Genomic DNA, 288,358 nt, shown 5'->3' on the forward strand with positions numbered 1-288,358 from the left:
AAATTTATATTAAGAGTTATAGATGTTAAATTAGCTTAGAAAATGATCAATGTGTTATTATTAATTTAAGAGTAATTTATATGGTTTTTGTTGGGAGGAGAGGGGTTATGAGTAATCTATTTTAAGATGGGGGGAGGGGAGGGGGTAAAGTGTTTGGTATAATATTTGAATGTGAATTTTTGCGGGAGGGTTGGGGGGGTATAGCATTTGTATGAGATTTATATTGTGTGGAGGGGGGGGTGAAAAGGGGGAAAATTTGTTTGTACAAAACTCTTTTAATTTAAAAAAAAAAAAAAAAGTACTAGTGTTTACTAGAGCCCGGAAATTGTATAACTGGGATATCAGTGGCAATGCTGTTAAGCAGGTTTTCCATTTTAAGTATCTAGGTATCCAATTTCAGAACACTGGTGCCTGGAATAGACATCGAACCCAGGTGCTGAACTCGGCCTCCTGTAGTCACCAGCAGATTTTAAGATTCTTTTATACCCAGGGTGGCCAGTTCATTCCCTCTGCCCTACGCATTTACAAAGCCAAAACGCTGGCCCAAACTCTTTATGGCATTCCCATATGGATACGGGGCTTCAAGGACTGCATTGAAAGAACCCAGGCTGCTTTCCTTAGAAAACTTTGGGTCTTCCCCCTAGTGTTGGTTTTGCCTCGATATACCTGGAACTAGGCATTCGATCAGTGGAATGTATGGCCTGGATAAACACCTTTAAATGGTGGTTTTGGGTGCTCTTTCTGGCAGTTCCTGGCAGCTACCTCTCCCTGGTGTTCACGGACTCCCATATTTCTCGCTGGGAGAAAGAGCTGCTGAAGAAACTTCATCTGCTAGGTTTCACGGAGGATGCCTTGGGAAACTACGACCTCAAGGATGCCCAATTTAGGATAGTCCAACGGCTCGTGGACATTGATTTACAATATCTACGAGCCAGAGCCAATAAAACTTGCTCCCCTCTGACTCTCAACCAAGTTAACAACTATGGATTGAGAATGGCTTCCTATTTTTATACCCTAACCATTCCCAAGTATAGAAGAGCTTTTTCCCTAGCTCGCTTCAATGTCTTGCCCTCAGCACTTCTGGATGGTCGTTACAAGAGGCTCCCGATTAATAAGCGGCTGTGCCCTTGTGACAGAGCCGAGGTTGAGACAGCGGAGCATGTCCTTCTATTTTGCCCTATGTATAGTGCGGACAGATCTAGGTTACTGTCTCTTCCTGAAATCGTCCCTTCTGGTCCTGATGGCTGTGATTTGTTTGTGCATTGCCTTGGGGATGTCTCCTCGTACATCACCTCTCAGGTTTCCAGGTTTTTCTTGAGAGCTGTGACTATTAGAGGAGAGAGCTGTAACCTCCCTTAGTTGGGCTTTTGGTGACTGGCTGCTGTGTCTCTTTTGTAGTGGTTGTGTTTTGGTCTGTGACTGTAAATAAAGTATTATTATTATTATATATAGTTAGTAAGTAGTAATGGGTATTGAATACACAAGAGATCTGTGTTATACTCTGTATGGCAGAGAGATCACCAAGATGGTTTCACCATGTCCAATGGTTTTTTTTCCTTTTAACAATAAAAGTCTTTATTAAAAAAAAGAGAAGCTGTTAGGTTGTCCCTGAGCCAGCTGCTCCGCTGTTAATTCACTCTGATAGATCTACTACATGTGGAGTTGCTGCCAGTGAGAAGGCAATGTATGAGAATTCTCCTCATTCAAGCAACCCACAATTCCCTCAATGCTCTTTAGAATGAAGCCCTTTCTGAGCACCTTTTCAATATTTCCAATATAGGTCTTTTGCTCAGACAAAATGTTCCCACACCTGAAACAGCATCACCAAGAGGGAACTGTTGCTTTAAATCAAGCTCCATCAGCCCTCACGCTGATAAACCTGAAGCTGCTGCTGCTGAATTGACCCTGAGAAGGCAAGGGAATGATATACAAACTGTATTACCCACAGCTGCAGAAACTGCTGAGGATGTGCCAGAAGAAATGCTGATTGACCTATAGAGTGCATTGCTGGAACCTGAGCAAGTTAATATTATTCAAAGATTGGATGATCTAAAAGAGGCTCTGACAACAACTCAATCTATAGCAAAGCCTCTATTTAATTTGGCTCCACTAATCGCTCACCCTTGTGACAATATATTTACCCAACAATCTGCCTTTAGCAGGTAGTGTCACACAGGCTGACAGTGGGGTAACTGCACTGACTGATCCAGACTCTGAGAAACAACTGAAAGACACTCATTACACAGTGCCCCCTAAACCAACAAACACTAAGGATATAATCCAGCTTCCATCCTCATTTGACTTAGAAGTTCCCACAACATCTTCTCACAAGATGAATCCTCAGCTACGCCCCTTCAAAAATGGACATAAATCTACATTAATAGATCCAAGCCAAAGTACCTGCCCATTTGAAAAAAAATCATTCTTAGAACAAGGGAAGAGGCACACTAGCAATCAAGATATAGAGGAGCAACAACAAGTTCTCCAACCCATGAAGAGAAATATCAAACCTCACGACAACTATGTTTATATGGGAAGTATAGATGATATCGACCCAGCTCCAACGTCAAGTTAACATCCAGAATTTTTACCAGCTAGCCAACCAACCAAGCCAGACCACCTTGCCTTTGGGAACCCCATACAGATGATGACCTGGAACATAGCTGGTTGGAAAGGGATGGTTGATAATGGGCTAATGAACATTCTCCCTAGATTTGACGTAATAGCCTTACAAAAAACCTGCTTAACCAAAGTGGATGAACCAGTACAACTGCCAGGCTTTCAGGGATGGGCCTCCCCAGCCCAAAAAGCAAAAAACAAAGGGAGACCCTCTGGTGGGCTATGCTGTCAGCATTCCAAATATCATGCAGAATTAAATCAGAATCAAAGACAAAACTTTCCTTAAAGTTCCAATTTAATAAGACAGACATGTTGGCATTGTGCTATGAAATCCCAAATCTCATTTGCTTCCTGGGATTCCACCTAGTTGAAAGTTCATGATCTTATCTCCACACCCACAATCCATCACATGGTCCAATCTTCATCTTCCACACTGGCATCTACACCCCTCTGCTTCTGGTCAGGTGTCAAGGTGCGGAGACAAAAGATGACCTTGGCTTCTATAAAAGAATGATAACAATACATTCCACAATCCTACTCCTTTCTATTCCCCCCTCCCAACTACTACACTAATGAAACAGCATAGGAAATTAATAAAAAGTGTGGCAGGCCAAAGATCCTAAAAAGAACATAACTACAGGCCTGACAGGTGGCCTCTCCTCAGAAGAAAAACGTTTCCTGTAAAGAGAATAACATAAAAGTTAACATAACAAAATTAACCACCTCTTCTCCACCCAGGGAACCCCTTTGACTTATCGGGAAACTTCTCCTTGAATTGCTTTACTAACTTCTCCACTATTTGGTTCCCACTTTTCACCCAAGTAACTTCAGACCAAGGGTAACCCTTCCAACGCACTAAGTACTGTAAGCAACCCCTATTCAGCCTGGAGTCTACAATTTTTTCCACCTCAGATTGTGTTTCCCCTTCTATCACTACAGGAGGAGACTGAGCTTGGTTGGATGCTCTTCTGTTAGACCCAATTACTGGTTTCAACAAGCTACAATGAAATTCTGGGTCAATTTCCCCTAGACTTCTGGGTAGACTGAGTTGAACTGTAACTGGGTTAACTATCTTCACTATTGGGAATGGACCTAGAAATTTTGGACCCAATTCCTTGCTAGGCATTCCTAATCTTATGTATTTGGTAGACACAAAAACTTTGTCCCCCACACGGTAGGGGTTTTGGAGCGAGCGATGTTGATCAGCTTGCTTCTTGTAAGCTTCTGCCGCAACTGCTAGAGCCTTCTTCGTATTCTCCCATCCTTTTTTTAGCATGTCCATCCATTCACTCAAAGACATGAAGGAAGGAGGTTCTCTAGGCAACTCAGGCATGGCAACAAATTCCATGCTGCTGTTAATCCGGAGAGGAGTAAATCCAGTGCTGCTGTGGACCGCATTGTTGTACGCCACTTCGGCGAAGGGTAGCAAGTCCGACCAGTTGCCTTGCTGATAGTCTACAAAACACCGGATGAATTGTTCCACCACCGCATTGGTGCTCTCTGCTGCGCAGTTCATGCTGGGATGAACCTCTGTGCTCAGTTTTTGTGTGGACCCAATGGATCTCAGGACCTCTCTCCAGAACTTGGCTGTGAACTGGACCCCGCGGTCTGAAATGATCCTCTTGGGTACTCCGTGCAGGCGATAAATGTGTTTCACAAACATTTTCGCTAATTTGTTTGTGGATGGAAATCCTGAGCAAGCAATGAAGTGTGCCTGCTTAGAAACCAAATCAATGACTGTCCAGATTACTCTGTTCCCACTGCTGTCTGGGAGTTCCACGAAGAAGTCCATAGTGACCTCTTCCCATGGCCGTTTAGGGCTCTCTGCTGCAGGTGCTGTAGGTTCTGGGCTCTTGGATTCAATCATCCATGGCTGGCCCCTTTCCTCCTCCGAGGCCTCCCCCTTGGTAGGACTTTTCGTCACCTTAAGTTGAGGATCCTCTTCCAGAGGTCGTTTGGGCCTTTCCCCCTCCGAGGCCTCCCCCTTGGTAGGACTCTTCATCACCTTTAGTTGGGGATCCTTCTCCAGAGATTGTTTGCCCTTTTCCTCTTCCGAGGCCTCCCCCTTGGTAGGACACATCGTCACCTTAAGTTGGGGATCCTCTTCCAGAGGTTGTTGGCCCAGATGACTCTTCTGTGGTGGCATCTGGGGCCCTCTCTTTACCGCCGTGGTGGTTGGTGCACACGTTTGTGGCATGGGGGCTGGAGTCAAGCACTCTGACGCTCTGTGGCCAAGTTGACAGCAATGGTGGCATTTTATTGGCCCCCATGAGGACTGGAACCTAGTTACATCTCTAAATTTAGGAACCGTTTCATCACATTGGCTTGCTCTCCAACTTGCAGCTTCCCCCTTGGTAAACCCTTCTTCCATGGTGGAGATTGCTTCTCTGTAGGAAGGTGGGGTAAGAACCTTTTGGGGTATTGCAGGTGCACATTTTCCTGCCATACATCCTGCGGGCCTTCCTTTGGTAATACCTTCTTCCATGGAGATTTCTTCTCTGTAGGAAGGTGGGGTAAGAACCTTTTGGGGCCTTGCAGGGGAGACTGGAACTGGTGGGGAGGTCAATCCCTCGGTTGGCCACTGCCCAGTTTTCTGCCATGGTGCCATCTGCTGAGGGAGGACAGGTGCCCACTGGCATCCCTGCCATCCATGACCTGGGGTTAAGACCCATCCCGGGGTTGCCTGCTTGGCTGGCTGGCTAGGGGGGGTTATGTGCCAAGGACCCTCCTGCTGGCTTGGAGGAGTTATGGGCCAAGGAGGTGCCCTCTGCTGGAGGATTTTCCCATGCTGATGGCATAGGAGGTGGCCAGTGGCATCTCATCCATCCATACTCTGGAAAGAAAACCCAATCTGGTTTTGCTTCATTTACTGGTTGCAGCCTCATTTGTGGTGGCTGGCAAGTGAAAGATGCTGGCCAAATCCCTTCTTGCTGCCTGGGTTGAAATTCCAATTTTGAAAGGGAATCCCACTCAGTTGCTGGGTAATAAGCCATTTCATTTATTGCTGTCTGGAAGGAATCAAAACCTCCATTCCAGGTTTTTTTTTCAAGCCTTGCTTCCAAGTTGGGGGGAAGGAGGGGGAGCATGCACTCGCGGTTAGTTGTTCGAAAGGTCCGGGAAGCCCCATCAGAGATGATCGCATGGGGATGGCTTGAATCTCCATTCCTTTCATCTTCTAACTGGGTGTAGAAAAGTCTTTTCCAGCCCCCTCCGTCCTCTTGCCAGATGCAATAAATAAAGCAGCATTCCATTGCCTTTGAAGCTTCGGCACTCAGCTTCTTATCACCAAAAGCTTTCTCATTATTTCTTCGCTGATATTTTATGCTGTCCCGGTCAGCGTTGGGAATTCAGCACCCCCCCATCACCACCCCCTCCCCCCTTGCGAGGGGGAGGGTGCTAGTGAATTATTTTAAAGGTGAGATTTGGGATAACGTCAGCGTTCCAAATATCATGCAGAATTAAATCAGAATCAAAGACAAAACTTTCCTTAAAGTTCCAATTTAATAAGACAGACATGTTGGCATTGTGCTATGAAATCCCAAATCTCATTTGCTTCCTGGGATTCCACCTAGTTGAAAGTTCATGATTTTATCCCCACACCCACAATCCATCACATGGTCCAATCTTCATCTTCCACGCTGGCATCTACACCCCTCTGCTTCCGGTCAGGTGTCGAGGTGCGGAGACAAAAGATGACCTTGGCTTCTATAAAAGAATGATAACAATACATTCCACAATCCTACTCCTTTCTATTCCCCTCTCCCAACTACTACACTAATGAAACAGCATAGGAAATTAATAAAAAGTGTGGCAGGCCAAAGATCCTAAAAAGAACATAACTACAGGCCTGACATATGCATTCTTAGAAAGCAAGAGTTGCAATGGCAGGGGGAGAAACTATATAACAAAAATAAGTATCCATATTTCCTAGCTGTCAAATTTGAATATGAAAAGTTTGAGTTAATACTAGTAAATGTGTATAACCCTCCAAACACATCCCGGTATTATAACTCTGAATACTGGATGGGCTTGAAAGTTATCCTAGATGATATATCTGTATTGAATCCTTAGTCCATAGTAGTATTACTAGGAGATTTGAATGCTAGGTTGGATCCCTCTTTGTATGAACTCACCCAGAAGAAGGGAGTCCCAGGGGAGTTTTTTGATAACCATCCTCAGTGGCTCTTGAGAGACTGCAAAAGCAATGCTGCTGGTCTGCTGCTAGTCTGTTTAATTTTTAAGGGTAATCTCCAAATTCTGGGAGGTAAGGATAAGAAGTATCTTTACACATACCTCTCGGCCAATTCAAGCAGTGTACTGGATCTCTTTTGTGTGTCTAGAGATAAAATCAACCTGTCACATCCCTAAAAGTGATACTGCCATTCAATTGGGAGGAGGGGGGCTTGGAGTCAATTTATGAGCAGTGCCTGTGACAACTGATATTTTAGAACTGGTTTCCTTGCGCCGAAATGCCTGAGATCCCATCACCTTTTGGGGGAACATTTATGATCGCCATCTGGGACATTGCACTTTACTGTGTAATGGAAGATGGCCATGGGAATGTATGTTTATTCGGCTCCCAAGGCAGTCGATAAAGGAAACATCTTCACACGTGTGTATTGGCTAGAATCTGCATTCTAACAAATGGGAAGGGTCTCTACTGCTTTAATTCTACTTGCATTGCCTAAGTGTCAGCGTTCCAAATATCATCCAAAATTAAATCAGAGTCCAAGGCAGAACTTTCCTCAAACCTCCAATTTATTAAGAGAGACATGTTGGTACATCTGTGGGAACCCAAATCTGAAAGCTTCCCGGGGGTTCCCACCCAGTTGAAAGTTCATGATCTTGTCCCCACACCCACAAGCCTATCACATGGTCCAATCTTCCTCTGCTACTCTGGCATTTCCACCCATCCATTTCCGGTCAGGTGCAGAGGTGCAGAGACAAAAAGTGACGTTGATTTCTAGAAAGGAATTTTTTATTTTGAAAACAACTCGTTCCCTTGGGTTGAAGTTTGATGGGAACCTGAAAAAATTGGGATTCTTTGTGGCACACGTGTTCACCTACATGCAAGAATACGGGTGTGATTTTCAAACTCAAGGATCCCAAGTGCAAGTGGTTACCCTAGCCCTGGAAGGAGCCACTGCCAGATGGATGGTGACCCTAAATGATGCCGATGCACCAGAACTGTGGGACTTCAACCGTTTCATGATGGCCCTGCAATGATGTTTTGAGGACGCCCTCACAGACCGCAAAGCACGCGACCACATTAAAGTTGTGAAGCAGGGACGCCGGCCTGTGGCAGAGTATACTGAAGAATTCTGAGACCTGGCATGTCGTGTAAACTGGCCAGAAGATATCCTTGTAACCTGGTTCAAGGATGGGCTGAGTGATGACCTCTATAATGCCTGCGTGGCCCGAGGTGCACCAAACCACCTACATCAGTGGTATTTCACTGCCGAAGACGCAGAGATCGACATGGCCAGAAACCAGTACTGAGCAGGGCGAGTGTGGAAGAAATCCCCACCCCAATGGAAGCAAGAGCCTTTCAATCCACAAATGGCATCTTCTCCGAAACCCTCAGCCTGTTTCAAGTGTGGAAAGAGGGGGCATCAAGCTGCAGAATGCCATTCTCAAACACCGGCTAGGAAACCAGAGCACCCATAGGGGGGGTGGAACCTACAAAACCTGGCCAGCGTGGGAAGGAAACAGGCCTGAGGAGCAGGGAGATTGTAGAATCTCCACCCACTCCCCTCTTTGAGGAGGAAACCCCGGCTTCTCATCAAGAAGAACCATACTCGTCTGGAAGCAATCCAGAGGACAAACTACTGGTAAGCAAAACAATCAAACTGCCTACCCTCCCCCTAAGACTATTTATCCCCAACAGGGAGAGGGGGATAATGATCTCTGCTTTAGTGGACTCAGGGTGCACTTGCTGTTTGATCAGCCCAACCCTGTTAAGGAAGTTGAGGATTAATGTAAGGAAGCTGAAAAGCCCCATAGCTTTTTGCCAACTAGATGGACCAATAGCAGGGGGGGAGGGGACAGCTTCATTTGCCACTGAGCTCTACAGATAGGCATTGGAAGCCATGAAGAAATACTTACATTTATAGTGGTGCCTGGCATGGAATGACCACTAGTTTTGGGTCTTGCATGGCTGAAAAAATGGAACCACAAAATTAATTGGAAGCAAGGCACCCTAATAATTCAGCTGCACATGACTTTTGCTGAGAATCCACACAAAGAAACTGAGGGAGAAGAGCACCAAGAAACAGCAATGCCTGCTTACACTATGACAACCCAGGGCATACCCAAAAAATACAAGGACTTAGCTGAGATTTTTAACAAAAAAGCCTGTGATGACCTCCCCCCTCCACTGCTCCACTGACTGTGTGATAGAAATTCTACCTGGGGCAAACTCCCTAAACCCAAGATGTATAGCATGTCCCTGAGGGAGCTGGAAGAACTGAGGACATTCATTGAGAAAAACCTAGTAAGGGGTTTCATTGAGCCAGCCTGGCCAAAAATCGCAGCCCAGTGTTGTTTAGAGAGAAAAAAGATGGCTCTAAATATCTCAGTGTGGACTTTAGGAACCTGAATTCAATCAGTGTGGAGAACATGTATCCTATCCCCCTCATGAAAGACATGTTAGCACACCTCGCTACAGGGAAAAAAATTTGAAAGCTGAATTTAAGGGAGGCTTACTACCGTATCAGAATTAAGGAGGGAGATGAATGGAAAATGGCATTTAACATCCCTCTTGGTTGCTATCAATTCAAAGTGCTCCTATTTGGGCTACAAGGGGCCCCTGAAATATTTTTGCAATTAATAAACGAAGTGTTACAGGAGCATTTATATAAGGGCTGCTTGGTATACTTAGATGACATTTTGTTATATTCTGAGACCAAGGCAGAACATGTAATACTAGTCCAGGCGGTTCTGAACAAACTTCGCTCTGCCAAACTTTATGCTAAGCTCTCTAAATGTGAATTCCACTAAGAAAAAATTGATTAGTTCGAGTACTGCATTACACACCAGGGCATAGAAATGGAGCCTTTAAAAGTGCAGGCAGTACTTGACTGGGAACCACCCAGAACACATAAACAGTTGCAAAACTTCCTAGGATTTGCCAACTTTTACTGCCAGTTTATCCCCGCTTTCATCCAGATGCTCTCCCCATCACCAAGCTTTTAAAAACAAAGGGGGAGGGTAACCCGAAACCAAAGCAGCCTTTGAACTGGACTGAATGCCAAGCTGCATTTGAAAAACTTAAACGGCTGTTTTCAGCAGAGCCAATTCTAAAGCACCCAGACACAGAGAAACCATTCGTCATACAAGCAGAAGATAGCACAAGCAGATGATAGCAATGTGGTGATAGGAGTAATCCTGCTTCAGAAAAATGAGCAAGACCAATTACAACCATGCACTTACACATCCAAAAAATTGAATGAATCTGAGCAAAGGTGGGCCATTTGGGAGAAAGGCTTATGTAGTTTGGTGGGTTCTTTTAACCTGGAGGCATTTCCTAGAGGGGAGTAAGATCCCTTTTGAAGTCTGGGCAGATCGTAAAAATTTAGAAGCCCTAAAGACCCCAAGGAAACTCTCCCCAAAAGAAGTACAATGGGCTCAGTACTTTAAATGGTTTGAATTTATCCTCAGATATTTCCGGGGGTTGGGATTTTCTGGCAGATGCACTATCCAGAAAACCGCAATACAATAGTGTGAAGCCAGACATAATCAAACCCATGATACAAAACAATCAACTATCCACTAAAGTAACCACCAGATCCCAGGCAAAACAAGAAACTTTGATGGACAATGATACCACCCAAATCTTTAAACAAGCTTTAGCCACTGATGAATGGTTTTTGAACTACAAATCCAGCTGCCTGATGAAAGATGACTTAGCTTGGGTGGGAGGGAAGTTGTATGTCCCAGCTAGCCAAACACTGCACTTAATGGCAAGGTGCCAAGACCCTACATTAGCTGGACACTTTGGTTTTGTGAAAACTTTACACCTAATTAAAAGGCAATTTTGGTGGCCATCACTAAAAAAGGACATAGAGAGCTATGTAGCTAGCTGCCCTGTTTGTGCAGCAGCTAAAAGACACCAAGGTAAAATCCCAGGACTATTACAGAAGGTAGCTGAACCTTCAGCACCCTATGGATTTTATTGTTAAACGACCAGAAAGTGCGGGAAATACTGTCATTTGGGTCATAACAGACCTGTTTTCAAAACAGGCACATTTTACACCTTGCCAAACAATCCTAACTGCCAAAAGTCTAGCCAAGGTATTCCTGATACACATTTATTGCCTTCATGAAGCCCCGCAGAGAATCATCTCTGACAGAGGGGTCCAATTCACCTCAAAATTTTGGAGGGCATTTTAAACTTTACTTGGCATCACCGAAGGGTTGAGCTCGACTCACCACACTCAAATTAACGGGCAATCTGAAAAATTGAACTCGGTCCTAGAACAATATCTAAAATGTTTTGTTAATTTTCAACAGAATAACTGGACTGATCTTTTACCTTTTGCGGAAGTGGCCTTCAAGAACGCTGTGCACTCAAGCACTGGTTTCACCCCTTTTAGAGTAGCAACAGGCCAGAACTTCAGCCCCATGTCTGAACTACCCACAGAAGAACCCACTATCCCCTCACTTAAAGAGTTGATAGACATGTTACAAAACACATGGCCAGTAGTTAGATTAGCTTTACAGGAAGCTAGAGCAGCTTTTAAAATTCAAGCTGACAAGAAAAGAGTGGAACCCAAACCTTTCTGTGTTGGATATAGAGTTATCTACAAAATTCCTGAGGTCGTTGCAGCCATCAAATAAATTAGGGCCAAATTTCATTGGACCTTTCCCTATCACTAAAGTTATCAACCCAGTAACAGTAGAATTACTCCTTCCAAAGACACTCAGGCAAGTCCACCCTGCATTTCACATTAGTTTACTCAAATGAGAAGTAATCTCACAACTCAGACCACCTGCACCTACACCAACTGTTCCTATCATGATAGAAGGTGAACAACACCTTGAAATTAAGGAAATCCTTGACTCTAGGACCCACAGGGGGAAAACCCAATACTTAGTTGCTTGTAAGCATTTACCTTCATCCCAAAATGAATGGGTAGCTAAACACTATGCTAGGGCCCCTACCCTACTGAAAAAATTTCACTCCCAATACCCTGACAAAATAGTATGATAGAATTTCTGTTTCTATCTTTTCACAGGTGGATCTCTCCTTTTTCTAAAGAATGACAGCATGTCAGATCCTTAAAAGTGATACTGCCATTCAATTGGGAGGAGGGGGGCTTGGAGTCAACTTATGAGCAGTGCCTGTGACAACTGATATTTTAGAACTGGTTTCCTTGTGCCGAAATGCCTGAGATCCCATCACCTTTCGGGGGAACATTTATGATGGCCATCTGGGACATTGCATTTTACTGTGTAACGGAAGTTAGCCATGGGAATGTATGTTTATTCGGCTCTTAGGACAGTTGATAAAGGAAACATCTTCACACTTGTGTATTGGCTAGAATCTGCATTCTAACAAATGGGAGGGATCTCTACTGCTTTAATTCTACTTGCATTGCATAAGGGGATTCAGATGTTGCTTTGACTCTAATGGTTTCCATTCTTTCTTAATAAAAGGATCCTTTTGAAGTACTCCATTTCTAGAGTCTTCACTTTCTTAAGTTAGGAGAGGAGCCTTTACACAACTTCTTTTCGGAGGTCACTGTACATCTTAGTGACAATAATGACCATCAGCCTATAAACGTGACTTTGCGTGGCCACTCAGATTTAAGGCTGTATGACATGGGTGACAGATGGCTCACTAAAAAGGTAAAGGTGGCCCAAAATAAAAGGTTAATTTGGGCCAAGGTTGATATTAAGGCAATATTAGATTGCCTTAAAACAGAGAAAGGTACTGTGGGCTAGAACAATCCAGTCATCATCTACTGATGCATTCTCTAATCTCTGTAATATTTGAAGAAGCACCTAACAATGAAACCTGCTACAAAAGGAGCCTAAGTGGGTACACCCCGTTGGTTTGATTCTGAATGCCAGTGATTGAAAAAGAAATTGAAGGCAGCCATGAGGCTTGCCCAGAGGAATCCTACTGTTTATATACAAGCTGAGATGTTGCACACAAGAAGGGAATATATATAGCCCTAACATTAAAGAAAAAAGTTTTGCCATTTCAATCTGGTCAGAACTCGAGTTGGCTGCCAGAAGTCATAACTCAGTAATATTTTGGCACTCTGTAGCAGGTGTCCTGAAGGAATGGAGATTTGCCTTTGACAATCTCTGCTGAGGACTGGGAGAATTATTATCAGTGTTTGAACTTACAGCAGCATTTGATATGGTAAACATAGAAGTACTATGGAGTAAATTGACATCTCTAAATATAAAACCTAGACTCCTGGCTTTGATTAAAGCCCTGTAAAATACCTGTTTGAGGGTGTGGTTTGGGGTTAATAGGGCTCTGACTAACAGGATTCACATAAATAAAGGGATAAGGCAAGGGTGTATCCTGGTCCCATTATTATTAAGTTTATATATCAATGACATGCCAGGGTTAATGAAGGATCCCATGGTACACAAGCTGATTATCCTAAATACTTACTGTAACAGCTTGCTTTATGCTGATGGTATGATTTTATTATCATATTCACTAGTAGGATTACATAGGCTATTAAGAAGATTCAGCTCTTATTATTATTATTATTTATTATTTATTCACATTTCTAAACCGCCCCCTCTCCCAAAAAGGGACTCGGGGCAGTGTACAGTCCACAATAAATCACAGATAAAATACAAATATAAATAGGGATATAAATATATGTATGTATGTGGAGGAGGTTAAAATTAAGAGTCCTGTACAGAGGAATAAATATGAGGCTAAAAGCCCTAAAAACAATTAAAACTAAAACATTACCCTTAAAATAACCAGATGGGAATATACTACCAGGAGTTCATAGATGTAACATTTATAATCATGCTAGGCCAGCTAGTCGGAACAGGTGAGTCTTCAATTTTTGACGGAAGGAGCGGAAGTCCGAGGTGGTTCTAATGTTGGGGGGGAGGTCATTCCAGAGGGTTGGGCCCATCACAGAGAAGGCTCTACTCCTCGGCGCCGCCCGCTGGCATTGCCTAGTGGACGGCACTTGGAGAAGGCCCTCTCTGTGAGAGCGGATTGGCCGCAGGGATGTATGTGGGAGGATGCGATCCCGCAAGTAACTAGGTCCTGAGCCATGGAGCGCTTTAAAGATAGTAATCAGGACCTTGAAACGCACCCGAAAAACCACAGGTAGCCAGTGCAGCTCGCGCAGGAGCGGTGTTACATGGGAGTATCTAGACCTCCCCATGATAACCCGCGCGGCCGCGTTCTGGACTAGCTGCAGTCTCCGGGCGCGTCACAAGGGAAGCCCCATGTAGAGAGCATTACAGTAATCTAGGCGAGACGTCACCAGCGCATGAGTGACTGTGCGTAGGGCATCCCGGTCCAGTAGGGGGCGCAATTGGCGCACCAGGCGAACCTGGTGGAACGCCCCCCCTTGCCACGGCTGCCACATGGTCATCCATTGACAGCCGGGCATCTAGGAGGATGCCCAAATTGCGCGCCCGTTCCACAGGGGGCAGTAGCTCGTCCCCTATGGCCAGCGATGGAGTCAGCTGGCTGAACCGAGGTGCCGGAAGCCACAGCCACTCAGTCTTGGAGGGGTTGAGTTTGAGTCTGTTGTCCCCCATCCAGACCCCAACGGCTTCCAGACACCGGGACATCACTGCGACAGCCTCGTTGGGGTGGTTTGGGGTTGAAATGTACAGCTGCGTATCATCAGCATACAGATGGTATTCAACCCCAAAACCACGGATGATCTCGCCCAGCGGCTTCACGTATGCATTGAACAGAAGGGGTGAGAGAACCGACCCCTGCGGCACCCCACAAGAGAGTGACCTCGGGGTCGATCTCTGCCCCCCTGTCAACACATATTGCATCCGGCCGGAGAGGTAAGAGTCGAACCACCGTAACACGGTGCCTCCGACTCCCATCCCCTCCAGCCGGTGCAGAAGGTTACCATGGTCGATGGTATCAAAAGCCGCTGAGAGATCTAATAGGACCAGGATAGAGGAACAACCTCTATCTCTGGCCCTCCAGAGATCATCAACCAACGCGACCAAGGCTGTCTCAGTGCTGTGCCCGGGTCGGAAGCTGGACTGGCGTGGGTCTAGATAATCGGATTCATCGAGGTGACGCGGAAACTGCTGCGCCACCACATTCTCAACAACCTTCGCCAAAAAAGGGAGGTTGGAGACTGGACGATAATTAGCTAGCTCCATTTGGTCAAGTGAAGGCCTCTTGAGTAAGGGCCTCACCACCGCCTCTTTCAAGACGGTAGGTAAGGATCCCTCACCCAACGAGGCGTTCACCAGGCCCAGAAGCCAGCCTCGTGTCACCTCCCAGGATGCCAGTACCAGCCAGGAGGGACACGGGTCCAATGAACATGTGGTGGGTCGCAGCCTTCCACGCAACCTGTCTAAATCCTCGGGGGCAACAGAGTCAAACTCCTCCCAGAGTGGACTCACAAGACTCACTGTTGACGGCCCGTCCAGACCATCCGCTCCGGATCTGAGCGACTTTGTTCTGCAGATATTCTCCAAACTCCTCTGCTCTACCCTGTAAGGGTGCCCCCCGCGTCTCTTGCACCAAGAGGGAGCGGGTGACCCTAAACAGGGCTGCAGGGCGGTTATCCGCAGACGCAATAAGAGCGGCACAATGTCTACGTTTGGCCGCTCTCAATGCCACGAGGTAAGTCCGGAAATAGGCTCTTACCTGTGTTCGGTCAGACTCGGAGCGTGAGGACCTCCACCTGCTCTCTAGACGTCTCCTCTGGCGCTTCATCACCCTCAGCTCCTCGGTATACCAGGGAGCCCGGGTGGGTCGCTGCCGTAGGAGAGGTCGCAAAGGCGCAACCCGGTCCAAGGCCCCAGCCGTCGCCCTATTCCAGGCGGCCACTAGGTCCTCCGACCGAGCGCGGGTCAGGGCTACAGGTAGTGGCCCAAGCTCCGACTGGAACCTAACTGGTTCCATCAGATGCTTGGGGCGGTACCAGCTTGGACAAACTGGTTCCGCCTCCTCGCGGTGGGGGGTAGCGCCAGGGAAGTCTAGCCGGAGACAGGAGTGATCTCACCATGACAGGGGAGTAATGTCTAAGTCCCCTATTCCCAGATCACTCGTCCACTGCTCAGATACAAAAGCAAGGTCCAGTGTGTGGCCACCTTCATTTGTGGGGCCCTGAATTAGTTGGGTCAGGCCCATGGCTGTCATGGAAGCCATGAACTCCCGAGCCACCTCGGATGCTGCTCCCGTCGACGGCAGGTTGAAATCCCCCATAACCAAAAGTTTGGGGATCTCCACCGCCGTCTCCGAGATCAGCTCGAGGAGCTCGGGCAGGGCTGCTGACGTATAGCAAGGAGCCAAGTATACTATCAGCAGACCCCACTGCCTCCCTGGGCCCCATTTCACACCAAGTGACTCACACCCGGGTATCTGAGAAACAGTGAACTCCCTCGGCTCTAGACCATCCCGTATAACCACCGCCACCCCTCCACCCTTACCCAGGGCCCGGGGCTGATGAAATGCATGGAAACCTGGTGGGCACATTTCCACGAGGGGCAAACCACCCTCGTGACCCAACCAGGTCTCTGTTATTCCTGCAAGGTCCAGCTCCCCCTCAGAGATCAACTCATTAATGAGGGGGGCCTTGTTGGTCACGGACCTTGCATTGCAAAGCATCAGCCGCAGGCCCTGTCTCTGCAGATCCCGACCACCTAGGTTGCGGGGGTTGGTACAAACGACCGGGCGTAGCCAGCAGCCATGGTCTCCCAACCGACCTTGTGATCTTCTCTTGTCCTCGCATCCCTCCCCGCGACCATTGTAATAAAACAACCCTCTACTGGAATAGTTTGTTCCCTCTCCCCCCCCACTCCCCTCACTTCCCTCCTGGACTCACCTGTTCGTGTGGCACTGGCTTCCCTCCTGGCCTGGTTATCCCCCCCTTCCCAGAACCCCCTAAAAACAGTATAAAACATTTTGCTAAAAAGCCCCTCAGCTTCCTCTTCTTCCACCTCTCAGGGTTCACGAACCCGTCATCAAGGCTCGCCCTTGAGAGAGCCAAGGGCCATACCTGCGAGAGAGGGGCCTCCCGCAGGCGAAGCAGGTCTGTCCTCGAGTAAATTGGTAGGTTGTTGACCATCCCGATAGGGTAGGGGTGCAGATGATATAAAAGTTAATAGTTAAAAACCAGTGGGCTAGAGTCTCAATGGAGGGCGGAGGGTTTTTCAATGTCCAGGTGGTACTTAGAACTTGGAGAGAAAGGGGGGGGGAGAGCAAGCCATGATTGAATATCCCAGATGGTGGGGGGAAAGGCAAGGTGGTAAATGGAAAATGGAGGCACAGGATAGGTGATAGTTCCATTCATCTGTTTCATGGTGTATGTGGCCCCCCCGATGGATGGGGGGGCATTCTTGGCCCAGCTGCTAGGTTCCCAATGTTAGTCCGCTCAAGCCAGCAGGGGCCCGGGAGGGGGGGGAATGGGAGTAGCCAGAAGCAAGTAGCCAGGAATGACAAGATGACAAAATATCCCAAGGGGTCCCTGGCTGCAACTTCCTCCATTCAACCATTGTCGCAGTCATCTCCCCTTGTCTCTTCCAGCAGCCTCCGGCTGCCTCCCAGTCCTTCTCACCTATCAGATGTTTCCTGTTTCTCTCCCTAGGGTCCTTTGATGTTTCAGGGATCTCTCCGGTGCCTCCAATGCCTCCAATGCCTCCGGGGCCTCTCACCCCCTTCTTCTCCCCCTTCTTCTCACTCTCCTTCAGCTTTTCCGGCTCTTTTCCGGCTCTTTTAGGGTTTTTCGGTGTTTCTCTTCTATTCTTGGTGTTTCTCAGCGTTTCTCGCCGGCGCAGCCATTGCTTTTTCCTGCCGGTGGCCGTTTGCAGCCGTTTGCAGCCCTCCAGTCCTCTCCTCCCTCCGGTCTTCACCGACCACCCTGGCGGGCCAAAACAAGCCCGAAACATGCCTGGGTGGTCGGGCTATCAAACTCTCGGCCCCCTCAGATGATACGGGGGCCGGCAGCAACCCTTAACCGGGCGGGAGCTCCATGGTGTTCTTGGAGCTCAGGAGACGCCTGCCATCATCATTGGAAGCTCCTCCTCCTCTCCTCCTCCTATTGGCAGGATAACTCCCTAATAATCAATAAATCTAAATAAAGAATAATGGTGTTTGGAAAACACCATCAGAGACATAGGTGGCAATTAGATGGTGAACCAATTGAACAGATTAAGACTTTGTATATTTAGGTGTAAATTTTTCCAAGACTGGATCTTGGGCTTGCCATCATCAACTGAGTACATTTAGAACAAAAGCCATTTTTTAAAGAACCATAGTTACCCAGGCTCCCTAGCCCCATTAATAAAGGTTTATAAAGCCTTTACCTTACCCCTATGCTTTTGTATGGAGCAGAAGTTTGGGGTTTATACTCAACCACAGCCCTAGAAAAAACACAGTCCCCGCAGTGTTGGGTTTCAAAAATTTTTACTACCTATTCTGTGGGCATGGCCTATTTTGAGGGCATGGCTTGGCAATCATGTGACCAGGTGGGCATGGCCATCTTGTAAAATGTGGTGAAACTCATTTAACAATGCTCTTGCTTAGCAACCAAAATTTTGGGCTCAGTTGTGGATATAAGTTCTCTTTCTTTTTCTTTCTTTCTTTCTTTTTTTCTTTCTTTCTTTCTTTCTTTCTTTCTTTTTCTCTTTCTATCTGTCTCTCTCTTTTTCTCTCTCTCCCCTTCCTTCCTTCCTTCCTTTCTCTCTCTCTCTTTTCTTTCTCTCTCTCACACACACCTAACTCTTTACACCCCCCCCCCCCAAAAAAACTAAAACTTTATTTTTTAAAGCATTTTGCACCTGGGGAAAGTTAGAACAAGGCACACCAGCTACACACCATCTCCACTGACTTTGAAGTCTTTCTCTCGTGCTGCCAAAAACCCCTGCCACTCTTCACCTGCGGTCGTCCTTTCAAACTTTTGTGATATGTGTTTTTTAATATTGTACGCTGCCCTTCTCCCAAAGGACCGGCACCGCTGATGCTCCTCCTGGCTGGGCAGGCAAAGGAAGTGGGTGGGTGGGGCAAGCATGGTGTGGAGGGGCAGGCCGAGAGAGCAAGTAAGCACGGGCGGGTGGGGGGAAGTGAGCTGGGACAGGTCAGGGGAAAGTACTGGTGCGGGGGTGTGGCCAAGCCATCGCCGCTACCAGTCTGCAAATTTACAGCTGATTTCTGCTACCGGTACGCCTGTCCCATCCATACCGGGAGCAATCAACCTCTGAGTCTCAGCATTTGAGATATATTTTGGATGTAGATCCAAGAACATCTGCTGCAGCAGTTAGAGCTGAATTGGGAATGCATACAATTCATGCATATCCAAAATTAGAGCAAATAACTACTGGTGCAAAGTCAATGAAATGGAGACTGATAGAATCCCCATGTTATGTCTACTAGAGCAAATGAAATTACAATCACAAATCTCCTGGATCACCAAACTAACAAATTTTGTAAAAAGCTGTGGCCTTCCTGTCTCTTGTGTAACAAGAGAACAACTCAAAAAAAGAGCTGCCCAAAGAATTAAGGATATAGAAGTACAAAATGATGTAGTAAGGTGTGTGACATGAAATGGTAAATACAAACGTACTTTTCAAGTTGACAGCTATTTGACAACTGTCAAAACATCTTAGGGAGATATTTACGCATGTGAGATTCGAATAGCTTGACACAATGGTCAGATATGAGAGATTCCATTCTATTCCCTACAATGAGCATCTATGCGTTTGCGGAGCGGCAGAGGTATAAGACATCCTATTTGATTGTTGCTTGTATAAGGGGGTGAATGACAGGTACTTTGGTCTATATACCAAACGAATGACCCATTGCAATCCCCATATCAAAACAACTTACCTTATGTGCGACCAGAACTGGAAAATAATGGTTTTGTTGAGATCTGTATATGTGGGACTGATTGGAGTAGATTGCAGGGATGACACCGAAATATAATTTTATCATATTTTATCTGTATCGCAAATTATTGTATTCTATTCCAACTTCATTTTAGACTGTATTTTATTCCAATTCCATTTTAAATTGTATTTTATTCCAATTTCATTTTAAATTGTATTTTATCAAATTCTATTTTATTGCTTTTATCAATCTTCAGTAATAATTTGTTTCTGAAACTTTGTATTTTGATAAGGCTAATCAATAAAGACTCAGTGTCAATTTACTTACTTTACTGCTTTTATAATCCAGTTCTGCATCTACAATCATGTTAAAATCTCGTACCCATACCATACAGATATGTTCATATTCCAATTCAGTAATTTTCTTATGTAATTTTTCATAAAAAGTTTATTGTTTATAATTTGGTGCTTATATTGCTACCAAAAGTATTTGTTTATAGTTCATTGTTACCTCCACCATCAATATTCTCCCCCTTCATTTGCAAAATTTTGTCTTCCTTTTACTGTTTCTTTAATATATAAAACCACACCACTTTCCTTTTGTTGTGCTAATGAGAAATATACTTTCCTAATTTTAGGATATTCAAATAATTTATTGTACTGTTTTTTGATGTGGGCCATTTGAAGACAAATAAAATTTAATTTTAACTTTCCCAATTTGTTAAAGTCCTTTTCCTTTTCATAGGAGAATTCAGTCCATTTATATTAATTGACAATAGTTTTATTTCATAGTTTTACTTGTAGATAGATCTTGTTGTTCTGGTCGCTCTTATTTCTCTCTGTTCTTTTATCTTTGCACCTTCTCATTCTGCTCTCTCTTTTAATTCTGTTTCATCTTCTTTTTGTTGTACATTCCATCCACCTGATACTTCTTCTCATTTCTTGTCATTTATCTCCTCTCTTTTTTCCTCATATGATCCAAATTGCTAATCATAAAATTGATGAGTGCCGAAATGGAGTATGTGTGTGCACACATGCACTTTGTGCACATGTGTGTGCACACATGCACTTTGTGCACATGTGTGTGCTTTTTGGGGCCGCGACCCAGAAGAAAATCTGCCCAGTGGCCAGCTAGTCTTCTCATTACTGGTGCGCATGTGCACGCAACAATCAACAGGAAGACCAGCTCTTCTGGTTTCTGGGACTGCTGCACATGTGCCAGGTGACATGGCTCTACATGCCACTTTGGGCATTAGTGCTATAGGTTCACCATCGCGACACTATAGTGTCCAATCTATGCCTTGAATCCATCCAGGTCACCAGATGTGAAGTTTCCCAATGATGCTGTAACAAACACATAATAAGAGCCAATGTTTCTTATACAGAAACTAATAATTTATTAACAGCTTCACTAGGCAAGATTTATTAGAAGACATTTCTTTTGCTTTGTCTATCTGCTTCTGAACTTTGCCCCTATTCCTTTCCTCCTCTCATTCTGTGTCATAAATCACGTTGCCCAATTAAAACACTAATCTCATACCAGCTACTGTAATCTGAGATGCAGCTTCACCGACGGTATGCATGGAATGCCAACACAGGAAGTTGACACCAGAATTCCCTCTGATATCAGCCATCTGTAATTTACTTCATGCTTAATTAATTGTCTTGTCAGAAATTGATATTATTTTTTGTGTCTCTTACTCTTTTAGGAACTTGTTTCAGGACTATTATTTCTCTTTCTTTATATTTCAATGGGATATCTCTTGCTCTTTGAAGTATCTCTGTTCTTAATGTCTTCTTGGTAAATCTCACATGTACCTCTCTAGGTAATTTATTTCTTGATGCATATCTTGTGTATAAATATTTCATCCATCCCAGCGAACACCTCTTGCCCTCCATGGCATCTGCCAACAATTCTGCCATTATCTCTGCAAGGTTTTCTTTTTTCTTCCTCAATGTTCTGGAATCTCAAGAAGTATTTAGCTCCAACATAGTTACTATGTATAGTTACTGGTATCTCCAACATAGTTACTATTCTCTCAAGATTTTTATCTGCTTGTGTAAGTTTATCATCCATCTCTTCCATTTTTTTCTCTGTTTGTTCTGCTTTCTCTTTTATTTTCTGCATCCTTTGCTCATTTTTTGTTATTGTCCGTTGAATGTTCTCCATTTTGTCTTTTCCATTTTATCATCCATCTTTTCCATTTTTTCCTTCATGTCTTCCAAATATTTTATTGTAGCTTCTTGAAATGTTTGGAGCATTAATTTCAATTCTGTTTGCATCATATTCATCGTGTTCATTTTTTCCTGCTGCAACATGCTATCCAAAGATCTTTGACTTGCTGGACTAGATGCAGCAGCTGCTGCTGCTGCTGAGGGTGCAGATGTATTTTACTCCTCACTTTGCTTAAATTTGAAGTGCTAGTCATTTTGAGTAAGCTTAAGATCTTACATTTAAACAGAATAATCAGCAATAACACAACAATCTTCTAGTATTTCCTCAATCCCCCACCAACTTCTACCTAACCTGTATTTTCACAAATCAAAGTACCACCAAAGTTTCCAAATAGTTTCAAATTTGCTGTTATTGTAGTCCAAAAAAGAGGAATGTCAAGGAAAAAAGAGACAATAAAGTTAATCTTCAGGTTCTTCAAAACCTAATCCTTTCTTTTCTTGATTGATTTAGTAAATTTAATAAGTTTGTAATCCACTTACGCCCACCAAGCCCCAAAATTCAATCACTCAAATTCATATATCACCCCAAAGGAAAACAAGTTCAAACAAGAAGGAAAAAAGAAAGTTATTTGCTATTTCCCAGTTTCTATTTACTGCATCTGTTTAGTTTTAAGTTCAAAGAACTACACTGTTTAAGATGTTACAGTGTTTCACTCTCTGTCTCTGCAGTCTGGTGTAATTTGCTAGAGCAGGTATTATTGTGGCTAACAAGCTTATCTTCAAAACCAAGGTCATACTTTCAAAGTACTTTCATTACTTTCGCTTCTCTGCTGCTTTCTCCAGTAGGTGTCACTGTTGCTCTATTTCTCTCCTTTCTCTTTTGTTAGCTTAAATTGTATCATCAGTTCCAAAGCTTTTTAAAAGTCCCAGGGGTCCAAATTTCATATTCCAAGAAGTTTCAACTTAGTCCATTTTGTATTTTAAATCCCCAATCCAACTTTCTAGCTTTTCAATTTCTTCTCCCTTTTTTAAAAAAAAATCCTTTTCTCTACTTCCAGTTCTATAAATAGCTCACAAGTTTGCTTACTGCTATTCTTGGGGGTGGAAAACAAACAATTCCACCTCTTCTTCTTTGAATCCCACTTTCTCCCAGGCTTTTATTTCATATAGTTTTTTTTAAAAAATTTGGACATTGCATTGATTGGGTCAAATCTTTTTTGGAAAACATTAACAATAATAATACAAATAGTATGTGAAATTCTTATCTTCCAATTTCAACAATATTTATCTCATTTCATATTTCTTTTACATTTCCCCATATTTAAACATAAATAACATTTATTTGTACCCTATACTTGTTATCCCTTCCTAGGTATTATCCTTCAATATTATGAAAATCACTCATTATTCCACCATAGCTTCAATGTTCCAAATGTGTGGGATTACTAATAACACCAATTATTAACAATATTCAATCCATCATGGGAGTACAATATATTTTAACACACTATTAATATTATAATACAGTTACACTACCTAATTTTAGATTACAAACTACTAATCTGCACTTATTGGGATTATGATATTTTCTCATTTTATTAATACATATTTTCATTATCCATCATCTCTTAATCTTTCTAGAATTCCATCATTTATTGGGTCTGGGGTTTTGGTCAACCTTTTATCTCTCTCTCTTGAGCTCATATATCTTTTTCTAATTTCTCATCTATTTCTTGTGTATCATGTTCCTCCCCCCCCCCCCCCCGATTGTTGAGTTTTTAAAAAGGGGATAAATTCCACAACAGGAGTTGGAAAAATCTCACCCAGATCAATCACACTGCTCCTCAACTTCTATACTTGCTGTATCAGTCAACTGTCATAGCTCAGATCAGGCACGCAATGGCCATCTTTTTCTTCCCGCTGGATTGAGAGCTCCTCCAGGTCAAACAAGGAGTATGTGGTCTCCTTGTGATCAGTGGAGGGTCCTCTCTGTCTTCATCACCTCTCCAGGTTGATTTGGGTCCCTCAGAACCTCCTGACAAGTCAAGTTTGGTGCAATTCCACAAAGCCCTGTGCTTCATATCACTACAGCATCAGCCCTGCCTTTCGGGATGCTGCCATTCTGAGGGGAAGGGGCCTGGTGACATTTTATGAGCTTTAAAAATCTCTGGCCTTTCCTTTACTTTGATGTATTTTTCTGGGCTAGGGAGAAGGGAGGGATTGGCTTGGGGCCATCACAAGGGCTGGGACTGGAGGTGCTCTCCAGCCAGAGCAAAAGGCAACCACCCTGGGCATTAAGTTTGATGGTGACCCCCAGCACCTGGGGTTCTTCCTTGCCCACATCCTGACCTAAATGCAGGAATATGGGAGAGGTTTCTCCACCCAGGAGGCCAAAGTCAGGGTCATTACTGTGGCTCTGGAGAGAGCCGTTGCTAGATGTATGGTATCTCTCCACAATGCGAATGCCCCAGATCTCCAAAGTTTTGACCATTTTATGACAGCCCTGAGACAGAGGTTTTAAGACCCCTTGGCCAACCAAAAGTTGAGAGATGGCATAAAAATCATGATGCAGGGTTGCTGCTCAGTAGCCAAGTACACTGAGGAGTTCTGAGATCTAGTTTGCTGCAAGGATTAGCCAGAAGACTCCTTGTGAGCTGTTTCAAAGATGGGCTGAAACTTTACCACGCTTGCATTGCCCACAGAACCCCAAATCGCCTCCACAACTGGTACATCCTTGCAGAGGAGGCTGAAAGTGGCCAAGCAAGGAACCAGTACCATTCTGGCCAAGTCTGGAAATGATCCTCACCCAACAGAAAGTGAGATGCCACTAAAACCCCAGCAGTGCTGCTGTGCTCGACCACCTGATTCAAGTGAGGCAGAGAAGGCCACCGAGGCACAGAATGCCGAGTGAAAACCCCAGCCAAGAACCCCACCCAACCACCTGGCAGGAAAGGCCAACAAAACCCCACATTGCAGCAAAGACAGACCCCTGAACGGCAGTGATGTCGTCATGTTCTACCCTTCCCTGAAGACCGGCAGGGGGACTCTGACCCCATTGGAACAGTACCCTGGCCCATCCAACAGTGATTTCGAAGATGACCCCCTTATAAGTGGGCCGATCGAGCTGGTCACCTTGCCCCTAGAACTGTTTAATTCCCAGTTGGGGAGGAAAGTCAAGTTAAGAGTCTTGCTAGACTCGGGGTGCAACCAGATGCTTAATAAGCCCAAACCTGGTGGGGAGTCTGGGGGTCTGCCTTAAGAGACTAAAATACCTGATTGCATTTTGTCAACTGGTTGGATCCTTCATGGGTGGAGTCCCAGCCATGTTTGCCACTGAGCTTTTGGAGCTAACCACAGTTAGCCACATTGAGACTCTAATTTTCATGGTAGCACCCAGGATGGAATGGCCTCATTTTAGGACTAAGATGGCTGAAACAATAGAACCCCTGGGTGAATTGGAAGGAGGAATTCCTGATGTTCCCAAGAGGGGAGCTAACTCCAAGCAGCAGCAGCAACAAGCCCTCTGTTCCTATAACCTGGTGGTAAATCATCATTCCTGTTAATTGATAAGGGGCCCATGTCAAACCCTGAAACCTGGGGTTTGCCAAACTAGGGCGGGAAGGAGCATCAGTGATCAGGCCTGTCAAAGAGCTGGAAACTGCAGCACGAGCTCCAGGTGTAGGAGAAGTGTGTCAATGACCGACCAATGATCACCGGGCACCAGCTGGTCAGTGGAGGGTGAGCCAAGGATCAGCTGTGCAGTGGGGAGGCGTGGCAACATGAGGCAAGCAACCTGCCAGGATTCGAAGCTTCAGCTACTGGGCAATGACCAGCTGTTCCGGCCCAACAATCAGCTGTTCTGGGACAAGGAATGGCCTGGCACATCCCACCAGACAGGACAATGCACAGCTAACAACAGGGTGAGGCCAGCGCGGGTATGGCTCAACTAAATAAAATGTGTTGGGAGGTAGAAGCTCCCAACACTGTCTTGCATCTTTGCATTTTGCTGTTTTGTTGCTGCTAGAACTCATTGTGTGCCAGACTCTGGATAAATAAAGCCAGTTAGCCTACAAGCGAGTGGCGTCTTAATGCTGGTTTAGGTCCAGAGCTTGGACCTTTGAGAGGAAGTCAGTGCTCACTAATTTCATTTCCCTGCAGCTTTTGACTGAAAGGTAGGAGAGTTGTAGGGAGAATGGCAGAGGGGATGGCTCCAGCAGCCACTGTGGACATGGTAGAGGAGCAGGCGACAGAGGTAGTCCTCACACCGGAGCAAGGTGGGGTGCCAGGATTGTCAGACATGCGTCTGAAGGAGCATGTTGCCACATTGCCACAGTGACATCTGGCCACAAATGAGGCCCAGGAGCAAGGCCCCAGAGGGGAGTGGTGGCACAGCTCATCTGTGACCACCGGGACTGGATCCCAGCTACCACATCTCAGTTATTCCAGTGCATATTTGACTCTGTGGTGGCGATGACAAGGACAGCTACTCAACCGCACCCGGCAGCTAAACGATGGAGATATTGTGGGAATGGTTCAGGAAGGCCAGCTTTTGGGAGGCTTCTATCTCTACCTGGCAGCCATGGAACCTGGGGGGAGAGGCAACTACCTGGCCAGCATGGCAGCAGGAGCTGAAGCCGAGTGCAGTACTGCTTGCCAGGGTTTGATTGTTAAGTCCAAAGCTTTGACTGGATGCTGCCCCATGCAGATCATGAGAGGTCCCTCCGATGAGTGGCCCAGAGTGGGGTTCCTTATTGGGGATCATGACAGGACGACTGGAGCAAATATCAGAGCAGGAATTTTCCAGTACCAGGCCCTGTGTCATGTGGCCCCACAGCAAAGCCACCAGGGGCCCTGATAGAACCTGTGGTCCCAGGTAAATGCCACGCTGACCAAAGCCTGCAGGGGTCTGGGTGGCCAATGGGATACTGGCCTTACCCATGGAACCGCCTCTCCTGAAAACCACATTCGATGGGAATCCTGAGCGCCTGCCTCTTTTTCTAAGCCAGATGATTAGCCACCTGGATTGCTGAGGCTACTTCTAACCATCACAGTGGGTGATGGTAGTGACAGTGATGGCAGTCTTGGGGGGAAGGTGGCCAAGTGGGTGGCAATCTTCCATAATGAGCATACTGGTGAATTGGCAGACATTGGCTCTTCCTGGAGGCGCTATGAGATCAATTCAAGGATGTGACCCAAATTCACCAGGCAGAGGGTGAGCTTCGTGCACTGTGACAAAGAGGCTGATCAGTGGGAGACTACATCCGGGACTTCCACAGGGCCACCAGAAAGATCAAGGAGTGGCCTGAGCACCTGTTAGTCTATCATTTTAAGGCAGGCCTGGACCAGACTTTACACCAGGTGTGTGCCTATCGATGCCTCCCTCACCATCTGGGTGACCAGGCAGTTGTAGAATTAGATGGTGAACTGCAGGAGTGTCTCCCCAAGGGGAATTTGATGCTGGACCATGGAGGAGTTTGGTGCTACAGAGGGTCAGGGAGTGACTGCTCATTGCCAGTAGAGCAGCTCCAATTCCTGTGGTGTGGTCCTGGGAGGGGATCATCCAATCACCAATGAAATGCTTATGGTGTGGCCAGCCAGGTCATCGCATGGCCAAATGCCCGACCTCTACCCCACAGGCTAAAGTAGGTCCTCCTCAGCTGAGCCATTTTAAGAAAACCCCTCTGAAGACACCTGAGAAGTCCAGGGTAGTGAACCCGGCAGTGGAGGTACCAACATCCCCAACTGAGGAGGGGAACAGTGGCAGGTGAGTACCAACCCTCCTATAATAGGATGGGGACCCGATGGTGAGTGAAACCATTCATCCCTTTGTTATCCCTGTGGCAATAACAACCCCACAGTAGAGTCAAGGGGGTAGGTTTTAGGCACTAATAGACTTGGGGTGTACCCAATGCCTGATCAGCCAGGTGGTAGCCACAGGCCTGAGGATTTGGGTCAAGGCATTGGCCAACCTGTACGGATTGAGCAGGTTATGAGTCCCTGTTGGGAGAAGTCTCTGCCACCCATGTCACTGAGCTGTTAGGTTGGACAAGGCCCAGCATTGAGAGATGATTCAGTTCATACTAGTGTCTATGATGACAAAGTCTGCAATCCTGGGGTTAGGCTGGTTGAACAAGTGGGGTCCTATTATATGATGGGAAGGTGGTTACCACAAGCTGAGGATAGGAACAGAGTGGCAACTTGTAAAGTTTTACCATGACTATTATCAAGTTGATATTGGAGGGAGGATTCCATGCATACCTTTGGCGGGAGTCAAATCTCATATTTCTGCAGCCGGTGTGTGTGGGGTGCAAAGTTCACAGCATGCTAGCACCTCGTTGGTGGATATGATTTATGACACAGAATAAGGGAGGGGAGAGACAGGGGTAAAGTGCAAAGACCATTAACCGGAAATCAGTTTCGGCTCCGCAGAACAACATGTCAAAATGTTGATCCTAATAAATGACTGGATTTATTTTGAACTTTGTCGCGAGGCTCGTAAATTAATTAGTTCATATTTTGGAAACTTCACAGAGAGCCGAAACTGACTTTTAAAATCTATCAAGATTTCTGGGTTTCTGAATCCTGGGCTCTCCAAGTACTCCCCCAATATTTGGGGTGCTTGGAGGGAAAATCAGGCAACCATGACTGAAGAGAGAGACTGATTGCAGCTGGAGGCTAGCAATGCGGCTAGCTCCAGACAGCCAAGCTAAGATGCCTTTCCCAGCAGCAGAAGCAAGAAAGGATGAGTACTGATGGAAATTAGCCCCAAGGCAGCTGAAGTTGAGTTCCCTTACCCTACTTCGCAGATACCGGGACGGATCTTAAGCGAGCTGGCAAGGGTGGACTGGAGGTGGGACTGGGCACAAGCCAGGCTCCCAAAGCCCCAAATGGAATTCCTGGGGAGTGCAATAAAGCAACAGAGGGAGGATTTTGACTGGACCACCCTTCATTATGAGGGGCCATCATGCCGCCCAAAAGAGAGGGGAGGGACACCTGATCCTGTTGAGGGAAGGAGACACAGACTGGAGCACAGCCTCCCTCTGCCACCCAATAGAAGGAGAAGGAGCCCAAAACTGCAACCAGTGCCTCTCCCATGCAGCAGGCAAGCTGCCCAGGGCAGGTAATCCCTCCCTCCCTCCAAACTCGAGGTGAGGAAGATGGCCAGCCATATCAGGCTCAAGCATACAGAGGCTGACAGGAGGTTGGAGGAATAGAACTGAATGACCCGCCCCAATTCAGGGGAAAGTTTGATGGGGACTCAGACCAGCTAGCTCTATTCCTTGATTCAGTTGATATCCACCTAGAACTCTATGGGCACCTCTACCCATCCCCCAGAGCCACGGTGAATACCATCACAGAGGGGCTAGAGGGAGAAGCAAGATAATGGTTAGCAGCCCTCCCAACTGCAAGACATAGATGACTTCCTGCAACTGCTGGAGGCCAGATTTGAGGAGGTGGAGGAGGACCCATATGAGGAAGAGGAACGCAGCAACCTAAAGCAGAGGGGCCGTCCCATCAAAGAGCACATCCGTGAATTTAGAAGCGTCATTGGAAGGCTACCTGCTTTACAAGAGCAGCTGCTGGTGCATTTTTTCAGAACAAGCATGGACAAGCAAATTGCCCAGATAACTGAATACCGCAACATCCTAAATCGACTGAGTGGTTTCGAGTAGCAACAAAAGTCAATGTAAAGTACCCTAACGATGCCTGCTTCATAATAAGTGACCCGATATTGTAATACAAAAGCAGCCATCTTTTTTGCTTTCTTTATCTGCTTTTGAACTTTGCTCGTGTTTCTGTCCTCCCTTCATGTCTTTGTCATAAATCACGTTATCCAATAGCTTCATTCATCTCAACCCAGCTACTGTAATCTGAGATCCAGCTCCGCCAATGCTCTGCATGGAATGTCAACACAGAGTTGACGTCCAGCTGCCCTCACTTTTCAAAGGCAATCTGTGCAAGCAAAAACAATTTGAGTACCAGTATGAGATTCAAGGCTGTGTCCTCCCACCAGGCTTGTTTGGATTTTTTTCATGGAATCTCTCTATAAGGCGATCAGCCTGGATATTTCTACTCTTTACCCAAGATGCCTCTGGTAAGGGATAGCCCTTCCACTTAATTAAGTACTGGAGTTGCCTCCTGTGCCACCTCGAATCAAGGATGCATTGCACCTCATAATGGGTTTGGCCCCCTATGACCACAGGGCCTGGGGGCTCCTGGGGCAGTGGTCTCAGAGTGGATCCACCCACAGGTTTTAAGAAGCTACTATGGAATACTGGGTGAACCTTCCCTAACAGTTGGGGCAGTTTCAGTTGCACTGAGATTGGGTTGATGATCTTAACTATGGGGAATGGTCCCACAAACTTTGGTCCCAGTTTCTTGCCAGGGAGTCTTAACCTCAAATATTTTGTGGAGAGGTAAACCTTCTCTCCCACCAGGAATGGTCATTACGGAGCTCGGTGTTTATCTGCCTGTTTGTTATAGGTTTTGCTGCTTTAGCTAGCACTTTTTTGACAGGCTGTTTTTAGCATTGACATCCAGTTAGTCAAACTGACTGAAGAAGGGGGATCCCTTGGATACTCAGGCATTGGGACAAAGTCCATGCCACTAACTATTTTGAACGGTGTTAGTCCTGTGCTGCTGTGATCAGCATTATTATACACAACCTCAGAGAAGTCAGAAGATCTGCCCAATTGGACTGCTGATAGTTCACGTAGCACCTCAGGTACTGCTCTACCATAGCATTCCATCTCTCTGAATACTTCTGCGAGGTCCTGATATTTCCTGGGATCTGTTCGGTCTCTGGGGTTTCGTCGGATGTGGCTCCCAGATGTTCTGGTGTGCTTTTTGGGGGGGGTTCCCTGCTTGGGTATTTGGTATAATATTTGAAAGTGAATTTTTGTGGGGGGGTTGGGGGGGTATAGCATTTGTATGAGATTTACATTGTATGGCGGGGGGGTGAAAAGGGGGAAAATCTGTTTGTACAAAACTCTTTTAATAAAAAAAAAAGAAGAATATAAATTGCAAGCATTTGCAGATGACCTAGTCTTTATCTTAGAGGATCCATTAGAAACTGCACCTAAATTGATAGAAAAAATAGAGGAATATGAAAAAGTAGCAGGTCTGAAAATAAATAAAGATAAAACCAAGATTTTGACAAAGAACATGCTAGCACGTCAAAAGGAAGAATTGGCGGAAGCTCTGAAGATTCAGGTCACGAACAAGGTTAAGTATTTGGGGATATATTTGACAGCAAGATGTAGTACGCCTTCGGCCGCTGGAAGTCGTCTGAGTGCTCATTTATCTTGATCACATATTGATTTTCTCTGAAACCCTGGAAGAACATGTGAAGCTGGTATGGCAAGTCCTAGAAAAACTTCTAGCCACCAAGCTATACGCAAAGTTGTCGAAGTGTGAGTTCGACAAAACCTCACTAGATTACCTGGGTTATCGCATCTCCAATGAGGGGATAGAAATGGATCCAGGAAAAGTGAAAGCTGTGTTAGACTGAAAACCTCCAAGTACTCACAGAAAACTACAGAGCTTTCTTGGATTTGCCAATTTCTACAGACAGTTCATTCCGGCTTTTGCAGAAATTGCCCTCCCATTGACTGAACTATTAAAAATGGGGCCTTCCCCAACAAAGCCAAAAGCAAATCAACCCCTAAAGTGAACAATGGACTGTCAAAAAGCCTTTGAAAAATTAAAACGACTCTCTGCCCAAGAGCCCATACTGCAACAGCCCGACCCAGAGCAACAATTCATAATCCAGATGGATGCCAGTGATGTAGCGATAGCGGCAGTGCTACTGCAAAAGAATAAAGAAGGCCACCTCTTGCCATGCGCTTACATCTCCAAAAAACCCACCACTACTGAAAGGAGGTGGGTCATTTGGGAGAAAGCGGCGTTGGTGATCAGATGGTCCCTGCTCACTTGAAGACATTTCCTGAAAGGGGGGGATATGCCGTTCAAGGTCTGTACTGATCATAAAAACCTCAAAGTTCTCAAAGCCCACCAAAGGCTATTCCCAAAAAAAGTTCGCTGGGCACAATACTTCCAAAGGTTCCAATTCGAACTGAAACACATCCCTGCATGGAAGAACTTGTTGGTGGGTGCCTTGTCAAGAAAACTGCAGTACAACAGTAAGAAGGAAGAAGTTGTTCACCCCAACATTTCTTTCTCCAACCAGAAGGCGGCCCAAGTCACTACCTGAAGCCAGGATAAGCTGATGACAGCGATGAAATTGGTGCTCCCAGCAGACCTGTGGCTCAGCAATAACAAGGACATCCTAATGATGAAAGATAGCTTAGCCTGGAAGGGGTCCAAACTATACATCCCCGTGGGGTTGAGGCTGGAAGTTCTACAAGTTTTATTGATTTTTACAAATTTTCCAAGGAAAAAGGGTTAAAAGGGTGTGACAGCTACATCGTGCGGGGGAGAGCAGTCCCCCCAAGTCTCACAACTTTTACAAACAAGAGTAAAAAAAAACTTCAACATTTGAATAGATATTAGCAGTTTTGAGTTTAACACTAAATCATCAGTATGTTTCAATCATTTTGTTTTGTATCACTTCTGTAAAGGTACATTGTAACAACAATTGCAATAATGTTTCAAATCACTTTTGTGATACCAGGTGTCAATTTTGATTGCCAAAGATGAAATCGGAGGTGGAAGATTACATAAAAAACTGTGCTACTTGCGCAACGATGAAAACATGGCCGGGGAATCTCCCTATACTACTACAAAGAGTGGCCAGCCCTAGCCGACTATGGGAAGAGATTGCAATGGACTTCATCATCAACCTCCCAGACAGCAGCGGGAATAGAGTAATCTGGACAGTTATTGATTTGTTTTCCAAGCACCTCTCAACAAGTTGCCGAGCACGCTGGCTAGCTGGAGAGACTAATCCGCCAATGAATCCTAATCGTAGCCTCGACCCCTCTCCCTCACTCCCTCTCTCTCTCTCTGTCTCTCACCAGGCATGCCGCAATTTGAGAAGGGGGAAAGGGAGGGCTTCCCCCCCCCCAAGTCCAGGGACGGAGCAGCGCTGGGCTGAGGTGTGTGGAGCTTTGCTTTTCATGTTGACTGACATGGGCATAATAACTCTGACAGTTTTGCAAAAAATCATGACAAAAATTCAAGAGTGTGTTGCAGATTTCAGCCCAGCATCTTCTTTCAAGCTCAAAGCAGAGGACGATTAAAAAGATACAATCGAATAAACGTATGTACTACTGTTCATAGGAATTTTTAAAAGGAGTCAGGCGTTGAAGGCGCTCTGAACATAGAATTTGACTCGGAGGGGAGGAAATATTGATTTCTTTTCAAGGTAACTTGAGAGCAACGGCTGCACTAGAAGCTAAATGCTTTGCACAGATTGTAGAGAAGGAAGAGGAAGAAAACAAAGCAAAGCTCCCCATGCCTCAGCCCATGCTTCCTCCATGGACCTGAAGGGAAAAAAGTCCCCCCTTTACCCCTTCTCAAATCACGGCGTGCCTGGTGAGAGAGAGAGGGAGAGGGACGGAGAGTGCGCTCCACCTCCTATTAGCTCTCCAAGCTTGGCTTCTCGCTGCTGCGGTCAGCGCTTCACGGCCGGCCGGTGCATTGGTCACTGCAGCACTTGAGCGAAGAAATCCATACAGTCCAAGGGAGCCAGGGAGAGAGAGAGCACCTGTTTGCCCGCCCACCTGCTGGGCCGAGGCTATGATTAGGATTCATTGGCAGATTAGTCTCTCCAGCTAGCCGGCGTGCTTGGCAACTTGTTGAGAGGTGCCACTCTCCCGCAATTTGAGAAGGGGGGAAAAAGGGGACTTTCCCCTCAAGTCCACGGAGGGAAATTTCAGGGAAACTCCACTTCCTTCAGAATGATAATGCCCAGCGGGGTGCTTCAGCCCAGCGCTGCTCCTGTGGCAAACAGGGGAAACTCCCCACCCCACTAGTCCAATATTTCTCTCTCACACACCTGGGAACCTGTTTCCCCACCACACACCATTTCTGTGCCTTTCTCCCATGGAGGAGGACATTCTGCCTCCTAGCTTGGGAGCCAACCAGGGGATGGGGGAGCTAGCCAGGCAGGTGTGATGGTAATGGAGAGAAGATTAGCGCGCTCCCATCTGCACCCACCATCTCCGCCAACTCAGGGCAGCAGACACATGTATGAGCTGAGGCTGCAGGGAGCCCCCTGCATGTTGCAGAAGGAGGGGGCAGCCTTCGCCCGCATGACAAAGCATTTCTTGTCACTAAGGGTGAATGGGAGTGCCCCAACAAGTGAAGGACATGCTGGCAAACCTCCAGCCTGTGCTCAAGCCAGCCTGCCTCTGTCCCAGCATGGGCTCTCTGGTCTCTGCCAAGACTGTATTTGTTACTGCACTGCTGCATTGTCTTTCTGCACCCAGAGGTGGCTGGGGCAACAGTTCCGCCTCCCCCCTCTTCAAGCCCATCAAAAAAGTCTGCTCATCCCATCAGAGCCATCCAAAGAAGGAGCGAGAGAGAGCCGGGCTCAGCCGATCTGCTCTCCCGGAGCTAGAAGCAGCAGTTAAGAGCAGAGACTGCAATGCTTCCCGGCACGAGCAAGAAAATAAAGCTCCTCTACTCAAGCGGTGTAGGGTGGAGTTTAAGGCTAACCCAGAAGGGGTGGCGGCCAGGTGCTTACTGCTTGTTCTGGCACACGGAGAGGGATCTTGGCCGAGTTGGGCTCTCTCTCTCCTTCCTTGGGTGAATCTGGTGGGAGGAGCGGCCTTCCTGGATGAGCTTTAGGAGGGGAGGAGGCCCGAGGGCAAGAGCAACCCCTGCTGCCTCTAGGTTAGGGTGGAGCCACCTTGGGCCTCTGTCTCTTGATCTCCTTGCACCGGGGAAATCCTTCTCCGGGCAGGGGCAAAGAAGAGCCATCACCCTCCTCCCCCTGTGGCTACTGCCCAGCGCTCTCTCTTCTCTCTCCCCTTTGCCTCCCCACACCTGTTTACCTGTCCCAGAGAGCTCGGGCTACGCCTCCCTTCGACCCGGTCACCTTCCTCAGCATCGCTCCTGAGCGAACTCTTCTAACCTCAACTGTTGCGAAGCACAACCCAATGTGCAAACTGGAAGTCAGTTCCCGAACTTCCTGAAGGGCAAAACTGTTTTTTGCCCTCCAGAGGCTTCAGGGAAGCCTCCCAAAAATGAAAGCTGAGGTCAGCTGGCCAGCGCACGCATGCACGCTGGAGCTGACAGGGCAGTGCCTTGCGTGCCCTGACAAATGGCTCCGCATGCCACCTGTGGCACGTGAGCCATAGGTTCGCCATCACGGGGTTAGCCAGTCGACTTTCATGTTTTGTTCTGCTAATTCTTCAACTGTTTTTAAATTTCCTTGTTCATTAATTAAGTCTCTGTATCTTAGCACTTTATTCATATCTGTAAAATTTGGGTGTGTCACCCTTTCTGTCGGGGATAGCCAATTCAGGATTTTCTTTTTTTATTATTAAAATTTTCAATAAGTTTTACAATTATCACCCCTTCCCTCTTCCCGCCCTCCCTCCCTCTGACCTCCCAGAGCAAAGTACAGGGTATAAACGTTTAACAACCATACACTAAGATAAGCTAACTAATTTTAACCTATTACTATACTTGTGCTTTAACTCCCTCTTTATTAAACTAGTTTTAAATAAATTGTAATGTCCTTTATGCCTTCATTCATATGCTAACTGAAATTTTTTAGTCCGGTATTTATTTTGAATGTAGTCAATCCATCTTATCCAATCCAGCTTGTACTTCTCATCCGAATGATCTTTCAAATGCGCTGAAATTTTGGCCATCTCAGCTAAGTTTGCTACTTTTAATGTCCATTCTTGGATGGTAGGCAACTCTTCCTTCTTCCAGTATTGCGCCACCAACAATCTTGCTGCCGTCATTAGGTTCAAAATCAGGTTAGTCTCTATAACAGTACAGTCTGAAACTATACCTAACAAGAACAACTGGGGTGTAAACTTTATCCTCTTTTTCAACATATTTTGAATAACCCACCATATTTTTATCCAAAATGCTTTAACTTTTTTACAAGTCCACCAGATATGGTAGTACGTGGCATTAACACAATCACATCTCCAACATTTAGATTGTAAGTTCGGGTACATACAGGCTAGCCTTTTTGGATCCAGATGCCATCTGTACAACATCTTATAGAAATTCTCTCTCAAGTTCTGGGCTTGTGTAAATTTTACATTTCTTACCCAAATCTCCTCCCATGTTTCCATCATTATTGGTTCCTCGAAATTTTGTGCCCATTTTATCATACAATCTTTAACTAGTTCTGTTTCTGAGTCTATTTCTATCAATACATTATACAACATTTTAATATGCATTGGGCCCTGATCCCTAATTTGTTTTATCAAGTTATCCTCACTTTGGATAATACTGAGTTTCTGGTCTTTTTTCCATCTAGCCTGTAACTGACCATACTGGAACCAAGTTTGAATTATCCCTTTGTCTCTTAATACATTCAGAGATTTCAGCTGCGGCACACCTCTGTCCATACTAAGGAGTTCTGCATATGTAGTTAGATCTTGTTTTTGTTCTATACTTATATTCTCTATAGCATGTCTAGGCACTCCCCACATAGGTATTTTGTTGTTTAACCTATATTGATATTTTTTCCAAACACGCAATAAGGCATTCCTTAAAATATGACTTTTAAAGATCTTATCAACCTTCTTGTCATATATTAAGTAGGCATGCCAGCCATATAGCAAATCAATATTCAATATTCTATCCTCTGTTAGGTTGATCCAATCGCTGATTGTTGCTAAAACTGCTGCTTCATAGTATAATTTTAAATTGGGCATTTTTAGGCCTCCTCTTTCACGTATATCTTGCATTATTTTAAGTTTTACTCTCGGTTTCTTTCCATCCCAGACAAAACTCTTAATGCCTTTTTGCCATTCTTCCAAATTTGTGCCTTTTTTAAGTATTGGTATCATTTGAAAAAGAAATAGAAACTTAGGCAAGACATTCATTTTAACTGCTGCTATCCTTCCCAGCAAAGACAATTGTAGTTTTTTCCATTTACTCAATTCTCCCTGTATTTTATGCCATAATAGTTCATAGTTATACTTATATAGTTTCCCATTTGAAGTTGTAATACAAATTCCTAAGTATTTAACCTTTTTTACTATCTCACATCCTGTTACTCTTTCTAATTCTTTTTTTGTTTTCGTAGTCATATTTTTAGCTATCATCTTTGTCTTCCCTAGATTTACTTTGAACCCAGATACTTGACCATATTGGTTAATTATATTCATTAGACCTATAACTGATTCCCCGGGCCGAGTTAAAGTTACAACCAAGTCATCCGCAAATGCCCTCACTCTATATTTTTAGTTCCTAATCTTAATTCTTTGTAGTTCATCAGACCCACGTATTCTATTCAATAACAATTCCAGAGTTAAAATAAACAATAATGGAGATAGGGGACACCCCTGTCTTGTACCTTTTTCAATCTTAAAAGATTCTGTTAGGCTTCCATTAACTATAATTTGTGCTGTCTGTTTCTGGTATATTGCTTTGATAGACTGCATGAAATACTCTCCGAACTGCATCCTTTGTAATGCTTTTATTAAAAATTGCCAATTAACTTGATCAAATGCTTTCTCCGCATCTAGGAATAGAAGCACTGCCGGGACCTGGTTATATTTTCCCAAGTATTCCATTATATTGATAATCCGTCTTACATTACTTTTCATTTGCCTTCCCTGTATAAAACCAGATTGGTCATTGTGAATTGTTTGTTGCGCAATTGGCATCAACCTATTCACCAATATTTTAGCAAAAATTTTGTAGTCTGTGTTAAGTAGTGAGATAGGCCTATAGTTTTTTGGCTGGGTAGGATCCTGTTCCTCTTTTGGAATCAATGAAATAATAGCTGTTTTCCACGATGGTGGAGCCCTGCTTTCCATTTGAATTTTATTAAATGGCTCCCTAAAAGGTTCCATCATTTCTAGTTGTAGCTTTTTATAATAAACCGCTGTCAGGCCATCTGTGCCAGGCGCTTTACCGACTTTTAATTGCTTAATTGCCAGGAGGATTTCCTCTACAAGAAATTATGGAACAGAGACAAACCCGTGCAGCTACTAAACGTAAAGAACAAGAATCAATGTCCCAACAAGCCCAGATCGCAATTCAAGGCAACATAAGCACGAGCACAGAAGCAGTGGGAGGAGCTAGACCAAAGGTGAAGTCCCAGCAAGATTTCCAGGCAGCTCTTAAAAAGCTTCAGTGTACCAAGGATGACAACTAAATTTCTAACATGGAATGTCAATGGTTTAAATTCACCACAAAAAAGGAAAAAAAATATTTCACTACTTGAGACAATTTAAAAATGATGTAATTTGCTTACAAGAAACACATATTAGAACGCAGGACAAGAAATACTTGGTGAATGCAAGACTGGGATCGCATTTTGTAGCATCTGCTCTGGAGAAGAAAAATGGAATAGTTATATATTTAAGAAAAGACTTAAAAGCTGAACTAGTTGAAGCAGATTCTCAAGGCAGATACATTGCAATTGAATTGCTAATAGAAGGGAAGAAAATTCTCTTAACAGGAATATATGCTCCCAATCAACAACAAGAAAAATTTTATAAGTTGCTTCACACCAAATTAACACAATGGGGCTATAGATCCTGCGTCTTACTGGGCGATTGGAATGGAGTACTGGATCCGGTTCAAGACAAGAAGAGACTCTTGCAAAACACACGAACACAAACAAGACTACCTAAATCTTTTTTTGATATGATGGATGACTTTGAACTGAGGGATATTTGGAGAGAACGGAATGTTAAAGAACGGGACTTTACCTTTTTTTCTGATAGGCACCAATCCTTTTCCAGAATTGACTTTATACTAATTACAAATGATCTTTTTTCCAGGGTAAAGAAGACTAAGATATGTCTGAGAACCTTAACAGATCACAACCCAGTATGGATGAAATTTGAATATGGAGATCGACCCAGGAGGTCTTGGAGATTAAATGAAAATTTATTTAGACATGAAAAAAATGTTACGGAATGTAAAAAACTATTGAAAGAATATTTTGCTTTTAATTTGCATAAGGGGATATCAATGGAAATGGTTTGGGACGCAAGTAAAGCATACATGAGAGGTGTTTTAATAAATTTGAATAATGTTCATAAGCGTAGACAAAGGGAAAAACAAAGGGAATTAGAGGAAGAGATTTAAAAAAAGAGCAGGAGTTAATGTCTAAACCAGATGATAAGAAGACAAAAGAGATAATTACTTTATTGCAAGGACAGTTTAATATGTTAATGTCGGACCAGATAGCCACTGATCTTTTATATGCTAAACATAATACTTTTTGTAATGCCAATAAACCGGGTTGATGGTTAGCATACATGCTAAGGAAAAAACAAAGATCCCGTAATATAGAGAAAGTAGAATATAAAGGGAAGGAAGTTTTCCAACAGGATATGATTAAAAAGACTTTTTTAGAATTTTACACCAGATTGTATGCTGGTGATAAAATACAAGGGTCAGATATAGACCGATATCTGGAGAGAGAGAAAATTCTTATACTTTCAGATGAGCAAAGGGGAAGATTAATCAACTTGTAACTGTAGAGCCAATTCAGGATTTTCACGTAGTGTTTTTTTTTTAAATTTTGAGTCAGTTTTGCAATAGTGCTTTTCTAATTAGATGTTTTTGAAAGTATTTGTGCGTTTTGATTTTATCATTCCAAAGGAACGTATGCAACCTACTTGCAGATCATGGCCTTCTAAGGTCAAGATTCTTTTATTTTTTTAACTCCATCCAGTCCTTCAACCATGTTATTGTTACTGCTTGTGCATATAACTCCCAGTCTGGTAATGCTAAGCCTCCTCTATCCTTGCTATCTTGCATTGACTTTCGTTTAATCCTCACTTTTCATCCTTGCCAGATGTACCTAGATGTTAGTTTGTGGAAGAAAGTTTACCAGAATTTATAGGTGCGGCTTGCAACAAAAATAAAATTCTTGGTAAAATATTAATTTTAATTGTGGCTATATACCCCATTAGTGATATCTGAATATTTTTCCAATCGTCTAAACCTTTCTTGATTTGTGTCACTAGTTTATTATAATTATCATTTTAATTGTAGAACATTTTGCCGACACCCAAATCCCCAAGTATTTCACTTTCTTAATTGTTTGCATTTTAGTCACTAATTCCAATTCCTCCTCTTGCTTTTTTGTCATATTCTTAGTTATCATTTTTGTTTTGTTTTTCTTAATTTTGAATCCTGCTACCTCCCCATATTCTTCTAATTTTTGAATTAATTTTGGACTAGATTCTAATGGATCCTCCAAAATAAATACTAAATCATCAGTGTAAGTGTGGGTCTTCTATTCTTCATTTTTAAGTCTTAAATCTTTTATTCCCTGGTCCTTCCTAATTTCATTTAACAATATTTCCAGAGCTAGTATAAACAGCAAAGGAGAGAGGGGCATCCCTGTCTAACTCCCTTTTTTATTTTGCTCTTCTCTGTTAGTTCTCTGTTCTTCAGGACTTTGGCTGTCTAGGAGTTATATAGTTTTTCTATCATTTTTGTAAATTTTTCTCCGAATTTCATCCTGTCTAATTGTGTTGTTATAAATTTCCAAATTACGTTGTCGAATGCTTTTTGTGCATCAAGGAAAGCCAGTACCAATTGCTTTTCTGGATCCGCCTCATAATATTCTAATGTATCTAGGATGACTCTTGTATTATTTTTAATGTGTCTGTAAGGTAAAAATCCATTTTGGTCTGGATGTATTTGTTCATTTAGCACTTGTTTAATTCTTCCTGCCATAATTGCTGCAAATAATTTATAATCGGAATTCAATAGTGAAATTGGTCTGTAAGTTTTGAATTTCTTGTAAATTAGCTTCTTCTTTAGGGATTAGTGATATTGTTGTTTCCGTCCATGATTCAGGCATCTTGGCTTTTCCTAAAACTTCGTTAAACATTTCCAGTCTTGTTTTTGATATCTCCTTTCAATTCTCCCATTTCGTTTTTAATTTCCTCATGGTTCCTCCTCGTCTCTTTGTGATTTGTAGCTATTGCTTCTTGGGTTTTTGTCATTGTCTCTTGTATCATCTGGAACATCAATTGCATACTTTACATTGTTTGTGCTGATCCCGCTGTTCCTGCCATCGCTCCGCCTTTCTCCAGCCCCAATGCACTCTCAATAGATCTTTGGTTTGTGGATGAGGATGTTGGATGTTGTTTTTTCCCCTGTCTTTGTTAAAGTAGTACTAGTTGCCATCTTTATCCCTCTGTTTATCCTCGCCCACAGTTGTATACAAGTTCTACTTTACTTCTACTTTATCACAAATATCAGTGGTTATATATCTCAATATTTAACAATAATTAACCATTCTTAATATCACGTTTCAATATCTAGACTATCCTATATATTATTATATTTTTAATCCTTAACTATTATACCACAGAATTATATATCACACTGTTATCTTATGCAAATAAATATCTCTCAGTTATATCAGTTATATATAATTCCCCTTTCTTTCCCCCCCATTTCTTCTAGTTCTTAATATTAATATTACTTATGTATCTTTATTGTAGATTTATGTATGTATGTGTATGTATGTATGTGTATGTATGCATGTGTATGTGTGTGTGTATGTATGTATGTATGTATGTGTATGTATGTATGTATGTATGTATATATGCTTTCCCCCATGTCTATTTCATTCTTAGATAATCCTTCATAATTTTATCTATCATCTATCTATCTATCTATCTATCTATCTATCTATCTATCTATCTATCCATCCATCCATCCATCCATCCATCCATCCATCCATCCATCCATCTATCCAGCTATCTGAATTTTATAATATCAATAGTAGCTGGATTTCCCTTATCAGTTAATATTAATGTTCAATTATGTCTTTCTCTGCCGTGTTTGTCTGCTTTTTTTCCATCTTATGTCACTGTCAATTGTTCTTGCATCAGCCTTTACAGCTCAAATTTATAATCCACTAGATGTCGCCCTCTTCTCAGTATCACTGTCTGTTCCATAAATCACAGTCAGTAATCACAGCAGGCCCGGGGGCAAAGACAGAACAAAAGAGGAGATAAGAGAAGAGATTTCTCCAACAGTTCCAATGCAACGCTTTTTCTACTGTTCCCTGTCTAGTTCCACTCCCAAGGAAAAGAAGTACTATGTATTTATAAAATGCCACCCCGCCCCTCCCAAAAAACTTTGTGCTCTTCATTGCCTGGATTTATTATTCACGATTGAAACTCTCTTCAAAGTTCGGCTATTCTTTCGAACAACAACAACAACAAAAAAAAACTAGCCCGACTCTTATATGATCCTTTGTGTGCCTGTCAGGTCTTCTCAACACCCAGTATACTGATCCTGTTGTAAACGCTGGCTTTTTCTGCTTTCTCTTCACTCTGCTATCGGGTTTTCCTCTATGATCACTTCTCTTTTATTATTCACGCTGCCACTTTCCGCTCCCCGCTTCTACTCTCACTGCTTTTCGGCACCAATCCAGACTGTAAAAACAGTCTTCACCACAGAGCCTTTTTCTTTCCAGCTCACCTGCTCCGTCAATTTCACATTGTGCTCTTTCTTGGGTTGTCGATGATAACAAATGCCTCAATTTCAAGTGCTTTCTCTATTCGCTTCCCTCTTATGCGGCCGCCATTGCTCCAGTCCTGTCTAAATGACAGGATAAATCTTCATCCATTTAGTGGATTTCTCCTACCCTCTGGGGAGTTTGCCTTACCACCCCAGTGTCTTCAGAATTTCCTCCTGAATCTGCCAATCCCTTTGGGTTCTGCAGTGCTCAAAAGTGAGCCCAAATAAAGAAATTAGGGTTACAGGTTACAGGAGCTGCTGTTCCTCAACCCCAGCATGATGACTTCACTGCAGGAAGCCATGTTACTTTTAAACAAGGCAAAATAGCTATAGAATTAAAGACAAAATATCCTCAAAAAAATGAATCAGTTCTGATCACATTTATCATACTTAAATATTTAGTAAAATAAGGACTAGAGGTTTTCTGTAAAGTATATTCCAATTCAGTGTATTTATTCTGTCAGTGAGTGACTACATTAGAAATAGAGATTTTAAATATCTTTAAATGCAATGCAAATACAATTTAATGTAATCATTACAGTAATAACAAGTAAAACAACATTTAATGAAATATATTTATGGGAAAATTGATTCTAGGGCATAGTTTTCTTCATTAGAAATATTGTTCCTTCAAAACAATTATATCTTATAAAGTATTAAAATACATAAAGTATTACATCTAAAATAATGATGAATTACTTGCTGATAACATATTTTACCATTCAGTAGTAACATCTAGTATACTGTGAAAAAACAAATAATAAAAGAAAAAAAACCTAAAACTTGTAATGAAAAAAAAAAAGTAAAACAAATATTTTTTGTCTATAAAATTAAGACACTAGACCAAAGTGTTCAAGCCTTGTAGAATTTTGGGGTGGCTGAAATGCTAAAATCAAAACAGAATTGCTTTGGAAGCAATGAGGTATTTCATTGGTACCAACCTTTTATTAAGAAAAGTATCACCACCACCCTTTTCATATAGTCATACCAAATTCAATTATAAGTTTTCTAACAGATCCAAACTAGTCATTCATGGTCACGCTGAAAAGGCTGGCGTTCTGGAAAAAGCTTGGGTTGTAACTTTTGCCAACGCTCTGGAGGCCAAAGTATATGAGTAGCACGAGCATGCAGAAGGCCAAGAGAGATCTGAAAAAAATAATAATGAAAGCACAGGTGTAATATAGCTAACAGGAAATGGCTAAAAGAGGTGGGTACATATGGTATTTTATATACATATGACATTTTATAACTTGTTGAAAGAGTATTTGCTAAATCTTGCTTGAACAGTGAGCTCAGTCTAAAATATGGGAATATTTCTGTAATAGGACTGGTGTTGAGAAATTATAATGATAAAGCAAGTTAACCAAACTGTGTAATCATTTATTAACTTGGTTCATATAAATTTTCTAGTTAAATAAATAATCATAAATGATAATGATTTGTTTCTTTTTTTTGTTCTTAAACTTTTTATTGGTTTTAAAAATTTTTACAAGGGAAAAAGGTTAAGAGGTCATAGAACATTTTGACAGCTACATCGTGCGGGGGGGGGAGAAGTCCCCCCGGGTCTCGCAACTTTTACAAAAAGGAAAAATAAAAAACTATGAACATTTACATAGATATTAGCAGTTTTAAGTTTAACACCAAATCATCAGTATGTTTCAATCATTTTACTTTTGTCACTTCCTTGAAAATACATTGTAACAACATTTGGAATAGTGTTTCAATTCACTTTTGTGATCTGAGTCTTCTTGTTGTCTCCCCTTCCCCCCCATCCACTGACAGAGCCTCAGCCCTCCCTGCTTTGTATCTTGTATAGGATCACCTAATAGAGCAGTATGTTTTTTCATGAAAGCCTCTGCTTCCGCAACTGTGTTAATTCTAATTCTACTGCCCTCCCAAAAAATCAACATGCCTTCTGGTAACAGCCACCTGAACCAAATCCCATTATTATATAATTTTTTTTGTTAAGAAGGTATATTTCCTTCTCTTATCTCTTACTTTCTTTGGGATCTGCTTAAGAATGGTTATTTCTTTATCCTTATATTTTAATGGTCCTCCCCTTTGAGCTCCTAGAACCTCATCTCTTGTGGTTTTTCTAAGAAATTTAACATGAACTTCCCTTGGAACATTATGTGTTCTTGCATAGGCTGAATTAATCCTATAAATCAAGTCAATATCCCACCCAAGCTGTTGTTTATCTCTGTTAATATATTCTGCTAACATTGTGGTCATAATCTCTTTAAGATCTTCATTTTCGACTTCTGGTAAATTTTGAAACCTAAGAAAAAAATACATCCTTTCAAATTCCGTTTTTATCATGATTCTCAAATTCTACATTCCCCCTTTGGATTGCCTCCAGGCCGCTCCTCATCCCAACCGCACCCTCCTCCAGTACACCTATCTGCTGCTCATTCTGTGTGGTTTTTTGTTGTGTCTCTCTGAGCTGGTCATTTAAGTCCTGCAGCTGTTTTTTCATTTCATCCTGTCCCTTTAAGAGGGCCTGAAGCATCTGCTGAGTAGAGAAATCCTTTAAACTCTCTTCAGGGGCTTTAGGTTGTAAAAAAGACCCCAATTGTGACTGGTGGGCAATAGGGCTAGACGTAGAAGATGTTGGGGCCGATGAGGCCTTTCCAGGTGGTAATTTTTTGGGACCCATCATGAAGCTTGGATATAGTTATTGTTCTATACAGGGAATGGTGTCCGTAGCCGGTAGAGACCACCAAACAGGCAAATCCAAAGGAGAATAAGTTGTTTAGTTCAAGACCAAAGCAGATGTGTGGATCAAAACATTCCAAATCCAGGGGAAAAGTTTGTTTGAAGAGGCTCCTGGAGGTCTCTGGGGTGGAAATTAAATCAAGGCAACAAAGTTTTTCAAGGGAGGAGTCTCATGCTCAAAGACAAAGAAGAAAGAGGAAGTGAGCCATCTTGGCTCAGCCAGCACCGGTGGTCAGGAAACAACAAAGTCAGAGTTCCCATAGATAGCTTAGAGAAGAATCAGTTCAACCATCCTTTCTGTCACAGTTGTAGTCAAAAGAGAGAGAGAAAAAGGGGGGGTTCTTTTCCTCCCCCCCATTAATTAAGGGAAGTGAAAGTATTTTAAACTTTTTTGAACTTTCTCTCTCTCCCTTGCAAGGGAGAGATTTTCCAAGTGCCGCTTTTCCGAGGGGGGTGGAAATTCCCTCCCCCCTCCACTTTTAACTCCTCCACTGGTTGAAACAAAGTCCAGGAAAAAACTGCAAGTCAGTCAATAAGGTATTAAACTGTATAAGACCCGGGGAGAGCCCCCACCTCACCGCGCTTCAGCTGTTGCATTCAAATTAGTCATTTCGTTCCTGGCTGCGCTTGGCGAAGTGCGTGTTGGCATTCCGCGCGCTCCCTATGCTCCACGGCTCCTGGGGCAAAGCTGGAGACCCCCCCGCAGCCGCAGCCATTCCAGGGGGTCCCAGCAAACCGCCCCTATGGCAGGGCACCACTCCAAGGCACCCTGTGCTCTCCTAAGATCCAGGGGAGTCCACCAAGGCAGCGAGAAGGCAGACGCACGTGTCCGTCGCCTTTGGCTGCCGGAAGTCATCCGATAATGACTTGTTTCACTGGCTTAGCTGTCATATTTTTAGCTAAACAGAGCTTAGTGAGGCAAGAAATGCATGCATGGGATTACTTTTTTCTAAATTTTGAACTCCATTCCTCAGGAATGGCATCTCCATGTCTGCAGCAAATGGAATCATCATCACATCTTTTTATGGCACTATCTTAAACTTTGACAAGTTGCATTAATTGGCACAAAATCACCGCTTACATAGAAATGTTACAGACAGGGCCTATGAATTAAAGCATATGTGTTGGAAGTTCAATCCTTGATATGTATAGGCCAGTGATGGCGAACCTATGGCATGCGTGCCACAGGTGGCACACTGAGTCATTTGTCAGGGAACACGAGGGGCTGCCCTGTCAGCTGGCCAGTGCACATAAACGCGTTGGCCAGATGAGGTCACCCTTTTTAAAGCCATTTTTCACCCTCCCCAGGCTCCAGAGGCTTTATAGGAGCCTGGGGAGGGCGAAAAGAGCCTCCCCCGCCCCCCGGAGGCCCTCCGGAGGCTTCAAGAGGTTCCCTGAAGCTTCTGGAGCGCAAAAAACCAGCCCTACGGGCAAAATGAAAGTTCAGGAATGGACTTCCGGTTTGCTCGGAGGTTCATTTTGACTGGGGGGCGGGGGAGGCTGTTTTCGCCCTCCCCAGGCTCCTATAAAGCTTCTGGAGCCTGGGGAGGGTGAAAAAAGCATGCAAAAAATGGTGGGTCATGCCTGTAGTGTGTGCATGTGCACTGGGGGGCCGCACATTGTATTATGGGTGCAGCACACCTGCACATGCCCCCCCTGCACTCCCCCCATTTATGGCATGCGAGCCAAAAAAGGTTCGCCATGCTGGTATAGGCAGTCTTTCTCCCAGAGAATTGTTACAACTGAATTCTTAAACTAAAATATCCTCCCTCCCTCCCTCCATCCCTCCCTCCCTCCTTCCCTTTGTGTTTCTTGTGTAGACATGTAAGCAATCTCTACACCTTGGTTGAGCAATACATTAATTATTTTTTGCTGGAATACTGACAAATGCCTTTTCATAGTCAATGAAAGCCATGGAAAGATGCATGGAAATACTAGTGTAAAGCTAACGCTAGTGGCACTAAGAATAAATAATACCAATTTATCCTGCCTGGATAGGAAAGGATTGCAAAGGAAGCAAAAGTGACAGGATTTCTTCTTGATTGTGCCATGTGGTTCAGCAAGGGAGCAGCTTTCTCTACCCTGACTTCCTGAGTTCTAGACTTCATCAAAAGGTAAGTAAGTGAATGGTGACCAGGGAGTGGAAGTGGGGAGGAGTGCATGGAACCAGTATATTGGCAAAGCAAGCCCAGTGCCTCTGAGGATTTGATGGGGCTGGATGGGAGGGTAATAAGTGTGTTGTGCTGCAACATCTCTGCAGTTGGTCATAAGGGCAAATGATCGCGAACACGCTGAAGAGTTTGTAACTTTGAAACAGATTCATATTTAGCTTTTGGGGTCTGTGTTGCAACTTTGAACATTCATTAAATGCCCTGTTGTATCGCAAGGATTACCTGTATAAGCATGATCCAACTAGCATGTTCAAAGCCCAAAGTAGGACTCAGATAATAGGAATGGAAATTGGGAAAAGTTATTCTGACAAACCTAAAACTAATTTCCTTTTGTCTACATGCCTCGGAGTCTTGTTTGCTATGCATTTATTACTTGGAACCCTGACACCTTTTTACAAAACAAACAAAATGTGACTGTCAAGATTGAACCATTTTGTTTCTTTCCAACCTAATCTTTTCAACTTGTCAATGAACTGAAGGGAGGTAATGGGGAAATAGAATGCTGAGAATGTGTGCATGGACTGTGAGAGCATGGCAACCATCAAGGTCACCACTGCAGGTATTTGAGAAAGAGTTGTACTGTTCCCATAACAAAAGGGCATCTCATAATTGGACAATGTGGTCACCCAGGATTGGGGAGAAAGGGAAAGCATTAACTAAGCAAGCATTGCATGGGAAAATCAGAACCGCTTTTGATTCTTCAGTACCAAAATGATCCAATAAAGATTTACTTTCAGGAATTTAAACATCCTGAGAGTGTTTCCTTGTTTTGGGTTCACTAGTTGGACAGTTGACATTAAACCAGCTCTCTTTAACTTAACACAGCCTATTTGGATGCCTCCAAGAGACGTAACATAAAAATGTCCAGAGCAGAGCAGAAAGTTGATGCTGCAGTAAAGCCTGGGTTAATCCCTTATTGAAAGTCACTGGCAGCAGCCCAAGCTGACTCCAAGATGCACATGGTGGTGACCTGATCCAAGGTGAGGGCAGAGAAAACGGAGCAGCCGCATGAGGAAGGAGTCGTGGCAGGATCCATTTGCCCTGACTGAAGATGTGATGGTCAAGTGGAGTGAGGAAGGCAGGCAAAGTAGAATTCCCCTTGATCCCACCCAGAGTGGCCATGACTCGAGGGAGAAAATGGAAGCTCTGGAGGGCTGCAGATTGGGAAGAACTGATGGAGTAGAAATTGCTGACAGCATGCCATATCCCTTCTGTGGAGCAATTGTGCAAAAGATTTGTTGGAATGGAGGTAATGAAATAATCAGTCCCGGAAGCAGGACTTGGGACTAGCAAAGTGTTGGTGACCCCATCCCCACCTTCAACCAATGGGTGAGGCTGGGGAGTGTGGCCCAAGGAGATGGGATTCACCCAGGGGGAGATGCAGTCCAAGTGAGATAAGCCAAGGAAATCCCTGCAGTGGCAGGAGCTCAGGCTCAAGCAATTCCACAGACGATGAGGTTACCACCGAGTTATGTGCTGGTTTGGGATGACCTTTGAAAACCATGTTTGATGGGTGGCCAGAGAAGCTAGTCCATAGCCTGAACTAGATATGGAACTACTTCGTAATGCACCTGTACGAAGTTGTCCATATGAATGTGATTACTTCAAATCTAGAAGGAGAGGTGGCAAACTGGCTGGTATTTTCCATTATGAAGGGGCCCCGAAGTTGGGGAATGTGGATGCCTTCCTGGATGAGCTTTGAGCTAGTTTTGGAGACCTTGCACAAGCCCTCCAAGTGGAGTCCAGGATCTGCACCATAAGGCAAGGGAATAGGTCAGTAGCTGAATACATTCAGGAGTTCTGCAGTCTAGCTGGGAAGTTCATGGGATGGTTGGAATGCTTGCTGGTTTACCACCTCAGAGACAGACTAAACAAGGAACTGCACCAAAACTGCCTGCCCCTGTGTATTTATGTCATCTATGTCTTGCAGTTGGGGGGCTCTCCTTTTGTGGAGAGCTGCTAGCCATTCCCTTGCTTCTCCCTCTAGACCCTGTGCAATGGTATTGGCTTTGGGAGATGGGTAGAGGTGCCCATAGCATTCTAGATGGATATCAGCCGAATCAAGGAATAGGGCTAGCTGGTCTAAGTCTCCGTCAAACTTTCCCTTGAATTGGGGTGGGTCATTCAGCCCTACTCCTCCAACCTCCTGTTGGCCTCTGTATGCTTGCACCTGACATGGCTGGTCATCTTTTTCACCCCTAGTTCAGAGAGAGGGAGGGGGTTGCCTGCTCTTGGCAGCCTGTCTGCTGCGTGGGAGTGGCACTGTTGCCATTTTGGGCTTCTTCTCCTTCTATCGGGAGGGAGGCTGCACTCCAGTCTGCAGTCTCCAGTCCTCCCTTCAACAGGATCAGATGTCCCTCCCCTCTCCTTTGGGCAGCATGATGGCCCCTCAACATGAAAGGTGGCTTGGTCAAAATCCTCCCTCAGTTGCTCTTTTGCATTCTCTAGGGATTCCATCTGGGGTTTTGGGAGCCTGGCTTGTTTCCAGTCCCATCTCCAGTCCACCCTTGCCAGCTTGCTTGAGACCATTCCCTGTATCTGGGAATTGGGATAAGGGAACTCTACCTCAGTTGCTTTAGAGGTTAATTTCCAAAACCTCTAGAAGGGACGTCGGAGGCGGGTCGTGAGGTCCCATTCTGGGAGGAGTTTGACTCTGTTGCTTCCGAAGATATGGACAGGTTGCGTAGGCGACTGCGAGCCACCACATGTTTATTGGACCCGTGTCCCTCCTGGCTTGTACTGGCATCCTGGGAGGTCACACGAGGCTGGCTCCAGGAGTTAGTCAACGCTTCCTTGAGTGAAGGGTTTCTGCCGGCCGCCCTGAAAGAGGCGGTGGTGAGGCCCCTCCTCAAGAAGCCTTCCCTGGACCCAGCTTTGTTAGCCAACTACCGTCCCGTCTCCAATGTTTGCTTTCTGGCAAAAGTTGTAGAGAGTGTGGTGGCACAACAGTTTCTGCGCCACTTGGAGGAAAATGATTATCTGGACCCGTGCCAGTCCGGTTTCCGGCCCAGCCACAGCTCGGAGACGGCATTGGTCGCGTTGGTGGATGATCTCTGGAGGGCCAGAGATGGGGGTTGCTCCTCCATCCTGGTCCTATTAGATCTCTCGGCGGCTTTTGATACCATTGACCATGGTATACTATTGCATCGACTGGAGGGGTTGGGGGTGAGGGGCACCGTTTTGCGGTGGTTCTCCTCCTACCTCTCTGGCCGAGTGCAATTTGTATTGGCAGGGGGGCAGAGGTCGACTTCGAGGCCACTCTCTTGTGGGGTGCCACAAGGGTCGGTCCTCTCGCCTCTCCTGTTCAATACATATATGAAGCCGCTGGCCGAGATCATTCGTGAGTTTGGGGTAGACTACCATCTGTACGCGGATGATACCCAGCTGTACATTTCTACCCCAAACCACCCCAACGATGCCATCGAAGTGATGTCCCGGTGTCTGGAAGCCGTACGGATCTGGATGGGAAGTAACAGACTCAAGCTCAACCCGTCCAAGACTGAGTGGCTGTGGCTACCGGTGCCCCGGTTCAACCAGCTCACTCCCTCACTGGCCATTGGGGGTGAACGTCTGGCCCCCGTGGATCGGGTATGCAATTTGGGCGTCCTTCTGGATACCCGGCTGTCCATGGATGACCATGTGACAGCCGTGGCCAGGGGGGCGTTCCACCAGGTTCGCCTGGTGCACCAATTGCGTCCCCTATTGGACTGGAGCGCCCTTCGCACAGTCACTCATGCACTTGTGACATCCCGGCTAGACTACTATAACGCTCTCTACATGGGGCTCCCCTTGAGATGCACCCGAAGGCTGCAGCTGGTTCAGAATGCGGCCGCGCGGGCAGTCTCGGGAGTCTCTAGCTACTCCCATGTAACACCTCTCCTGCGCGGGCTACACTGGCTACCTGTGGTTTTTCGGGTGCGCTTCAAGGTGTTGACCATCATTTTTAAGGCGCTCCATGGCACAGGACCTAGTTATTTGCGGAATCGTATCCTGCCCCATACATCCCTCCGGCCGATTCGCTCACACAGAGAGGGACTCCTCCGGGTGCCGTCCATTAGGCTGTGCCAGCGGGCGACGCCTAGGGGAAGGGCCTTCTCTGTGATGGGCCCGACCCTCTGGAATGACCTCCCCCCCGACATTAGAATGACTACTGATCTTCGCTCCTTCCGTCAGAAACTTAAAACCCACCTATTCCAGCTAGCCGGCTTGGCCTAATTCCACCTATCCCACCTCAGTCCTATTTCTAAATTTTTAAGATTGGTTTTAAGGTCTGTTTTTTAATTTTTATAAATTGTACAGGGGTTGTTTAATTGGATTTTTACCTATGTGTATGATTGTTTGTATGTTTTCAATTTTTTCCTGTACACCGCCCCGAGTCCCTCCGGGGAGAGGGGGCAGTCTAGAAATTTAATTAATTAATTAATTAATTAAAAGTACTCATCCTTTCTTGCTTCTGCTGCTGGGGAAGACATCACAGTGTGGAAGCATAGAGCTCTGATGGGGAGCTGGCCGACTTCCTCCCATTGAAATCAGGCTTTCTCCCAATAATCCACCTTCTGCCATGGTTGCCTGATTTCCCCCCAAGTACCCCAAATATTGGGGGAGTGCTCGGAGAGCCCGGGATTCAGGAAACCTGGAAATCTTGATAGATTTTTAAAAGTTTATTTTAGTTTTATATATATATGTGTGTGTGTGTGTGTTTGTGTTACAACCCCTGGTATGCCCAAATATGGGAGGGTTTCTGCCTGCATGGTTTTCTGTGATGAGCTGAAGGACAGAAAGAGGGAGGAGTGAGCTCCCTCCCATATTTGGGCATACCAGGGGTTGTAACACAAACACATACTTATTTCCCTGGCTTAGCTGATAAAGGAGGAGAACCGGTGGTGTAGTGGCTAGCAAGTCTGCCTAATATGTAACACATCCCAGGTTCAAATCCCAGTAAGGGTATGGCTAGCTGATGTGAGCTAAACAGCTTGAAATGGATCCATACTAGTCTCCCTTTATTTATTTATCAGCACAAATACAACACACACATATATATATGTATATATATATATATGTGTGTGTGTGTGTGTGTGTGTGTGTGTATGTGTGTGTGTGTGTGTGTGTGTGTGTATGTATATACACACACACATATACACATGTATGTATATATATATATATATAAAGCCACCACTCTGTTTTAGTATAGATAAGCATACCCTGTCCATTTGATCTTGGATTTCATAGCTCTGGCCTATAATATGACAAAAAAAAAATGAATGATGTGTAGCCTACTTTTTAAATTCTGTAAAATAGAATACACAGTTAAAATCATGTCAGATGCAGACTGTTGCAAATTTATATCATTAGTAGTGAGGAAATGTTGCAGAGTTTTCTATATAAGGATGACTTATTTATCACATTTTCATTTTTTAAAAAAAATAAAAGTTCTCATACTGATTTTTCTTTTACTGATTTTTCTATTTATTAATCATGTTTAGAAGAAGAAGAAGAAGGAGAAGGAGAAGGAGAAGGAGAAGAAGAAGGAGAAGGAAGAGAAACAAAAAAGGAAAAACATAAATAAATAACTGGTCAAAGTGGTTTCCAAAGTTAAAGGAGTATTAGAACATATAATTGATAAGAAATTAACCATAAAAACATGAATTATTTTGACAGTCTTAGAAAGAATTTGAATCTCTGACCTGAGTGCCAAAACTCTACTATTTTGATATTAAAAATATAAAAAGAAAGGTGGGTAGGTAGTAGGAAAGTTACTAAAACTTTATAAATAAATATATGCGTTCTAACTTCCCCTTTGTTGAACTTTAACTGATACACAAATATTTATAACATTAACTATTCATGTATATCTGGGTTGACCTCTTTATTCAATTTTCCCCTTAAAAACTATACTGTAAATATTTGCCTTATTGCATTCCAGTTATGATATAAACCAATCAAACACATTATATTCTGAAAAGGAACCTAAAGGATACTAACAGTTTTATAATTAATTAATTAGAATTCATCAACAACAAATAAAGAAAGCCATGTTCATATTCCTAAATGCACAAAAAACCTTTGGCACATGCTTACATTTTTTAGCCATATGACCTCACTCAAAATAATTCCACGGATGCTGGGGGCCTGGCTGACATCACAACAATATAACACGTCCCACAGAGCTCTGGGGACCACATTGAAATCCAGGCTGCTGGGAGATCTGTTTGGACCAAAAATCACCTTGAATGAGCTATGAACAAAGAGAGGACATTCCACTGAACTCAGAGAGCCCACAAACTCCCTGATTGGTCTGGAGAAGGCTCTTCAACCCAATGGAGAGGAAAAGACTGCCATTGTGTGCTGGACCGAAACTGTGACAGCCACCGGAAGGAAGCATGGAAGACTCGATCATGTCCCCGAACCTTCGTCAGAAGCTTTTTTTGTTAAGCCTTTTTTCCCTGCCAGTTCAGGGAAGGGAAAAGAGGTTTTAAAAACTAAAAGAGGGAGGAAGGAAGGGAAGGGAGAAAGAAAGAGAAAGAAAAAGAAAGAAGGAATCTCACTTTTTAGCCGGGATTCAGCAAAGGAGAAAAACAAATGCTGTTGCTTTAAATCAGAACTGAGCATGCCTGGCTGTGGAATTCTGGGAGTTGAAGTCTACAAGTCTTAAAGCTGCAAACTTTAAATTGAAACCTGCTTTAAATTGAAAATCTGCTCAAAAGGAAGTTTGTTTCTGGGTCAACTGAACAACAAACTGGATAAAAAGTAGAATTCTTATATGGTTCTATGTTTTTGAAGTTTTGGGGTTTGTGCAATATAGGCTTTGTGTTTCTAAAAGGGTTTGGATCATTTCCTGTTTGTGATTATCATTATCTCATTATCTCTATCTGGCAGGAATGTGTAATGAGCCTTTCTGGGAGTAATATTTTTTTTTGGGGGGGGGTTGCTTCCCATAGAGGGAAGGGAGAAAGAAAGAAGAAAGAAAGAAAAACAGCACAGCAATTTAGGGCTAGAAGGCTACTCAGAGGTCATCGAGTACAACCCCCGGTTGCAGCAGGAAACCTTACATTGTCTGGATTATTTTGGTGCTTCTAACGGAGAGGAAAATTGCCGGAAAGGAGAAGGAGTTTACTAGGACAAGGCTGCCATGCAGAGGAAGGCAGAGATAGTCCTTGACTTATGACTACAATTGAGCCCACAATTTTGGTTGGTAAGCAATAGCGTTGTTAAGTGAGCTTCACCACATTTTACCCAATCCATAGCATCTCCTGGTGAGTGACATCAAGTTGGCCACGCCCACCCAGTCACATGACCACCAAGCCATGCCCACAGAATAGGTAGTAAAAAATTTTGAAACCCACCCCTAATGTAGTTCTGTGGTAGCATAGAGACATGTTTTTTTGCTAAGCATTCAAATAAAGTTTGATATACACCATTCCCATCTTGACAACACAGAACAGCACTGTCATTTTTCTCCTCAGAAATCAATGTATTCTGTTGATTCCAAAACCAGCAAAGCTATAAATCCTTTCTTTTTCAATCCTCCATTGGCTCCCTTTAAGTCTTCTCTGGAAGAGGTCGCAATCATGGCAAAAAGGTTAGTTACATAGTCTAAAATCTTTTGGCTAAAATATTTTTCTCATTAAAGCAAGATTATTACCCTTTTTTCAACTCTAGTCAAATGATATTTTCTTCATTATCATTGTTTTGAGAAATATTTCCTCAGTTTCTTTAACTCACATAGCAATTATACAATTTATTCCTATCATTTTCAAAAGAAGACATTAGTTCCTGTAGCAAACAGCAACCATATTGTTTCTTTAATATTAATGCATTTTGAATAATTTCTGTAACTATTCACTACTGTTCTTTCTGTAATGAACAAAGATATGTTCCTAATTATTTCTTCTTTTACTTGTGCTACTGAATAGCTGATTATTTATTTTTCAACTATTTTTTCAATTTTCAATTCAATTACAAGACAAGTCCTATAAAGCATATTTTATCCAGAACCTGTTTAGATGTTTTGCTGCTTTATCTCACAAGTTGGATTGAATTGCAGCAATTGCAGCAATACCACAGTACTGTAGACAAAATCATTGGGTTCTCTTTTTCATTAAATTGAAAATCCTGGGTTTTGCTAAAAACCTATTCAATATTCCTGGAGAGTAGAAGGACATAGTCTAGAATAGGTCAGTGCATTTAAATACCTTGGGGGTGGGTGGGGGGTGTTCCCACGCAAAAGGTACTTGGAATACACATTTGGAGCACATGGTGCCATCAGCCCTTAGGTCCTCAAATGCCAAACTTTTTTTATATATGGGGGTGGGGGGAAGAGTCGCAGGAAATCATACAAATAAAATTACTGTGATCAATTTTAGTTGCATCTAGTGGGACAAGTGATGTAGAAGACAATTGAGACATGAATGCCTTAAATTCAGGTTAGGGCCTAGAAGACTGGAATTATTTGCCTATAAAACCTATTCTCCTTTTATAATTGATTTATAACTAAAATGACAATTGCCGAGTGGTAATACTGAAATTTAAGTTGAGGGTGTCACCTCTCTGATAAAAGGAAAAACTACAAGCCTGGAGATAATTATGAGAAAGATTGTGAAAATATTTACTGGAGTATTCCCAACTACCCCAGGACTATTTAAAAGAAATAGGCCAAATAAAAGAGGAGGAGGAGTTGCACTATATATAAGAAATAATTATATCTCTACAGAAATAGAGCACAGCAATGATTAGAACTATCTTGAATGCATTTGGGTCAATATTAAAGGTTGGTGGGGGGATGACATTGCCATAGGTCTATACTACAGGCCACCCAACCAAGCAGAGGAAGTAGATGAACTTTTTGCTAGTCAGATAACTAAGGTATGTAGGAAGCACACCACAATAGTAATGGGGGATTTTAACTACCCTGACATCAACTGGGAAACAAACTCTGCACCAAGTGGAAGATCCAACAGGTTTCTAATGAATCTAGCAGACAACTTTGTTTCCCAAAAAGTAGAGAAGGGAACAAGGGGATCAGCCATATTGGACTTAATTCTCACTAACAGAGAGAAAATGATGGAAGGTGTTGAAGCCATAGGAACCCTGGGAGCAAGTGACCATGCAATATTGGAATTCAACATTAACCAAACACAAGTAGTAGAACAAAGTCAAACTAGACTCTTAGGCTTTAAGAGAGCTAATTTCAATAAACTTAGAGAGAGCTTGGGAAGAATTCTATGGATGAGAATCCTCAAGGGGAAAACAACTCAAGAAGCTTGGGAAATTTTGAAAAATGAGATTAGAAAAGCCCAGTCTAGCACAATACCAATGAAGAAGAAAAATAACAGCTCCCAAAAGAAACCAGCATGGCTGCATAAAGAACTCTCTGACAAATTAAAAGACAAAAAAGATAAGTACAAAAAGTGGAAAGAGGGGGACATAACTAAGGCAGAATATCAGCAAATAGCCCGAGCCTGTAAAGATGAAGTAAGGAAAGCTAAGGCTCACAATGAAGAAAGGCTTGCCAAAAAAGTAAAAAATAACAAAAAAGCTTCTTCCAACATGTTAAAAACAAGAAAAAAGTTAAGGAAACAATTGGTCCATTGCTGGGAGAAAGTGGCAAGAAGGTAACAAGCAACAGGGAGAAAGCAGAACTATTTAATTCATTTTTTGCATCTGTCTTTACACAAAGGGATAAAACAGTCCAACCCATCAAAAACAGCACCACAAAAATCAGATTAGGAACACAAATTGAAATAGGGAAGAAAATGGTAAGTGAGCACCTGTCTACCCTAGACGAGTTCAAATCACCAGGACCAGACGGATTACACCCCAGGGTTCTGAAGGAACTGGCAGATGAGATCTCAGAACACTGAACTATATCTTTCAGCAATCCTGAAGTACTGGGGAACTGCCAGAGGACTGGAAAGGAGCTGATGTGGTTTCCATCTTCAAAAAAGAAAAAAAAATAGACCGAAGAAACTATAGACCTATCAGCCTGACCTCAATTTCAGGAAAGCAATACCAGGAAAGATTCTGGAAAGGATAATCAAGCAACGAATTAGCGAACACCTAGAAGCAAACAAAGTAATAGCCAAAAGCCAACATGGGTTTGTCAAAAACAGATCATGCTAGACTAATCTTATTGCATTCTTTGACAAAGTGACAAAATTAGTGGACCAGAGGAATGCCATTGATATAGTTTACTTGGACTTCGGTAAGGTATTTGATAAGGTAGACCATAACCTACTACTAGATAAAGTAGAAGAATGTGGGTTAGACAGCATCACCACCAGATTGATTCATAACTGGCTGACCAACCGCACTCAATGTGTAGTCCTCAATGGAACTGCATCTACATGGAGGAAAGTGTGCAGTAGAGTACCCCAAGGCTCTGTTTTAGGCCCAGTACTCTTCAACATCTTCATCAATGATTTGGATGAGGGAATAAATGGGGAACTCATCAAATTTGCAGATGACACCAAGCTGGCAGGAATAGCCAACACTCCAGAAGACAGGCTTAAGATACAGAAGGGTCTTGGACTTCCAGTTCCGGCGGCTGACGGCAACGGGCAAGCTTTGCTCGCCCCGCGCTTCCCCGGTGGGCTCCCCACTCCTTGGGGGGCACAGGACGCCCTGTAGAGGCTCCTGCCGGAGGGGCGGCACCGCAGGGGATCCCCGGGATCGGCGGCGGCTGGTGGGGGCCCCCCCGCCTCGCTCCAGGCACTGGGGAGCATGATGGGGAGACGCTCCGGCGTCTTTGCTGTGAGGCTGTGCGGAGAATGAGCAAGCAGAAGGATGCGGCTGCGGTGCGGTGAGGCGTAGACTCCTTTCCATTCCCTTTACCAACTTGGAGAAACTACCAGCAGCTTAAATCTTTTCCTTTCGGCTGATTTGGAGAGGCGCGGCTGGAGGGGTTTCCCCCCCCCCCTTTGGACAGGTGGCTTGGAACAATTCTGCTCTCAGCCCCAGGGGAAGGAGGAGGGGGGAGAGCCAACCAATGATGTCATGCCCTTACTAAAAGTGATTTTCTCGGACTTAACCCCATAATATATTGATGATCTGGGAACTTTGGGAACTTTGAACTTTGAAAACTTTGTTATGCCTCTAAACCCCGAAGCTGGCAGGGCAAGATGGCACACTTCCGTTGTCTTTATGAACTGTGAAACCTGACTCCACCTTTAAAACTTCAGGCTTCCGGTCTTTGTCTCCGTGCTACTCAGACAAATCTCTTGTTGATTGCTACCCTTTACACTCCCTGGAGTGAAAAACTCTGCTCTATTGCCAGGGTGATTAGAGAAACTCTCTTCTGCCTGGACCCTCTGCCCCCTGGACTCTTCTGGCTGTTCTGCCACTCTGACTGACCATTCTCTACACTGACTGAACTCTTTATTCCATAAACAATGTCTCCTAAAAGACCACCTCCTGGAAAGCCTGGCTTTGCCACCTCTGCCCCGACATCTGCAACCTCCAGTTCTAGTACACAATCAACGATGACAGCTTTCATGCAACCTAAAAGTACAGAGACGGAGTTTCAACAAATGTTCCAGCAACTTTTACAGGGACAAGAGGAGATAAAGAAACAACTAAAGGAGATGAAAGAAGAAATTAAAGAGAACCAGGCTCAAATTAATAAGAACTCAAAGAGACTGGATCTTTTGGAGGGTGGGATGGCTGAGATAAGGGAGGGGGTGGAAGGGGTGCAGAAGGGAAACAAAGAACTTGATACCCAACAGATGAAAATAGAGTTTGAGAGAATGTCCTTTTACCTTAGATTCCAAAACGTGATGGAGGCAGATGATGAAAACATAAGGGACATCATGACAAGTATTTTGGCTGAATACATCCAGAAAGAAAAACAACAGATGGGGTGGGAGATAGACCTGGTTTACAGAGTGAATTCAGCTTATGCTAATAATAATAATAATAAATTTAAATTTATTAGCCGCTCCCTTTCCAGACAGGACTCGGGGCGGCGTACAAGGGAGCATATAAAACATATACAAACACATAAACATACATATATACAGAACATACATGCACGGAGGAGGTAACAAATTACATCACATTGGACAATTAAAAGTCACCATTAAAATACCCCAATTGTAAAACACAATTTAAAATTTAAAATTTAAGATTTAAAAGAACTGTCAGGAGGAGTAAGAAAAATTTACGGTTGAGCCAGGCCAGATAATTGAAAGAGGTGGGTCTTCAGCTGTACACGGAAGGAGCGGAGATCGGAAGTAGTCCTGATGTCACGGGGGAGGTCATTCCACAGGGCTGGGCCCATCACAGAGAAGGCTCTGCTCCTGGGTGTCGCCCCCCGACACTGTTTGGCGGACGGCACCCGAAGAAGTCCCTCTCTGTGTGAGCGGATTGGTCGTAGGGATGTATGGGGCAGGATGCGATCCTGCATGTAACTAGGCCCTGTGCCATGAAGCGCTTTAAAGATCATAATCGAAACCTTGAAACGCACTCGGTAGACTACAGGAAGCCAGTGCAGCTCGCGCAGGAGAGGTGTTACAGGGGAGTATCTAGTCCTCCCCATAATCACCCACGGGGCCGCGTTCTGGACCAACTGCAGTCTCCGAGTGCATCTCAAGGAAAGCCCCATGTAGAGAGCATTGCAGTAGTCCAGGCGAGACGTCACTAGCGCATGGGTGACTGTGCGTAGGGCATCCCGGTCCAATAAGGGGCGCAATTGGCGCATCAGGCGAACCTGATGGAACGCCCCCCTTGCCACGGCTGTTACATGGTCATCCATGGACAGCCGGGCATCTAGGAGGATGCCCAAATTGCGCACCTGTTCCATGGGGGCCAGTTGCACGCCCCCAATAGCCAGAGATGGAAGCAACTGGTTGAACCGGGAGGCCGGAAGCCACGGCCACTCCATCTTGGAAGGGTTGAGTTTTAGTCGGTTGTCATCCATCCAGACCCGTACGGCCTCCAAACACCGGGACATCATTTTGACGGCCTCATTGGGGTGGTTCGGGGTGGAAATGTATAGCTGAGTATCATCAGCATACAGATGATATCCCACCCCAAAACCACAGATGATCTCGCCCAGCGGTTTCATGTATGTGTTGAACAGGAGGGGCGAGAGCACCGACCCCTGAGGCACCCCACATGTGAGTGGCCTCCGGGTCGATCTCTGCTCCCCTGCCAACACACGTTGCGTCCGGTCAGAGAGGTAGGAGCCAAACCACCGTAGAACGGTGCCCCTGACTCCCAACCCCTCTAGCCAGTGCAACAGGATACCATGGTCGATGGTATCGAACGCCGCCGAGAGATCTAATAGGACCAGGATAGAGGAACAGCCCCTATCTCTGGCCCTCCAGAGATCATCAACCAATGCGACCAAGGCCGTCTCCGTGCTGTGCCCGGGTCGGAAGCCGGACTGGCGCGGGTCTAGATAATCATTCTCCTCCAGGTGCCGTGGGAACTGTTGTGCTACCACACTCTCTACAACCTTTGCTAAAAAAGGAAGGTTGGAGACTGGACGATAATTGACTAGGTCCATTGGGTCCAGGGAAGGCTTCTTGAGCAGGGGCCTCACCACCGCCTCTTTCAAGGCGGTCGGTAGGAGCCCCTCACCCAACGAAGCGTTCACTAGGCCCAGGAGCCAGTCGCGTGTAACCTCCCAGGATGCCAGTACAAGCCAGGAGGGACACGGGTCCAATAAACATGTGGTAGGTCGCAGACGTCCACGCAACCTGTCCAAATCCTCGATGGCAACCGAGTCAAACTCCTCCCAAAGCGGTCCCTCAAGACTCACCGCGGGCGTCTCAGCTGGACCACTGAAAGGGGCCCATCCCATCCGGATTTGAGCGACTTTGTCCTGTAGATATTTCCCAAACTCCTCTGCTCTGCCCTGTAAAGGGGCTTCCCGCGGTCTCTCAAACAAGAGGGAGCGAGTCACCCGAAACAGGGCGGCAGGGCGGTTATCTGCGGACGCAATAAGGGCGGCACAATATTGGCGTTTGGCCGCTCTTAATGCCACAAGGTACGTCCTCAAATAGGCTCGTGCCTGTGCTCGGTCAAATTCGGAACGGGAGGATCTCCACCGACTCTCTAGGCGTCTCTTGTGGCGTTTCATCACCCTTAGCTCCTCGGTAAACCAAGGGGCCAGGGTGGTTCGTCGCCGCAGGAGAGGCCGCAAAGGCGCCATCCGGTCTAGGGCCCCGGTAGTCGCACTATTCCATGCGTCTACCAGGTCCTCCACTCGGTGGCGGGTCAGGTCCACAGGAGGTGGCCCAAGCTCTGTCTGGAACCTATCTGGTTCCATCAGGCGCTTGGGGCGGAACCATCTAATACCTTCCGGTTCCGCCTCCCCGCAGCGGGGGGTAGCACCGGGGAAGTCCAGCCGGAGAAGTGAGTGATCTGACCATGACAGGGGAATAATAGTTGGATCCCCTATTCCCAGATCACTCGTCCACTGGCCAGAGACAAAGACAAGGTCCAGCGTGTGGCCTCCCTCGTGGACACACAACGTACCCAGGGAGGTACACATTAAATTTCTCAGAAAGAGTACAAGAGATGAAATTCTGAGTGCACAAAGGGGGCAAGCCTTGACATATCAAGATAGGGAAATAACCATTCTGAAGCAGATCCCCAAGAAAGTGAGGGAAAAAAGAAAAAGCTATTCGCAATTAGCGAATAAATTATACCAGAAGGGGGTGTGGTTCAGATGGTTGATGCCTGAAGGTATGCTAATATTCTGGGAGGAGACAAGAGTTAGAATTAATACACCCACGGAGGCGCAGGCTTTTATGGAAAAAAACAAAGCACACCTAGAAAAACCAGATGATCCTACAACAGACACGCAGGACACGGGAGGGGCCGGAGCTCGGTCGGCGGGGGGAGATGGGGCAATACCAAGAAAGCTCAGATCACAAAAATGAACAAGAAAATCTTTTTGACATAAACTGATCGAAATTACCAATTGAATTAATATGCTGACTATATACTACTATGTACTAATGATTTTGTCTAGATGTATATTATGAGTATGGAGGGAGGGGGCACCTACCGCACTTCGCAACTGCCAAAATTTGTATACTTTTTCCACTACCTTTTTCCCTGTAAATTTCTAAAAAAACCAATAAAACTTTGTTCAAAAAAAAAAAAAAGATACAGAAGGGTCTTCTGTCTAACGTGTTTTATAAAAACCTCTTGGCTTTTCTGTGTCCTATTTGGCCCCTAGTCCACAGTTGGCATTAAATAAATGTCATAATAGGAATATACAATTTCCTAAGGCACTAATTATAGCCAAATGGAAGGAAGTAGGAATTGCCAAATGTAAGGGGAGCTATGGTTATTGCAAATGTTTGTTTGGAAGAGGAAGTTATGAGTCACACTCAGATCAAAGAAGGCTTTTCCTTTCCTTTTAAATATCAGTCAATAAAAGTTTCCCACAACTCCCTTATGGGAGAAGCTGCTCCTAGCAATCTTTCTTAATACTCATAAAGAAGCTTAAATGGTGCACTCTTTTAAATTATTGTATATTGCATTGTTATACTCTAATAAAATATTATATATTTTATGACATGAACATAGTGTTTTGTTCAATAATTATGTTCTTACCGGACCAAAAGCATTGCTGTCAAAGCTGTGCCCATGATGATCACCTTCTACCCATATATGGCCATGTGGAATTTTCACATATTTCTTTTTATAGCCTATGGTTCTAAAGGCAAATGGAAATGGAAAGTTAGTTGTGTAAAAAAGCAAAACAAAAAGTCAACACTTTGGCTACAATCTTAATATGTATTGATCCTTTATTTTTTGCATGCTGTTCTCTTTTTTTTAAAAAAAATAATAAAATCATAAATATCAAAGTAGCCCCTTAATTTCTCTCAACCCTCTCCACCCCCCCAAAAAATATTCAGTTTTCAAATACAATCATGCCGACTTGAAAACTCTCATTTGTATTTCTGAAAATATAGGATGCAGGTTCCTCCATAGATTGTGTTCTTTGCCATTAACTACCATATTTTTCAGACTATAAGATGCACCGGAGTATAAGACGCACCATGATTTTGAAGAGGTAAATTTTTTAAAAAAAGGTTTTTGCACTCTACCGGCCTCCCAAATCCTCTGCATGCCTCGGTTTTTGCAAAAAAAGGGGGGCATGCAGAGTTTTGGGAGGTTTGTAGAGTGCTCCTGGGGCCTGGGGAGGGGGCAAACACAAGCAAATAAGGCCCATTTTTTGTAAAAAAAAAAGGGGGGGATGCAGAGGTTTTGGGAGGCTTATAGAGTGCTCCTAAGGGCTGGGTGGGGGGGGAATGGCCTGTTGTTTGCTTTTTTTGCCCTCCCCAGCCCTCAGGAGCATTTTGCAAGCCTCCCAAATCCTCTGCATGTCCATTTTTCAAAGAGGGAGGGGTTTCGGTAGGACTACCTGTATAAATCCCAATTTTATAAGTTAGTATAGAAACAGGTGCTTTGATAACTCTAGTTTTTAAAAACTGGGGAAAGTTGTATACAAACCTGTTCTGACCCCCCCACCAACACACACACACACACACACACACACACACACACACACACACCGAGCCATAGATAAGGTACCAGATTTATTTACAGACAGAACAGGTCCTTGGCAGCAATCCAACACAAATAAGTCTTCATAACAAACTCGGCACTGATAGCACTGGCAGCAATCCAGCCTGCCACGCTCACAAGACTGTTCTCCCACATTAGTTCATGCATTGACTTCTGCAAAATGTGTGTGCACAAGCAGTCCTTTTATAGTCTGGAGAGGAGTCTAATTATCAGCAGCTGAGAGCAATTACCTCCTGTAACTGTGCAATTGCTCCTTACATCTGTTAGCGCATCGGTAACGAGCATCTAATAACTCACTGCTGATGTCTGACTCACTGTCCCGTGACTCCTCCCCACTGCTCCAAGGCATGACATCAGGAGCCCCCTTCCTTTCGCTTTCACCGCTGCTCCATGTCTCAGGCGCCTCCTGGTGGCCGACCAGACTCTCCGATCCCTGCTTGGAGTCAGACCCTGCCCAGGGTCCTCCACATCCTCCACAGCCGACTCATAGGGACCCTCGCTGTCGGAGTCTGGTGGCCGCTCCACCGGCTCCTGCTGGGCCACAACATAAACCAATGTTCTAAGCTCATGGGAATAAATGTACAGTTGAAGATCCTAACTGTGGTTTGCATTCTTTTGCAGTTAGAAATAAAAGATTCATAATATCTGATGAAATTGAAAAGGCCGTCTAAGGAGGTTATTGGTAAAAGGTACAACTCTTGTACATATGTGAGCTTAATTCACTACAAAATATATGAGAACCTCCCCCCCCCCCACACACGTGTACTGTTTAAAGTGTCTTTGCAAGAAAACATTCACAGCAAACTTAATTGAGCTATGAGTGGTGGCAGGGAGAGGAATCAGATAGGAACCTGTGGCCCAGTAAAACAAAACTTTATATTAACTGACCACTTCACAGAAATAGTATAACTGCCATACGGACATGGTAGGAAGAGATAAATAACAATAAGATTACCCAGATGGGTTTATCAAAAATCCAACATCATGTAGTAATTTACATTGTGTCTACTTTATTCCTTGTCTTTCCTTTGTAGTACTGTAAAGCAAAGGAATATAAGCTATGCTTCTGCCTGACCAACCCAGAGCTACTCAACAAAGTGTCATACTTTACTTGGAGTCCAGTGTATACTATTTTATTATTTGCACACTAATAAAATTATGTTGTATTTTCAAAGTTATTTGGTTGGCATATATGAACCACACCACTTGGTTTGTGTTTGGCTGAAATTATAACAAGCTATCACTCAGCCAGAAATTCGCACATTAAGAATGGATTGGAAAGAAGAAAGAGAAGACACTGAAATTGACAAAAGGACCATGCTTATTTATTTATTTTACATTTCAGAACTACCCATCTCTCTCAGAGATATATACTGTCCTTCCTCCTTCCTTTATTTTTCAAGAAAAGGACTACATAATTAGGCAACACACTCAATGAAGATATGCCTAAGCTATTTGTCCTGTATATACCATGTTTTCCCAAAAATATGACCTACTCCAAAAGTAAGCCTAGTTTTAAGCGTTCAGAAGACTTCAGAGAAGCCTCCGGACGGTCCCTGAAGCCTCCGGAGGGCCTCCGGGGGGCGGGGGGCTCTTTTCGCCCTCCCCAGTCTCCTATAAAGCCTCTGGAGCCTGGGGAGGGCGAAAAATGGCTTTTAAAATGGTGAACTCAGCTGGCCAGCGCGCGCATGCGCACTGGCCAGCTGACAGGGCAGCGCCTCGCATACCCTGTCAAATGGCTCCGCGTGCCACCTGTGGCATGCGTACCATAGGTTCGCCATCACTGGTATAGGGTTTCCTGCCTAGGCAGGGGGTAGGTCTCTCCAAGGTCCCTTCCAACTCTGCTATTGTATTGTATTGTATTGTATTGTGTGTGAGTCAGTTGTGCAGCTTTTGTGTTATTTTTGTGTAAAGTGTGATAGTTGGTTTTTGAGCTCTCTGTGACTCTGTGAAGTTCCTGCTTGTTGGACCCCAGTCACATCCTGAAAAGACTGTACATTGTTGGGTGAAAACAGAGATCCCTTCCATTAACACTAGTCCTCAGCTTACAAAGCACCTTTTTTTCTTTGTAGCAGTAGCCTTTAACACAGTGGTTCTCAACCTGTGGCTCATTGGGGGTCGAACGACCTTTTCACAGGGATCGCCTAAGACCATCAGAACTCTTTAACTCTTTAGACTCTAAGCATGCTGTGTCGCTCTCTCTCTCGCGCGCGCGCAAACGCGTGCTTGCACACACCCACAAATACACAGGGAAGTAGGAGGAGAAATGCAAAAGTAAAAAAAATAGGGAGTCTATGTGTGGGGAGGGGAGGGGGGGAGAAATCTCAGTTGCACTTCTGACCCCTTTAAAAAGTTTGTGTAAATTGGAATGAGGTCAGATTTGGAGCTTCTCATTGCACACGGTTATTGGATTCCAAGCCAATCGGAGCCGAGGGGTGGGGTTTTGGCATGATGGAATGTTGGATACAGCTTATGATTGGCTTAGAAAAGAGCTGAGGAAGGGTAAAGCCCGAAGAGGCGGAATTGAGCGCCGCTCTAAGCTCAGCAAGGAAAATGTGTGTAGTGGGGTGGGGGAAGAGGCCAAGTCTGTAGTCCCGGTTTGTACATGTCTCTTTCCTTTTTGGGGGGCTGTGCATCTACAGGCAAGCAAGACGGGACTCTATACATTTACTGCACCAGTCACTGTTTTTCCTATTGGGAAGACATCCGGTTATTAATGCTACTCGGTTGCATGAGCCCAGCTAACTCCCTGGCAGCCGCTGAACAATCATAGAAAAAACTCTTGATCCCTCTAATTACGAGTTCTTTGGACGAATATATTTTTAAAATTATTATTACCAGTTTTGCTTGGTGACATGGACATTTTCATTTTTAAGTGGGTTTCTGTGTGTGTATCTTCAAGATTTTTTAGTAGTGGGCATGCTGCTTCTGCCGAGACACCTCAAGTACAGTATTAGGAGAGGGTGAAAGACAGGGAGAAAAAAAACACCCACTTGTGAACGCCAGGGTGGGGGAAGAGGTGGAAAAGAGAGAGAGAGAGAAAATTAGGAATGGCGGCTGTTTTGTTTTTTCTTTCCTTTTTTTCTTTTTAAAAGAAAGGCACTCTTTCCACTTAGAGCCGGGAGCCTGCTCTTAAACTTGCAGTGCAAAGTTGCGGCGCAAGGCATGTGCAAGTGTTGGAAGAAGAAAACGTGGTGTGGAACTATAATTACTTCCCGGAGGGAGTCATGCTTTAAGTAACGGGGGACAAAGAGCTGTCCAAAAGGGGCTTGGAGAGTTCCAACTGACCGGCAAAGTTGAGGCACTTATTTAATTTATTGGGTGGCCAAGCTGAACCCCACCGATTTTTTTAATGGTTGGGGGTCACCACAACATGAGGAACTGCATTAAAGGGTCACAGCATTAGGAAGGTTGAGAAACGCTGCTTTAACAGGAAGGATGAAAGGGCAACAGACTTTGGCCAGTTTCTTTGCCAAGAAACCAAAACTGGCACAAAAATCAGAATTGGCCTTGGAAGATCCAAAACCATCCCAAGCATCACAAGCACCACCACTTCAACCACTTGAGCTTGGAGAAAGCATGCTGTCAAGCATTGAGTCTCCCGAGTCTGAAATTGAAATTAATCTTCCTGACTGCTGGACTTTGCAACAGTTGAGAAACTTTCAAGAAAAGCATGAGGGACTGGAAGTTTCAAATAAGCAATTAGGTTGCAAGTACTGTGAGAAACATGAATTCACAATAGTAAGTGGTGTTCAGTGGTGCTTCCAAAGAATGGAAGCATTTCAAGATTGAGGTATCAGTGTAAACAGGGACGTGCGGTCAGGGGAGGAAGGGGAGGCAGAGCCTCACTGGTCTCATCATGAAAAAAAAGGGAAAAGGCACACGTGGTCCGATTCCCTGCCTTCCTGAGTCAACATGAAGGGGACCGCGGAGCGCGCTCTGCTGGCTTGCGCTCCGCGGTCCCCTTCATGTTGACTCAGGAAGGCGGGGAATGGGACCATGTGTGCAGGAGGCTGAGGCTGCCTCAGCCTCCTGAACACGTGGTCCCATTCGCCGCCTTCCTGATGACGTCACCAGCCTCACCAGCCATAAACCTCACCGCATGTCACTGAGTGTAAATAAGGATGTCATCAAGATAGACTATCACGCCTTTGTATAGGTGGTCATGCAAAACTTCATTTATTAGTTGTATGAAAACCGCTGGTGCCCCCTGTAGGCCAAAAGGGAGTACTCGGAATTGAAAACAACCAAGTGAGGATGTAAGCCTCTGCTTTGCTGCTGTAATCACTCCAGGCGGTCCACCAAGTGGTGCGCCATTATCTGAATCAAGCGAAGGAGGACTACAAGAGAGTAGTGGATAGGTTTTGGTGTGCGTTGATGGAGTTGGCTGTGGGAGATCGCATGTGGCTGTCCACACGGCATCTTCCCTCCCACCGGCCAGCTAAGAGGTTAGACCACCGGTATCTTGGGCCGTTCCCCGTGGAGGCCATCATCAACCCGGTGGCCTATCGCCTGACCTGCCACACTCGATGTGAGTGCACCCGGTGTTCCATCAATCGCTCCTGATCCCTGAGCGGTCAGCTTGTCCTTTCCGCCAACCATCTCGGCCCCAGCCATCAGCGCGTGAGGTAGAGATGCAACAACCGCACAAAGCGGTCCGGATCCGAGACTCGAGGTGGCTAAAAGGACGTTTCCAGTACTTGGTGGACTGGAAGGACAATGGGTCGGACGGGGGGACTTGGACTGATGCGACAGATGTACATGCCGCTGCTTTGGTGCAGGCCCATCATGCACAATATCCCTCAAGGCCGCACCCTGAGCGTCAGACCCGGGGGAAGGGCCCTGCGGTGAGGGATAATGTTGTGACTCAGCAGGATCCTTTGCAGCTGCTGAGCGACTCAGATAGCGACGAACCCTATGAGTCGGCTATGGAGGAGGTGGAAGACCCTGGGCAGGGTTCAAACACAGAGCAGGGACTAGAGAAGCTGGTTGGCCACCAGGAGGCGCCTGAGGCATGGAGCAGTGGGGAAGATCAAAGGGGGTTTGTCCCTGATGCAAGATTAAGAAGGGTGGAGAAACGAAGGCAACAGTTGCTCCGGAGACAAGCTCCTAAGAGATAATGAAGCTCAGGTGGTTGTGGCGTGGCCCTTCTCAAGAGCATATATAAGAAGGGACGTTGGGAGGAGGTTTTCTCAGGACACAACCGTTCATATTAATCTGGAGAACTCTTTGTCTGATCTGCCTTGTGTGTCTGTTTGTAACCAGCTGGAGAAGTTCTTGTTGGTATCTGTTGGAGCCTGGGTTGCTGCCAACATCCTGTCTGTGAGTCGTGTTTGGGCTTTCAGCCAACAAGATTAGAGGACTGTCAATAAAGTGTTGCAGACAGCTAAACCTGTGTCAGCGTTAATTACCGGACGGAGGGGGGTCAGAACACATTTGTATATTATGGTATATCTTCTTTTTGTAGAGCATTATCATCATTGGTGCAAAGAAGTGACCTTGAAGACAGCACTTTTTTTGTTCTTATGTAAGTATTTGCATACCTATTCTATTGCTGTGTGTACTTCATTTATTCTTACTTAAGTATTAAATGCATGAAATAATTGGTATAGCTTCTTTTTGTAGTCATAAGGGCAAAGAAGTGAGGTTGACTTGGCCATAACCACCTACCCAGTCACATGACCACCAAGCCATGCCCGCCCAGTCATATGACCATCAAGCTGTGCCCACCAAGCCACGTCCACAGAACCGGTAGGGAAAATTTTTGAATTTCACCACTGAATAATGCACTAATTCTGTATAAATAATACTCTATACTGGCTTCCGGTTCCGGCGGCTGACGGCGACGGGCAAGCTTTGCTCACCCCGCGCTTTCCTGGTGGGCTCCCCACTCCTTGGGGGGCACAGGATGCCCCGTAGAGGCTCCTGCCGGAATAACGGCACCATGGGGGATCCCCTGGATCGGCGGCAGCTGGGGGGGCCCGCCTCGCTCTAGGCACCAGGGAGCATGATGGGGGACGCTCCGGCGTCTTCGCTGCAAGGCTGACGGAAGAAAACAACAAGCAGAAGGACGCAGCTGCGGTGCAGTGCGGTGACAACTCCCTCTCATCCCCTTTATTAATCCGGAAAAATTGCCAGCAGCTTAAACTTTACTTTCGACTTGGCTGGAGAAGCACGGCTGGAGGGAGGGGGACTTCCCCCCCCCTCGGACAGGCGGCTTGAAACAATTTTGCTCTCAGCCCCAAGGGAAGGAGGAGGGGGGAGAGCCGACTAAGGATGTCACGCTCCTATTAATGGTGAATTTTGAACTTAATTCTATAATGGAATGATGATCTGGAAAGTTTTGGAAACTTTGAAAACTTTGTTATGCCTCCAAACCCGAAGCTGGCAGGGCAAGATGGCACACTTCCGCTGTCTTTATGAACTGTGAAACCTGACTCCATCTTTAAAACTTCAGGCTTCGGGTCTTTGTCTCCGTGCTACTCAGACAAATCTCTTGTGGATTGCTACCTTTTGAACTCCCTGGAGTGAAAAACTTTACTCTATTGTCAGGGTGATTAGAAAAATCCTCTCCTGCCTGGACCTTCTATCTCCTGGACTCTCCTGGCTGTTCTATCCCTCTGACTGATTATTCTCTGTACTGACTGAACTCTTTATTTCACAAACAATGTCTCCTAAAAAACCACCTCCTGGAAAACCTGGCTTTGCTGCTTCTGCCCCGACATCTGCAACGTCCAGTCCTAGTACACAATCAACGATAACAGCTTTGATGCAACCTTAAACTACAGCGACTGAGTTTCAACAAATGTTCCAGCAACTTCTACAGGGACAAGAGGAAATAAAAAAACAACTAACGGAGATGAAAGAAGAAATCAAAGAGAACCAGGCCCAAATAAATAAAAACTCACAGAGACTGGATCTCTTGGAGGGTGGGACGGCTGAGATGAGGGAGGGAATGGAGGGGGTGCAGAAGGGGAACAAAGAACTTGATACCCAACAGATGAAAATAGAATTTGAGAGAATGTCCTTTTATCTTAGATTTCAAAATGTGGTGGAAGCAGATGATGAAGATATAAGGGACATTATGACAAGTATTTTGGCTGAATACATCCAGAGAGAGAAACAACAGATGGGGTGGAAAATAGATTTGGTTTATAGAGTGAACTCAGCTTATGCTAGAACACATAACGTACCCAGGGAGGTACACATTAAATTTCTCAGAAAAAGTACAAGAGATGAAATTCTGAGTACACAAAGGGGGCAAGATTTGAAATACCAGGACAGGCAAATAACCATTCTGAAACAGATCCCCAAGAAAGTGAGGGGAAAAAGAAAAAGTTATTCGCAGCTAGCGAAGAAACTATACCAGAAGGGGGTGTGGTTCAGATGCCTGATGCCTGAAGGTATGTTAGTATTCTGGGAGGACACAAGAGTTAGAATTAATACACCCATAGAGGCACAGGCCTTTATGGAAAAAAACAAAGCTCTCTTAGAAAAACCAGATGATCCTACACCAGATACACAGGACACGGGAGGGGCCGGAGCTCTGCCAGCGGGGGGAGATGGGGTGACACCGAGAAAACTCAGATCACAAAAATGAATAAGAAAATTTGCTTGACATAAATTGACTGAAATTATTAATTGAATTTACATGCTGACTATATGTTACTATTTAGTAATGGAATTTTCTGTAAATGTATACTTTGAATATGGAGGGAGGGGGCACCTACCGCACATTGCAACCGCCAAAATTTGTACCTTTCCATTACCTTTTTCTCTGTAAAATTTTTAAAAAACCAATAAAACTTTGTTTTTTTTTAAAAAAAAATACTCTATACTAAGGATCCCCAATTCTCGGACCATGCATGCAGCAGGCAACCATGCACAACTCCACTTGCACAAATTGAGCTGTGCACATGAGAGTGCTTGCCCCCTGCTTACATGGAACCTTCCCCTCTCCCACCTTGCCACCAGTTCATAAACCTGGAAAGTTTGGGGACCGCTGCTCTATACATAAACAGAATATGAATGGTCAAACAAGATGGATTGCTTAGCATGATTCTAATGTTCTCTTCATATGCACTAATTAACATGTACTAACGTTCAAATATTTTTTTCTAATGTGCAGAACAGTTTAAATCACAAAGTCAAAATGCAAAAGGCATATCAGTTTGACGCCATCCCAATTTATGAGGATGATAATCTAACATTTGAATTGCAAGCCAAATTTTCTTGTATTACTTATTATATATCCTTTTTAGATTGCACGCAATCTCTATTGAACCATTTTTTGTTCTTTGAAACCGGCCTTTTGGAGTGAGCTAGTGATCCGTTACTGAGAACCGAATTCAAATTTAAAATTAAGGATTCAAACCCCTCTAGGTAAGATCCTCCACACTTATTTCTTAATAGAGATGTACGTAGCTCTATGGTTTCAGGGGCTAACATCCATTTGGTAACTTCCTCAGTGTTTTTCTCGTTCCATTTAATTTTTACCTGGGTATTTTGAGTCTCTAACCTGGGTAGATGGGATGTGCCTGCGCTTAGAGATTTCTGGTGCAATGTGAGAGTAAGGAGTACTGTATTATGATCGCTTTCCAGTCGCGAGTCTACCTCCATCTTCTGTAAGAACTTCAGGAGGTCATATGATATTATCCAGTAATCAACTGTGGATTTTCTTCCTGCTCCCCGTTAAGTACATTCTGCTGGAAAGTCACCCCATGGGGACCCATTAAAGATACAAAGATCCAAACGTACAGTCATTTGTCTTACACACAAACCTGCCTGAGTAGCTTTAGGATCTTTAAATTGTCTGGAATGCAAAGATTATCCTGTTACATTTTCATCATAGTGAATCTTAAAATGATGAAATAATGCTTGATCATTTGGTCCCATTCTAGCGTTTAAGTCCCCCCCTATAATTATTGCAGCTTTGGGGAATTTGGCGAACAGCCAAGAATAAAATCTTCTATGCTGTCCCAAATCTTGTTAATCACATTATTCTTATTAAGTGGAGGAATATAGATATTAAAAAGCAACCAACCTTTGCTTCCTGGCGAAGGTTGTAGAGAGTGTGGTGGTGCAACAGTTCCCACATCACTTGGAGGAAATTGATTATCTGGACCCGCGCCAGTCCGGCTTCTGGCCCGGTCATAGCACGGAGACGGCTTTCGTTGCATTGGTGGATGATCTCTGGAGGGGCAGAGATGGGGGTTGTTCCTCCATCTTAGTCCTATTAGACCTCTCAGCGGCTTTTGATACCATCGACCATGGTATCCTATTGCATCGTCTGGAGGGGTTGGGGGTGAGGGGCACCGTTTTGCGGTGGTTCTCTTCCTACCTCTCTGGCCGAGCGCAATGTGTGTTGACAGGGGGGCAGATGTCGACCCTGAGACCTCTCACTTGTGGGGTGCCGCAGGGGTCGGTCCTCTCGCCTCTCCTGTTCAACACATACATGAAGCCGCTGGGCGAGATCATTCGTGGGTTCAGGGTGGATTACCATCTGTACGCTGACGACACTCAGCTGTACATCTCTACCCCGAACCACCCCAACGATGCCGTCGAAGTGATGTCCCGGTGTCTAGAAGCCGTACGGATCTGGATGGGAAGTAACAGACTCAAGCTCAACCCGTCCAAGACGGAGTGGCTGTGGCTACCGGCACCCCGGTTCAACCAGTTGCTCCCATCACTGGCCATTGGGGGAGAACAGCTGGCCCCCGTGGATCGGGTACGCAATTTGGGCGTCCTCCTGGATGCCCGGCTGTCAATGGATGACCATGTGACGGCCGTGGCAAGGGGGGAGTTTCACCAGGTTCACCTGATGCGCCAATTGCGTCCCCTATTGGACCGGAACGGCCTCTGCACCCATGTGCTTGTGACGTCCCGACTGGATTACTGTAATGCTCTCTACATGGGGCTCCCCTTGAGATGCACCCGAAGGCTGCAGTTGGTTCAGAATGCGGCCGCGCGGACAATTGCGGGAGTCACTAGATACTCCCATGTAACACCTCTCCTGCGTGGGCTGCACTGGCTACCTGTGGAGAAGGCCCTCCCTGTGAGAGCGGATTGGCCGCAGGGATGTATGTGGGAGGATGCGATCCCGCAAGTAACTAGGTCCTGAGCCATGGAGCGCTTTAAAGATAGTAATCAGGACCTTGAAACGCACCCGAAAAACCACAGGTAGCCAGTGCAGCTCGCGCAGGAGCGGTGTTACGTGGGAGAATCTAGACCTCCCCATAATAACCCGCGCGGCCGCTTTCTGGACTAGCTGCAGTCTCCGGGCGCGTCCCAAGGGAAGCCCCATGTAGAGAGCATTACAGTAGTCTAGGCGAGACGTCACCAGCGCATGAGTGACTGTGCGTAGGGCATCCCGGTCCAGTAGGGGGCGCAATTGGCGCACCAGGCGAACCTGTTGGAACGCCCCCCTTGCCACGGCCGCCACATGGTCATCCATTGACAGCCGGGCATCTAGGAGGACGCCCAAATTGCGCGCCCGTTCCACAGGGGGCAGTAGCTCGTCCCCTATGGCCAGCGATGGGGTCAGCTGGCTGAACCGAGGTGCCGGAAGCCACAGCCACTCAGTCTTGGAGGGGTTGAGTTTGAGTCTGTTGTCCCCCATCCAGACCCCGACGGCTTCAAAACACCGGGACATCACTGCGACAGCCTCGTTGGGGTGGTTTGGGGTTGAAATGTACAGCTGAGTATCATCAGCGTACAGATGGCATTCAACCCCAAAAGCACGGATGATCTCGCCCAGCAGCTTCACATATGCATTGAACAGAAGGGGCGAGAGGACGGACCCCTGCGGCACCCCACAAGAGAGTGGCCTCGGGGTCGATCTCTGCCCCCGTCAACACATATTGCATCCGACCGGAGAGTCGAACCACCGTAACACAGTGCCTCCGACTCCCATCCCCTCCAGCCGGCGCAGAAGGATACCATGGTCGATGGTATCAAAAGCCGCTGAGAGATCTAATAGGACCAGGATAGAGGAACAGCCTCTATCTCTGGCCCTCCAGAGATCATCAACCAACGCGACCAAGGCTGTCTCCGTGCTGTGCCCGGGTCGGAAGCCGGACTGGCGTGGGTCTAGATAATCGGATTCATTGAGGTGACGTGGAAACTGCTGCGCCACCACATTCTCAACAACCTTCGCCAAAAAAGGGAGGTTGGAGACTGGACGATAATTAGCTAGCTCCATTGGGTCGAGTGAAGGCCTCTTGAGTAAGGGCCTCACCACCGCCTCTTTCAAGGCGGTAGGTAAGGATCCCTCACCCAACGAGGCGTTCACCAGGCCCAGAAGCCAGCCTCGTGTCACCTCCCAGGATGCCAGTACCAGCCAGGAGGGACACGGGTCCAATGAACATGTGGTGGGTCGCAGCCTTCCACGCAACCTGTCTAAATCCTCGGGGGCAACAGAGTCAAACTCCTCCCAGAGTGGACTCACAAGACTCACTGCTGACGGCCCGTCCAGACCACTGGAGGGGGTCCATCCGCTCCGGATCTGAGCGACTTTGGTCTGCAGATATTCTCCAAGCTCCTCTGCTCTACCCTGTAAGGGTGCTCCCCGCGTCTCTTGCACCAAGAGGGAGCGGGTGACCCTAAACAGGGTGGCAGGGCGGTTATCCGCAGACGCAATAAGAGTGGCACAATGTCTACGTTTGGCCGCTCTCAATGCCACAAGGTAAGTCCGTAAATAGGCTCTTACCTGTGTTTGGTCAGACTCGGAGCGTGAGGACCTCCACCTGCTCTCTAGACGTCTCCTCTGGCGCTTCATCACCCTCAGCTCCTCGGTATACCAAGGAGCCCGGGTGGGTCGCTGCCATAGGAGAGGTCGCAAAGGCGCAACCCGGTCCAAGGCCCCAGCCGTCGCCCTATTCCAGGCGGCCACTAGGTCCTCCGACTGAGCGCGGGTCAGGGCTACAGGTAGCGGCCCAAGCTCCGACTGGAACCTAACTGGTTCCATCAGGTGCTTGGGGCGGTACCAGCTTGGACAGACTGGTTCCGCCTCCTCGCGGTGGGGGGTAGCGCCAGGGAAGTCTAGCCGGAGACAAGAGTGATCTGACCATGACAGGGGAGTAATGTCTAAGTCCCCTATTCCCAGATCACTCGTCCACTGCTCAGATACAAAAACAAGGTCCAGTGTGTGGCCACCTTCATGTGTGGGACCCTGAATTAGTTGGGTCAGGCCCATGGCTGTCATGGAAGCCATGAACTCCCGAGCCACCTCGGATGCTGCTCCTGTCGACGGCAGGTTGAAATCCCCCATAACCAAAAGTTTGGGGATCTCCACCGCCGTCTCCGAGATCAGCTCGAGGAGCTCGGGCAGGGCTGCTGACGTATAGCGAGGAGCCAAGTATACAATCAGCAGACCCCACTGCCTTCCTGGGCCCCATTTCACACCAACTGACTCACACCCGGGTATCTGAGAAACAGTGAACTCCCTCGGCTCTAGACCATCCCGTATAACCACCGCCACCCCTCCACCCTTACCCAGGGCCCGAGGCTGATGAAATGCATGGAAACCTGGTGGGCACATTTCCACGAGGGGTAAACCACCCTCGTGACCCAACCAGGTCTCTGTTATTCCTGCAAGGTCCAGCTCCCCCTCAGAGATCAACTCATTAATGAGGGGGGCCTTGTTGGACATGGACCTTACATTGCAAAGCATCAGCCGCAGGCCCTGTCTCTGTAGATCCCGACCACCTAGGTTGCGGGGGTTGGTACAAACGACCGGGCGTAGCCAGCAGCCACGGTCTCCCAACCGACCTTGTGATCTTCTCTTGTCCTCGCATCCCCCCCTCCCCGCGACCGTTGTAATAAAACAACCCTCTACTGGAATAGCTTGTTCCCTCTCCCCCCCCACTCCGCTCACTTCCCTCCTGGACTCACCTGTTCGTGTGGCACTGGCTTCCCTCCTGAAAATCTTCCCTTTACCCAAATGGGCCAACATGTCCTTCATCAAAGGGGGGGGGGGTAAACATTATGTACAGACACTGCATTCAAGTTCTTATAGTTCACACAGGTGAAGGGAGCCATCTTTTTTCTCTCTAAACAACACTGGAGCAGCCACTTGGGGCCTGGCAGGTTCAATAAATCGCCTTTGTAAATTTTTATCAATAAACTTCCGTAATTCATCCATTTCACGGGGGGTCATTGAGTAGATTTGGGGGTTTGGAAGTTTCACCCCTGGGAGGATATCAATACTGCAATCTGTTGCACGGTGAGAGGGTAATTTATCAGAGGATTTCTCACTGAAAACATCCTTTAGGTCCCAATATTCTTTTGGGATTTTCTCCTCCCCCTCAATTCTTTCTTGTCCTGTGGCCGCTAGGTTAGCGTTAGGTTAGGTTTAGCGTTAATGGGCTTTGGAGCCCCCCCTCACCCTCAGGAGGTGTTGCGGATCGGATGCGCAACCACCCTTTCCGCCAATTGATGCGTGGGTTCCACTTCCGTAACCAAGGTAATCCTAGTATGAGAGGCTGATCCATTCCTGGGGCATCAATAAAACTTATAGTCTCTTGGTGAGTTCCCACATGTCTATTGGCTCAGTTACAAAATGGGCAGGGCTCCCCCCAGCTATTGACCCGTGCAGCTGGCAAAAAGCAATGGGGACTTTTAAAGTTTTCAATTTCAGCTTTTCCACCACCTCAGGGCTAACGATGCCACGTGTGCATCCCGAATCTAAGAGGGCCAGCATTTTTTCTTGCGCTCCAGTAGAGGGCACTTTTAGTTCTACTGGGATAGTCATGGGGCCCGATCGGGAACTTACCAGAAGTTTGTCATCAGATTCGGTTTCACTTTCCACCAATGAGGAGGATAGTTCCTCCTCCCTTGGAGTGGGATGTAACTACGCAGTCGGCTCCACCCCGTTCATGGTGGTGTCCATTTTTTCCCCGGGCTGTTTGTCTGGTTTTCTCTCTCCCCCAGCAGATGGTTTTGGTCTCATCTTGGTCGGCAGTTTGCTGCTATGTGCCCCTCCTTCCCGGAACGGAAACAGACGATGGCTCGGGCATGATAGTAGACCAACTTTTCCCTCCTTTTCGAGCACTTTGGAGGGTTTTTGGGGGGGAGGTAGCATTCTCTTTTTCACTGTCATCACGGTACTTGTCTCAGGCTAAATCAATTTCCACATCCGCTGCCAATTCATACCAGGGCTGCAATGTGTGGCAGGCCCTCCTGTTTATACAGTTCTGGTATATATCTTTGTTTAAACCATCCATGAAGCCATCCAACAGGGCCTGTTCGGACCAACCCCACATATAAACAGACAATTCGTGAAATTCTTGTATATATTCAGCAACTGGCCTGTTTCCCTGGGTGAGGGTTTTGAATTTAGTTCTGGCTTTTCGCTCTGTGAGAGGATCATCAAAGCGTTTCCTCAGGGTGGCCATAAACCTATTATAGTCTCTCAGTAGGGTGGAATCAGTGTTATGCAGAGCAACCATCCAAGCAGCTGCTTTATCTTCTAATGCCATGGTAACAACTCTTACCTTGGCTTCTTCTGTAGGTAAATCTTCACCAAACTGACACATGTAATTCCATACTTGAACAAGAAAAAATCCAAGATTTTTTGCCTCCCCACCGAATTTCATACCAAGTGGAGGAACTTTGGCCATCTGGTGTCTTGGGATGGCTCTGGCGGCCGCTGCTACTGGGGTTGGGGCTCATTCATCCTGATCATCACCACCATCCGCGCCCCATCCGCGCCCCCAGTCTCTCTCGGGCAGAACAGACCCTCTGCAGTTCTCTCCTCTGTTTCTGGGAGAAGATCTTCTCTTTCAGGACCACTCTCACGTAAACATCACCTCTCCCAAGCCTCTTCGAAGAGTTTCATGGCCTGAGACAACATAAGGTTCTCCTCCTTGACCTCCTGCCATGCAGCGGCTTGACACCTCTGTCTCCTTGTGGTGACCCCAAATGGAGTTTCCTCGGAATCATATTTCTGTCCCACTCCCAATGTCCATCTGGGGCGAACGGATTGTTCTTCCAAGTGTAATCCAGCCATTCACTCCGTTTCCAGAGGGCATGAGGATACAGTTGCTCCCATGTCTTCCTCCTGGTCGCAACCTGGGTGGGACATTCTTTTGAAGTTTGGGATTTTATTGCACACCTCTCGGAAGGTGTTAACTCCGGGTTGAATGCGAAACTGAGATCTTGCTTAATGTCAGGACAGCCTCCATCAGTAACCAAGAAAGAAACCACTCAACTCCATATTTCAGAATTAAGAGTACTTTTACTGGTTATGAGTAGATAGCAGCTAAGCAATAATAATAATAATAAATTTTTATTTGTTAGCCGCACCCTCTCCCGAAGGACTCGGGGCGGCGTACAATAAAAACACATAAAATATACAAATGAAGAATACATATACAGATAAAAATGAACACATACACGTACGTACACATACACATATACATGGAGGAGGTATCAAATATATAAATAGAATTTAAAATAGACAATTTAAAACACCCTCGATTAAATTACAAGACTTTAAAAAACCCATCAGGAGTGATAAGGTAAAACTATGGTTGAGCCAGGCCAGCTAATTGGAAGAGGTGGGTCTTGAGCTTTGCACGGACGGAGCGGAGGTCAGAGGTAGTCCTGATATCAGGGGGGAGGTCATTCCACAGGGCTGGGCCCGTCACAGAGAAGGGCTGGGCCCGTCACAGAGAAGGCTCTGCTCCTAGGCGTCGCCCCCCGACATTGTTTGGTAGACGGCGAAGTCCCTCTCTGTGCGAGCGAATTGGTCGTAGGGATGTATGGGGCAGGATGCGATCCCGCAGGTAGCTAGGTCCTGTGCCATGGAGCGCTTTAAAGATCGTAATCAGAACCTTGAAACGCACCCGATAGACCACAGGAAGCCAGTGCAGCTCGCGCAGGAGAGGTGTCACATGGGAGTACCTTGTACTCCCCATAATCACCCGCGCGGCCGCATTCTGGACCAAGTGCAGTCTCTGAGTGCATCTCAAGGGAAGCCCCATGTAGAGAGCATTGCAGTAGTCCAGGCGAGACGTCACCAGCGCATGAGTGACTGTGCGTAAGGCATCCCGGTTCAATAGGGGGCGCAATTGGCGCACCAGGCGAACCTGGTGGAACGCCCCCCTTGCCACGGCTGTCACATGGTCATCCATGGACAGCCGGGCATCTAGGAGGACGCCCAAATTGCGCGCCCGTTCCACAGGGGGCAGTAGCTCGTCCCCTATGGCCAGCGATGGGGTCAGCTGGCTGAACCGAGGTGCCGGAAGCCACAGCCACTCCGTCACCAGCGCATGAGTGACTGTGCGTAAGGCATCCCGGTTCAATAGGGGGCGCAATTGGCGCACCAGGCGAACCTGGTGGAACGCCCCCCTTGCCACGGCTGTCACATGGTCATCCATGGACAGCCAGGCATCCAGGAGGATGCACAAATTGCGCGCCCGCTCCACGGGGGCCAGTGGTATGCCCCCAAGGCCAAAGATGGAAGCAAGTGGTTGAACCGGGGGGGCCGGAACCCACAGCCACTCCGTCTTGGAGGGGTTGAGCTTGAGTTGGTTGCCATCCATCCAGACCCGTACGGCTTCCAAGCACCGGGACATCACTTCGACGGCCTCGTTGGGGTGGTTCGGGGTGGAAATGTACAGCTGAGTATCATCAGCGTACAGATGGTATCCCACCCCGAAACCACGAATGATCTCGCCCAGCGGCTTCATGTATGTGTTGAACAGGAGTGGCGAGAGGACCGACCCCTGTGGCACCCCGCAATTGAGGGGGCTTAGGGTCAACCTCTGCTCCCCTGTCAACACACGTTGCGTCCTGCCGGAAAGGTAGGAGCCGAACCACCGCAAAACGGTGCCTCGAACCCCCAACCCCTCCAGTCAGTGCAACAGGATACCATGGTCGATGGTCGATGGTATCAAAAGCCGCCGAGAGGTCTAATAGGACCAGGATAGAGGAACAACCCCTATCTCTGGCCCTCCAGAGATCATCCACCAATGCGACCAAGGCCGTCTCCGTGCTGTTCCCGGGTCGGAAGCCGGACTGGCGCGGGTCTAGATAATCATTTTCCTCCAGGTGTCGCGGAAACTGATAAGCTACCACACTCTCTACAACCTTCGCCAGAAAGGGAAGGTTGGAGACAGGACGATAATTGGCTAGCTCCGTAGGGTCCAGGGAAGGCTTCTTGAGTAAGGGTCTCACCACCACCTCTTTCAAGGCGGTCGGAAGAGACCCCTCGCCCAACGAAGCGTTCACTAGGCCCAGGAGCCAGTCACGTGTAACCTCCCAGGATGCCAGTACAAGCCAGGAGGGACACGGGTCCAATAAACATGTGGTAGGTCGCAGCCGTCCACGCAGTCTGTCCAAATCCTCGATGGCAACCAAGTCAAACTCCTCCCAGAATGGTCTCTCAAGACTCGCCTCGGACATCTCCACTAGACCACTGAAAGGGACCCATTCCTTCCGGATTTGAGTGATTTTATCCTGCAGATATTTCCCAAATTCCTCTGCCCTGCCCTGTAAAGGGGCTTCCCGCGGCCTCTGAAACAGAAGGGAGCGGGACACCCGAAACAGGGCGGCAGGGCGGTTCTCTGCAGATGCAATGAGAGCGGCACAATATTGACGTTTGGCCGCTCTCAATGCCACAAGGTACGTCCTTAAATGGGTTCGTACCTGTGCTCGGTCAAACTCAGAACGGGAGGCTCTCCAACGACTCTCTAGGCGTGTCTTGCGGCGTTTCATCACCCTTAGCTCCTCGGTGAACCAAGGGGCCAGGGTGGATCGTTGCCGCCGGAGAGGCCGCAAAGGCGCCACTCGGTTTAAGGCCCCGGTAGTTGCATTATTCCACGCGACCACCAGGTCCTCTACCCGGGGGCGGGTCAGGGCTACAGGAGGTGGCCCAAGCTCCATCTGGAACCTGGGGCGGAACCATCTGATGTCTTCCGGCTCCACCTCCCTGTGGGGGGTAGCACCAGGGAAGTCAAGCCGGAGAAGTGAGTGATCTGACCATGACAGGGGAGTGATGGTTAAATCCCCTACTCCCAGATCACTCAACCACTGGCCAGAGACAAAAACAAGGTCCAGCGTGTGGCCTCCCTCGTGTGTCGGGCCCTGGATCAATTGAGTCAGGTCCATGGCTGTCATGGAAGCCATGAACTCCCGAACCCCCTTGGACGCTTCTCCCACCGATGGCAGGTTAAAATCCCCCATCACTAAAAGTTTGGGGGTCTCAACCGCCACCAATGCGATTAGCTCGAGGAGTTCAGGCAGGGCCGCTGATGTATAGCGAGGAGCCAGGTATACTATCAGCAGGCCCAACTGTCTCCCAGGGCCCCACTTCACGACAAGGGACTCACACCCAGATGTCTGTGGCACAGTGGACTCCCTCGGCTCTAAGTCCTCCCGAATAATCACTGCTACCCCACCGCCCCTTCCCTGGGCCCGTGGCTGGTGAAATGCTCGGTAACCTGGTGGGCACATTTCCACGAGAGGTAAACCTCCCTCGAGGCCCAACCAGGTCTCTGTTATTCCTGCGAGGTCCGGCTCCCCCTCAAGAATTAGATCGAAAATGAGGGGGGCCTTGTTGACAACGGACCTCGCATTGCATAGCAACAGCCTCAGGCCCTGGGTCTGCAGCTCCTGACCACCTAGTACGCGGGGGTTGGTACAAGCGACCGGGTGTAACCAACAACCACGGTCTCCCAACTGACTACGGGTTCTTAATCTGTCCTCGCACCTGCCCCTCCCTACGACCATTGGAATCAAAAAGCCCTGTGTTGGAACGATATCCTCCCTCTCCTCCTCCCTTCCACTCCCTCCCCTCGTGACCACACCTAGTGACCTGGCTCTGTCATCACTCCTGACCTGATCCACCCACCCCCCAACCCTGGAACCCCTATAAACTCTTAAAAAATTCTTTACTAAAAAAACCCTCAATTTACGCTTCCTCCACTTCTCTGGGTTAATAAACCCGTCCTCAAGGTGGGCCCTCGAGAGGGCAGGAGGCCAGACCTGCGAGAGAGGGGACTCCCGCAGCCGCAGTAAATCCGACTTCGTGTGCATAAGAATAAAATCATAGGGGCAAAATTAGTTGGTTACAGGTGCTGAAGATGTATCATAGTATCATAGTTTGTCGTAGATATTTTCCTTACCCTAGGTGGAAAGGGTGAGTTAGTGGGCTAGTCGACTATCTGGGTTTCACTGGGGAGGGTCTCGAGATGGTATAGGAGCAGCAAGGAAGATGTTAAAAGATGTTAAAAGGCAAAGTCAAGGGATGCGATGGTAAAGTTTAAAGCTCCAACCTAGGTTTCAGGTTCGCCATTCCAATTGTCTTTGTTCTAAAGTGCTTTGCTTCTAAAGTGCTTTGCTCAGCTCCCCCCTCCACCAGCCGCTTCGTTTAAGTCTCCCATCTTCTCCTCTCCACACAACGAGGCGGTCCTCCAGCTTTCTGCCCAGCGCCACGGCTAGCACGCCAACACGCCAACACGCCAACACGCCAACATGCTAATCACCAACCATGGTTTCACGCATCTCTCCATCTTTCCGTCTCAGCGCCTCTCGCCTCTCGCCATTCGTCTCTCAGTTCAGCGCCCGGCGCTCCGCTCAGTATCTGGCGCTCCCACCAGCCAGACGAGCCTCTAATCCTTCACCACTCCATTCTCTGTTCTCCGTTCTCCGCCCAGCGCCCAGCAAGAGACGAACGGCGTTCGGCGTTCCCATTCTCAATCCGCGTTCGGTGTCCTCGGCGTTCCAGGCGTTCCAGGCTTCCCGCTAGCCAGCTGACCACCCCAAACGCCCTGCCCGACCCATCATAGCCAGGGCAGAGCTGGGGGGTGTTCACCGACAAAGCACGACCCTTGAAATGGCATTGAGGGTTAGCAGCACCTCTCCCAGCAGGGAGACCCCTCCGCAATTCTGCGGAGCTCACACGAAAGCCGCCATTCGCCTCGGAAGCTCCTCCTCCAAAGCAAGATCTGAGGCAAAAGCGCATGTAATCATAGATATCAATATGTGACCCAACTCCCTCCCCCTAGTAACCCCATCCCCCAGTCCAATTCGCACACCCCACAGGTGTCATGTGGGCTGCAGCTTCAAAACCCATCATCAGGTTGGTATGCTGGACAGTTGGCCTTGGCGGCAATTCCACTATCTGCAGCATGCGCAGTAGATGGTGAGAAAACCACTCCCTTGTTCACTCACCCCTCCCAAATACCATTTTATCTCCCCCCTCCCCGTTTCAATGACATGCGAAAGCAAGCAGCAAAGCAGAGGCTGACATTGGGAAGCTTTCAGATTCGGGTTTTCTCAGATGTGCCAACATGACTCTCTTATTAAATTGGAACTTTGAGTAATACTTTGCCTTGGACTCTGATTAATTTTGGATGTTATTTGGAACCCTGACATTAGTTCTATTACAATGCACCTCCAGCAGCCTCTGCATTTGCTTTAATTCTTGTTCCAATAATTTAATTGGGATCATCCAAAACAAAAATTAATTTTTGGTAAAACTTTCGTTTTTATCTTTGCAATTCTTCCAAACCATGATAATTTTACTTTCTCGTATTTATTTTATCTTTTATATCTTTCTTTAACTTTGCTTGCTGAAGGCGTCAGCCTGAGTGACACCCGTGAAGCAGCTGTTTTGTGGACAGTGGGATGGCCTTCTGCGACCCTTCGGGATCACTCTTCCCACCTCCTGCCTCCTACCAGTACATGAGGGGGGGGAAGAGAAATTAAAACCACCCTGAAAAGAAGCCCTAGTTTTTTCTGGGGTCAAAAGAAAATAAAACCCGGTCTTATTTTGGGGGAAACATGGTATATATGTATATACCAATAAATAAAAAGAAAAGAAAGCAAAAGAGAAAAGATAGATGTATCATGCATTAGTGGCCCCAAGAACCATAACTTTATTGGTGAGACTGGAGGAATCTTCTAACCAAAAAGGAGTATGAAATTTTCTTAACATCTTTATTATAATCCACTAAATATGACATGAATTATTAAGGAATCATAATGATAAAAGGTTTGTGTTAGAGATCATATTTCCTTGGAAACAGACTAGCAAATATATCCAATACAATCTAAAATTTGAAACCACAGAACCTTTCTAGTTTCAAAATACAATGAACCTTAATGAGAACAGCTGTCATTCCAAGTTCGTGTTGCACAATAAATAACAGAGAAGCCACATATGATAGTTAATATATTCTGGCATGGGTTTAGAAATCATATTCATATTCATGCTAATCCCAGCACGGTGTAATATGAATTTGCCTCAGTGGTGGGATTCCAATTTTTAAAATACCGGTTCTGTGGGTGTGGCTTGGTGGGCGTGGCAGGGGAATGTTACTGTAAAAGCTCCATTCTCTCCCCACTCCAGGGGAAGGTTATTGCAAAATTCCCATTTCCTCCTGATCAGCTGGGACTCGGGAAGCAGAGGCTAGATGGGGGCGGGGCCAGTCAGAGGTGGTATTTACCGGTTCTCCAAACTACTCAAAATTTCCACTACTGGTCAGAACCTGCTGAATACCACCTCTGATTTGCCTATACCAGGGAGAATCCATCACCATTAAATTTCTTGATGCATCAGTTCACTCCCAACTGCCTGATGGGAGTTCAACAATGACAGAAGATCCATATGGAAGAGAATAGATCAAAAACTCCTAGCAGGCTTAGGTAAATGAAATGTCTGGTTGCAAGATGGTAGGGATGGGGGAGAGTTATTTGCCATCATGCTTTCTTTACAAACTCGCTAGCAAAAAATAATATACAACCTATATGCTATTCAGAATAAAATCTTCCCTTGATAAAGTGTAACAAAATGAAAACAATAGTAAAATAATATTTAATAGCAATGTGTAAATTACTCAACAATTGATTTGTCAGTCCTTTAAATCTGTCAGAAAAAAATGATTAACTGATTGATTTTCTTGAATAGTTCAATGTGTCAGTTTGAATCAATTCAGTTGGTCAATCAGATTGATCTTATTTTCTTGCCTCCAAAGTTCATCCAGTTGGTGAAATGCAAAGTATTTGATTTAATGCATTAAATCCTTTTGATGTTTTAATTTGAAGGAATACTTTATACTGAATTGAATCATCTTGACTCCAAAATTAGATGACTCCAAATTGATTCCTTTGAGATTTAATATTTAATATTATTTATTAATATATAAACAATATTTAATTAAATAACAATATTTAATATTTACACAAATATTTAAACAAAATACTACGTGAGCCTTCCTTGCTTCTAGAAATTATGGAGATTGTAGAATTTAGGTATCTGAAGGTTAGGGTCAAGATTTGCAAAACAGAATATGAAATCTTATCCCCTTTAGCAGGGATTGATGGAGAAATTCTATTGACATCTACTGTATGGTTATATGTAAGAAGCTATTAGATCTCATCTTCTTGATAGGAAAAAGATAATCAAGACTAATTCTGTAAAGGCTGAATCTAGCATGACAGTCACCAGTACTCTACAGATCAAATAGAAATGGAAAACTTCAAAATTTAAGACTGTGTGGCCTACACAGAGGTGTATGTGGTGGATGAAAAGACTTAAAATTGAAACTCTGGAGCTGATCAATATGATTTCTGTATTCGGCATCAGACAAATTCTGCATAATAATGTTTCTTTTGTTTTTGTTTTAGTTTTTAACCTGAAGTAAAGTAACAAATTTAGCAATAATCCTGAAATTTCTGCCTGATGCCTAAATACAATGCTAAATTTCTGGAATAATAGGGATTATGCTGGTGCTTGCTGAAGTCAGAGAGATACCAGGTACAGACTTGCTTTTTCAAACCCATACCCTGATCCTGCAGAATTATTTTCCTGAAATATTTCTGAAGCAAAAATAATCCCATTACTATTTTACTGTCTGTAGGAAATCAAGATGCTTTTCTGAATCTCTACTCCTTCTTAATATCAGAACCATAACATATACCAAATTGGTATTCTATACCTTAACATAACTTTAAAATGCATGCAGCTTTCCTACACAGATCATATGCTTACTGAATTTAACAAGACTTATTCACAGATTCATATAAAACGGACATTTAGACCATCCAGTCACTACTCAATGCATCAATCCAAATTAAAACATTCCCAACTATTTCAGATTTACCATGTTTTGTTGTTTAAGATATGACTTCATAAATATTTATTTTACTAGTTATTAATATAATAATTGCCTCAATTCATACCTTTGAACAATGAGTGTTCTACTGTAGCATAATATTTTTCTAGAAAAGTATTATGGTAAAGAAAAAGTAAAAGGAAGAGGAAACCCAGCAGTTAAACAATGGGTTATATTCAGTGATTCAGAACTTTTTCCTAGAGGATGCAGGAGCAGATATATTATAGCTATAGCAATTCTGGAATCTACTAAAAGCAGCCTACAAGTAGTAGTAGTAGTAGTAGTAGTAGTAGTAGTAGTAGTAGTAGTAGTAGTAGGTAGTAGTATTGGGCATGGCTAGTTTAGTGAAGAGGAGGACCAGGGAAGACATGATAGCAGTGTTCCAATATTTAAGGGGCTGCCACAGAGAGGAGGGGTTCAAGTTATTTTCCAAAGCACCTGAAGGCCAGACAAGGAATAATGGATGGAAACTAAACAAGGAGAGATTCAACCTGGAAATAAGGATACATTTTTTGACAGTGAGAGCAATCAACCAATGGAACAGCTTGCCTTCAGAAGTTGTGGGAGCTTTATCACTGGAAGCTTTTAAGAAGAACCTGGACTGCCATCTGTCAAAATGGTATAGAGTTTGCTTGGGTGGGGGCTTGGACCAGTGGTGGGATTCAGCCAGTCACACCACTTCGGGAGAACCAGTCGTTAACTTTCTGAGCAGTTTGGTGAACTGGTTGTTGGAAGAAATCATTAGGGCAGAGAACCAGTTGTTCAATTATTTGAATCCCGCCACTGGGTTGGACTATATGACCTACAAGATCCCTTCCAACTCTGTTAATCTGTATTCAGGGACGTGCGGTCAGGGGAGGCAAGGGAGGCAGAGCCTCACCTCTCTTCATGAAATAATAGTATATAATCTTATATACTATATATATATATGTATGTATGTATGTATGTATGTATGTATGTATGTATGTTTGTGTGTGTGTGTGTGTGTATGTATGTATGTGTGTGTGTGTGTGTGTGTATGTGTATATGTATATATATTTATTTATTTATTTATTTATTTATTTATTTATTTATAATATTATAATATTATATACATCCGCCCGGCCGCATGCAGGAAGGTTCTCGTCGCTCCCCAGTCACTTTCGTGGCTTCGTCATCCGGGAGAGCCGAAAACATTTCTGCCTCCGCAGCTCCCAGGCGCGGACGGACGGATGTAGCCAGAGCGACGCCAAGATGGTCCGGGCGGATGAAAGAGCGAGCGAGCGAGCGAGCGAGCGATGGAGGTCCTCGGTCGCTTGCCCGCCAGACTACCTCGGCGCCAGTCTGGCTACCTCCGTCCGTCCACGCCCGCGAGCTGCAGAGGCAGAAATGTTGTCGGCGCTCCCGGATGACGAAGCCACGAAAGCGACTGGGGAACGACGAGAACCTTCCTGCCTCTGCTGGCCTGCAAAGTCCAGCAGAGGCAGGAAGGTTCTCGTCGTTCCCCAGTCGCTTTCGAGGACTGCGGAGCGCGAGCCGGCGGAGCACGCTCAGGAAGGCGGGGAATGAGATCACGTGTGCTGGAGGCTGAGGCAGCCTCAGCTTCCAGCACACGTGGTCCCATTCCCCGCCTTCCTGATGACGTCACCAGCCTCACCAGCCATAAACCTCACCGCACGTCACTGCTGTATCTGTAGTAATAGTACTGATAGTAGTAGTTAAGCCATGGAGCAAAAACATAGAAAGAGCACTGGATCATTGTAGTTGGATCTATTGCTAGCTATATTTGGCATTCAGGTAGATTTGTGCATTTTGGCTTATGATTGCTTTATGGTTCCTACCATATATTAAATATTGCACTGTATATGTCTAGCCTGCCACATGGCTCTCCTGTCTGTTTTGAGCATTACTGGCCTCTGAGCAAACCCAGCATCAACCATGATACCTCTTGTTGGTAACTGGCTGGCAGTTCTATACACAATAATAGGCAGGGAACCTAGAATTGGACTCCTCATTCGATAAAATACTTTTAAATAGAACATTGTTCTGCTTTTTAGAGGAGATATATTGGGAAAAGACAATCAAATGCTGCATAGCTTTTTTGTAATTAACTATTCTATTCAAAATGTAAATGTGGGAATAACAAAATGAGCAAGAAATGACTTCACTTTAAAAGCAAAGGGAAATTTGTTTATGCATATCTTTCAAATCTTTCCATTATCAATGAACAATGAACATAACAAATTATCAGTATAAAATATATCCTAAAGAGATTTCAGAAATTGAGAAGAATGGAGTTTAAGTATGGGATGATTCATTAGCTGAGAGCATACAGAAAGGTAATTTAATTGTTAAAATGCAAGTAACTGGATTTTTTTAAAGAGTAGTTTACATAAATATTGTTAGTTTGATTCATACAGAGCATGTAAGAGTACAAAGTGCACTGGGGTGAGTAATAATATCAGTTAGAAGGAAGACAGGAAAATATGTTTCAGAGTGAGAAGACATTACCTTATGCAGATCTCCATTTTTAAGGTTTAAGAAAAGGGCAGGCAGCTGTAAGAACTTTTATACAGACTCCTAACAACATTGCTATGTTTTCAGTGGAAGAATACTCATGAGAACAATGGTATGTAGTGCACTTCCATAGGCATTCTCATCTAAAAGTCATGTGGGGACTTCTGGCCACTTTCAACTTGGTGCCCTCCAGGTGCACTAAAATTATAGTTTCCAGGATCCCCAGTCAACAAGAGCAATCATTCTGGACATTATATCACAATATATCTAGATGAAGATTGAGGAAAGTTAAACCCGTTTCAATTGAATCTTCATGTTTGCTCATGTCTGAGTTCCATGGTTCGAAATTGAAACCTGGTGGACGAATTGGTGGACATTTGACCAAACTGAAAAGAATGAGAAGTGAATTGAGACAAAATGGCCATGTAATCGATGATATCCAAATGATTAGCATCATCATTAACTCATTGAATTATGAATGGAAAGATGCTGTTGCAAAGATTAACTACGTGCCTATTGCTCAATGCAGTTAACCACGTTTGCAGACTTTTAGTGGAGGAAGAAGCTATCAAATTAGCTACACCACATCTGCAACGACCCCCAGCATCAAAGGCTCCAGCCAGACGTCCCTTCCGAGGAAGAGGCTACGCTCCAAGGATGCCAAAATGCTACACCTGCAACCGTGTGGGACATGACACCCGGGATTGTCCCTAACGAGTTCCAGCTCCCATCACGTACCAGCCCAGAGGAACAGACTCCAGAGGCAGAGGTAGAGGCGGAAGACAAGGTCGTCGTGGTCCAAGGCGTGATCCACAAGCTCCACTCGCAACATTGGCCATAACCAACGTTCCACAACCTGATCCAAAGTACGACAGACGTCTTTTGTGGACTTTAGATAGTGGAGCAGCTGTGCACGTTACCCACAGAAGGGAAGTTTTCACAGAGATGGGCGAGCCAGAGCCAGAGTATCGAGAACTGTATTCCTTCACCAACCACACTTGCAAGGTCATGGGAAAAGGAACTGTTTACATTGAAGAGCTCGATACATACATCCCTGATGTTTATTACATACCTTCAGCAACCAGTAATTTGCTTAGTCAAAGTCACTTGTCTAGAGATTTAAAGTTCCAGGTTCACCACCTCGAAAAAGCAAGTTACTTAGTTAAAGATGGAGATATTGTTGCTGAAACCATGCTGATTGGTGGTGTTTATTACTTAAAGCCAAAGCCTAAAGGGCAAGCACAGGCAAGTATGCAAACCCCAAAAAGGCACAACACGGGCCCAGAGAGAGTTGGTTCAGAGAGAGAACCCGTTACTGTGCCAAAGGCTCCTAAAGCCAACAAACAGAGAAAACAGAAACAGATTGCTCAGAGCAAGCCTGAGGTTCCTCATGAAACTGTTAATGTTGAGAATTCACTAACTGGTAAACCTTTGCATTCCAGGTGTATCCACAAGTGGCACAGAAGATTGGGGCATGCCAGTTTCCGTGTTCTTAGAAAGATGCCGGAGTTCGCAAAAGGTTTGGATCTAAAGGGGTGTAAGGTGTTTTTGGATTGTGCAGTTTGCAAGAAGGCTATATCCAAGGCGGCTGCAGTTCCAAAACACGCTACACGCCTGTCAACACGCATTTTTGATTTGGTACACACTGACATAGTAGGTCCTTTCCCACCAACAATTGGTGGCAGAAAGTATTTTCTAACAATAGTAGATAATCATTCTAGATATGGATTTGTATATCCTATGAGAGAGAAATCTGAGACCTTTCAGATCTTTAAAGACTTTGCAGCTTTTGTTTCTACACAATACCGAGTTCGCATCGCCAGAATCCAGAGTGACCGTGGTGCAGAATTCATGTCTCAGCATTTCCAGGACTGGATGCGTAAGAATGAAATTCTTCATCAGACATCCACTCCATATACACCGGCTCATAATGGAGTCGTAGAAAGAAGACAAGGAGTACTACAAACCATGATGCGTTGTCTTCTAGAAGATGCCAACCTCGGTAGCATATACTGGGGTGAAGCAATCAAATATGCAAATTACATTGTCAACCGTACTTGGAGCAGTGTAATCAATCAAACTCCTTTCTACATGCTGTATGGCTACAAGCCTGATCTCAAGAACCTCCACATTTTTGGTTCATATGCTATGGTGAACACTCCCTTAAGTCAAAGAAGAAAGGGAGGACCAGTAGCAAAGAGACTGAGATTTATGGGTATTGATGATAACTCAAAATGGTACAAATTCATTGATACTAAACATGTGATTGTCATTTCACAATCTGCTAATTTTGAGGAAGATATTGACTGGTCCAGGATTCATTCCAATGATCTTGGAGTTTATTTTCCTAGAGATGGTGTTCCAGATGCCACGCAGCCTGATGACAATTTGCAGGCAGATATTCCTTCTACCAGTTCTTCACAACCTGATGTTCCGTCTTCGCAAGCCGCGGATGCTGATGCTAGTGACGTACGTGAGGACGAGGATGAAGAAGAAGAAGAAGACTGCACTGTTGTTCCTAGACGTTCTAAGAGGGTCACAAAAGGAATCCCTCCACAACGATATTCATGGCAACTGACAAAAACACCATTACCTTTGATTTGCAACGTTACTCTTCCTCCTGAGACATTCACACAAATCAAACAGCTTCCTGATTCAGAGCAAGACAAATGGTATGATGCAATGCAGGATGAAATGGACAGTTTAAAGAAACTTAATGTATTCACACCTGCAAAACCTCCAGCAAACAAGAAAGTCATTGGCACTTGATGGGTCTACAGAATCAAGAAGAAACCGAATGGTGAGTCTTTATATAAAGCCAGACTTGTAGCTCAGGGTTTCGCTCAACATTATCCTGAGGACTACACAAACACTTACTCACCAACAGTCAGAACTGAAAGTGTAAAAATTGCCTTAACCACTGCAACTATTCTTGGTTTAGAAGTTTTCCAATTTGATGTGGACACAGCTTATCTACATGCAGACCTAGATGAAGAGATCTACGTAAGAAGCCCTCCAGGATTCCGAAAGCAAGAAGGGGATACCTGGTTCCTGAACAAAAGTCTTTATGGTCTGAAACAGTCAGGTTTAATGTGGTATTTATGTCTTACTGACAAACTAAATTCAATGGGCTTTATTAAGTCCGAAACTGATGAATGCGTGTTCACAAAAAGATCTAACAATGCATATGAGATAATTCTTGTTTATGTTGATGACATTGTTTACATTGGTCCAAATAAGAAAATGAGTGAGATTTTTGCTAAAAGTTTGCTGAGATACTTCACACTGAAATCTTTAGGACACATTAGCACTTATTTAGGTGTTCAGATTGAAAAGACACAGAAGGGGTTTAGTCTTTCACAAGAGGAGAAAATTGACCACATTATGCATCATTGCAACATGATAGATGCTAACGCAACAAAGACACCCATGCAAACAGATTTTCACAACTTAACACATGAACCAAGTCCCGAGTTCGAGGATCAAACACTTTATCGTTCAGTCATTAGTTCACTATTATACATTAGCAGTTGGACCAGACCTGACATCGCACTTAGTGTTAATCTTTTATCACGACACGTAGGTAAGGCAACACAATTTCATTGGTCATGCATTAAGAAGTTGTTGAAATACCTGAAACACACTAAACACATGAAGTTATTGCTAGAACCAACACACACTGATCATCCACAGTTAATTTGTTATGCTGACGCCGACTGGGCAAGCGATAAGAAGTCACGCAAAAGCACTTCTGGTTACATGATGTTCCTGAATGGATGTCCTGTTTACTGGCAAGTGAGAAAACAGAGTTTTGTTTCATGTTCATCTACTGAAGCTGAATAGGCTTGTGTTTCAGATGCTTGTAATTCTCTAACGTGGTTTGATGCTTTGATCACAGATATCTGGACACGTCCGATTCGACCAATCACCGTGATGGAAGATAATGTATCTGTGGTTTATATTTCTGAGTCACATTTCACAGGTTCTAGGTCCAGACACATTGACATTCGTTATCAAAACACAAAGCAATTAGTTAAGCAAGGTTTTGTTAAATTGCAATATGTTTTTACACATGATCAGATTGCAGATATGCTCAACAAACCACTCCCCGCAAATCAACACGAGTATCTGCGAAAGAAGATGTGCCTTAATTGATGATTTGATGACGTCAGCCCAACTAGCAAAAGAAGGGGTGTCACTGCGTTAAAATTGTTTGCTAGCCTGAACTGACTGAACTGACACTGAATAGTTAAACTGAGAAAGAGTTATTGCGCAGGTCATAAAAGTTCTTATCTGACAGTGATGTACTGCGCATGATTCACACATTCCTAAGCTACTTCTGATCTTTTGTCCGGCTGCCAGGAAAACTGGGAGACGGAACTTCTTTTATCAAAATGTAACAATTAGTTAGATTTGTTTTATTTCCATTTATTATTTTTGTATTAAAGTTTGTTTATTAATTAGAATATGTTTCTACAGAGTGTTTATTTTTATTTCTTTGCATCTTAAAGAATATGCTGTTGGAATCAGCCGTGATCTAAGACCTCATTTTGTTCAGGGTGAAATCTTCCCCTGACACTTTTGTCCCCCCCACCCCCCCGGGGAAATGCTGTAATAGTCTGCTGTGATGGACTGAGCGGACAGTGATATTGAGAAGAGGGTGACATCTAGTGGATTATAAATTTGTGCAGTAAAGGCTGATGCAAGAATAATTGACAGTGACATGGGGGAATCTCTGGGGATAACAGAAGAAAAGCAGAAGACAAACATGGCAGATAAAGACGTAATTGAACATTAATATTAACTGATAGGGGAAATACCATTACTATTGGTATTAGGACATAGGAGGAAAAAAAAGCACACACACACATACACACACACACACACATATATACATACATACATACACACACACAAATACATACATACACACATACAGTATACATATACGATAAGGATATATAAGTAACATTAAGAACTAGGAGAAACTGAAAAAAGGGGGATTACTGAAAGAAAATTATACAGGGCTGATTATTAAAACTGGGTATTTTATAACTGATATAACTGGTATAATTGATTAGAGATATTTACTTGCATAAGATAACAGTGTGATATATAATTCTGTGATATATAATAGTTAAGTATTAAAAATAGAATAATGTATAGGATAGTCTAGATACTTAAACGTGATATTAAGAATTGTTATTTATTGTTAATAATTTATATATATAATTATGGATATTTGTAATAAAGTAGAAGTAAGGTAGAACTTGTATGCAACTGTGGGCGAGGATAAACAGAGGATAAAGATGGCGACTATTACTACTTCAACAAAGACAGGGAAAAAAGTAATATTCAACCCGCATCAGGAGCATCACCTTCAAGCCAAAGATCTATCGAGAGTGCATTGGGACTGGAGAAAGACAGATTGATGGCAGGAACAGCCGGACCGGCACGAACAATGCAATGTATGCAAGTAATGCTCCAGATGATACAAGTGTAAAGTACCCTAACAATGCCTGCTTCATAATAAGCAACCCAATATTGTAATACAAAAAGCAGTGATTTATTAACAACTTCATTAGGCATTTTTCATTAGGCATTTCTTATTCGCAGCCATCTTTTTTGCTTTCTTTATCTGCTTTTGAACTTTGCCCGTGTTTCTGTCCTCCCTTCAGTCTGTCATAAATCACATTATCCAATAGCTTCATTCATCTCAACCCAGCTACTGTAATCTGAGATCTGGCTCTGCCAACGCTCTGTATGGAATGTCAACACAGAGAGTTGACATCCGGCTTCCCACACTTTTCAAAGGCAATCTGTGCAAGCAAAAACAATTTGAGTATTAGTATGAGATTCAAGGCTGCGTCTTGTTTGGATTTTTTTCATGGAATCTCTCTATAAGGCGATCTGGTCAGTCCAGACTTTTGAACAGTTTATGGCCCCCTTCCAACAGATGACTCCAGTTTAGCAGTGCCCATCTCACTGTGAAAGCTTCCTTTTCCCATGCGGCCTATCGTCTCTCTGTGTCTGTGAGCTTGTGGGAGGTGTAGGTGCAGGATTGTAGGTTTCCTTGGTGGTTTCTTTGGAGTAGCACCGCTCCCACTGCCATGTCACTGGCATCTGCTTGGATCACGAAGAGTTGCTCGGGGTCAGGATGCTTCAGCACCGGTTCCTTTGCAAACATTTATTTTAGTGTCTTGAATGCCTTTTGGCAGGTTAGGTCCCACTGTAGAGGTTGTCCCAGGAAAGGTTTTGTTCCTGGGCTCCCTGTCTTCAGAAGGTCTGTCAAGGGTTTGGCGATCTTCACAAAGGAGGGGATAAATTGCCTATAGAAGTTCGCAAACTCTAGGAAGCTTTGTAGCTGTCTACAGGTGCGAGGGGGTTGCCAGCTTAGGATGGCTTTCACTTTGGCTGGGTCCATCTCTATTCCCTCATTTGACACTCGGTAGCCTAGGTAGGCTAGTCGCTCACGGTGGAATTCATATTTTGATAGCTTGACGTACAGGTTGGCTTCCAGAATTTTTTTCAGTACTTGGCAGACCAGGGGTATGTAGTCGTCCATGGTCTCAGTGTAGATGAGGATGTCACCAGGTAGACAAGGCCCCCATTGTAGAGGTGCTCATGCAGCACCTCATTTATTAACTGAATGAACACTGCTGGGGCTCCCTGTAGTCTGAAAGGCATCACTTTGAATTGGAAGCTCCCTGGGGGGCAGTTGAATGCTGTTTTCCACTCATTTCCTTCCCTGATTCGTATTCGGTAGTATGCCTCTCTGAGGTCTAATTTGGTGAAGACTTTTCCCTCGGCCAAGCGAGATAGCATATCTTTCATGAGGGGGAGAGGGTATAGGTTGTGTATGCACATGGCATTTATCACTCGAAAGTCCACACACAGTCTCAGAGTTCCATCTTTTTTCTCTTTGACGAGGACTGGCGCTGCAACCCGTGGCTTGGTTGGCTTGATGAACCCTCGTGCTAGGTTTTTGTCCATGTATTTGCACATTTCTTGCATTTCCCAGGGCATCATGGCGTACAGTTTGGGTTTGGGTAGTTTTGCCCCGGGGATGATTTCGATGGCACAATCTGCCTCACGGTGTGTGTGTGGGGGAGAATGTTGCATTCTATCTTGCTGAATACTTCTGCGAGGTCCTGATATTCTATCGGAATCAGTTTGGCCTCTGGAGTTTCGTCAGATGTGGCTCCCAGATGTTCTGATGTGTTCCTTTGGGGGGGGTTTCCTGCTTGGGGAGTATTTCTGCTTGCTGGTGGAAAAGGGGTTGGGACCCCTTTTCTATCCTAAGCCTGCGGTTACCCCCTTGCCACCAGATGGTTGGTCCCTCCCCACTTGTCTAGCCAGGAGAGTCCCAGTATGATTGCATCTGTCATTTGGGGGGCTATTATGAATCGAATTACTTCCCAGTGATTCACTAGCTCTAGTCTCACTGGTTCGGTTATGTGGGTGGCATAAGCTCCCTCTATTAGGGACCCGTCGACCTGTTCGAACCAGATTGGGTGGGGCAGTCTTTTTGCTCTGATCCCCAGTTTCAGGACTTTGGTCAGGTTGATCAAGCATCTAGTGCAGCCTGAGTCTATTAGGGCTTGAAAATCCCCCTGGCTTCCTGTCTTTGAGGCTGTGGGGCATATTGGAAAAAGGAAAGGGCGAATTGGTCCTCTCACCATTGGGTTGTTTTCACTCTCGTTGTCACTGTCATAGGATTCTAGTGACTCGTCATTGTTGCCTTGGGTTCCACCCCTCCTTCATCTGGTTGGGGAAAGACCTCTGCAGCCTGGAAAGCCTTCCGGCATGCGTGGGTAGCCCATTTGTGGCCGCGTTCCCATCGTGCCATGGGTAGTAGCTCTGGCCTTAGCATCGGGGTTGGGGTCATGCACACGGATGCCATATGAGCCATCCCCTTGCATCTGTAGCATTTCAGTGGACTTCGAGGGAGGGCTGGTCTCAAGGCCCTCTGTGGTGCTGTGGTTCCCTGTTGGTGGGTGGTTTCAGGTCAGGTTGACCTCCCTCTTTTGTGTCTGGTTGTTTTCTCATGTTGTTGGCTCACAATCCTTTGTCGACTGTCAATTCTCTGTGTTGACATTCCATGCAGAGCGTTGATGGAGCTGGATCTCAGATTACAGTAGCTGGGTTGAGATGAATGAAGCTATTGGATAGCGTGTTTTATGACAGACTGAATGGAGGACAGAAAGACGGGCAAAGTTCAAAAGCCAATAAAGAAAGCAAAAAAGAAAGCACACGGATGCCATATGGCCCATCCCCTTGCATCTGTAGCATTTCAGTGGACTTCGAGGGAGGGCTGGTCTCAAGGCCCACTGTGGTGCTATGAGTCCCTGTCGGCTGGGTGGTTTCAAGTCAAGTTGACCTCTCTCTTTTGCTTTCTCATGTCATTGGCATGCAGCCCGCTGTCGACATTTATTGCTACTCGGTACCACTCAGAGAGTCCATTTGGAATGTCGCGGTAGGCAGTTACTTGGGCAATCTGCTGGTCCAGACTTGTTCTGAAAAAAGATGCTCTGGTAAAGGAAGTAGCCTTCCAATGACTCTCCTAAATTCGCGGATGTGCTCTTTGATGGGGCGGCCCCTTTGCTTTAGGTTGCTGAGCTCATCTTCAGCATACAGGTCCTCCTCCACCTCCTCAAATCTGGCTTCTAGCAGTCATAGGAAATCATATACACCTTGCAATTGGGGGGCTCTCCTCTTGTAGAGGGCTTCTAGCCATTCCCTTGTTTTTCCCTCTAGTCCCTCTGCGATAGTATTCACTAGGGCTCTGGGAGATGAGTAGAGGTGTCCCTAGCATTCCAGGTGGACCTCAGCTGAGTCAAGGAATAGGGCTAACTGGTCTGAGTTCCCATCAAACTTTCCTCTGAATTGGGGAGGTTCAATCATCAGTGCCCTTCCCTCTTCCTGTCGGCCTCTATATGCTTGCATTTGATATGTCTGAAGATACTCCTCAGTTCTAGTTCAGAGGGAGGGTGGAGATTGTCTGCCCTGGGCAGCCTGCTTGCTACGTGGGAGAGGCACTGGTTGCTATTTATGTAAACACAAAGCCTCCTTCCTTGGTCTTCCCAGAGACAATGGTTCTATCCACTCGGTTTATTGAGCACCCTTGTAATTCGATAGCCTCCCCTGGAATGGTAGGATCAAGCCACGTCTCTGTAAAGACCATAATACAGCAGTCCAAAATGTTTTTCTGCTGAGAGATAATAAGTTCCAGCTCCTCAATCTTATTAAAGAGAGATCTAACATTTGAAACAAAAAGACTTGGCAGTGCAGGCTTGTGAGGATTTTTACCTAACCTAAGGTTGACATGCAATTCTGTTGTTGGGAGCAATTAATTACAATTTAATGCTCTCATATAAGACAAAAGTACTCTTCCTAGTTTTTTAACCACTTTTGTGAAGAGACAGACAACGGGGCAACTAATATACAGTAAGTTGAAAATAAACAAGCTACATGCCAAACATGCAACTTAATTCCAACATAGTTTATTAAATCAAGGTCCTTCTTCCAAATTGAAACAACTGTGACTTGTTGACTGGTGAATATCTTTGCCTTAAACCCCTTCCTTTCTCATTAAAAAAATATAGAAGGTATAGATTGTTACCTTCATTAATAATACATATACATATGTAACAAAAATGATGGTTGTCTGGGATACCAATCAAATTCTACTTAAAAAGTGCTAAAATACTCTCACAAAAGTCAGAGGTGACAATGTATAATACTTACTTTTTTTAAAAAAACAAAGTTTTATTGGTTTTTAAAAATTTACAAGGAAAAGGGTAGTGGAAAGGTACAAATTTTGGCGGTTGCGATGTGCGGTAGGTGCCCCCTCCCTCCATACTCATAATATACATTTAAACAAGATTCATTACTAAATAGTAACTTATAGTCAGCGTATGAGTTCAGTTAATAATTTCGATCAGTTTATGTCAAACAGATTTTCTTGTTCATTTTTGTGATCTGAGCTTTCTCGGTATTGCCCCATCTCCCCCCGCCGCCAGAGCTCCGGCCCCTCCCGTGTCCTGTATGTCTGTTGTAGGATCATCTGATTTTTCTAGGAGTGCTTTATTTTTTCCATAAAGGCCTGCGCCTCTATGGGTGTATTAATTCTAACTCTTGTCTCCTCCCAGAATATTAACATACCTTCAGGCATCAGCCATCTGAACCACGCCCCCTTCTGGTATAATTTCTTCGCTAATTGCGAATAGCTTTTTCTTTTTTTCCTCACTTTCTTGGGGATCTGTTTCAGAATGGTTATTTCCCTATCTTGATATGTCAAAGCTTGCCCCCTTTGTGCACTCAGAATTTCATCTCTTGTGCTTTTTCTGAGAAATTTAATGTGCACCTCCCTGGGTACGTTGTGTGTTCTAGCATAAGCTGAATTCACTCTATAAACCAAATCTATTTCCCACCCCATCTGTTGTTTCTCTTTCTGAATGTATTCAGCCAAAATACTTGTCATAATGTCCCTTATATCTTCATCATCTGTCTCCACCACATTTTGAAATCTAAGGTAAAAGGACATTCTCTCAAATTCTATTTTCATCTGTTGGGTGTCAAGTTCTTTGTTGCCCTTCTGCACCCCTTCCATCCCCTCCCTCATCTCAGCCGTCCCACCCTCCAAAAGATCCAGTCTCTGTGAGTTTTTATTAATTTGGGCCTGGTTCTCTTTAATTTCTTCTTTCATCTCTTTTAGTTGTCTTTTTATTTCCTCTTGTCCCTGTAGAAGTTGCTGAAACATTTGTTGAAACTCAGTCTCTGTAGTTTTAGGTTGCATCAAAGCTGTTATCGTTGATTGTGTACTAGGACTGGATGTTGCAGATGTCGGGGCAGAGGCAGCAAAGCCAGGCTTTCAAGGAGGTGGTATTTTAGGAGGCATTGTTTGTGGAATAAAGAGTTCAGTCAGTACAGAGAGTGATCAGTCAGAGAGGTAGAACAGCCAGGAGAGTCCAGGAGACAGAAGGTTCAGGCAGAAGAGGATTTTTCTAGTCACCCTGGCAATAGAGTAAAATTTTTCACTCCAGGGAGTCCAAAAGGTAGCAATCAACAAGAGATTTGTCTGAGTAGCACGGACACAAAGACCGGAAGCCTGAAGTTTTAAAGGTGGAGTCAAATTTCACAGTTCATAAAGACAATGGAAGTGTGCCATCTTGCCCTGCCAGCTTCGGGTTTAGAGGCATAACAAAGTTTTCAAAGTTTCCAAAGTTTCCAGATCATCATTGCATTAAGGAGTTAAGTCCAAGAATTCACTTTTAATAAGGGCGTGGCATCATTAGTTGGCTCTCCCCCTCCTCCTTCCCCTGGGGCTGAGAGCAAAATTGTTTCAAGCCGCCTGTCTGAGGGGGGGGGGAAATCCCCCTCCCTCCAGCCGTGCCTCTCCAAGTCAAGCCGAAAAAAGAGGTTTAAACTGCTGGCAATTTCTCCAGCTTAGTAAAGGGAATGGAAGGGAGTTTTCGCCTCACCGCACCGCAGCCGCGTCCTTCTGCTTGTTTATTCTTCCGTCAGCCTCGCAGCGAAGATGCCGGAGCGTCTCCCCATCATGCTCCCCAGTGCCTAGAGCGAGGCAGGCCCCCCCGGCCGCCGCCAATCCAGGGGATCCCCCGGCGTGCCGCTCCTCCGGCAGGAGCCTCTACGGGGCGTCCTGTGCCCCCCAAGGAGTGGGGAGCCCACTGGGAAAGCGCGGGGCGAGCAAAGCTTGCCCGTCACCATCAGCCGCCAGAACCGGAAGTCAATGTATAATACTTACTTGATGATGTCCCCTTCAAGAGCAATCACTCGTTTAACGATCTTCTGTTCTGGGTTTCTTGGAGACCTAGGTAAAAAACAGGAGAGGCAATCATTCACTCAGCTGTTTTAAAATATATGAAGAGAAAAACCAGCCTGAAAATGAGGACTGTGCAGATTTTGTATTCTGCCTGATATCGCATTTATTATTGCAAAAGTGAAGCTATTGCTATCATTGTCGTTTCAGTCTACTGTATAGAAAAGGGGACAAGAGCCAGGAAAAAAAATTAAATCTGAAGACTAAGGTAATTTATTCTCTTCTTGTTACAAAATAAATGTAGAATATATTCACTTAATTCCAACATAGTTTATTAAATCAGGGTCCTTCTTCCAAATTGAAACAACTGTGACTGATCAAATTAATCCCGTTATAGAGAATGCTGAGATGGATTCAGATAGTTAAAGATGAATTTACTACTAAATGCCAGCACAGTAGCATACATGAACATTTATGTCAGTCATTTATTTTAGAGTAAATGGAAAATTACACAATCTGATGAAGACACTTCTCTCTTAAAAACAGTTTTTAATAAATGAAGAGAGCTCCACACTGCATGGAAGAAACATAATTTAAAAAGAGAAGATAGTGATAGCAGTTATAAGATACTCCACTAAATTTAAAAAAAAAGAATAGTGTAGAATCTGCTGATTATCCAACAGCTTTCTGCATGCTGATTATATACTGATTATATAATATAATGGTCAGAAATTGTACAGACAGTCCTCATTGTTGGGTGAAAACAGAGGTCCCTTCTGTTACCTGTAATCCTCAGCTTACAACCACAATCGAGTCCAATATTGTTTTATTTCTTTTGAAGTTAGTATTATTTAACAGGATGAAGAGACAACAGAGTATGACCGCTTTCTTCTCCAAAAAACCAAGAGAGGAGCAATCAGCTGATCCACAACAGTCACCAGCACCACCAGCACAACCAGCGCCACCAGCACAAACAGTTCCACCAATTGAGGTCGGAGAAAGCAGCAAGTCCATGTCCTTCACTGAAGTTCCAAAACTTCCTGACTGCTAGAGTTTGCAGCAATACAGAAACTTCAAGGAGAAGTATGATGGACTGGCAGTATCCGACAAAAAGTTAGGTTGCGAGTACTGTGCAAAACCCGTGTTCTCATTAGAGAAAGGTGTTCATATTTCTAGAGAGTGGAAACATTTGCAGGTTGAGGCTGCAGGGACAACCAAGGAGAATCAGCAATCCTCTCTCAGAAAAAAATTGAAGGAACATTTTCAATCAAAAGCACACCTTGTTTATAGAGAGAACAGTAAACAATGGGAGCAGATTGCTTTAACCAAATCCATAGATAAGTCAACTGACAATTATCTAGTACTTGTAAAATATTTTTAACTGTTTACAATCTGGTACAATGATGCAAACCATTCTCAGACATCGAAGCACAGATAAATTTGCTAACTATGGTTGGAGTAGATGTGGGAGTAGGTTTGCATTAGGATATCCAGGGTGAAAATAGTTGAATGCATTGCAAATGAAATTAAAACCACCATGTTTTCTAGGATTATTGCAAAGAATCTAAAGGTGTGTTTAATAATCGATGAAGCCTCAGAGCTTTCAATGAAAACAGTTCTGTTTTCTGTTCATAAAGTTGAGGATCCAGAATTCGCAGCAACCATTTTCGTTGAGCTATTGGAATTAGAGAAACAAGATGCAGGGACCTAGTTATTTGCGGGATCGCATTCTACCCCATACATCCCTGCGACCAATCCGCTCTCACAGAGAGGGCCTCCTCCGGGTACCATCCGCTAAACAGTGCGGGCGGGCGGTGCCTAGGAGTAGGGCCTTCTCTGTGATGGGCCCAACCCTCTGGAACGACCTCCCCCCCGATATTAGAACCATCTCTGATCTCCGTTCCTTCCGCAAGAAACTCAAGACCCACCTGTTTCGAGTAGCTGGTCTGGCCTAATTATAATTATAATCGTAACTGTATTTAACATCTATTACTAACTTTCCTGGATGGCTTTTTAAATTTTATATTGGGGTTTTAAACAGGTTTTAAAATTGTTTTTAATTATTTAAATTGGTTTTGGGGTTTTATATACAGACAGTGTGTGTGTGTTGTTTCTGTTCTATGTCTTATATTATTTTCTGTTGTTTTGATTATGAATGGTCTGTACACCGCCCCGAGTCCCTACGGGGAGAGGGGGCGGTCTATAAATTAAATAAACTATTAAACTATATGTTCTGCAGCAATGGGAAGCTTGCGTAAAATTGGGTTTACCACCGAATACCTGCAGAAGAATTTAATAACTCTGATGGTGCCAACGTTATGCTTGAAATCTGGAGTCAGCACCAGAATAGCTCAAGACTTCCCAAACATCGTAATCTGACACTGCTTGAATCACCACCGCCAACCTGTGCTGGATGATGCAATAAAAATAAAATAAAACAACTCAACCACTTCAAAATCTTCCTTGATAAAATACACACCACTTTCCAGAAATCCTGCAAGAGCCATAATGACCTTTTCCAAATCTCTAAACTGGGCATTGAAATTGTGAAGATTGGCAGAGTTTTGGGACCGAGATGGGCTGCCTGTAGTTTAAGGTCAGCCATAGCTGTGTGGCATGCTTATCCAGCGCTACATCAGTTTTTTCTGGACAATGAAAGATTCCTAGGCATGGCTTCCTGTTTTGAAATTTTTTGAAGGATTTGGCTCTCATGATCGATATTCTAAATGAGATTTCTCTTCTGTCAAATGTCCTGCAGGGGAAAAACACAGATATCATCAAGGCCGAAAAATTAGTATTGCGATCAATTAAAGCATTTGAAATGCCTAGACAGGGAAAGGGCCCATATGAAAAAAACATTGATGTAATGCTAGCTTCACAAGCCTTCAAAAACTTATTTCCAAATCAACGATTTGTTGGCCGCCTTCGTGAAAACCTTTTGGCAAGCATCATCACCAATTTGAATATAAGGCTGATGGATTGCGACCATCTAAAACAGGTAGCCAATTGCCAGGCACAAACAAATTACACTTTATCACATATTTGGAGCCGGATTACTGGAACATTGAAGATGTAATCATTCCATGAGCAGAAGCAGAGGTAGCGTTGATTGAATTTGGTGAAATTTTTAATTATGAAATTGATTTGAACGACTACAGATGTTTTTTGGAAAATATGCTCAAAAATCCAAAGACCTACAAAATTCCTGACAGTATCAGAAAAGCTAGAGATATTGTCAGCACAATTGCTTTTAGTTCAGCAGAGGCAGAAAGGGGGTTCTCAAAAATGAACCTCATATGTTCAGAGCAAAGAACCTGCCTAATTGTTCCAAATGTAAATTATCTGATGATGATAAACATTGTTGGCATGCCTGTTGAGAGATGGGACCCAATTCCTGCAGTGAAAAAGTGGTTCAGAGCACACCATCACATGGCTGATGATCCACAAGTAAAGACCAAGAAAAGTGCAACTGAGGAGTCTGGAAGCCTAAGAACAATCTGGAAATATCTTCAACCAGAAAATCAATAACAGAAATAAGTACTTGAGTGTATTTCTTTCATTGTGTTATTCTTATGTAAGGTGTAAGTGCATGCAATTAAAGTCTTCCTTTCTGTATCTCTTCTTTGTGCAGGTTATTGAAGCAAGGTGGTGAGGTGGTAGTGTATAAGACCGGCAAGGCAATCATCTTTCCTCTGTAAGTAGCTATTTTATTGTTTTGTGTGCTGGTTTCATCCTTAATGTAGTAGTGTATGCAATTAAAGTCTTCCTTTCTGTGTCTCTTTGTGCAGGCCATTCATTGGAGCAAGGTGGTCAGTCAGTGATGTAGAAGTCCAGCAAAAGGAGAATCATCTTCCTTCTCTATTATTTTGTGTGCTTGTTTCATCCTAATGCAGTTTCTGTGTCTCTTCTTTGTGCAGGCCATTCATTGGAGCAAGTGTGGTCAGTGATATAGAAGACCGGCAAGGATAGTCATGTTCCTTCTGTAAGTAGCTCTTTTATTGTTTTATGTACTTATTTTAATCTTATTTAAATAGTAAGTGCACAAAATAATAAATTTCCTTTTTTTTATATCTTCTTTTTGTAGATCATTCATTGGGGCAAAGAATTCAGTGACATTGACTTGGCCACTCCCACCCAGTCACATGACTACCAAGTCACTCTCACCCGGTCACAAGACTGCCAAGCCACTCCCACTCGGTCACATGACTGCCAAGCCACTCCCACCCAGTCACATGACTACCAAGCCACTCCCACAAAACAGGCCACACCTACAGAAAAGGTTCTAAAAAATTTTGAAACCCACCACTGGTCTGATCAAAATCTCATCTCTGCCCAATATATATTATTCATTTATTTGTTAAATTTATTGGCCACCCATCTTACCACTCTGGGTAATTTACAATAAGAAAACAGAAAAAATAATAAAAATGTAAAAATAACAATAGTACAGAAATAAAACAATAAAAATAAATAATGGAAATACAAGAATGTGAAATTAGAAAGATGAGCAGGTTCTGTATTTTTCGGAGTATAAGAGGCACCTGAGTATAAGATGCACCTTAGTTTTTGGGGAGGAAAATAAGAAAAAAAATTCTGGCTACCAGGTATTCATTTTTATTCCCATAATAGCAGAAAACCAAGCAAACACAATAGTATAATAAAACGACACTTTTTGCCACTTTTTCTTTGCCCAGGCAGCTGGGGAAACTCTTAATAATCTTCACTAGATTTCTGGGCATTCAGCAAAAGCACTTCACACATGTAAAAATGTAACAAAACTGAATCAACAAACCAGCCAAGCGCTTGCCTGAAGGAAACCATTGAGAATATTCAGATAGCTGATAGGAAAAGCCTTGCCCTTAAAGAGATTATCCCCAAAAGAATAGAAATCACATAGTCACAGTAACTCTCTGCCTTGCCCTTGAAAGGATTATCTCCCAAAAATAAAAACTGGACAAAAGAAGTACCTCTTAAGATAGTCTTCAAATCTTTCTCCCAACTGGAACGAACTGAGAAATTTTTCCAACAGTATGCTGCAGTAACAATATTCAAGTTTTTTCCCGGTCCTAATAAGGTGCTAACAAGTGAAGCTGATCTTTCCATGCTTTGCCTGAAATGATTGCTTCACTCGTTAGCACCTCATTAGGGCTGAAAAAAGCTTCCAAAAAGCTACATTCGGAGCTTAAGACTCACCCAAATTTTCAGCCTCTTTTTTTTGGGGGGGGGACTGTGTCTTATATTTAGAAAAATGTGGTATATTAGGTGAACGTAGGCTGATGTTCACAAACCTATGACTTTGTTGGGATTGCACATTGCGGAATTCCCCCAGCATAGCCACTGGGAATTAGCAGCCTCAATATATTGCAAATTATCATCCCTCAGATGGTAATGAACATCATCTCAAAATACATTTATCAATGTCTATGAATTGCTGACCTTGTTATACTGTTTTAAAACAATGCTTCTGTTGCCACATGTTAATGTTGGTACCAAAACTGAAAAGTACACAATGTGGGCTGTAGTGTGATTGACTCATCAGGTTTATATTTAATGCTATGGGTGCAGGGTAGTTTAAAGTATGCCTTCAGCAGTGAATATATATTTTTTAATCATCTACTGTATGCAGCACTTCTAATTTGCACAGTGTTCTTATCAGGATGCACAGAATATATTAAGCTATTACTTACTAATGTGAAACTTTTTAAACATCAACATGCTGTCCCCTCCAAAACCTGTTTCTCTGTATGCACACATATACAAGAAGAATATCTAGAGCAGTCACAAATATCTGGGGAAAAGGCAAGTGATTTAGCAATTTTATAATTCTCTTGTATACCAAAAGAGTAGTCAGGATTTGCATAATTCTCCTAGTTTAAAAATTGTGAATTTATATCTCTTTAAGTGAAAATAAGGCCCAATTTTGATTTTCATCTGGATTATAATCTGCACTGTTGTATCCCTGGGAAACGGTATTTAAAATTCAAGCCAGAATTTAATGTGTATTTGATGTAAATGCTTATGTTTTCCTACTTAGAACTCCTCTCAATGTTCCTAATTACCCTACCCCAGTTGCCACACAATTACTTCATTGACAATGTGTGTCCAGTTGTTTGCAGTTTAGATAGTTATAAGAATATAAGTTATTATTAATCTAACAATCTTTTAACATTATAAACAAAACACGACATACTATAATTTTAAATCAATAATAATACATAAACCTTCATTGCTGTATTCATTGATAGTATTAATTATTTTCTCTTTTATATTGTAGGTTATTTTCCCCAAACAAACAAAAATGAAAAAAGACATAATAGAATTGAAAATGATTCCAGTTATATAAACAAGCTATTTGCTTTGATATCTCCTTCTGGATATATTTCATTTAAAGAATCTATCCATGTGATGTAACATCATTTTCCAAAAATGCCTTTTAAATTGAAAAATAGTGATTATAAAGATGCAGTGCATTTCCAAAAAGCAAAGGAACATTGAGTTTCTGCAGCATGCACTATTTGACAAATTCAAGTGATTGTCTTATCAAATAAACCAATTCTTACTGTACATAAAAACTGTACAATTGATTTTCTGAAATCCAGAACTAAGATGAAGGACATGTCAGTCAAAATTTACTTTTTACTTGGCCTAACTGTCACTGCTCCAGTACAAGCTCTGGATAAGAAAACAGACTGCCCACAGTCATGTTCCTGTGAAATACGACCTTGGTTTACTCCTAGGTCAATATACATGGAGACATCAACAGTAGACTGCAATGATGTAGGCCTTTCTACTTTTCCACCTCAGTTGCCTGATAATACACAGGTACTACTTCTACAAGGAAACTGTATTAAAAAAAATTGAATACCCTCACAAATTTTCTGTAAACCTTACTGGTTTGGATTTATCCCAGAACAGTTTATCCACAGTAGCTACTATTGAACTTCAGAAGATAACTCAACTTCTTTCAGTATATCTGAAGGAAAACAAACTTATTGAATTGCCTGACAGATGTTTCTTTGGACTTAATAATCTCCAAGAGCTTTACATTAATCACAATTTACTTTCTACAATTGCATCAGGGGCTTTCACAGGCCTTGATAATCTTTTAAGCCTTCATATCAATTCAAACAATCTGCAAATAATTAACAGCAAATGGTTCGAAGCTATTCCTAATCTGGAGGTTCTTATGATTGGAGAAAATCCAGTAAGCAAAATTGAAGATATGAACTTTAAACCCCTTATAAATCTGAGGAGTCTGGTTTTAGCAGGCATAAATCTCAGAGAAATACCAGATAATGCCTTGGCTGGTCTTGACAATTTAGAAAGCATCTCTTTTTATGACAACAGATTAATTAAAGTGCCCCACAAAGCTCTTCAAAAGGCTACAAATCTTAAATTTTTGGATCTAAACAAAAAACCCATTAACAGAATAAAAAGGGGGGATTTTAGCAACATGATACACCTGAAAGAATTGGGAATTATTAACATGCCTGAACTGATATCTATAGATAACCTTGCTCTTGAAAATTTGCCAGATTTGAGGAAAATAGAAGCAACAAATAATCCAAGATTATCATATATACACCCTAATGCATTTTATCACCTTCCACAGCTGGAATCACTTGTGCTCAATAGCAATTCACTGAGTGCACTGTATCACAGTACAATTGAATCTTTGCCCAATCTCAAGGAAATTAGCATACACAGCAATCCACAGTGTTGTGATTGTGTCATTCGATGGATTGATATGAATAAAACAAGCATCAGATTCATGGAGCCAGAGTCACTATTTTGTGTAGATCCTCCTGAATTCCAAGGCCAGAATGTCAGGATGGTTCATTTCAGGGAGATGATGGAAATTTGTCTTCCACTGATAGCCCCAAAAGGTTTTCCTGTAAATTTAAATTTAGAAACAGGTAGTTATGTTTCCTTACATTGTCGAGCTACTGCTGTTCCAGAACCTGAAGTATATTGGATTACTCCGTCAGGACATAAGCTTTTACCCAATACTGTTTCTCTTAAATATTATGTACATTCAGAAGGAACATTAGAGATCAGTGATATAACACAAAAAGAAAGTGGCCTATACACATGTATAGCAACTAATTTAGTGGGTGCAGATTTAAAATCCATTGTCATTAATGTGGATGGTCCTTTTCTCCAGGAGAATCATAAATCTTTCTCTATAATAGTAGAAGATGTACGCTACAATTCCATATTAGCATCCTGGAAAACAAATTCAAAAATTGTGAAATCTAACATTAGGTGGACTGCCTTTCCAAAAGATGAAAACTCCTTGACCTCTCAGAAAGTTCGAATTCCATCATATCAAAAAGTTTATAATTTTACTCATCTCACCTCATCAATGGAATATAAAATTTGTATAGACATCCCCACTATCCGGCTTCAGAATGCAAGACAGTGCATCAATGTTACAACAAATGAATTGAATCCCGCAATGAGAAATTGTGAGAAGAGCAGCATCAACAGCACTATATTTCTTTTCTGCCTTGGTTTTCTTTTAGGATTCTTTTGTGTTGCTACCCTCCTCAGTTGCATCTGTCATGAAATGAACTGTGATGCAGGACACAGATTTTTCAGGAATTATGTGAAGAAACAATCCTTTTCTTTCAGTGAACTTTTTCTTCCTTTAATCAGTTATTGGGATGCTCATAAAGAGAAAAGCACAGCCCTTGAAGTGCAGGCCACAGTTGTAGAGGTTCCAACAAACATGTCATGAAAGTTAAGGTTATTGGACTTGTTGCTTTAAGGTGGCAGCATCAAGACTCTTTTCTATTGTGCTCAGTTAAAAGGTGAAAAAGGATTCCTTTATGGAAACTTAGTGATTACAAATGGTGGTTACAAATACAAATATTTATTAGTGTAGCATTTTTGTTTTTACAAAGGTAACACCTGTCTTTGGAAGTTCTATACCAACTAAACTGTTTTCTAAGACTTTATATGTGATTTCTTAAGAAATTCTAAGAGGTACTTAATACTCTCTAAACAAATAGATAAGTTTTTTTCTGTATTTGTTGTTTTTTAATTACGTGTACAATAGTGGAACTGAATAAGGCCGTCCTCCTGTGTTGTATGATACACAGCCATTAATTTTGCAAAAACAAATAAAACTAGAATTGACCTATAATGTAATAAAATGAACAAATTCTGTAGAGTAGACGCAGTGAATATGTGAAACTTTTTTATGATGAAAAATCGAACTTTTGATTACAATCAAAATAGCTTCAGTATTCTTCTTTCTGAAGACATTGTTCTGGAATATATGTATCTCCAATACATAATTTAATTCCTAATAGAGATATGTTTCTGAAGAAATGCACATGTGATTTTTGAAAGCTTGTTTTAGATTGTGCAGTTGCAATGCAATCCTAAATATTGCTACATAAATTTGGAAAAGTTGTATTGTCTCGTCCAGCTGGACAAGGCAAATCAATTTTCACAAGATAACAAAAATAATAATGTCCTTGAAATGAGATTTAATTTATAATGTAAAAGGCATGCAGTAATTTATGAACTACTCTTTTCATGTACTTAAAATTATAATCAACTGCACAGTGTCCTAATTATATAGATCTTTACCCAAAAATGAAATCACTGCATTCAGTTAGATTTGTTTTCAGCTGAAATGTTTAGAGAGCAATTTCACAGCCTGGTTGGTTGCATCCTAAAGTTCTAATATATCCAAAATGTTGCTGGCAGTCTACCAATGTGTGGAAGAGGGTGGAAATTCTGCTTCTTTTGTTAAAGACAATAAGAAGGAAATGAATTTTAGGTTAGATGATCTTTTCTCCAGTTCAGAATCAAATGAAACTGAATAAAGTCAGCAGTGAGAAAGAAGAAAAAGAGGTAAAAATGAAAACACATAAAGCTACAAAATGGATCAAGGTAGAACTTTAAGATGCTTTAGGAACCTTCCATTCTTTCATTCTAGCAGCACCACATATTTAGTGTGTTTCTAATACCAAAAAGCACCAGCCATGAATATGAGTGGGAAAGGGACAGATTTTAAATTTAAGATCATCTTAATTTTAAGAAACAGACTCCTTAAAAAAACAACAGCATTTGTTCAGCTTTCTGCAGAATCCTGAAAAGGGTAAGTCTAAATGCTCTTGCTAAGTCTGCTGCTCTGTGAACCACAGAGAAATTCTGTGCTTCAAATTCTGAAACACTTCCCCTATTCATTTCATAAATATGATCCAATGTATTATGTACATATACAGAGATTTTAGACTGGTGCTTAATCTTTATTTGGGAACTAAAATAACTGATATCCCTGGTTAAAAATGCTAAGCTTGCCAGATGGAGAACTGACAGCCCGGGTTTGAGATCTGAGCTCGGTGCAACAGGGTGAGCATGCTGGCCACATGACTACAGAAATTGTTTTTGGACAAAGCTGGCTCCCTCAGCCAAGAAACAGAGATGAGCATCGTGCCCTAGAGTTGGACACAACTGATAGGGAAACCTTTATCTTATATATAACATGTAAATTTTTTAAAAAACACCTGTTGCTAAGGAACATTCTCTCTAAATAAATTGCACTAAATGATATAATTAGACAAAAGGAACAAAACAGGTCAAATTGTTCCCAAAAGCTATCAAAACAAGAATTGAAACAAGCAGTTATTCTAGTTTGGTTCTAGAAGATCCATCTTAAAATCAATGTTAATTTATTCATGCTAATCCAATGTATATGAAGCAACCTGTAAGATTATAAGATAAAATATGGAAATTAACATTTCAATTTTCAAGACTAAATATTCCTCCAAATATAATGTTTAGCTGTGTTTGTTTAAGGGAAAAATCAATATCAGATTTAAGCATCAAATCACAACCATGAAGAGGTTAGCTGACTGTAATTCATACCAGCTATAATGGGAAAAGAGTGAAAAATCAGTCCATATAAAATTGGAACATCAAGATAAAAATGGGAAATATGCAGAGAGCAAGAAATAGGTCTGCAAGCATTCTGTCAAGGGAGTGGCTATTTAGAGCAAATATGCAGGAAATCAATCACTTGCAAAGTGGATAATTAGTCCATGTTTTTTTTTCAAACATTGAAACAGACTATCTATCAGCAGTCTATTTCCAAAAGCAGTGTTCACAGACAATTTGAAAATCAACAATGATAAAATCGAGACCATAGCAATCTCAAGGAATTAAATATTGTATAAGGCATGATTTTCAACCAAGGCCTGGACTGGTAGCTTTTAAGCTTCATTAGAACCTCAGTGTAAGCTGGGGATTTTAAAAAGAAATAAGTCTTTAAAAACTTTCTACTGCCAACTTTTACTTCTGAGATGTCCTTTTTTTCAGGTTGGCTCAGGTTTGGCTGTAAATATGTGGATGATCACTAGATGGCATCGACTGCCGAAATGGGACCGCATGCGATCCTTTTTGGCACCGAGGATTAAAGTGTGTGCAAGCACAAAGCGCACGCACTAGAAACCGTAAAAGCAGATGATGCTTTGCTACTTGCTTTCGGCTGCCATAGAAACGGGGGGGGGGGGGTATTTGGGTTGAGGAAAAATTGGTACAGGAGGTTAGTTAAAAAGGGAGTTTTGTTCTCACTGTCTTCTGCGCATGCTGATGTCCGATGTTTGGAGTTGGTCAAGGCCAACCATCCTGCATTCCAACCTGATGATACTTGTGGGGATGCACCCACATGACACCTAAGGGATTTGCAGATTGGGCAATGGGGTGGGGATTGTTGGGGGGAGGGGGCTGTGCAAATGTTTGATATGTATGCTTTCGCGCGTTTCTGCCTCAGACATTGCTTTACTTCGCAGCTATCTTTTCATAACCACTAAAAGTACTTTTAATTCTACAAATGGAGTTAAGTGGTTTCTTTCTTGGTTGTTGAAGGAGGCGTGCTTGACAGTTCTGGTTTCCAGTGCGTGCATGCACGCCAGCCACCTCCTCTCTGGCCTTTTGGGGTTCTTCGCGCATCCCTGCCTGCCCTCCTGCCTGCCTCCTGCCCCCATCAGGGTTGCGGGGCATCCCCACTGCGGAGAGTAGCTGGCTTGTATGCCAGAATCCCGAATAACAACAGGCTCTGTGTGCCGAGAAAAATGGCTCTGTGTGCCACTTCTGGCACACATGCCACAGATTTGCCATCATGGGTCCAATCAATAAATAGGACAATGACAGTGACATTTTGTGGAAAGCAAAAACCATGACTATTGTTCCTGATCTCCTAAAATTGAAAATCGCCGTCGGGGAGGCAAGCTGCCCCAGGAGGGCCAGAAGAGAGCACAGCATGGAGACGCTGAGAGGAAAGAGGCATGCCGGCTGGAAAGTGACCGGGAAGGGGAGGGGCTGTACTGGCTTCTTCTCGGTGGCAGGCCGGGGTGGTGCTTCATCCCGGCCAGAACTGGGGAATGCCAACAATTTTTGGGGGGATGTGGAAAACCCGGAGTGCTTTTAGATTCAGGTTTTCTCAGATGTGCCAATATGACATCTCTAATAAAATGGAACTTTGAGGAACTGCTGGCCTCAGAGTCTTAGTCGGTTGGGGATGTTACTTGGAACCCTGACATTAACCTGAATCTGCTTTAAAATCTCAACCCAGCTCACCACTTAGCAAGGTGCTGTTCAGGGTCCTGAGCCCCAAGCACCAACCCGATTGCCAGGCAGCATTAAGACTCAGAGAAGATGGGGGAGCAGATGGCAACTATGTAGGGAGCTACCGGTACTGGTTTAGCAGTCCTCCTTGAGACTGCTAAGGCTGAGCACCGATGGAGCACCCGTCCCAAAGAGCCAGCGTCTTGGCAGCTCAGCTGGATGTGTCCTTATGTGGTGAAGCCATGGGAGTTGCGCTGCCCCAGGAACTGGCAATCGGTCCAACACTGAGCGAATCTTGGATGGGAACAAGCAGAGCGCAGTATGCCTATGCCTCTGAATGGAGACCAGCGAGACCTCCTGAGCCCAGTGATTCCTGGGAGTGGGGTCTCCCACCACCATTGCAGAGCCAGTCACTAGCAGGTTTTCCAGAGCAGTTTGACCAACTCAGCATGGGTAACATTGCACAGCCTCGTCCCACCAGCCAACCCGGCTGGGCTCTGGCTCAACCCACGTTCACCTTTCTGTGCCCAGGAGCAGTGACCATTCAGAGTCAGCTTCATTTCATTCAATGCAAAGCGGATCGCATGTCAGCCTCCCCCATATGGTCTACCGGGTCTACCGGGATAACAGCTCTTGCAGGAGTTGGCATTGTGCAGCCGCAATGGCCACTAGAGCAGTCCAGCCTGGCATTGCAGGGAGAACCATTGGGGATGCCAAGACCCAATACTCCCCCCCTCACCAGCTGGCCATCAGAATGCCTCCTGCCGACCAAATCCCCCCTGGTTGGGCCTTCTATCCTGGCCAGGGGTGGGTGCAGTATCAGTGGATGCTAGCCCCAGTCCCACCGGAGGGACAAGCCCCACAACCTGCACAGCCAACTGTCCCTCCCCCATGGTTCAGAGCGATGTTTGATGGAACCCCAGAGAAGCTTTCCTATTTCCACAACTGGATTTGGAGACCAATATCAGACCGATCGAGACATAGTCTTGGCGATTGCAGACAACATGAATGAAGGAGATGCAGCAGGTTGGATAGCCCAGCTACGTGATGGAGCCCCAGAGCTAGAGGATGCTGATGAGTTTGTGCAGCTACTCTGGATCCAGTTTGAAGATATGGCTCACCAGCAGGAGGCTAAAACTCAAATCAAAGCCCAAAAACAAGCTGGCCAACCCCCCAAAGGATTTTGTCTGGGAATTCCAGAGGCTGACCAGAAAACTGAGAGACTAGCCAAGCCCCTTCTTGTCTACTACTTCAAAGAGGCCCTGGATCAAGACCTCAGACAGACTTGTGGCATTAGGGGAGTTCCAGACCATATACAGGACAGGTACAATTTGTGGCAATGGATTTAGAGATCCATCCACATTGGAAGCCTACCACAAGAGAAGCCAGCCAAGAGGACTCTGAGTTTCCGAGACCCTGCAAAGCCAGCTGAAGTGCTGTAATCAGGACCGCCAATGACTGTTAAGTGCTTCCAATGCAGCCAACATGGTCACTGAGCATCCAAGTGCCTGGCCCCAGCCCCAGCCCCTCAACTCTAGACCCCATCAGCATCCTGGGGAAGGAAAATCCCAAGGAAGCCACCAGACAAGGGGAGAATCACCTAACAAGCTGTTGAGGTTCCTCTCACACAAGCTGGGAGTGAGGAAACTCCATCTTTGGAGGTCCCTCCAGGTGTACTAGTAGGCGTAGAAGAGGACCCGATAGTAAGTGAAGCCATCTGCCCCTTTACCAACAAGGCCTGGATAGTAGTGCCAGAAACTGGAGTCCAAGGGCACATAGAGGCCATCAAAGACACTGGATGCACCAGGTGCCTGATCAGCCTCCCCATTGTCCAGCAGTTAGGGATAAGCATAAAACCTCTAGTGCACCTCATACGCTTTGAGCAGGTCGATGGGACATTAATAGGTCACAGAACTCATTAGACTGGAAATGGGCCACCACCAGGAAGTTATTTGATTCATAGTTACTCCCCAAGATGACTGAATCAATCATACTGGGGCTGGACAAATTGAGGCCTGACCATCACATGGGAAGACAGTTACCAGAAACCGTCACATGGGAAGACGGTTACCAGAAACAGAAAATAGGCATTGGGCCACTGCTGCCAATCCTGCCAGACAAATGCCAACAGGCAACAAACACCCTGGCAGACCCAGTCAGCTGGAGAGCGCAGCAGCCACCACAGATGGGTTCCCCAGGTGCTCAAATAATACCAGAATTTGGCAGACGCCTTTAGCGAGCAAGACTGCAACTTCCGTCCCCCTCACCGACAGATTGTGAGATTGAGTTTGTACTGGGAGCCAAGCTGCCAAAGCCAAAAATGTACTCCATGATCCCTGAAGAAACAGCCAAATTGAGAAAATACATCAACGCCACTAGGTAGGGATTTCATCCAACCCGCAAAATCCCACGTGGCAGCCCCCATACTGTTCAAAGGGAAAAAAAGATTTGATTTCCGTGGAATTGATTGAAATCCGTGAAAAAGAATTATTTCCATGGAATTAACGCCGTGTGTGTGGAGAACACCTCCTCCCTTCCCCTAATGAAGGACATGTTAAGCCACCTGGCAAAGGGTAGGTGTTCACCAAGCTAGACCTAAGAGAAGCCTACTATCGGATGCGGATTAGGGAGGGAGATGAATGAAAGACTGCATTCAACTGCCTGCTGGGCAGCTTCCAGTTTAAAATCATGCCATCTGGGCTCCAGGAAGCCCCAACAGTCTTCATGCAGCTAATTAATGAAGTGCTGCATGAGTACCTGTACAAGGGGGTCCTAGTTTACCTGTACAACATCCTCATATTCAGTGAAACACTAGAAGAACATGTCAAGTTAGTCTGGCAGGTGCTGAAGAAACTCCTAGCCACTAAGCTCTATACAAAACTCTCGAAATGTGAATTTCACAAGGCTTCCCTGGACTACCTGGGCTACCAAGTGTTAAGCGAGGGAATAGAGATGGACCCAGGGGAAGTGAAAGCAGTGCTAGACTGGCAACCACCATGCACACGCAAGCAACTCAAAAGATTCCTGTGATTTGCAAACCTTTACAGACAATTCATTCCAGTGTTCGCAGAACTGGCCCTGCTTCTATCAGAGCTACTGAAAATGGGGGGGGGGGGCTCCCACAAAGCCACGCTCAATTGCTGGCCTGGATACTGGATTGTCAAAAAGCGAGAAGTTGAGAAGTTAAAGCAACTCTTCGATGAAGAGTCCTCCAGCACCCTGACAGACAATTCATCAACCAAGCTGACACCAGTGATGTGGCAGTGGCAGCAGTGCTTCTCCAGAAGGACCCACAAGATCGACTATTGCCTTGTGTGTATGTATCCAAAAAGCTCACTGATACTGAGAGGAGGTGGGCAATATGGGAGAAGGAGTCATACACAGTCTGCTGGGCTCTCCTCTCCTGGAAACACTTCTTAGAGGGGAGCAAGGTACCCTTCGAGGTCTGGACTGATCACAAAAACCTCAAAACCCTAGACACCCCAAAACCTCTCCCCCAAGCAAATCCGTTGGGCTCAGTATATCCCAGGGAGAGGGGGAAATCTGCTAGCTATTAGAACTACTAATATTAGATATTAGAACTACTACCGACTTCCGCTCCTTCCGACAAAAACTTAAGACTCACCTGTTCCGACTAGCCGGCCTGGCCCACTTATAGTTCTACTGGTAAGAGTGGAGGTAAGTCCTGGCAGATATTTTATTTGGGATAGCTTTTAAGGTTAATGTTTTTAACTTTTTAAAATTTTTTAACAAATTTTAATCTAACTTAACTAAATTGTACAGGGAACTTCTACTACCTCCTCCAGTCCTATGTTTAATTTATTTATTGTATACTTATAACATGTATATTTACTGTTCAACTATTTTAATATGACTGTACACCGCCCCGAGTCTCTTTTGAGAGAGGGGCGGTCTAGAAATCCAATAAAGTTAAGTTAAGTTAAGTTAGCTGACACGCTGTCAAGAAAACCCCAATATGATAGACAGAGGGAAGAAGTCGTCCATACCATCATCCCCACCTCACAACAAGCAGCACAAGGGGCCAGACCAAATGCCAAACAGACCCCGTGAAGGGGGAACTGACAGCAGCACTAAAAATTGCACTCCTGGCCAATCAATGGTTAAATGAGAACCAGGACACTTTAACCATGAGAGAAGGGCTAGCTTGGAAAGGGTCCAAGTTATACAGGTGAAACTCAAAAAATTAGAATATTGTGCAAAAGTTCATTTATTTCAGTAATAACTAATAACTAATTAGTGAAACTAATATATGAGATAGACTCATTACATGCAAAGCAAGATAGTTCAAGCTGTGATTTGTCATAATTGTGATGATTGTGGCTTACAGCTCATGAAAACCCCAAATCCATCATCTCAGAAAATTAGAATATTACATGCAATCAATAAAACAAGGATTGTACATAGACCAATATCAGACCTCTGAAAAGTATAAGCATGCATATGTACTCAGTACTTGGTCTGGCCCCTTGTGCTGCTTGTTGCGAGGTGGGGATGATGGTATGGACGACTTCTTCCCTCTGTTGCGGCTGCCACATCCCTCCTCATTCCCCTTTGGGTTTAGTACTATGAGATTACACTCTTTCCAACTGCCTCCTACATATTTCCTGCTACATACTAAATCATACTTCACATATACATTAAAATTAGGAGATAATGTATGCAAGGTATATCAGTTAATATTAATCAGCTATTAGCATGATCAGTTATTTGTTTTGAGTTCTGGGGATATTTTAGGGCTCCTTAGAACAATAGGTTCTTTCCTGTTTTTCAGTTCAGTTTGCTTTTTGTGTTATCTCATTCAATTATCTTTCCTGGCTAACCATTTCCTCTTGCATCTGTTTTTACAGCTTGTAATCTTCCTTCTCCCACTCTGAAAACCCAGATATTTTTTGCCTATGTATCTATCTTACATTCTGCCTTTATACTACCATTTCCTCTCTCCCATCCATTGTAGTTTCTTTGATAGGCTTGTTTCTCCACTTAGTAAGCTTCCACTACACAGCAAATTCAAGTTTAACTTTTTCTTTCAATATTAAATTTGAAGATTATTTACTTAATCCTATCCCTTTATAAAGTATTATTTATTATAAATGAAAAAAGAAAATAGACTTCCTGTGGTGACATCATCGTGCTCGGAGTTGAGGAACGGGAGCTCTCCTAACCTCTAACTCTAACTTCTTCGTTTGGGCTCATTTTTGAGCACTGTGGATCCTGAAGGGACCAGCAGATTAAGAAGGAAACTCTGAAGACGCTGGACTGATAAGGCAAATCCCCCAGCAGGTAGGAGAAACCCACTAAATGGACGAGGATCTATCCTGCCACTTGGACCCGAGCGATGGCAACCGCATAAGAAGGAAGCAAAGAGAGAAAGCAGTTGAAATCGAGACATCTGTTACTATTATTGACAACCCAAAGAAGAGGAGGACAACGCGAAATTGGCAGAGAGGGTGAGGTGGAAAGAAGGAGGCTCTGGGAAGGAGATTTTTCAGGTTTTTGCCGAAAAATTGTGAGAGCAGAATCACTGAGTTGGAATTGACGGCATAAATGAACTTGAACTAAAGTGGCCAGAGGGAGAACGAAAACCCGGCATGGACAACAGGAGTTGGACATAGCAACTGCTGAGAAGACTTGGAAAACACAGAAAGGATTAACAGTTGGGCTGGTTGTGACTTTTTTCTTTTTGCTCTTTTGGAACGATTAGAGGGCTTTGTTACGCCTCCCCCCCATTTTCCTCTGCAGCTGGACTTGTTGCATTAACTGATTGACACTAACAGTGATACTGAAGAGAGGGTAACACCTAGTGGGTCAAAAATTTGAACCGTGAAATCTGATGCAAGAAACCTAACAGTGACAAAAGCTGATATATATGCATAGAGAGAAACTAATTACTAGAATTGAATGCCTATATAATTGATACAATTGAGAGACATCTATTTGTATAAGATAACAGTGTGATATATAACTCTATGATATATAATAATTAAGGATCAAAAATAGAATAGAATAATAGATAGGAATGTTTAGATATTGAAACGTGATATTAAGGAAGGTTAATTATTGCTAAAATTGAGATATATAATTATTAATACTATTGATATTGCTGATAAAGTAGAAGTAAAGTAGAATTTATATGCAATTGTGGGCAAGGATAAATAGGGGGATAAGAATGGCAACTTCAGTAAAGTTAGTAAAAAAAACCACACCCAATATGATTTCGGCAACACCCCCCTCCTCAAATCAAAGATCAATTGAGAGCGCATTGGGGCTGGAGAAAGGCGGAACGATGGCAGGAACAACGGGACCAGCACCACAATGCAGAGGATGCAATTGATGCTCCAGATGATACAAGAGACACTGATGAAAAACCAAGAAGTGACGGATACAAATCATGAAGAGACAAGGAGGAATCATGAAGAAATGAAAAATGAAATGGGAGAATTGAAAGGAAATATCAAAACCGTGGATGACAGAATTGAAAAGATACAGAATGCCTTAGCAATCAATGAACAGAAAATACAGAACATCAAAACAAAAATAGAACAAACAGATTAGAAGATGGAAAAAATGGAGCTGGAATATAGACAATAAAGAATTAGTTATCAATAATCCGACTTGAAAATGAAAGAGCTGCATTCTATTTAAGATTCCAAACCATACCAGAAGAGAAGGAGGAAGACCTGAAGGGAAAAATGATCGGAATCTTCACTGAAATTCTACAGAGAAAAGAACAAGAGTTGAGAGGGGATATCAATGAAGCTTACCGTGTGCATACTAATTATGCCAGAAGTCATAGGCTCCCAAGAGAAGTGCACGTAAGATTTGCCACAAAAACCACTAGAGATAAAGTATACAAAAAAAACAGAGAAGGGACGATTACATACCAGGGAAAAGAGTTGATCACGCTTAAACAGATTCCACGAAGAATTCGTGAACGACGTAGACAATACCAATTTTTAACAAATCCGTTAAATAAAAACAGAATAATGTATAGACAGTTGGTACCAGAAGGGGTACTGGTATCTTGGCAAGGAAAAAGATATAAGATAGAGAATATAGAAGAAGCGCAGGAATTCTATGAGAAATGCTGCACAGGGGAAGAAGAACAAGGAAGTAAAGAGGACCTAGAAAGTAGAAGTCAAGAGGAAGAAACATCAGAAGACAAGGAAAGAAACAGGAAAGAAAAACAGAGACAACAGAGAGAGCAGAAAAGGAGGGCGTGAGAGGGAAAAGTCAGATACAAACCAGAAGCAACAAAAAACACCCCATCTAAAGATGGACCAGGAAATAACAATTATTTCAATAAACTTTAATGGACTGAATGCACCAAAAAAAAGAGCGCAGATGTTTAATAAACTTAAGAAACTGAAGGTAGATATAATCTGTATACAGGAAGTGCATATTAAAAGGGAATATAAGAATTTACTGGAAAACAAAAAACTAGGGAAATTATATACAGCACTAGCATATTAAAATAAAGAGGGATAGCAACCTATATAAAGGAAAAAATAAACTCCAAAGAAGTCTACTCTGATGAAGAAGGCAGGATACTAATGATTGAATTAGAGACAACAGAAAAACCGATATTATCAATAGTCATATATGCACCAAATCAGAAACAAGAGGAATTCTATAGGAAATTGCACAAGAAAATAAACGAATTAGAATATGAAAATATTTGCTTAATTGGGGATTATAATGCAATAGTGGATTAAAAAAAATGGACTATGAAAGCAAAAAAAAAATGCTACCCAAATCCTTTTTTGAAATGGCAATGGAATATAAACTACATGATATTTGGAGAGAAAGGCACAAAACAAGAAAGCAATATAACTTTTATTCAAACCCCCACCAGTCTCTATCAAGAATTGACATGGCTTGGATTTCATCTGGTCTATGCAATCAAGTAGACGAAATTGAAATAGAAGCAAATGAGTGGGCAGATCATAATCCAATAAAATTCAGTTGGAAAGGTCAAAGAAGAAGAAAAAGATGGATGATGAATTCAAATATTGTAAATGAAATAGAATACACTCAAATGCTGGGGAAATAATTAAAACTATTTTTTAGAATAAATAAAAAAGAAGACACCTCAATTCAAAATCTCTGGGACACTATGAAAGCATATACAAGCGGCCTCATAATTGCCTACATGGCGAGAAAAACTAGAAAACAAAAAGAGCAACAAGAATGTATGCAAGAGGAACTCATGGAAGCTGAAGATGAACTACAGAAAGACCCAAAGAATAAAATTAAAAAAGAAAAAAGAGAGATAATAAAACATAAGATCAACTTAATAACTCAAAAGGAATTAGCACAGAAAATTAAAGTGGCCAGACAAAATTACTTTGAACAAGCCAACAAATCTGGACGATGGCTGGCATACAGAGTGAAGAATGAAAGAGAAAAAAGGATGATATATCAATTAAAAGATGATGAGGGAAGAATTCAACAAAAAGCGGAAGAAAAGAAGCATATTATTCATAAATACTTCACAAAACTATACACACAAGATAGTATGGAGGAAAACAAAATAAAACATTATTTAAACACAGAAAAGATAACACCAATCTCAAAAGAGCAAAGGGAGGCAATAAACAGGCCAATAACATTAGAAAATAATGCTTAAACTGAGCTCTTTTATTATCTGTGTTTACATCTCTACTTAACCACTACCATTCAATACACACTCCTACCAAGAATGCACCAGATTTTTAAGGTCATCATGAAAGAACTCCACATATCTCTTCAATTAGGTTATGACAATCCTTTCTGCCTTTCCATTTAAGTTGGACCAAAAGACCATGAAAGACCATGAAAGCATTATTCAATTTTGAGAAAAGGTAGAAGTCTCCATTAGGCTGTGGATAGAATAAGACAAAGATCCAACTTGTATTTTCCCTGGCTTGAGAGATGAGTCTCCAATGTTGTGGTATTGAAGCAAAATTTCTTTTTTGCAATTTCAAATTCAATTTCAAAGATTTGGAGTGCTGCCATTGGTGTCAGTTTCAAGAAAGTCCATGAGTCCAGTTCAGCTTCTTTATATTATTTGGCCCAGTGATGCACAGTACATTCACATCAATACTGTCACCATAAATTGCATTGGTAGGGAATTACAAATGGTGGAAATCCCCCAGCATTCAAAAAATGAATCCTGATGAGTTGCCTGAAACACGGTGACATGTACACAGTGCAGGTTTCATTTCACAAAGACTAGCAACATCATATTTTTTTTCACTGCAACTTCCCCAATGGAGTAAAAGCACAGGTTTAGATATTTAAAACTCTACCAAGGAACTCACCTGTTTTAAATTTAATTTGCAGATGCTGCAGAAATTAATGAAGAAATACAGCACTATAAAATATCAAGTAATAATATCTGGGCAACTAATTGTGTACTCATTAAAATTTTTTAACAGATTGTAATGGAATATATGGGTGAATATATTGGCGAAAGATTCTGCTAAAAAAACATCACACAAGAGGCAAGGAGAGCACAGAGGCTTAACTGTCACACAAAGACATTTGGAAAGGACCCATTTCAATGGGTCTTCAAGCAGTTAAAATTGGCAAAGTGAAATTTGAACCTTTAAATTTGTAAGATTCTGTTAATGTAGCCTTAAATAAAATAGAATTAGTTCATCCTATTTACTGTCTAGTTTACCTGGGAGGTTTGGAAATATTTAGTTCACTACATAAAAGTATCACCAAATCAAGGTATCGTTTTTACTATGTAATATAATCCTAATAATAAATAAATGCACACAAAACACAGCTACAAATATAACCAAACACTAAGTTTGCATGCAGTACATTATACAATTAAGTCTCATGAAACCCACCTTTAGGATCACATTTAATTAACTATATGAAAAAAAGATGTTAATTACAATTATTATAGCATAGCAAAAATTGAAATTACAATTGAAATTAGTTTTGTTTTTGTCCTTAAAAGTATTTCTTATTAATGGACTTGTATGATTCTTAAAGACACAGCTATGAGTAGTATACTAACAGGAATTATTTGTAAATTGTCTTTATAGGACTCTGTAGTAAAATTCTTTATTCCCCTATTTACCTACATTATTCAAATAATGTACCCAAAAGTAAAAGCACTTATTCCATTGTCATTCTAATTCCATTCATATAATTTTTATTACTAATTTACATTTATTTATTTTATTAATTACTATACAGTACAATATAATAATAATAATAATAATAATAATAATAATAATAATAATAATAATAATAATAATAATAATAATAATAATAATAATAATAATAATAATAATAATAATAATAATAATAAAGCTATTATTTATTGTCAATGAATTCTGTCATATCAAAATCGCAAAATACCAGGACTTAAAAATTGAAATTCAACTATTATGGCACAAACCAGCAGTGGTAATTCCAGTGGTAATCGGCACACTGGGTGCTATTCCAAAAGCACTGGAATTACATTTAAAACAGTTAAAAATTGACAAAATCACCATCAGTCAAATGCAAAAGGCCGCACTGCTTGGATCTGCACACATATTACGAAAATACGTTACGACGTCCTAGGTCCCTGGGTGGGGCCCGACTAGTAATCAATGCCAAATCCGGCGAAACAACTGGCCGCTGTGATACAATTCTGTTGATGCAATAATAATAATAAAGCTATTATTTATTGTCAATGAATTCTGTCATATCATTGGTTTCAGGATGAGGAAATAAAGCCCAAATTGTTGTTTTAGAATCCAAGATGTCTTTGGAGATTCTCAGTCACCCAGGTCATAGTTGTCCCAAAGGTGCTTTTTTAAGAGGCAACTGGACTCTCTGGTTTTTCTTTGAAGATGTTTTGCTTCTCATCCAAGAAGCTTCTTCAGCTCTGACTAGATGGCGGGGAATCAAAGGATTTATACTCCTTGCAGACAGCTGGTCATTTTCATTCTTTTAGCAAGCCACCTGGAGGTTTATTCTCAGGGTTACCTGAGTAGTGCAAATGGGTGTGGAGCCTTCTTGGAACTGTTGAAAGGACTTTGTTGTAGACTGGAAATAGATGATGTTGTACCCCTTTCCCTCTGTTGAGAGAGGGCTGTTCAATTTTGACATAGATGGCCTCTTTGACACCTCTTTCAAACCAGGGGCCCTCTCCAGAGGTGGGTTCCTACCTATTCGGCCGGTTTGGCCAAATAGGTAGTAACTCCGGCAGACACGTGACCATACCGGTTCTATCCTCGCAGTGCCATCTTGATTTTCTGTTCCACACATAAGCAGAACAATCTTCACTGAAAAAATGCAATTTTTATTCCTTTTTTAATGTTGTGTGCATGCGCAGATTGTTTTAAGTGCAAATGCGCACAAGTGCAGAGCAAAACTTTTCGGCCGCCGAATCAGTAGTAATGGTGGCCAAAATCCACCCCTGGTCATTTCTCTCCAAAATGTGGACTTTGCTGTCTTCAAAAGAGTGGCCTTTGTCTTTTAAATGCAGATAGACTGCTGAGTCCTGATGGGTTTGTTCTCCTATGTTGTGTCATGCATTTATGAAGTGTTTGTTTTGTTTCCCCAATGTACAGATCTGCACATAGCTCACTGCAGTGTACTACATATACCACATTGCTCAGTTTGTGTCTGGGTGTTTTATTCTTGGGGTGGACAAGCTTCTCCTTTAATGTATTCTTGGATTTGAAGTGTGCACTTATGTTGTGTTGGGTGAAGATCTTCCTGAGCTTTTCCAGTTTTTCTGCAACGTATGGCATAACAATGTTACTAGTTTATTGTTCTCTTCATTGTATGCTATGTAGGAGCTCCTGTAGGATCTTTTTTGAGATTTGATGAAAGCCCACTTGGGATAGCCACACATTCTGAGGGCTTCCTTGATGTGTTTTAGTTCTTTTTTTTCCCTTCTTTGCTGGTAGGCAGGCCTTCAGCTTGGTGGCGTAGGGTTCTGATGACTCCCATTTTGTGCTCCAATGGGTGGTGGGAATCAAAATATAACTATGGATCTGTGTGTGGGGGTTTTCTGAAAAGTTCAGTGTTAAGGCTTCTGTCTTCCTTAATGTGTACTGCACAGTCCAGGAAGGCTAAACTATTTTTCTTAACATCCACCCTTGTGAATTTGATGTATCTGTCCACAGAATTGATAAATGCTCCCTTCCAACCATAACATAACAGACAACAAAGAGAACAATAAACGAAGCAATATTGTCATGCTTAACAGAGGGAGCGGGATATGACCTCATCAGTGGTGGGTTTCAAAAATTTTTAGAACCTCTTCTGTAGGTGTGGCCTGCTTTGTAGAAGTGGCTTGCCGGCCATGTGACCAGGTGGGAGTGGCTTGCTGGCCATGTGACCGAGTGGGAGTGCCTTGCCAGCCATGTGACCGAGCGGGAGTGCCTTGCCAGCCATGTGACCGAGTGGGAGTATCTTGGCAGTCATGTGACTGGGTGGGCGTGGCCAACTTGTAAAATGTGGTGAAACTCACTTAACAACGCTCTTGCTTAGCAACCAAAATGTTGGCTCAGAAACTCTGGCATATGAAGCACGCAAGTCTTAAAGCTGTTAAGTTACAAGACCCTTGCACCCCTAACTCTTTAAAAAAAAAACCAAGGGTGTTCAAACTTGACAGTTTTAAGACTTGTGGACTTCAACTACCAGAATTCCTCCTCCAGTCACATTGGCTCAGGAACTCTGGCATTGAAATGTGCAAGTCTTAAAGCTGTCAAATTATAAGACCTTTGCACTCCTAACCCTTTAGAAAAAAAAACCCAGGGGTGTTCAAACTTGAGAGCTTTAAGACTTGTGGACTTCAACTCCCAGAATTCCTCCTCCAGTCACGTTGGCTCAGGAACTCTGGCACTGGAGCATGCAAGTCTTAAAGCTGTCAAGTTACAAAACCCTTGCACCCCTAACCCTTTAAGAAAAAAACCCCAGGGGTGTTCAAACTTGAGAGCTTTAAGACTTATGGACTTCAACTCCCAGAATTCCTCCTCTCGCTCTTCATCTTGATGTGTGGACGAGCGGGGGGAGGGAGCTGGAACCGGTTCTAAACGACACTGTAGATTTGTGGAACCTCTTCTATAGAAGAGGTTAGAACTGGCAGGAACCCACCCCTGGGCCTCATCTATCTCCAGTCTACAATAAATCCTTTCAACAGTTCCAAGAAGGCTCCACACCCATTTGCATCACTCAGGTGACCTTGAGAATAAACTTCCAGGTGACTTATTGAATTGTAAAAGAATGCAAATGACCAGCTGACTGCAAGCAGTATACATCGTTGCATTCCCCAATGTTCAGTCAGAGCTGAAGCTTCTTGGATGAGAAGCGAAACATTTTCAAAGAAAAACCAGAAAGTCCAGTTGCCTCTTGAAAAAGCACCTTTGGGATAGAATCCAAGACAGCTTCACACTACTAAAACTATTTGATAGAAAAAGCTAGAATCTTATGTTGAGCATTACTGCCGCTTCTATTTGTTTCTCTTTTTAAATTTTAAGCAAATTTCATTAAACCCTTATATAACTAGCCCCAATTTGCATTTCAAAAATTAAGAAGTCAAGTCATGGCTTCTTAAGAAGAAAGTAAGTCCTCATTATGCCATCAAATCTTCAGAAAAATGAGAACTTGCTTTCACAAAAAGCATATTGCTTTTGAAATGCAATCAATCAAAAAGTAAAGTTAGATATGTATTTAAGGAGCAGATATTTTTTAAAAATTACAGTGTTACATTTTCTACAACAGCCCCAATAATTATGATTTTTGAATCTTCACAAGTGGTTTCTGGTTATCTGGTTATAATAAATAGCAATATAGTATCATTAATGCTGATAATAATTTACTAAATATGCTATTATTAATTATTTTACAAATAGTGAATATTTTATTTCAAACCAGTGAAAACTTATTGTGGGATAAAGTTTTGGGATCTACGTATTTACAGAATGCTATACCAGCTATGAGTGCTCAGTATTCTGATTTTTTTCAAACTGTTTTCATTATTTTGGATGTGATTTTCATAGTAAACAAATTGATTAGAAGACACAAAAATGAGTTACATACCAATAAAATTGAGTAATGAGCATAATTTCAATTGTAAATTTAGTATTAACCAATCATTTAATGAACTATTATGAACACTTTCAAAGTTCATCTTGACATTTAAAATATTTTAAAATGTATGTCTATACCCTATGACTATCTTAAATCACAATAATTAATTGGAAGGAAGCATGTAATTACAGTAATCCAATATATTTTGATGGACCTTTTTTCTTCAGGGAGTAAAATTGAATGGTTATCCCTTTGCCATATTTTATTTCATTCTTCTAATTCTGATGCCTTCCTGCTCTGTCACAATTCAGCCAGTAAGGCCAATATTCTGAGCTTTTTTTAAAAATTCAAGCCATTTATAGAGAGGAAACATTTCAATACAACATTTTTAATTACAGTCATGAAATGCTGGTTCTAGAGAAAAGTGCACTGTCCACTAAAAGATAAAGAATGAGTTTTCGCTGGCAGAGGGCTGCAGGAGGCCATCACAGTCGAAAACCTGGGCCACCAAAGGTACCCCGACATGAGTGATGTTGAGCTGGCCACTCCCAGCCTGGCCACACCTACCCCAGCCACACCCCCACACCCCCAACGTCAAAAACAACCCTAATGCGGTCCTCAATTAAATTGAGTTTGACACCCCTGCTCTAGAACAACAGAAATAGGTGAGATAAGGTGGGCTCAATAATTACCCAATGAGTTTCTATGCCTAAGAGTGAAGTAGAATCTAGTTCACCGCTGTCCTTAATCACTACACTGCCTAATAGTTTTTCATTTGATACTCCTTGTATCTTGTGTTATTCAATTCATGCGTCTCAATAATATGAGATTGGTTCCTCAACAAACTTCTGAAATTTTATGTAGGAGCATTCCTCACTTTTATAAATGGGTTTGTGATATTCAATATGCTTAGTTTTAAAGTCAAAATGAAAAACTTGCAGAAATACACCCAATAGTAAGACAGAATTAATACCGAAGCATTTGTAGAAAGACTTCTTAAATCTACTGCCAAATAGTTTGAAGATTATGGTGATTTTTTTAAATTACTGTATTTATTTATTACATGTTTAGAACCACCAGTAGCCAATGCTCACTAAAAAATATGGTATGAATAAAAATATTTACAATGACATGTAATAAAATACAGAATAAAAACACCAAACAGACTAGGCAGCAGCAAGGTAACTTTCAACATCTTTAAAAATCAGAATTAAAACACAATGAAAAGCCAATTAAAAAGCAGTTTAAAAGCTTGCAAAAATAGAAATATCTTTTATCTGGAGCCAAAATAAAGCTTATGTAGGCACCGGTTCAACTTTTCTGCAGAGGAAATTGACCTCACCTTCTTGGGTGGTATGTCCTGACCTAGATAATCGTAAACTCTGGATAAGTACTTGTAGAAGAAAGTTAACTCTATGCCAGGCACTAACATTGGAAACTACTACACCAGATGGAATAAATTCATCCTGAGGTTAAGAACAAGAAAGATTTAGTGCAGATTACTTCTTAATGGATTACCAAATCATTATTTCAAGTCAAAAATATTTGTAGGGCTAAATTTTTCTTTATGCACAGCAAATGCCTTCAATACTATTTCTTAGAGGCAAACTCTGAGACAAACTGAAGATGTTGACAACAAATAATTGTACAACTCACCAATAAGCTGTATACTAATATTTATTAAAGAGTTAATAAATTGAATCAGAATCAGAATAAAGCTGGAAGGGACCTTGTCCAGCCCCTTGTCCAGTCTTCTAGTCCAGCCCCCTTCTCAAGCAGGAGATCCTATACCATTTCAAACAAGTGACTGTCCAGCCTCTTCTTAAAAACCTCCAGTGATGAAGCACCCACAACTTCCAAAGGCAAGCTGTTCCACTGGTTAATTGTCGTCACTGTTAGAAAGTTTCTCCTTAATTCCAAGTTGCTTCCATCCTTGATTAGTTTCCATCCATTGTTTCTTGTCTTGCCTTCTAGTGCTTTGGAAAATAAATTGATCACTTCCTCTTTGTGGCAGCCTCTCAAATAATGGAATATTGCTATCATGTCCACCCTAGTCCTTCTTTTCTCTATACTAGCCAAACCCAAATCCGGCAACCGTTCTTCATAGGTTTTAGTCTCAGCATAGGATACGAAGCGAACAATCCTAGAACAATCCCTCCGTGTGTTTGATTATTTTAGTAAGGCATTCAATTAATTCTTTGATTTTTGCTCCAGGGAGACTATATACCTCCCTAGATAGACTGCCTGGTCTGCAGACTATAGTTTCTATTCCTCTAAGAATTGGATCTCCTGTCACCAAAATGCACTTTTCCCCCCCTAGGGAAGTCTGGAATACTTTTCTTCCTGTCACAGGAATACTGGGTTGTGACTCTTTTTTAGAAACTACTGATGAATGCTCTCTTGTGAGTGTCTATATATCTTCTTCCAGGAAGAGGCTAAGAAGGTGATTGTTCAGTTCTAGAGGGGCTTCACTGGAGTGTGCTAGGGTAGATAGTAGGGGCTTTGTTCTTGGTCATTGTTTTCTTCTAAAAGTAACATGTTTCCATCGGTCTTGCTCTTTAGCTACTTACGTAATCTCATCTTTTGTGGAAACTGTTTGTTCCCTATTGTGTTCGATTTGGGTGTATTGGTTTTCTCCTTTATTTTCAAATATGGTGTCATCATTATTTTTTAGAAGCTGTTTGCTCCCTATTTTGTTTTATTTTGGTGTAGTCTTCTTGTTTAGGTGGGATTTCTCGCTTTATTCATTGAGTTTCAGAGTGGCTAGTGTTGCCTGTTGACCCTTAACTTTTTCTTCTAGCAATTTAAGTACTTTACACACAAAATATTGACCCTTTGGGCCCCATTTGGACATTATCACTTAGGGGTGTACTTACTTTTGTTGCCAACAGTTTAGACATTAATGGGTATGTGTTGAATTATTTTGAGAGGATAGCACATTTACACTGTTATACAAGCTGTATACTCACTACTTTTACATTGTAGCCAAGTGTCATTTCTTCAGTGTTGTCACATGAAAAGATATACTTAAATATTTAAAACATAGTTTGGGTCTTCAATTGGCATAAGCTGAAACAAATGGCACAGTTTGCAAGTCACTATAGTGTCAGGCTCTATTTCCATGACTTGTTTGTTTTTGTTTATTTGTTTGCTAAAAAATATAAAATGTCTAAAAATCTAAATATTTTCCCTGTTGTGACGTGTCAGTTTACAAGAGTTTACAAGTTTACTTCATTTTTTGGTTCTCTGTCTTGAAAAATTCATCACTATCTTCCCTGTTTTAAGTGCTTATCTCTTTTTCTGTGTTTTTTTTTATTTTTTCATCCTAGATCATTAAGAATTTTAAATTTAAAAAGAATGATCCCTTCTAATATAGTACTAGTGAAAAAAAGTGTTACACATAAATCCACTTTGTTTTTTAACCCTTGCATTAATACCCTATTCAAGGTCTTAGTTTAGTTTACATCACCATTTAAACTGGTAGAACAAAAAAATCCCAATATTGTTGCATGCTGATGATGCAGTGCTACTGTCACAAACTCTATTTATCCTTTAGTGTCTAGTTAAGTATTGTAGCAAGGTACATCTTCATATTAACTACCAAAAGACTAAAATAATGATATTTATTACCAGTCCCAAGTTACATCACCAGGCTATCAAGAGAAAAAGACAGTACAGATTAAATGTTTAAAATGCTTTTGAGTCGTATGAATAAAGTGTGCAATATTCATAAGCCAAGGAATATAGCAACTATAGTGGAATTATGTGTCCCAAATGAAGCCATAACAATTGGAGTCTGTAATGCAGAAGGTTGAAATCAGAGTTTTGGTAGAAATTGACTACTGGTTAAAAAGAAAATTCCTTCCACTTGGCTTTATTTTACATGTTTCTTAATAAATTCCTAGGTAAAGCAGGCTGTACCTTTTAAACTATGCTTCCTTGGACTTTCGTGCTTAATTTTTATTGTCCCTAGGCTATGGACAAGCAATAATGACTTCAAGAAAATATATCAAGGATATAGATCATTAAACAGATATTATTTTCCAAACTTGCAGAAATTGAGTGTTTCACCCACCCCAGAGGAAAACCTGGTAGCTATCTCTTTTCATTTATGTTCCCTAAATATAGAAGCACATTTGCTAATGCAAGATTTCACTTGCTACATTCAACAGTCTCACATTGTAGATTTAGTACCATCCCACTCAGAGTCATCATACTTTTGCAAATCAGGAACTTAAAAAAAAGTTATTCATGTACCCTTTATATTACAATTTTTAGACAAACATTTCAAGCATATTGCTCCTATTCTGCTAAAATTTCAAAGTCATATGGACTTGTTTTACATTTCCTATTTTTTATCCAGTAAAGGTATTATCTGCATTACATATAATGCAACATGTTTTTTTCCAGTAGCTTGTAATATTAGGCACAAGTTAATATCTAGAGAAGCCCTGGGCACTGTCTTGTAAATGATGATAGAGCACAATATGATAAACATATATGGTGGGATTGTGATAGTGGACAAAAAATATGGGACATGTTGTGTAGAGAAATTAGAGCACTGTTGACTGTAAATCTAGAGATGCCACCGAGGATTGCATTATTGTTGCTGGTGGAAAAACACGATATAAATGAAACAAAAAAGGAATTGATTGCAAATTTGATAATGGCAGCTAGATTAGGGATGGCTAAATATTGGGGACGAAATTGGGATATTCAAAGAAAGGAGTGGTATAATGAAATTTGGAGTATAGCAACAAATGACAAATTAACAACAGAAATTAAACTTTAAAAAGGGATGATTAAAGTAAATAATTATAATGAAATATGGGGAGATTTTATAAAATCAGTGTTGGAAGGCAAAGGGAATAAACCTACTCAAGAATATATGTTGTTTTGGAGGGTATAAGGGCACAATTGGAATATATTGTGTATCTGAGAAATATAAGGGAAAAAAGGTCTCCGGGGGTGGGGGGGTGCACTGTAATATGTGGGTTTTTTTCTTTTTCTTTTGCCTTTTTTTGTATTCAGTTGTATATGTACTGTTTGTATTATTTGTGTTTTTAAATTTAATTTTTTTTTAAAAAAGCACAATATGATTTTTTTGGGGGAAATACTGAATAGTAAATAAGAAATAGCCTGGAAACTTATTATTTTAAGTATTATTTACTTTTATTATTTTACTCTTCATACATATTTTATTCTGCTGGGGTTTGGCCATAATAAAAATATACTTATTGCTAATACTAGTAATTTAATATTTTGAGAATGTTAATAATAAACATATAAAGTATCTTCCCCAACAATCAGTATTAATATGCAATTTTCAGCCAGGAAAAGCAAAGACAATCCTCAGCGCTGTCTATGCACCAAATACAAATAAATAAATAAATTGAAAAAACAATTTTTGTCTTCAGAGCATGTACCATCCATTTGCTTAATGTCATAGTGTCTGTTATGCACAATTCAACATTCATTTCTACATCCATTAAGACAAGAACAGTCTGTATCCTTTAATTGCCAAGAGTATACATAGCAGAGAAACAGCACCACTGTATGGCTCTTCATTTTATGGTATTAGGAAATGACCAAACATATTTATGGCCATGCATCTGTAAAAATGAAGCACTCTCAAAATCATTCAAACACAGACCACACCTATTTTTCCATACTGAAGAAAAACTGTTCTGGTCACATCATATTCATCACAAACATGCCTAAATTCAGAATAAAGTTATATAATCTTCCATCATTAAATCACTACTGCTGTTGTAACATTGCAAGTTACTTAAATCTGCCTATAGCAAAACATAACACAAATAACGAAAATCTATTGAAAATCTAGAAAGCAATGGTAATCATCGTACAACTGTCACTCATCAATAAAGAATAAAACAAAGACATGCTGACATTTGCTTAAAGCTACTTACACAAGGGAAACTATGTCTCCACGTTGTACTTCATAATTCCGAATACTCCAATGATTTAAAAGCACTATATCAGATACTTGCTGTTCCACTGGATTCAGTGAAGGCTGAGAGGATTAAAAAGGGACAGGTTTTAGCATTCGCAACAGAACGACCCAATCAACTTGCATAATAGCTTTCTTCTACCTGTGTCCCTGAGAAGCCTGAATTCTCATCAATACACATTGGTTGGGGGAAAAAGCGGTCAAGAGATTTGCAAAGAATCAAGCTGGGGAAAGCTGTACACAGAATCATTAAAAGCATTGAATTGCAACACATGGCACATGCTATCTACTTGTAACCCATGCCACTTTGCCTAAGCTGTGCATGTAAACAGAGACTGAAAATATGAGGAAAATAATACATGAGTATTAGAATATTGTAGAATATTTTACAATAGTTGATTCAGGTTGCTCATCTGATCTTTACAGTTAATATGCTGAAAAGACAGTTTTGAAGTAGCTTAGGGAGAATAACCAAGGAAATAGTAGAATTACAAATGCACTTCATCTATAATAAATCTAATGTGAATACTCTTTTTTAAGTCATGGAGAATAGCATTGCTCACATTCATGCAGTCAAAGCTATAGAACTATAGAAGCGGAAATACAATGAGATTCATACTTATTACATGAAATGACATCTACTACATAAAAGAACTATACATTTCCTTCATGTCGATAAGATGATGGATGCAGTTACAAAAAGTTTATGATTCCATGGCAAAAGTTAGAAGCAACAATTTCTTACATAAACAATTCATCACTGTAAAAAAATGTCAAATGTTAGTTGATATTGGTACCCTGTTTCCCTGAAAATAAGACCTCCCCGGATAATAAACCCAATTGGGCTTTTGAGCACATGCGCTAAAATAAGCCCTCCCCTGAAAATAAGTCCTCCCCAAAAATATTGCAACACAGCAGTGGCCATGAGGTGACCATGCTCGCCATCTCCTGCAGCTCAAAAATAATAAGATCTCCCCAAAAGTAAGGCCAAGCACTTTTTCGGGGGTCAAAAGAAAATAAGACCCTCTTCCGGTTCCGGCGGCTACGGCGACGGGCAAGTCCTTTGCCCGCTCCCGCTCCCCGGTGGGCTTCCCCGCCTCTGGGGGGGCACAGGACGCCCCGGAGAGGCGTCCTGCCGAAGGAGCGGCTCGCGGAGGACCCTGGCATCGGCAGTGGCTGGTGGGGGCTTCTCCGCTTTGCTCCAGGCATCGAGGAGCAGTCTCGGAGGGCGCGCGTGCGTCTCGCTCCAGGCTGATCGGATGATGCAAAATTGAAGGAAGCAGTGGCGGTGTGGTGAGACGCTTCCTCTCTTCATTCCCTTTCTTTTGACTTTGATGGACTTTTCAGCAATTTTAAAGTTAAACTCTCGGATTTTTTTGGAAGTGCGGCTGGAGGGAGGGGGATTTCCCCCCCCCTTGGACAAGCGGCTTGAGAAAATTTTGCTTTCGCCCCCAGGGGAAGGAGGAGGGGTGAGAGCCAATCAATGATGCCTCACCCCTTTAAAAGTGATTTTCACTAGATTTAACTCCAGAATTTATTGATGACCTGAGAACTTTTGTGAACTTTTAAAATTCTACTATGCCTCTGAGCCCAAAGCTGGCAGGGCAAGATGGCACACTTCCGTTGTCTTCATGAACTGTGAAACCTGACTCCACCTTCAAAATTCAGTCTTCCGGTCTTTGTTTCCGAGTCACCCAGAAGAATCTCTTGTGGATTGTTATTTTTTGAACTCTCTGGGGGGAAAATTCCTCTCTATTGCTAGACTGACTAAAGAAACTCCCATCTGCTTGGATCTTCTGCCTCCTGGACTCATCTGTCTGCTCTACTTCTCCAGCTGTCCATTCTCTATATTGGCTGACCTCTTTACTTTATAAACTATGTCTCCAAAAAGACCACCCCCTGGAAAACCTGGCTTTGCTACCTCTGCACCGACATCTGCAACATCCAGTCCTGCCACACAGTCAAAGATTACAGAACTGATGCAACCTAAGAATACTGAGATGGATTTGCAACAAATGCTTCAGCAACTTATACAGGGCCAGGAAGAAATTAAGAAACAATTAAAGGAAATGAAGGAAGAAATTAAAGAGAATCAAGTCCAAATTTATAAGAACTCACAGAGACTGGACCTTGTGGAGGGTGGGGTGGCGGAGGTGAGGGGGGGTAGAAACTTTGCAGAAGGGAAACAAAGAACTTGATATCCAACAAATGAAAACAGAGTTTGAGAGAATGTCCTTTTATCTTAGATTTCAAAATGTTATAGAAGCTGATGGGGAAAATATAAGGGACATTATGACTAGTATTTTAGCTGAATACATACATAAAGATAAACAACAGATGGAATGGGAGATAGATCTGGTCTATAGAGTGAACTCAGCATATGCCAGAACACACAATGTACCCAGGGAGGTCCATATTAAATTCCTTAGGAAAAGCACAAGAGACGAAATTCTGGGTGTACAAAGGGGGCAAGCATTGACATATCACGACAGGGAGATAACCATCTTGAAGCAGATCCCCAAAAAGATTAGGGAGAAAAGGAAAAATTATTCGCAATTGGCGAATAAATTATACCAGAAGGGGGTGTGATTTAGATGGTTGATGCCTGAAGGTATGCTGATATTCTGGGAGGAGACAAGAATTAGAATCAATACACCCATAGAGGCACAAGCCTTTATGGAAAAAAACAAAGCAAACCTAGAAAAAACAGAAGACTCTACAACGGTTATATAGGACACGGGAGGGGCCGGAGCTCTGCCAGCAGGGGGAGAAGGGGCAATACCAAGAAAGCTCAGATCACAAAAATGAATAAGAAAACCACATTGTTATAAACAGACCGAAAGTAATAATGAAATTATATGTAGACTATATATTATAATATACAAACTGATTGAAAATTTTTCTAGAATTAACATGCTGATTTTATATGATTATGTATTAATGTTTATACTTAGATGTATTTTATGAGTTTGGAGGGAGGGGGCGTCTGCCACACTTGCAACTGCCAAAATTTGTACACCATTCCACTTACCCTTTTCCCTATAAATGTTTAAAAAACCAATAAAATTTTTTGAAAAAAAAAAAGAAAAGAAAATAAGACCCTGTCTTATTTTGGGGAAAACATGGTAGTAAAAATAACTCTCAAAATTTTATTAAGAAATATTAATTTCCTTTTTTTCTAGACATAACTAAACCAAGCCATGATAAATAAATGCCGAAGTATCTGAAATTATTAATTTTTGGTACCCCTCCCAAAATTGTATTTTTATTTTGCAAGTTATTTCCATATTGCTTTTTGTCAACAAAACCGTTTCTGAAACATAAATCACAGCAGTGGCGCAGTGGATAGAATGCAGTACTGCAGGCTACTTCTGCCGATCACAGGTTGCCAGCAGTTTGGCAGATTGTAGAGGTATTCACCCAGTTCGTGCGAACCGGTAAAGAAAATTTGCCCTGGGTTGCCGAACCCAGCAACGTCTGACTGGCCCCACACCCCACCCAGTCGCTGCTTGTTTGCTCCACCCACCCACCACTCACTCACCCTGCCTGCCCATTCAAAGCTCACTTGCCCCACCTGCTCAATGCTCACTCACCCCACCCGCCCGATGCTCACTCACCCTGCCCAGTCACTCCTCACTTCTACTGTGTGGGTCCTCGCTTGCGCAGTCTCTGCTCTGCAGCTTGCCTGCCTGAAGCACTGTGCCCCAACTGAGCACCCCTGATCTGCCTGCCAGGTAAGCCTGCAAGCCACAAACTAGCTAGCTGCCCCTTTCCCCCACCCCACTGTCCCAGCCTGCCTCCCCTACTCCTTTCCCCACGGGGCACGGTCCTGTCATGCTTCCCTGCCTTCCACATGGCCTTCCCAGCGGTTCCTGCTTGCGAAGGCCTCCTCCTACTCCCTTCCCCAAGGCCGGGTGGTCCCAACATGCTTGCCTGCCTTCCATGCAGCCTTCCCGTCATCCCCATGGCCAGCTTGTGAAGGCAGGCAAGTGGGCCTGGCCACGGGGACCGCCGGGAAGGTCACATGGAAGGCAGGCAAGCATGTTGGTGTCGCCCAGCTATGGAGAAGGGAGCTAGCAGCCTACTCCATTCCATGCGGCCCTACCATGCTTGCCTAACTTTCATGCAGCCTTCCCGGCGGTCCCCCATGCCCACTTGCCTTCCAAGGTTGGGTCACGGATCCAGCCCGTGAAGGGAGACGTACCACTGCTGGGTCGAGCCAGCCAGTGGGTGGGCGGCCAGCCTTTGGGAGAGTCACAGCTGCTGCGCTGGAGCCAAGAGGAGTGGCAGCACTTCAGGAGGGCTGGCAGATGTCCTGTGTGTGTGTGTGTGTGTGTGTGTGTGTGTGTGTGAACTTTCAACTGCAGGTTTCTAAAAATCTTATTAAAATGAATGTCTAGAGGCAGCTCTTTAACTCTTAGCTATTTAGCTCCGGAATAAGTTGAAAGGGACTTTGGAGGTCTTCTAGTCCAACCTCCTGCTCAGGCAGGAAAACTGAGGATGCCAAAATCTGAGTAGAGGTCCTGGGAAAAGTGTCAGAATAACAGAATAACACTTAGAAGGGATCTTGGATGGAAACCCTATGCCATTTCAGAGAAATGGCTGTCCAGTCTTTTCTTTCAAACTTTCAGTGATTGAGCACCCAGAACGTCTGGAGACAGTTTAACTGGTTAATTGTTTTCACTTTCAGGAAGTTTCCCCTTAGTTTTCTGGCAGCCTGTTGCCTATCCACTCTTAAAAGCCTGTTGACTATCACATTTTTGGGCAAAGCATGTGAGCCATTTCCTCCTTTCAGTGGTCCGTTAAAGAACATCTATAGTATGTAGATAATGAAGTTGAAAAAAGGTGAACATTTTTACAGAACTATAATGTTGAGGATGGGCGTGGCAAGGAATGCCTGGGAGGGGAGGGGCCAGGTGAGGCACCCCTTGACGTGAGTGACATTGAGTTGACCACACCCACCCAGTCACATGACCGCCAAGCCACGCCCACAGAACTGGTAGTAAAAAAGATTGAATCCACTCTGATGTATTTGGGAACTAATAACATTTTCCTTGCTCAAGTAAAAGAAAAAAAGAAGAGTATCTTCAGTTTGATATTAATAATATTCTTCTCAAATTATCTATTATTGTAATGTTTTAAAATAATGTACAACTCAATCACTGTAAACGCTACTCTCTACAACTGTTCCAAAAATAATGACTGTTACTTTGCATATCACAAATATCATCTGCATTACAATCTTAAAACAGGTAGTCCTAAGCAACCACTTGAAGTTACGACAAACCCCCCAAAAGGGAGTTTTATCTTTCTAGTACCATAAATTACATTTTTATCTTGCCTTTCAAATTGGATTGCCTCTTAGTTCTAATTCAGGCCTTTATACCGTGTTTCTACGAAAATAAGACCGGGTCTTATTTTCTTTTGACCTCCGAAATAAGTGCTTAGCCTTATTTTCGGAAAGGTCTTATTTCCCACCAACCCCCATCTACCGGATAAGGCAGGGTGTGGGGCAAGTGGCCTGTCATGCCAGCTTCCTGAAGGGTCACAGCAGGCCATCCCACCATCCACGAAACAACAGATTTGCAGGTGCCTTTCCTCCGCAGCTAGGATGGTATGCAGGAAAATCCCCCCCCCCCCACACACACCTGTAGATCATTCTTTCAAAGAGGAGCCCTGCACAGACGCACATCCAAAAATGCTCCCTCCATGGCTTCGTAGCCTTCAGTCTTGCAATCCTGTGCAGGGAAGGCAGAGGTTTGCTCTGAAGCTGCGGCAGAGCGTTGCACAAGGAGACCTACGCAGGTACGGTGACATTTCTGAAATGTTAACACCATACTGGGCCACGTGGATCGGGACGAAATAACAGGAAAAGAAATGTGGATACCAGTAGCTGCTGCTACAGTACAGAAGGTCATTGCAAGGCACAAGGGGCATGGGGCACATCTTCTGCTGCTGAAGTGGTCATACTCAAGGAGCACTTTTGGGAGACAAAGCAAAGGGGAAGCGATCAGTTTCGCCATGCCCCTTGTCCTCATCCCCGCCCCTCTTCCGCTCTCCAAGGGTCTCTCTCCCAGAGCCAAACTCTGGCACAGCTCAATCAGAGAAGTGGCCTGCAGGCTTTCAGGAGCAAAGTTGAGGCTGAGAGGAGCCATGACAGAGGGAAAATCCAGTGCTGTCCGAGCACTCTTCTTTCATCAGAAATGGAGTCTTGGGAGGGGGAAACGGCAGCACCAGGGAGGGTGGGTATGTTGGTATGTGTATAAAAAGCACAAAGCGAGGGAACCAGCAGCGTCGGATTAAGGAGCTTTGTGAAACTTCATGTCTACATGCAAAGTTTGGTGAGGGAGGGGGAAAGAGATACTTCCCTCCCTCAGCAGTGTTTTGCTTGAAAATATTTGAGAATCCGACCAGAGAGAAGGGTTATGGATTGCCATGCCCTCCTTTACGGATGGTCACTTTGCACCTGCGACATCAGAAGGACCCTGCATGGAGACGATGCCGCCGATATGCAGGAATTTTCCCCCACACCTGCAGATCATCTTTTCAAAGAGAAGTTTCACCATGACAAAGAGGTGGCTGGAGGTGGTGTTTGCGTCGGGTTGGGCTTTCTTCGTGACTGGACAATCTGGGAAGCGAGAGATTTAGGAAGCCTGGGCTGGAGTGGGGTAGCTTCTCCAACGAAGCACCTGATTCATCCCCAGGGATGAGCATCTTCAATGAACTTCGCTCTGTTTCTCCCTATGTCTCTGTGGACAGCAGCAGCATCTCCTCACAGGGCTCCTTCTGATGTCGCAGGTGTGAAGCAACCTCCCATAAAGGAAGGCATGGAAATCCGTACCCCTTCTCTCTGGTCGGATTCTCAAATATTTTCTGGTCTTTCTTTCTCTCCCCGAAACTCCACTAGAAATGAGTCTTTGTGAGACTCGTCGTGCTGGAGTAGCCTTTTGGAGCAGGACGTTGAAACACTTGTTGTGCACTGCTCGCACGACAGCACCATCGCGAAGTTCAACATACCAAGGTAGTCACGAGCAGCAGGACACCAGCTATGCCAGTGTGAAGCTCGTGGAGGTAGTGCCGTTCACACGTGCAACGCCACAACAAGTCTTGCAGGGTCCTGCTCCAAGAGGCTTAACTGGTATGACAAACCTCACGGCGGTGCTCCCACTCCCATGTGGAGTTTGGGGGACAAGCCAGATCTCTGCTACTTCTGCTTTCCTTGTGTGCAGCCAAAAGTTTGCAAAAGGCAGGAAGGTGAAATGCCAAGCTCAACCCATACCCACACTTCGTGTATGGCCACACCCAGCAGTGCCGGGGCTGGGGAGGCCATTGGAGGAGCCCCCCACGCCCTCCCACCTGCTTCCGCTTCGCCTTTGCCAGGATAGCAAAGGGCACTGTACCGAAGCCTCACTTGGTTGGAGGCGGACAGGGTTCAGCAGGCCCAGGTGTGGTGGGCGGGTAGGTAGATGGAGAGGCTGTGTGGCTTGCTCTAGTTGTGAACAACCCGGGGATTTTGGCAGCATTTACGTGGCCGGAATTCTGCAGGATCCCTGGCTTCTGAGGCAGGTAAGGCCCAGAGAGGAGGCGTTGCAAGGAAGCCCATTTCTCATGTTCGCCTCAGCAGCAAGGTTGCCTGGCACCGTGGGCAGGGCTGGGGCTAGTAAGAGCATGCTGGAAAAATCTCCAGGCACCTGGAGAGACAGACATCCTGGCCCTTGCTGGATGAGCTGATCCACAGGCTGCAATTAAGGGGCCAAGCAGCCCTGAGGTGACAGGGAAGAGAAGGGCTGCCTCCTGTGCTGGCCATGCCGACCCCATTCACTAAGGCTTATTTTTGGGGTAGGCCTTATATTAGATCCAACCCAAAAAAATCAGGTTAGGACTTATTTTCGGGGCAGCTTGTATTTTCGGGAAAACACGGTACCTGAAAATGAACACGGCAGAAAAGATCCTAATTACCTGCATTGAAGTCCCTTCTACTCTCGCCATACAAGCCACTCTGTCGAGGAAAGTGACAGTCACAGGCACAGCAACAAAAAAACCTTTCAAAAAGGCTTTAATATACTTTCTCCCCAAGTTTTGCATCTGTATCATAATCTGAAACAGAAAATAAAAACACAATATAAATTAGACTTCAGAACTGACAAATAACTTTAAGAAATGTTGAATGCAAAAATATAATAAATTGATAACAAATATGTGGGCTAACTTTACCTGTGAGTTAACTTTACCTCCTTTCAACTCATTAGTTCATTAGTAGCTATTCATGTCTTTGAATATTATAAGAAAGTTTACCAGACATTAGAGTAAAGCACAGAATGGGCCAGGAAGAAAAGAGAAGTAAGATGAATGCTTTCAATTCATTATTTTTGTCCCTGCCTTCCTTTTGACAAAAAGGAAACAGATTAAAATTGCCTTTCCTTCCTTAAACCAAAATTTTATCATATTCTCTTATGCAGTTGAAAGGGCCCTATTCATTTTATGCTACACCACACAATCTCATCTAATAGACAATGGAAAATAATTTAGAAAACGATGAAATAAAAGAGATTATCTTAATCAGATTTCTAAAATAATCACTTGAAATGAACACAAAAGATATATGTAAGAAGAATGATGATTAACTAGTGGCATCAGAGGGTTGATGTTCTAATCTGGCAGCTAGTTAAGGTTGTTGTGGGACAATATTAAGACAATAGATCCATTAGTGATTAGTCCATCTTGGTATATACCCGTATTTTTCAGAGTATAAAACGCACCTGAGTATACCCGCATCCGGGTCAACAATGGCTGAAGCAACCCTGGAGGAGCTCCCGTCGCTGATATGGCCTGGCAACACTGTACACAAGAGGTGACATACATCTGTACGTCATGTCGTAAGCAGGGCCACCAAAAAGTATGGGAGACCAGGTTCAAAGTCTTGAAAAGGCCAAAATGTCCCACCGCCAAATTGTCATGGCACTGGGAGAGAATAAGACCCCGGAGGGGCCCCACGGGCACATAGAGCCGTCCCGGTACCTCAAGAGGTAGTTGTCAAAGGTCCACGGGGAAGCGGCCCTACCTCTACCCTCCATTACTCCACCCACTTGTCGCACCGCTGCACATCCCATATCCGAGACCGTAAATCCACGGGCTCGTGAATGGCAGCGAAGGATTCGACGGGAAAAACTGTCTGGGGTGGAAGCGGGTCTGCGGTGCAAGAGTACTCAGGTTTCCTGGACAGGGCATCCACCTTTTGGTTGCGCGTACTCGGAATGTAGGTCACTCGGAAGTTGAACCGGGCAAAGAACAGAGACCACCAGATCTGGCGCTGATTCAGCTTGCGCACCGTTTTCAAGAACTATGGTCCGTCCAGACCTCGACTTGATGCCTGGCCCCCTCCAGGTGATGCCTCCAGGCCTCAAAACACCACCTTAATGGCCAGCAACTCCTTCTCCCAGATGGTGTAATTGCGCTCGGAAGGATTGAGTTTCCGCAAGAAAGCACAAGGGAAAAGGGTACCGCCAGGGGCGTGAGCCTGCAGTAACACTGCACCCACCGCGATGTCAGATGCGTCCGCCTCCACCACAAATGGACGATGGGGATCAGGGTGCTTCAGGATCGGCTCCTTCATGAAGGCGTGCTTCAGGGCCTCCGTAGGCCCCCAGCGAAATGGCACTTTCTTCTGCAAGAGCCGAGTGAGGGGCGCGGTCAGGGAAGCGAAGCTGGGGATGAAGGTCTGGTAGTAGTTGGCAAACCCGAGGAGTCATTAGACATCCTTCATTTGCTGAGGAGGTTGCCAACTGTGCAAAGACTCCACCTTGCCCGGCTCCATTGCAATTCCTTCAGGGAAGATATGGTGCCCCAGGAACTCGATGGTAGTCTGCCAGAACTGACACTTCTCCAGCTTCGCATACAAACAATGTTCCCGGAGTCATTGCAGGACCAGGAGTAGCTGCTGCTGCTGACTCTCCTGAGAAGCCGAGTAAACCAAAATGTCGTCTAGATAAATGACGACAAACTGGTTTAAAAGGTCCTGGAAGATATCATTCATGAAATGCTGGAAGACGGCCGGGGCATTGGTCAATCCAAATGGCATGACCGTGTACTCAAAATGTCAGTACCGGGTGTCAAAGGCCGTCTTCCATTTGTCCCCCACCCAGACTCGGACCAAATTATAGGCGCCACGCAAGTCCAGTTTCATGAAAACCGTTGTCACCGGAGCGGCTCCAACAATTCAGGAATCAGGGGCAGAGAGCAACAGTTGCACACCGTGATCACATTCAGAAGCCGATAGTCACAACAGAGTCTCAGATCCCTGGTCTTCTTCTTGACGAACAAGACCATGGCAGACAGTTGTGAAGATGAGGGCTGAATAAAACCCCGGGCAAGGTCCTTATCCAGAAAGTCCCACAATGCGGACATGGAATACAGGCGACCCACAGGGAGCTTCACGCCTGGCACCAAGTCAATGGGGCAATCATAAGGCCGGTGTGGCAGCAATTGGTCCGCCTCCTACTCACTGAACACGTCCGCGAACTCCGCTAAGTCTGCCGGCAAAGACACCTTGGGCGAACTCAGCACCTGGCCTGCACAGACATGACGGGTGTGGTTGACACATTGCAAGGACGGGAACGCGACAGGTTCTGGGACCAATAAATTTGCGGGTCATCCGCCTGCAGCCAAGCCAAGCCCAGGACCACGGGGAAATGCAGGCCCGAAGCAATGTAAAACTGGATGGCCTTCTCGTGATCCCCGATGACTAGGTGCAAGGGCTGTGTGTCGGCCTTGATAGGCCCAGAAAGAAGCACCCATCCATCAATGGTCTTGACCCGCATAGGTGGGTCCACCGTACACAGAGAGACGGCATACTTGGTCGCAAACGCCTCATCCATGAAGTTTGTGGAAGTCCTGGAATCGACCAGGGCATGGGCCAGAATCCCCGGCGGACTACCAGACAGGAGAATGTGTGCTGCCAAAATCAAGTGCCGGGGAGGGCCGTCAATCTCAGTCTCAGAGTGCGCCTGACATAAGGTCTCCCTCAGATCGGGCTCCGCCCATTTTCTGACAACTTGTTCTGAAGCTGAGGGGTAGGCCCCTGACCTCACAGCCCCCTGTTCGTCTTGGGGCAAACCGCTGCCAGGTGCCCAAGGTCTCCGTAATAAAAACACACACACCCTGAGAGCTGTCTGTCCATCTCCGTTCACGGCAAGCGGGGTCTGGTGGCCCCCAAATCCATGGGCTCCTCCCGTGGAGCTAGAGTCTCCCGCGGAATCAGCACTCCTCCGGTCTCCTGGGACGCGCAGTGATTCCCCCGTCTCTGCAATTGGGCGTCTATCCGGAGGCACAGGTGGATCAGCGCGTTGAACATCGGTGGCCTGTCCACCTGCACCAGCTCATCCTGCAGGTCATCTGACAGCCCATCTTGAAAAGTGTCCATGAGGGCTGCCTCATTCCAGTCCGAATCTTGGCTAAGAAGCCGGAATTCACTGACATAGTCCTGCAAGGAACCCTGGCCCTGCTGCAGCATTTTGAGACGTCTGGCAGCTGTTTCCTCTTTAATGGGGTCCTCATACATGAGTCTGAGGTGATCACAGAACCCCCTGAAATCATCCAGCAAAGGGCTAGCATGAGCCAACAAAGGAGTAGCCCAACAAACTGCGGGGCCAGAGGGTAAGTTGATGATAAACCCCAACTTAGCCCAGTCAGTGGGAAAGTCCTCCGCTCTCAGACTGATAAAAAGCTGGCATTGTCCAAAAGAAACCGGACATTTCCTCCGAGGCTGGGGGGAAATAGCATGCCCTTGAAGCTGAGTCAGCTGGTCAGCTAGCAAGGCCACCTGCTGGGCCAGTTGAGCATTATCGGTATGGAGCTGCTCCATGGTGGCTTGTTTGTAAATTGTCGGCAGGAAACAAACTGTTCTGACACTCCTCTCCACACCTGTGAATAAGCCAGAACACAGGCTTAGCTGTTTGCCACTATTTAATGAAGGAGATAGCAAGTCCTTTGGCTGATAGCCCAGACCACTCATGTGCCAACAGAACAACACAGATAGTCCCCAGGAACAGATACAACTTAAAATACACAGAGCTTCTCAATCACCAATTCGAACGGTTGTTTCCTGCAAATGTCCCCTCCCAATGCCCTCACCTATAAGGTCTCTTGGGAGGGGCCAATCTAGAACCACCTGTGCTAATTATCGTCTGTGAGCCTGCCTACATAGCTGCTGCTTTTGTTTCTCAGCTCTTCTCACTCTAGCATCAGGGATCTGCCTTTGATCCTCCCCACTGCTCCATGCCTCAGGCACCTCCTGGTGGCCAACCAGCCCCTCTGGTCCCTGCTCTGAATCTGCAACTTGCACAGGGTCTTCCACATCATCCAGGGCAGACTCAAATGATCCCTCACTATCCGAGTCCATCAGCAGCTGAACCGGAACCTGCTGGGCCACAACACAGTAGGTAGGTAGGGAGAGAGAGAGAGAGAGAGAAATTAGGTAGGTAAAGGGATAGAGAGGGAGAGAGAGGGAGAGAGAGAAAGAGAGAGAGAGAGTAGGTAGGTAGGAAGAGAGAGTAGGTAGCAGTGGTGGGTTTCAAATTTTTTTAGAACCTATTCCGTAGGTGTGGCCTATTTTGTGGGCGTGGCTTAGCTGTCATGTGACCTGGTGGGAGTGACCAACTTGTAAATGTGGTGAAACTCATTTAACAATGCTCTTGTTAGCAACCAAAATTTTGGACTCAATTGTGATCATAAGTTCTCTTCCTTTTTCTTTCTTTCTTTCTTTTTCTTTCTTCCTTCTTCCTTTCTTTCTTGTGTCTCTCTCTCCCTCTTTCTTTCCTTCCTTCCTTTCTTTCCCTCCTTTCTTGTGTCTCTCTCTCCCTCTTTCTTTCCTTCCTCTTCCTTCCTTTCTTCCTTCCTTCTTCTTTCTTTCTTGTGTCTCTCTCCCTTACTTTCTTTCTTCATTCCTTCTTGTGCCTCTCTCTCCCTCTTTCTTTCTTTCCTTCCTTTCTCTTCCTCTTCCTTCCTTCCTTCTTTCCTTCTTGTCTCTCTCCCCCACTTATTTCCTCCCTCCCTCCCTCCCTTCCCTCCATCCTTCTTGTGTCTCTCTCTCCAACGTTCTTTCTTTCTCTTTCCTTCTTTCTCTTTCTTTCTCTCTTTCTCTTTCTATCTTTCTCTCTCTCTCTTTTTCTCACTCTCCCCCCCCCTCACACACACATACCTTCCAGTTAGCGAAAATTTCTGTTTTGTCAGCTGGAAGGCTGGCAAAGAAGCCTCGTTTTCCCTGCCACCGGTGGCACTTCACTTGCTGCAACTCGGACAATGGGGAGGTGGGAGTAGCACTGTCCGGGTTTGAGGAATGGATGTTCCTTCTGCTCAGCTTACGCACTTGAAAAGACCCCACGGTTCCACATCCACAGCTGATCCCTTCTTGGCCAAAAGGGCGCCTTTTCAGTCCCAGCTGGGCGTCTGGAAGAGAGTGGCTTCTCTCTCCTCCTCCTGCCAGCCGAAGGAAAAGCCCCAGGGAGACGGGCTCCGCGCGCTGCTCTGCCGAGCTGCCGCAGCAGATCCTCCACTGACCCCTAAAGAAGAAGCGGTGGTGGATCCTCTTCTTTTGGGGTTAGCGGAGGATCGGCTGCGGCAGCCCGGCAGAGCAGTGTGCGGAGCCCATCTCCCCGGGGCTTTTCCTTCAGCTGGCAGGATGAGGAGGAGAGAGAAGCCGCTTCAGCCAACTTGTGTAAGATAAGACAGGCAGGCGGGTGGGCACATGACTCTGCCGGAGAAAAGTAGAAGGTGTGGAATCAGCTCTGCCTGAAGGCAAAAAGCTTGGACCTCCCCCTGCGCACCCGTCAGCCAAAACCTCCCGGGAGGCTTCGGCTAGTGGGCAAGCAGGGGTGGTGGTGGCTCCGAGCCTTCTCGCCTTCAGACAGAGCTGATTCTGCACCTTCTACATTGTCCTGGGCAGAGTCATGCGCCCACCAGCTTGCCTGTCTTGTCTTACACAAGTTGGCCAGCTGAAGCCTCCTGCCTTTCCTGAGCAGCTGGCAGCTGCAAGAGGCACGAAGGGGAGGCAGGTGGGCTTTGCAACCCGAAGGCTGGCATTTCGTCTCTGCAGCGTGAACCAGCTTGGGCGCGACCGGAGAAGTTTCCTCAGTGGGGCTCCTGAAAGGGACGCAGGCTGCCACCGCTCCACTGAAGACATTTCTGAGAAGAGAAACTTCTCCGTTCGCGCCCGAGCTGGTGGAGCGCAGGCAAGCGCCGTCCCGTGACAGGGGCGGGGCAGGAAACTTACTTCCGGGTTCATTGGCCAACCGGATCACACGATCCGGTGCGATCCGGCAGAAACCCACCACTGGTAGGTAGGTTGGTAGGTAGAGGGAGGAGAGGGAGAGGGGGAGAGAGAGGGAGGGAGAGAGAGAGAGAGAGATAGAGAGAGAGGGAGAGAGGGAGAGAAATACAATAGGTAGGTAGGTAGATGTTTCCAAGTGTATTTATCCATGTGCTGGAGAAGGAAATTGCTGATTCTCATCAATCAGTTAAAGAGCTTTCCAAAAAGGGAGGGTGTTTGCACTCTGCAAACCTCCCCAAAATGGCCTGATTTTTGCGAAAACGGGCCCATTTTCTTTTTTTTTAAAAAAAAGGCATGAATAGCCTTGGGGGACTTGTAGAGTGCTCCTGGGGGGAAGGGGGGCCAAAAATGAGCAAAAACTGGGCCGTTTTTCATGAAAACGGGCCAGGTTTTTGTCAAAAAAATTGCATGCATAGCCTTATGAAGGCTTATAGAGTGCTCCTGGGGTCCATTTTTTGCTCATTTCTGCCATCCCCAGCCCCCAGGAACTCTCTGAAAGCCTCTATAAGGCTTTGCACATCCATTTTTGTTAAGGGGCGGGGCTTTGAGAGGCAAAAAATGCTGTATTCAATGTATAAGACGCACCCAGATTTTCAGCCTCTTTTTTGAGGAAAAAAGGTTTGTCTTATACGGTAGATGTCAGGGGGGAAGGGAGGGGGAACACCAACGTCCCCCGTTGCTGCACATACTGTGCAGATCAATGCTGTGGTCTACAGAGTTTCCTTTCAAGGCCAAACCTGAGCGGCCAGGCTAGCAAAATGTAAATGCCACATAGTACTATTTTGCAAAGTCAAACATATTGTCAAGGGTTTTCTCTTTAATTCTAGGTTGGTTCTCTCCCTCATTAGTTTCTATCCATTGCTACTCCTGCCTTCAGGTACTTTGGAGAATAGGCCAACCCCCTCTTCCTTGTGGCATCCCCTCAAATATTGGAACACTATTTTCCTTCTTTTCATTAAACTGGTTCTCCTGGTTGGGATCAATATTTGGGGGGAAGGGCTGGAGTTTCTCAAATTCTTTTTAATAGTAATTTTATTAAATTTTAAAATAGAAATATAAAAATTATGGTGGCACAATGGTTAGAGTGCAGTACTGCATGCTACTTCTGCTGACTGCCGGCTGCCTGCAACTTGGCAGTTCAAATCTCACCAGGCTCCAGTTTGGAGCTTCTTTTTTTAATTTTTCTTTTAACTTTGGATTGACAGATCCATAAAATATCCTCCCTATCCTTTTAATTTATTTTTTCACTTTTTTCAGTATTCTTTGTTTCTTGACTAACTTACAAAGAGTAACAATGGATCGGATTAAAAACAAAGAAGTCTGGCCGAAAAGATTGTTTGGTAACATGCAATTTCTAGCTGAAAGATTCTTCAAAATGTTTAATGAAATGATAATGGCTGTGCAAAATATTAAGAGGCATGTTGTTTTGGAATTAGATTCACAAAAGGAATATGATTAGTGTTAGGGTTCTAAATACCATGCAGAAATAAATCATTGTCCAAGGCAAAACATCCTTTAAGGTCCAATTTATTCCGCAGGCAATTTAGCACGGCTATGGAAATTCCAACTCTAAATTACATCCTCTAAGTTCAACCAGTTGAAAGTTCATGATCTCTCCCCACACCCACAAATCCATCACATGTTCCAATCATATTCTTCCACGCTGGCATGTACACCCATCTTCTTCCGGCCAGGTGTCGAGATGCGAAGACAAAAGATGACCTTGGCTTCTACAAAAGAATGTCAACAATCCATTCTACAATCCTACTCCTTTCTATTCCCCCCTCCCAACTACTACACTAATGAAACAGCATAGAGAATTATTAAAAAGTGTGGCAGGCCAAAGATCCTAAAAAGAATATAATTACAGGCCTGACAATTAGGAATAAATTAATTCAATTGAAAAGAAATTGGGACTGTATATACCAATGTTCCCTCTAATTTTTTTTCAATGTGAGCAGAAAAGTATAGTGTTTGAGCGGCACATTTTCATGCCTGAGCACCTGAATTTTTTTCACAGATGTCACCTAAGACAACAACGAAATCAGTATTATTTGAAACTCAAAGTTACGTTTCTTCAAGGTACCCGCTTAATTCAAAGTGTTATATAATATCAGTATCACTTAACAACGCTCCTGCTTAGCAACCAAAATGTTGGCTCAGAAACTCTGGCATTTGAAGCAGACAAGTCTTAAAGCTGTCAAGTTACAAGACCCTTACACCCCTAACCCTTTAAAAAAAAACTCCAGGGCTGTTCAAACTTGACAGCTTTAAGACTTGTGGACTTCAGCTCCCAGAATTCCTCCTCCAGTCATGTTGGCTCAGGAACTCTGGCACTGAAGCATGCAAGTCTTAAAGCTGTCAAGTTACAAGATCCTTGCACCCCTAATCCTTTAGGGGAAAAACCCCCAGGGGTCTTCAAACCTGACAGCTTTAATACTTGTGGACTTCAACTCCCAGAATTCCTCCACCAGTCATGTTGGCTCAGAAACTCTGGCATTTGAAGTGTGCAAGTCTTAAAGCTGTCAAGTTACAAGATCCTTGCACCCCTAATCCTTTAGGGGAAAAAACCCCAGGGGTCTTCAAACCTGACAGCTTTAATACTTGTGGACTTCAACTCCCAGAATTCCTCCACCAGTCATGTTGCAGCGACGTCATCTGCATGGATCTGCTCCATCTTTGGCTTTTTTCACTGGGGGCAGGGCTGCTGCTGAAGATGCCGACGAGCTGCTACCTCCTCCTCCTTCAACAGCACCACCACATTTGCACCTGAGCTCAGCGCCGCGTTACCCCTGCCCCCTCCTCCTCCACCGTGCTTTTGAGGAGCCATGAGGCTTTTTTTCCCCTGCTCCCCCCCGCCTTCCTACTGGCTCCTGCAGCCTCATGGCTCCTCAAAAGCACGGCAGAGGAGGAGGGGGCAGGGGTAACGCGGCGCTGAGCTCAGGTGCTCCGAGCGGAGGGGAGGCGGCGCTGCCACGTGCGGGGATGCCAGCTGGAGCTTTGGCAGCTTCAATTCAGCTGCAGGGCCAGGCGCCAAATCCGGCAGTGCTGTTAGAGGAGGAGGAGGTGGCAGCAGTTCTTCCGGTGGCGGCGGGGGCTTTGGGGCTTCACAACTGCCCTCAGTCGCCCCATGCTCCTCAAAGCAAGTCCGGGGAAGTCCTTTGTGGGCAGCCTGTTCTAGCTGCCTGCAAAGGACCTCCCCAGCTTCCAGAGCCTGTGGCAGTAGAAATCACTGCGCGGCCACGTGCGCGGCCGCGCAGCCGCGCAACTTAGAGGGAATATTGGTATATACTTAGAATTAAATGAGCTGATAGCATTTGAGAGTCAAGCCTGCAATCTTTTACAATAGCAGAAATTATACTAAACAAAGAAGCAAATTGACTTTCCCTAGGACCATGATGGTGAACCTATGGCATGGTGAGCCCTCTCTGTGGGAGTACAGTGGGGTGCAGAGTGCCCTCCTACACAGCCCATATTTGGTTCCAGGAGGCTGCAGGGAGGCCTACTAGGCCCAAAATGGTATGTGCATGTGGGGGAGTGGGGGATCACAGGAGTGTAACACGTGCATGTGCATGGGACTGGGGGCACAGGGCGTGTCACATGCACATTGCATTATGGGTACAGGCACATGCGCTGTCACACACACGCTTTCGGCACACAATGACAAAAAGGTTAGCCATCACTGCCCTAGGAGGACTAAAGCAGATGGGGGAATGGATTTATCACAATCAGGAACCAAGTTTATCTGAACTTTGTTGGGAAGATAGACTGACTTTGGATATTTACTTACTATATTTAATCAGACAACAATTGATAAGAAATGGCATTAAGAAAGAAACATGGATATTTGATCCAGGACAATTAAACTTTGGGATGGTTTGGGATAAATAGATGCCATAGAAAATTTTCTGAGTTGTTCACAATAATAGTTTGTTAACAGAGGGTTTTGAAACTAATCTTGTTTTTCTTTCTAACTATTTTGTCATTAATATGATATATAGATGACAAGTTAGTATTTTGCAAATGGATTTGGTAGTTTAAAATCGTTTGGGTCTGTTTTGCAATGGGCGGGAAATTAATTTTGTAATAATGTATTAATCAGGGGGACAATATGTTTATAGATGTTTTTTCTTTTCTTTTTTTCAGTGCCATTGTAACTTTTTAAAATTTTATTTGTTTTATTTATATAACATATAAAACATCAATTTCCATTAGTGTGTGGTCTGGGTACAATTGTTTTTTTTTTTAAGTTTTATTGGTTTTTTCAAGTATTTTGGGGAAAAGGGTACATAAATGTGGAGAAAGATTTTGACAGCTACATCATACGGAAGGTGGTACTTCCCCGGGGTCTTACATCTCTCTCTTATTTTATATATATCAAAATATCATTATTACATACATATTAGCAGTTTAGGTTTACTTCAAATTCTTTAACATCTTCAACCATACTTTATATCACTTCTAACCATTTCATTGTATTAACAATTGCAATGTGTTTTTAAATCATTTCTGTGACCTAAGTCTCATTGCTGTCTCTTCTCCCCTGTCTGTTGGCTGAGCCATGGCTCCTCCCCCCTTCATGTCTTGTGCACTGTCTCTTGTTTCGTCTAGGAGGTTCTTGTGTTTTTCCATGAAGGCTTCTGCCTCCACTACTGTATTAATTCTCACTCTACCCCCCTCCCAGAAAATCAACAAGCCTTCTGGAATTAACCACCTGAACCAGATATTTTTTTTCATATAATTTTTTAGTTAGAAAGAAGAATTTCTTCCTCTTATCTCTTATTCTTTTTGGTATCTGTTTCAGAATGGTTATTTCTTTGTCCTTATATCTTAAAGGTTCCCCCCTTTGAACTCCTAGAATCTCATCTCTTGTAGTCTTTCTAAAAAATTTAACATGAATTTCCCTTGGAACATTGTGTGTTCTAGCATATGCTGAGTTAATTCTATATATCAAATCCATATCTCACCCTAGCTGTTTTTATCTCTTTTAATATAATCTGCTAGCATTGTTATCATAATCTCCCTTAAGTGTTCACCCTCCATTTCAGGTATGTTTTGAAATCTAAGAAAAAGAGACATCCTTTCAAATTCCATTTTTTCCATATAATTCTCAATCCCAGCATTTTTTTTTTGTAAAGCCTTCATCTCTTCTCCCACCCCCAAAGCACCCTCCTCCAGAGCGTCTATTTTCTGGCTATTTTGTACAGTCTGTTGTTTATTCTCTCTGAGTTCTTCCCTTAAGTCCGCCAACTGTTTTTTTATTTCATCCTATCCCTTTAAGAGTGTCTGAAACATTTGTTGAAACATTTCTTGAGACTGCTGTTCCCCCTCGGAGGCTTTTGGTTGTAAAAAGGAAGATAGTTGTGTTTGTTATGGAACAAGACTTGAAACAGAAGAAGAGGCTGATTTAGGAATGGGGGCCTTTTTCGCAAGCATTGTAAAGTTCAGAGAAAGTTTATAAGTCTAGACAGAAAAGATGGCGTCTATAGGAGCGCACTGTCGGGCGAGGTCTACAGGCAGGCAAGATCCAGTGTGGGATATCAGTCTTCAATACAGCTCCCCTCTAGTTGTAGTCAATTTTCCCCAATCCAAGGAAGATTGTATAAAGAGATTCCTCTAGGGTTCACCAGGGTTTTATAGTTCCAACCCATAAGATTTTTCAAAGACAACAGTTCATTTGTAACGGCAGCAAAAACGGGGGAAGAAGCGCCACTTTGGCTCAGCCCTCTCAGGGGATCGGAGAACAATCATTCAAAAAGTTTCCATTCGTAGTTTATTAGGTCAGTTCACTTTCTTTCTTCCGCAATTGTTCAAGAGAGTCATTACCCCATTGCTTGAAAGAAGTGAATATCAAAGAGTTTTTTCCCAAGTCTCTCTCTCTCCTCCGAGAGTGAGATCGTTTAAAGCCGCTTTTCCGAGAGGGGGGGGAGAAAGACCCCCCTCTCCAATCTTAACACTTTGCCGAGATCAAAGAGTCTTAAGAAAGCTGCTAATCCTTGTTTACTTAATTGTTCAAAGAAGTAGGAATTCCCCCCTCACCGCATTTCTGCTGTTGCCTTCACATAGAGCGTTTTCTTCCGATCTCCTCAGGACGAAGGCGCGCATGGCAAGCGCACCCCCCAAAAGCCTCCTGGTGCCTAGGGCAAAGCTGGCAGCCCCCCTGCGGCCGCCGCCACTCCAGGGGGCTCCAGCAAGCCGCCCCCTCAGCAGGACGCCCCTACAAGGCACCCTGTGCCCCACGTGAGTCAGGGGGGCCCACCAGGACAGCGAGCGGCAGACAGCATGTCCGTCGTCCACAGAAACCGGAAGTGTTGTTTTTTTAAGCAGTCATAATCCAAATGTTTAGAATAATATTCATCACAATAACATTGATAATATAATAACAATAATATTTAACATTATCTACTTTAACAACTCTCCATTTTAACATTTCCTCTTTTTATGTCCCCCCATTTCTAAATTCTGTTTCTGTTGTCTAACCATTGATAAAATAAATCCCATATTAAAAAAATTCAGTTTTTTATTTATCCTTAATAGTAAGCGTTAGTCTATCCATTTCTGCACATTCTGATATCTTTTTAATTGCACTTTCATCTGTCGGGATTGCATCATTTTTCCACTGTTGTGCAAATACAATTCTGGCTGCAGTTAGTTCATGTAAAATCAAATATATAGTCCTTTTATCATATTTTTCTGGTAAATTATCCAATAAAAATATATCTGGTTTCAAGTTTGTGTGTTGTTTTATCATTTTTTTCAAACCATGTATGTGTTTTCGTCCAATATTTTTTAACTTTTGGGCAAGTCCACTACATATGGTAATATGAACCAGGTGTTTGATTGCACTTCCAGCATTTAGCAAATCTATATTTAAACATTTTTGCCAGTATTGGTGGTACAAAATACCATCTATAAAACATTTTATACAAATTTTCTTTATATGCAGTTGACATAGTCAATTTAACATTTCTATCCCAGTTTCTACCATTTATCTAATTTTATTGCATATCCAAACTTTTTAGCCCAGACAATCATTGTCTCCTTTACCTGCTCACTTTCAAGTTTTAATACCTAATAAGTAACAATATATTTTCTTTATCAGTTTTTCATCCATTCCAGTTAATATTTAGTCAAGTTCTGTTAATTCTTTATTAAAACCATACATTTTGGCATCTTTCTCATAATGAGATTGTATCTGCATATGTGGCCGCCGTGCTATATCCATCCCTTGACTACTAAGTTCCTGCTTAGTTTTTAATTCCCCTTTTTATTCAAAATATCTTTATATCTTACTATTTTTTCCATATTAATAACATTTGGATGAACCAATGCTTCCTCTTTTTTTGGAGTCTTGCAACATTTGCAAACCTATTCTTGCTTTTTTCCCTAACCAGATGTATCTTAATATTATTTTGTTTAATTCTTCAAAATATTTTTCCCTGGTTTTATTGGGTTTGGAATTGCTTGGTAAAATATTCATTTTTATAGTAGCTATTCTTCCTTTTGATGACAGTTGCAGATCTTTCCATTTCTCAAAATCTAGTTAAATTTGCCGCTTCAGTTTCATATAGTTATCCTTTTTCATTGTTACACATACTGCTGCTAATTGTATTCCTAGGTACTTCACTTTTTTGACAATCTGTATATTAATTCTTTCCATCAGCAGTGCTTTTTGTGTCTCTATAAGACTTTTAACTAAAATCTTTGTCTTGTCTTTATTTATTTATTTTCAGTCCTGCAACTTCCCCATATTCTTCTATCTTTCTAATTAGCTTCAGTCTGGTTTCTAAGGGGTCTTCTAATATGAAGTCAAAGTAATCTACAAACACCTGTAGCTTATATTTCTCTTTTTTATTTCCATTCCTTTTATTTCTTCATCTTGTCAAATATTCCTCGATAACACTTCAAACATCAATATAAATAGCAGCGGGGATCATGGACATCTTTGTCTAGTGCCTTTTTAATATCAAAGTTCTCTGTCATGTCCCCATTTACTATCACCTTGGCTAATTGTGGTATTGTAATGGCTCCTCTCCTAACTTGAAAAAATAAACACTCTTGAAACGGATTATTTCAAAAGGAACCTTTAATCAGTCATGATGGAAACCATTAGAAGCAAAGCAGCATCTGAAAACCTTTAGGCCATGCAAATGGGATTAAGTTGATAATGACCCCTCCCCTTTGTCCAAATGAAGATTCTGACCAATAGACAATTGTGAAGATGTTTCCTTAACTCTTCTGCCCTGGGAGTCAATAAAACACACATTCCCATGGCTATCTCTAATTAGACATCAAAGTTATATATCCCACATGGCTATTATAAACATCCCTCCAGAGATGTTGGGATCTTCAGTCTCCCGGTGACAGGAAACCAATTGTAAAGTTGTAAAACTCAGTTGTTTCAGATGTAGCTAATGATTTAACTCCAAGGCCCCCCCTCCTCCCAATTGAATAGCAGTATCACTTTTAGGGATCTGACAGGTATATTGCTTTAATCATATTAATAAATCTCCCCCCAAAGTCCATATATTTTAGCTGTAATAACATAAATTGTCAATTAACGTTGTCAAATGCTTTCTGCGCATCTAGAAACATCAACACCATTTGTTTTCCAGGATGTATTTCATAATACTCCAATCAGAGTTGGTATTCATCAGGTTCTTAGCAGTTATGGAGAACCAGTAGCAGAAATTTTGAGTAATTCAGAGAACCAACAAATACCATCTCTGACTAGCCCAGCCCCCATCTATTCTCTGTCTCCCAAGTCCCAGCTGATCGGGAAGAAATGGGGATTTTGCAGTAACCTTCCCCTGGAGTGGGGAAGAGAAACAGTAGGCAGAGAGAGGGAAGGATGCGTGAACTGAACATTTGGAGCCATGTTTGGCGGAGTCAGCGGGGCCACTTAGCTGGGAGACACCAGCCTGTATGGTTCACTTCAGCGCGGGGTAGGAACGGAGAAGGCAGTGCAAGGTGGGAACGCAGAAGGCAGAGGAAATCCATGCCTCTTGGCATTCAGCCTTCAAAAACTCCTTTGGGGCAACTTTTTCTGCTTTTGAAACGTTACGTTTAGCAACAATAAAAAAGAAAAACTGTAATATTTATCTTTCTCTCCCTCTCTTTCTCTCTTTCCCTCCCTCGCTATCTCTTTCCCTCCCTCTTTCTCTCCCTCTCTGCCTCCGTTTCTTCCCCCCCCCCACAGAGGGGGGAGTGAAGAACCCCTGAATTGGTGATGGGAATGAAGGCTGATGAGCCCAGGAGCAGCGCGCCCATGCTCAGCTGTCTGGTGGGGAGGAGAAGCATCCCAACATGGGCAGCTCTGCAGGAAAGGAAACTGCTCTTTTTGCAGAGCTGAGCTGAGCCAACACAGGGTCACATTGCGGCTCTGCCTCATAATGGGCTTCAGGAGGAGGACAGGATCCGGCCTCCCATTGTGAAGTGTGCGAGTGAAAAAGTTCGCTCAATCAATTCCAACTTCACAAGATCTTTTTCTTTCGTGAGAAATTGGAATTGATTGAAACGCGATGGAGAAACACAATTGCAGCTGGGCTCGGGAGACTGTGCATGTGCCTACAGAAAGAGCTCTGTGTGCCACATCAAAGGGCTCAGTGTGTCACACGTGATGGTGACATCATGGCCATATCTATTCTAGACCAGGATTTATACTTATTTGAATAGAATGAATACTTATTTTTATTCGGGTTCTCTCCATACATCTTGAGTGCCTATTTCTTCCATCATTTTGAAAAAAAGTTTTAGGGAACGTTTTCTTAGCTTTTTTACCTGTTTTACTACTCTTATAGTCAAGTTCTATATCTACAATTGAATTAAAGTCTCCTACCACACAGATATTTTCATATTCCAGTTCTATAACTTTCTTATTGAGTTTTCCATAAAACTCATTTTGTTTATTATTAGGTGCATATATTGCTATCAACATGTTTTTGATTTATTGTTACCTCCACCATCAATATTCTCCCATCTTCATCTGCAAAAATTTGTCTAGCTTTTATGGTTTTCTTTAATGTATAGAGCCACCCCCCTTTTCTTTTGCTGTGCTAGTGAAAAATATAGTTTCCCAATTTTGGGGTACTCTAATAGTTTACTATATTGTTTTTTTAATGTGGACCTCTTGGAGACAAATTAAATCTAGTTTTAATTTTTATAATCTATTAAGGATCCTTTTTCTTTTTTCATTGGTGAATTCAATCCATTTATATTAATTGATAGTAGTTTTTTTGTTCTTCCACTGTTTACTTGTAGATAGATTTTGTTGTTCTAGTTGATCTTATTTGATCAACAGAGTTGATCTCTGTTCTTTCTGTCTTGTTTCTTCTCTTTCCCTTCTTTCTTTTGGCTATTTTGGTTTCTTGTTATGTGTCCCCCTCTGCTATCACTTCCTTCCTCTTGTTTTTGCCATCTACTTCCTCCCTTCTCTCTTCTTCCTTGTGTGGTGTGAAGTAGTGATAATAAAATTGTTCTGCTCTACCTATCGTGTCTAATCTATGGCTTTTTACCATCCAAGTCACCAATATTCCCTCAGGTATTAGTCATCTAAAGTTTACATTATGCTTTATCAATTGTCTTATGACAAAATGATACTGTTTTCTTGTGTCTCCTACCCTTCTGGGCATTTGTTTCAGAACTAGATTTCTCTTCCTTTGTATTTCAATGGTGCATCTATTGCTCTTTGGAGTATTTCCACTCTCATTCTCTTCTTTGAAAATCTCACATGTACCTGCATATTTTAAATATTTCTTCAATTCCAGAGAGGACTTCCTCTTTATTCTTTTCCAATACATCTGCCAATAATTCTGCCATTTTTCCTGCCAGATCTTCCCCTTTTTCCTTCTCAATATTCTGGAATCTCAATAAATATTCTGCTCTATCCATCTCCAACATAATTATGGATCATTCAAGTTCATTGTCTACCTTAGTCAGTCAATTTCCTTTCTTGTTCCCAATTCTTATTTTCAAGCCTCAAGTCACTTCCCTTTATCGGGTGTTATATTTCACAAATCCCAAAAGTCCATAGTCTAAAGTTCTCTTCAAAAAATATTGTTTTCTTTTTTCTTTTCTTTTTTTAAAAAGAATTTTATTGGTTTTTAAACATTTTTGGGAAAAGGTAAGAGGGTACATAGAAAATTTTGGCAGCTTCCACGCTAGTGGTAGAAATCCCTCCAAATCTTACAATTTTTACAATATTAAAAACAACGCATAAAAGATAAACAAAAAACAGAATATTATTCTACATTGTATCAAATCATGTGTTCAATCATCTTTTCCTTTGTCACTTTCTAGTAATATCAACAATTACAAATATTTCAAATACATTTATTTTTGTGGCCTGAGCCTTTTCGATATTCCCTCTCAAAAAATCAACATTCCCTCTGGCAATAGCCATCTAAACCAAACTCCTTTATTGTATAATTTCTTTGATAAAGAGGAATACTTCCTCCTTCTTTCTCTTATCTTTTACAGAATTTGCTTAAGAATGGTGATTTCTTCATCTTTATATTTTAGTGGTCCCTCTCTTTGGGCCCCTAGCACCTCATCCCTTGTGGTCCTCCTGAGAAATTTAACATGTACCTCCCTTGGAACATTATGACTTCTAGCATATGCTGAATTAATCCTGTAAACCAGATCCATATCCCACCACAACTGCTCTTTATTTCTCTTAATGTATTCTGCTAAAATTGTACTCGTAATATCCTTAAGGTCTTCATTTTCTGTCTCTGGTAGGTTCTGGAATCTGAGAAAAAAGGACATTCTTTCAAATTCTATTTTTGCCATAAAGTTTTCCAGGTTTACATTTCCCTTCCGGATTGCCTTAACCTCCTCCCCCAGCCCAGCCGCTCCCTCCTCCAACACCACAATTCTCTGTTTGTTTTCTGAAATATGATGTTTAACATCTCCGAGTTCATCTTTGAGATCTGTCACCTCTTTTTTCAATTCATTTTGACCCCTCATTATTTCTTGAAACATTTGGGTAACAGATAGCTCTTTTGAGCTCTCTCCAGACCTTTCTTGTTGTAGCAATGAAGTAATTTTCGTTTGCTGCATGCTTGGACTGGAGGTGGCAGGCGCAGGAGCCGAAAATGACTTGCCTGTTGGTGGGTTTTTTTTCTTTTTAATAACTTGTAAATTGTAGTCCACAAAGACCCACCAAACCCCAAAATTATATCCAACAAATTATACAACACCAAAAAGGAGAGCTGAGACCTAAGATATAAAGGTCTTCACTTGTTTTATAAACAACTTCTATTATTTTCCAGTTCCGGTTGCTCAGTTTGTAAAATCTATATCCAGTCAGAGAGCTACAATATTTAAAACTTACATTGTTTCCACTCTTTTTCTCTGCAGTTCTCTCTGTAAACAATTCCCAGGCGCGTGCTCACTTTTGCAAACCAGTAGCAAAGGTAAGTTGATTTCACCCGTGCTCTCAGTTGCACACACCCCTCCGCAGCTCCGTTTTGGTCTCTGCAGGCCTCATCCAGCACTTTGCAAAATGGAGCTCTGTTTCGGGCTGCAAAGTGCCAGAGGATGCCTGCGCATGCCAAAACATAGCTCCAGAGGGGTGGGGGCACGCTTCAGAAACTGTTTTGGGCTGCAAAGTACCAGACAAGGCCTGCACATGCCACAGCGGAGACCCAGAAGGGCAGGGGCACCCCTCCGGAGTTCCATTTTGGGCTGCAAAGTAGGGTGGATAAAATCAATGCCTTTTAAAAAAAAATATCAAACAATTTGGATTTCTTAAAATTTAAATCAGATTTTTTTTAATTTAAATTGATTTTTTGATTAAAATCAAATTTATTTTAATAAAATATTTTTGAGTAAAAACCTATCTAGATAGTTTTCTATTTAAGATATATTAATAATTTAGTTTATTCAGCATGAAATGGAGTTTAGTTATGTAGCTGTATATTCTGCAATATTGGGACTGTCGGTGAGTCAACAGCAAGTCAGAGAAGGAGTTGCTGCGGGACAGAGATGACAGTTGCTCTTTAAAAATTACGATTTAAATTGAGTTGATTTAAATCAAGCCTTTTTACTAGTGATTTAAATCATGATTTAAATCAAATCCACTCTGCTGCAAAGTGCTGGACAAGACCTGTGCACACCAAAATGAAGCTCTGGAGGGGCGTGTAGAGACCATCAAATGATTAAAAAAATAGTATCACATAAGCTAACATGTCCTAATCATGTAGATATATTTGGGATCTTTTTCAGTCATTATAAATTATTTGGACCATAAATTAGACAAATTATAAGTTATAGCTGCATATGCTTCAATATTATGGTAATAAGAAAGACTAGGAAATTAATTTCTTCTTGGAAATTCATTACATCAATTTATAATGGGAAAATACTCCTTTAAAGCTGAAAGATAAATTCATGAATATTCATTCAATAATGAACTTCAGATTCCTAAATATGTCAAGTGACTTAATATGAATTTTAAAAAGAATGTTGTAGTAGAAATTTAGAAGTGAACAATTTATCTTCCCAGGAGTCCTGTTTTTGCAGCTTTTTGAGGCTCTTCAACTACTCTCACTGAAAACTCAGTGTGGGAAACTAGGGTGGCATCCGACGAAAACTAGTTGGCCGCCACCAGCTCGTTGATATGCTGATGTGCTCGGACATCTGTTATAGGGGTGTGTTGCTGTAGCTCCTGCAGCCACAGCAAGGATGATCAGTTGATGAAGGAGGCTGTGGTGGCTGCTTTCACCGCCCAGGCGGCCGCCTGATGACCCCTCTGCAAGATGAGGTCCGCCTTCTTGTCCTCCAACTTTAGGGCATCTTCTGGTTCCCCTGGCAGGGTGGTAGTCGTGTGCAGAGCCACGACTGGAGTGTCGATGGAAGGTTGTGCCAGCATCTTTGCTATCTCCTGGTCCATGTTAAAGAAGAAACTGTCTGTGGATAAAGGTGAAGGGCCCGCAGTGGGGGATGCCCACTGGCACTTGACCAGGTCAAGGAAGGCCTTGGGCGTAGGTATCGTGTCCGCCTCGATGGTCTGCTCATCAAAAATGTTCTCCGCTGAGAAGCCTGGCGTGGAGATGGAACCTCTGCAGCTTTGTTGCCCAGCTAGAGGCTGTCTTGGCCGTGAAAAGCAGAGATGTGAACAGTGAAGGCTGGAACAACCTGGTGAATGTAGGCTTGGGAGGCGGCATGCCTTCATCATCAGATAGCTTGCTCTCCCTGATCTCTCCCTCCTTACTTTCCAGGTCGCTGTCCTCCTGGAATGAGGCTGAGGAACTGGGCAGGTCTTCCTCCTGGACATCCAGGTAGTCCCGGGCCCTGGGAGGGGAAGGAGGGGCCCCCTGTGGCTGTTGGAATGCCACTGCCATGCATTGCTGAAAGGCCCTCATCATCATCTCCTGGAAATTGGGTGTCCCTATGGGAGGGGGCTGTCCCATGCCTTCCTGTGCCGGAAGAATGCCCAGGCCTGGAGATCCTGTGGGCAGGGTTGCTCCCAATGCAGAAAGGGAGGGGGATTGCCCCCCCTGAGCAGGGCCCCAAAGGCCAGAGGTGTCTATAGGGATCCTTGCATTGGTAGGTTCTCCTCTGTGGCTCCAATGGGGGAGGGAGTCCCTGGTGTGATGACCTTGGCATAAAATAAAGGCAGACAGCAAGGAGCTTGAACTAGAGCTCGTCTTTATTCAGCGACAGCCATCTGTAAAGTAACTTCTGCCCTAGATGACATCATTAAAAAAGGTTAACTGTTTCCTAACCTTCTTAAAGAGCTAAGCACAATTGCACTTAAAATATAACATAAAGCATACACATCATTACATCTCCCTTCTTAAGTCTAAAACATCTAATATGTTACAAAATCTTTCCATATTTTTGGTTTAATAGCTCGACCATAGCGAGAGAACGTTACCGCTGTCTGATCATCAGTAAAGTTACTGTCAAGTTGTGAGTCGGTCCCAGCATTGTTACATGCTGATATGCTTACATTCTCCTCGGCATTTTTGGTAGGCTGTATATCCGTGTTCAGTTTTGTGCTATCATGCGACTGCGCTTCACTTTCCTTGTTTTCTTTTTCTTCCAACGCAGCATCGGCAGCCATGTCTGGACGCAGATGACACCTGTTTCTTCTCAATTGCTGTCCACACTTGGTTTCAACTACATATGATTTTGGTGAATTGCCCTCTTTGACAATTCGAGCAGGTTCCCATGTTTTCCCAGTGACTCTGTGTCTCACAGCTTGCCCGGCACACAGTGGACGAAGAGGCTTGGTAGATTTATTAAAATACAGTTTTTGCTTTCTCATGTTTATGATCCTCTGAGCTATTTCCCGCTCATGTGCGATGGAACGAGGCTGCAATTTATGTGGAGCAGTAGGCACTGTAGTTCTCAGTGTTCTTCCCATTAACAGCTGAGCTGGTGAGCATAAGCCCTCAATGGGTGTTGCACGATAGTTTAGTAGGCCCAAATACACATCCTGCCCTGACGTTTGTGCTTTCTGTATAATGGATTTGGCTATGCCAACATACTTCTCTGCTAGGCCATTGGCCTGTGGGTGATAAGGGCTTGTGGGTTTGTGCTTGATTCCCCATTCATGCAGGAAGCACTGGAATTCGGCACATGAGAATTGTGGCCCATTATGAGACACCAGTTCTTCACACACTCCATGTCTTGAAAGTATTGTCTTGAAGGCCCATATGACTGTTGCAGCTTTTAAACTTCCCAGCTGCACTAGTTCAAAGTATTTGCTGTAGTAGTCTACTATTATCAGATAGTGTATGTCTCCAAAATGAAAAATGTCCGTAGCCAGTCTCTGCCATGCACGTGAAGGAGCATTCCACGGTGTAAGAGGTTCTTTCGCATTGTTTTTTTGAAATGTCTGGCAAGTGTCACACTTCTTTACAAGTGTTTCAATGTCAGAGTCCAAATGAGGCCAGTAGACTACCTCCCGTGCTCTGCGCTTACAGAGAGTGATGTCCAAATGTCCCTGATGAATTTGTTCCATTACTTCTGCCCGCTGCGACTTAGGTATAAGAATACGGTCACCCATTAGTATGATATCCTCATAAATGGATACTTCATCTTTCACAGGCCAGAATTCCTGCAACTCAGGACACAGCTTCTTGCGTTTTTCTGGCCAGCCATTGCGGGTTAATTTCTCTAGTACTTTATCCTTCCCAGTGCAGCTGGGAAGTTTAAAGGCTGCAACAGTCATATGGGCCTTCAAGGCAATACTTTCAAGACATGGAGTGTGTGAAGAACTGGTGTCTCATAATGGGCCACAATTCTCATGTGCCGAATTCCAGTGCTTCCTGCGTGAATGGGGAATCAAGCACAAACCCACAAGCCCTTATCACCCACAGGCCAATGGCCTAGCAGAGAAGTATGTTGGCATAGCCAAATCCATTATACAGAAAGCACAAACGTCAGGGCAGGATATGTATTTGGGCCTACTAAACTATCGTGCAACACCCTGTAGACCAGCAATTAGTTCATGTGATTTCTTTTGAAATATCTCCTGTGCTGATGCTATGCCGAAAGGCACCCTTGTGAAGCGCCATCGACCCGCAGGAGAGTTGAAAGTAGTGAGATAACTGCTAGCTTCGTCAAGACGCAATTGCCAGTAACCAGACTAGGCATCTAGTACACTGAACACTGTTGCTCCTACTAGCTTGTGTGCTATATCCTCTATGGTGGGGAGTTTGTAGTGTTCTCTCATTATTACTTTGTTCAAATCACGTGGATCGATGCATATACAAATTGCACCTGTGTTCTTCTTCTCCACCACAACCATAGAACTGACCCATTCCGATGGTTCAGTGACCTTCTTTACTACTCTCAACTTCTCCATCCTAGTGAGTTCCTGTCTGACTTTATCCACAAGAGTTAGAGGTATTTTCCTTGGCGCATGGATGACAGGCTGTGCACCCTCCTTTATACGTATGTTGCTTATGCCTGGGAGACACCCCAGGCCCTTGAATAGATCACAGTACTCACGTTTAATGTCAGCTTCCGTCAGACCTCTGTGCCCACCATCCACAGTCATTATGATCTTCACAAGTCCAATCTCTTTACTTGATTTGAGACCTAGCACAGCTGGGGCTTGCGTTTCTATCACAAACAATTGTAAAGCCCTTTCCGATCCCTTGTAGGCACATTGTACATGGCAGCGACCCATTACTTTCAGCTTTTCACCACCATATCCCATTAAATTTGGTAAATTCAGAGTCTCTAAAGGGGATTCATCCCTGAGGTGTTCCAGATATATGTGGCTTGGCACACAATTTACTTGTGCTCCAGTATCTATTTTGAATGTGACTGGAGTTTTATTGGCCCCCATCTGTAATGTTACATTGGCTTCATCTGCAGACTGATGTGCTTTCTGTATCGCTGCAAGATATATCGAGGAGCAGTCCAGGTTTGACCCTGCATTGTCATCATTGTCCTCTATAGCATATACAGCCAGTGTTTGTGGCCTTTCGGTTTGCAAAGACAGTTTACACACCCTAGCAAAGTGTCTCTTTTCCTGCATTTGTTGCATGTTTGCCCCCTTGCAGGACAGACACTGTTTTTATGGTGCATATTTCCACAATATCCACAAGCTGCTTCTCTGTTACTTGTTCCAGTGCCACAGGTGCCTTTTGTTCCTTTGTATGCCCTTTCTTGACCATATCTACTGCTTTGAGTTTCTATAGCATTGATATGGTGCTGTGTTCCTTCCAGTATCTGCATGTCTTTTCTTGATATTTCATATGCTCTGGCAATCCTTACAGCTTTCTCAAGATTTAAGTCTTCTTCCTGCAGCAGTTTTTCCTGGACTTCCTTAGACTTACTGCCCATCAAAATACGGTCTTTAATCATATCTCCAGTATCATAAAAAGCACAGTCTTTGGCAAGCAAGCACAGCTGGGTCATCCAATCATCCACAGATTCACATCCACACTGGTTTCTCTCATAAAACAGTTTTCTCTGCACTGTGGAGTTTTTTTCTCGGGTTACAGTATGCTTCAAACTTTGCAAACAGTACCTCTGTTTTCCTTTTGTCCTCTGCAGTGATCTTCCCACTTGCTTGCCAGGCTCTGCACACATCACGTCCTTTCTGTCCCACACATATTAGAAAGTGTGCTGCTTTTTGCTGATTAGTCCATTTGTTTGCATCAGGTCCTGCAAACACAAGCTCTATCAGTTCCTTCCACCTTAACCAGTTTTCAGATATATTCCCTGATTCCAAATCCAGGGAAGGAGTGTTCTTTGTGTTGCTGTTTGCTGCCATGACTCTTCTCACCCCACTCCTGGTACCATGTGATGACCTTGGCATAAAATAAAGGCAGACAGCAAGGAGTTTGAACTAGAGCTCGTCTTTATTCAGCGGCAGCCATCTGTAAACTAACTTCTGCCCTAGATGACATCATTAAAAAAGGTTAACTGTTTCCTAGCCTTCTTAAAGAGCTAAGCACAGCAATTGCACTTAAAATATAACATAAAGCATATACATCATTACACCTGGAGCCTGCCCCTCTGTGCCCATGCCTGGGGTGCTCTTGTGACTGCTTGCCTTCTTGCAGAGCCTTTCCAAGTTCTGATGCCTTCGCCTCTCGTACTTGGAAGGAGACTTGGGAGGTTTCTGCCCCCATCCTTCCCTTGGATCTGCCCTGGGGGAGAGGTGCTTCTGTTTTGATTTAGTCTTTCCTCCCCCCCTCCTGTGGGCAGTCTCTGGGAAGGTCACTGACCTGGTTGAATGCTCTTCTGCCCCTCCGGTGTGTGGAGTTAATTGGTTATTCAGTAGTTGGCAAACCACACTGATTAATCAGTCAAAGTCCACATTCCTTCCTCTTAATCCTTTGCTTATGGAATTTACACAGACATCACATTCCATGCAGCAGAATATTAACTTGTAGAGAGTCACGGATCTATATCATGAAGTGTCCATGAGGTGTCCATGAGGAGAGCATGTATTTGTAAACCAATCAGTGTTTGCCAAGTGGATTTTCTTTCCAATGAGCTTTTGCTATTCTGAGAAGCTTGACAATAAAACGGAGCACTGGAGAGATACTCAGTGTGGGTGCCTTCCCAGTGGGTGCCGTCCCATCTCGGTGCCTTCCCATCAGAGTGCCTTCCATCACAACCTTACTCCTGTCTGCATCTGCTTTTCTACGTCACCAACATCTGGTGACCCCGACGTGATCTCCTCATACTCATTCGGCCGGACCAGCCCAGGTGCACCACAGCAAACTTCGCTCCCAATATTTTGTGAGTATTGGGGGGGGACTGTCAGCTCCGCAGAAGGTTCATGCACAAGAGCTGCAGAAATTACTTAAATGTAATGAAGTGACAGGAGTTAGTCTACATGAGTTAGAAAACTTAGTAGGTGAAATAGGTTGTCAATGTCCCTGGTACCCCGAGGCAGGAACTTGGGAATTAGGGGACTGGATAAGAATTGGAATACAATTACATACCGAGCCACAATCTCCTATTCAACATTTATTGTTGTGGCAAAAATGTAAGGATATAATAGAGAAGATGAGGACTCATAAACTCAAGGCACCATCCCCACTGCTCTCTTTAATCCCAGAGGAAGGATTTGCTCCCCCTCCATATATGCAACTAGCTTTACCGGCTACAACTATGTTGTGGCCAGTGGAGTCTAGTTCCCCTTCTGCTCCGGTATCCATTGTCTCTACAAAGGAGCCAATTGGAGCAGTCCGAGCAGGATTTCAGGAAGAACAGAAAAAGGGAAATCTCACAGGACAAGAACTTCCAGAAGGGCTTCAAGCCTTTCCAGAGGTACAAACAGTTGACCCACAAGGCCAGGCCCAATATCAGTGGAATCCATTACCATATCAAGTGTTAAAGAGAATTGAGGAAAAGTATCACTGAAATGGGATTACGTTCTACTTATACGGCAGGCATGCTGGAAGGTATTTCTAATGGTTATCAGTTGATCCCACAAGACTGGAAAGAGTTGTTTAGAATGCTTCTTACACCCGCACGATATGTGGTTTGGAATTCAGAATACCAAAGAGAGGCCATACATGCAGGGAACAATTCAGGAGGACAGTTCATACCAGATCAAATATGTGGAGTTGGAAATTTTTCTAGCATAGAACAACAAGCTGCAGGAACACCTCCACAAGCCTACCCCATTGTAGGACGATGTATCATAAAGGCCTTTCAGAGACTGCCAGTGTCAGGAAAACCTAGTAAATCTTTTTCATCCATATGTCAGGGTGCAGGAGAGGCTTATTCTGATTTTATTGATAAATTACAAGAAGCCATCCAATGGCAAATAGATAATGAAGAAGCTAGTGGGGAATTGATGAAATGACTAGCTTATGAACATGCTAATGCAGATTGTTGTAAAGCTCTGATGTCTATTATAAATAAAGGAGAATATACTTTAGCGGACATGCTGAAGGCATGTTCAGACATAGGCACAAATGCATTTCAAATGGATGCATTAGCAGCTGCACTACAAAAAGAACACTTTGGCAAGCCCAAAGGAAATTGTTTTAATTGCAAAAAACCTGGACATTTTAAACAGCAATGCCAAGCTCCAGGTGGAGGAGCTTATAAAGGCAATGGACCGGGGGCGGGGGGGGGCAAGGTACCAGACCACAAACAGTTTGTCCCAAATGCAAAAAAGGACAAACCTCTTTTTGCCTTTACTGTACCAGTTATAAATTCAGAAAAGCCAATGGAAAGATATCAATGGACAGTTTTACATCAAGGTATGCTGAATAGTTCAACATTATGTCAGCACTTTGTATCTAGAGCTTTAGAACCTTTTAGGAAAAGATATACTCAGGCTGTAGTTTATCATTACATGGATGATATTTTCGTATCGGCACCAAAGATTCCTTCAAATTGGCTATCTGAATTGACTCAAGATCTTGCAGCTTATGGATTGCAAATAGCACCAGAAAAGGTACAAGTTAAATAACCTTTTCTTTATTTAGGTCATAAGCTATTACAGACCTATTCACACCCACAAATTCCTCAATAAAAAATAGAGGATACATTGTCATGTTAAATTACAACAGCTTTTAGGTTCAATTAACTGGTTACGCCCATATGTGGGTCTTCCTACCATTATACTTAGCCCTTTACTTGGTGCATTAAAACTAAGAGATAATCCTTCTGATTGAATACAATTGACAGCAGCGCAGTATTTGACCAAATAAACAATGCATTAAAATTAGTCTGGGTGGATAGATGTCAGGACAACACGCCTTTAACTATCATATTCATTCTCACTCAGAAACAACCTACAGCTGACATAGCTCAAGAAATCATCCTACAGGGCAAGACTAAAGTTCTTTATTAATTATAGAGTGGTTATATCTTTCACATAGTCCAGGACATACCATTAGTACACCAGCTCACATGTATGCAGAACTACTATTCAAGGGAAGAGAGCAATGTAAAATACTCATAGGGCAAGATCCGGCTAATGTTGTAGTGCCTCTTCCTTTGGAAGATTGGGAACGAATGGTTAGTTTATCTCCTACATTGCAAGTGGCATTTACAGGTTTTGTAGGAAGGGTTTCTTATCATGTACCTTCTGATCCATGCCTGCTAGCTTTTAATCAGGTTGACATTAAGGTTCAATCTGGAATTTCATCTACTCCAGTGGATAATCACCTTGGCCATAGAACAAGTCATCCTCAGTCACAAGTAATGTATAGATTGTTACCTAATCCTGAATGGCATGGTCCGGTTCCTTTGTTAACATGGGGACGAGGATATGCTGCTGTGCTTGCTCCAACAGGACCTGTGTGGATTCCAGCACGGTATGTAAAACCTTGGAAAGATGTCGTGGCAAAAGGATTGAAAAATCCGATACCCAACTTCTACCTCAGTCTGCAGAATCCTCAAATGGATCGAGACCGGGCATCTCAGAAGAAACATAATTCAATTTGGGGACAAATTAAGGCTTTGTCTGCTCAAGCCAGTCAGCTCTTGCAAGATCAAAATATGGAGCCAACACCAGAGAACTTTTTAGTGGCTGCTTTTTCTTGCTTAAATGCGAATTATCTCACTATTGTGTTGTGTATACTTTTTACATGTCTTTTCCCTGCAACTTTGGCAACGATATCCCCACAGGAAGGCATTCCAGAACAAGGACTTTGGGACCAAAATCGCTTTCTGTGGAATGTTAAAAATGTTTCAAAAATGATTAACAGAACTGACTTTTGAATTTGTATGCATTGTAATCATGGTAATAATTGGTTTAATTTGTTGCTGTTGCTCCATTCAATGTGTACCTACATTAATAACAATGTTTCGGTCCAGAATTCGACCACATAGACGCGATGTAATGTATGCGTGCAAATGGTTAAAACAAAATGAATTAAAATAAAAGAAAGGAGGAAATGTGGTTAATTGGTTACTCAGTAGTTGGCAAACCACACTGATTAATCAGTCAAAGTCCACATTCCTTCCTCTTAATCCTTTGCTTATGGAATTTACACGTAGATATCTCATTCCATGCAGCAGAATATTAACTAGTAGAGAGTCACGGATCTATATCATGAAGTGTCCATGAGGTGTCCATGAGGAGAGCATGTATTTGTAAACCAATCAGTATTTGCCAAGTGGATTTTCGTTCCAATGAGCTTTTGCTATTCTGAGAAGCTTGACAATAAAAGGGAGCACTGGAGAGATACTCAGTGTGGGTGCCTTCCCAGTGGGTGCCTTCCCATCAGGGTGCCTTCCCATCAGAGTGCCTTCCCATCACAACCTTACTCCTGTCTGCGTCTGCTTTTCTATGTTACCAACACCGGTGGGGCTGCTGGACGGATTAGCAGCTGCCTAGCTTCCTTCTTCCTTGGAGCTGCTGGGCGCTGCCATCTTGGACCACGTGGGTCCTCCCGGCTTCAAAATGGCGCCACATTTTGAGAAAAAGGCGCGACTTTTAAAAGTGCTCACCTAGCTGCTGGGGCTTTCCGGAGCTGCCGAGCACCCTTGCCGCTGGATTCTTGCCTCCTGCTTCCTTCCGACGCCACTGTGGCCAGGGATTTCTTCTTCAGCTTCCCTGCGATCGTCTGGCCACACAGAGGTAATGCGGGCACTCTGCGGCGCATAAGAAAGCCGCGGTTAGCCGCTCGACCCTGTGGGGAGCGGCGGAGCGCTCCTGCACTTGTAGAACCTCCGGGGCAGGGCTTGCCTCCAGGAGGCTTGTGCCATCTTCCTTGCTTGCCTGGCAAGGGTCCTCACTGAGTGACTCCGGTCTCACTCAGTGGCCACGGCAGCGTGCCGCCCCAGAGGGCTTGTGGCAGTCCTTCTTTGCAGATGGGAGGCTAAAGCGTGGTGCTGGGAGGCAAAATTCGCAGGTCCAAGTCTTTTTTCCTTAAAATTCTAGAAATTTGCTGGAGATCCAGAATGGTCAACCCTCCAGTGAGTGGACTGAGTCGATAACTGGGTAGCACCTGGTGACCAGTGGGAGTTCCCAAAGAGCTTGTCTGACTTAGTCCAATCAATGAGAGGACAAGGTTAACCCAGTCTGGATACTCCTCCCTCTCACTATGAAGAATATAAGCCATTCTATCACTATGCTAACATTTGATTATGATTTTTTTTATAAAAAGTTTATTTTTTCATTTTCATAACAAATAACCACATGTATACTCTTACATAACCAACATTATTTTATATCATTAAATATTTACATCAATTTGTCTTATCATCAACCCCCAAGAACGATTTTTGGCTCATCTGTTCTCCATACACCATATCTGTACCCTATCCATCACTTTCTTCTCCCTCTCTCCTCCTCCTCCCTACCTCCTTTCTTCCCTCTGTCATCCTTCTCTACTTCCCCTTCCTCTCTCCTTCTCCTCTCTTCCCTTTCCACTCCTTCTCTCCTCCTCTTCCCCCACCACCCTGCCCTCTCTCCTAACCCTCTCTTCTTCCCTTACCTTTCTCCTCTCTTCCGCACTCTTCATCTCATTTACTTGGTGTATTTCAGCCTCTGAGCAAGCTCCATTTTATGTTTATGGTGTTTATAATTTCATTTCAATAAACATCTTTAATTTTAACATATATCCTCCTCTTTCTTTTTTTGAAAGAAAAGTTTACATATATAGCAATTATATTTTTACCACCCCAACTTATTTTTGGCCAGAAGGTGGAGCTGGTTACAATTATCAGCTATTCTCATCATAATATTGTATCATTACATGCCCAAAATTTTTAGTTCTGTCTTTATAATCTCAATAATTTTTATTATAAGTATGTTTCATGTTCCCCCTCCATTTTTCCATATCTTAACTTAGCTTACATTTAATTGTCTTTAAATAACAATCCTTGCTGTTCAATGTTCATTACAATTCCATTTGTCTGCTATGTAAAATAACAAGCAATACACACCTCACTGTCAGGCCTGCAGAGGTTCCTTTAAGAATCTTTGGCTTGCCACACTTTCTTATAATTTCCTATGATGTTTTATTAGTGTAGTCATTGGGGGGGGGGATCAAAAGGAGTAGAATTGTGGAATGTATTGTTGTCAATTTTTCCTAGCAGCCAAGGTCATCTTGGGTCTCAGCACCTCGACATTTGACCGGAAAAAGCTGGGTGGAGATGCCAGCGTGGAAGGAAAAGGATTGGGGCGTGTGATTGATTATGGGTGGAGGGATGAATCATGAACTTTCAACTGGGTGAATTCCCAGGACGTAAATCAGAGTTGAAATTCCACAGTACAATGCCAACATGCCTGCATTATTAAATCAGAACTTTAAGGATGTTTCTGCCTTGGAATTTGATTTTATTTCTACATGGTATTTGGAACGCTGACACTCACATTGTTCTTAAAAATTCTATATTATTTCAACTCTCTCTTTAAAATAAGGCACCAGCACACACCCCTCGCATGGGGGGGGAGCTGGAAAGGGGTGCTGAATTCCCAACGCTGACCGGGACAGCGTAAAATATCAGTGAACAATTATGAGTAAGCTTTTGGTGATAAGAAGCTGAGAGCCAAAGCTTCTCTGCTAACTTCAAAGGAAAAGGAATTCCTGCTTCAAGATTTATTGCAGTTGTCAAGAGAAACAATGAAGGGGAGGAAAAGGACTAGAAAATAAAAGGAATGGAGATCCAAGCCATCCCCGTGCAATCATCTCTGATGGGGTTCCCGGACCATTTCGGACAACTAAACGTGAGTGCATGCTCCCCCTTCTTCCCCCCAGCTTGGAAGCAAGGCTTGAAAAAAACCCTGGAGTAGAGGTTTTGACTCCTTCCAGACAGCAATAAATGAAATGACTTATTACCCAGCAACTGAGTGGGAGACAGATTCCCTATCAAAATGGGAATTTCAACCCAGACAGCAAGAAGGGATTGGCCAGCATCTTTCACTTGCCAGCCACAAATTGGGCTGCAACCAGTGAATGAAGCACCACCAGATTGGGTTTCCTTCCCAGAGTATGGATGGATAAGATGCCACTGGGCACCTCCTTTGCCATCAACATGGGAAAATGCTCCAAGCCAGCAGAGGGCACCTACTTGGCCAATAACTCCTCCAAGCCAGCAGGAGGGTCCTTGGCACATAAACCCCCCTAGCCAGCCATCGTTGGTTGAGCTGCAACCTGTGAAGCAGGCAACCCCAGGATGGGTCTTAACCCCAGGTCATGGATGGGAGGGATGCCAGAGGGCACCTGCCCTCCCTCAGCAGATGGCACCATGGCAGAAAACTGGGCAGTAGCCAACCGAGGGATTGACCTCCCCACCGGTTCCAGTCTCCCCTGCAATGCCCCAAATGGTTCTTACTCCACCTTCCTACAGAGAAGCAATCTCCACCATGGAAGATGGGTTTACCAAAGGGAGGCCTGCAGGATGGATGGCAGGACAATGTGCACCTGCAATGCCCCAACAGGTTCTTACCCCACCTTCCTACAGAGAAGCAATCTCCACAAGGGAGGAAGGGTTTACCAAGGGGGGAAGCTGCAAGATGGATAGCAGGCCAATGTGATGAAGAGGTTCCTAAGTTTAGAGATGAAACTAGGTTCCTTCCTTCGTGGGGGCCAATAAAATGCCACCATTGCTGTCAACTTGGCCACAGAGCATCAGAGTGCTTGGCTCCAGCCCCAATGCCACAAACGTGTACACCAACCACCAAAGCGGTAAGAAGAATGCCCCAGATGCCACCAGAAGAGTCATCTGGGCCACCAACCTCTGGAAGAGGATCCACAACTTAAGATGACGAAGTGTCCTACCAAGGGGGAGGCCTCGGAGGGGCAAAAGCCCAAACAACCTCTGGAAGAGGATCCCCAACTTAAGGTGACAAAGTGTCCTACCAAGGGGGAGGCCTCGGAGGAGGAAAAGGGCAAACAATCTCTGGAGGAGGATCCCCAACTTAAGGTGACAAAGAGTCCTACCAAGGGGGAGACCTCGGAGGGGGAAAAGCCCAAATGACCTCTGGAAGAGGATCCCCAACTTAAAGTGACGAAAAGTCCTACCAAGGGGCAGGCCTTGGAGGAGGAAAAAGGCAAACCAGGGATGATTGAATCCAAGAGCCCAGAACCTGCAGCAGAGAGCCCTAACCGACCATGGGAAGAGGTCACAATGGACTTCATCGTGGAACTCCCAGATAGCAGTGGGAATAGAGTAATCTGGACAGTTATTGATTTGGTTTCTAAGCAGGCACACTTCATTGCTTGCTCAGGATTGCCATCCGCAAAGGAATTAGCGAAAATGTTCGTGAAACACATTTATCGCCTGCACGGAGTACCCAAGAGGATCATTTCAGACTGCGGAGTCCAGTTCACAGCTAAGTTCTGGAGAGAGGTCCTGAGATCCATTGGGTCCACACAAGAACTGAGCTCAGAGGTTCATCCCAGCATGAATTGCGCAGCAGAGGGAGCCAATGCGGTGGTGGAACAATACATCCGGTGTTTTGTGGAGTATCAGCAAGACAACTGGTCGGACTTGCTACCCTTCGCCGAAGTGCCGTACAACGATGCAATCCACAGCAGCACAGGATTAGCGGGTTTCCAGATTACCAGTGGCATGGAATTCGTTCTCATGACTGAGTTGCCTAGAGAACCTCCTTCCTCCATGTCTTTGAATGAATGGATGGATACGCTAAAGAAAGGATGAGAGAATGCGAAGAAGACTCTAGCAGTTGCGGCAGAAGCCTACAAGAAGCAAGCTGATAAACATTGCTCCCTCCAAACCCCCTTTAGAGTGGAGGACAAAGTTTTTGTGTCTACCAAATACATAAAGTTACAGATGCCTGGTAAGAAATTGGGTCCAAAATTTCTAGGTCCTTTCCCAATAGAAAAGATAATTAACCCAGTTACAGTTCGACTCACCCTACCCAGACTACTAGGGAAAATGTACCTGGTATTTCATTGTAGCTTATTGAAGCCAGTAATGGGGTCTAGCATAAGGCCATCCACCCAAGCTCCCCCATCTCCTGTAGTGGTAGAAGGGGAGACACATTATGAGGTGAAAAAAATCTTAGATTCCAGGCTGTATAGGGGTCGCTTACAATATTTAGTGCATTGGAAGGGGTACCCTTTGTCTGAAGCTATGTGGGTGAAATGTTGGGATCTGAAAGCAGATAGCTTAGTGAAACAATTCCATGAGAACTTCCCTGATAAGCCAAAGGGTCCCCTGGGGGAGGCAGAGATTGTTAATTGTGTATAGCAATTTCTACTTTTACTTCTTTTGCAGACTTTTTTTTTTTTAAGAGAGGCCGCCTGTCAGGCCTGCAGAGGTTCCTTTAAGAATCTTTGGCCTGCCACACTTTCTTATAATTTCCTATGGTGTTTTATTAGTGTAGTCATTGGGAGGGGGGAATCGAAAGGAATAGAATTGTGGAATGTGTTGTCAATTTTTCCTAGCAGCCAAGGTCATATTTTGTCACAGCACCTCGACATTTGACATTTGAAGAAGCTGGGTGGAGATGCCAGCGTGGAAGGAAAAGGATTGGGGCATGTGATTGATTATGGATGGGGGGATGAATCATGAACTTTCAACTGGGTGAACTCCCAGGATGTAAATCAGAGTTGAAATTCCATAGTACGATGCCAACATGCCTGTATTATTAAATCAGAACTTTAAGGATGTTTCTGCCTTGGAATTTGATTTTATTTCTACATGGTAGTTGGAACGCTGACACTCACATTGTTCTTAAAAATTCTATATGTAGTCATATTTCAAATATTTTAACCTATATTTAATTATCTTTCCATTATCATATTCAATCAATTTTAGCAACTCAGTTTAATTATCATGTAAAAGAGTGAATCACATACCTCTACTTTATATTCTCCATGTAACAATTTCTAATTGTCTGATTTTTTCCTAGTAAGTCTTTTGTCCCAATTCTCTATTCCTGTTTCATCCCTTTTCTTTGTTGGGACATATCCCCCCTTTTCAATTTTCCCCAAGCCACTGTCAAACCCAGGGAAATCTTTTGTCTGCTATTTTTTTTCTCTTTATTGGGGAAATTTTTCAGTTTTATATTTGATTATGATTTCTGTTGGCAGCATAATGAAAACTGAACAAGGGTGTCACTATTTTTCAAAGTGTTTGTATTACTATTCTACCCTGTTTCCCTGAAAATAAGACCTCCCCGGATAATAAACCCAATTGGGCTTTTGAGCGCATGCGCTAAAATAAGCCCTTCCCTGAAAATAAGCCCTCCCCCCCAAAAAAATATTGCAACACAGCAGCAGCCATGAGGTGACCACACTCGCCGCTTCCTGCATCCCAAAAATAATAAGACCTCCTGTCTTATTTTTGGGGAAACACGGTATTTCTTTAAGGCACATATATTTTGGGTTCTCTATCTTGCTTCAAAATGTACAAAGTGCTCACCCAATGATCTCAAATAATCTCAAAGTACTACAACATTATGGAACCTGAATTAAATCTGTGGACACTGTACATTGGGGAGGGGACCTTTTGTGTCACAATATCATCACAAATCTTCATTTGAAGACTGTAGCTTCTAGTTCCTGAATAATTCTTTAATCATGTTTTCTATGGTGCAGTCTTCAAATAATTAATTTCTTTATGGACAAAATCTGAAGGACAGGATCCTACCCTAATTGTAAGAAATAAAAGGAATGCAGATTTATTCAAAATTATACACCAGCTCCAAATCTAGCATCTCCTATAGCAGTGATGGCGAACCTATGGCATGTGTGCCACAGGTGGCATGCGGAGCCATTTGTCAGGGCATGCGCGCGCTGGTCAGCTGAGTTCACCGTTTTTAAAAGCCATTTTTTCGCCCTCCCCAGGCTCCAGAGGCTTTATAGGAGCCTGGGGAGGGCGAAAAGAGCCTCCCCACCCCCCCCCGGAGGCTCCCCGGAGGCTTCAGGGACCATCCCCCGCTCCCCCCCGATGACTTCCGGTTTGCTCGGAGGGTCGTTTTGAGCACTCCGAAGGCATCAGGGAAGCCTCTGGATGGTCCCTAAAGCCTTCGGAACGCTTAAAACGACCCTCCGAGCAAACCAGAAGTGACTTCCGGTTTGCTTGGAGGGTCATTTTAAATGCTCCGAAGGCATCAGGGAAGCCTCCAGACCATCCTTGAAGCCTTCGGAACGCTTAAAATGACCCTCCAAGCAAACCGGAAGCTTTCGGACAGTCCCTGAAGCCTCCGGGGGGCCTCCGGGGGGTGGGGGAGGCTCTTTTCGCCCTTCCCAGGCTCCTATAAAGCCTCTGGGGAGGGTGAAAAAAGCATGTAAAAATGGAGGGTTGCGCCTGCTGTGCGCGCATGCGCACTGGGGGGTCGCACATTGCATTATGGGTGCGGCCCGGCCACACACGACCCCCCTGCGCTCCCCCCACTTGTGGCACACGAGCCAAAAAAGGTTCGCCATCACTGTCCTATAGAAACACAGGTCAGACATATAAATATTTAACAGTAACAATTATCATTTGTCTTAGAAGAATAGAGATACCATCAATCTAACATTTGAGAAGCAACTTTAAAAAGGCAAGAACGTATTTACATCTCAGGAATAAGCTGGTTTAGGGTTAGCCTTTTGTCTTTTACCTAAACTCTGGTATAGTCCCAAACTGGCATAGGAACTTAACTTTTCTAGCTCATTATTCTTTCTTTCCCCCTTTACACACAGTCCTCAACTTACAACAATTCATTTAGTGACTGTTCGAAGTTACAGCAGCACTGAAAAAAGTGATATATGACCATTTTTCGCACTTACAACTGTTGCTGCATCCCCATGCTCACATGATTAAAATTTGCACATTTGGCAACTGGCTCATATTTATGATAGTTGCAGTGTTCCAGGATTATTGTGAGCTTCTGACAAGCAAAGTCAATTGGAAGCCAGATTCACTTAACAACCGTGTTACTAATTTAACAACTGTCGTGATTGCCTTGACGATTGTGGCAAGAAAAGTCATAAAAACTCACTTAACAACCGTCCTGCTTAGCAAGTTTTGGGCTCAATTGTGGTTATATATTAAGGACTACCTGTAGTTAATTTTTAAATGGAGACACCTTTTTTACAAAATGTTCTGAAGGGCAGGCAAAAAGACAAGACAATGGGTAGATAATTTCAGATATAAAGCAGCTGGACTCAATGGAGAACATTTGCTAAGCAAATGGCTTAAGAGAAAGGTATTGTGTTTCCCTATATTACAGCAGCTTCAAGAGATAAAAGCGGCTATGCCTAATATTTGCAGGTAAAAGTCAAAAGTTCATTTTTTAGATTGTAGTAAAATTTTGAAAGCAGGTTATATGTGTTTATCATCAGAGTATTCTCTAATGCACCCCATTCTCTTTTTCTAAATAAAGCAAACTCATAAAGATAGTGTTGGGGTCAGGCACTTCTTTTTCATAGATGCTTATATATTATTAAAATCAACTTACTTTGGTTTAAGGTAGGTCATGGAGGGAACTGACAGATAAGAAGATATGTATCTGCACATACCCATATTTTTCAGAGTATAAGACACACTGGAGTATAAGATGCACCAAGGTTTTGAAGAGGCACATTTTTTTAAAAAAAGTAGGTAGGTAGAGGGATAGAGAGGGAGAGAAAGAGAGCGAAATACAGTAGGTAGGTAGGGAGAGAGAAAGAGTAGTAAGTTAGATAGATAGGTAGATAAAGGGATAGAGAAGAGAGAGAGAAATAGAGAGAGAGAGCGAGAAATACAGTAGGGAGGGAGAGAGAGTAGGTTGGTTGGTAGGTAGAGGGATAGAGAAGAAATAGAGAGAGAAATACAGTAGGTAGGGAGAGAGAGAGAGAGAGAGAGAGAGAGAGAGAGAGAGAGAGAGAGAGAGAGAAGATAGGTAGGGAGATAGATAGAGGGATATATATGTGCTCCTCTTGCTGTCACTTCTCCCTCCCCTCCCCGGGCATAGCAGGCTTCCTCTGCAGCTTCCAAGCCAGGGCAGAGAGATGACGAAGGGTGAAACGTTCGCCCCTGGGGATGACTCAGATGCTTCACTGGAGAAACGGACACACGCCAGCCCAGGCTTCCTAAATCTCTTGCTCCCCAGATTGTCCGCCTTGCAAAGAAAGCCCAACCAGATGCAAACGCCGCCTCCAGCCACCTCTTCATCCTGGTGAAACTACATTTTTAAAGGATGATCTGCGGGGGGGGGGATTTCCTGCACATTGGCAGTGGCGTCTCCTCACAGGGCTTCTCCCGATGTCCCAGGGGCGAAGCAACATCCCATAAAGGAAGGCATGGAAATCCATACAACTGGGGATGTCAGAAGAAGCCTTGTGAGAAGACGCTGCTGCCAATGTGCAGGAAATCTCCTCCCGCTCCCCCTTCAGATAGTCTTGTGGGCTGGCCGGAGAAGTCTTCAATGAAATTCGCTCTGTCTGTGCCTCTGCAGGCAGCAGTATCTCCTCGCAGGTCTCATTCTTCCTTCTCTTTGGCCGATTCCCATATATTTTCAAGCAAAACACTGCCAAGAGAGGGAAGTATCTCTTCTCCCTTCCTTGCCAAACTTTGAGTGTATACGTAACGTTTCACAAAGCTCCTTAATCCGCGGCTGTTGGCTCCCTCGCTTTGTGTTTTTTATACACATACCGACATACCCACCCTTCCTGGGAATGCCGTTTCCCACTCCCAAGATTCCGTTTCCAAGGAAAGAAGAGCGCTGGGGCCGCACTGGACTTTCCCACCTGCCCTGACTCCTGTCAGCCTCAACTTTGCTCCTGAAACCCTGCGGGCCACTTCTCTGCTTGAGCTCAGCCGAAGGGGGGGTTGAGGGCAAGGGCGAGATGAAGCTGATTGCTTCCCCTTTGCCTCCTCTCCCAAAAGCAGTCTCGGGCGGAGCCACTTTTGCAGCAGGAGACTCAAGCCGGCCTTCCGAAGGGTACTGTAGCAGCAGCTATCCACAATTTTTTTACCCTTATTTTGTCCCGATCCACGTGGCTCACTGGGCCACGTGGGTCGGGACGAAATAATGATTTAAAAATTGTGGATAGCTGCTGCTACAGTACCCTTCGGAAGGCCGGGGCAAGGAGCGTCGGGTGCATTATTGGCCTCCTGCTGCTTTTGTGGCCGTAATCGATGGCAAAGGCAGCCGCACCTGCTGGAGGCCACGGCCTGAGCAGCACCCGCAAATCAGCTGTTTTTTGAATGGAAGCCAGATCAGCTCAACTGATCCAATTAAGGAGCCGAGAAGCGCTGAGGTGACTAGGGAAGGGAAGGGCTTCCTTCTGTACTTGCCATGGCACCCTTTCACTTGGGCTTATTTTCGGGGAAGGGCGTATATTTACACCCACCTCAAAAACCAGGCGTGGGCTTATTAGCAGGACATGTCGTATTTTCGGGGAAACACGGTATATACACATGCATGCATGCATGCATACATACATACATACATACATACATACATACATACATACATACATATATATATATATATGTATTTGTGTTACAACCCCTGGTATGACTAAATATGGGAGGAAGGTCACTACTCCCTCTTTCTGTCCTTCGGCTTATCACAGAAGACCATGCAGGCAGAAAACCATATTTTTATTTTTAATGTCTCCCTTTATTTATTTATCAGTACAAATATAACACAAATATAAAAAGACAACATTAAAAATAAAAATATGGTTTTCTGCCTGCATGGTCTTCTGTGATAAGCCGAAGGACAGAAAGAGGGAGTAGTGACCTTCCTCCCATATTTAGTCATACCAGGGGTTGTAACACAAATACATACCTATTTCCCTGGCTCAACTGATAAGGAACAGAGCCCGTGGCTTAGTGGCTAAAACTCCTGCCTAAGATATATACAGCCCGGGTTCAAATCCCAGTAAGGGTATGGCTAGCTGATGAGAGCTAATTAGCTCGAAATAGATCTATACTAGTCTCCCTTTATTTATTTATCAGTACAAATATAACACAAATATAAAAAGACAACATTAAAAATAAAAATATGGTTTTCTGCCTGCATGGTCTTCTGTGATAAGCCGAAGGACAGAAAGAGGGAGTAGTGACCTTCCTCCCATATTAAGTCATACCAGGGGTTGTAACACAAATACATACCTATTTACCTGGCTCAACTGATAAGGAACAGAGCCCGTGGCTTAGTGGCTAAAACTCCTGCCTAAGATATATACAGCCCGGGTTCAAATCCCAGTAAGGGTATGGCTAGCTGATGAGAGCTAATTAGCTCAAAATAGATCTATACTAGTCTCCCTTTATTTATTTATCAGTACAAATATAACATACATACATACATACATACATACATACATACATACATACATACATATATCAGTAGGGAGGGAGAGAGAAAGAGAGTAGGTAGGTAGGTAGATGTTCCCAGGTGTATTTATCCATGTGCTGGAGAAGCAAATCACTGCCAATCTGCAGCACCTAAGAGTTTGTTTCTGCTGGCACAGCACTTGATCAATGTAATTCTCATCAATCAGTTAGAGCTTTCCAAAAGGGAAAAAAAAAGTTTTTACTCTGCAAAACCTCCCAAAAACGGCCCAGTTTTTTGCGAAAACGGGCCCATTATTTTTTTTAAAAAAGGCATGAATAGCCTTGGGGGGGCTTGCAGAGTGCTTCTGGAGGGGGGAACAAGCAAAAAAACGGCCCATTTTTTGCGTAAACAGGCCCTTTTTTGTCAAAAAAAAATGCATGCATAGCCTTATGGAGGCTTATAGAGTGCTGCTGGGGGCTGGGGGGACTGTTTTTTGCTAAGGTGTGCCTTATACTCTGAAAAATACTGTATATGTATCCCTAAATACCACAGACAAGATCCTAGGAATAAGGATACTTTGCCTGATCAAAAAAGTAATTACAACATTAAAAAATATCCTACCAAAATCTAGTAGCAATCTTTGTTTTTTCAAGCATATAGAAAATATAGTCAGATCTAATTTAAAAAGTTGCATCCCAGTTATGATTCCAGTCTGATTAGAGAAGCATACTTTTAGTCTATTGGAAATGTAATAATAGGATATTGAGCATAAAGATCACATTGAAATGAGCATTTTGTTTTGCAGCATTCTCACTGCCAATTATGGATTTGTTGAAGTTAAATGCATGCATTTAATTTGCATTCATTTAATTTGGTCAGGAGCTTGAATGTATGTACAAAGGGAGGCTCACGGATTAGAAAGTCAAAAAGATTGTTCCAGGTATTGTATGTATATTTGTTTCATACAAATAAATACATGGAACAATCTAACTTTTGGAATCTCCAATCTATGGATCTTTGTACATACGAGATCTAGCCGAAGTAGATATGTGAACATTTAATACAGATTTTTTTTAAAAAAAAAAAAGCTCAATTACTCCATCCAATTGTGATCAAGGAGTTGGAGGTTTGCTTTACTTTTACATAAAGATTGAAAGGCATAGATTACTACTGAGGTAAATATACAAGATTGCTATCAGGAGTTCTTTAAGTCTGAAACTTTTCAGTATCAATGGCTAGCACTTTACATACTTCTGTAGTGCTAGGTATGAAACACTGAATACAGATGAGTTGAACTCTTATACTCATTAGAGATGAGCAAATATTTTGGAAGAGGCATTTTAGCATTCAAGGGAACACATATTCAACAACTCTCTCTAGCTGGGTCTTTTTCCAGAATCAAGTGGCTTCTTCTGGAAGTGGCCAAGTACATGTATCCCTTTTGCTTTGTGAGGAATGCATTTCCATGCACAGAGAGCCAAGAACAGCTCAGAAAGCAGACATATTGTACATCTGCCTTAATGAGATAAACATAGCCATATACTTGTTCCCTGCATTAAGAGCAGGGAACAAGTGGAAGAATTTGAAGAATTTGTACAGCCCTAATAAATATTCACATCCTTATATCCATTCAAACAATTCTAGATGTCCTTGTCTGGTTGAGAATTGGCTTAAAACCAGTGGTGGGTTCCTGCTGGATCGCACCGGATCGCGCGCGCTCCCTTTCAGCGCTCCACCTGGCTTGCGCGCTCCCTTTCAGCGCTCCACCTGGCTTGCGCGCTCCCTTTCAGCGCTCCACCTGGCTTGCGCGCTCTCTTCCGGCGCTGAAACCGGAAGTACAGTCTTGCCCCGCCCCTGGCGAAGCAACGACGCCTGCCTGCGCTCCACCAGCTCGGCTGGGAACAGAGATGTTTCCTCAGCGGAGCGGAGCGCCTGAAAAGACTTTTCAGGCGCTCCGCTCCGCTGAGGAAACATCTCCGTTCCCAGCCGAGCTGGTGGAGCGCAGACAGGCGTCGTTGCTTCGCCAGGGCCGGGCAAAACTGTACTTCCGGTTTCAGCGCCGGAAGGGAGCGCGAGAGCCAGGTGGAGCGCTGAAAGGGAGCGCGCAAGCCAGGTGGAGCGCTGAAAGGGAGCGCGCAAGCCAGGTGGAGCGCTGAAAGGGAGCGCGCAAGCCAGGTGGAGCGCTGAAAGGGAGCGCGCGCGATCCGGTGCGATCCGGGAGGAACCCACCACTGCTTAAAACCCAAAATAATATGAGGTAATGATCAAGATATTGGTTTGACAAAACAAGAAAAACCATCAGGATCGACAATTTTGTTTTCTTCTCTTTTTACTGTGCTGTGTTGTTGTTTTACAGCTATCTGCTACCAAACTGAAAAATGCTTCATTTTCCTACTGTGCACTATTCAGTTTCATTAATAATAACAATTAAAGTTTAATTCAAACACGCTAAGCTATACTGCAGATTTTAGTTCATATAAGAGCTTTTTTTTCCTTGCAAGAAGCAACAACCTCAGCCTTCATTAGAGATTGAAATCAATTTAGGGACTTCAAAGTATCACTAACAGAGACTTAACACTTTTTTAAATAAGCAAAATTGTGTTCAAATAGTAACAATATGATACATTTTGACAGTAAGGAATTCCAGGGGCCTCAAAAATAAGCTGAAAGGCATATTGACTACTTACAGCCTCAGTTTCACATATTATATAAAAACCATAAATAATGGCTAATTTAATAAACTATAATTAATTATGGTTTAGCAAAAGTGCAAATCCAGCCATAGAACTTTTATGATATAGAATTACCTTAGGACTATTATTTAATTAAAATAATATTCCAATTTATAATGGCTAAATCTTAGAAAGGCACAATTCCTTTACAGGAAAAAAAAGCATTCATCAGCGAAGACACAAAAACAAAAAATGCCACTGAAGGCAAAAAAATACAAAATACTTGTGCAACCTAAACACGAAGGGGTTACAGTCCGGAGGTATTGGATTTAACAACTACAAAATAGTAAGCTTATGCTTTTGTGTATTTAAATACCATCCAACTAGGAGATAGTCCAAGGCATTTTGTAGTGTAATTCAAAAAGTTGCATATATGTGTATGACTGAAATATATGAATCAAATCACAACTTTCTTCAGCAATTTTAGAGGTTTGTTTATTTTATGATAACTATGTGTCCGTTTTTTAACCTACTTTTTCAAGTTTGGAAGTTTAATCCTCCAAAATAGAAATCAGAATATAACAGTACTATACCTTTTTTTCCCACAAAAAGAGGGAACGAAAATTACTCATATAAACACACTGTCCATTTCTCTATTATTTGTTCTGAAAATTTAGTCTTGCTCCTTTATTCAAAACGTGAAGGAAACTGCAGATTCCATGGTAATGTGTTCTATGCATGCTGAGGAACTTTACCCCCATTATCAGTTTACTAAATCAGAAGTAACATATCTCCTCACAGATTTTTACAATAAGGAAATCCAGCCAGCATAGTTTGTAAAATATTATTTAAACTTTTTCATTCCGTACGAGTCAGCAACTATAGCTTTTGCCTCCTTGCTTGCTCGGGTTGGGTGGCTCACATTGGAAAAACAAATAAAACACTCTGTCCAACCTCTTGCCTTTCAGACACGTTAGATGCAAACGCCCGAAATCCTCCAACACGTCCTTTCCGCCTTCCCGCCGCGCTCCGCTCGGTGAGGTAGAAAACGCGTCCGGAAATACCCAGGATTGGCTAGTGACAGCAGTCAACTGGAGCAGTCACGGGGCGGCGCTTGCCAACTGTAAACCCTGGACGCTGCGGCGCTGCGTCTCCTTCTGATTATTGCGTAGGGAGAAGAGGCGTGGCTAGCAGGCAGGTCGAAGCTGTTGTTGCGGTTCGGGAACCGAGGAAAGTTTCTGCGAAGGGATAGTTTGGCACCTTTAACACTAAAATGTATGGCATTTTATTTTCGGTAGTAGAACAGCCAACTTCTCTGTCCTGCCTTCTGGCCACATGGCTTCTTCTTCCAGAAGACTAAAATTTTGAGGCCTTGTATTTGATTGCAAAAGATTGCAGAATCTGGAAAGCTAGAATGCATGTTGAAAGGATAAAATCCGGTCTAGTTCCAAGTTGGGAGAAAGGTGCTGGAAATAAATGGAGGCTGGTTGCAGGAAAGCAAGTCTCTGTTTATTTGGAAACCAGAAACTAGTGACAGCAGCCTGTTTTTCAGATGGCTAATAAAATAGGATTAAGAATAGGTGTTTTTTTTAAACATTCTTTGGGATCTGCTGTTAGACCCCCTGCAATTTGCATACCAAGCAAATAGATGTACAGATAATGCTGTTAATATGGCTCTGCACTACATCCTACAACATCTTGAATTTCCAAAGACCTACGCAATGGTCCTCTTTGTAGACATTTTTGTAGACAGTTTATCATTCAATACCATCATACTGGACATTCTTTTAATTAAATTAAATCAGCTAACGGTACCTGAACACACTTGTAAGTGGATCACTAGCTTCCTAACAGACAGGAAGCAGCCGGTGAAGCTAGGCAAAATCACATCAGATACCGGTACAATTAGCACAGGAGCCCCCCAGGGCTGTGTGCTCTCTCCACTTCTCTGTATATATCAGTGACTGCATTTCAAACAATCCATCTGTTAAAGTACTGAAGTTTGCAGATGATACAACAGTGATAGGTCTCATTTGAGACAATGATGAAACCGCATACAGATGGGAAGTTGAACAACTAGCCTCATGGTGTGACCAGAACAATCTGGAATTGAACACACTAAAAACCGTAGAAATGGTGGTAGACTTTAGGAGAAACCCTCCCATACTACCACTTCTTACAATACTAGACAATACAGTACTAATAGTAAAGACCTTCAAATTTCTAGGTTCTATCATATCTGAAGACCAAAATGGACACTTAACATCAAAAACATCATCAAAAAAGGACAACAAATAATGTTCTTTCTGCACCAACTGAGGAAGCTCAAACTGCCCAAGGAGCTGCTGATACAGTTCTACAGATAAATTATTGAGTCTGTCTTCTGCACCTCTATAACTGTCTGGTTTGGTTCTGCAACCCAACAAGACAGACACAAATTTCAGAGGATAATCAGAACTGCAGAAAAAACAATTACTGCCAACTTGCCTTCCATTGAGAACCTGTACACTGCACGAGTCAAAAGGAGGGCCGTGAAAATATTTACAGACCCCTCGCATCCTGGGCATAAATTGTTTCAACTCCTACCCTCAAAATGACGCTATAGAGAACCAAGACAACTATACACAAGAAAAGTTTTTTTATTGTTTCCTGGTTGCTTATTTGTACCCTATGACTATCATTATGGGTTGTACCTTATGATTCTTGATGAATGTATCTTGTCTTTTTATGTACACTGATAGCATATGCACCAAAGACAAATTCCTTGTGTGTCCAATCACACTTGACCAATAAAGAATTCTATTCTATTCTATTCTAAATGGAGAAACATGCTCTTAGAGGCAGAAGGCAGCCCCAGTTTCCTGCATAGTTAAAACAGCTTCCAGCAGAAATATTGAGATGGAAATTTTGGGCCCATTAAGAAATCCTGGGCCCAGGCTATTCACAAACAAAATACCTCACCTCCATTGATGGGATTAAAATATACACCCTTCCCCCATCCAGATTCTAAGAACAGGACGTGGCCTTTTAGGACATAATAGGATTAACGTACCACCCTTAGAATAACAAAAGGCACCAAGGTCACTACACTACATAATCCCTGCAGCATTTCTGAAACTATAAAACTCCTTGCACTCATCAAGCTAATTTGTCAGCTGCCCCAGAACCACATGCTGTTGTTGGTTCTGCTCATCAATGAACTTTTTTTCCAATAGCCCTCCATTTTATTCCCAGCACCTTTCTCCCAGCTTGGAACTGAACGAGGTGGATTTTTCTTCCTACACTGTGCTCCACACTGCAAGAATAAGAATACTAAAATATCAATATTTTAATGGCTGTTGGGGGCGGGGGTGAAGTCGCGACAATACGATGTGCGGTCTCAATGCTCTGAGATTGCAATCGACACTTTTGCCACTGGGGGGGGGGTCCAAACGGATCTAAACTGTCCTGTAGAGACAGTGAACAGGAAGAATACGTCTTGCTGAACTCGGGGATATCGCAAAATCCCTGAAAGAAGCAAGAGAAATTTCTTCAAGCCGGTGACAAAAAATCCAGCCAAGGCTGATGAAGTCGGGGCGGCCCCAAAACAGAAGGAATGGAAAGTGAAATTGTTTCTAGTTGGTGAGGAATCTTCATTGTTTTAAAAGAGAGATTGCCTATAAAAACTTAAAAGTTGATTTAAATTGAAGAATAGAAGATTCAAGCGGCGAAATTAATCTTGCAACGGTTCTGGTCAGTGGCTATGCCATTTTCTTATATGCTATCTTCATGGATGAAACCTTTACAAGCTTTTTAAAATTGACAGATTAAGTCTTCTGTTTCTTTTTTTTCTGTGACTCTCGATGATTTATAAACCAAAGCTTTCCTCTTTCATTGCTGTGAGTATCATTATTTTTTTTAATTCATTTAAAGACTGGACCTCTTTTTCTAATTTGAAATACAAAACAGATATAAAAAAAGAAATATTTTAAAAGTGCTACTTTTTGGGAAGTTTTGTTGATTGGAGCTTTGTGTATTCAAGCGGAACTTTTCCCTTTCTTCACAGTTTGTTTTGACGGCTCATTACAGAGCGATAGGGGTAAGCCAAATGTCCCTTTGAAGCGTGTTTTCAACCAGAGAAGAGGGGAAAAACGGCTTTTGTGAATCCAGGTTTTAACTTAAAAAAACCTTCCAAGTGATAGCTCTTTGTTTAAGATGGCGGAGTGTCAGGAAAATGGAGAGATTGTAACCCTGCAGACAATATTTTCAGAATTATTAAAATTAACAAATAAATATGACAAGATTGAACAAAAACTGGAACTTTTGGAACAATTAACAGAAAGACATGATCGAAAATTTGACGATGTTCACCAAATGCAAAATGAGGGGATTAAAATTCAAAGAATTGAAGTGGAAAATGAATATAGAGCCATTAAACTTGCTGACATTTATGGTAATTGGTTTGTTTTTGAAAATGCAAAGAATGGAATACTGAAAGAGGAAATAAATGGAGAGGAAACCTATTTCAAAGGGCAAGATATAGAAGAAGAAGAAAAAAGTAAAGAATTTATGGACTATGAAATTTTATTAATGAAAATATGGATAACGCTGCTGACAACTAAAGACAAGTGGAATAAAGAAGCAGAAAGAGGGCATAAGGATTATATGAGAGATCTGGGCCTCGATGGTGGATTGTTAGACTATTGTGGTTTGGCGATGTACGTTTCCTCTCTCCTTTCATTTGCCTTCTACATCTATTTACATCTTGGACCTATTACAAAGAAAACCCTGCCATAGCCATAGTCATGGACTGATCAACATCTTAATTTATTCAAGGGCTGACATTTTACGACTGCGAGGGTCCCCCCTCTCGCAGGTATGCCCCCCTGCCCTGGTGAGGGCCCACCTTGATGAAGGGTTTATTAACCCAGAGAGGTGGAGGAAGCGGGGGATTAGGGGTTTTTTAGCAAAATGTTTTTTAAAGTTTTTAAGGGGTTCCAGGGAGCGGGGGAGGGTTATTCAGCCTGGGGGTATGGACACAGCCAGGTCAACAGGTGGGGTCAGGATGGAGGGGAGCGGAGTGGGGGAGGTGAGAGGAAACAGCATTCCTATAAGAGGGATCCCAATAGCGACGGTCGTAGGGAGGGGCGGGCGCGAGGACACCAGAAGAACGTATGGTCGGTTGGGAGACCGGGGCTGTTGGACACGCCCAGTCGCTTGTACCAACCCCCGCAGTCTAGGTGGACAGGATCGGCAGAGCCTGGGTCTTAGGCTGATGTTATGTAATGCGAGGTCCGTGGTTAACAAGGCCCCCCTCATCAGTGACCTGATCACAGAGGGGGAGCCGGACCTCGCAGGAATAACGGAAACCTGGCTGGGCCCAGAGGGGGGTTTGCCCCTCGGGGAAATGTGCCCTCTAGGTTACCGGGTATTCCACCAGCCACGGGCCCAAGGTAGGGACGGTGGGGTAGCGATAATCATCCGGGAAGATTTGGCTCCGAGAGAATTCACTGTGTCGCAGACATCTGGTTGTGAGTCTCTGGGCGTGAAATGGGGCCCAGGGAGACAGTTGGGTCTGTTGATAGTATACCTGGCTCCCCGCCATACATCAACGGCCCTGCCCGGACTCCTCGAGCGGATCGCGGAGATGGCGGTTGAGACCCCCAAGCTATTAGTGATGGGGGATTTCAATCTGCCGTCGATGGGAGAGGCATCCGAGGTAGCCCGGGAATTCATGGCTTCCATGACAGCCATGGATCTGACTCAAGTAGTTCGGGACCCCACACACGAAAGAGGCTGGATCTTGTGTTTGTCTCCGACCAGTGGACGAGTGATCTGGGAAGAGGGAATTTAGTCATCACCCCCCTGTCATTGTCAGATCACTCACTTCTCCAACTGGACTTCCCTGGCGCTACTCCCCACCGCGGGGAGGCGGAACCAGATTGTCCTAGATGGTTCCGCCCCAGGCGTCTGATGGAACCAGATAGGTTCCAGGCGGAGCTTGGGCCACCTCCTGCAGACCTGTCCCGCTCCCGGGCAGAGGACCTGGTAGCCGCGTGGAACAATGCGGCCGCCGGCGCCTTGGACCGGGTTGCGCCTTTGCGGCCTCTCCGATGGCAACGATCGACCCGGGCCCCCTGGTTTAACGGGGAGCTAAGGGCGATGAAACGCCACAGGAGACGCCTAGAGAACAAGTGGAGATCCTCCCGCTCCGAATCCGATCGAACACAGGTAAGAGCCTATTTAAGGACTTACCTTGTGGCAATAAGGGTGGCCAAACGTCAATATTGTGCCACCCTTATAGCATCCGCAGAGAACCGCCCTGCCGCCCTGTTTCGGGTGACCCGCTCCCTTCTGTCGCAGGGGCAGCGGGATCCCCCATTGCAGGGCAGGGCAGAGGAGTTTGGGGTATACCTGCAGGATAAAATTGATCAGATCCGGAGGGGATGGACCCACTCCAGTACTCCAGAGGGGGCGTCCGAGGCTAGTCTTGAGAATCCACGCTGGGAGGAGTTTGACCCTGTTGTCACCGAAGATTTGGACAGGTTGCGCGGGCGACTGCGAGCCACCACATGTTTATTGGACCCGTGTCCCTCCTGGTTGGTACTGGCTTCCTGGGAGGGTTCACGAGGCTGGCTACTGGGACTGGTGAACGCTTCGTTGGGTGAGGGCCTTTTACCAACCGCCTTGAAAGAGGCGGTGGTGAGACCCCTGCTCAAGAAGCCTTCTCTGGACCCAAAGGAGCTAGCAAATTATCGTCCTGTCTCCAACCTTCCTTTTTTAGCGAAGGTTGTTGAGAGTGTGGTGGCTCAGCAGTTCCCGCGTCACCTGGAGGAAGCTGATTATCTAGACCTGCGCCAGTCCGGCTTCTGGCCCGGTCACAGCACGGAGACGGCCTTGGTCGCATTGGTGGACGATCTCTGGAGGGCAAAGGATGGGGGTTGTTCCTCCATCCTTGTCCTATTAGACCTCTCGGCGGCTTTCAATACCATCGACCATGGTATCCTATTGCGCCGTCTGGAGGGGTTGGGGATCGGAGGCACCGTACTGCGGTGGTTCCGCTCCTACCTCTCTGGCCGGATGCAATGTGTGTTGACAGGGGAGCAGAGGTCGACCCCGAGGCCCCTTGTGGGGTCCCACAGGGGTCGATCCTCTCGCCTCTCCTGTTCAACACATATATGAAGCCGCTGGGCGAGATCATCTGTGGTTTTGGGGTAGGATATCATCTATACGCTGATGATACTCAGCTGTATATTTCCACCCCAAACCACCCCAACCAGGCCGTCGAAGTGATGTCCCGGTGTCTGGAAGCCGTGCGGGTCTGGATGGGTGACAACAGGCTCAGCTCAACCCCTCCAAGACAGAGTGGCTGTGGCTTCCGGCTTCCTGGTTCAACCAGCACATTCCATCGCTGGCCATCGGGGATGAACAATTAGCCCCGGTGGAACGGGCACGCAATTTGGGCATCCTCCTTGATGCCCGGCTGGCTATGGAAGATCATGTGGCAGCCGTGGCGAGGGGGGCGTTCCACCAGGTTCGCCTGGTGCGCCAATTGCGACCCCTTTTGGACCGGGAGGCCCTGCGCACAGTCACTCACGCGCTGGTGACGTCTCGCCTGGACTACTGTAATGCTCTCTACATGGGGCTCCCCTTGAGGTGCACCCGGAGACTGCAGTTGGTCCAGAATGCAGCCGCGCGGGTAATTATGGGGAGTTCGAGGTTCTCCCATATAACACCTCTCCTGCGCGAGCTGCACTGGCTTCCTGTGGCCTACCGGGTGCGCTTCAAGGTGTTAGTTACCATCTTCAAAGCGCTCCATGGCGCAGGGCCTAGTTATCTGCGGGATCGTGTCCTGCCCCATACATCCCTACGACCCATTCGCTCACACAGAGAGGGTCTCCTCCGGGTGCCGTCCTCTAGAGATTGTCAGAGGGCAGTGCCCAGGAGTAGGTCCTTCTCTGTGGCGGGCCCTACCCTTTGGAACGACCTCCCCCCTGACATCAGGACAACAACCGACCTCCGCTCCTTCCGTAGTAAACTGAAGACCCACCTGTTTCGTCTAGCCGGCCTGGCATAATTCTACAACTTTTCCACCCCTTGGTCATTTTTAACTGTTAATTTTAGTTGTTGAAATTTTTAATGTTATTGGGGTTTTAACCTTTCTGTGTATTGTAATTTATTTATTTATTTTTACCTCCTCTGTACGACACTGTTTTTGACTGTTGCCTTTGTACGTCGCCCCGAGTCCCTGTGGGGAGAGGGGGCGACTAATAAGTTTAAATAAATAAATAAAATAACAATAAATAAGCAAGGAGTTGCTAGAACCAGTCCATAAAAAGCTGATTAAGAAGAAACTTAGAAGTTTGATACCAAAAATGGCAGAGGACATAAGATTGTTTTGTTATTGGAAAGATACAGGTTGATAAATGGAAGAGTATAATTTAAAACTACTAGCTAAACCTAGTGAAACTCTTGTGATAATAGTGTTGGAAGTTATCACCCAGCCCTCTCCCAGAAAAATGAAATATCCTAGGAAATATTGAAAAGGCAGAATATTATATTTTCCTGGATGTGAAAAAGGGAGAAACACATTTTAAATACAAAGTAAATTCCTGCAGCTTCCGGCCCATCCCCACTTTGTCAATGGGCCATTAAGAAGGCCAAGCTAGTCCACTTTACATAATAAAGAGTTCTCCCCATCAGCTCCAGGGGGATGGGAATGAAGGCATGATAATACAAGCCTTTACTCAACTAACCACATGGCATCTGAACTCAACCAAACTTGGATTCAAAACTCAGCCTAGAGGGTTGCCCTTGCACGGGCCCATGGGAGTCTGGCAACCAATCAGAATACATTTCTTACACAGGAACAGGAAACAGATAGGTGGGGCAGAACAGATTATAAAAAGCCCTGCAAGCCCTTCTTCACTCCTTCTTCTCTTCCCTTCTCTTCTTCTCTGCGCAGTAAATCATTGTCAGATAAGAAACTTATGACCTGCGCAGTAATTCATCAGTAACTATTCAGTTCAGCTCGTCTAGCAAACCAATTAATGCAGTGACATTCTCCACCAACATTGAAGCATGTGATCACCTTTTCTGTTCAGGACTCAGGCCATGTGGTCCTGTCCACCATTAAAACCATCTTTCCAAGCAGCCTCCATGTCTCCAGTGTCTTTTTCCCCACTTGGAGCCGAACCCAAAAGGACATTTCTTCCAACAATAGGTATAGTTAAATAAAAAATTGATAACGATAATATTGTATACAATGTGTAGTGTTATGATAAGCAATAATTGGATATGAATATTGAATGATACCTGAGATTATATATAAATAATAATAATAATAATAATAATAATAATAACAACAACAACAACAACAACAACAACAACAATAAAAAAGAGAACTAAATTAGACACAGTTAAGTTTGATTATTAGGGGGAAAATGTTGTGACATAGAATATAGCCAAATAAAGAAAGGATAATAATAAGAATCTATATATATGTATGGGTATAATATAAGGAAATTGGATGTAACTTGTAAACAGCGATCTGGAAAGGAGGATTAGAAAACTTTGTTATTAAATATTATGGATGTTTAGCTAGAATAGGATATAAGGATTTAATGTTAATGGAGGATTTTACAAATAAATAAATGAAATGCCAGTATGTGGTTATGTATTAAATTTTTGCTATATTTCATGATGAAGGACGTTTAAACAATTATAGTCAAATAAAAGTGGAGGTATGATGATGGTAATATGTATAAACATTTGAGTTAAGATACTAGAGTTAATATGAATTATACTTGATGACGGTAGAAGAGATGCAGCTGTTTGTAACCAGCTGATACACTTTCTATAGGATGTAAAGAAGGAGGATTTTTATGTTTGTTTTGAAAATTAAAAATAAATAAAAAAGTTTTTGGCAAAAAAAAAATATTTTAATGGCTGTTGCCAGATTCCTGTGGAGTTATGTAAGTGTCATGGCTGGCTGTACAGGCAAAAGAGGAAATCCAAATCCTAGCTGTTTGTCTGAACTAATCTTGTCAGCTTTCGCTGCCTATGGAAGGGACTTTGGAGGTCTTCTTGTCCAACCCCCTGCCTAGGCAAGAAACTCTATACCATTTCAGACAGGTGGCTATCCAACATATTCTTAAAGGCTTCCAGTGTTGGGGCTTTCATAACTTCTGGAGGCAAGCTGTTCCACTGATTAATTGTTCTGACTGTCAGGAAATTTCTCTCAGTTCTAAGTTGCTTCTTTCCTTGATTAGTTTCCACCCATTGCTTCTTGTTCTACCCCCAGGTGCTTTGGAGACTAGTTTGAATAATTTAATGATTTTCCCTTCTATTCCCTCATCTAAGTCATTAATGAAGATATTGAAGAGTACTGGGCCTAAGATGGAGCCTTGTGGTACTCCACTGCTTACTTCTCTCTGTGTAGAAGTATTACCATTAAGGACTACTTGTTGAGTATGGTTTGTCAGCCAGCTACAAATCCATCTGGTGGTGATTTGTCTATTCCACATTTTCTAGCTTACTAAGAAGTAGATTGTGGTCTACTTTGTCAAGTAGACAAAAGGTTGCAAAAGGTGATCACATGACCCCAGGACATTCCAAATGTCATAAATGTGAGTCAGCTGTCAAGCATCCAAATGTAAATCATATTACCATGGGAATACTGCAATGGTCATAAGTGTGAATATGGTCATAATTCACTTTTTTCAGTGCTGTTGTAACTTTGAATGGTCACTAAGCAAACTGTTGTAATTCAAGGACTACTATGTTTCCTATTGTTTGCCAAATTTTATGAATATATAACTCAAGATAACATTTCTTTCATATCAAAATATTTTTTAAATTATTTACTATTAATTTAAGAAGAAAGAGAGGAAATGATTTTAACATTCTTAATGTTATGGTTTTTCCTTGTTCCAAGTTCCTTGATAGAATGTTGCCATGAAATAACATGTTTTTTATCAAACTAACCTTGATTTGGACTTCTCTGTAAGTGCACATAGGCATTAACACATACCGATACTGCGAAGGGGTCGATGGGCAAGTGTAGATGGGTCAACACGCACACCTCCCAAATCTCAACTATGTATTGTGTGGAGATATGTGTCCTGCATGCCGATTAGATTTGGATTTGGATTTATTGGATTTATATGCCGCCCTTCTCCCAAAGGACTCAGGGCGGCTTACAACATTAAAAAACACATATCACAAAAGTTAAAAGGAAATTAGATAAGTATCCAAAAAACAAACTCAATTAATATAACAATAACATTTTAAAAATTAAATAAAATTAACAGGCCAGGCCGGCTTGCTGGAAAAGCTAACTTTTTAGGGCGTGTTGGAAGGACCGGAGGTCGGGGATTATGCGAAGCTGCGGGGACAGCTCATTCCAGATGTAAGGCACTCCCACAGAGAAGGCTCTCCCCCTGGGGGTCGCCAGCCGACACTGTCTGGCCAACGGCACCCTGAGGAGGCCAACCCTGTGGGATCGCACTGGACGGTGGGAGGCTACTGGTGGCAGTAGGTGGTCTCGCAGGTACTCTGGGCCTAAGCCATGGAGCGCTTTAAAGGTCATAATTAATACCTTGAATCGCACCCGGAAAACAACCGGCAACCAGTGCAGGCCGCCTAAAAGGGGTGTAACATGGGAGTACCTAGGTACCCCCATGACAACCCGCGCGGCCGCATTCTGGATCAGCTGAAGCCTCCAGGTGCTCTTCAAGGGCAGCCTCATGTAGAGAGCGTTGCAGTAGTCTAGGCGAGAAAGGACGAGGGCATGAGTGACTGTGCACAGAGTATCCCGATCCAGGAAGGGGCGCAACTGACATACCAGGCGAACCTGTAAAAGGCCCCTCTGGTCACGGCTGTCAGGTGTTCTTCTAAACTAAGCCGCGTGTCCAGGAGGATTCCCAGATTGCGGGCCCTCTCTGAGGGAGCTAAAATTTCTCTCCCTATCATCAAAGATGGAACAAGATGCACAAATTGGGATGACGGAAACCACAGCCACTCAGTCTTGGAGGGATTGAGCTTGAGCCTGTTCCTCCCCATCCAGATCCGCACAGCCTCCAGGCATCGGGACTTCACGTCGAGGGCATCGTTTGGGTGGTTTGGGGTAGAGATGAAAAGTTGGGTATCATCAGCATATTGATGATACCGTACCCCAAAACCATGGATGATCTCGCCCAGCGGTTTCATATATATGTTGAACAGGAGGTGTGAGAGAACCGATCCCTGGAGCACCCCACAAGTGACGCACCTCGGGGTCAATCCCTGTCCTCCAGTCAACATGAACTGCAACCAATCCAACAGGTAGGAGGAGAGCCACCGTAAAACGATGCCCTCCACTCCCAACCCCCCGAGTCGTCGCAGTAGAATACCATGGTTGATGGTATCGAAAGCCACCGAGAGGTCTAATAGGACCAGGACAGAGGAGCAGCCCCTGTCCCGGGCCTGCCAGAGATCATCAACCAACGCGACCAATGCCGTCTCCGTGCTGTACCCGGGCCTGAAACCCAACTGAAATGGATCCAGGTAGACAGCTTCATCCAGGTACTGGAGAAGCTGACGTGCTACCACACTCTCGACAACCTTTGCTACAAAGCGAAGGTTGGAGAGTGGACAATAGTTGGCTAAAGAAGCTGGGTCCAGGGAAGGCTTTTTAAGGAGGGGCCTCACCATCGCCTCCTTCAAGGCATTGGGAAAGAACCCCTCTCTCAGTAAAGCGTTGGTAATTGCCTGGAGCCAGTCTTGTGTCACCTCCCGGGAAGCCGAAACTAACCAAGAGGGACACGGGTCCACCACACAGGTGGCAGCACTGAGTCTCCCCATAATCCTGTCCATGCCCTCGGGGGTCACAGGGTCAAACTCATCCCAGATTGTCTCCACAAGATTCATCCCCATTGACTCGCCCGAATCTACCCAGTCAGAGTCCAAGCATGTCCGGATCTGAGCGATTTTATCCTGCAGATACTGAACAAATTCTTCAGCCCTACCCTGCAAGGGGTCTTTCCCAGTTCCTTGGTTAAGTAAAGAGCGGGTCACCCTAAACAGGGCAGCTGGGCAGTTATCTGCGGATGCGATGAGCGGAAAAATATTGCCGTTTTGCTGCTTTTATCGCCACTAAATAGGATTTAATATGAATTCTTACTAATGTTCGATCAGATTCAGACCGGCTGACCCTCCAGCTACTCTCTAGGCGTCTCTTCCGGCGTTTCATCTCCCAGAGCTCCTCAGTAAACCAGGGAGCCACCCGGGATCGACACTGGGTCAGAGGCCGCAAAGACACAATGCAATCCAAGGCCCCAGTGGCTGCCCTATCCCAGGCTTCCACTAGGGCTTCGGTCGAGTTGTGAGCAAGGGATTCAGGAAAAGTCCCAAGCTCCATCAGGAACCTTTCAGGATCCATCAGGCACCTGGGGCAGAACCATCTAGTCGGTTCCGCCTCCCTGTGGCGAGGGGTTGCTACCGTATGGAAGTCAAGCCTGATGAGGAAATGATCAGACCATGACAAGGGTTGAATAGAAATATCCTGTAAATCTAGATCATTCATCCACTGCCCAGAGACAAAAATCAGGTCGAGTGTGTGTCCCCTATTATCCGTGGGATCTTGAATTAACTGAGTTAGGTCCATAGCCGTCATGGAAGCCATGAACTCCTGAGCTGACTCAGATGTCTCGCCAATGGAAGGGAGATTGAAATCCCCCAGGATCATAAGCCAGGGGAACTGCCAATCCAGCTAACACATCCAGCAGCCCCGGCAGGGCCGATGAAACGTAGCAGGGACCCGCCCCTGCCGTGGGCCCTCAGCTGGTGAAATGCCCGGAAGCCTGGTGGGCATAGTTCACTAAGGGGAACACCCCCCTCATGGCCCAACCAGGTCTCCGTAATGCATTAGTTGATCCGACTTCCTGCTTTATTGTTTGAGTGTCCCCTAAACATTAACATTTGCAGAAGTATAGGTGCAACAACTTTGCAACCATTTCTGAATGACACATACTGTATGTTCCCTCATGTTCAGTGACACAGAAGTGTAACACAGCTTTTTTCTTCCCAGGATTATTGTCATTTCAATGTTCTATATAACCAAATGTTTTTTCTGTATTTGAAATATCCTCATACAAAATGAATTATGCAGGTGATGCTTCCTCTTTCACAGGATGTCAGCAAGAGGATTTTTATGAGATGAAATATTTTTACAGGTATTATACTGACCAATAGATTTCTGATCTCAATTCAAAGTGCCAGTCATATGTATACATTCCTAAATACTATGGTAACCAACCATGCTTAAGATTCCAGTCTGACATAAAGTGCATTTGAGGAAGCAGGCCTTCTCAGTTGTACCCCGATGATACACATGATGCTCCTGATCAGTGGTGGGTTGCTACCAGTCTGCACCGGTAGAGGAAATTGGGCGTACGTTTGCATACCAGTAGAGCCGGAGGCCCCTGTACCAGTACGGTCCCTCCCCTGGCCTGCTCCTGCTCACTCCCCCCCCCAGTTGCCGCTCACTTCCTCTCTTGTCCCGCCTGTCCGCACCATGCTTGCTCCGCCCACCCACTTCTTTTGCTGGAACAGAGGACTTGGCTGTTGGAAGAAGCACCCCCATGCTGTGTTCTCTTTGACAACCGCCTCGTTTGCAATGGAGTGGGGAGAAATCCATGCATTAGAGGGGGAAGAAGGCCATGCCTAGCAGAAGCTCGGCTTTCTCCCCACCCCACTGCAAAGGAGGTGGCTGTCAAAGAGAACGAAGCTGCTGATTTGGGCCAAGAAACGACGCCTCTGAGGCGCTCTCCCCGGATGGCACCTGAGGTTGCCTTGCCTCCTTCTGCCCCACGAAAAAAAAGAGCAGCTCCTGACGCTGCTCGGCCTGAAACATGAGGATCTGGAGGAAAACATTTTCAGGCCGAGAAGCAGCAGCAGCATAGAGAGTGCAGACCTCCTAAACTGTGGGAAGTGGCTGCCAGCGATGCTCTCAGGGTGAAGACATTGCGAGTGGAGAAGCCTTGGCCCCCTCAGGAGCCACCTAGAGCTCGCTGCCCCTCTGACACCCGCCAAACCTCCTCCCACCACAGATGCGAGGATCATGGAGGAAAGAGCTTTTGGGTGACAGCACCTTCCACACGCACTGTTTTTGGAATCGGGGAGGGGATTATCTGCCTGAAAATGTTTTCCTCCATGATCATCACCTTTCAGGTGGCAGATCTCACCAGGAGAAAAGAGAAGGTGTGTCTGTGGTGGGAGGAGGCTTGGCAGGTGTCAGAAGGGCGAGGGGCGCTTGGCGGCTCCTGAGGGGGCCAAGGTTTCTACACTTGCAATGTCTTCACCCTGAGGCCATCACTGGCAGCCGCTTCCCACAGCTCAGGAGGTCTGCGCTCTCTATGCTGCTGCTGCTTCTCGGCCTGAAAATGCTTTCCTCCACGATTCTCATATTTCAGGCTGAGCATTGTCAGCAAGAAGAGTGTGAGAGTGGAGCTGCTCTTTTTTCACACAGGGCAGAAGGATGTGAGGTGGTCTCAGGTGCCATACAGGGAGAGCCCCTCAGAGACATCGCTTCTTGGCCTGAAACAGCAGCGAGGAAAGAGTCTCTGGAAAGAGCCCTGCCACTGAGCCGGATTCACCAAAAGCAGTGCCAGCAGCAACCGGACATGCTCGGGGAAGGGAGAGCCGAAATGTCTGGATTGTGCTTCAGTTGCTGCCGCCACTTCTGCTGCTGCTGCAGCCACCAGAGATTCCTTCCTCATCTTGTTTCGGGCCAACAAGCAACACCTCTGAGGGTCTCTGGATGGCATCTGAGGCCACCTTGCCTCCTTCTGGCCTGCAGAAAAAAAGAGCAGCTCCCCTCTCCCCTCTCACTTTCCTCAGCCTACACACTATTCAGGGGGTGGGGGAAAGTGCCCCTCGGCTGCCCCTCCAGGAGGACTACTGCATATCTTCCACGGGTGGGAGGTTGAAGGGGTGACCGCAGGTGAAGAGAGTCAAGGGGTTTTGGCAGCACGAGAGAAAGACTTCGAAGTCAGTGGATGTGGTGTGTGGCTGGTGTGTCTTGTTCCGACTTTCCCCGGGTGCAAAATGCTTTAAAAAATAAAGTTGGGGGGGGGGTGTTAAAGTATGATGTGTGTCTGTGAGAGGGGGGGAGAGAGAAAGAAAGAGAAAGAGAACGAAAGAGGAAGGGAGGGAGGGAGAGGGGGGAAATAGGGAGACAAAGAGAGAAAGGGAAAAAGAGAAAGAGAAAGAAGGAAAGAAAGAAAGAAAGAAGGAAGGAAGGAAGGAAGGAAGGAAGGAAGGAAGGAAGGAAGGAAGGAAGGAAGGAAGGAAGGAAGGAAGGAAATTTTGGTTGCTAAGCAAGAGTGTTGTTAAATGAGTTTTGCCACATTTTACAAGTTGGCCACGCCCACCCAGTCACATGACTGCCAACCCATACCCACAAAATAGGCCACACCCACAGAATAAGTAGTAAAAAAATTTGAAACCCACCACTGCTCCTGATCCTCAAATGCTATATACATATAGATTTTCAATTATTTCACTTAGTGACAATAGTAACAGGCTACTTGATTTTATGTGGTTTTCTTCTTGTTATTTATTGCAGTCTTGGATAGAGTTTATCACCAAGAATCATTTGACTAGTACAGTGGTGGGCAACCTTTTTTTTTCAACTGAGCCAAATCTCGCCAAAACCACGATTGAAATTTACTTTGAGAGCCACATTTTTAAAACCGAAAATACATAGGATGGTACACTGTTTTTAGTTTCAATAAGTTTTTATTGAGAATATTCTGCATGCAAGTATCCACATAGGTCGGGAGGATACAAATAACACAACTAATAAAACAAAAACTTTAGAACGATATTATTTATCGATAACGTTAAATTCCGTAAAATTTGCCTTACAATGTAGAGAAAATTACATCCTGACATTGACTGACAAAGTCACAACCACTAATGTGAACATTGGCCTTGCATTTCCTTGGATAGTTTGAGTAAGTCAGGTTTGTATGTTGTTGTTTTTAATTTCATCTCTCTCTCCCGCTTTCTTTCTTTTTTTCTTTTTCTTTCTCTCTCTCTCTCTGGCTCTTTGTCTCTCTCTCCCTCCCTCCCCCATCTCTGTCACTCTCTGTGTGTGTGTGTCTGTCTGTCTCTCACTCACTCTGTGTGTGTGTGTGTGTCTGTCTCTGTCTCTCCCTCTGTCTCTCTCCCCTCCCTTCCTCTCTCTCTGTCACTCTGTGTATGTGGGTGTGTCTGTCTCTCACTCATTCACTTAATCACTCACTCTGTGTGTGTCTCTCTGTCTATCTTTCTCTCCCTCCCTCCCCCTCTCTGTCTCTCTCTGTCTCTGTGTGTGTGTGTGTCTGTCTGTCAGTCTCTCTCTGATTCCCTCCCTCACTCCCTCTCTCTGTTCCTCTCTCTGTCTGTCTTTCTCACTCACACACACACACACACACACACACACACACACACTGTGGTCACCTTGTTGAGTGTTCCAATCACATTTGAAACACTCAACAACTGGCCTGCATTTATGGTATTTTGCAGCATTCTGCAGTCATAGGACCAAAATTGGTTGTCACTCGCCCGGGCTTTTGCAGAAGCTTCCCTCCGAAGCCCGAGAGGAGGGAGGGGAGCGGGCACCCGGCACACAGAAGAGCTGCATTAAAGGGTGTAAAGAGCCGCATGTGGCTCCTGAGCCGCGGGTTGCCCACCACTGGACTAGTATATCATGAAAATGTTAATAAATAAAATAAATTATGGAATTGTACTGTGTTGGAGAGAGAACAAAACAAAAGATATTAAGTTTTATCTTTGCTTCTTAAAATCATATATGAAGCCTAATCAAAAATAAGTGTCTATTTTAATTTCCTCACAAATGTATTTTAATGCACCACTCAGCAGAAAATAAAACTGGACAATGAATTTCAATCAATTTTATTTTGTATTTATGGTTTCTCAACAATCAATATAATTATCTGTAAACAAACTACATTAAAATGTTTTGCTGCTAAGCAGGCATCAGTAATACATGCACATGTGTAAAAATTTTGCTTACTCTCAAGTATATTTTTAAAATGGACAAGCAGCAAATAATACTGATTCAGTCTAAGCTGAAGCACTAGGCAAACACAGATTTAATTCTAAATACAATATAGGAAGGGATCGAAGTGGATCTATTATCCAGTTTGTGATAGTTTATTTAAATTACAATATATTTTAAAAGCATAAATATGTAGCTAATGACTCCAAAAATGTAGTTATGCAGAGACAAAAATGTTATGACCAAGCAAATTCAGAAATCTCAGGCCTCAAAATTAGCAACCTACAAACCTAAATTTTATGTCCTTTTTCCAGTTGTAAACACTTTTGATAAGCAAAGGTATTTTAACATATATTAATATATTTTGACATTCAAAGTTGTAGAATCAATATGGCAGAATTATTGTTAAAAACACATATCTACAAATATTATTCCCTGTATTCCTGTTCCCCCAATTACATAAAGTATTTGGCATAATTATAACAATCTTACTGCATACACAACCATTTGTTTTCCTCCCCCAAACATAATTGTACTTCTTATTAAAATTAACCAGTTATGTACAAAAATACTTGAACATTTATTATATAAAACTTCTATAGCTACCATTAATAGCATATACCTGCTGGGAGTTTCTCATTGAGGGAATATAAAAAGTGGTCAATAATATTCCAGTTAAACTATCAACAAAATAAACTGATAAAATCAACCCAAATTTCCCAACAAAACAGGGAGGTAACTTTAATGGTACAATTGAAAAGTACAGACCACATGATATCAATCAAATACTACAAACAGTAAGTTTTTTTGGGGTGGGGGTGGGGGTAAGAAATGGGAAAATTGCCTGTACATTTGTTTTGTTTAGTCTGTACAGTTATAGAACTAAGTGTGAGCTTTCAAAAACACAGGAGCTTTCTAGCAAAATGCCAGTTACGGCTCCATCTGGGATGAGTAAGAGCACTTTCAGAGAAAACATTTTGCAGGATTGGGGCTGAAATCTGGATTACTTTTAGTTGCCAACAAGTTTTCAATCTGTGCCCTAAAATCCTCTCTCTTTCCACCATCTAAACCACTATCCCTTAAATTATTTTCTCCACTTTTTTGCAGTGGAATATAGAGCAACAGAATGGAAGAACTTTCATTCAGAAGATGTATATATAATAAAACAAGGCTGAATCTTGTCCTTAAAAATCTGCTACTTCAATTAATTATACGTGTAAATAGCCTCATTCTCCTGAACATTTGCTTGAACTCAATTGCTTTCAGTGTTTTCATCTTAAGATTCTGACAGTGGGTTTTTTTTTCTTGATTTACATTTAAAATGACTTATTCATTTTGGCCATTAAAATAATCTGAGAACTTAGTTTCTATGTCTGACATCAATGATCTTAAAAAAAAATGACTGTACGTATTGGCTACATTTTCTATAATACAATGATTATTAACATTTATTATCTTCATGGAACTGTAAATTGCACCTATCTAAAATAAAATAAAATAAAATAAAAGGGGAGGCGGCAAATTCTACACGCATGTAAACTAACTAACCACTATCAGAATGCTAAAAAAAAATGCTAAAAAACAAATTCCAACAACATACATACAAACATTAAATAAAACACAATAATATGTCAGTAGAAAGAAACCAACCCAAACTTTTTTCCCTTAGAAATTCAGCTATAACATCTTTGTAATCGAATCTTTTCCAGTGCAATATGATTACAAACCACAAGAACTTTATTGCATTCATTAGCTTCAAATCAAATTTTATTGTCAGAAAGTACACTGTTGCACTAATATAAGGCTTTCAAGGGAAAGTATGCCTTGATGTTGTTTGAACAGCTAGGTTCCAGGTTCAAATTTATATGCAGAATCACATTTGCTGTTTGCTATGCTAAATATAGAATTTTCAGTCTCATTGCTTCTAGGTTCTGGTTTTTTAAGCTAGTACTTAGTTAAGTACTTAAAGTTGAGCAGTTTTTTTTAAATAACTAGGAAGATATGTGAAGAATATTAAAGTGCCTATATTAGTTATGTTTTTCATTTAAGTCATTCAAAAAATGACTTTTTGACTTTTATTTATAACTGAGATACTTTTCGTGGAAGAGGCCTGGGTCGAGGCACCTGTTCTGTTCTCTTGCTGCTGTGCTCCAAATTGCTTGGTCTGACCAACAAAGGTTTTGGGGGTAATGCTGGTGGATCTGTAGAAATGGGAATGGAAAGGCTGTGAGGTAGTGGGACAGGACGCCTCAGAGTCCGCTCATAAACACTATAAGGTGGAGGAGTCTTGCTCTCTTTTCTTATTGGCTCTTCGGAAATGTTGCAATTAGAAAGTGGAACTGGATGTTCATTGATGTGAGTTTCAAAACCAGATGTTTCAGATGTGCTACATCGACTAAGTGAAGAAATGCCACTGCTGTAACTTCCAGACAAGACTGGAGAGTTGGAAATGAGCCCGGACGAATGGTAGTCCATAGGAGATGATGAAAATGATTGCACAGAAACCTGAGTTTAGAAAAGAAAAAATTAGTCTGGAAATAGAAAGAAGAGATTAGGAGAGAAAAGGAAGTAGAGGAACATGCCTTTATATTAGTTCTGGGTCCCTGTGATTTCCATGTTGTAAAAATACTTATTGTTATAACCTAAGAGTTTTGCGGTTTGAACATCAAAAATTGAATGGTGCTTATTCATTGATACTGTAAAACCTTGAATTACTGTGGTTTGTATCTACTTTTAAATTACAATCTCCCAATCTATATTTGTTTTTATTTAGTGTATCAGATCACATAAAACTAATATAGTAGACAAGTGAACTATGCAATATTGGTGGTGCCTTCAAAAGAGGGAGGGAGGGAGGGAGACCAAATTCAACAACCTATGAATGTTGGGAGGAATCATAACCCAAATAACCTGAAAGAGTCCCCATTGCTCAACAAGGAGGATTTAATATATCTTGAACAGCAATCATCTTGTGAATGCTCCTGGAATTGCCTAGATATGCTGTTATGTTATAGGGTATAGTGAGAGAAATTAAAAAATTAATCTCTTTATATTCATTCCAATTTGTGACAACTGTCTCCTGAATGTATTCAGCATATTGTCTTTTATGGAACTTTACATGATTTGTTCATTTATCAGAACAGAAATGACTAAAAAGCTTAGTTCTTTATTCCCATCACATAACACAAATTGGAAAGGCATAAATACACTTATGCTTTCAAGGTGAAAAGTCAGTCACAATTAATGTAAATTATGAGAAATAAACAATGCAGTTCTGCTTCTAAATGTATTGAAAACAGAACAGTACCTTCATTGGAGATCTTCCAGTAGAAGGGGAAACTGAGGTTAGGTGTCGAACTGGTGATGCTGTGGAGAAAATCATTTTCACATGAATTTAACATAGAGTAAGTGAGGACTGTGATGGCTTGATAGAAATGAACAGCTTAGCCAAAATGAAGAAAAATATGTGTGAGAGGAGAGAGGAAGGAAAAAATACACATGCATTTTACACTCAGAGAGATTTGTGAGATACATATCTATAATATGTTGATAAAGATGCAAATTGTAAAATTGCAACAGGATTAAAAATAGAGCCAGACATATGGACCTTAGATAGAAAACATAGAGCTTCCCATTAAACCAGCAACAGTTAGCCCAAAGAAAATATTCTGGACAAAATAAGTACTGAAAATACTTTATAACAATAGAAATTTTGTAAGAATTGAGAGTTTGCAGTAGAAGGAATATCTCTATTGGGGGATCTTGGTTAACCACATAAGTTCGCTCCATTCACTTCTCTCTCATATAAATCTCAAGTAAGAAATAGTATGAGGTAATAAAATGAATTATCAGATGAGGGTCAGACTGGTTTGAATTAACACAGAGTTAAAAAAAATATACCTGTGGAAACTACTTCAGTACTGCAATATTTTAGAAGGTTGAAAATAGTAATCAGGGGTTGTATTTCCATCTTATCATAAAACCCAAAATACATACATTTGGAAATGTCTTTCCTGAAGATGAGAAGCTGGTAACAGAACTATAATTAAAAGGGTCATTGTAAAATTAATTATTATAAGGTCTTGTCATTTCTCTAAAGAAGTTGGACCATCAGGCCTATTAAAAATTAAATGGTACTGGCTCAGTGGTGGGTTTCAAATTTTTTTAAAACCTCTTCTGTAGGTGTGGCCTGCTTTGTGGGAGTGGCTTGCTGGCCATGTGACCGGGTGGGAGTGGCTTGCCGGCCATGTGACTGGGTGGGAGTGGCTTGCTGGCCATGTGACTGGGTGGGAGTGGCTTGCCAGCCATGTGACTGGGTGGACGTGGACAACTTGTAAAATGTGGTGAAACTCACTTAACAACGCTCTTGATTAGCAACCAAAATGTTGGCTCAGAAACTCTGACATTTGAAGCACACAAGTCTTAAAGCTGCCAAGTTACAAGACCCTTGCACCTCTAACCCTTTAGAAAAAAAAAACCCCAGGGGTGTTCAAACTCAACAACTTTAAGACTTGTGGACTTCAACTCCCAGAATTCCTCCTCTCGCTCTTCATCTTGATGATGTGCGGATGGGCAGGGGGGAAGGGAGCTGGAACCGGTTCTAAACGGCACTGTAGATTTGTGGAAGAGCCAGCATAGTCATACTCCACTTTGTATCAAGGCTGTAGCTGTGGAGGTGGTTAATAGTATTAAGTATCTGGAGGTGCATATAATTAACAATCCTACTTGGTCTCTTCATGTTATCTTTAGTGAAACTGCAAACCAGCGTTTGCATTTCCTGTGTTGGATGAGGAAAGCACTTCTTTCTCTTTCTGTTCTGGCCACTTTTTACAGAAGCATGATTGAGAGCATTTTAACAAATTGTATCACTGTTGGATGAGGAAAGCACTTCTTTCTCTTTCTGTTCTGGCCACTTTTTACAGAAGCATGATTGAGAGCATTTTAACAAATTGTATCACTGTTGGATGAGGAAAGCACTTCTTTCTCTTTCTGTTCTGGCCACTTTTTACAGAAGCATCATTGAGAGCATTTTAACAAATTGTATCACTGTTTGGTTTGATGGCAGCAGTGCCTCAGATAGAAGGTCCATACAGAGAATGGTAAGGACAACTGAGAAGATTATAGGAAACTTGCTCCTATTATTTATGATACTGCTTATAAGCTAGGGGTGATATTCAATTTTTTTCTCTACTGGCTCTGTGGGCATGGTTTGGTGGTGGTGGTCCTATGACTGGGTGGGCATGGCTAACTCGATGTCGCTCACGCCCATGCCCATTCAGACCCCACCGCCAAACCACACCCACAGAATCCGGTAGGAAAAAATGTGTGTATGAGCACAAGAAGGGCTCATAGTGAATGCTGTGGCAGAGAGAATCTGAACTTTTCTCCTTCCATTCACAACAGAGCTACTGCTCCCTTTATGGTCCCACCCAGGCCCCCTCTCTCTCAAGGGTTGAAGTGCCTTAAAGGGACAGGCTGCAGCAGCTGCGTTGTGAATGGAGGGAGAAAAGTTCGGATTCTCTCTGTCACAGAATTAAACATTAAATGTAGCAGAGAGAATCCAAATGTTTCTCCCTCCATTCAGGGCGGAGCTGCTGTTCCCTTTATGGTCCCCCTCAGCCCCCTCCCTCCCAGGGACTACCTTAAAGGGACAGGCTGCAGCAGCCCCACTGTGAATGGAGAGGGAAACATTCAGATTGGGTGGGCGGGTCGAGCAGCCAGAAGAGGTGAGTGGCGACCAGGCAGGCGACTGGGAGGGCGTGGGTGATGCCAACCAGGGGTGATTTCTATCGGTTCAGGGAACCAATTCAAATCGTCCCTACCAGTTCGCTCAATCTAGTTTGATCTGGTCAAATTTCACCACTGTTATAAGTGCTATGTGCTTAGTGCTCAAAGCATTGTTAGAGGCTCTACACACCCATTTCATAGTCTATTCTGCTGTTTTATAAACTCATAGTATTCTCTTTTTTTGGTGCCACATATATGTATACATTCGAATTAGACTGTGATGTTTCTCTGTCATATATGTGTGTTTATATGGGTATATGCATAATGGTTATCTTTTGAGAGCTGAATGTTATGAAATTTCATTTTAATGTATGCTGATTAGTGATAAAGTGGCAATAAAGATTCTATTCTATTCCAAATAAAATTGTACAATCTAGGGTTCACAAATCCTTTCAAAGCCTTTTCCAGAGGTTATCACAAAACTGTAGTTTTTAAATGTGGCAGAAAAGAAAGATACTACAATTCTGGGAAATAATTAAATTCATTGTATTTAATCACTTCTTGAATTTTGTTGTGATTGTTTCTATTTACTATTCACTGTTTGATTGCAAGCCCCTCCAGTTTTGTTGACAAGTTTTCTGGAAGTGGCTTGACATTGCCTGCTTCCTAAGGCTAAGATAGAGTGACTGGACCAAAGTCTCCCAGCTGGGTTTGTGGTTAAGGCAAGACTAGAATTCAGTATCCCAATTTCTAACCTGGTAGTTACACCAAACGTTGCTCATGGGCATGCAGAAACATGAACTAAGGACCATTACAGATAAAGCTCCACACCAAAAGCTGTGCCTTCTCTTTATTCCAGAATTTAGGAATGTAACTTTTCTTGCTTTGTTGTTTCAACATTCAACATTAGTTGTCCTCCTCAATATTTGTTCCACTTGCAGTATTTTCTCCAAAATTTATTTTTCCTTTCTATGGTCCCTTGATCCTCCTGGCTGATTTACTGTTCCTGTTCTAAAATGATCTTGTATTCTTCTGGTATGTAATAGGAACCCAAAATCACATACAGGCAGGATCTAGCTTTAGGTACAACATGTGTAGGGCTAGTTGTGTTAAAAAAGAAGACTAATGAAGTACAGACATACCAGTGGGACGAGGTGGCACAGGAGGAGACTTGAGCTTTCCACTCTCTGACATGTTTTTAGCTTCTTTCCCATTGTCCAGGCTCCAACTGCTGGGAGTGCTAGTTACAGCTGTTAAACCATAACAACACAGATATTAATTGTTGAAACTTTTGAGAATTAACATAAATATCAGAAATATATCCAGCATATTTGAGATCAGTTACATATGTTTGGTATTTGAGATACAATATCAATAAATACAGATTTATATTTGTTTGTTAACTCTCTTTTGTATTTTACAAAAAGATATGGTAGCATATTAAAATAAATGATATGCTTACCTTTCTCAGGGGCAGACAAACTAGGGTCACTTCGAGGGAAAGCACCATCACCATTATGATTGAACACAATTCTCTAAAATTTCAGAATAGTGTATTTTTATGATAGTGAATTTCAGTTACAGGTATAGAAACAAGAAAAGATTAGCTATTTCAGCAGAAATGTCTCTTCTGAAGCAAAAATACAAGAGAGAGGGTCTCATTAGACATAGGAAATGAAATGTTTTAAAGGGACTGATATTCATTCAAGTTCAACCACAAGAATACAGAGACTTTAAAGATGGCACTCCTGGGGAAAAAAATCACCTTTTTTCCTTTCTTCAAGAGGACTGAATCTGGATATATCTTGATTTACAAGTCATGTAGCCCTACATGACTCAAAGTAAAATGATTTTTTTCTAAGTGCTCAACAAAACCTGATGCTTCCTTTGACAGCTTACAGCAAGACTCATAGTGCAGTTAATTAATTTTACTACCTTCTTTTAAAATTGTTTCATAGACATATCTGAAAAACAAATTACCAATTTAAGCCAAGTGTATTAAGGAAACAAAAACTGGATGTGTTAAAAAATAAAATGTAGCAGAAAGAAGGAAGAATGCTGAGAGAATACTACACATTAATTGGTTGCATATGCTAAACTACCCACCTAGGACACTAACTATCAATGCAGTTACTCAAGAGTTGACAAATCATATGCAACATTCACAAGAATACAATGTAACAGCTTTTCAGCCAAGGAACTGAAGTCAATGATAAAATGGTAGAAGCAAACCAACATGTAAAATTGTGAGATTTAGAATAGAATAGAGCTGGAAGGGATCTTGGAGGTCTTCTAGTCCAGCCCACTGCTCTAGCAGGAGACCCTATACCTGTGATGGCAAACTTATGGCAACGTGCCAGAGGTGGCACGTAGCGCCCTCTCTGTGGGCAAATGAACCATCATCCAAGTTCAGCTTCGCCATGCATGCGCCCACGCCTCCCACTGCCAACTTGTCTTCAGGTCTCTGATGGCATGCACAGGGGTGGGGCATGTGTGTGGGGGCTGCATGCGCATGCGCAGGAGGGCACACATGGGGGTCATGTGCATGCACATGGGGCAGGGCAGATGCACGGGGCCGCACGTGCATTGCATTTTGGGGGTTCAGGTGCACGCATTTGCGCATGTGCGCACGCTTTGGGCATTTGGTCCGGAAAAGGTTAGCCATCACTGCCTTATACCATTTCAGATAAGTGGCTGACTAGTCTCTTCTTAAAAACCTCCAGTGATGAACTGCCCACGATTGCTAAAGGCAATCTGTTTCACTGGTTAATTGTCCTCAGTGTCAGTAAGTTTTTCCTTAATTCCAGGTTGCTTCTCTCTTTCGTTATTTTCCAACCATTGTTTCTTATCCTGCCCTCTCGTGCTTTGGAAAACAATTTTAGAGAGCCTTCTTCTTTATGGCAGTCCCTCAAATACTGGACTATTGCTATCATATCACCCCTAGTACTTCTTTTCTTTAGACTAGCCAAACCCAAATTCTGCAATAATTCTTCATAAGTGTTAGTCTCCAGGCCTTTAATCATGTTACTCTTCTCTGAACTTTTTCCAAAGTCTCAACATCTTTTTTGTAATGTGGTGACAAAAATTGGTTGTAGTATTCCTTACTAGAGCTTTATAAAGTGGCACAAATAGTTCACGTGATTTTGATTCTATGCCTCTGTTTATACAACCCAGGATTGTATTAACTTTTTTGGCTGCTGCTGCATACTGCTGGCTCATATTCAAGTGATCATCCACTAGGACACCCAGGTCCCTCTCACAACTACTCTTTTTGAGCCAAATCTCACCTAATTTTGTTTATACCTTTGATTTTTCCTGCCTAAATATAAAACTTTAGTTTTTTTTTCCACTTTAACATTCATTTTATTGGATAGGGCCCATTGTTCAAGTTTGTCAATATATTTTTGGAATCTGAGCTTGTGTTCTGGGGTGCTTGCTGTTCTTGCCAGTTTAATGTCATCTGCAAATTTGATGAGTTTCCCTCATCGAAGCCATTTATGAAGATATTGAAGAGTGCAGGGCCTAAGATGGAACCTTGTGATGCCCCATTGCTTACTTCCCTCCATGTAGATATAGTACCATTAAGGACTACTTGTTGAGTACGATTTGTCAGCCAGCTACAAATCTATCTGGTGGTGATGTTGTCTATTCCACATTTTTCTAGTTTACCAAGAAGTAGGTTGTAGTCTACTTTGCCAAATGCCTTACTGAAATCTAAGTATACTATGTCCACAGCATTTTGCTGGTCTACTAATTTAGTTACTTTATCAAAGAATGAAATAAGATTGGTTTGGCATGATTTGTTTTTGACAAACTTGTGCTGGCTGCTAGTTATAACGTTCTTTGTTTCTAGTTGTTTGCAGATCCATTTATGAGAAAGCAACATATTTATATATTTATGAACTCATGCTGTACTAAGGAGAAAGAAAAAGATGTGATAACTACACCAAAATGCATAACTTCACCACAAGGAGAAGACATGCAGGGTTTCAGCATAGAGAATAAGCTTAAGACAGATCTTGATGATTCAGACAACTTACCATTTTAAAAAAAAATGTTAATTATGGTTGGTCACATAGTTAACCAGATATTTAGACTAGATTTGGCATTTTGCTTACTTAACCAGGCCTTCCCAAGAACCTGGAATAGGTACATGCTGTTGTTTAATAATATTAAAGTATTGTCACAGGATGTAAGCTGTTTCAAGTGAAGCTTTTGCAACTGACTGCTGGTAATGCGAATTCTGTTCAGTAGTGCTTCAGATGTTTTGGAAGCAACTAATGTTATTGGTACTACTTTTGCTTTCTTTTGCTGCAGTTGTTCTAGTTCTATTTGCAGGTCTTTATATGTTGTGATTTTTTTTCTACTTCTTTCTCTTCTGCTATCTTGAGGTATTGCAATATCCACTACCAAGACTTTCTTATCAACACTTTCCTTTCTATTTCCCCCTTTATCCTACATTTTCTCCCTTATCTTTTCCTACTTTCATTTTCTTTTGTATTTTATATCCTGATAACCTTTATAAAATTTGCATAAAAACCCCTAACTGTTGTATGTGGATATACTTGTCTATTTGAATTTTAAGATGTGTGGCAGATGCTTGTTGATTTGAAACCTAGAGATCCACAGCATTTTAGCTTCTTCATTTTCTATTATTTTTCCTGTTTTGTGGTCCCACTAGTTCCTGCTTGCAAGAAAGACATATTTCTTGTAAATATTCCAGCACTCCATTATTGCTACTTTGTCATGCTGTTGTTTGTAGTCAGTCTGTGATCTTTTTACAGTACTAACTTGAGGGTCCACTGTTCTTTCAGCTTGTTTGGGGAGATGACATTTGCTGTCTGTTGCTGTCATCTCAATTTTGGATTTCTGTCATTTCTTCTGTCTTTTGAAGTCAGAATTTCTCTTTTTCTCTCTTTCTTCAAGTTTACTGTTCTTAGCCATTGCCAGATCTTGTTGTTCTCTTTGCTTGCTAATTTTTTTAATGTATTAGCCATGTCTTTTTCCTATTCTTCGTTTGGTGTTTCTTATATGCCAGATTATTATTATTATTGTTGTTGTTGTTGTTGTTATTATTATTGTTGTTATTATTGTTGTTGTTGTTGTTGGTCACACCATCAGCCAACAACATCTGTCTATCCCAAGTTCTTTGGAAGGACTCAGTAGATGCATACAAATGCCAAATCCAGTCTAAATATCTGGTTGACTGTGTGTGATGAACCATAATAAGAATATGTTTTCCTGATTAGCCATACTCAATAGAAACTAAATGTAACATCCCAGCACACGAATTCAGAGCCCAATTAAATCACACAATATAATATATGGCATCTGGGCAACTAACCCTATGCCACACTAGCCCACTCTTACATATTTACCCTAAACAAAAGCTGTGATGTGAGTTGATCCTTGTTTTGCTATATGAAAAGTACAACAATAAAATGTTAGTATGGAAAATAATGAGTTTGATGGATATATTCCTGATCCAACCACAAAAAAGCTGACAGGACAGATCTGTGGCCAAGTCTTGCTCACCATTTTAGCATTCTGGTAGAAATGACTTATCTATTTTCTCCCCACAGTGACATAACCACATTGATCTAGTACCAGAACTCTAAGAAAACTATATTTCCAACCAATATTTATGCCACCCCTAACAAAGATATATGCAATTTCAATAGTGTCCCTACCCAAAGACTCCATTCAATTGCTGTTTTTCAAGAAAGGGACTTCATCTAAATCATCCTCATCTCTTAGATTTACTTTAAGATAGTAAGGGAAAAATGAACTATTCAAGGCTTCATTCATAAAGCTTGTATGAGAAAAATATTTTTTAATATTTATCCTGCGGCGGCTACTGAGGATGTTGACACACTGGGATTTTTTTCTGCTGAATGAGCCTGTGTAAGAGCAGCTTCTGTGCCTACCTGCTCTTCAGACTCTCTTGGTGAATCCCTGATGCATTGCAGAATGGAACCTTCATTCCACTTGGCAAACAATTTGTAGGCTAGGAACAAAAGTGGCACAGACTTTGTGTGGCATGTCTTAAAAAGCCACCGTATAGAGGTTTTTCTATGCTGTTTCCTGTTCTAGCTGAGGATGGTAGAAAAATTCAGGAAGAATTTGGAATTAGTATTTGCCAAGATATAACTGTTACTGAGTAAAACCTATTACTGTGACATGTCAAGACTGTAAGTAATGATGTAATAAAGTCACAAAGCCAACTATAAACCAGTATTTTCTGTCTTAAAAAATGAATTGCCGATATTTAAGTAGATACAAGAACAGTACATACTTTTTCTAAATTAAGATCCTCTGAAAGAGCAGAGTTTTATGTAAACCGACCTAGGAGTCCAGCAATCAAGAGGAAATGGCTCATATCTGATCCAAGTCTCAGCATCACAAATACATTGCTAATTATGTGATAAAATGGAAATAACTGTATAGGTCTTAAACATGTATTAAATAAAAACGTTGTCTTTACTTAGAGATGAGATATATAAATGAAAAATGTCCATTCATGCATTTACTTCATGCAGACATTGCCTACTTTAAAATACAAGGTGATTTTATTAACAAAAGGAACAAAATTTTTATCTGACATTCTTAAAGATATGGCTCAAAAGGTTGCTATAGGTAAGCCAGAAGTAGACAACCTGGAGTTTTTCATGTTTTCTGGATCTGAATAGCAATCAACAATCAGGGCATCTAAACCGGGGAGAGGGGGCGGTCTATAAATTTAATAAATAAACAAACTAATAATAATAATAATAATAATAATAATAATAATAATAATAATAATAATAATAATAATAATAACAACAACAACAACAACAATAATAATAATAATAATAATAATAATAATAATAATAATAATAAACTGAGTTTCCTGAAATTATCACTTACTCTATCTGTAAATTCAAAACTATTTTGAATTGATATATGATGTAGGATTTTGGCAAAATTATGGAAATGGTTTGTCACTTCATTCTTCTGGAATGGTTTGTTTTTGTTTTAAATTCCCACTGTAACCTGGTATAGCCCCAGAAGTCTCTGATTCAAGCACTAATCAGACCAGCCCCTCCTTATAAATTGAGATTATAGAACTTTAAAATAATAAGAATCAATCAGATGATCTAAAACATTTGTCTACCATGACAGTTCATTTTCAGGAATGTAGCTCTTTTACTGCACCCTGAGTAATGCCTACCTGTGAAGGTTCAGCAGGATTAGGGTAAATGGAACTACAGGGCCTCTCCCTTGGAGATAGGCAAGAGTTTTCTCTGGAATGTTTAAGCTTGTCTGATAACAGAGGTGAGCCTGAAATACAAGACAAATCTAGAGAATCAAAGCAATTCTTCAATCTGCAATATGGTGAATTATTTGGGTGGGGGACACATATTGGATAAAGAATTTACAGAAGCCTATATCTCATGTAGAATTTCCATGTAATGTGATTTAGACCTAATAGTATAGTTTTGATCCATAAAGATTCCATAAGGATCTTTGTGTAATAAAACACTAACCTCTGGCACTGGATGGAGCAGAGCTGGTCACATTAGGAGAAGCAGAATGAGTAGAACTCAGACTTGAGGTAGAAGGGCTTGGCTGGAAATAGATAAAAGCCACAAACTCTCAGCATCATGCAACTTGATGGAAAAACATCAACAACACGTTTGCTAATGACTAATAGTGTGGTACATTATGACAGTAGCTCAATACAAAAACTCTTAGGCTCATGGAAAATGTAATGTTTGAAGCAAAAATATGGTTGGATGATACATAAATGATTGAAGATGTAACCTGATACTTGTCTATTGTGTAAAAGAAAAGTGGCACAGAGGAACTTGTTTGTTTGACTGCAACCTAAATCCAATTCAGATTATTCCATAATGACCAGCTCAGATTTTGTCTAATTTATTTCCTTAAGTAACCATTGATTGATTGTGCCAACTTTTATAAAACAACTGTAAATCCTATAAAATAACAAGGTCTTTTCCTCTTGTTCTAAGATACTTTAGCAATGTTCCTCTTTTGTAAGTCATTCAGAGGAGAATTTTGTCTTCTATTTTCAATTACATTCTATCCCTAGTGATTAAAAGTGTAGGGTAAAAATGTCCCACCCTTTTATTTTGGAAAAGTTGTAAGACAAAAGTATTCTTGAGAAAAAATTCAAGAGAAACTAAAGATGCATTAATATTAATTCCAAAAATAAAACAATATATTAGAGTACTTGCAGATATTTGAATTTTGTTTCTTTCAAGAATAATTTTTGTCTGTTTGTTGTATGCATAACTAGGGCCAGTTAAATATCCTTTTTATTAGACGCATACCCCAAATAATGCTTAATCAGATTTTTATTGAAAGAATTAAAAACTGAAAAGTACCAGCTTAGATAAAAAAGAAATAAATGTTTACATTTGTCTTCATATTCAAAATCCATGCAGTTGTCACAGTGACTCTGGATTAATCATTCCAGTAGAACAGGGGTTCCCAACCACCGGGCCGTGGTCTACTACCAGGCCATGGCCTATTCACAACCAAACCATAGGCTGGTGCACAAGCGCACTCAGCTCAACTTGTGCGAATGGCGGGCTGGCGCATATACACATGCATGTGCAGCTCCACTTGCAGTTGAATTGCATCTGCATGTGCATGCATGGCAACCATGCGCTCGCGGGAGTCAAGCTTTGTGTGTGTACACAAAGTTGGGGAACACTGCATTAGAGAAGCAGGTTTGAATCTCACAAAACACAGACTACAGTAGGAAAATGATTTTTTAATGTAATCCTATAATGAGGAATCCCAGGGTTAATATATTAAAACTTTGCACTTTTTTGTGTTTGACTGATAATTTTATATATAATATATAGGCTTACCTGGATTTGGTTTTTCTCTTCTAGATACATCATTGAAGAATCCTAGCATCTTACTCATTTTAAAATTATTTCAAAAGATGCATATTTGTACATAAACAGGAATTTAAACCTGGCAATTCAGGACAAAATTCTATACTAGGTCTCCAGAGAAGACGTCATATTCCAAAGGATTCTTGCCTTAGATATCAACAAAATCTAAGTCCCAAATGGAAACTGGTCTATTGTTACAACTCTTAGCAGTATAAAAATAAATAAGGCTTAATCATTTTCTTCCACCTTCTGGAACATTTACTCATATCAAGAAATAATCATCTAATAATTACAATAGTACAAAACCATATCACTTACTCACACAAGACTATGACTACGTGTCAGGTTTCATACAATAAAAACTGTATTTAAACTGGCATTAATAGTATTATGGCATCATATTTTAAAGTTTTTGATAACTGTGAGTTTACTTAATTATAGGGAGACTTAGGGCCAAGTCTCTCACCCATATCTGTGGAAACAGTTTTGTTCTAGTTTTTTGGTGGCAACCATATTTGATAGATGAGTTTTTGCCCTTTTTTAAAACTTATATTTTTGTTCATTAGAGTTTTTGAAATTTTTGGGGCAGACTACTGAAAGTCACATATCAGTCAGTGGTGGGATTCAAAAAAAATTACTACTGGTTCTGTGGCTGTGGCTTGGTGGGCATGGCATGGCTTGGTGGGCATGGCTTGGTGGGCATGGCAGGGGGAGGATACTGTAAAATCTCCATGGTCTCCTGATTAGCTGGGACTTGGGAGGCAGAGAATAGATGGGGCGGGGCCAGTCAGAGGTGGTATTTACCAGTTCTCCGAACTACTCAAAATTTCTGCTACCAGTTCTCCATAATTGGTCAGAACCTGCTGAATACCACCTTTGATATCAGTGTACGTATATGATATGTATCAGTATATGAGCCGTGGTGGCACAGTGGTGACACTAATTCCGCTCACTGCCAGGAGTTCAATCTTCACCAGCTCAAGATTGACTCAGCCTTCTATTTTTCCGAGGTTGGTAAAATGAGGACCCAGATTGCTGGGGGCAATATGCTGACTCTGTAATCCATTTAGAGAGTGTTGTACAACACTATGATGTGCTATTGCTATTGCTATAAAATATCACTGCTTCCTTTGTGAATATTTAAGAATAAGTAGTAGAGCAAGTGCTTACAAGGCTACATGTTAAAAAGTCAGGTTATTTAATAAAGCAACCACTAGACATGCTTGATAAAGATACATATGTATCTTTGGGACTTTACCATAAAAAAGAAACCACTTTCCTCTGGGCTTAATGAAATAGAAATTAACTTTTCCCCCGTGATGTATTCATTAATTAGTTTTTGGTTACTAGAACTATATTTTAAAGATGCATTGTTTTAAACATAATGCTATTATATAATGACTTACAAGTTAATAGACACTTTACATTGTTTCAACTATCAGTAAATTCGAATCCTCACAGTCCTTTCTGGATTTGCTGCTTTCTCGCACAACTTCCCATCCTATAACAAGCCTTAGAAGATGAACATTAATCGGATGAAGTATCATTTGGTACCTGCATGTTGAAAACTTCATCTGAGCTCTCGGATTGTCCAGTTATATTGCTGACCTCTGCAGATGCTTGAGAGGACAATGATGAGGAAGAGTATCTGTTGATAGCTGGATAACTTAATGGACTGTTGCAAGCAAAGAACAGAACAAATTTCATTAATCCTGATTCTATTTTCAGTTTATCATGCCCTACTTTTAATAGTTTAATTCCACAGGATCCATGTATAAAATATACATCCGCATACAGGTAGTCCTCAACTTACAACAGTTCATTTAGTGATCATTTGAAGTTAGAATGGCACTATAAGAAGTGAAATATAACAATTTTTCATATTTATGACTATTGCAGCATCTCCATGGTCATGTGATAAACATTCAGACACTTGGCAACTGACTCGTATTTATGACAACTGCAGTATCCCAGGGCCATGTGATCACCCTTTGCAACCTTCTGACAAGCAAAGTCAATGGGGAAGCCAGATTCACTTAACAATTGTGTTATTAATTTAACAGATGGGGTGATTCATTTAACAACTGCAGCAAGAAAGGTCATAAAGAAGCAAAATTCACTTACAATTGTCTCAGATAGCAACAGAAATTTTGAGTTCAATAGTGGTTGAAAGTCAAGGGCTACCTGTATTGATATTTTTAAACTGATTGTGAAAGATTAAGTATGAATGGGTATTATTAGTTCATTTCAGAATGTTTTCTGATATGTCAGATTAACAGATTAATCTGTTAATTAAGAGTTGGAAAGGATCTCATAGTTCATCTAGTCCAACCTCCCACCCAAGCAGACCCTACACAATTTTTGACAGATGGCAGTCCAGTCTCTTCTTGAAAACTTAGCAGGCAAAAACAATTATTTTAGAAGATCAGAACTGTCTTAAATTTTTTGAATACTAGCCCATCCCCATTATGCATCTTATAAAAGATGCCCCTAAATTAGAAACACAGGAAGCTTCTTTTATTTGTTTGTTAGTAGCTTTAACTTACCTACGTCTAGGAATTCTGCCCACCTCTGGACTCATGGATATAGGGACCGAATTTCTAGAGACACGTGGGCTTCCATTTGGAAAGTGACCTGGACTAGCCTGGATGCATGCAGCAAATTCCTAAATTCAAATTTGACAATAAGAATTACTGTTTTAAAGATATGTTTACATCTTAAATGAATATCTTATGGGAAAAATGAAATATAGTAAACTAAGATGGTGTTTCTTAATTTGTTTTTAAATCTATTTCTCAGCTGAAGTCATGAAGTTTTAAGAAAATCAATGCAGCCAGAAGATGTCACTGTTTATTGTTTAATAAAAATGTTGTTTCAGATGCAGACATTTTTGTATTTGTTTTCAAATGTATTCTTACTCTGGAAGACCTATCAGCATAAATCTCACATACCTGTATTCCTAAACTAGATTTCATCACGAAAAACTGATCCACCAGTTTTTTATGTAAAGGTCTCATATCCTGTGGGACAAACGTCTCATGGACTGCTAAGCCGAATTCAAGAATCTGGGCCTTAGAACAAAATCCAAAATAAAATATTTGAACACACACACACACGCATACACACATAGAGGGGAAGGAGTTCAATAATATAGTAATACAATTCAGGAATTTATACTATTAATGCTATATACCCTTGTTCATGCTGAGACAGTATGGATGACTCATGATTTAGTGATGGGATTAAAAACCAATTAATGTCAGACATTCATTCATTAAAGGTTAGTTCTTCATCTGAACCCTAATTATATTTTCTCTTCAAGAAGAGAGTATGAGGTTTTGATGAAACAAGCCAGCTTCCAATGCCAATTGCTAATCAAATCTCACTTTAAATATATGACAGTTAAAATTAACAATAAAGCTTGCTTGATTTGGGCAAGACAATAAGCTACAAATCAAACTGGATTCAGATTAGACTAATAGAGTTGGAAGGAACCCTGTAGGTCATCTAGTCCACTATCACCCCGCTCAAGCAGGAGACCCTACATCATTTCTGACAGACGACAGTGCAGTCTCTTCTTAAAAGCTTCCAGTGATGAAGCTCCCACAACTTCTGAAGGCAACTTCTGTTCCATTGGTTGATTGTTCTTGCTGTCAGAAAATTTCTCCTTATTTCTAGGTTGAATCTCTCCTTGTTCAGTTTCCATCCATTATTCCTTGTCTGGCCTTCAGGTACTTTGGAAAATAGCTTGACCCTTTCCTCTCTGTAGCAGCCCCTCAAATATTGTAACACTGCTATTATGTCTCACCTGATCTTTCTCTTCAGTAGATTAGTCATGCCCTGGAAACTTACAATATCAGACTTTTTAATACATAGACTTTAATATAGATAGGCCTTGCTTAACAACAATTCGTTCAGTGACCATACAAAGTTACAATGATGCTGAATGAGTGATAGTTATGATCAGTTCTCAAAATTATGGCCACTACACTGCCTCCCACAATGACATGATTAACATTTAGGCTCTTGGCTGCCCACCTGCATTTACAACAGCTGCAGACACTCAACTCTACCTCACTTGCCTATCTCTCCCGTCTCTGCTCTTTGGCCTTCCTGCCCTCCCTGCCCCTGCACCCTGCACCCTGCTTACCTTCACTGCTTTGTTCCTCCCACTGCTGAGAAGGTATACCTGGCCTAGGCAGCTGCAAGCCTTCATTATGCCTCAAGAAGGTCTTGCACAGGGTCCTTGAAGCCGCCCAAGGCCACAGGAAGGACTAGGTGTGTCTCAGCAGCAGCAGGAACAAGACAACAAAAGTCAGCTGGAGTAGTGGGAAGTGTGCTGTAGCAGGTGTAGATGGCAGTGGAGTATAGGGCAGCCAAAAAGGCAGTGGGTGGAAATAGCTGGGTGGGGGAAGTTGAAACCAAAGCAAGCACTGCAAGGAAACATGAATTCCTTGTCTAATGATGAGATGGAATGGGACCTTTAGGTTCCCACCCTTGGCCACACCTCCAACGCCTCCAGCCACCCACCTCAGCCCATTCACAGCTTTCTTCCTCCACTGGCCCTCCCCTGGTGATTCTCTCTGGCCCTTTGGCCCTTGCCCTTTGGCTTGGCCCATTCGCCAGAACACTGTTTGTACCAGAAGTTTTGCTTCACAGGACAAAAAGTAGCCAGCCAATCAGGTGGCAGGTGTCAAAGATAGGGATGGGAAGGGTGGCCGAGGGGGCTGGAAGGAGGATGCAATTGGTGACAGGTTACCGAAGAGAGAAGGGGGGGTGCAGGCAAATGCTGCATGTGTGTAAAGGTGGTGGCACATGGTGGGAGGAAAGCTAAACTGCCTGTTCGGCAACAAGCAGGCAGGATCGGGGGCAGGGGGGAGACCAGGTGCAGGGGCAATGGCAGGGATGAAAATGGTGCCACTGCAGACAAAGGACAGGCAGCAGTGGGACGGGGCTTCCCAATTTGACCTCTCACATCCATTGTCTTTGCACCTGGACTCTGGCTAACACAGAACGGGCATTCAATTTCTCTCCCCCCCCCCACTTACACGCCATGCCATTTGACACTCCCCCACACCACCAGCATCCGTGTTTACCCAGCCCTCCAGGAGCAGTGTGCAAGCAGCATTTGCTTGCTTCCTCCTCCCAGCACCAGCACAAGCCGCACACAAACAGCATTTGCCTGCCTTCCCCCCATTGCTCTCTTCCATAATCTGTCACCAATCGCATTCACCTTCCAGCCCCCTCGGTCACCCTTCCCAGTCCCATTGTTGCTGTCTGTCACCTGATTGACTAGTGGCTTTTTGTCTCGTGGTGCGAAACTACAAGGACTCCCAGGATGGTGTCTTAGTGAATGGGCCAAGACAAAGGGCATGGGGTAAAGGACCAGAGGCCCCATTGGCCAGGCAGAATCGCCGAGGGAGAGCCAATGGAGGAAGAAAGCTGGCTATTAATGGGGTGAGGTGGGTGGCTTTAGGTGAAGGAGGTATGCCAAAGAGTGGGCCTGAAGGTCCTAGACCCTAATGAGAAGGTCCTGACCTAACAACCACAACTAGGAATACCAGAACTGCTATTGCTAAGTGATGCAATCACATGTTTTTTCACCTAATGACCGCTTCACTTAGTGATGGAAATTCTTGCCCCAATTAGGGTCATTAAACAAGGACTAATTGTATTATGAGTTCTATCTATTTAGTTGACTCTCTTTTGATAGCAGTGTTCAAGGAGTGCTACCGGCTATTCTGAGTTCCATACAAAGAAAATGACCATATGTGAAACCCAGCACAAATTAACACACACAATAATAAATTCCAACAATTTTCTAGTTTAAATATTTCATTATCAATTTTAAAAGAAGAGAGAATTAAAGTTATAGGATAATATTGGGAATTACTTAATATCACAACTTTATTTCTTCTTTCCTACCTGTACTAAGCCAGATGGAATTTATTTGCTGTTTATTCATATTTTTTATAATACATTTAGATTATTATTGCAGTGAGGCATATACAGATATGGAAAGCAAAATCCTATCTCTTTGCCACCACTTCTTAACATCAAAGAGATAGTCTTTTAAAATCTTGTTATCAGTAACTCTTAGTATGCTTTCTCTTCCCTTTTCAGTCCTTCTAAACAGTTGAAAAATCCTCAATAGAATCTGAATGGAAAATTGCTACGCTGTAATGCTTTTTCCTAGCTCTGCCAGCTTTGTTAAAATTGATTGAAAGCAGCTTGCTTAAATTTTATTTTACCTGCTCAAGCATCAGTTCTCTTAAGCATGTGATCTTTTCTCCATCCTCTGGATGATTCAGAACATATTCCTTAACAAAGAATGCCTGAGAAGAATACAATAATTGCACAAAGTCATCCACGTTATTTCAAAGTTATACATATAATACATTTATTATAGAAAAATCCTGTTTCTCTAACAGTATCTTGACTACTATTTAGACCATCTATGGATGCACTAAGTTCTATCAATATCTGTTTAAATTACTTGAATTATGAAAAAATCTTCAAACATTCTTTTTTTTATTAAAAATTTTAAATAAATTTTACAATTATCACCCCCCTTACCCTTCCCTCTTCCCACCCTCCCTCCCCCCGACCTCCCAGAGCAAAATACAAGGTATAAACATTTAACAACCATACGCTAACATAAGCTAACTAATTTTAACATGTTACTATTCTTGTGCTTTAACTCCCCCTTTATTAAACTAACTTTGAATAAATTGTAACATTCCTTATGCCTTCATTCATAAGCTAACTGAATTTTTTTAGTCCGGTATTTGTTTTGAATATAGTCAATCCATCTTCTCCAGTCCAGCTTGTACTTCTCATCTGAGTGATCCTTCAGATACGCTGAAATTTTGGCCATCTTCAAACATTCTTATTAAATTACATGGAATCACATTTTATGATCTATTTGACAGCTAAGAAATCTAGCTACAGGTCTCTTACATCATAGTTATATGTCATGAATTGATAAAATGTATATATTGATAAAATAGTGAACAGCTAAATATGGTAACCTACATCAAATGGGAAGACTTTCACATTTTGGAATTCTTAAATCAATGCACTTTTAAAATAACCGAATACCAGAATAACAGAGTTGGAAGATCTTGGAGATCTACTAGTCCAACCCCATGCTCAAGCAAGAAACCTACCATTTTGGTTGTCCAATCTCTTCTTAAAAACCTCTAGTGCTGGAGCACCTATAACTTCTGGAGGCAAATTGTTCCACTGTCTAATTGTTCTGTCCGAAAATTTATCCTTAGTTCTAGATTGGTTCTCTTCTTAATTAGTTTCCCTGCATTGCTTCTTGTCTTGCCTTTAGATTGATCCCCCCCTTCTTTTTTTTTAAACAAAGTTTTATTGGTTTTTTAGGAAATAAAAAAGGAAAGGGGTAATGGAAAGGTTACAAATTTTGGCAGTTGCAATGTGCGGCAGGTGTCCCCTCCCTCCATACTCATAATATACATTTACAAAAAAAATTGATACTAAATAACAATATATAGTCAGCATGTAAATTCAATTAATGATTTCAATCAATTTATATCAAGCAGATTTTCTTACTCATTTTTGTGATCTGAGTTTTCTCGGCATTGCCCCTTCTCCCCCCGCCAGCAGAGCTCCGGCCCCTCCCGTGTCCTGCATGTCTGTTGTAGGATCATCTGGTTTATCTAGGAGTACTTTATTTTTTTCCATAAAGGCCTGCGCCTCTATGGGTGTATTAATTCTAACTCTTGTGTCCTCCCAGAATATTAGCATACCTTCAGGCATCAGGCATCAGGCATCTCAAGCACACCCCCTTCTGGTATAGTTTCTTCGCTAATTGCGAATAGCTTTTTCTTTTCTCCCTCACTTTCTTGGGGATCTGTTTCAGAATGGTTATTTCCCTATCTTGGTATTTCAAAGCTTGCCCCCTTTGTGCACTCAGAATTTCATCTCTTGTGGTTTTTCTGAGAAATTTAATGTGTACCTCCCTGGGTACATTGTGTGTTCTAGCATATGCTGAGTTCACTCTATAAATCAAATCTAGTTCCCACCCCATCTGTTGTTTCTCTTTTTGAATGTATTCAGCCAAAATACTTGTCATAATGTCCCTTATATCTTCATCATCTGCCTCTACCACATTTTGAAATCTAAGGTAAAAGGACATTCTCTCAAATTCTGTTTTCATCTGTTGGGTCTCAAGTTCTTTATTCCCCTTCTGCACCCCTTCCATCTCCCCCCTCATCTCAGCCGTCCCCCCCTCCAAAAGATCCAGTCTCTGTGAGTTTTTACTGATCTGGTCCTGGTTCTCTTTAATTTCTTCTTTCATCTCTTTTAATTGTCTTTTTATCTCCTCTTGACCCTGTAGAATTTGTTGAAACATTTGTTGGAATTCAGTCTCAGTGGTTTTCGGCTGCATCAGAGATGTTATCGTTGTTTGTGTACTGGGACTGGATGTTGTAGATGTCGGGGCAGAGGCAGCAAAGCCAGGCTTCCCAGGAGGTGGTTTTTTGCGTGACATTATATATGCAATAGAGAGTTCAATCAATGCAGAGAATGATCAGTCAGAGATGTAGAACCGCCAAGAGAGTTCAGGAGACTGAAGGTCCAGGCAGAAGAAGGTTTTTCTAATCACACTGGCAATAGAGTAAAGTTTTTCAGTCCAGGGAGTCCAAAAAGTCACAATCAACAAGAGATTTATCTGAGTAGCACGGAGACAAAGACCGGAAGCCTGAAGTTTTAAAGGTGGAGTCAGTTTTCACTGTTTATAAAGACAACGGAAGTGTGCCATCTTGCCCTGCCAGCTTCGGGCTTAGGAGGCATAACAAAAGTTTCAAAGTTTCCAAAGTTTCCAGATCATCATTCCATTATAAGGTTAAATCCGAAATTCGCCTTTGTTATGAGCGTGGCGTCATTAGTTGGCTCTCTCCCTGCCTCCTCCCCCTAGGGCTGAGAGCAAAAATAGTTAACAGCCGCCTGTCCGAGTGGGGGGGGAATCCCCCTCCCTCCAGCCACGCTTCTCAAAACCAAGTCGAAAAGAAGTTTTAGGTAGCTGGCAATTTCTTTCAAGCAAGCAAAAGGAATGGAGAGAAGTTTCTGCCTCACCGCACCGCAGCCTTCTGATCGCTCATTCTTCCAGCTGCCTCGCTGCGAAGATGCCGGAGCGCCTCCCCATCAGGCTCCCCGGTGCCTGGGGCGATGCGGGCCCCCCCCTGGCCGCCGCCGACTCGGAGGATCCCCCACGGTGCCGCCCCTTCGGCAGGAGCCTCTACGGGGCATCCTGTGCCCCCCAAGGAGTGAGGGGCCCACCGGGAAAGCACGGGGCGAGCAGAGCCTGCCCGTTGCGGTCAGCCGCCAGAACCGGAAGTCCGATCCCCCCCTTCTTTGTGGCAGCCCCTTAAATATTGGAACTGCTATCATGTCACCTCTATTTCTTGTTTTCATTAGACATATCCAATTCATACAATTGTTCTTCATATGTTTAACCTCCAGTCCTGAATCATCTTTGTTGCTAGTCTCTGCACTCTTTCATTCAATAGAACTGCAAATTCATGGGCCCATATCCATAGCAGAAATTAATATTTATCTACCAGAAGATGAGAACTCCACTTTGTCCTCCAGTTTATGTTCCTCCACCCTGATATTTGATTTTGTCCTAAGCAGCATGGTTAATAAAAATTAAAGCCAGTTGGGTGACTTTGGGCCAGTATTGTCTCTCAACCCAGCCTACTTTACAGGGTTGTTGTGAGGAAAATGGGAGCTATTTAATATGTTCATCACATTGAGTAATTTGTAGAAATAATAAAGGTGGCATATAAATAAAAATAAAAAAATAAATTTTGCCAATGCATGCAACATACTACATCACATAATGACATAGCAAAAATGTATTCTCACAATGTTATTTTACACACAGAAAAAGCTAAAACAATAGTAACAAAAGAATACTGTAATAATCAGAATACTATACTAGATAGAAAAATATTCAAATCTGAGTATACATAGAAATTCCCAACTTCCTCAGCCTAATGCTCTCAGAGTTGTTTTGATAATAATCATGGGGAAACAGAAGTACAGTGTACTTGTTCTGAGCCTCTTAAAGAAAGAATTAAAAAGCATAAGGCAGTTCTCATTTAATGATGAATCAAATTAACAACAACTTTGAAAAGAGTGCTCTGTGGCCTATAAAGCACTTCTAAGCATTGCAAAAACATTGTACCATCCTCCACAGTCACAGGATTTGCAATCTTCTTTGTTGACTTCCTCAAAAAGTCAATGGGGAAGTCAGCAGGGATGTTGCAGCAGAGGGTATGGAGGTGAGTTCAAATATTTTGAGGGGTTACAGGAATGGAACTAAATCTTCAAATTTCAGCTCTGTTCTGACTGCCCACAAAATATTTCCCTCCATGCATTGGCAGGGGGTGGGTGGGCTGCAGGAATGTTTGAGAGCAAAATGCGATTTTCTAGGAACTGAAATCCCCAGCAGGCAGATCTTTCAATCTCAGAGCTGTGTCCAAGGAGGATTTCAGCTTTGTGTGCAGTTGAAATGTTTTAGCAGGCAGCTTTTCCTGATCAAGAAGATCACTTAATAACTGCAATCAGGAGTGCCAGGATTGCAATCATTGAGCAAAACGGTCACATGGACATCTCACAATGATCGCTTCACTCAATGAATGATATTCCAACCCCCCTTGGGATTGTTAAACAAAGGCTACCTGTATAATAAATATTGCAGATTTGAAAATCAATTGAAATATTAGCCATTCAGAATTTAAGTATTTGTAGTTAATATAACAATAAATTTAAATAAAAAATAGCATTTATCTAAATTAAATTTAGTGAATTGGGTGAATAAGAGAACTTATTCTCTTATTGAAGACCCATATAATACTTAATAATATAGTATTCTATAGAACCTAATGGACAACTGAAAGCTCAAGCTATAGAGCTACAACACTTTTCTATTATTGCTCCATAGCAACTACTATTTCAAATACTGAAACAAGAATGCAACCTAACCCCAACACATATGGAATGACACTTACTTCTTGATACCTGGCAACTCCCCCATTAACTGCTGCATCAATTACACCATTCAAACACATTGTAAGTGGATTGATATTCTGCATCTGTCGAGTCTTACACTGACTGATCAATGTCCTTAATTGTTGGTTTTTATTTTCCAATACTTCAATAGCATTCTCCAATGGGCTCATTTCCACCTACAAAAATGGCAAAAATAAAAATAAGGAAAGCTGATTTGCACCCGAAAGTCACAATAATATATGGTGATTTTCAAGCTATTTCATAGTCCATCATTCTGAGATTTTCATATTGAAAATACTACTATTAAATTCTATAAATTCTGGCATTCTTTATGGTTTTTATACGTAATTACGGATGTAATTTATGATTACCAATTGGTATAAGCTCTTAAAACAATATTTGGTTGGGATTACAAATTACCAAATTATTATTTTAAAGTAGCTGATTATGCATAAATGTTACAGTGAATAGGTTTTTTTTCCTCTAATCCAGTGCATTCAAACATTGCTATTGTGGTTTTTTTCTTTTCTGAATAAATTGTTCACAAGTCAGTTCCAATGATATCAATAAATTTTAAGTGGAGCATATAAATCCAATTTTGGAAAAGTTCACACTTTAGTTTCTACTGTATGTAAGCAAATGAACATTACAAAGAACTAGAAATAGGGAAATAGCCTTGAAATCTTAACTGCATTCATGTATCACAGGAAGCACACAGTTCATTTTAACCTCATTTGATGAACAAGCCATTTATTAATTTGTATTTTTATTTATAACATTTGGCTGATTTATTTATTTACTGTACTTAATTACTAGATTTATAAAGCCAATCAACTCAAACAAGGGACTCTGGGCAACATACCATATCCAAAATCGAAATAATAAATTAAATCCCATTCCACCCCACATTTAACATATACAAAATGTGAAGTGCAGAATATCAATTGTTGACCAAACACCATCATAAAAACAACGAAAAGGGTATTCTACTCAACCAGCTCCAAATGCTTAATGGAAAAGTCAAATCTAAACTCTCAAGCAAGAATGAGGCTGTTAGGTCTAGAGCCGCATATGAACCCTAACTACAAACTGAAGAATTGTTAGAGAAACCTTTCTCCAAGTAAATTATCCACAACTCTCATCATTATAACCATATGGCCATGTTAAAATACAGAAGTGTACTATTGAACATTTAACTGTAGCCAAAATTTATAACAATAACTCTAACATTTTAATTATATAGAACCACCAGATGTTATGAATATATTTTGTTCTTTATTCACATAATTTGTTTCAATAGCTTCTCATAACCATTCAATGAGATACACACACACACACACACACACACACACACACACACACACATTTGTTTTCGTAGATTTTCACAGGTGTAGGTATGCTGGTCTTGTTGTATTTGGGTCTTTTCCCGTGTAAGATTGAGATTGTCTTGGCAATGTTTCAGCGAGGTCTCACTCACCATCTTCAGGTTGGATTTTGGGCTTAAAGCATGGTCAGAGCTGCTGTCTTTCTATAAATCTTGGGGTGTGTGTGTGTGGAGTGCTGGCTTTGTTTCAGTAAGTGGAATGATTGGTTGTATGGTTGCATCATGATTGGTAGATTGGTGCTGATTGGTGCTGGCTGTGTGTCCATTGAAACTGGTTCCTTCAAAATTAATTTTGGTGAATCTCCCAAACTGAACACTTCAACAAGAGAATAATTATGGAAGCTATCGAAATAGAGAAACACCCCCACAACATGAATAAACGTGACAATACCTCCTGCCTACCAGACATCTGGAAACCAGCCCTAGTCGACAAACGAGCCCCACCCACCACCCAGGCCATTACAACACAAAACAACAATGGACACACAGCCAGCACCATTCTACCAATCATGATACAACCGCACAACCAATCATTCCACTTACTGAAACAAAGCCAGCACTCCACACCCACCCACCAACATTTATAGAAAGACGGCAGCTCTGACCACGCTTTAACCCCAAAACCCAGCCTGAAGATGGGTGAGACCTCGCTGAAACGTTGCCAAGACAATCGCAATCTTACACGGGAAAAGACCCGAATACAACAAGACCAGCATATGTATGTATGTATGTATGTATGTATGCATGCATGCATGCATGCATGCATGTATGCATGCATTAAGTTTACAACCCCTGGTATGCCCAAATATGATCTATACTAGTCTCCCTTTATTTATTTATCTCAAAGACCAGGGAAGAATAATTTAAGAATATGCACTTATTCTATGATTAAGGTTGATTCTGAAAAAAAATTTGCCGGACAATTTTAGAACTAGAGATAGTATGAGAATATTTTGGTATTCAGAAATTAGAACAACATATTCTCACATACCACCACATATTGTATGATTTATTAAGCAACATAATACAATATATTTACATTACTTTCTAACTTTCTTAGCCATAGCTCTTCATATTCAATAGTAAAACTGTAATTATCAATTCATTTTTACACAGGTTTTAAAGCACTAATAATTCTATAAACAAATTTCTTCCTTTCCTTTTCTCTCTGACTTCTTAGAACAAGTTCAAAATCAGACTTGAGATTTATTGTTATTTGTTATTTTTTATTCTAATGTAAGCAATTTAAAGCAGCATTCAAAATATATTTGGCATCTAATATTTTATGGTAATAATGGAGGGTCACCTATTTTTCCAAGCTTGTACTCACAATTTCACGTTTCTCCACTTCAAACCATCGGGAAATTCCCGGCAAACTCTGTACCAAGATCAGTGTTGTTCTCTCTACCCATAAACTCTGAAATAAAAAAATAAAATGCCAGTTACATATTCTATTTCTGGAGTGAGGCATCATACAGTTGAGTCCTGGGACATGTATCTACAATAGTTTATGTATTTAATTTTGAATGATAAAGAGGTGGATTAATATTTATCAGTTTATTTAAATAAAACAGGATAGCAACTGTCTTGGCAGCAACTCAAAAGTGAATTGGCACAACTTTTTTCTGAGATTTTCCCCCTAACATCTCAATATAACCTACACTATTTGCAAATGAGCTCCCAGTCAAGTACTAACCAGCCAAAACACTGCTTAAATTCCAAGCCCATTCAAAGTTCTTCAAGTGCTGCCTTCTAATATAGAAGATAGAAATAATTTTTTAAAAAGATCTTGATAAGTTAAAAAAAACATCAAAAATAACAGAATTCAAAGAATGGCAAAGATGTTGGGGACTCATTCTTTGATGAAAGCTTGAAGGAACTGGAAGTGCTTAGCATAATAAAGACTCAAGGAGTGATGAAAATTCTCGGTCTCAGAAAACTCATGATCCACTTTCTTCTAAACATGGCAATGTTCATTTGCTTAAGTTTTAGACAACACATACTCAAGTCTCGGGGTCAGCAATCTTAAACACTCAAAGAGCCACAAAGGTCCTAACCAAAAGCTGGAGCTGACTGGAAATCTGGTTCTCCCACACTAGAGCCTCCTCCTAGTGCGGCATCCTTTTTCCTCTGCCAATGGGAAGTCTGGTTCCCCCACTATAGTCTCCTCCTAGCTTGGTGTCCTTTTTCCTCTACCTGTCCTAAACGAAAGTCCTTTCAATTGTGGAGCCGACCAGAGGTGACAGGGAGCCGCAGCAGAGAGATGAAAGAGCCACATGTGGCTCCAGAGCCGTGGATTGCTGACCCCTGCTCTAGATCAGAGGTCCCCAATCCATGGACCGGCATCAGTCTGTGGCATGCCAGAAACTGGGCTGTGCAAACAAGTGAAGCCCCATCCATGGAATGTAGGCAGCACATGAAATCACATCCTCTCCAGTCTGTGGAAAAACCTGTCAGTTTGACAGAACGGTGTGCCTCTGTCCTTGTTTGATAATTTAGCTTTATAATAATAATAATAATAATAATATATTTATTTCTTAGCCGCACCCTCTCCCGAAGGACTCGGGGCGGCGTACAACAAAACATACGAAATAAATATGTACACAAAACAAACATAAAGCAAAAACATACACTGAGACATACACAAGGAGGAGGTCGATTGATAAAAACAATTAAAATACAAAATATAAAACCCCTAAAAATTAAATATAATTAAAATACCCGGTTAAAAACCCGTCAGGAGCGATATGGTTAGATCAAAGTTGAGCCAGGCCAGCTGCTTGGAATAGGTGGGTCTTTAAACCTTTCATCTTTGCTGGGTACCTAGGTTCCTTTTCTTTCTTAATCAGTACTATCAGTCCTCATCACTATCTCTCATTTCTATATAGGTTTCTTTAGATATGGCATATGGCATTATTAGGAATGATTTGTATTCACAAAACCCCCAATTTCACACCCTATCTATGTCATGGAAGTGAGGCATATATTAATTCCCTCTATATGATGTGAAGAAAATGAATTTTCATTTTCTGAAATAACAGGAAAATAAAAATATGTATTTAACATATAACAAACCCCAATGAGTCATCTGGTTTTACTTTTTAATTCTATGAATTCTTCTGGGAAACCATAAAATGAATCAAATATTTGTTAATGAGAATTGGAATGATAATATACCTTGAATTCATTGTCTTTGTCTTTGATCCCTTTGTGAAATGGCCTGTCATATCGGAATCGCCAAATATGATTTACTTTATAAAAACTTTTAATATTATCTGGAATGCCTTCTCTTTGCAGTACATCCTGGCTTTCAGGAATTGGTGTCACAGCATAGATTTGCAGATCTATATATAAAATGTTAAGTACTAAGTAAACAGAAGAGGATGCATTTGCTAGATGAAAGAAAGCAAGGTAAAGTGCATAACGGTTAAACAAGCAATACTTCTTTTCTGATTTGGAATTTGCCAGAGCAGAATATCTGGAAAACAAAAATATGAGTTTGCCTAATATTTCAGTCCCATTGTTCTCTACATAACAGACTAGGACCCCTTGACTCATACTGTGAAAGAAAGAATTACTATTACTATGGACCTGACCACAAACTAAGATCTTCAGAAGTGAACCTGCCAGACACATTATCCTGTGTCACTCCTTTATCTTAAGAGTTCTATGCAACCTATTTTCTTTCTGTTTTAGAATATCCATTAGGTCAATATTCAGTCATTAGCCAAGCATTTAAAGTTCAATGATATGATTACTTTTTTGTATATACTCCATTTTTTATTTTTTAAATAGATAGAATAGACTTCTTTATTGGCCAAGTGTGGCTGTGCATACAAGGAATTTGTCTTTGGTGCATATCCTCTCAGTGTACATAAAGAAAAATAAAATACATTCATAAAGACTCATAAGATACAACACCTTGCGTTTTCATTTTAATCAAAAGGAAACCTGCAATTCAACTAAATATTTTTGTTACTATTATTTTCCCTCTTTTCTTTTAGTCCATTTTTCTGTTAGCATGATTATGTTGATCAATGATGATGTCCCATCAAGTAATTTTCATCTCCTAGATACCACACAGATACTCTGCATTACAATCTATCCCTAACCTGATCTTTTAGGTTTGGCCATCCAATATTGCATCCATTGCTTCTGTAACTAAGTCTAGTCACCTTGCTGCTGGTCATCCTCTTCTTCTCTTTCCTTCCAGCTTTCCTTGCATTAGAGCCCTTTTCTGAAAAACCATGCTGATACTATATCGCTATTCATTTATCTCAATTTTTTGTAACATCATGACACAGCTTTTGGATCTGCTATCAGTATATTTAATTTCCTTTTCCCATTACTACTTTTAAAGTAAATCCAGATCTGTACAGTGGATTTTAAAAGTGGATTTTAGACACACTGCTCCATTTAAAGTTAAACTAGTAGACATTAACATGAATGGCTTTAAAACAATAATAGGGATACACTGTGCCTCTGCTTGAAAGATGGTTTCATCCGGTTGATTGGCATGTTGCATAGCAATGGCATGTGGAAACTCATTTAACATCCGCTGTTGAAAAGCCTCCAGACGCTCATAATCATGTCCTCGGCAAACAAATTCTTTGTTCTGCATAATGAAATAAAATAAAACTCTTTCTATAAATAAATGTGAACAGCTTCCTCTTGTTCTAAGATTCTTTAGCAATGTTCCTCCTTTGTAAGTCTTTCAGGGCACAATTTTGTCTTCCATTATCAATTGCTATTAAAAATTTAGGGTAAAAGGTGCCCCACCAATATATTTTGGAGGAGTTGTAAAACAGAAGTACTTTTGAAAAAGAATTCAAGAGAAAATAAAATGTATTAATATTAATTCCAAAAATAAAACAATATATTAGTTTATTTGAAGATATTTGAATTTTGTTTCTTTCAAAAACAGTTTTTGTTTGTTGTATGCATAACTAGGGCAAGTTAAATATTCCTTTTGTTAGACACATACCTCAAATAATGCTTAATCAGATTTTTATTGAAAGAATTAAAAACTGAAAAGTTCCAGCTTAGAAAAAAAAGAACTAAATGTTTACATTTTTCTTTATATTCAAAATCCACAAAGTTGCCACAATGGCTCCCAATTAGTCATTCCATTAGAGAAGCAGGTGTGAATCTCACAAAACACAGACTACAGTAGCAAAATGATTTTTTAATATAATCCTATAATTAGGAATCCCAGGGTTAATATATTAAAACTTTGCACTTTTTTGTGTTTGACTGATAAAATCAGTGGAAAAAATAGAACAGACACAGGTAGTTTTCGACTTATGATCAAGAATGGGACTTCTGTTGCTAAGCAACACTGTAGTTAAGTGGGTTGCATCCAATTTTATGATCTTTTTCACCCTGGTCTTTAAGGGAATCCCACTTCCCCCACTTTTGCTTGTCAAAAGTGGGAAAGCAATCATGAAACTCCAGGTTGCTATAACCATTGTAAATATATGCCAGCTGTCAAATGCCTCAGTTTTGATCCTATGACTGCTGGGATGCTGCAATGGTTATAAATCACTCTTCTTACACTGACATCTTTGAATAGACATTAAATGAATGGTTATAAATCGAGGACAACCTGTAGTCTGTTTTCAGGTCTGTCACATCAGCTTATATGAAAAAAACATAACTATGTTCTGAAAGAGATATTTTATTTACATTAAAATTAAGAAAGCAAATCATTAGTTAAGCATAATTAATCACAAAAAGAAATTACTCCCAAGTTTGTTTGTTTGTTTTGTTTTTATTGGATTTATATGCCGCCCTTCTCCCAAAGGACTCAGGGCGGTGTACAACATTAAAAAACACACATCCCAAAAGTTAAAAAGAAATTAAATATATATCCAAAAAAACAAATCGAATTTATGGAACAATACATTTAAAAAATGAGTTAAAATTAACAGGCCAGGCCGGCTTGCTGGAAAAGCCAACTTTTCAGGGCGCGTCAGAAGGACCGGAGGTCCGGGATTATGTGAAGCTCCGGGGGCAGCTCATTCCAGAGGGAAGGCGCTCCCACAGAGAAGGCTCTCCCCCTGGGGGTCACCAGCCGACACTGTCTGGCTGACGGCACCCTGAGGAGGCCAACTCTGTGGGATCGTACTGGACGGTGGGAGGCTACTGGTGGCAGTAGGTGGTCTCGCAGGTACCCTGGGCCTAAGCCATGGAGCGCTTTAAAGGTCATAATTAATACCTTGAATCGCACCCGGAAAACAACCGGCAACCAGTGCAGGCCGCCTAAAAGGGGTGTAACATGGGAGCACCTAGGTACCCCCATGACAACCCGCGCGGCCGCATTCTGGACCAGCTGAAGCCTCCAGGTGCTCTTCAAGGGCAGCCCCATGTAGAGAGCATTGCAGTAGTCCAGGCGAGAAAGGATGAGGGCATGCGTGACTGTGCACAGAGCATTCCGATCCAGGAAGGGGCGCAACTGACATACCAGGCGAACCTGGTAAAAGGCCCCCCTGGTCACGGCCATCAGGTGTTCTTCTAAACTAAGCCGCGTATCCAGGAGGACTCTCAGATTGCGAGCCTTCTCTGAGGGAGCTAAAATTTCTCCCCCTATCACCAAAGATGGAACAAGGTGTACAAATCGGGATGACGGAAACCACAGCCACTCAGTCTTGGAGGGATTGAGCTTGAGTGATTTTATTTATGGCCACTTACAAAAATATTCTGATGTTACTAAATACCACGTTTACTTCAATACCTGTTTATTCTTTTTTAATTCTTTTTTAAAAATAATCCAATAATATATGCTTCACTTGAAGTGTGGTTTTTTTATTTACCTTTTCTGCTACTGTAAGAACATAAAGTTGTGCAGTTATAAAAAAGATTTCCACATCTTTGATGCCTTGGATTTGTTAAATTGGTCACTGGTTATCAACTATCCAGCGGTGGGATTCACTTACCTTCCCTACCGGTTAGCAAATGTGAGCTTGCGCGCTTCGCTCGCACGCACCGCGTCTGGTGCTACTAATAAATTTAGAGAGAGCTTGGGAAAAATTCCATGGATGAAAATCCTCAAGGGGAAAACAACTCAAGAAGCTTGGGAGATTTTGAAAAATGAGATTACAAAAGCCCAGTCTAGCACAATACCAATGAAGAAGAAAAATAACAGCTCCCAAAAGAAACCAGCATGGCTGCATAAAGAACTCTCTGACAAATTAAAAGACAAAAAAGATAAGTACAAAAAGTGGAAAGGGAGGGACATAACTAAGGCAGAATATCAGCAAATAGCCTGAGCGTGTAAAGATGAAGTGAGGAAAGCTAAGGCTCACAATGTAGAAAGGCTTGCCACAAAAGTAAAAAATAACAAAAAAAAACTTCTTCCAACATGTTAAAAACAAGAAAAGAGTTAAGGAAACAATTGGTCCATTGCTGGGAGAAAGTAGCAAGAAGGTGACAAGCAACAGGGAGAAAGCAGAACTATTTAACTCATGTTTTGCATCTGTCTTTACACAAAGGGATAAAACAGTCTAACCTATCAAAAACAGCACCACAAAAATCAGATTAGGAACACAAACTGAAATAGGGAAGAAAATGGTAAGTGAGCACCTGTCTACCCTAGATGAGTGCAAATCACCAGGACCGGGTGGATTACACCCCAGGGTTCTGAAGGAACTGGCAGACGAGATCTCAGAACCACTGAACTATATCTTTCAGAGATCCTGGAGCACCAGGGAACTACCAGAGGATTGGAAAAGAGCTGATGTGGTTCCCATCTTCAAAAAAGGGAAAAAACAGATCCAGGAAACTACAGACCTATCAGCCTGACCTCAATACCAGGAAAGATTCTGGAAAAGATAATCAAGCAACGAATTAGTGAACACCTAGAAGCAAACAAAGTAATAGCCAAAAGCAAATATGGGTTTGTCAAAAACAGATCATGCCAGACTAATCTTATTGCATTCTTTGACAAAGTGACAAAATTAGTGGACCAGAGGAATGCCGTCGATATAGTTTACTTGGACTTCAGTAAGGCATTTGATAAGGTAGACCATAACCTACTACTAGATAAAGTAGAAGAATGTGGGTTGGACAGCATCACCACCAGATGGATTCGTAACTGGCTGACCAACCGCACTCAACGTGTAGTCCTCAATGGAACTGCATCTACATGGAGGGAGGTATGCAGTGGAGTACCCCAAGGCTCTGTTTTGGGCCTAGTACTCTTCAACATCTTCATCAATGATTTGGATGAGGGAATAAATGGGGAACTCATCAAATTTGCAGATGACACCAAGCTGGCAGGAATAGCCAACACTCCAGAAGATAGGTTAAAGATACAGAAGGATCGTGACAAACTTGAACATTGGGCACTATCTAATAAAATGAAATTCAATGGTGAAAAGAGTAAGATTCTACATTTAAGCAACAAAAACGAAATACACAGGTACAGTATACAGTAGGTGGTACCTTGCTCAACAGTAGTAACTGTGAAAGGGATCTTGGAGTCCTAGTGGACAACCATTTAAATATGAGCCAGCAGTGTGCAGCAGCTGCCAAAAAAGCCAACACAGTTCTAGGCTGCATAAACAGAGGGATAGAATCAAGATCACGTGAAGTGTTAATACCACTTTATAATGCCTTGGTAAGGCCACATTTGGAATACTGCATTCAGTTTTGGTCACCATGATGTAGAAAAGATGTGGAGACTCTAGAAAGAGTGCAGAGTACAGCAACAAAGATGATTAGGGGACTGGAGACTAAAACATATGAAGAACGGTTGCAGGAACTGGGTATGTCAAGTTTAATAGAAAGAAGGACTAGGGGAGACATGATAGCAGTGTTCCAATATCTCAGGGGTTGCCACAAAGAAGAGGGAGTCAAACTATTTTCCAAGGCACCTGAGAGTAGAACAAGAAGCAAGGATGGAAACTAATCAAGGAGAGAAGCAACTTAGAACTGAGGAGAAACGTCCTGACAGTTAGAACAATTAATCAGTGGAACAGCTTGCCTCCAGAAGTTGTGAATGCCCCAAAACTGAAAGTCTTTAAGAAGATGTTGGATAGCCATTTGTCTGAAACGGTATAGGGTTTCCTGCTTAGGCAGGGGGTTGGACTTAAAGACCTCCAAGGTCCCTTCCAACTCTGCTATTGTATTGTATTGAATAGTATCTTTAAAATGAATTTGTCATTTGGACTTTTTCTGATAAGAATCAGAACCAAGCTTTATTACAGTCACAGACTAGCACAAAAGTTAAACATTAAAATAAATGCATTCCCAAAAAATTGTGATGTCCCTGTAGAACTTGCAGCACAGTAGGACATGTGAGATATCTTCATTTTCCCCATTGCCACATGTACATATTCAATCAGCTATTGGGGTTTTATCATACTTGCCCGGCAGGAGTGCTGAAGTGGGAATATTAAGTGGGTATAAAAATGCTATTCTACTCTTGGGAAAAGTCAGGTCTTTCAGATACCTTGCTGGTTCTCACACATCCCATTTAATCCAGTTTCTGCTATGGAGAGATATCCTGTTAAATTCTAGCTGGAACTCCATGTGTCTTATTCTATTGGTAATCACTTGCTTGGCTTGATCATAGCCTAGGGATATTAAAAACAGTGGAGGAAATCCATAGAAGGCCAGCTTATGCTCTATCACTTGTTTCCAGAGAGAGGGAAAGTTGTCTATCAGGACTAAAGGAGTCAGGCCCTCTGAGAAGAATTGAATTTTCAACCAGTAAATTTTTATCATCTTCCAACCTTTTACCTGAATTTGAGGCATTCCTGTCTCAATTCTCAACTGGGCGTTTGATGTCCTGCTAGGTGCAGCTAAAATGGATTTGAGGAATTTTGTTTGTAGGGTTTCTAAAGACTCTTTTTTAAAAAAATCCTGTTTGTGCCCCATACAAAATTTTAGCCTAAAATGAGTTTTAAGGCTGTGGGGACTAATTGTCCTTTGCCTGTGTAAAAAAAAGTGATAGCATTTGAGGATCTATGGATTGATTGCATTGTGTGATTCAGATGTGCCTTCCAAAACCATCCCAAGGTATTTGAGTGTATTGACCTGTTCTAGATTGTGTCCTTCTACTCTCCAAGAGTATTGAATAGCTCTTTTAGCAAAAACTAGGATTTTCGATTTATTGAAATTGAGGATCAGATTATTTTGTCTACAGTATTTCAATGTTGCTGACATAGCTCTCTTACGTCCAATAGGGGTTTGTGAAATAATAGGGGTATCGTCAGCATAAAGAAGTATCAATATTTTGCATTATGCTAAATTGGGATGATGGAAGTCTAAGTTATGCAGAAGATCAATCAGGGAAGAGGAAAGATCAGGGCAATGTAGCTTAGGCCCAATCTAAGTGCAAAGAGGAAAGATGCCAGCAGTTTGGGGTGTGGCATCAAGCTGAGTTTGATCCTCAGAAAGGAGTTTTTACTTTTTCTGTACTCCTTATTATATTAAGGTGACCAGACATCCCGCTTTTGGCGGAACAGTCCCGATTTTTAATAATTTGTCCCGCGTCCTGCAGCGTTTTAAAGAAGCCCCATTTTTTGGTAAGGTGCACGGCTGCGCACGTGGCAAGAAAACACCGCGCGGCAGTTTGCAACTGCCACGCAGTGATTTCTACTGTCACAGGCTCCGGAAGCTGGCCGCCCGCAAATGACCTCCCCGGACTTGTTTTGATGAGCGTGAGGTGACTGATGGTAGTTTGCGCCAGCTGCGCCTGCTCAAACTATTGTCAGTCGCCCCGTGTTCAGCAAAGCAAGACTGGGGAGGTTCTTTGTGGGCAGCCAGTCCTAGCTGCTTGCACCTGGCACTGCGGCTGAAGTGAACCCCCAAAGCCCCCACCACCACTAGAATAACTGCTGCCGCCTCCTCCTCCTCCTCCTCCAACAGCACCACCACATTTGCTGCCCGGCGCTGCGGCTGAGATGAAGCCGCCAAAGCTCCTGCTGGCGCCCCTGCCCGTAGCAGCGGCGCCTCCCCCTCCGCTCAGAGCACCTGAGCTGGGCCCCGCATTACCCCTGCCCCCTCCTCCTCGGTCGTGCTTTTGAGGAGCCATGAGGCTGCAGGAGCCAGTCGGAAGGCAGCGGAGGGGGTGGGAGCAGGAAAAAAATGCATCATGGCTTCTCAAAAGCACGGCGGAGGAGGAGAAGGTGGCAGGGGTAATGCAGGGCCCAGGTCAGGTGCTCCGAGCAGCGGGAGCTTTGGCAGCTTCACCTCAACCGCAGCGCTGGGCAGCAAATGTGGTGGTGCTGTTGGAGGAGGAGGAGGAAGCAGCAGCAATTATTCTGGTGGCGGTGGGGGCTTGTCAGCATCTTCAGCGGCAGCCCTGCCCCCGGTGAAAAAAACCCAAAGATGGAGCAGATCCGCGCAGATGATGTCGCCGCAACATGACTGGAGGAGAAATTCTGGGAGTTGAAGTCCACAAGTCTTAAAGCTGTCAGGTTTGAAGACCCCTGGGGTTTTTTCCCCTAAAGGGTTAGGGGTGCAAGGGTCTTGTAACTTGACAGCTTTAAGACTTGCACTCTTCAATGCCAGAGTTCCTGAGCCAACATGACTGGAGGAGGAATTCTGGGAGTTGAAGTCCACAAGTCTCAAAGCTGTCAAGTTTGAAGACCCCTGGGGTTTTTCCCCCTAAAGGGCTAGGGGTGCAAGGATAGAGACCAAATTTTTAATCAAGAGCCCCCCCCCCCCCCCGCTTTACCAATGTTAAAATCTGGTCACCTTATATTATATGCCCTCTTTAATTTTACACAATTGTGATCAAACCATTTTCTATTCTTTAAAATCCACTTCTGGAAAGAGGCAGTGTTCCATTGGTGAGAACTGATTTTACATTAAGGTTTCAAACCTATCTGGATATGATACTTGAAATTTACTTCCTAGGAGATGTGCATACAATTCTAGAGTTTCTGAGGCTTGCATCCATTTGGTGACTTCAATTGCATTTTTCTTAGTCCATTTAATTCTCACCTGGGTATTATAGTTATCAAGCCTTAGTGGATAGATTGAGTTAGCTCTTAGAAATTTCCAGTGGGCTGTCAGAGTTAGAATTACTTGATAGTGGTCACTTTCCAGTCATGAGTCTATCTCCATCTTCTGTACAAAACTCAAAATGTCAAATGATACTATCCAGTAATGAACTGTAGATTTTCTTTCTGCACTCCAATAGGTGTACAGATAGTCCTCAACTTACGACCACAATTGAGCCTAAGTGAGACATCGGTTAAGTGAGTTTTGCACCATTTTAAACCTTTCTTGCCACAGTTAAGTGAGTCATTCAGTTGTTAAGTTAGTAACACGGTTGTTAAGTGAATCTGGTTTATCCATTGACTATGCTTGTCAGAACATCACAAAAGGTGATCACATGATCCTGGGACACTGCAACCATCAAGAATCTGAATTTTGATAGCGTGACCATAGGGATACTGCAACAGTCGTAAGTTTGGAAAAACTCACTTTTTTCAGTGCTGTTGTAACTTTGAATGATCACTAAATGAACTGTTGTCAAGGACTACCTGTTTTCTGATGGGTCATCCCACTTATGAAACCATTAAGGATACATGGGTCCAGATATGTAATCATCTGCCTTCCACATAGACCTGCCTGTTAGCTTTTAGGTCTTTAAATTCTCTAAAATATAAGGGTTTCTGTAATATATTGTCATGGTAATGAATCTTAATTTGGTTAAATAGTGTATGGTCATTTGGTTCCATCCTAACATTTAAATTCCCACCTGTAATTATTGCAGCTGTGGGATATTTGTCTAAACAACTAGAGATAACATTTTTATATGCTCCCAAATATTGTTGATCAGATTGTTCTTATTAGGAGGGGGAATATAAATATTTAAAAGCAAAAACTCCACCTGTTTGGCTGCACCTGCAGTCACAAAAAATGGTTGTAAACAGGGCAGTGAGACACATTTAAACTGCAGAACTGCTCGGGGCAACTGGGATAGAATTAACCCAGTAGACATTTAACTCTACCTCTGAAGAGACCCAGGTTTCCTGTAGGAGAAGGACATCAAATTGTGATATATAATCAAAAATGTTGGTCTTTTGATGGGACTGACCAGGAAACAATATTCCAAGTTAAAAGGGTGAAAAGATAGTCATTTGAGGCCCATCAGGAGATATGGTTTTGACACGAATTATACTAATTATAATATTAGTATTAGCCTGTCAGGCCTGCAGCCAGTTCCTTTTGGAATCTTTGGCTGCCACACTAATATTCTATTCTACTATGCTGTTTCATTAGTGGGGAATTGGGGGCGGGGAGCTGCAGGATGGATAGCGGAGCATTGGGACGAGGCGGCTCCTAAGTTTAGAGATGCAACTGAGTTCTTTCCCTGGGGGGGGGGGTTGGCAATAAAATGCCACCGTTGCTGTCAACCTGGCCACAGAGCATCAGAGTGCTTGGCTCCAGCCCCAATCTCACAAACGCGCACACCAACCGGCATCACAGTAAAGAGAAGGCCCCGGAAGCCACCAGAAAAGAGTCATTTGGGTCAACAACCTAAGAAAGCTGATCCCCAACCTAAAGTGATGAAAAGTCCAACCAATGGGGAAACCTCGGAGGAAGAGAATAGTGTAGAGGACCTGATGGTGAGTACACCCATCCGTCACTTCGCCATCCAAGCCAAGCTCCAATTACCCGAAATGGGGGTGGAAGGGGATGTTGAAGCAGTCGTGGACACCGGCTGCATCCGATGCTTAATCAGCATGTCAATTGTAAAGTAACTAGGCATACGCATAACGCCTCTAGCCCATCCCATTCGATTTGAGCACGTAGATGGAATGCTAATTGGGGGGACACTGGCCACGCTAATGACCGAACTGGTAAAGTTATAAATAGGCCGCCACTATGAGCTCCTCAGATTCATTGTGGCTCCAAAAATGCCGGAATTAATTATCTTGTGGCTTGAATTAATTGGGGAATTAATTATCTTGGGGAAATAATTATCTTGGACAAGTGGACACCTACGATAAAGTGGGAAGACAGCATTAGGAAATTGATTATCAGATTTGGGCCGCTACCACTCTTGGAGCCACAGGGCCACCCAGGGACGATTGAACCCAAGAGCCCAGAACCTGCAGCACCTGCAGCAGAGACAGCAGAGACAAAACCCCCAGGGATCCAACAAGTGCCAAAAGACTACTGGGACTTCAGTGGGGAAGATGTCATCTATCTTCCCCCTCACGAGCCCATAGACTGCACAATAGAATTCAAACCTAGGGCTACCCTACCAAAGCCAAAAATGTACTCCATGACTCCCAAAGAGATGGTTGAATTGAGGAAGTACATCAACATCAATCTGAAACGGGGCTTTATTGAACCAGCAAAGTTGAAAGTAGCGGCCCCAGTGCTTTTCAGAGAAAAGAAAGATAGTGGTGTTCATCTCTGTGTTGATCTGCAAGCCTTGAATGCGGTATGTGAGAAGAACACTTATCCCCTTCCCCTCATGAAAGATATGTTGAACAACTTGGCTAAAGGTGTTGTGGTCCAGCAGGATCCATTTCAGCTGCTGACGGACTCAGATAGCGAGGAACCATATGAGTCCGCCCTGGACGATGTGGAGGACCCTGTGCAGGGTTCAGATTCAGACCAGGGACCAGAGGGGCTGGTTGGCCACCAGGAGGTGCCTGAGGCATGGAGCAGTGGGGAGGATCAAAGGCGGTTTGTCCCTGATGCTAGATTGAGAAGGGCTGAGAAAGGAAGCAGCAACTATGTATGCAGACTCACAGAAGATGATTCAGCACAGGTGGTTGTGGATTGGCCCCTCCCAAGAGAGCTTATAGGTGAGGTGTTGTGGGGGGACATTTGCAGGAAACAACCGTTCGAATTAGTAGTTAAGAAAATCTATGTATTCTAGCCGTGTCTGCTCATTGGGACTATCTGCGGAGCTTCATTCGAATTATCTGGGTTGTTTTCTTGAATGTGAGTTGTCTGGGCCCTCAGCCAAAGGATTTGTTATCTCAGTAATTAAACAGTGGCAAACAGCCAAGCCTGTCTTCTGGTTTATTCACAGGCGTGGAGAGGGGGGTCAGAACAAAAGGCAAGATCTTCACCAAGCTGGACTTGAGAGAGGTGTATTACTGCATACGAATCAGAGAGGGAGATGAGTGGAAGACCACATTTAACTGCCCCCTTGGCAGCTTCCAATTCAAAGTCATGCCATTTGGGCTACAAGGAGCACCTTCAGTCTTCATGCAGTACATAAATGAGGTGCTACATGAGCACCTGTACCATGGAGTGCTTGTTTATCTCGATGACATCTTCTCTGAAACCCTGGAAGAACACGTGAAGCTGGTACAGCAAGTTCTGGAAAAACTTCTAGCCAAAAAAGCTATAGCCGAAGTTGTCGAAGTGTGAATTACACAAAACCTCATAGATTCCAGGAAAAGTGAAAGCTGTGTTAGACAGGAAACCTCCAAGTACTCGCAGACAACTACAGAGCTTTCTTGGATTTGCCAATTTCTACAGAGAGTTCATTCTGACTTTTGTGGAAATTGCCCTCTCGTTGACTGAACTATTAAAAACGGGGTCTTCCCCAACAAAGCCAAAAGCAAACCAACCCCTAAAGTGGACAATGGACTGTCAAAAAGCCTTTGAGAAATTAAAACGGCTCTTTGCCCAAGAGCCCATACTGCAACATCCCGACCCAGAGCAACAATTCATAATCCAAACAGATGCCAGTGATGTAGTGATTCTTTTGCTACTGCAAAAGAATAAAGAAGGTCACCTCTTGCCATACACTTACATCTCCAAAAAACTCACCACTACTGAAAGGAGGTGGGCTGTTTGGGAGAAAGAGGCTTTGGCGATCAGGTGGTCCTTGCTCCCTTGGAGACATTTCCTGTAAGAGGGGATATGCCTTTCGAGGTCTGGACTGATCATAAAAACTTCAAAGCTCTCAAAGCCCATCGAAGACTATCCCCAAAACAAGTTCGCTAGGCGCAATACTTCCAAAGCTTCCAATTCAAACTGAAACACATCCCTGAAGGGAAGAACTTGTTGGCGGATGCCTTATCAAGAAAACCGCAGTCTGACAGTAAGAAGGAAGAAGTTGTTCACCCCATCCTTTCTTCCTCCCACCAAAAGGTGGCCCAAGTCACCCCCTGAAGCCAGGATAAGCTGACGACAGCGATGAAATCGGCGCTCCCGGCAGACCTGTGGCTCAACAATAACAAGGACATAGTAATGATGAAAGATGACTTAGCCTGGAAGGGGTCCAAATTGTACGTCCCCGCAGGGTTGAGGTTGGAAGTTCTACAGTGAAGCCATGATGCAAAACTAGGAGGCTACTTTGGATTTCTAAAAATGCTCCACCTCGCCAGGTGTCAATTTTGGTGGCCAAAGATGAAACTGGAGGTGGAAGATTATGTAAAAAGCTGTGCTACTTGCGCAGATTTCAATGATGAAATCACAGCCGGGAAAACCCCATGGACTACTACAACGAGTGGCCGGCCCTAGCCGACCATGGGAAGAGATTGCAATGGGCTTCATCGTCGAGCTCCCAGACAGCAGAGGGAATAGAGTAATCTGGACAGTTATTGATTTGTTTTCCAAGCAGGCGCATTTCATTGCTTGCTCAGGGTTGCTGTCCGCAAAGAAATTAGTGAAAATGTTTGTGAAACACATTTATCGCCTGCACGAGATGCCCAAGAGGATCATTTCAGACTGCGGAGTTCAGTTAACCGCCAAGTTCTGGAGAGAGTTTCTGAGGTCCATTGGGTCCCCGCTCAGCATTTCATCCCAGCACAAAAGGCGCAGCGGAGAGGACCAATGCAATGGTGGAACAATACATCCGGTGTTATGTGGACTATCAGCAAGACAACTGGTTGGACTTGCTACCCTTTGCCGAAGTAGCGTACAACAATGCGGTCCACAGCAGCACTGGATTAACTTCTTTCCAGATTACCAGTAGCATGGAATTTGTTCCCATGCCTGAGCTGCCTAGAGAACCTCCCTCCTCCATGTCTCTGACTGAATGGATGGATACGCTTAAGAAAGGATAGGAAAATATGAAGAAAGCTCTCACAGATGCGGCAGAAGCCTACAAGAAGCAAGCTGATAAACACCACTTGCTCCAACCCCCGCTTTCATGTGGGGGACAAAGTTTTTTGTATCTACCAAATACATAAGATTAAGAATGCCTAGCAAGAAATTTGCCCCAAAATTTCTAGGTCCATTCTCAATAGTGAAGATAATTAACCCAGTTACAGTTCAACTCAGTGTACCCAGAATTCTACGGAAAATTTACCCAGTATTTCATTGTAGCTTGTTGAAGCCAGTAATTAGGTCCAGTATAAGACCGTCCACCCAAGCTCCCCCTCCTCCTGTAGTGATAGAAGTGGCAACACATTATGAGATGAAAAATATCTTAGATTCTAGGCTGTATAGGGGTCGCTTACAGTATTTAGTGCATTGGAAGGGGTACCCTTTGTGTGAAGCTACTTGGGTGAAAAGCTGGAACCTAAAAGCGGATAAGTTAGTAAAACAATTCCATGATAAGTTTCCCAATAAGCCAAAGGATCCCTCGGGGTGGGGGTGGGGAGGTGGTTAATTCTGTTATGTTAACTCCTACATTATTCTCTTTTCAGGAAATGTTTTCTTCTGAGGAGAGGCCGCCTGTCAGGCCTGCAGTGAGTTCCTTTTGGGATCTTTGGCCTGCCACACTAATATTCTATTCTACTATGCTGTTTCATTAGTGGGGAATTGGGAGAGGGAATAGTAAGGCGTAGAATGTGATGTTGTCAAAATAAAATTTCTTTCTAGAATACAAAATCATCCTTTGTCTCTACACCTCTGCACCCGATTGGAACTGGATGGATGGAACTACCAGCATGGCAGTGGAAGTTTGGGCCATGTGATGGACTTGTGGGTGTGGGGGCAGGATCTTGAACTTTCAACTGGATGGGGAAAACTGGGAAGCTTTCAGATTCTGGTTTTCCCAGATGTGCCAACATGGCTCTCTTAATAAATTGGAACTTTGAGCAATACTTTCCCTTGGACTTTGATTTAATTTTGGATGTTATTTGGAACCCTGACAGCTGTGAGATTAGTATATTGGCCTGGGAGGTCATCAGCAGCTTTTATGGCCTCCTCCAAGGCATGACTTGACTCATATACATCCTGGATCAGCTCTTGGAGGTCTTCTTTGGAGTGGATGACATTGACAACATTTAACAACACTTGCCTTGTGAGAGGCTTGTGCAGAGGTGTTGGGCAAAGAGATGTTAAATTATGCTGCTTCTGGCTCTGTGTCGTAGAGGTTGGCAAGGATACTGCCCATTCCCTGATGGAGTCCCCATGGAATTTCCTGATGAAAGTAATGACTGCTCCTCAACTGCAAGATCCTCTTCTAGCCCATGAGGATTCTGACTTCTGTTTTTATAGGGCCATTTTCAGGTAATTTGCCAAAGTGGAAAGTAAGAGGCTCAAGGTTTGGAGATACAAGGTCTATAAGTGGCTCAGCTGTGGCGATTGTGACCAACAAGGTTTTCTTCAGATTTTCTAGTTTAAACAGTATATTGTTTTATTCTTTTCATGGTAAGGAACCAAAAACATTAATAAGTCCAGCTTCTGTGCTGAAAACATCTTAATCAAGTAAGGCTGACTGACTCCCACTCTTGCTCTCCCAAGGTTGAGAGTGAAGAATCAGTGACCTTGGGGGATAGCATATTAGCACATAAGACTCTGGTAGGAAAAAATTGAAAGAAAGCCAAATGACTTAGATGAGGGAATAGAAGGGGAACTCATCAAATTTGCAGATGTTATTAAACTGGCAGGAATAGCCAACACCCTAGAAGACAAACTCGGGATCCAAAAAGATCTTGACAAACTTGAACAATGGGCACTATCCAATAAAATGAATTTTAATGTGGAGAAAAGCAAAGTTTTACATTTAGGCAGGAAAAATCAAAGGTATAAGTACAGTTTAGGTGAGACCTGGGTCAAAAACAGTAACTGTGAAAGGGATGTTGGAGTCCTAGTGGATGATCATTTGAATATGAGCCAGCAATGTGCAGCAGCAGGCAAAAAAAGCTAATACAATCCTGGGTTGTATAAACAGAGTTATAGAATCAAGTATCAGCCCTGGAACCATTTCCCCCCTTGGCATTTCAGGGCTGCCACAGCAAAGAAAGTCGAGCTTTGGGAATGGGAGGGGGGAGGAAGAGATAACAGGGGGCTTGTAGCCATAATAAAATTCTTTCTGCTGAGAACCAAGAGTTTTCTCACCAGGTGCAAGGAAGTGGGGTCTGAGACTGAATGACCCTTGGACTGTGACCTGATTGGACTATGTGATGGCCTCCATGGGCAGGGGAGGGAAAACTTTACTTTTAATTAGGGAGAAACCCAAGAGGGGCTCAGAATCAAGTTTCCCCAGATGTGCCAATATAACATGCCTAATAAATCTATACTTTGAGGAATGTGCCTGCCTTGGAGTTTTGATTACGTGAGGTCCATTACTTGGAACTCTGACATCAACATCACATGAAATATTAGTGCCGCTTTACAGAACCTTTAGTACCATACTACAAAAAAGATGTTGAGACTTTGGAAAAAGTTCAGAGAAGAACAACTAAGATGATCAAAGGCCTGGAGACTAAACCATATGAAGGACGGCTGCAGATTTTGGGTCTGCCTAGTCTATTTGGGTCTGCCTAGTCTAAAGAAAAAAAAAGAATATAGGGGCTGCCACAAAGAAGAGGGGGTCAAATTATTCTCCAAAGGACCAGAGGGCAGGACAAGAAATAATGGTTGGAAACTAATCAAAGAGAGAAGCAACCTGGAATTAAGGAGAAACTTCCTAACTTTGAGGTCAATTAGCCAGTGGAACAGCTTGACTTCAGAAATTGTGGGTACTCCATCACTGGATGTTTTTAAGAAGAGACTGGACAGTCACTTGTCTGCGTTTGTATAGGTTCTCCTGCTTGAGCAGGAGACTAGAAGGCCCCTTCCAGCTCTATTCTATTCTAATTCTAGATATGCTCTCATATTGAATAGCATCAAAGGGATGGTAGGCTGTTTAAAGGACTGTAGTATCTGCTTCCAATTTGGGACATATGGGAGCCAATCAACAGCACACAGATCAAACTACCCACCTTGGCAGTGGAGAAACTGACCTAAGGAAGCTAGGATTGCTACCCTGGTATTCCAAGGTTCCTCATTAAGTCCATTCATGCAAATTCTGAGAGAGATCTGTTGTGATTGCAATGAACAATTCAATTTGGTGGAGGAGACTTTGCTGGCTTCCAAGGAGTCTTTAATATTTGTAAGTTCCCCTGTCTTTGCTTTATCAGAAGATAGTGAGTTATTCTTAGAAACCTGCGGCTTTTTGGCAAGTTCTTTAGCAATTATGTTTGTGTTGCTTCTTATTAGCATACTTGCCCAGAGTAGGAGATTTGACTATGTCTGTTACAAAGGCTTTTGTGGGAGTAGAGGGTTCTTGCTTTTGAAGAAAAACAGCTATATTTCTTTTCAATGTGTCCAATTCATGTTTTATGGCTGTAAGCTGCTCAAATATTTGCACTATGAGGCGGCATTGTTTTGCCATAAACTTAGTTGAATTTTCCCATGATAGCCTCTCTATGTTCTGATCTTTCTTATTATTTTTGGGTTTCGTTTAAACTCTCCTGGAACAGGTACTCGGGTTGGGTTCTTGTAATGGTGACTAGCTACCATTTTGCTCTTCCACAAGAAATGAGGAAAGATCTAATAGTTTGCCAGCTCTGTTTGGAGATCCCATTCTAGTGCTTCAGATTTGTTAGAGGTAAGTGGAGAATTTATTTTACTTACACTTCTCTTTCATGAGAAATGCTCCTCAATTCTTGGCTGTTTTGCAGAGTTCAAAAGAGGGAGATGTCCCAGGCTAACACGATGCTGTTTCTTTCTTTTCTCCATAACTATCAGTTCAGGGCAAAATCCATTAATCTGTGTATTTGTCTTCACTATCATCTCATCCAAATAAATTTAGTTACGTAAAAAAAGTTCAGTAAAACTATTAAAAAGCTAATTATATAATAAAATAATAAAACTGAGCAGAATAAAACTGTAAATGTGTGTTGCTGGGCTGACAGTTCCTCCTCTTTCTGATAAGTGATATAAATAAACATGATTTTTGGATGCTGAATAGTGAAAAATTAACCTTCTGAAGTTCTTCATAGCCAATATTTTCCAAATGTCTAATATACAATGTTATAAAATCATACATAGGTAAAAGAAACCCGTTCAAAGTGTACAATAGACCAATGGATTTTAATTTGATGGAGTTTGTTAAAGTTCATTTATTTCAGACTTTGCATTGCATTTAAGAAACTAACTTGCTGAGATTTCAAAGCATATCCACAACTAACTGAAAAGGCTATTAAAATGCTCTTCCTTTTCCAACCATATAATGAGGTAAGGTCAGATTTTTTTCCCATATACTTCATTCATTTCAATCAAAGCAGCATATTGCAAAAAATTGAATGAAGAAACAGGTATGAGAATCCAGCTGTCTTCTATTAAGCCAGACAATAATTTGGAAAATATAATTTTTCAATTAAAATATATCATTTATATTAACATATAATGGGCTTATTATTGTTATTTTAAAATGAAAAAAATACATATTTTTAAAAATTACTCAGTTTTCATTTCTAATTTGGTATTTATCAACACATATAACCCATAGAAACAAAATCTTTTTGATATTTCCAATAATTTTTTAAAATGAGGGATCCTGAAACCAAAAGGTTTGAGGCCTATGCTGCCTTATTATTCCTGTGGTTCGTATATTTAGGGTTTGCTTGCTGAGGCTGGTTAGACCTAAAAGGCCTAGTATGAATTGTATAGTGGAATTTTTTCCTAATGAGAATAACTATCTCATCCCGTGCACCACTAGGTGTTCTTTACTATCCAACCTCTTCAAATCACAGAAATGTGGAATTAGAAGAGACCACAAGGGTTATCTAGTCCTATCCTCATCGATGTACAAGAAAATTAATTAAACTGATTATGTGCCATCACATTATTTTCAGCTGTTAGGAAGCATATAGATAGCTTTAGTCCAAGACGATCTGACCCTAACGTGTTTTTCCAAGTCTCTTAGCAATGCACATAAGAGAATCCATCCACCTTGCTACTGGTCATCCTCTTCTCTTTTTTCTTTTCTTCCAACTTTCCCAGAGAGATGGGAATTTGAACCTGGCCATAAGTGGGAACTCTGGGTTGATTTGCTTGATGATTCATTGCTTGATGTTTTCTGATCCATGGTATCCGCAGGAATCTTCTCCAACACCAACGAACTCAAGATGTCAATACAATGTACAGCAAAACCAATTAAACTACCTTTTTTTTCTTCAAATGGAGAACAACAACCTACCTAGACAGACTTTTCCAAGATTTTACAGATGTTACATCAGCATGTTTTTCATTATTATCTTACCAGCATCTTTTTCTCAATTTGGGGGAGGGGCGCTAGTCTCTGTGACAATGGAAAATTGTTCCTAGCCATCTTTTTGTCATTCATGAAAAGATTGCATGAAAAAGTATTAATCTTGATAAGGAGCAACATAAAGCAGAATACTATAAGCAATTGAATACCAGAAGACAGTTGAAAATTTCAAAGTATGTTTAAATGTTACACATAATTTTATTAAACTGCTGTACATACTGTATTTTTTAATCTGTAAATGTTCTAATAGTATTGGCCTAACATTGTCATGCATGTTAACTTTTGTATTTAAAAAAATCCATACTCACCCGTAAGAAAAATGGAAACTTCTTCCCATAAAATCCAACTCTGAAAAACTCAGGCTCCAAACGTTGCTGGTCCATAATTTTATCATATAAAGAAGCTTCCATCAACTGTGTGGATTTTGATAAATAAACAAATGAGAAAGAAGGACTTTTTTGTGTACTAATCAAAAGAGAAAAACAAGAAATATCATTCAACTGTGATCTCCTATAGATATCAAAAATGATTCAATCCAATAGTTATATAAAAATGGTACTAGAGTGTGTTTTGGATTTATCAAAAGAAATAGCACATGTTTGACTCCTCCTTCATTTTTATCTCTTTTGATTCGTATTCTTTTTCAGTCATACACTTAAGGTATACTATGGTGTTGTGGGGATTCAATGGTTCAACTGAAGTACTCTTTCAAAGCTATTTCACAAAGTACTATGGCATAGAACAGTGGTTCTCAATCTCCTCGGCGACCCCTGTGAAAAGGTCATTTGACCCCAAAAGGGGTCACGACCCACAGGTTGAGAACCACTGGCATAGAACTTCATGATGCAAAGTGTTACATCATGTTACTTTAACTTCGTTCTGCTTTGCATAGCTACAGGAAAAATGAAGGAAGGGCTGTCTCCAATTGTAGGGTAATGGATTGGTTAAAGATTATGACTTTGCACGTGACACAATACAGTGAGATTGGTCTGTAATTTTCAACTAGGCTGGGGTCTCCTTTTTTGAAGATAGGGATGACTGTTGCTAAGAATCATAGGTTGGGTAGGGAGCTAGTTCTGAATGATATCTCATAGATTATGCTTAGGGGTTCTGCTGTGGCAGTGGAGACTGTTTAAGAAGTAGGCACATAATCCATAGGGATGGTTGTAGGTTAGCCTTTTCAATGTTATCTTCAGTAAAGTCAATATGTAGTAGATAATTGTAGTTAGTTGTGGTACGACTAGGAAATTTGGGCACGAGCCATTGCTGTTTACAAAGACTGAACTGAAGAATGTGTTGAAAAGGATGGCCTTAACAGCTTCATCGATACAGTCTTTCCCATTAGGTCCTTTTATGGGTAGGGTTCTTGAGTCTTTAAATTTGGTGTTTACAAAATTACAGAAGGCGCGGGTGTATTTTGTGCAGAGGAGGTTTTCCTCGTCTGCAGTAGTAATTGGTGCATTCTGCCTTTATCTGGTGGCATAAGGTGTTGTATCGCTTTTCAAGTTAGTTACATAGCTAGTTCGCAAAAGTGATTTTTTTTTGATTGAAGCTTCCTTATTGTTATGGGTAATTTGTTTTTTGTTTGTTTGTTTTGGGGATTACTAATGGTAGGTATAATTTAATGACTCTTTCAACTTCGAGTAAAAAAGTGTTATAATGGTCTTCGGTAGTATTACAGCCAGTGAACAGAACATGCCAATCAAGACATGAAAGGTTGGCAGGTATGAGATTATAGTTGGCTTTTTTAAAATTATATTTTGGGGACCCATCCTTATGATCCTCTTTGTGAGGACTTAAATTGAGACAAAAATCAATCATGCTGTGGTCACTGTTGAAAAGGGTTCTTGTATTTGTAGACCATAAATTGTGTTTAAACTGTTGCAGAAGATGAGTCAAGACAGTTGTTGAGTCTAGTATTGTTAGTTACTAATTGATCCAATCCCAGAGTAGTAACGGCATTGTACAGGATTGCATGTATGGGTTCAGATGTACTTTAATTTAGGGTCCAATTTATAAGAAGTAGGTTGAAGTCACCAAGGAAAATAAGAGGGTGTGGACAGGAGGCAGGAGTAAAGTTAGCTTCTTTGCATGAATGAGGTCATAACCAGGGGCTCTGTAGCACAGTAACAAGTGAAATGTGGTATTTAAGGACAGTTCACAGACAATGGTCTCTGGAAGAGCAAGCTCCTGTGTAAGTTAAATCTTTTTTAGATTTAGGGACTTTTTATAGAAGATAGCAACTCCACCTCTCTACAGATTTCACAATCTGACTGATAAACATGATAGTCTTTTGTTGTGGAATGGCAAATGGGAAGGATGCATTCAACTCACATTCAACCACATCTCACCAACAAAAATGTGTCAAGGCTATGGTTTTCCCAGTTGCAATGTATGGCTGTGAAAGTTGGACCATAAGAAAGGCTGAGCGCCAAAGAATTGAGGCTTTTGAACTATGGTGCTGGAGAAGACGAGTCCCTTGGGCTGCAACACAATCAAATCTATCAGTCCTAGAGGAGATCAACTGAAGATGAAATTCAAATACTTTGGCCACCTAATGAGAAGGAAAGACTCACTCGAGAAGAGCCTAATGCTGGGAAAGACTAAGGGCAAAAGAAGAAGGGGACGACAGAGAATGAGATGGCTGGATGGAATCACTGAAGCAGTAGTCGTGAGCTTAAATGGACTCCAGAGAATGGTAGAGGCCAAGAAGGCCTGGAGGAACACTGTCCATGGGGTTGCGATGGGTCAAACATGACTTCGCAACTAACAACAACAAGCCAGAAAACACCTTAGTCTGCCTTTTCTGGCTTGTGTTTAGAAACATCAGAAACTCTGTTATCTAGAGCACAGTTGCTAAATCTTGAAGCCCAACATTGCCCAACAGATATCTTCCATGAAAGCCTACATTCATGTAACCCTAGATTCACTTGCACAATCCTATTTTGTTTATTCATTACATTTTTAAAATCACCCAATAGCTGAAACTCAAACAATAAATATTCATTGATACTATACTTTAAAACAAAAGTCACTATTACACTTATATTCAGTTTCGCCCACAGAAGATGAATAAAATTTGTATCTCTGTTTGATTATCAAGTATCTGATTCAGTTGGAACTGACAACCCAAAATTAACAAAGTAGGCATATTAGGCATCACACCATATTTTTGTCTTTATTAGGTTATTGGGTTATTTATTTATTGTTGTTTTTATCTACTTTTGCTTCAAGGGATGATCTTAAATTCAGGGCTGTCCTCACTGTGGGTAAAATGGTAGTCTAACTGTGAAAGGCTGTACTGTACCGTGTGAATAATTTTTATATTTTAAAAAATCAATTTCATTACCCTCATCTTGCTGAGATTTCTGTAGTCATAATAGCTTTCATATTGCTCAGCAATCTTCCTGCATAAAATAATACCATTTTCCCAGCACTGTAGACAAATAAGAAAGAGAAATGTTCACCAAAGAGAAGAATCTGAAGGTTTTTATCTGTTCCCAACAAATTTTCAAGTGTCTCCTGTTAGCAATTCAATCTCTACCTTAACAATCACTAATATTATCCAAAAGGAAGAGAACAGCTGCTTATGAAAATTGTCAAAACATTAAATATAATTAAATTTCATTCACAGAATAACTGACTTAACTGGTTCTTAGATTATCTCATTCATGCACTACTGAATACCATTGGCAAAACTGTTCACATAGCTTTATTCAAATATTTTTTATGTAGCATAGAGGACAATCAAAAGGTACCACTAATGCTGGTTTAAATCACTTTGCTCCTTGAAGCAGAGCTTATATATTGGCTTTCCTCCCTACTAGGGCCAAAATTTTAATACACTTTGCTCACAGGTGGGTTTCTACCTATTTGGACTGATTCGGTAGAATAGGTAGTAACTTGGCTGGACACGTGACCGTACCAGTTCTATCCTGAGCGCCGTCAGTTTTATTTTCTGTTCTGCACATGTGCAGAACAATCTTCATTGAAAAAAGTTTTCGGGCAATGAACTGGTAGTAATGCCAGCAGGAATCCACCCCTGACTTTGCTTGATTAGTGCTTGCAACATGCTGTGTCAATTGTTCTATCTACATTAGACTGATTAAAATATACATAAGCAGGGGAGCATAGACTAGGTCCATATGATCAATATTTCTCACAAGACCAGATTTACTGCAAAGGCATAGAGTAGTTCAATTCTCCTCCACAGATAGGTTTTTTTAAGACATTCATTTTAAAACACCTCAAACAGAGTTTAATGTAAAAAAGAGCATAACAACATTAAAGAGGAATTCATTAAAGAATTCACTTCTACAGTACAAAGATTCTCAAGATCCATCTCATTCTCAGTGTAACTGTTAGGGAAGCATTTATATAAAACTGCACAATAATCCATGAACTGGGAACTGCTGACACAGAAGACTGAATGTTAATAGGAAATGAGCAGGGAGAAGGGCATATGACATTGCATGTAAAATGACATCATTCGTACAATTATGTACTTGAGCACGGGTGTCAAACTGGTGGCCCGCAGGCTGGATGTGTCACATGCAGGCCACGCCCAGCCCAGCTCCGCAGTCAAAAAAGTCACGATATGTTATGATATGTCTCATGACATGATTGAGTTTGACACACAGTCATGTGGTGCAAGTCTGTAACTCATTTATTTGCAAAATGGTGTCATGTTGATATCATTGAGGTTTCTACCAGATCCCTATGCATGGAAAACTATATATGAAACTGGTATTTAAATTTAGCTAAAATAATCAATATATATGAAACTGGTATTTAAATTTAGCTAAAATAATCAAATCTGAAATAGATTTGGTTTTTATTGATATAGACCCTGTCATTTTAAGAACATCATAGAATTTAAAAATAAACAATACAGCTCATAAATCAATACAACAGGGCACAGTAAGTACAAATGTTGGATCATAAGAGGAATCATCCTTGTTTTTTAAAAAAACATTATCACAATTTTAACTATTGAACCTATCTGAAAGATATATATTAAATGAAATATGGGTATGGGGTACAGGTTGAAATTTTCCCTAAACAGCCAACTTCACATTTCATATGAGTATGTGCAATTTAATTTGCATATCAAATATATTGTACCTCAAATAATAGATGGCAAGCAATATTAATAATTAATTGTTCATAAGAAAAATAGGAGCCAAATCTTTCTTACTTTTCCCCTGTCAAAATTCTGGATGATTGTGAGATGAAGAAATTCTTTGCGTTGCCATTCTGTCTGCATAGGATAGCTTAGGAATTCCCGCAATGGTCTGTCTGACCATTCCAACAATTCATCATACAGCAAGAGTGTATAGGCAGCCTCTATCAAGTTTACAAATAAACATGAAACAATTTTAATGTATCAGCACAAATACAACACACACACAAACACACATATTCCATAAATAATTGATATGTGACTAAATAATTTACTCCTTGTTAAGACTGCAACTGCATTTAGATGTCAGGATAAAGTAAAGAGAATGAAACAAGCTTTGCCTATTCATGTTTCTCTCCTTTTCTTCTTTTCTGCAGGAGACCCAGACAATATAGGGAGGTCAAGGAGCCCAGTAAAGAACCAGAGATCAGGTTTGGGAAGGAGAGCTTGCCGCTCTACCCCTCAGCCTCTCTATATAATAGCAGCCCTTTGGCACCATCCAAGAAGTGGATGCTATTTTTTAGCAACTGCTTCCAAAACTGACATTCATTTCTACAATAGCGCCACATGCCCTCTGTGTAAGAAGGTCTTGCAATAGAAAGGTTGATTCTCGAAAAAGATCTATTGAAAAGGTAAGTGATCAAGTTAGCTGGGGAGGTGCTCCAAGCACAGGCCTGGGCCAGAACAAGGCCTTCTAAGGTTTTCCCCTCTCTGATGCACCCATGCTCTGCTTAACAACCACAATGTGGAGAAGAGGGATTGGGGTTATTAAGCAAGGCTATCACCATCATAACTTGCAACCATAATGAGCAGGCTACATTACAGTCATGTCAACCTGTATCATAGTGATCAACAGCAGAGATGTCAAACTGGTGGCCTGCAGGCCAGATGTGTCACATGCACGCCACACCCACACCAGCTCTGGGAAAGGAAAAAACATCACGAAATGTCACATGATGGCAACATGATCCTGCGAGTTTGGCATCCATGGTTTACAGTATCCACTGGTTGGTGTTATCCAATCAAGTTTTTTTGGAACCTGAAGAATAAAATGTGCTTCTCCCACTTCCTGAGATTAATAATAGAATAATAGATTACCACCCAATTTTTCTAATAACAGAGAAGATCTAGGTAATATACATTTAGAATATTTCCAGAAATATTTTGTCCGGGTTATGTCAAAAAAATATTTACCTGTAAAGTTTTGTGCTTTTAGGTGCAGATCATATAGTTTATGTATGTACCTAATGTACATCTCTTCTTTATTCAATTCTGTTTTATAGAAATTCTGGAACCAAAGCAAATTATTAAATACTATTACAAGAGATAATATAACTTATATTCTACAAATCACTCAACTCAACTCTGCTGCTCTCTCTCCTGAAAAGGATGTGAATGTTTTGTTCACAAACCTTAAGCAATTATTTTATATTTTAAAAGTTAAATAAAAAAAGGAATACATTGTATAACTGACATATATACATACCATATTAAACTCAGAAAGTGAATAAAAATACATGTTTAAAAATTTCAGAAGTTTTATCTAAATCCTAATTGATAAATAGGCTACTTTCCTAATCTTAGCCATTACAACCTCACAACATACTCCCACAAACTAGAATCACGGTAATGATATTATCAGAGGTAGTGGAGCTGTTGTTTGTTTGTTTTTCTTCCTTGTGTCAGCATTTTTAAAGTGTAGAAATGGGAACAGAATAGCTTAAGGAAGGAAGGAAAGAAAAAACCCTCTCTTTCAAAATCATGCCACCTAAATTCAGGAACAGAATGACTGTTTGAACGAAAGGACAGATTGTCAGATGCCTCCCACTCCCTTGACCATCTTTTTAAAAGCAAAACCAATATTTAGGTTCCCAAAATGCGCCAAATGACCGTTGTCTTACCTGAACGGTCATTCTCGGGGCGCTGCGGGAGAGTCCAAGGAAGGGTTAACACAGCCTATCTGCCCAAGGACTGAGATGATTTTTTCCCCTGGTCACGCCTCCTTTGCCTTCCTAGGGTCAGTTTTAAAAACGAGGTCTTGACTGTCGAGGAAGCTCAATTCGCCTTCAAGTTCACGGAACAGTCACATAGTCGCCTATTAACCCTGGGTGGGTCTTGGACTCTCCCGCAGTGCCCCGAGAACGACTGTTCAGGTAAGACAACGGTCATTCTCCATGGTGCTGCTTGGAGAGTCCAAGGAAGGGACATGCCCAAGCTATAGTGTCCCAGGGCGGGAAATGTCACTACTGGTCGGAGCCTCGATCACTTGCTGCAAAACTCTTCTCCCAAAGGAGGCTTCGGCGGAGGCAAAGGAATATATCTTATAATTTCTAATGAAAGCCGTGGGAGAAGCCCACGTAGCAGCTCTGCAAATGTCCATGATAGACGCCTGGGTCGCCCATGCTGCAGTTGTGGCCGCGCTTCTTGTGGAGTGGGCCGTCACCCGGGCTGGAACCGTCTTGCCCTGGTGTTCGTAAGTCATCTTGATGCAGGCCCTTAGCCAGCATCCAATGGTTGATGAAGAAACCTTGTGCCCCAATGACCCCGGTTGAAAAGACACAAAGAAGGCCTCAGAGTGTCTGAGATCCTTGGTTCTTTTCAAGTAGATCCAAACAGCACGCCGCACGTCCAGCTTGTGCCAGCAGCGCTCCCTGGGATGCTGAGGTTTGGGGCAGAAGTTTGGGAGTATCACCTCCTGAGCTCTGTGGAAATGAGAATTCACCTTCGGTAAGAAGGCTGGATCTAGACGTAGAATGACACGGTCCGGGTGGATGATACAAAGCTCTTCCCTGACAGAGAAGGCAGCAATCTCTGACACCCATCTAGCTGAGGTAATAGCTATCAGAAAAGTGGTTTTGAGAGACAGATGCTGAAGAGAGACCTTTCTCAAGGGTTCAAAGGGCGCAGAGGTCAAGGCCTGCAAAACGAACGGTAAGTTCCAGGTCGGGTATCTATGCACCGCCTGGGGTCGTAAATTAGAAGCCCCTTTTAGGAAACTTTTGACCTGGGGGTGATGGCTCAAGGATTGAGAGTGGTGTCTCGCCAGAATGGTAGACAAGGCCGCGACCTGCCGCCGAAGAGTTGCTGGTGCCAGACCCTTGTCCAATCCGGCCTGGAGAAAGTCCAGTAACTGAGGCACGGACGCCTCAACGCCAACGATGTTCCGCTGCTTGCACCAATCTGAAAATGCAGACCAAGTCGCTTCATAAATGCGAGTCGTGGCCGGTCGTCTGGAAGCTTGAATCGTCTGAATGACCTTGTCCGAGAGACGCAAATCCCTCAGGAGCTGCCCCTCAAGCGCCAAACGGCTAGCTGAAGCCACTGGGGCTCTGGATGAATTATGGCTCCCTGAGTCAGGACCACCTTCTCTGGGGGAATCCTCCATGGTCTCTCCACGGAGAGATCGGTCAGATCCGCAAACCAAGACCTCCTGGGCCAATACGGAGCCACCAGGATGAGCTCCGCCCCCTCTGTCAGAAGCTTGGAGATCACCTGCGGAATAAGAGGTAGAGACGGAAATGCGTACAGTAGCCCCGGAGGCCACTCTGTCCCCTCCGCCTGAGACAACCGGTACCATGAGAAGAATCTCTGCAGGTGAGTGTTTGTCGCCACCGCAAACAGGTCGACTTGAGGAAGGCCAAACCTCCTCACAATCTGGTCGAACAGGTCCAAATGCAGCCTCCACTCCGAGTTGTCGAGTGTCTGACGACTCAGCCAATCCGCACTCACGTTGTTGGTGCCGGAAATGTGATCTGCCCTCAGCGACGCCAAGTGGAGCTCTGCCCAACGACCCAAGGCCTCTGCTTCTGCCATGAGTCTCCTGGAATGGGTGCCACCCTGCCGGTTCACGTGCGCCTTTGTGGCGATATTGTCTGTAAGCAGCAGCACATGGTGACCCCTTAGTTGGTTCCAGAACCGTCTCAGAGCGAGTCTGGCAGCTCTCAGCTCCAGCCAATTGATGTTTCGGGCCGCTTCCGCGCACGACCACCTGCCTTGTGCCAGCTGACCCTGGCAATGTGCACCCCAACCGAAGAGGCTTGCATCTGTAGTCACAACAATCCTGTCGGGCTCTTTGAACAGGCAGCCCTTCTCCACCGCCTGTGACTGCCACCATCTCAGGGAACGGGACACCTTCAGTGGAAGCCCAACCTTCCTGGTCGAGTTGCTCGCCTTCGCCCTCTGCATTGGCATGATTCTCTGGCATGAAGACGAGCCCAGGGAACCACATTGAGGCAAGATATCATGATCCCCAGTAACTGGGATAGTTGGACGATCAGTAAGGCTGTAGCTCTGCGACACTGCCGAATTCTGTCCCTGAGATTGCGCAGCCTGTCTGGAGACAGGAAAACATGGCATGAGGCCGAGTCTATTATGGCGCCCAGGTGCTGTATGCGTGTGGCAGGGACCAGGTGGCTCTTCTCCACGTTCACAGAGAACCCATGGTCCTGCAAGGTGCGAATGGTGACACTTACGTCCTTCGTCGCTTGTGACTGGCTCCTCGAGTGGATGATGATGTCGTCGAGGTAGCACTCCAGATGGATGGGAAGCTTGCGCAGATGAGCCGCCACAGCTGCAAGAAGCTTTGTAAACGTTCTGGGTGCCGAAGAGAGTCCGAACGGCAGCGCCTTGTATTGATAGTGTCTGCCGTTGTAGCACAGTCGGAGAAACTTCCTGTGGGCCGGATGAATGGGCACATGTAGATACACCTCCTTGAGATAGATGGAGGTGAGCAGGTCGCCTCGCCGAATGCAGCTGAGGATGGACTGGAGGGACTGCATCTTGAAGCGCTTGTAGGCCAGATGCCGGTTCAGGCGCTTCAGATCTAATATGGCCCTCCACCCCCTGAGCTCTTGGGGACCAGGAATAGAATGGAGTAAAATCCCCTCCCTTCCTGCTCTAGGGGAACGGGCTCTATGGCCTTTATCAGCAGAAGATGTTCTATCTCTGCTTGCATGAGGGATCTTTTTATGGGATTCTTGGCCACAGGGCAACGAATGAATGTTCGGGGCGGGAAGGATAGAAATTCCAGTGTCAGCCCCTTCCTGATGATGTTTAAAATCCACGAATCTGTGGTGATCTCCTCCCACCGTTCTGCATAAAGTTGCAGGCGGCCTCCGATGGGAGCAGACCTGTGGTGGTCACTTGCCACGTCTGAACTGCCGGTTGTTGGAGCCCCCTCGAAAGGGCTTTCGAAAGGAACCCTGGTTGTGCTGTCTACCCCTGGGGTTAAAGCTGCCCCTGTCCTGTGCCCTGTCATTGGACTGGCTGTAGGACCTCTGATAGGGATAGGAAGAGGTGGAGGCCTGGGTGGTGTCCTGAGCTCGAAAGGTCTGTTTTCTGAAGGACCCAGAACCCTTCCTCTCATTCTTTTTAAAAGTAGACGGAAGGACCTTACGTTTGTCCTTCGTCTCAATCACAAACTTGTCTAATCCATCCCCAAAGAGAAACCCTCCTTTGAAGGGAGCTGAAGCCAGCTTCCATTTGGCCTTCATGTCTGCCTGCCAGTGCTGGAGCCATAGCAAGCAACGTGAGGTCACGTTGGAGGCCAGCACCCTGGATGCAAATTTTGCAGCAGTCAGGGAAGCGTCAGCAGAATATTCTACAGCAGCAATTATTTTGTCCAGATCGTGACGCCAGCGAGACGCCTCAGAGGGAGGCTTGGATCTCAATTGGCATAGCCATAGCAAGGAAGCCCTCGTGAAGAAGGAAGACGAGGTGGATGCCTTGATCGCCCAGGAAGCCGCCTGGTGCGTCTTAAGACAGGCCTTCTCAGACCTCTTGTCCTCCACCTTCAAACCCTCCAACAGGTCAGCTGGGAGGGAAGAAGAGGAGGTCAGAGAAACCACTGGGGCATCTACCTCAGGCATTTTTAACACATCCTCCAACTTCTGTTCCAGAGGGAACAGAGTTTTATCCGCGCCACTGGGATTGGCCAGAGTCCCTGGCTGCACCCACTGACGCTGCACCACGTCCATAAACATGTCAGGAACTGGAATAAGTTCTGGATCTGGGGTGGTCTCACTAAATAAGCCCGCCTTAAGGTCCTGAGGGATGGGGATAGAGGCCTTATCCTTAGGTTTGGTACCTAACTCTGTAGAGGTCCTGGCCTTGTGCAAGATGGCCTTAAACAAAGAAGGCTTGAACAAACCAGTGAAGGCTGGTTTGTCGGGGGGCATATCCTCATCCTCTGAAAGTTGAAACTCATCTACAGTTTCATCTTCCCACATGGACACCTCTGTGGTAACAGAAGTGCCTGGAGAACCAGGCTCGAGGTTCCTACCCGCCGCCTGGGAAGAGGTAGGCCTTGAGGCCTTACTCTTTCTACTTTCCATGTGGCGCAAGGCCTCAACCACCCCTTGAGAGATGGCCTGAGTAATGATCTCCTTCATCTCTGCCGAAATAGCTGGGCCTTGTCCTCAACAGGCCTGGGCCTAGAAGAGACTGCACCCCTTGCAGAGTGAGCAGGAACTAAGGGCACCCCCATGTGGGGACAGCCAGAGAAAAGTTCCAAATCATCCCTTACAGAGGAACTGGGGGAATCAGGATAACCCAGTGAGGCAGCAGGAGAACCAGACCTGGAATCCCTGCCACTAATAGAAGGAGACTGATCCCCCTGATTAGAGAGAGAGTCCTCTCTCTCTTGTCTGTTTAAGACAGAACCCAGCTCAGCCTCACAGGTTTGAGGAGGATGAAGGGCCTGGGCCTTACCAGGCTGCTCTTTGGAGCCCTCAAGCCTCCTATCCCCTAGGTGTTTGGGGCCCTTATTTCCTGAGGAGCTATGGGAGGGCTTGCCCCCTGCCCCCTTACCACCCTTTCTCCCTTGGCCCGAGGGATCTGGCCTACTGCGCTTGGCGGATGGCCCAGCCAGCTCGTCCCTCTGCTCCAAACCTTCATCTGCCATGTTTGCACAGGTGTGGATCAGTTCAACTGTTTGAGAAGGGCAGTCGACGCTGGCCAGCCGGCTCCTAAGCGTCTGCAGATCCTGGAACTCTCTGGAGGCTGGAATAAGGCACCAGGACACTCCACAGCCGCCCCTTCAGTCGAAGGGTCACTCGAGAGGCTCCGGTACTGCCGGTGACCCAAGCAGGACACTCCAAGCTCTCCGCGGCGATCTGCTGAGAGGCGGAGAGGTGCGGAGAATCCAAGAGCTTTTCCCTGCTGCTTGCTGTTAAAATCAGCAGAGAAAATGGCCGCCGCGACTTTCGCACACTTTTAAAACGCGCCCAGAATGCAGCCAGGCGCCTAATTTGGCCGTTGGAAAGCGCGCCAACACGTCGCTTCCAAAATGGCCGCCGTGACCTTCGGAGCCAGCAGGGACGCCGCCGAAGGAGAAATCCAGCCGAAAATCTCCTTAACAAGCGGCGGGGGCGCGCCGAAGCTAGGAACGTCCCCGCACTCGCCGGCAGCCGCCATACCAGTGGCCACAGCTAAATCCTGCACTGCAAGTGCAGCAGGTGGGCTCCTCCAATGCCTCTGTAGGATCACACTCAATTTTAATAATAAAGAAAGAAGCCGAATCAGTAATAGGAAAAAAGGGAAATAAAGGGAAAAAATCCTTATTGCTAATCTAACCTACACTAAGAGATTTTTCTTAGGAAACCCAGCCTATCTGTCCAAAGACCGGGAACTCCCCTAAAGACGTCCTATCGGGCGGACTGAGTTTTTAAAACTGACCCTAGGGAGGCAAAGGAGGCGTGACCAGGGGAAAAAAATCAACTCAGTCCTTGGGCAGATAGGCTGTGTTAACCCTTCCTTGGACTCTTCAAGCAGCGCCATGGAGAATGTAATATTCATGATTGGGAATTCAGGGGATTGAATGCTTTGTCCAGCTTTGTGACAATTTTACTGTAGTTCTGGACTAAAGCTAATGTTCCAGCTTTAAGCAAATTGAATGCTCTTGCAATAGACAACCTATATAGATTTTGGGGGAATTTATGTTAATTATTTGAATAATGAAGCGTATGTTACATGTATGTGACATAGAAAGTTCAGCATATGATTATACCTACCAAAAGAATTTTTGTTGATCTTAAAAACAGGTATACCTTGTGTAGTGATGATAGATTTATTCCCCTCTCTCTGCTAGGTATAACTTTTAAATTTGTCCTAATAAGGAGATGGATTTTTCAAAAAAAGAGTCATATTGTAACTAGGATGAACTCTCCTGCTTGTGGATTTTTTAAATACTATTTCCTTTGTTTGTTTTGCATTCTGGATTAGAAGCACACTTATAATTAATTCACAAATGCATGCATACCAACTAACAACTGAAATCTATGTTTGTTCTATCATCACTTAATGACTGTCTAACAATGATTTGCATATATGAATGAGGCATCACAGAAAAACATATTTATAAACAAAGCACTACCCATAACTAAATTAAAGCTTTGAGCATTATAGCCTTGACTCAATTTCTGTCCATTACAAATAGATGTCTTAAATAATAATGCTATTTTTAGACATGGAATTGTGCTAAAATTATATTTTAAAAACTCTTTTTTGAACTAAGCTATATAAAGAAGGAAATTTAGAAATGTGATTATAAAAGTGGAACATAAGATTTAAAGTCAAATAGAATTGTGCATTGATATATTATTTATCCATGTGATCATTCCAAAGATGATATTCTGACTTTCCCATCTCTTCAGCCTGTAATATTTACAGAAAATCTACTTTCATGCAGGATCCCTGTGGGCCACAAGCATCGCTGCATTGTATCAAATATATTCTTGTTGATAGTCAAAAAAGACTACATTACATAATGTTAAGTAAAATAGAATTGCAGAAGAATACTTTTTTCCTTTTAATCTCATGAGCTGAAATATTGGAATTGTCTTTCAAGGAGATAAACAGGATTGTAAATTGTGCCTATGTTCCTTCATCAGGAAAATCTAATCAAAGGTATCTGAGATTGAAGGTAAAGTATTTACCAAATGCTGAGTCCATATTGAAAAGAATAATGAAAGAAAACAGCAATTGGAGTCCATGCCTTAGATGAAAAAATACCCTGCAATTAAAATGTCACCAAGGATTCAGACTCTGGCAAGCTCTTGCTGTTGACAACTATTTGCCACTTGAAATAAGTGGCACAAATTTGGATTTTTCTAGCCTCTCCTTGCTTTTTTTTAATGAACAAAGGCATTCCAGTTTAGCCACAGCATTTATGGGCCTCCAGCAATCGAATAGCTCTTAGCATAGGTTGTTCACATTGGCGAACATTGTTAGAATAATAGATATTTTATATACTTAGATGAGGTTTGTTACAATATAAAAATCTTTCTCATATCTAGTTCAAATAAGGACAACTGATTTCAATTGGACTTAGTTCTATGTAAATTTATATATTACACATTTATAAGTTTTTTAATATTAGTTAGTTTCCAGTCTAAAGTTGGTTGATTTTACAGCAAGACCCCTCTCCTAAATGCCATTTACCCTGGCCTGATACCTCTCATTATGATACAATATGACAATTGAAAATCCCATGTACTTGAATAATCTAAAACTTTTATTGTTTCACTATTGCATGTCGGCAGGTATATAAACTATGATACTTTAACCTCTTGAACTTGATATTATTTATTCTTAAGATTGTTTTTGTGTATGTTTAATATAGTATCCTATCCTATAAACTTTTTACATTTGGTGGTAGAACCTAGCAAAGCACAAAATCGAACAAAATATTCATCCACACCACAAACATTTCATCAAACATTATCAACTTCAGGCCCAACAGTGATTTAAAATAATCTACATGGAATTAAATATAGTACTGGTACATTACATTAAATTTAATTTAATTATCTAACTAAATTGAATTTAGTAAATAAGAAATGTCTCAGTAACAGTATAACTGACGTATTTAAGGGAAAGTGTGATATAGCAGTTAGTACTGAAGTAGAACTAGGATTTGATTGGGAAAAGCAGGTTCAGATCCCAGCAGGGCCATGAAGCTCTCTGAAAAGTTTGGCTGATAGAATAATATCTGTTCTTATTTCCATTCTTTAGAAAATTCTAATAGAATATACTAAACTCTCACATATCTCTTTATTCCTGGATTTGCACTTTCCCCCCCACATACTTCCAAAAACATTGACTAGGCAACTATCAATATATATTCAATGTAGCATAAATATTTTATTCTTTTAAAATAGGCTTTGAATTCATTGCTGTACATTACACATGCAATAGAATTTGCACTTTTAATCTGTCTGAAAAGCAGGCTATTAAAGAATATGCTTCTCAACTAAGCTTTGGCATTTTTAATATGAAATAGCAAGATATCCAGAATCAAAGAGATACACACCAACAAGCTGACAGTACATCCAATCTTTTTGCCATCCACTTCTCCCATTTTCATGCAGTCTCTGGACAAGGGAAAAAAACATTTGAAGGAAACATTATACAGAAACATCAGATTAAATAATCTATCAAGATAACTTTTATTAAGAGATTCATACACACTACATAGAGAATAGAATAGAATAGAATTCTTTATTGGCCAAGTGTGATTGGACACACAAGGAATTTGTCTTTGGTGCATATGCTCTAAGTGTACATAAAAAGACAAGATACATTCATCAGGAATCATAAAATACAGCACTTAATGATAGGCATAGGGTACAAAAAAGCAATCAGGAAATGACAAGTATATTCAAGTATATACTCATACCATAAAATGCAAAATGAATTTAAAAACTAAAGGAATATGTAGCTGCATTCTTTCATCATGCATTCTTTCCTTATATATTCCAATTTTCATTTCTCCCTTTCTTTTGCTATTTTCTTGTCAATTTGTACACTGTACATTAATATCAAAGCAGCAATGTTTAGTGCCATTTTATATAAAGCAATGTATACAAGGAGAACATTTATCATCTTCTACAATTAAAGAACTGCTGGCCACAAAATAATAAACATTAAAAATAGTTTAATACAATAGCAATCAAATCAAGATAGGTCCCTTCATTTAAGTGTTGACTATCATAGGCTAAACACTGTTTGTGTTGAAAACATCTAACCACTGCCAATGAAAGATATCCTAGCCCATTTGGCCAAGGGCAGGATTTTTACCAAGCTGAACTTGTGGGACGTGCATTACTGATCAAGGAAGGCAATGAAGGAAAAACAGCTTTTAATTACCCCTTGGGTAATTTTTCCATTTCCTAGTTCTCCCCTTTGGACTGCAGGATGCCCCTGTTGTATTTATGCAGCTGATAAACAAAGTGCTGCATGAGCATCTTTACAAAGAGGTTTTGGTCTAAATCAGGGATGTCAAACTCAAGGCTCGAGGGCTGGATTTGGCCCGCAGGGTGCTTAGATCTGGCCCATGGGGCTGTCCTGGAAACAGCAAATGACTGGCCCACAGAGCCTCTGCCAGCAAAAACAGAGCTTGGGAGGGCTGCAAACTGGCCATGCTCACCCTGGCCATGCCCACCTGGGCTGAGGTCAGACACAACCCTAATGCGACCCTCAATGAAATTGAGTTGGATACCTCTGTTCTAAATGAATGACATATTAATCCATACCGAAACTATGGCAGAGCACATACAATTAGTCAGGGTTGTGCTCAAAAAGCTCCAAGCAGCCCAATTGTATGCCAAACTGTCTAAATGAGAATATCATCAAAGTAGAATTGATTATCTGGGGTTTCACATTTCCCATGAAGGAATAGAAATGGACCCTCAGCAACTACAAAGCTTCCTGGGAAACCTTTACCATCAATTCATCCCATCATTTTCCCAGATAGCCCTCCCCATCACCAACCTACTAAAGACAAAAGGGAATGGGAACCCCAAGCCTAGCCAGCTGCTGAAGTGGACAATGGAATGCCAAGCAGCATTTGAAAACCTCAAGTGCTTGTTCAAAGCAGAACCTGTGCTGAAACACCCAGACACCAATGACCCCTTTGTCATTCAAGCAGATGCTAGTGATGTGGCAGTGGGGGCAATGCTCCTGGAGAAAAATGAGCAGGGGGTTCTGCAGACCTGTGCCTATACCTCCCAAAAGCTTCTCAAAACTGAACATACGTGGGTGGTTTTGGGAAAGGAAGTGTATACAGTGCGCCGGATGCTCTGAACCTGGAGGTATTCCTTGGAAAGGGGAAAAATCTCTTTTGAGATATAGACTGACCATAAAAATTTAGAAGCCTTAAAGACCACTGCAAATTGTCATCCAAGCAAGTCTGCTGGGCTACTTTAACTGATTCAATGTCATACTGCAATATCTCCTGGGGTGGGGGATGGAGAGAACTTCATAACAGATGCCCTATTCAAAGCTGGAGGTAATTAGACCAGTTATCCCATTCCAGCAATTAGCGGTTCCAGTCACCTCTAGAGGGCAAGCTAAGCTAAAAGTCCAGGTAGCCGAGGACCTAAGGGATGCCCTGAAAAGGGCACTAGAGAAGGACAAGTGGTTCCAAACCCATAAGGACAAATGTATGTGCAGGATAGCTTAGCTTGGGTGGGAACTAAATTATACATTCCTGAAAGTCAATGATTATTGGTTCTACAGAAAAGCCATGATTCAAAAATAGTGGGACATTTAGGCTTTTCAAAATCTTGCACTTGGTTAAGCACCAGTTTTGGTGGTTGTCACTAAAGAAGGACATAGAAAGTTATGTAGCTAGCTGCCCTATTTGTGCCTCTGCCAAAAGGCAACAAGGAAAAATGCGAGGATTTCTCCAGCAGGTGGTGGAGCCACCTCCCGGGCTGGGATGAGGGGAAACATCTATAACTTTTTCATGCAGGAAATTTAGTTTGAGCCTTACTTTACTGCAGCCAGCAGCTTTTAGTAAAAGAACTATCACTTCAATAAAATGGAGTCTAGGGTCTTTCCTTCCTAAGAGACCTGACTGAGGCAGTCTGACAGTCAGAATCTCTGTGCTTAGAACACTAACAGAGCCAGAGTATGGCATGTACATTGTTGCCAAATGACATAGCCTAGCAATAAAGATACTGAATTAGTAAATTTCAGATTTGGATTTTGCCTCTGCCATGAAGTTGATAATTAGGAAACCATCTATTCGGCATCAGTACCCACATTTATAATAGGAATATTTTTGTGACATATTGCATAGTTTTTTTAAAAGTAATAGCCAATTATAATGCTAACATCACTGGTAATGCAATTAAATTCCTTATCTGTTGTTAAATGTAGACCTTTCACTGATGCCCAATAACAATTCGAATCTCTTTTAAAAGATTATTGGTAGCAATGAAGCACAGCTCACAACAGAAGATGATAAGAACTTTTATGTAAGAACATAAAAATATTCCTGTTATTAAGATTCAGATTCATTCCCATTAGTTGCATGAAAAGATGAAATTCAGTGCCCTTGCAAGAACAAATGGAAGCAAATAGCTTTTAGAGGTCAGCGAAGATCTTCTGCTATGTCCAGAATTTAGAGCAATCTTCTTCTTACATGGTGTCTTTATATATGTAGTACAATGCCTTGTTCTGTTACTCATTTTAGAAAGCATAGTTCAGGGTAACTGGAGAGCATCAGGCAGGTAAAGAGTCTAAGATGATTCATTTTCTATTTATAGTCCTGCCAGTTGTAGAACCTCATACAGCAAAAATAAAGACAACATTGAATGCTTTCTTTATATGATAAAGAAGCTATCTGACATTGAATTCATTCTTGACATAGTATAGCAAAGACAGTCAAGGACAGGGGCAAACCATTTTTTTGTATAAGGTAGAAGAGAGAATATCACCTCATTCCCACTCCCTGCCAATTTCATGTTAATAGGCACTGTATCTAATGCCAATCAATTTATTTTGTCATCATAGGCAGAACACTGCACAGGCATTCTTCCCCTAACATTAAAATATAATAATAATATATTAAATCACAATTTTTCTGCCATTTCATGAGACCCCAAATGAGGTACCCATGATTTTAATGGTACTAAAAGCACATCTAGCTTTGATTGAAATGCAACCAGTATCAAACTCATCTACAGATTTTTCATTAGTATAAAGCTTCTAGTTAGAACTGGCTATACATTATGAATAATTATATTCCATAAATATTTCCTGAATAAGCCACCACAAAATTGGGGGGAATGGAAGAACTTCCTGGGCGCAGAAAGATTGCATGTCATTCTGATTCTGTTAGAAGTTTTCTCTGTGACATGCAAGGTTTCAACAGATAAGGAGTCTAAGATGTGAGGCACTGTTGAAATATGTTCATCTTTTGCATATTACATGTAGGATGACTACATTTTGTAATGTACAAAATCTGACAACTCGATGACTGATATATGTCTGTTTTTTCTTCCCAAAATGATTCATTTTGGAAGAATGCAGACAATACTATATTTCTTACTGTAAAGCAAGCATCCATTGCTCACCTGTAGTCCAGCAGCCTCTCCATAAGACGGGTTACAGTGGCGATTAATGAAACACCACTTTCTCTCCATGTTTCACGTTCAATTTTCTTCAGCAGGCTAGAAGGAATGAACCCAGGGCAAAATATCAGCATTTATTTTTACCAGTCTCCATAACAACCAATTTATACTCAAAGGTACCTAAAATGTCTTAGCAATATCTGTTCATTTTAATATCTGTTATTTTATACAAAACACAACTGCAAATATTGTCTTACCTGGGATAAGGACCAAAAAGTGGAATTCTACTCCAGGAAGCATTGACAAGGTAAATTGATTTTTTAAGGTTAGCCAACTCCAACTCAACATAAACAGAAATATGTTTATACTTATGTGTGTGCCTATATGTGCGTTTGCATGCAAGTGTGCATATACAGACTCACACAGAGAAAAAAACGCAAATAGCTATCTATCTATCAATCATCTATCTATCTATCTATCCATCCATCCATCCATCCATCTATCCATCCACCCATCCAGCTATCATTTGCAGAGAAAGAGAGAGGAAGAGGTTATACTCAAAAGAGCCAGGATTTTATTATATACCAATCTACTGTACTTCACTAAACTTGCATTTTGGCATCAAGAGAAAAATGAAAAAAAAATTACCTAGAAGACAGCATTTTCCATCTCACTGCTCCTGTTCGATGAGATTTCAAATCTTCTCAATGTAAGATTCCCCCCCCCCCCATATTTCAACCCAGTAGTTCTGCACCCACTCAATTTACTGCATTGTAACTGCCACAGGAAAAGGCTTTTTCTGGGATTTTTTAAAAATATACTTCCTTTGGTGTTATTTATGCATATTAATTTCATTTATTTAACCATTAAATAATTTACAATTTCTTGATGATATACAGTACATTATCCCAATTTCCTTATTTTCCTGTTCTCCAGAACAAAGAATAAATACAAAAGTCATAGAGCCATAACTAATACACACAGGTTTATTCAATAATTAAATAATAGATATCAGAATACTCTTTCCCCAAATGTTTATACCCAAATCCATATGCATGCATGTTTACCTATTGTACAGCTTGAGATAAGTGTGTTCTGCATATATCTTCTTGATTATTGCTTTCCATATTACAAGATAGAGCCCTGAATTTTTAAATTATCAGACAAAACATGTTTTAAGCATGAAACAGGGTCATTGACTCAATCAGCTACACTTTTTGAAATTATGTGGAAAAGTTTTAAAATATTATACTAATAGGTGTATGTTTTATACAAAAGAAATTCTAGTATACTAGATCAGGGAGAAATGTTAATTGTCATGCTCATCTCAAGTTATATAGCTAATAAAAAGAAAAATTGTCCAACTTTCAGTTCAACTATTATAAGGCTTATATTTATCCAGTAGGTTCCTTTCAAGTAGTGATAATGGTAAAAGCAGGCAAAAATTCTAGACTCATTTGCAGGGTGTAGTAAGAAACCCCTCCCCCACCCTGAATAAACATCAAAGCATGAGTAGCAATGGATAAATGTCTATGGCAAAGTAGCATGGCATGGCAAACTAGTAGAAATAAAGTATTATTTTCTTCATCAAAATGGTAATAGATAACAAGAGACATTATGGAACTAACAACACATAAGTGCTACTCATGCAAACTAAATTATTGCAAGTGGAATCATACAAAGTTCACCAATGCATGAAAAGTGAGCTATATATAAATTTCTACATGTGCAATATAACTTCCATCACCATATGCTAATATACTGTAGTATATTGCAGTATATACTATCCAGAAGCTGCTAAATAGCTTTCAGATGATCCAAAGCTATCTTGGGTTTTGTTGAACTTAACTCTGATGTGCCAGCAACCAGAAACCTAGTTTAATTCTAATCCAGTAAACACCAAAAGTCTGCTCCTGTGAATGAATTTCACAGTTACCGGTGTATGCTAAATAAAGGAGTGAAAATATTTAGGTGCTGAGGAGTAGATTTATTGTTTCCTTTTGTAGCTAAACAAGTAGGTCTGTTTTCTGGAAGAAAGGATTTAAAGACTGCACAATTGACTGAATTCCAGGATTTGTTTAAAGAATGAAGTAGGACTATTGGAAGTTACTTCACATTTTATATTTCAGATTATTTTCCAGGTCCCTGTTTCTTTGAAGCTTGAGCTATTCAGTAATTTTCCAGGCCCAGGAGCACATTTAGACTATTGAGATTATGTCATAGGTGCTTCCATGAGATTGTTATGGCACATAGCTTAAACATGAAAGAAAGCTGTAAATTTATTCTTTTCATAATACTATATACATCATCCTCTGGTCTCAATTCTCTCTACAAGCCCTAATTATCTTTTTCTTCTTTATCTTAGCAAGTTGACACTGTAATCATCCATTATCTTTATTTTTTAAAAAAATGCCTGAGATTATCTTCAATAGCAATAGCACTTAGACATATACAACTTCATAGTGCTTTACAGCACTCTCTAACCAGTTTACAATATCAGCATATTGATCGTTTTACTGACCTTGGAAGGATGGAAGGCTAAGTCAACCTTGAGCTGTCAAGATCGAACTCCCGGCAGCAGGCAGGAGCCTGCAATACTGCATTCTAACCACTGTACCACTACGGCTCTAGATCTTATGCCTTGTTTTGTAGTATGCCTTATTTTTTTTAAAGATTATTTTTTTAAAAAAACTGGGGAAAGGAAAGCCAAGAGGTATCTATATGAACACTATTGCTCTTGGATACTGTTTGTTTGCACCTGGTTCAGCCTAAAATATTTGAAGGCCTATAGATTAGGAAAAATCATGGAATAAATCCCAGGAAATGTATTGTCTAATATTTATAAATCTGCCTGGGGAACTTCAGAAAATACATATGGGCCATGAAACGTGGATATAAAGCAGTACACTTTTTGTGGAAATGATAAGGAATTAGGAAACTACCATAAAAAGATTTTCAGATCTGAAAATTTCTCTATGAGCAAACATTAAAAATTGCTCAAAGTGAGAGAGCATCTTGAAAGAGGAGGTTATAATCATATTAATTATAGCCTTACCTCAGGAGGGAGGGAGGGAGGGAGGGAGGGAGGGAGGGAGAGAGAGAGAGAGAGAGAGAGAGAGAGAGAGAGAGAGAGAGAGAGAGAGAGAGAGAGATTTGGTGGATGTGTGTGGAGTACATTTTCAAGAATTCATTCAAGGCATTCACATTCATACAGCAATCTTTAAAAGATAATACTTAAAGTAAATATTCATAACAAAAGATCTTTTCAAACACAAGACTTAATTACCTCAGGCAATATCTAGACAGAAGTCAGAGAATGGCATATACCAGCTTTTTTAGCATTCTGCGAAACATATCATGAGCGAAAACTTCCATCTCATGTTTCATTATAATATGGTTTATTCTATATTCCTCTAAACCTGTTTCTGAAGATTGTTTGCTTTTTAAATACCATTCCTTGCCTTTAGCACTAATCCTCTTACAATTCACTGAGTACACACAGAGCATATTATACAAAAAACCTAGTTTGAACAATTACCGTAGGTGTTTATTCTCATGTTGGTTACAGAAACCAAAGGATGGTTGAGTGCATGACTTTGTATTTCCCTGCTTTTAAATACATACAAATAGTAAAAAAAAGATGAATATTTAAGCCCTTTGATTGATAGCTAATTGTACCCCTATTTGCCTGGATGTAAGTTTCTGATGCTGATTTTTGTCTTTTTTTTTCTCTTAAACTCTGTCTTCTTGGGGTTCACCTGTGGGGTACTGTACTTGCTAAGGCCTTTATATGAGCGTATAATTTTGAGGCTTTTCATGCTGCTTCTCAAACAAAAAAGGGCTTCATCTGAACAACTTACCAGAAGTCAACAATTCAGCACCAATATATATTTAACATTTTTATTCAGAAAATATTACCAATCAAAGTCTGTACTTAGTACCAATTGAAGAACACATTGTTTGGTATTTCATCAGATGTATCTGATGACTTTCCAGGCTCCTTAAATAAAACCTGCCAAATAATTGATAACTACAATTTGATAAGATTGTGATGCAAATTAAGTACCATTCTTTATTTTTATCCAATTCTTTATTTTTTAATACCATGTATAACATATGTTTCTGAAATCAACCAAAACTTTTAATGTGCATGAATGACCTTAAATGGAATTATTTTGAACTGCATGATTATAAAATCTGGACAGAATATAAATATTAAAAAATGTTGACAATTATCCAGCACTTTATGAAACTATCCTTTTTAAAGCACATAATTTGAGTTTACCTTAATTTACAACACACTATTATAGATGTTTATATAAATAAATTCCAAATTGGCTATTCACAAAGATAGTGGATAGTAGGTATTATGGGGTATATTCCAACAGAGGAACGTATCAGTGGATTCAGGGACAAACTGTAGAGTTCTAGGTACTCTTGGTTGTTTATTCACAGGTGTTTCATTATCTAACTATCGTAGGTAATATCATCATTACCCAACTTGCACTGATGATGTTATCTAGTTAGATAATGAAATGCTTGATGGCAAACAACCAAGAGCTGCACGCTATTATATGTGCTTCTTGTTTGATTAATCTGTATATAATATACATTCTGATAAACAGTTTTGATTGCTGAGGCTTTTAAAGTGTTCCTTAATTCCACCCATCTTAAAATTTTGAAAACACATTATTACAAGTTTTCTTTTTGTTCCAAATATTACAGTTTTAAAATCCAGACGTTTGTTGTATGACAATCGTTGTGGGAATTACTACAATACAGAGATAGCAAACCTACAAATATGACACCCCTTTCAACCAAAAATTAAAATGATATATTATTAATATATTTATTAATATTTCTGCAAATTCTATTCCTATATTTTACTATAAAAGATATGTTAATCTAAACCATTGCAAATGAGCAGATAAATGTACTGTATATGCTTAACTCCAGTGAAATCAATGTTGAATCGAATTTTTACCTGTTTCAGTTTTAAGACAGATTGAATACACATATTGCCCTATACAGTAAGTGTCCAAAAGAAATAAATGAATTTAATTTGATCTCATTGGCTAATTTAATTATGTATAGCAATTGTTTTGCGTTGGCATGCTAATACTTTTTAAATGTAAGTAACAAAAAATCCATAAAAGCTGATAGTGTTTGTAACTTTATTACACTGAGAAATGTTCTGAAAAATGCTTTCTTGAAAATAGGCATTTCACTTTAAAATAATAATTATTTAGCATCTTAATAAGTACTGTATATTCTAGTTCTAACAATTAAAGAAATACCAGAATTACTGCTTTAAATGGAAAGAAATTCCTTTATCTCCCACAATGTAAACATTATATACAGAGGAAGTATATTTCTTTACTCATTTAGACAAATATTCTTTGATAAAAAAACTGTCAAATATTTTTTAAAATACATTTATTACTCACATACTGTTGAAGAGCTCTCTGTAAGTTTCATCACCTTTTCCTTCTGACATCAAGCTATCCAATTTGTCAATCAGTTTTGCTTCCACCTGTAATAAACAAACAAAAAAAAGTGTTAGAGGTTTTAAACCAAACCAAGATAACATCTAGAGGAACAAGTATTTTCTAGAAGTATGTTCCTTTCATAATGGTTAGATTAAGAGTTTTAAAAGCCAAGGGAATACATTACGACATTATTTTGTCTCTTTGTAGAATTGAAACAATTTCATAGTAATAATCATATATAATACATATATTATAATGTAAATAATATAAGCTGGCTGTAAAATGTTGGCATTTCCAATTCTTGAGACAGCTATTTATGCAGACAAACAAACAAGCACAGAATATCTAAGCCCCCTGCTTGGAATCCTCCCCATGTCTACTAATAACAAAAACACATTGCATATGCCTCAGCATAAAAACCTTTTCAATCGCTCTGGTCATTCTTTCATCATTATTATAACCTGTATTTCTTTCTATGATATTTAATAGTCTGATACTACAATCTAACCCTATTCTCCAAAAAGCTTGGTGAGAATAATAAAACAGCAGAATAACTGAGTTGAAGGAACCTTGGAGGACTTCTAGTCCAACCCCCTGCTCAGGCAGGAAGCCCTATGCCATTTCAGTTATCCAATCTCTTCTTAAAAACCTCCAGTGTTGGACAGAATGGGACCTTCCGGTTCTCACCCTTGGCCACGCTTCCTTCACCTCCAGCCTCCTGCCTCAGCCCATTTACAGCCAGCTTACTTCCTCCACTGGCCGTCCACCTTGCTCCCTTTGGTATGGCCCATTCGCTGAGATACTGTTTGTTCTGGGCCTTTGGCCACATGGGACAATCAGCTGCCACCCAATCGGGTGACAGGCAGAAGCTATGGTGCTTCTGCCTGCCAGCATGCAATGGGCAATAGGCAACCACAGAAGCTATGGAGCTATGGAGAAGCTATGGAGAAGGTGCAGCATTTGGTGGCAGTCAAAAGGTAGATTCTGGCCTAACCGTAGTTTTAATCTTCAATCCTTCTGGCTGGTATTTTAAATTTTTGGGGGTAGACCTTTTAAGCTGCTTTTAACTTTTATTATTATTGTACAGGCTTTATATTTAATCGGTTTTTAAGGGGTATCTAATATTTTCTACTGTGTATATGGTTTTTTAGCTGTTGTCTGTACACCGCCCCAAGTCCCTTCGGGGAGAGGGGGCGGTCTATAAATTCAATTAATAATAATAATAATAATAATAATAATAATAATAATAATAATAATAATAATAATAATAATAATAATAATAATATGCTGACGGCCTCAGGTGCAGGGGGAAGCGTCTGTGAGAAAAACCACCCAGCTCAGAATACACCAAGGACCCCACACTTCAACCCTTCCTACAAAGATTCTCTTCTGTTCAAACCTAAGAATGTTTTCTAACAAACTAGAAATGGTTTGTTTAATTATGGCTTAGTCTGCTCTCTGAACCCAATTATTGTGGTTTGTTCAGTAATTGTGCTGAAGCCAACAATGATTTGGCTTGATGTGTGAGTCCACCTAAGCTGTCCCGGAGCAGAAAAAAAATATTTTGAAAAGGGACTAGAAATCAAAAAGGAGCAATTTAAGTTACAGGCCTTTGCGGATGATCTAGTGTTTGTGTTAGAAGATCCTATAAAGTCTGGTACAAAACTCATTGAGGAATTGACAGAGTATGGGAAAATAGCGGGTTTAAAGATAAATATGACAAAGACCAAAATGCTGACTAAAAAAAGCGAAAGAGGAGTTAACAAAGAAATTGGGTATCCAAATTGTCAAAAAATTTAAATATCTTGGTATACATTTATCTGCGAGGTGTGTGACCATCAAAGAAGATAATTATACTAATTTGATTAATAAAACTAAGAAAGATCTAGAAAGGTGGAAAAACCTACAACTGTCCCTGATGGGTAGGATCGCAGTTATAAAAATGAATATATTACCAAAATTTCTTTTCCTATTTCAGAATATTCCCATTAAATTAGAAAAAGGTGTCTTCAGGGATCTGAATCAATTGGTTTTGAAATTTATTTGGCAGGGAAGAAAACCAAGAATAAAACTTAAGGCTATGCAAGACACTAAGGAAAAAGGAGGATTTGGCGTACCAGATTGGGAACTCTATTATACTGCGGCCATGCTAACATGGCTAAGGGAATGGATAATGCTGAGAAATAAAAGATTACTCAAATTGGAAGGCCATGACCTCAAAGCAGGCTGGCACGCCTTTCTCTGGTATGAAAAAGGATCTGCACACAAATATTTTAGTAGACATTACATCAGACAATCTCTGTTACTAATATGGAACAAAATTAAACATGACCACTATACCAAAATACCTATTTGGCTATCTACAATGGAAGCATACATACACCCAAATTTAATCAATATGGAAAATATAGTCACATAAAAAGAGTTATTGAACAGACAGGGGGAGCTCAAAACTAGATCAGAATTGACATCACTAGGAGTACAAGTAGAATGGTGGTCTTATTTACAGATACAATCAAGTTATGCACAGGATAGGAAGAACGAAGGTATTGCCAAAGACTACACAATATTAGATAAACTTTTGATACAGACAGAAAATAGACTGATCAAAGTGCTGTATAGATTCTTGTTGGACTATAAGCTAGAGGAAGAACATGTCAAAGAAACCATGGTCGCCTGGGCGAAAAATTTCAGTTACAATGTGGAATTGGCTAAGTGGAAAAACTTTGGATACTTAATCAGAAACTAACATTGACTACGGCGTATAAAGAAAATCTTTATAAGATGTTCTACAGATGGCATCTCCCGCCAGCACGGCTTTCCAAAATGTTCAAAAATCTGGCCCCAAACTGTTGGAAGTGTAAAAAAACAACAGGCACTTTCTATCATATGTGGTGGACGTGCAATGAGGCAAAAAAATATTGGAAAATGATTCAAGCATGGTTAGAACAAATGGTGGGAGAACAAATTGTGTTTAAACCAGAAACTTTTCTCCTAGGCATAATACTGGAGGGGTTTAAGAAAGATACACTTTATCTAATTATACATATACTAACTGCAGCGCGCATAACCTATGCACAGTATTGGAAAAAAGAAAATACACCATCAGAGCTAGATATAATCAGAAAAGTGTTGGCCTGTGCAGAAGCAGATAGGCTCACTCTTGAACTTAAAAATAAAGGGGAATCAGAATATTTTGAGGTATGGAATAGATTTTATGATTGGTATAAGACAAGATGACAAGACTGGAACAAATGTATATATTGTGATTGGACAGAAGGATAGACAATGTATTAAGTAGTTTAATTGTTAATGGTTGAAACTAGCTGTATATAATGTGAATGTATGATCACTCCGACTCCGCGGTATTGCATTGTTTTTAAATGTAAAAATAATAAAAACATATTAAAAAAATATTTTGAAAGACGTCTTCTAATTCTTAGGGACTAGCATCATTCTTTTTTACTTCTGATCCCTGGGGAGATATCTGACATCACTGGTCTTGGGATGCATGTAGTCCTCAATTTATAACCATACATTTAGTGACAGTTTGAAGTTACAACAGCACTGAAAAAAAGGGATTTAGGATCATTTTTTACACTTACAACTGTTGCAGCATCCCCATGGTCATGTGATCAAAATTCAGATGCTTGGTAACTGACTCCTATTTATGATGGTTGCAGTGTCCCAGGATCAGGTGATCCCCTTTTGCGACCTTCTGATGATCAAAGTCAATGGGGAAGCCAGATTCAGTGATTCACTGAACAACTGGAGCAATTCACTTAATGATGGTGGCCAGAAAGGTTGTAAAATGGAGCAAAACTCATTTAACAACCAACAATCTTCACAACTCCAGCGGTTCACTTAACAACTGTGAACAGAAAGGTCATAAAATGGGGCCAAACTCACTTAGCAACAAACAACTTTCACAACTGCAGCAACTCACTTAACAACAGTGGCCAGAAAGGTCATACAATAGGGCAAAACTGACTTAACAACCAACAACCTTCACAACTGAACCAATTTACTTATCAATGGGGGCCAGAAAGGTCATACAATAGAGTGAAACTCACTTAACCAGTAACAACATTCACAACTGCAATGATTTTCCTGTTGCCGGTTGTGAAATCTGCAGGAATTCCATGCTGACCCGAAAGTTTGTTACAGGCCAAGATTGATTGTTTAAATGAAAACCCTGATTTGGTCGGAGGGTGCTAACCCTTCCCTTTCCTTTAGCGCCACGTTCAGCTGAAAGCTTGTTTGCAACCGACCTGCGATCTGCACGATGTCGCCTTTCGAACTCCAGGCGAGCATTTGGAAAGAACACATAGCCTTGGTCGGGCTGTGGAATGCGGTCAATTCACCTTTTTCCAAGCCTGACAATTATGGTTGGCCTGATGCCTAAGTCCTGGAGACGAAAAGGAGGGGGAGAAGGGAGCCACACGGATTAACCTGTGCTAAGCCGGAATAAAATGTTCGTTTATGCAGGATCCAAGGATACCTGTTTGGAAGAAATTTCAGCTAGTTCTCAACTTACGACCACAATAGAACCCCAACTTTATGTTGCTAAAGGGTCTTCCAGGCAGAAAATGTATTTCTTTTACAGGTACTCCTTGACTGACAACCACAATTGAGCCCAACATTTTTGTCTTTAAGCAAGACACTTATTAAGTGACTTTGGCTCCATGTTAAGACCTTTCTTGCCGCCGCCGTTAAGCGAAACTCTGTTGGTGTTAACTTAGTAACACAGTTGTTAAGTGAACCCTGACTTCCTGCTTGTTGGAAGGTCGCAAAAGGGGATCCCACCATGACCTCGGGACATGGCGATAGTCATGTGTATGAATCAGGTGCCAAGTGTCTGATTTTTGTTCCTGTGACCACAGGGATACTGTGATGATTGTAAGTGTGATACATTGTCTTAAGTCTTTTTTTTCAGTGCTGCTGTAAGTGAATGGTTGTAAGCCAAGGACTATCCATTCAGTTCATTTAGTGATCATTGAAAGGTACCACGAAGAAAGTGACTTAAAACCAGTTTTCACACTTATGACCATCACATTATCCCTGTTGTCACGTGATCACAATTCAGATGTCTGGCAACTGACTCATATTTACAATGGTCACAGCATCCCAGGGACATGGGATCCCCTTTTATGACCGTCTGCCAAGCAAAATCAACAGGGAATCCAGATTCCCTCTAATTTAATAACTGCATTGATTCGTTTAACACTCTTAGCAACAGGGGCTCAATTGTGATCATAAGCCAAGAACTACCTAGAAAAGAAATAAAATTGCAGCCCAAAAGACTCTTTAGCGAGATAAATTTGGGCCTCCATTGTGGTTGTAAGGTGAGGACTATAAAAGAAATATAATTTCTTCCCTGAAGACCCTTTAGCCAGATAAATGTGGGCCTCCATTGCAGTCTTAAGTCGAGGACCAGCTGTACTGAAGTCTAATTTCCTAACCAATGGGTGAAATCTGAGATACAATCCAGGGAAGAGGAGATTTTGATTTCAATGGCATTCATAAGTCCAAATGACACAACAGCATCCTGTTGGATGTCTGCCCATCCTCCTGCCTTCTCTGCTCTCTCAAAAACCCAACAGCTTAATAAAGAAAGGCGATTTCCCACTCGATGCTGCAGTCCATCTCTCTTCCCTGACCTCTGAGCATCTACCGAGTTCTCTAATTCTGTTGGACAGATGGCCGGCCTTGATCAGATGGGATTAATTGTATTTATACCACTTGCTTCAGATGACTGCTTGGCCAGATCAATCTAATTCAGCTTTTCCATACAGTTAGTGCTCCATTATGACCATAAATTGAGAGTAAACTTTATGTTGTTAAGTGAATAATTTGCAAAGCAAATTTGTCCCATTTTCTGTTGTGGCCCAGCAGCGGCCGGCTGAGCTGTTGGTGGACTCTGACAGCGATGACCATTATGGGACTGCTCTGGAGGATGAGGAAGACTCTGGAGGGTGTTTGGAGTCAGAGCAGGGACTAGAGAGGCCTATTGGCTACCAGGTGGCATCTGAGTCAGGGAGCAGTGAGGAGGAACAGAGGGAGGTTGTCCCTGATGTGCGTGTGCATGTGCTGAGAGGAGAAGGGAGAAGCTGTGGAGAAGACATCATAGAAGGACATACGTAGGGACAGCTAGCTACTGTTGTGGCCCCTCCCAAAGAGTTTATAGGTGGAGCGATAGGAGGGGAATCTTTGCAGGAAACAACAGTCCATTTTACTAGCCGTTGAGAAAGCATTCCGTAAGTCTAATCTTGGTTTCTTGAAGATAGCGTTCTAAGCTCCTAGCCAAGGGGTGGTTTTATCTCCGTAATTAGTCGTGGCAGACTGCCAAGCCTGTGTCTGCATATTCATTAGAATCCCGAGACAGAACAGTTTGTTTCCTGCCTTAAAACAAAAGCTGTAAATATCATCACCATGGAGCAGCTACGTGCTGAGAACGTGCAATTTTCGCAACAGGTGGCTATGTTGGCTGCTCAGGTGGCACAGCTCCAAGCTCACCTTTCTCCACCCCCATCTCGGAGGAAATGCCCAGTTGCAGTGCCTGATAAATTCGATGGCAACCAAGCCATGTTTCCACCTTTCTTGGGACACTGCCAGCTATTTATCAGCTTGAGAGCAGAGGATTTTCCCACTGACTGAGATAAAGTGGGGTTTATGATTAGCTTACTCTCCAGCTCCACAGCTCGTTGGATGACGCCACTGCTGGTCCAGGCTAGCCCTTTGCTGGATGACTTCAGGGGGTTCTGTGACCACCTTCGGTTAATGTATGAGGACCCCATTAAGACGGAGACAGCTACCTGATGTCTGAAGACTCTGAAGCATGGCTGGGGTTCCTTGCAGGACTACATCAGTGAATTTAGGCTACTAAGCCAGGATTTGGCTTGGAATGAGGCAGCCCTCATCGACAGATTTGAGGATGGGTTGTCGGAAGACTTGCAGGGTGAGCTGGTATGGCTGGATAGGCCACCGAATTTCAACACATTGGTCCACCTGTGTCTCTGGATTGATGCTCGGTTGCAGAGGCGGGGAATTTGCCACATGTCCCAGGAGAACGGGGTGGTTCCGGCCATGTGTGACACTCCAACTCCACAGGAGGAGCCCATGGAATTAGGTGCAGCCAAACCCCACTCGTCGATAATGGAGAAAGATAGAGGGCGCTTAGGGGGGTTGCGTTTTTATTGTGGGGAACCTGGGCACATGGCAGCTTTTTGCCCCAAGAAGAGACAAGGGGCATCAGTTATGGGACCTACACCCCAGACCCAGAACAATTTGTCAGGAAAGGCCTCCAAGCCCGATCTAAGGGAGACCTTGGCTTGGGTGCGCATCACTTCAGAGCCATGTTCAGAGACAGTGACTTGCGGGCCTCCCCGACACCTGATCCTGGCATCCCGAATAGTCCTGTTCAGTAGCCCGCAGGGGATTCCAGCGCATGCTCTCATCGACTCCGGGGCTACCACAAACTTTATGGATGAGGCGTTTGCGACCAAGTATGCGGCCCCTCTGTGTCTAGTAGATCCTCCTATGCTTGTGGAAACCATTAATGGCCGGGTGCTTCTGTCTGGGCCTATCAAGGCCACCATGCAACCCTTGCACCTGGTCATCGGGGCTCATAAGGAAGCCATCCAGTTCTACGTTACCTCTGGCCTGCATTTCCCCTTGGTCTTGGGTTTGGCTTGGCTTTGGGTGCGCGACCCACAGATCTACTGGTCCCAGAACCTTGTCACCTTTCCAGCCTTGCAAGGTGTGGACCACACCCGTCATGTCTGTGCAGGCCAGCTGCTGAGTCCACCCAGGGTGTCCTTGCCTTCTGACATAGCAGATTTTGCAGATGTTTTCAGTGAACAAGAAGCAGACCAATTGCCACCGCACCGGCCATATGATTGTCCCATCGATTTGATTCCGGATGCGTTGCTCCCTGTGGGTCATTTGTATTCGATGTCAGACCTGGAGTTGGCCGCATTGTGGGACTTTTTGGACAAAAACCTAGCTCAGGGTTTTATCAGACCCTCGTCTTCGCCATTGTCTGCCCCGGTCTTGTTCGTCAAAAAGAAGACCGGAGATTTGAGACTCTGTTGTGACTATTGTAGGCTCAATACTATCACAGTGCGCAATCGATATCATCTGCCCCTTATTCCTGAACTGTTGGAGTGGCTCAGAGAGGCTAAGGTGTTCACCAAATTGGATCTCCATGGAGCCTACAATCTTGTCCAGATCCGACCTGGGGATGAATGGAAGACAGCATTCGGCACCAGGTACGAGCATTTTGAGTACACGGTCATGACTTTTGGGCTGACCAATGCCCCTTCCATCCTCCAACATTTTATGAATGACATCTTCCGGGATCTTTTGGACCAGTTTGTCGTCATTTATCTCGATGACATCTTGATTTACTCGTCCTCCTGGGAGAGCCATCGGCAGCACCTACGCCTGATCCTACAATGGCTCCGTGAGAATCGCTTCAGTGATGTGCAGTCAGGTGAGGCAAGTGAGGCACAGCCTCACCACTCTCATCATGAAAAGAAAAAAAATGTAAAAGGAAAAAGCTGAGCTAGTTGCTGCCTCACCATGGATGACTCTGCTTAACAGTTTAAAAACGCCTCTAAAAAGCGCCCTCTACTATGAGGCAGGAGAACTGCATGCCTTCTCTAGTCTAACTTTAGACGTTTTATGATCACCCGAGCAGAGTTAAGCAAGGGTTAAAAGCCTAAAAATTCCTGACGTAGCTGAGGCACACAGTTCTCCTGCCTCATAGTAGAGGGCACTTTTCAGAGGCTTTTTTTAACAGTTAAGCAGAGTCATCCATGGAAGCCAGGCAAAGAGCCATGCTGTAGCACACATACTTTCCCCCAGCCTCTTTCTTTTGGAAGGCTCGGATCGGCTCCCCTCCGGCTTCTCTGCCTCTCCTCTCACCCCAGCCTGCCAGCAGGAGGTTAGTGGGTGGGCTTTATTGTGTTCCAGGCATTTCCCACCCAGACAACAGGCTGCATTTGCAATGGTGGAGGTATTTGGGGAAGGCAGCAGGGGAATGGGGGTTGGGGGTGGCAGAGGAGCTGCTTTCAAGCCACTGGAAAAAATATCCAATCCAACTTTTGTGTGTGTTTTTTTGAGAGTGAGTGAGAGAGGGAAGGGGATAGGAGAGATAGTCCAATCCAACTTCTTCTTCTTTTTTTAAAAAAAGTTTTATTGGTTTTATAAAATTTTAAGGATAGGGGTAATGGATATGGGTACAAATTTTGACAGCTACATCGTGTAGGAAATGGTATTCCCCCCAAGTCTCATAACTTTTACAAAATGATAAACAAGATGTTACTGCTTAACTAAATTTAGTCCAATCCAACTTGTGTGTGTGTGTGTGTGTGTGTGTGTGTGTTTGAGAGAGGGGGAGGAAGGGAGAGAGGGACGAAGGAGGGGAAGGGAGAAGAAAAAGAAAATGAAAAAAGGAAACTTATTTCGCAAAGGAGAAAAACAAATGCTGTCTTTTTAAATCAGCACTGAGCATGCCTGGCTGTGGAATTCTGGGAGTTGAAGTCCACAAGTTTAAAAATATTTGAAACCCACCACTGTGTCAGTGCCTCACCAGCCATAAACCTCACCGCACGTCACTGAATCGCTTGTATGTGAAACTGGAGAAGTGCCAGTTTTGGCAGTCCACCATTGAGTTCCTGGGACATCATATCTCTCCCGAAGGCATTGCGATGGAGCTGGGCAAGGTGGAGTCTTTGTGTAGTTGGCAACCTCCTTGGAGAGTGAAGGATGTCCAGCAACTCCTCAGGTTTGCCAACTACTATCAGACCTTTATCCCCGGCTTTGCTTCCTTGACTGCGCCCCTCACTCAGCTCCTGCAGGAAAAAAATTCAGTTTCATTGGGGGGGGGGGGCTGAGCACCACGCGTTCCAGTCCTTGAAGCAGGCCTTAATGAAAGAGCCCATTTTGAAGCATCCTGACCCCCACCGTCCATTTGTAGTGGAGGCGGATGAATCCGATATCGCTCTGGGAGCTGTGTTACTTCAGGCTCACGCCTCTGGCGGTACCCTTTTCCCTTGCACTTATTACTTGCGGAAACTCAATTCTTCCAAGCACAATTATACCATTTGGGAGAAGGAGTTACTAGCCATTAAGGTGGGGTTTGAGGCTTGGAGACATCATCTAGAGGGAGCCAGGCATCACACAGAAGTCCCGATGGACCATAGGAATTTGGAATGTCTGAAGACCGTGCAGAAATTGAACCAGCGCCAGATCCGGTGGTCTCTTTTCTTTGCACGGTTCAATTTCCGCGTGACGAACATTCCCAGTGCGCACAACCAAAGGGCGGATGCCCTATCAAGGAAACCCAAGTATTCGTGTACCAAAGACCCAACTCCACCCTGGACAGTTTTGCCCGTAGAGTCCTTCTCCGCGGTTCACGAGCCTGTGGACTTATGGCCCCAGATACGGGAAGTGCAGTGGCATGACGATTGGGTGGAACAATGGAAGGCAGAGGTGGGGCCTGCCTCCCCATGGACATTCACCGATGAACTCTTGCGGTACCGAGACAGACTCTATGTGCCAGTGGGGCCTCTTCGGGGACTTATTTGATCCCAGTGCCACGATAATCCTGCGGCAGGGCACTTTGGCCTCTTCAAGACTTTGAACCTGGTTTCCCATACCTTCTCGTGGCCCCGATTGTGACATGACGTACAATCTTATGTCATATCTTGTGTACAGTGTCGGCAGGCCAAGTCAGCGATGGGGGCCCCTCCAGGGCTGCTCCAGCCATTGCCGACCCCGGAGAGACCATGGGGGGCCATTTCTATGGACTTCCTGACAGACTTGCCTCTGTCTTCTGGATTTACCATGGTGTTCGTGGTGGTAGACATGCTGACGAAGATGGCGCATTTTATCCCGTGTCGGAGATTACCAACAGCCTGCGTCACCCCCCGCATGTTTATCCAACATGTTTTCAGGCTGTACGGCCTACCTGACAGGGTTGTGTCAGACAGAGAAACGCAATTCACACCCCAGTTTTGGAAAGGGCTGATGACGGCCTTGGATGTCAAGATCTGCTTGTCCTCAGCGCACCATCCCGAAACTGACGGAGGGACGGAGAAAGTGATTGGGATCTTGAAGCAGTATCTGCGCTGTTTTGTGAACCAGCAGCAAAATGATTGGGCGGACTACCTGGCAATAGCGGAGTTTGCGTTCAATAACTCACAGCACACACCCACTCAGACGACGCCCTTCTTGGCCAATGTGGGGTATCATCCTTGGTTCTTTCCCCTCACACCCATCGACTCACCAGTCCCCACAGCTAAGGACTTCCTGATGGAACTACAGGCGGTCTATCAAGTGGTGAG

At 42.7% G+C, this 288,358-nt stretch overlaps 3 protein-coding genes across 3 annotated transcripts in view; 1 reads left to right on the forward strand and 2 right to left on the reverse strand.

The window, feature by feature from the left end:
* Positions 1-42,887: 42,887 nt before the first annotated feature.
* IMMP2L (inner mitochondrial membrane peptidase subunit 2) lies at positions 42,888-185,615 on the reverse strand. The gene is made up of 6 exons (XM_081957468.1): positions 185,423-185,615; positions 141,817-141,954; positions 133,817-133,920; positions 101,238-101,303; positions 62,877-62,979; positions 42,888-43,569 (listed from the first exon to the last, which is right to left on the reverse strand). Exons 2-6 carry the CDS (start codon positions 141,949-141,951, stop codon positions 43,450-43,452), a joined length of 528 nt encoding a protein of 175 aa, XP_081813594.1. The 5' UTR covers positions 141,952-141,954; positions 185,423-185,615; the 3' UTR covers positions 42,888-43,449.
* LRRN3 (leucine rich repeat neuronal 3) lies at positions 107,859-109,992 on the forward strand (the record flags this gene model as incomplete). Its single annotated transcript, XM_081958435.1, is given in 2 exon segments — positions 107,859-108,101; positions 108,103-109,992. Coding segments are annotated over 2 exon segments (2,133 nt in total).
* A 16,755-nt stretch (positions 185,616-202,370) lies between the features above and the next one.
* Positions 202,371-288,358, reverse strand: part of DOCK4 (dedicator of cytokinesis 4) — a 392,180-nt gene continuing 306,192 nt past the window's right edge. The window contains exons 32-52 of the mRNA XM_081957434.1: positions 276,966-277,051; positions 271,522-271,617; positions 267,471-267,531; positions 258,356-258,449; positions 257,177-257,325; positions 255,329-255,415; positions 252,288-252,392; positions 234,030-234,171; positions 232,734-232,900; positions 230,887-230,973; positions 228,172-228,348; positions 223,381-223,464; positions 220,081-220,200; positions 219,676-219,794; positions 218,684-218,804; positions 215,747-215,828; positions 215,431-215,540; positions 209,683-209,755; positions 209,363-209,470; positions 205,801-205,859; positions 202,371-204,998 (exon numbers count right to left, since the gene is read on the reverse strand). Coding sequence (XP_081813560.1) covers positions 204,573-204,998; positions 205,801-205,859; positions 209,363-209,470; positions 209,683-209,755; positions 215,431-215,540; positions 215,747-215,828; positions 218,684-218,804; positions 219,676-219,794; positions 220,081-220,200; positions 223,381-223,464; positions 228,172-228,348; positions 230,887-230,973; positions 232,734-232,900; positions 234,030-234,171; positions 252,288-252,392; positions 255,329-255,415; positions 257,177-257,325; positions 258,356-258,449; positions 267,471-267,531; positions 271,522-271,617; positions 276,966-277,051 — 2,553 coding nt within the window. The 3' untranslated portion in view covers positions 202,371-204,572. The remainder of the gene's footprint in view (positions 204,999-205,800; positions 205,860-209,362; positions 209,471-209,682; positions 209,756-215,430; positions 215,541-215,746; positions 215,829-218,683; positions 218,805-219,675; positions 219,795-220,080; positions 220,201-223,380; positions 223,465-228,171; positions 228,349-230,886; positions 230,974-232,733; positions 232,901-234,029; positions 234,172-252,287; positions 252,393-255,328; positions 255,416-257,176; positions 257,326-258,355; positions 258,450-267,470; positions 267,532-271,521; positions 271,618-276,965; positions 277,052-288,358) is intronic.

This window comes from Natrix helvetica, assembly GCF_964273705.1.
Source record: "Natrix helvetica genome assembly, chromosome: 6".
Taxonomy (NCBI): Eukaryota; Metazoa; Chordata; class Lepidosauria; order Squamata; family Natricidae; genus Natrix; species Natrix helvetica.

Excerpts from the sequence above, each read along its gene's own strand:
- IMMP2L (XM_081957468.1), bottom strand. The coding sequence starts at position 141,951 with ATGATACAGATGCAAAACTTGGGGAGAAAGTATATTAAAGCCTTTTTG. Across the intron at positions 133,921-141,816 it reads TAGAAGGGACTTCAATGCAG|CCTTCACTGAATCCAGTGGA; the intron begins GTAATTAGGATC and ends TAATCCTCTCAG. Across the intron at positions 62,980-101,237 it reads CTTGAAGGGGACATCATCAA|AACCATAGGCTATAAAAAGA; the intron begins GTAAGTATTATA and ends ATTTGCCTTTAG.